Below are 284,081 nucleotides of genomic sequence, written 5' to 3'. Positions count from 1 at the left end.
TCTTTTTTACAAGGTATTGGTCAGATGTAACTCTGCCAGCACAGTGGAGTTACACTGGTGCGTATCTGCAGAGCAAGGAGGGAGCACCACAGTACATTAATGCACTTGGATGTGACTTTTGCATGATGGTGATGTACCGCATGCCCAGGCTGCTCTGTTATGCCAAAAAGCAGAGCCTGGATGCCAGATGTTGGCCCAAGTTCAGGTGCACTCAGGCCCTCAGAGCCCTTGGTCACTGCCAGCACTGCAACCACAGCCCTGGGAGCTGCAGAAGTGTTGGAGGTCTGTGCTACAGGGGGGAAATATGGAGCGCAAAGGGAACGGAGCTCACCAGAAACCTGAAAGGAAGAACAAGTGTAAGGACTGTCTGAATCCTGCGATTATTATTCTTTTGCTAATGTGCTCCGCACTGTTCTCTTTATAAATTACTGAATTATCCTTAGGAACAAAAGGTATTAGGGTCCTGCAAGCTTCTCTCAGTTTGTGGTAGGACTAATTCATTAATGTGGCTCCAACAGGAATGTGTGCAATGTTCTTTCTAATTGGACATGACTGGTCAAGAATGACTCGGCCTCCATCCAGATCACACTGTCACTTATGCTGTATAATAAGCTACTACTACTGGCCCATGAATCAATTTTTAAACAATCTCCAGTAATGAACTTGGACGGCCCATTGTTGTTGACAAAGAAATGCACAGTCCTGCTATTGTCAAGGGGCTCAATTATGGGTTCTTGCTGATAAAATAGAGGAGGGGGGATGGGGGGGGGGGCGGTCTGCGGACAGTAGTGACAGACTGAAAGAAGTGTTTCATCTCTGGGGTCCTTACAGAGACTGACAAGCCAAAAGGTCAGTTTCATAGAGGTTTAACTCAAAATGTTTGAGGACAAAAAAGGCATCTGGAATCATTAGGAAATGTGAAGTTTGACTTGCACCATTGGAAATCCTTAATATATTATTTTAACTGTAGATCTGACAAACTCTTTGCCCACTGGGTGGGAAAGAGAGGTTAAGGGAAGTAAAAGCTTTATATTTCTCCAGTGGGGGGGAATAAAAAGGTTAATTTTAGTAACTCTGGGAAGAGTCTCGGGGAAACTGTCAATGTTTCAATCCATTTGCCATTGTCCTGAGCCAGCAGAGTCAACATGGGTAGCGGGAGAGGCTGCTGCCAGCACTGGCTGCTGGATGCTGGGGTCCCAATGCTTTCCCCTCAAATAACCTCACCAGTCACCGAAATGTCAGGGCTCTGCCCAGCTCCTCTTGCCTGGACCAGCCCTGTCAGCGTGGCGATGCTGCCTCTGCACTTCACACTTTGTTCAGGATTACTCGCACGTTACTGGGATTCCCTGAGCCTGCCAGCATAAAGAAAATAAATATATCTGAAGTGGTTCTAGCAGGCTGGGTCTGGTGTGGAAGAGCACGTGTTTGCAATACTCTTCCGAGTTGACCAAGGCCTTACAAAGCAAGCTCTTTGTCATGCCCCTGTGGGGCCACAGTTGCCAACTCTTATTTTAAAGCTCTAAAAATACCATGCAAATTCAGGGACTTGATTCCAGATTTCTTCCAGTGGTAGAGTATACTCCCATGAACCCATGGAAGAATGCACGCCCAAATTAAAAAAAAAAAAAAAAAAGCATGGTGCAAATTTGCAAATGAACGTGTCTACTGGGCCTGTGGGTAAAAACCTTCTCCCTTTCCTGGCAATTTCACCACAGAGCTGGAGAAGGCCAGATGGCAGCCTGCACTGGGCAACTCCACCATGTATTTCCCAGGATGGTGAGTCACTTCTCTGTCTGGATAAGACACCTAGTCTGTGCTCCCCAGCCCCAAAGCAGGACAGCCTCGGTGCATTCAGAAGGCCAGCCCTGAGCAAGAGCAGTGGGTGGGAGGGAATGAGGAGGGATCCAGCAAGGAAGTGGGGAATCAAGTGCATGCCAAGACTTTGATGGAGCAGGAGCTAATGTGGACATGCACAGCTAAATCCTGTTTGTGTCACAGAATCATAGAATGGTTTGGGTTGGAAGGGACTCTAAAGATCATCTAGTTCCAAGCCTCCAGCCATGGGTAGGGACACCTTCCACTAGACCAGGTTGCTCAAAGCCCCATCCAGCCTGGATTGTTCTGTCCCACCACCCTCATAGTGAAGAATTTCTTCCCAAGATCTAATCTAAATCTCCCCTCTTTCAATTTAAAGCCATTACCCCCTGTCTTGTCACTACATGCCCTTGTAAAAAATCCCTCCCAGCTTTCTTGTAGGTCCCTCTAGGTACTAGAAGGCTACTACAAGGTGCTCCTGGAGCCTTTTCGTATCCAGGCTGAACAACCCCAACTCTCTCAGACCATCTTCATAGGAGAGGTGCTCCAGCCCTCTGATCATCTTCACAACCCTGCTCTGGATTGGCTCCAACAGGTCCATGTCCTTCTTATGTGAGGGTCCCAGAGCTGGATGCAGTACTGCAGGTGGGGTCTCACCAGAGCAGAGTAAGAATGGGAGAATCACCTCCCTTGACCTGCTGGCCATGCTTCTTGTGATGCAGCCCAGGGTACGGTTGGCTTTCTGGGCTGCAAGCACACATTGCTGAGTCATGTTGAGCTTCTCATCCACCACCACCCCCAAATCCCTCTCCTCAGGGCTGCTCTCAAACCCTTCTCTGCCCAGCCTGCGTTTGTGCTTGGGATTGCCCTGACCCATGTGCAGGACCTTGCACTTGGCCTTGTTGAACCTTATGACGTTTGCACGGGCCCACCTCTCAAGCCTGCCCAGGTCCCTCTGGATAGCATCCCTTCCCTCTAGCATGTCGACTGCACCACACAACTTGGTGTCATTGGCAAACTTGCTGGGGGTGCACTTAATCCCTCTGACCTTGTCACTGACAAAGACATCAAACAGCACCAGTCCCAATACCAACCCCTGAGGAACACCGCTTGTCACCGGTCTCTACTTGAACATCGAGCCACTGATGGAAACTCTTTGAAGTGTGACCAGCCAGTTGCTTATCCATGGAGTGGTCCATCTGCCAAATTCATGTCTCTCCAGTTTAGAGACAAGGATATCATGAGGGACAGTATCAAATGCTTTGCACAAGTCCAGGTAGATGACATCAGTTGCTCTTCCCTTATCCAGCAACACTGTAACGCCATCATAGAAGGTCACCAAATTTGTCAGCTGTGGTTTGCCCTTAGTGAAGCCATACCGGCTGTCACAAATCACCTCTCTCTTTCCCATGTGCCTTACCACAGTTTCCAGGAGGATCTGGTCCATGATCTTGCTGGCCACAGAGTTGAGACTGACCAGCCTATAGTTCCCTGGGTCTTCCTTTTCTGCCTTTTTAAAAATGGGGGCTATGTTTCCCCTTTTCCAGTCAGTGGGAACTTCACCAGACTGCCACAACTTTTTAAATAGGGTGCACAGTGGCTTAGGAACTTCACCTGCCAGTTCCCTCAGGATCCACGGATACATCTCATCAGGTCCCATGGACTTGTGCACCTTCAGGTTCCTTAGATGTTCTTGAACCTGATCTTCTCCTACAGCAGGCAGTTCTTCATTCTCCCAGTTCCTGCCTTTGCCTTGTGACTTGGGCAATGTGGCTGGAGCCCTTGCCATTGAAGAACGAGGCAAAAAATGTGTTGAGTACTTCTGACTTCCCCATGTCCTGGGTAACCAGGTTTCCCATTTCCTTCTGGAGAGGGCCCATATTAGTTAGATAGTCCTTTTATCACTAACATATCTATAGAAGCTTTTCTTGTTGCCCTTGATATACCTGGCCAGATTTAATTTTATCAGAGCTTTAGCTTTCCTAATTTGATCCCTTGCTGCTCGGATAATTTCTCTTTATTCTCTCCAGGCTACCTGTCCTTACTTCCACTCTCTGTAGGCTTCCTTTCTGTGCTGAGCTTTTCCAGGAGCTCATTGTTTATTTATGCAGGCCTCATGGCATTTTTGCCTGACATCCTCTTTGCTGGGACACATCATTCCTGAGCTTAGGAGAAGGTGATCCTTGAATATTAAACAGCTTTCTTCTTTCCTCCAGGGCTTTATCCCATGGTACTCCACCAAGCAGATCCCTGAAGATGCCAAAGTCTACTCTCCTGAAGTCCAGGGTAGCGAGGTTGCTGGGCACCCTCCTCGCTGCCCTAAGGATCGTGAACTCTACCATTTCGTGGTTACTGCAGCCAAGGCTGCCCTTGAGCTTCACATTCCCCACCAGCCCCTCCTTGGTGGTGAGAACAAGGTCCAGCATGGCACCTCCTCCTCATTGGCTCCTCTATCACTTGGGGAAGGACATTATTGTCAATGCATTCCAGGTACCTCCTGGAATGCTTATGCCCTGCTGTGTTGCCTCTCCAGCAGATAATGGGGGGGTTGAAGTCCTCCATGAGGACCAGGGCTTGTGAACATGAGGCTGCTCCTATCTGTCTATGGAGGGTCCCATCTGCTCAGTCTTTCTGGTTGGGCAGCCTGTAGCAGACCCCCTCTGTAATGCCACCTGTCCCTGCCCTCCTTTTGATCCTGTTCCATAAGCTCTCAGATAGCTCCTCATCAAAGTTGGAGTCCAAACCACACCTGCCACTGCGAAGGCTGCTGGGGCTTGTCTAGCCCATCAGCTCACCTCACAGGATAGTCCTTACAAAATGCCCTTCAGACGAACGGAGAGGAAGGTACTGAGGACACCATGCTCAGCACACTCCGACACCTGCTGGAGTCAGTGGTAGATGCTCCAGGACCACACATAGCAGCACACAGGGGCCTGGCGGAGCATGTTGTGCAGGTGTTCCATGACATAGCAGAGAAATATCCCACATGGAAGCATGCAACTTGGCATTCTTGGCTTTCTGTTATTGCCCAGACCCACAGCGTACAGGAAAAAGTCTCCTGGGGAGCAATGGCACAAGCCTAGGGAGACCCTCAGCAGAGGAAGGTGCTGAGTGGTGGGCTGTAAGGTCTTTGCAAACACAAGCTGTCACTGTCAGATTATGTCCTTAGGACAAGGTCCAGTCGGTGGCACTCTCTCACTGAGCTCCCAAAATAGCCAGGTGGTTCCCAAGTTCCTCAAGGAAAGGAAGGAAAGCTTTCCCTCTCCATTCTCCCAGCTGGCAAGAAACCCTTTTTTTCCTTCCTAGAATGTGCCCTCCTGTGAATGTACCTGGACCTGTGGTACTAATAGTTCGTGATTCACCGGGCAGGAATGCATCTCTGCATCCAAGCACTGGGCTCTGGTTTTCCCACTGCTCCCCAAGATGGAGAAACAAGCAAAAGGAAGGGACTTGAGCCTAACCAGAGGAGAGGGGCTGCGGGGTGAAGGGCAGCAAACATGGGGAGTGAGGGCTGGTTTTCCACCCAGCACATCAACCCACTGCTCATTTTGGTCATCAGAGAGCTGAAGACAGCCCTTGTGCATACTGGCGGCACGCTGAGACACCTCCAGCCCTGGGCAAGCCATACAGCAGCAATCCTGGATCATGGGACAGAGCCAGACATCCCAGCACAGGTGATTCCCACATCAGCCAAGGTCTCCATAGGGGTGGGTGGAGGAGAAGGGTCTTGGGAGCTGCAGCTATTTGGGCACTGGCTGAAAACCCTTTACTTACACAGCCAGAGGCTGCAGGGGCTGTATTTGGTGCCTCTCTCAAGTCTGGGCGACCCCGTCTGTTCCCATTAGGAGGCCCAGGCGGTAAATTGGGCCCTGAATATATAATTAAGCAAAGGGCACCATCCTGAAGCCAAGGTTCACACTGATTTGTTGTGGCTGGGGTGGGAACAGCCCTCTGCAAATCAGTTGCAGGATGTTGCTCCTAGTCAGCTGGAAACTTGGTAGCTCAGCTCCATAAAAGCTGGATCTAACGCTTCAGCTCCCCAGCTGGTTTCGGCATCCTGACCAGCACGCAATCCTGTGGCTTGCTTTTCTGCACGACAGTCTGGAAACCTTCCTTGAGAGCCTCTTGTTTGCTGGCTGCCAGGATTTGCCATGCAGATTCTTGCCAAAGGGATAATATAAACAAAGCATAATGTCAAGTTTCCCACACAAGTAAGATGATCTATTAGCACTGCACTTTGTACTAATTATTGCACAGTGGGTGGGGGCTTGTGAAAGGAGATTTATGCATTCAGCTAGCCTCACTTTTATTATTTGTAAGTACTTTTTGGCAAGGAATGAGCGAGATATGTATTTTATTGTTACGCTGTTGCAAACATCCTAATCTTCTGCACTCATTAAAACCTCATAACAAATAGTAAGAATGATATATTGCAGCCACAGTGAGCATCTCATTCATTCCGGGGGGGTGGGGGGGTGGGGTGGGGGTTGAGACACAGAGGAGAGGGAGGACAGGGGATATAGGAATGTGGGGTTTTTTGGGCCATGGTCATATCTGCAGCACATGGAGGGCCTAGGTACCCAAAGGGTGGAAATAAGGCAACAAAGAAAGGCTGCTGGGATGCCAGGGTGGATGGGAAGATCTGCAGTAATGTCCATGGAAGAAGGATGCTGCTGCTCCGAAGTGTGAGTCAGCGTTCTCAGAAAGCAAGACCTTCATCTATGCCCTTCCTGGCATGAAGCAGTTAAACTGCACATCTGCTCTGGGAGGGGGTAAGTTCACATCACTACCCACAGAGCAGCCTGGCTTGCAAGGCTTGTGCCCGTATGTCAGGATCTGGCATGAGGAAGAGCCCAGGGTGCCCTGGGAAGGTATCTCAGAGTATTCCTGCACTACCTGGACAAGAAGTAAAGACCCCAGAAGTTTCCCAGTGGGTCAGTTTGTCCTTGGGTAATACACTGCTGGGTGACAAAGGCTGGATGTCAGCACTGGCAGAGCTGGGTCAGAGCAGACTGATTGTCGATTGTCGTGATCATCGCTTTGATAACCTCTGGTCATGACTTAACTCCCCCAGTGCAGCGCTTGTCTGGTGACCCAGGAAGGAATGGAACAAGCCCAGAACCTGATGCAGGAGAGATGCAAGTGACAACCAAAGTGGGGATGGTTCTGCTACCACAGCTCTCTGTGCAATGCTGTGCCTTGGCCTACACTGATAGCCTCCAAACTGCCTTAGTAATGCACAGGATCACGGTGGACATGCCCCAAATATCTGCCTTGTGTGAGCAGCTCAGGACAAGAGTAGGAGCAGGAGTACCACTGGTCTTACCAGGGTAATACTCGCTGGAAGTCTTGTTTTCCAAACCAAAGTTCAGGACACCCTGCTCCCAGCTTTCCTCCTGATGACAGCAAGGCAAGTTCAAAGTGCAGCCTTTGGGTGTTGTACCCATTGAGCCAGTGCTGAGTAAAAGCCAAAACCTGCCAACTTTGGCTGTCATTTTGGAGGAACAAAGTTCAGTGGGAAAACTTATCACAGGTTGAAGGGCTCTGATGGTGCTTCCAGGGGGTCACAACAGTTGTAGGGCATTTTTTACTGGGAATTCTAAGGTAAAGTTCAGAAAAGACAATCTGGACTCATACACACACACTCTTGATGCATTGGAAAAGATTGCAGGAGGAGGTGAATGGATGGGTGGCAGGAACACCAGTCAGACACAGTCCCACATGCTCCCACCCAGGTCTGCGCACCACAGCTCTCAGAGCTATATCCAACCCTGGCTCATGCTCACCTGTGAAGGGCTAGGGTGTTTTTCCTTATAGCTGGTGGGCTCAGATCCCTTCTTGTCCACCATTGAGCCATCTGTAGGGGCTGGTTTAAGAGAAGGACTTTCATCCTCTTCATCCGTCATTCCTCCCCCACCTGAACATTGTGTTTCAAACATTATAGGCAGGGCTTGTCCCCAGCCCCAGGCTGCTGCCAGCCAGGGACCTTTCCCCTGGTCTGACCCCATTCAGATGTCCTTTTCTCTCTTCACCTGCTTCTTCCAAAATACCACTTTTATCCTCTCTCTCTCTAGCCTCCAATAAGTTACATTGCTGCACTGACCTCTGGTCACAGAGGAGGAGATTGTGACCCAGAGGCTAATTCTGACTGTCAGCTAGTGCCTGGGGCAGGGGCAGCGTGGAGCAGAGCTGGGCAAAAAGTCTCAGACACCCTGTTCCCAGCCCAGCTTTGGAGTGGCCACATGTGTCAGGCAGCCAACATGATCCTTCACTAGGTAACTCCAGGAGGAGGCTGAAAAATGGTACTGACTTTTCACCCCTCCAAGCTCAAAAGTCATGGCATCATCTTTCTTCTTCAGTTTCAGGTAAACAATGTTTTGGGACTGGGTAAAAAATTACAACCCAAAAGTTTTAAAATATCTGGGGAATACCTCCTGCATTTGTCATCTTCACCAAGTTTTTATGATTTTTCCAGCTGGTTTTATATTAGCCCTGGGATGTTTCTAGGAAAAAAAGAAAGAAAAAAAGACATATAAGATGGAAAGGGGGAGAAAGGGTTGAATTTAAGAAATAATAGATATTGGTTGGACCTTCAGCCCATGGCAAATGTAGAGGGAAAGAATATTTCACAGGGATCTTTTTTGGTGTTTTGTTTTTGAGCTGCCACTTTGATGTCTAAATGTTTCATACCCACTTCCTCTGGCTGAGCCCTGTTACTGCAATGGCACTGTGTTCCCGGGAGACCAAGGAGGGCATGTCTCCATGGGGGAACAGGATAATCACACATCCTTGGCCTGTGCCCTCACCCAGATATAGGAGGTGGAAGGGTGTCCTACTCTGCTCCACCATCTGGAAGCATGGACAGCTTGTTCATTACGCTGAAATCATGACATGGCTAGTATATATGCAGAGGTTTGGGTCACATCCTCGATCTGTGTTGGATGTTCAGCTCGAACAGCAGCACCAGGTGGAGAAGTTGGTTCCTAATCCTGCTATCAGCACGTCCAGTGTGGGACATTGTGGAGATAGTTTCTGGAGAAAGCCTGGCTCCTCTCCCGGGCAGGAAACACAGGTGTAAGGGGGAGAAACCTGGCATCCAAGAGGGAAAAATGAGGATTAGGAAAGTTGCTGGCATGAGGTAACTCGTCTCTCAGGCTTAAGAAAGTGTTAGGTTGCCAAAACAGAGATCACAGAAATACATCCAGCAAGGAAAGGTTTGATACTGTCTTCGGAACTCCTGGCATGAACTCAAAATCGCTGCATTAAGGTCTCAAATTGCAGGCCCACGCTACTGAAGGAAGGATTGTCAAGGCTGTTACTGCTGGTGGTGGCAGCGGGCCGTCAGTGAGTCTGCTTCACCACCCCACCATGGCGTGAAACCCCAGATGAACAACCTCACTTCCCTCCTTCCCATCACCGACAGCCCCTCTCACAGCTAAACCCTGCCTCATGCCTGTCTGGCCATTTGCCCATCCTCATTTGATATTTTGATCCTTTCAGACCTTACCCTGGTCATAAACTTCAGCGAGAACTGGGAAACCCCCTTCTTCAGCCAGTGTCTGTTGTAGCCCGGTAGTATTTTCATTCCTACCTTCCCCTCCAGTCATCTCCATCGCAATGCAGGCTACCGTCCCATCCCTTCTCCCGTTTCCCCCCATGTGCCGCACTCACGCTCCCTCTGCACAGGCTCACCCTGAACAAACCTCTTTTGTCGGGCCACCCCACACAACAAGAAAATTAGCATCATTCGGGCATGTTGAGGCCACCACAGCAGCTACAAGCCATGATTATGGTGCATGTGGTTAGCACAGCCTGCAACATCAAACAGCATGTTTACAACAGATGTAATCCATAATGATATAACAGGTGTATAACAGTCAATACCAGTGCTGTAGTGATCAAATAACTTTGTGGCACGTTCACATTGATCCGGTATTAATCCAGCTCCCTCGGGGTTTTGGTCTGTGATTTATATGACTCACTGGGAGGTTTCGGCACCTATTTGGCACAGTACCAAACTCAAGGCAGGGATCAGTATATAATTTACCTTTGCAGTGAAAGCATTTTAAATCCACGCTCTTAACAAGCCAGGTTTGTCAATGGCACTTTGAAAAGAAGGGCTTGTCGGAGCATGCAGAAACACGTTTCTTTCAAAGGGTGATTCATGTGCTGCAGCTTCGGCGACTGTCCTGGTTTTACATGCTCGAATGCTGATGAATTAAAGCAGCAACAGGAGCGTAGCCCTGGTCAGCTCTCACAGGCTCCTGCCCGCACTATGAATTTTCTCTGCACCCCTACATTAGCCCAAACCTATTACCTTAGCAAGGAGACATACAGGAGAGGACGGGATAAAAGCATACCCAGGGAAGGAGAATAGGGAGTTTCTGAATGGGAATTGAAGCAAAATCCCAAGGTGGCAAGCCCAAAACCAATGGGGGAAAGACTTTTCCACTCAGGCTCTGCTCTGGTCAAATTGTTAAATGGTTTAACTGTTAAATTTGAGACCGAAAAATGGGTGAGATTCAAGGAGAAGACAACCATTTGGAAGGGTAACAAGAATGTCTGCAGCCATCTAAGTCATGGGATGCTCGCCCGGGGCAGGCGCTGGAGCCTGGGTCGTGGCTCTGCTCTCACCTAACAGGAGTCAGCCCACCTCTGGCTAGTCAAAGGTCCTCATTTAGAAACTCATCACACACCTAATTTTAGTTCACACCTCTACAGGTAATTTGCAGGCAAAGCACCAGCAATCAAACATGCAGAGCAAATTAGGAGCTGCCTTTTAATAACGAGGGCAAAGCCCATTGCTGAAGGAGCATGGAAAGGAAGCTGGTGTTGCGCATGCTGCAATCCAACAAACGAGCTTCGCTTGCAGTGGTGGCAAGCTGGTAACTTTCATGAGTATTAAATGCAATTAAAGAAACAAACACTCTCCATCATTCCCCAGAGTGAGAGATATTATCAGCTGTGGCTTTGTATTTTTACATAATCACAGTTTAAAGGAATATTTTTCCATATGTGGAAATTCCCTTTTTTCTACTCCAAACGCTAACAAAATCCTTGCCGCTGGCTGGCTCTGCTCTCTTCACGACTCCCTGTTATGGCACTCCTGCTTGCCCCAAGGCCCCAGGGAGAAGAGATGGGCCCAAAACAAAAGCCAGAGGTGAACGTGCTGGAGATCCAGTCCTACACCCAAACAGCACACATACCCTCTGCTCAGGGTGTTTTTTGAAAATTCCCCTCTCCCAATGTTGAAAAGGCTTTTGTGATCTCAGAGACCTCCTCTTTCAGGCTTCCCACCCTCGCAACGTGATCAAGAGGCACGTCCCACCCATTGCTGCATGCCCCTCACCCTGAAACCTCCATGTCTAAGTAGTATGAAGGGTATGACAAGCCCAGGTTGCTCCCCAGGGTTTAGCCCAGCTGAGTCAAACCCACCTGTACCACTGGGTGGACACCTTGGGATCTAGCTAATGATAATGGAGGGCTTCCTTCTCTGATGCAATTAAGGCTGTTGCATGCAGTCTTACTCCAAAATGAAATGGGTAGCAGGTGGGACTTTGACTCGGAGCTCAGCTGCTCTGCGGCAGCATCATGCTTTTTTCACTCTTCAACCCAATGGCCAGATTAATTGCCCCCTTGCCAGGGAGTGTGGCCAGGTACAGTAGGCTAGGAGGGAGGCTTGTGCCAAGGGTGCGCTCCTCAGTATGCCCGTATCTGCACGAACACGTTTGTATGCCCAAGCTGCCTCGCACACCCATCTAGAAGTGTCCACACGCGGTTGTCCGTGTGTCCGTCTACACCCCGTTTCAGTCCAGCCGCAATTGCTTTACCCCGTAGACAGATGCGCTTTGCTCACGTCTTCAAACCATCGGGCCAAGCACCCTTTGCACTGAGCGGTGATTTCTGGCTTGCTTACATGGCCTTTGCTCGACTTGTTTGTTTGTTTGCTGCGCACACTGTTTGTGTGCAGCTTGCCTGCTGAGCTTTTCTGTGCCTGCATTCAGTATGTGGGCTGACCTGCTCCACTCTTGGATATCATCTCGCTTGGTTGCAAGTCTGCAGAAGCTCCCTGGCTCTCCTGGCCTCCACCACTCAGCCTATGAGCAAGCCCCCAGCGTGACCAGGACCACTCCTAGGCATTGAGGTGAGGGTCTTGGGGCATCCTAAGCTCTCCCACCACCTCACTGCAGCTCCTGGAGACCTTCTCTACAATCTGCAAACCTGATCACCAACCCTTGAAACAACAAAGATCTGCTTTTCTGGTGTCGAAAGGAATAAGTCTAATGGCACCAGCACACAGTGAGTGGAGGCACTTTGTTACAGTGACCTACTTATGGATGTTGCCTAAGGAGACCTAAATCCACATGGAAATCATCCAGGAAAGTCTGTTGGTACTGAGTCCATCCCAGGAGACACTTAACTCAGAGCTGGACTTTGAAACCTGTATCCGTTGGATGGTCCAGACAGATCAGCTCAAGACATGGGACACCAGCCGTGTGTCCAGCATCACTTAATAAAACAGGGAAAGAGTGAGGAACAGTCCCACCATCTTTCTGCCAAGCCATGCTGTGCTAGACACAAAATTCCTTGGGAAAGGTCTAAGCTATGTGGTATACTGACCCTTACTGTGTTTTCACACTCTCCTGCAGGCACATTCCCAATTTCATGGGAGACAGACAAGACGACACCCAGGCTTTGAAGTTTTTCTTAGACGAAGGCAGTTATTGCTGTTATTTTCCATCTGGCAAGACTTTGAGGACCTATAGCTGTTTTCAAATATGTTTTCTGGGAATATTACCATATTAGAAAGCATTTAGATATAAAACATCGCTGCTTATGGGAAAATCTTGTTAACATGGAGCCACCGGCAGGAGCTCTCATTAAAAATTCCTTTCTGCTTGATAAGGGCTTTCCTTATCTAAACAGTGGTTTGGTGTCCTCCCCCCGTGGGCTGGTGGTGTGTCATGGAGTGCGGGAAGACTCTTCCTTACAGGCACAAGAGGAAAGCCTAGATGAGTCCCCTTGAGTGCCGTTGTTTCAGTGGCTGCAGCCCGTAGCGTTAGTGTCCATTATCGCTGCCAGGGGAACCACCCGGACCTCACCACTTGATAGGATGCTGCAGGCAGTGAGAACTGCAAAAATATTTTTGCAAAAAAAGTCCAAAATTAAGGATGGACACTCATCGCAGGCAGATCACAGGTTCCATGCATAATTGATGCTGTCTGTTGCATTGCAGAGTTGAGGTGGGACAGGTCTACCAGGGAGATGAGCCCTTGGGATACCGTGACACCCTCCAGGGACGTGTGCAGGTACAAGGCTCTGTTCTGATTCTGGACCCACTGGCCACGCACCTACCCATGTCCTGGAAGCAGAATCAGCCCCTCCATGAGCAACCTGATAACCACACTCAGGAACGCCTCTTCCCCTGTCTCTTTTCTGTTTCCCTGCTCTTCTTCCTCTGCCAAAATCAAACCATCCTGGATACCAATCATCTCTGATGCTCATGCTCCTTCAGCCACACAGAGCTACACGTAGCTGCTGTTTTTCAAATTTATTTCTAATCCGTTGTCATTTTTTTGACCAGATCCCTTTAAGCTCCTTTTAAATAGCTCAGGGACCATCAAGAGCTGTTTCCTAGCTTTGTTTCTCCTTGTGCTCAGTCTCTTTCAAGCACCTTTAAATCCTTTTCCATTTTTACCCTTTCTGTTCCTGTCAAGTAACCAGTGTATTGCCTACAGCAAAGGCTCAGGTCCTCTCCACTCTGATGGGCACCTCTGCAGACCAAGGATCTCCCTGGTGACTACTACATGAACTTGATGCCCAAACCCCCTTAGCTGCAGGAGCTCTAGCAAGGATGACTATTTTCTTGAGCAGCTCCCAGCTTTCCATGTGGATTGGAGGTTTCAGGGCTTGCAGGCTGTGAGGTGAAATGCTGCAAGCCCAGGGAGAGCTGCCGGACCCAGGTGTCCTCAAACCCCTGTCAGGTTATGCAGGATCCTAAGAGCCCATCCTGGGATGTCTGGATCTCAAGCTTAAGCCTGGAGCTGAAGGCTTGGTAGCTTCCAAGGGAAGTAACTTAGCGGAGTGGAAGAGGGGGGTCCCAGGACTTTTTAGATCTTGGCTTGCAACAGGGAGGCTGAAAGCCTAGAGGCAGGTTTACCACTCCACCCTTAGCCTACATGCCTAGGCCTCTGCTTCTGGTCCATGAAAGCTTTCTGAAGCCCAGACCTTCCTCTCAGAGGGAATACTTGAGGATGAGCAATTTGGCGTGTTTCTACAGTCCTCCACTTGCAATGTCCTGTGGCTGTGGGCATTGTGATCCTGAGCTGGAGGCTGGAGGCACCAAATTAACCTGGAACATCTATGTTCACCTATGTAGTGTCCACCCTGGCAGGGACCTCCAGGAGCTGAGTCCAAGACCCCCAAGCCACCTCATATGAACCATTGCTGTTTGGGAACCTCAGTGCATGGGCACAGCAGCTGCCACTGAATCCAGCTTGCCCATGGCCTGGGGATATCTGCAACCTGTGCCTCAGTCTTTGGTCTGTATTTTCTAAGCCTTTCTCACTCCTCCTCTTCCTCAGTCTCTCTGAGCTGCGAGGTGAGTCCCCAGTGATAGCTGAAGGATTCACTGCAGAGCATTGCTTGCATTTTTTGATTATGCAGTTCACAGCCCTCGAAAGAGCCCTGCAGCCACTTAGCTCATGATGACAACTGATACCAAACACCATTTCCTCTTATTGCAAGCAAGTAAAAATAAACAACATCCTACTGTACCTGCCTCTATCCAGGAAAGCACAATAACCGGTATTTATAGATAAACAGTGATACATTGCCTGCTGGGGTCTGCTGCAATGAATTTAGACCTGAAGATTGAAAATCCAATTGTGTTTATAAATCAGCTGTGACATGCCAGTGTCATGTCATCAGCGGAAGGCAAAGGGCATGTTTACTACAAGCAAAGGCACACGCTACAGTCATATGCATAAGCAAGTCTGCGCAGACAGGTTATTTTTTGCATTGTGGTTTTTTGATTTTTACATGACTTGAGGATAATGCTCTAGGAGTCTTCTTTTTTTCTTTGTGCATTTTTTTTTTTTAGTAACATTGTTTTTTCCCCTTTTGTGATTGACTGGGGGTTTTGTTCGGGTTTGTTTTTTTTAATGTTCTGAAGAATGTTTGTGCTTTTTTTGGCATCTTACTACATGCCTCAAAAAACCTGACTAAAACCCTGGCTGCTTCTAAAGCTCCTGCCAAAAGGAATTCATGCTCCTCTAAATCTGATGTTCGCATTTCTCCTTCCAACTGATATTTTTAATAATATGGTTACTAAGAATAGCTGTTTACCACCTCTGTCAGCTTCGGTCTTATATTTGGACTCAGATCTCATCCTTGGGTTAATTGTTTGTCTTGAACAAAAATCAGCAACATATAAAGACTCTGTGGGGACCCTCCCAGCAAGTTGTCTGGTGTCCTTAGGCTGTGCGGCAAGGGGCCAGCCTGGGTGCTGGCATGCTGCAGCCTCCTACCAGCCTGGAATCTTGGATGTGCCACGATTTACACAGCTAAGCCCAGGATTTCCCAGTCCCCGATCCCTTTCCATGAAACACTTTGTTTTCCCCGATGCTCCTTGTCGCCAGCTCCGCAGCCAGGTTTCTACATCCATCTCCTTCCATCATGCTAGCCAAGGTTTTTTAGCTGCTTTTTTCCCCCCTTTTTCTTTTTTTTTCCCCTCTAGACCAGGTCCTCTTATTAGATATGCCCTTTTCACTGACCCTGAATTATTGCTACCCATGGTCTTAGAAGAACAGTGCTGTTTGTTAGTCTAAGAGCACATGTGACAACCCTCTTCCTGGCCAACACCAGAGGTTGCACCAGAGATTTCCAGCCCAAAAAACAGGCATTTCAGCAAAAGCCACGAGCTCTGAATGTCATCTGTGGGGTCAGAAGAGGACAAGGGAATCATCATCTATTTGGGGACCTGCCGGAAGACACTAATCAGAAAGACATGCACAAATTTAGTCTAGAGCATGCAAGAGTTTCCCGGGGCTGAATGTAACCTCCATCGGTGGCAAATATCCCATTCCCACTGCAACGGGGCTGCCAGCATGAGACGGTATTTTAATGCCCAGGAGTTTTACTACAGCCTGTCTGGAGCAAGCAGTGCCTGACCGAGCCTGCCCGGCGGCAGCAGGGAGTGGGACGTTAATGGGGAAGGGCATCCCAGTCCATAGGGGTCTGGGCTGAAGGAAGGTTCCCAGCTCCACGGCTCTTTAGGATTTGCAACAATTTGCAGATTAGTGTTGGCACTTCCAAGGCTGGGCTGGCAGCGAGACCTTTAACCAAGACAGACAGATTCCCTGCTGTGGCACTGTTCAGCGGGTTTAAATGGAATAACGACGTCTCTCCAGCTTGGGTGATATTGGGTCAATCTTTTTCTGTCTCACTGTGTTTCCACCCCCACCCACCCCCTGTCCCCATCCTCCCCTCTCTGCAGGTCACCGTCACCGGCAGCCTGGGCTGTTGGGAGGGCTGCGCTCTGCCACTCTTCTGCCTTTGTGCCCTTGGAGGGGTGGGGGGTGGGGGATGACAGGATCATTTTTATAACTCTTTGTACCAACGCAAGCAGAGCTAATGGTAAAAGGCAATCAAATCTTCTGCTCCAAGGCATAAGCTGGTTGCCTGCGGGGTCAGGGAGAATTTTGCCCTCCCTCCCCTCCTGGACTTGGAGGCTGCCCAGCATCAGCACAGTTTGAGCCTCACCCCAAAAAACTCTCTTGTTCTTGTAACTCTTCCCCTTTTTTCCTGTGTTGCACAGCTGTGAAAAATTACAAAGGGAATGATGGGTGCTTATGGGGTCCCCAAGGATGGTCCCCTTTAGCACCAGCAGTGAGCGGGGCTGGGGGAGCTGCTTATTGGCTCTGCCAGACCTCGGGCAAAACCCTGCTCTGGCATCAGGCTGCCTTTTCTCTCAGGGTTTTTGACTGCCTCCCATTCCCCCTCCTTGACACGGTCCTGTTCCCCCTTCTGCCTTTAGGTCCTTCCTTTTCAACTCCAAATCCCTATGGCTGCTGCATTCACGCAGAACTAAACCTTTACATGTGCCTGAAGGGTGGAAACCTTGGCGTGGGAGATGCTCCCACCACCACTCTGGCATCCCGACCTGAGCCCCTTCCCAGGGTAACAGCTTGCCTTAGCTCGGTCAAGGCGCACCAGCAAGACACACGGCAAAAATGCAAGCAGGCACAGGCAGAGAAACAACCGTTGGGAAGGCAGGAGTTCAGAGGTAAGCTGGCTGTCCTCGGGTAACAAACTCCAGGCCACCCACATAAGAGCACCAACCTCAGCTCCCTCCCAGCAGAAATGACCAGGGGCAAATCTCAAAGGCAGAGCCAACGAGCAAGACACACACCCCTATCGTCATGGTCTCACAGGGGAAGAGCAGGTATCAAAGGCATCACGGCCTTTTCTCCCGAATCTGGCTGTGCCACAGCCCCAGGAAGCCATGCCAGGGAGGATGGAGGTGCAGGGTGGCTTTGTCCAGGCTCTCTCCTGGCTCTCAGCACTCCTATTCTGCAGCTGGATCCACAGAGGGGTAAACCCACTGAGGCTGCCTCCCACGAGAAAGAAAACACACACACGTGAAAAAAAAAAAAGCTGGAAATCTTTTTTTCTGTTGCGTTCTGAAACCAATAATTACGTTTTAAAAATAACCCAACAACAATTAAAGCAAATTAAGTGTGAGGTCTAAGCTACAAGCAGAAGTTTGATTTGAAAACAGCAAAGCAAGCACTTCTTTCGGGAGCCCTGATATAGTTCGTCTCGTACAGATGGTCAGAGAGCCAGAGAGAGAGAGGGAGGGAGGGAAAGTGGGTGAGAAACCATGGCTAACACGGGATATGACCCAGAGATGGCATGGGACTCTCTGGAGCTGGAAGGTGGGCTACAGAAGCAGTTTCCCCCTCTGGATTTACACCAAAGGACCGTTTGGGTGGCTGTGGCTGAGCAGCACTGGCTCCACTCAACCATCTCCAGCAGGTACAAGGTCTCTCAAAACCTTACCCAAAATAAAGCAACCTTGCCCCAAAATCAGAGAGCTCTCAAACCTAGAGGCACAGGGAGAAATGTATGGGAGATACTGTGTTCATAGGTGCGATTGCACCATCCATCCCCACTAAGCATTTTGGGGGGCATCCTTTTTTCCAGGGAGAAAATCCCACCGTTCCTTCCCATTCCTGCCCTCCTCACCTCTTGGGGAAATTTTGGTGCCTTTTTGGTCCCAGCCACTAAATTAGCCCAAACCAAGGGTGCCACCAGTAAACAGCTGTGTCCTTCTGTGCTCCGGCCACCAGCTCATCCCTTTGGCATGGCTGAACTCCCATCTCACACAAGGCATATCTGTGTCCCCCTGAAGGGGTAGACAGAGGGGCTTACTCTGCCATCCCCCAAAACACATCACTGGGCTGTGCTACTCAACCTTTTAAAAAATTTCCAAATTGTTCATTCATTTATTTATTTATTTATTTATTTATTTATTTATTTATTTATTTATTTATTTGACTGGGTCTCAGTCCATCCTAAATCCTGGTCTGTCTAGGGAGATGGAGGAGTGGAAAGTGCCCTTTTCCTGCTGGCTGACCCACTTGGGCATCTCTCACTGGACACTCATAGGACCACAGTGTTCCAGCAACCTAATCTCTTGGGGTTTGAGGTCTTGGGGGTGACCCTAAAGAGAGTATTTTGGGCAACCTTAGGGGACAGAGGCAGCAAACCCATGGGCTCAGGGGAACCACTGCTGGCTGCTTCCCCCACCGCCCCCCTGCCCTCTGCAGCCCCCTCCCCACATCCCCCACCCACGGCCCTTCGCTGGGGGAGCCGCTGCGCGGCGCAGCCAGCCCAGGGCTGGCAGGTCTGCGCCTTGCGAGAGACATCAAAGTCTCGCCTGGAATGTGTGTGGCTCTGCGGGGCTGTGAGAGATACAGAGCCAGGGATCATGAAAGAGATACTGCGATGGTTATCGCCCCATTAAATCAAGGGGAAGCAGAGCGTCAGGCTTGCCAACAATACCTGTTATTGTTCCTCCCCTGTGCAGCACTTTATTAAGCGCTATAATCGTTTTAATATTCATGCATCTCCACAGCCATTCCACCCCCCTTCCCTTCTCCTCCTCTTTGCTTTTCAACATATTCCACATTGGAAAGTGCCTTTCTTGCATTTCCTGGGAACTCGGTTTCCCTCCGGGCAGCAGGTGTTTCGGTCCACAGCACCTAGGCAACGTCCCTCTCTGCCCTGAGAAAAGGGGATTTTCTCTTGGTCTTTTGCTTTGCTTCCCCACTACCACCTCCTTCCATCCACCACCACCCCCTTTTCCTTCAAGCAAAAGCTAATTGAACCCCACAGGCTCAAGTGATGGCATTGTTTCACTACCAATGCAAGGGAGAAGCTGGAAGCCCGTCACCAGTGCTCCTACTCTGGTGGCCTGTGTGCTGCTGCGACATCCCCTCCATCTCTGGATGGCTCAAGAGTGGTCCAAGTGTGTCTCTGCACCGATGCTGCAAGGCAGATGCTTCTCAGTGGCTGTGCATGGGGTTGGGGTTTGTACCAACCAGCCTTGGGACAAGCAATCAAGGCACAACAGTTTGCACCACTCGGTGGTGCAAGGATGGGGAAGTTTCTTTGCCCATCCTTCACAGACTCTCCAGACTTCATTCCTCAACTCACAGAATACAATTTTGATGGGTGGGTTTAAGTGTGGGTACCCCAGAAATCATGGCACCACTTCCCCAGCCTCCCTGACCTGGTGGCGCTGCTCCTCGGCACCAGGACCCAACAATCCCCGGTCAACGCATTAGCCCCAAAACAGACAAAACTCCATGCTCACCACCTCCACCCTCCTGCCCCATCCCTGGACTGGTGGCAGCTTTTCATGGTATCTTAGCTGGGCTTGGTGATTATCATGCAGCGCACAACAGGTTCAAGTGGCAGGATGTTTGTTCAGGGATTACAGCCCCAAGAAATACCTATGACATGGAGATTTATTTTGCAGTGTCTCATCCATTCTAGGCTGGGCAGTGTTTTCCCAGGGGTGGAGGTGTGCCTGTCACCAGATCCCTGGGAGCAGTGATGTGATCCGGAGGCTGTAAGTCATTGAGAACACAGCAAATCTGGGAGTTGTTTCATGGGCAAATACTGCAAAAACCTCCTTCAAATGGCTGTTTATGGGATTAACTGGAGATAAGGGAGAAGTGTTGCAGCTGGCAGGCCCTTGCAGCAAAGGCTGCTGCTGAGGATATCGAGAGTCATTTGGAGAGGAGGCTCCAAGCTTGATGCTGTGCTGCTTAGCACCTCTCCTGGGTGCTCACAGTGTTGCTTTCCTACCGCTTGGCCTAGCTGGGATCCACCCCAAAAAATGAGGCCATAGATTCATGTGCTTTCCCCAGAGATCCAGGCAGGCCTGACACCAGGGTGAGGGACACTTCAGCCAAAAGCAAAGCCCAGCAGCAGCACCTCCAGCTGGCTTCCAGCTCCACCCAGAGCCCATTGCTCATCTCAAAGTGTACTTTCATTTTGAGGTACCTACATCCATTTCTGAACTCCTTCCTCAGTTCAGTAACTGAGCATTTTCACTTGGAAATGAGATGGGGAAAAGGTACCTCTGAAATCATTTGAGTGAAATTAAAATTTTTAAAAAGGCACGGTGGGATAATTGCCCAATTTCCCCCAAGAAACTTGGGATCCCTTCCAAACCCCGGCTTTCTGGTTACCATGTTTGAGTAAAACCTTCCCCTGGTTGTTGTATTCAGAGCACCTGTGGCAAAGGGAACGGGTGCACTCAGAGTCCAATGGGAAAGATGGAGGCATGGAGGGGGGACCTGTGAGCTGCTGGGGGACAGGCAGGGGGACAGCAGAGCCCACTCCAGGCCAGGGGAAGGTGTTGGCCACGCACCATGCTCCAGGGCCAGGCTTCCCATTGGCATCATCTCAGGGTAACCCACCCCAAAACAAGACAAGACTTCAAGCTGGGTCAGTTTTTGACTTAGGGAATGTGTCCTTCTTTTGCCTGTCCAGCAAAAACCCCTTTCCAGCAGCAGCTCTGAAACCTGGTGCTGGGCTCATCCCGGGACAGTGCAGGGGTGCAGGATGTGGCCCCTGGCGACTTCAGCTGCAGCTGAGGTATGCACAGCTGGGGCTCGCTGGCAGGGCTCTGCGCCGCTGTGGAGTTCCCCTGAGTTCAAAGCTCTGCTGCTGACTTTGTACCCCGCTGGAAGACACTTCCCCTCGCCGCCTTCCGGGTGAGATTTCATAGCTGCAGGAGAGAGGGCTTTTCATCATCTGGCCTCAGCCTTTTTTTTCTTTCTTCCCACCCACCCCCCCACACACCCACCCCCTTTTCTTTTTTTGGTAACAATATCCTATACAGAAAGGAAACAAACAAATTAACCACTCGGTCTCCAAGCTGAGGCAGCCTCACCCACACACAGCAGCCGTTGACCTTGATCCCGAAAGCCTTACATCCTACATCCCCTGCGCCATCCCAGGGGCACGGCTGCAGTGGAGCCAACGGGGGCAGCGGGGGTGTTGCAGCTGCACGGAGCCCCACTCACCCTATGGCAGAGCTCAAGGTCAGGAGGGGTCTGCTTTGGTAAGGCAGTCAGGGTTCAACCCAGGGCTTGGCATCAAGTGTTGGGGATCTGCAAGGCTGCTGTGCAAACATGCCTCTGCTTTGGTCTCCTTCTCCTGCAGGGTTTCCCCTGTGAACACAGAAGCTAGCAGGTCTTTTTCCCTGGAAGGGAGTATAAGCCATGTCAGGGTACCTCAGTGTGACTATTTCTGTAGTATTCACACCTCATGTGCAGTTGCAAAGCAGCACTAAGACTTAAGGGAAACCCATGGGTGCTTGGTGCCCTGTGTTCTCCTGCCCTGCCCCCACCCCCCCATGCATCAGCTTAATGGCAACCTGTGAGGTACAAGCCTCTACTAGTGCTGCCTGGATCATTGTGTCCCTCCAGGCAGGTCTCTTGGAACTGTCACCATACCCAGGCACAGTCACCAGGGAGCGGAGAGACACCTTGAGCTGAGGTCACGCATGGGACTGCACAAGAGGTCCTTAGAGGTCCGTCAGCAGGGATGTTCCATAAGACAACATAAAAGGTCTGAACCAGGGTGCAACTGAGAGGCTGGCAGGCAGTGATGAGACCTCAAGGCAGGCAAGGCTACAGGAGAGAGATGGCTTGCCCCAGACATGTGCCCCTCTGATGCTCTGATGACTCTCACTGGTGCTCCCATCCCTCCATGGCTCACACCCTGGGGGTGGGGTTGGGGTGGTTTTGGTTCGGATGGGGTCCTGGGCTAGTGCGGCTCAGCTGTTCTGGGAGGCTGCAGCTGTCCCAGACACAGTAAAAGCCTTGCAAGTGACAGTGGAGTCATGAGGGAGAGAAGGAAATTCATGCAAGCGCACCAAGGGACCAAGGATTTGGGAATGTACCCATTTTTCTTCTTCATCAGATGGTAAACAGCCACTATCTATACTAAACCCTTTAGCACAGCAGAAAAAGCAATTCAGCTCTTGAGAAGGTGGGTAGGAAGGAGATGTTTGAGTTTGTATGAAGCAGTGTAGGACCCTGGACAATGACCCCTGGACCATTTTAAGGGGAAAAATTAAGCAGTGCCACTGACGTGGTGAGCACCTAGCAAGGCAAAAAACATTTGAGCACCAAGTTTCCTTGGAGCACTGTTGTGTTGATGCTAAATATTTCAAGACACAAGACCAAATTTTAGTAATTGCTGGGTGACCTAAGTCCCATTCCTAATTTTGAAGCGATGTAAATCTAATATGTAACCAACAGAATGAAGTAGCCTAAGTTTATTATGGGGCACGCAGTCATACTTATAGCTTATAGTAAATAGGTAAGTCAAGCGGCTCAGTGGATAACAATCACATTCAGGGGTTAGGGTATTGTTAAGAGCTGTTTTGCTAAGATAAGATTTCTGACATTCATCATTGCTTCTGTCAAACCCAAGAGGTTGTGAGCATAGTAAGAAGTTGTGGTGGTTTTGCTTTGTTGAAAGGCTTTCTTGAGTTTAGCAAAGAGATTTTAACAAAGATTGATTTTGCAGTGGGGATAATTCCCTGCAGATGGGTAGCATGCCCTATAGTATCTTAACTACTGCGCAACTATTTTGGGAGACAATTCTGGGAGCTATTTAACTATTCTTGTCTATTATCTGCCAATTTATCTTCTTATCTATTTATCTATTTTTGTCTATTTTATCCAAAACCAGCACTTGATCCAGGCAGGTAGCTATTCCTGCTGCTGTAGTTCAGCTGAGTTTGATGGGAGCCACGGCTTCCTGAGAGTCACTTTAGGTCTCGTGGTCAACAGCTTAATGGGGATTTACCATATTACCACTTGTTAGCAAAGTTGCATCAGGTTACCCTAAACAGGGTAATTCAGCCCAAATCTCCCTTGCTGAAGGCTTTAGCCCTCATTGGAGCTCTGCACTGCTCCGGGCTGCCCCATCCTCTCGGGGATGGAGGCAAAAGAGCAAACCTCCCTCTCCAAAGAGTTCAGATCACATGGGAAAACCACACAGCAGAGCGTGGAGGGATCTCGGTGTACAAATGCGCAGTGCCTCTTCAAAGCTCCAGCACAGAAGCTGTTTACACTGTAAATAAACAGACACAAGTAGCGGGTGCAATCCTTTTCCTCATGCTTCACTCCTCTGGGGAAGAAAGGCAGCTCCAAAGGTGCCGTGTCTGAGCTCAACAGCAGCAAAATCCTCTTTCTTTTTGTTTTTGGGGTGATGGTGGAAGGGGTCCTCTGAAATAAACTGAGCAAAAACATGCCAAGGAGGTTGGAAACAGTGAAATTGCAGGACCTCATTTTAAGGAGCAGGTTTTCAGAGAAGGCATGCGAAGGTGATGGTGGATTTGCTCCGGCCATCCTGTGCCCAGGCATGTCCAGATCCTCCACCGGCACGGTCAGCACTGCAGAGTGCTGGGAAACAGGGGCAATTCAGGACCGGCTGGCACTGCCTGTCCCTCCCAAAGCACCGGTTTCCAGGAGGGGAAAAGCAAACTTCAGATGAGCAATAACTGAATCATTTACTGCTGTCTGATTATTAAAAGAAAATCTGGACTGGGATGACAGGTTTAGTGAGTACGAGAGTTACTGCTGCAGGTACCAGGCTGCAGCTCCCTCACACAGGTACTTACCCAGGTTGCTGGGGGTCCTGCATGTAGGACCCCAAAAAGCAGCCCTGAGCAAGCTGTGGTAGGGAAAAAGAAAAAATTTTCCCTAGATTAGGTGGGGAGAGAAGAAAGGGAGGGAAGAAAAAGGCCATGTCTTAGTGATGGGGAATGTGAAGCAGGGCAGAGCAGCACTGATCCCTGGAGAGGGCAAATGGGTGCCCACCTGGTGTCCTGAGCACTCAGCAGGTGAGAAAGCAAGGACAGGAGCACCACAGGCTGTGTCTGAGCAGCTGCTCATAAAAGGTGCATAGAGGATCTCCCATATGTGACACTTTCAGCCAGGGGACAGCTCTGTGATGCTTCTCAGGGCTTTCAGACCTACCGGTCCCTTTGGCTCGACCACCCAGCACCCTGGCATCAGGTACCAGAGGAAGGAAGCAGAGCATGCCTGACCGTGAAAGCAGCATAAGACTTTCATATGATCAGGGACACACAGCAGCCCTTGGAGCTGCCTGCCCAGAGCAAGGTGTGGAGCAGCTCTGTGGGGTCTGGCAGCAGCTGGTGGGGTGGGTGGCACCAGTTGGACCAGCGGATTTGCAGCACCACTTGGCTTTTGGCCACCAAATGCACTTTACCTTCCTGTCCAGCCCTGTGGGATTGGATTTTCCTCCACCAGGTGCCCTGTGGTTGGGGCAGGGCCTGGTGAAGCTGGGTGGTGGTGGGCGAGAGAGCTTTAAAATAACCCAGGGTGTGGACAATGCTCTCGCAGTCATGTTATAAATGGGCCTGGTTTGCCCTAACAGGTATGTGCTGTGTGTCCTTGGCCCCCAGTGATGGGTACTTCTGCAGTGGTGGAGTCAGCAGCAGGTGCCCTCATGGTGGCCAAGCCTGTGAGGCTGGTGAAGGACCAACACTCTCCCACGGTGCATGGCAAAACCACCCTTTGCATGTCTCCAGGTAGAAAGGCTTTGGGTCAGGCTGCCCCAGGGCTTGCTGCCAAGCTTTGGAGAGCTGAGGTTGGACTAGGCGACCTCCAGAGGTCTCTTTCCACCTGAATTATCCCGTGATCTGAGGAATTTCCTTGTAACCGCAGGAGCACCTAGATGCACATCACGTACTGCTCTGTAATGAAGCCATATCCAAAACTCCTCCAGACAGGGCTTGGGCCATACTGTCTCTTGGTATAATGACACTACCATCTCAACCAGTGCAACAGGATCCTATTGTAAAACAAATGTTACATGATAGAAGTATGGGAGAGATAATGCCCAGGTCCATGGATGGGTTTTCACCAGGAGTCAGGAGCTGTTCTGTCTCCAGGCGTAAGAACCTGGTCCCACCACAGCCTGAGGCTATACGGCCAAGCCAAGAGGATACCACTCAGATCTCATTGCAGCCTGCCCATGCCAGTACCTGTCCTTCAAACCAGGCTCCAGCCGTGGCCATCCCCACCTTTGGGTGTTTATTTCTGCCTTGTCTAGTGTTGCCCCAAAACATTTCTGTCATGGTTCACAGCACCTCAGCTGGGCAACCAAAACTGGCCAGAAGATGAGGTGGGTTGAGGCCATGTGTTCCTGTTATGGGAAGAGGGGACACAGGGCATGACGATGACAGTACAGCTGGGAGAGTGGAGGTGGCTGCTCCTGCTGCTTCTGGATGGATGAGAGGCATAGGGATGGGCAGAGAGAGCTATCAATGGAGGGGGTCCTCAGCCCGTGGCTCCCACCTGCCATCAGCACAGCACCAGGGACCCCACCGCTGGGGGCTGGGGGCTTTTCACCAACCGAGCACCCAACTGCTCACATTGCCAAGGTCTCTGCTCCCCTCCCCCCAAGCCATCCTCAGCGCTGCCTTCCCCACTAACAAGGGACCACTAGCGATGAGATTCCCTGTGTTTTTGTTTGTGCTAGCTTTGCTGAGATAATTGCCAGCAAACACTGTAGCTTGATAAGCAAAACATTGGCAAGCTGCAATTTCTAAAGCATCTTTAGCTAAATTTGTAGTGGTTGTCTCCAATTTGCAGTCCTGTTTGTGTCTGTGAAGAAGACACACACTTTCTCAGCTCCCTTCTCATGTTCCCACTTGCCTTGTACAGCCATGGAGGTAGAAGGAGGATTCCCCTCGCTTTATGCAGCTTGGCTTTGACTGAATAGCTTCCAGTTACCTTGAAACCTAATCTTCTTTTGAACTCTTTTTAAGTCAGTTGCATTCTTGGAAGGAGATGAGCCTGCGAACTTGTATCATCTGATGAGAGAGATAACAGCTCTGCAGAACCTACGCCCGGTGGCAGGCACAAGCCAGAAAACATCTGCACCTGCTCACATGGAAAAAGCACCCAGGTATTAGAAGAGGTGATTTGCCTTTCATGAGTTTTGAGGTGTTTATTCAATTGGGGAGGTTCCCAGAGATGTCCTGGATGCCTACTTTGGTCCTATATGGGCCACGCTGGGATATGCTGCAAGACAAACGGGTACCTGAATATCTCCATGTGAAGATGATCTTAGAATCTTAGAATCATAGAATCATAGAATTATTTAGGTTAGAAAAGACCTTTGAGACCATGAAGTCCAACTGTTAACCCAGGACTGCTAAGTCATTCACTAAACCATGGCGGTAAGCACCACATCTATGCATTTTTTTAACACCTCCAGAGATAGTGATTCTACCACCTCCCTGGGCAGCCTGTTTCAATGCTTGACCGTCCGTTCAGTGAAGAAATTCTTCCTGATGTCTAATTTAAACCTCCCTTGGTGTAACTCGAGGCAATTTCCTCTGGTCCTGTTGCTTGTTATCTGGGAGAAGAGATTGACCCCCACCTTGCTACAGCCTCCTGTCAGGTAGTTGTAGAGAGCCATAAGATCCCCCAAGTCTCCTCTTCTCCAGGCTAAATAACCCCAGCTCCCTCAGCCACTCCTCTTTGGACTTGTTCTCTAGACCCTTTACTAGCTTCATTGCCCTAAGTATCTTGATAATTGCCTTTTTAGGGTGGTCTGGTGCTGGTTCACAGCTGGTAAAATGGGCTTACAGAAAGAAGCTGAGAACCCTGCCCCTCCTTAGATCCAGGATTCCCAAGCTTTGCTATTCCTCTTGCTCTAAAATAGGGACTGAGCCACAAGATGTGCTCAAAATTAAGCTCTGTCTTCCTTGCCAGTCTAGTTCCCAGTGGCAGTAGCTACTCATGGCGACTAGTGACCGTGGAGGGAGCCCAAAGATCACGTAATTTCTAAAGATCACATGCTGGCAACCCCTCTTCTAGGGGCTTCTATAGAGCTTTTCCCATTGCTGGCCCCATACCCTAGTGATTCAGTTAAGATGTGACTTTTGGGTAGTCTGTCTGGTTTCCTGCACTGATGGGTATCCCTATAGGGTCCAAGCGTCTCTGACGAGTGTCTGATCTTCCACCTGCAGGACCCAAGGGTTTGGTGTTCAGTTCTTCTCCTCCACATGGAGCCAGCCCAGGGTGGCCTTGCTCTGCTGTTGGCTTTGCATCAGTAAAGTTATTAGCTAAGAAATGAACCCAAGGAAGCCAGCAAGGAGAGGCAGGGACTATAGGAGAGAAGCAACCAGATATGTTTGCTCTCACCCATTCCTCCACCTAACCTGGCCACGAGACAAAATGGTGGCCACCACCTTTGGTCTCCGCCATGGAGCAGAGGAGCATCAAGAGAGGAAAGCTGGAGAGAGGGACGAAACCACCGCATGTAACTTTGGGAGGCAGGGCTGGATGCTGAGCATGGAGCAACCAACCTACCCAAGGGCAAAGATATGAGCCCTCAGGACTCCTGCGGGGAGCTGGGATGATGCCACCTTTTTCATATGCCTTCTGCACTCCTCTATGGCTCCTTGGATCCTCAGCTTCAAACACAGCTGCTTATCTTCCTGCATTACTCAAGTGTTTCCCTACGTGTGCTCTAATGCATCTTCAAAGCACAGCGCTCACCACAGTGAACAGACCGGTTGATTAAATTAAAGCAAGTTTTAATCGTCAATGGTAGCAACTGTGAGAGCTGGGGAGATGTTTTGGGGTAGCTGGGAATAAAATTGCCCTAAAATTGCTCATTGTGAGAGCCATCTGAGGCAATACTTGTAACGGCTCAGGAGCCTTCCGTAAGGTCTCACCCTTACAGGAGCAGAGGAGCCTCTGCAAGAGCAGACGTGTACTAATGGGTTTTCCTTTTTTAGTAGTGTTATTCCCACTGGGATATTAAAGAGCTACCCCAGAGCATCTGGGCAAACAGCTAATTCCCCCGAAACCCAGGGCGGTTCATCAGCCCAATCCATTGGCTCTGAGTTGTTCTCAACACTTTGAATGCCAGATGCGGGTTTCAAATTGTAACAGTGAGGGCGAGCAAGAGGAAACAGTCAGCCCTTTTGCCCCTCAGAATTCTTTTGTTCATTAAAAATATGGCAAAAAAAAAAAGTGGTGAAAACCTAAATTCTGGTTCCAGAGGGTATGTGCAAGCTTTCAGCTGGAGCAAAGCTGGGCTCCTAACAAAAACAGGCTCTTGGTCCTGGGCATCTCCTGGCCACTGGTGGTGGTCAGGAGGGATTTTTTTTCATTATATACGCTTTTCCAGCCATGGCATAGCTCTTTGGTTTTGCCCTTGTTCAAGGCAGCGGTGCCTGCCCTGTCGGCCATGGCGGGATGGCATTGGAGCCTCCCAATGACTGAAGAGGAGCTTTTGTCAAGTAACCCAGCTGGAGTCCTCCCAGTCTGTGATGGTCACATGATGGTTGTGGGGCTATGGGAAAAGAGGCGAGTGGGAGTGGGACCGCCGGCTGCCAGAACAGTTCATACAGCCCACAGCATGCTCCTGCCCACATCTGAGGATCTGTCGGGAAAGCGAATGAGAAGGAGGGAGCTGCGGACCAGATGTATTGCTCTGGTGGGCCGTCTCCAGCCTGCAGGCCATTGGGAAGGCACGCCTGCACCAACGCTCCTGGCAGTTGCTCTTTGATAGGTGCCGTGTAGCGAGATCGTGCATCGGAGAGAGAGCGGTGGGGTGATCCAGTCCGGGAAGTCATGTCTATCTTTGTTCTCCTCCTACCTGATTGCGGGATGACTCATCCCCTTCAAACCAGCAAGGCTATTTCTGACACGAGGTGCTACTTGGCGTGAGTAAAGATGGAAAAGCCTGCCCCATAACTTGGATGATAAAAAGGATAATAATTATGCTTTATATAGCAGACTTACAAATAATGGCTTGCTTCTTTGGCTGTTCAAGACCACACACGCTTTTTTTTTTTTTCAGGGGGAGAGGTGTGGGGGGTTAATTTGGGACTTTTTTAGCTGGAACAGGAGATCTGTGTGGTCCCGTAGGCTCCTGTATAATAATTCTTTTAGCTTAATATCTTTTGATCTCCTCTAAGTTATTCATCAGCCCTGAATAACACACTGCTTGACAGTCAGAACGTTTTATTGGTGAAACGGTGCTTCATTTCGCCTTCAAACAAAAGCAAGCTCGATGTTGTGCTTCACCAGTTACTGCAGGAACCCACGGGCAAGTGTTGGGTACTTTAGGAGAAATGGGATACTAAATGGAGACAGGAAGTAAGAGGAGGAAGAAAAAGGAGAGAGGTCAACAAAGAAACGTACAACTTAAAGGAATAAAAAGTAAAAAACAGCCAGAAAAAAAAAAAGGAGAGGTGCTGGAAAGGTAACAACCAGTAACAGTTTTGGGGTTTTTTTACCCATTTAAATAAAAATACAAGGGGAAAGAAGGGCTGAAGTGAGGGACAGGTAAAGGGAAGTTGGTTCAAGTCATCCCAATGCATTCAGTGACTCTCTGTTCCAAGTTCCCACAGGGAACAGACCTTGGCCACTGGGGAAAAAGGGAGTCTGGAGGAGAAAGTGGCCACAGTTGAGGAAGTGGGTTGAGGTGTTCAAGTCCAGGAAACCAGGCTGACCTGCAGAAGCTATCAAGTTGGGAAAGGCACAAGTGAAGACCACCTCCAACTGAAGAACAGCCCAGGCTCCCTATAATGGAGAAAGGAGGAAAGTGGTCTGTCCAGCTAAGCCCTCTGGCCTGGAATCAACAGCATGCTGCACGCAGAACATCTCCCAGACACCAGGAATGACAGTACATTTTTACAGTGTAAATGCTTTGGAGTCTTGAAAAATGGTGTAAGACTGCAGTGGCACACAGGGCATGGCAAGCTCCTCTGGAGGATATGGGTGATGCCATGAGCTGAAAGGGAGCGCAGACCCAGCTGAGAGCAAGCAAGCAGGGACCTGTGCAGGAAAAAATCAGCTGAAAGTAAACGGGATCATTACTGGGGCTCCCTAAGGATGAGTTTTTGAAATCATCTCACATCCTCCTTGGTGTTTTCAGCACGAAACCCAATAGCATGTTGATAAATCAGCTGACCTCAAAAAATAGGGGAAGAAGGTGAGGCATAACCAGTGTGAAAAAAGGCATAAACAGCAGTCCAGAAAAACTAACTGCAACAACAGGGACACCAGAAGTGGGGTGGCACTGAAGAGCACAGAAGGTAGCTGACACATTTAGGGTGGCATTCATCTGACCTTGTGTTGGCCAAGTAAGTAGGAAAGTAGTCCAAATACACTCTATAGCCAGTGCAGAGAGAAAGGCATGTCCAGAGGGTAGTTTCCTCTACATAAGGTGTGAGTCTGACTTTTCTACAGCTGAAAATCATGGCAGAAATTAAGCTCCCCAATAGGAAGCAGCAATGATAACTGCTGCAGCACATACACCATGTATGAGAGTATCACGCAAGCCAGTGTAGAAGGAAAAAACTGATGATTGCTCTAATACGTGGTTTTCCCTATGGAGAGGCACAGGCAATGCAGGACAGGGCACGTGCAATCACAAAGACACAGAGCCCCAGGGACATTGCCAGTGTCTCTGCAACACCTGCTTTAGGAAGCAATGGTCACACAACAGTGCTTGCCAGCACTGCGACATAGAAGTGCGGGAGACCACAGCAATACAGCAAGGAGCTGGCTACCCCAGGTGGTGGCAGGAGATGGCTAACCAGCTTTGGGTTGGCTGCTGGCATGTTCCCAGCTCATGGCAGAAGGGATTTTGAGTTTCCTTATCAAGTCTAGTTGGGACAGAATGGTGTTAATGCATCCTTGGGCCTCCTACCAGTGCTGCTGCCATGTCTGAGAAGCATTTATTCCCTGGCAAATCTGGAGGAGGGAATGGCTCTTCCAAGGCCTCTGCAGCTCATGTAATACTGCAGCCACTACTTCATCCACCCCAGCTAGGGAGGATTTCAACTCCATTAACAGCTGAAGGATGGCATTTCCCTTCCTTCTCCCTGGATGCCTATGTGGCTCACAAAGAGATCAAACCACAGTGAAATGAAGGCCATCTTAACGCATCTGGAACAAGATCACCTTAGTTCTGACATGGGGGACCTGCTGCTGCTAGGCTGAAGATGTCCCCTTGTGAGAGCAGGGATGCTGGGAGAGACCTGTGCAGTTTGGTGTCCACCACATGCATCTGTCCATGCTGAGACCTATCTCCAACACGAGTCTTGGGCTAGAAGCAGCAAACAGCAAGCAATTTCTGATGTCTGGGAAGCGAGGGAATAGATGCAGAGGTCAGAAATACAGTCCCAGTGAACTGTGGGCACCGTTGGCGAGCTACCCAAATCAGAGTTTCTCTCTCCAGGTTTTAACTCCATCCTCGCAGCACAGTAGACAGGTCAAAGCCTGCTTTGAAGCGAAACCCAGACTGTAACCTATATGCCCAGGCAGGCACAGGGCCAGGTTCACATTGTGCATTAACCCTGGCTCTTAGGGCTTGTGTGCGGACAGTCTGGGTGAACGCTTTGGTGGAAGAGTCAAAGCTGCGTGGGAAGTGTGCTCCTCAGGAAAGGGGCCAGCGGTGCAAAGGCTGCGGTGTAGCCAGGTGGCAAATGCTGGCGAGTGAACTGACGAGAGCAAAAGCAGTCCAGCAGTGGTAAGTGAAGCCAGTGGGTGGGAACCAGGACTAAGATCCTACATGGGGACAGCTGTGAGGAGACCAGCTCCAGCCAAGCCCCTGTGTTGCATTCCCCAGATGTGGTGTGGTCAAGACAGTTGCAGCATCCAGACGCTAGCAGAAGCAGGGCCATGCTCTGTCTTCTGCCCCTGTTGGGGCTTTGCAAACCAGCTTCACCCCGCACATGCTGCCCCATCCCAGGGCTACCCAGGAGCAAAGTCTTTAAGAAAGCGCTGGGAGAGGGAAGGCAGAAAGGCAGAGCTGCTAATGCACAGTCTGGATCTGGGAAATCTGCAAGGTTATCGGTATTAATATTTTGGTTTGGCCTGGAAAATTAAAGATGAAGAGCAAAGCATGGTATTTAGGTGTGGGTTAGAAAGGAACAGTAAATAATGGGCAAGAATGTAGCCAGGGCAGGAGAGAGCCATGGGTCTGGGTCTGAGAGGCGGAAGAAGGCTTGCAAATTAAAGCCGGGGCTGAGCCAGCATGCTGACAAATGTGTTCACAGCCTTCAAATACAACAAGCTACAGCTAGGATCCTGGTCCTGGTTTTCTATGGGGAAGTTGAGGGTGGTGTTGGGGTGTGGGGACCTGAACTGGGGGTTTCTGTCCCTGTAAGGACTGAAGATAAACCTGGCTCAGCATCCCTGAGACTCTGCTCTGAAAGTGGTAAAAAAACACATGGTGAAAACTGAAGCTATGGCTAAAATCTGCCCTTACTCTCATCGTGAGGGACTACAGGAAAGTCACTTTAACCTCAGCTAAGAAGCAGACTTTTTGACTAAAATTCTGTTGCCTTAAGAGAGATGTCGAGATGCACTCAAGTATCCCCCCAGCCCCCAGCTGCTGCTCCAGAAGAGCACCAGTCTCCTGTGGACACATAAGACAACCCTTGAGAACGTCTCAGACACACCAGCACCTCCCAAACAGCCTTGGGTACCCTGCGTGTTTGACAAAATTTGGCCTCCTCAGAGTCAGCAGACATGCTGGAGAGAGCTCATATGGCCTGGACAAGTCTATAATAGAAAGATCCCCAAATTTAGGGATTTATGCCTCAATTCTGCTCCATGCTCAAACTGGGGAATCTTTTTCCTGCTCATTACTGAGCCGCAGGCTTCCTTGGCCATAACGGTGGCTGCTAAAAACTGTCTCTTGCACAAGCAAGACACCGTGCTTTTAAGCAAAGCAAAATTCATATATGCAACACTGACAAACCCTCACGAGACAACAACAGTCGATGGGTCAGACGGGTCACATTTCCATATGGTGTAAATCAGCTTCTCTACATTCAAATGAAGGCAGTCACAGAAATTTACACCTACTGGAAAAGTGGACCCTAGAAACTTGATAGGAAAGCCATTTCGTCTGTCATGATTCGCTTTGCAAAGCAGGTCACAAGGCAGTTTATTGAGTGCAATGTTCAGGTGCAATATGATAAGGCACATCCATGCCTGGAAGAAACAAACACCTGTCTAGAGAGATTTTAATAATGACTGCCTTGCAAAAGGGTCGTACTGTTGGGCAGCAAATGTCCTCGTTCAGTCTGTGAAGAAGACCTGCATTTAGTGCTGGTACACCAGTTTTCCTGTTAAACCAGACTCCTAGGAAAGACTAATGCGGAAGAAGATGCAATCAAGGCAAGCTGGTGGAAAGATAACCCATCAATTACCCAGCGGCTTGGGATATTCCTTCAAAGGCCCATTCAATTAGACATCTCATTTGCATGTCTTTCCCATTTGCTGTAGGTACTCATTAGGAGCATTTAAATACAACCCTGACTGCAGCCCCACAAAGCCTTGGGTGGATGCTTTTGAGAACCTCATTTTAGTTTATCAGAGTTGTCAGAAGTTGCAATTACTGTAGAGCAAGAAACAAAGTGCTTTATCGCCCCTTTGAATCTGCTGGGATTAACATCCCAGGCCCCCCCCTGCAAAAATAAGTGTCTTTGCAGTCTTTAAAGATGCCAAAGATCAATATCTCCTAAGTCGCATCAGAAAGACAAACATGGTGACCCCCAAAAACCAGACTGAACAGCACCCTTTCCCCCCTCTTTTTAGTAGATGTGTGCCCAGCTGGTTGTCATCCTGGTCCATGTTGACTCATACCATAGTTCAGACTAAGCTGGGGACAGCTGTTCTCTCTTCAGCAAAAGACCGTGGCTGTGTCCTGCCTGTCCTTGACTGCAGTATCTTGTTTTTTTGGCAGTGGAGAGGGGACCGCCCTTCAGTCCCCACACAACAGGTCTGTCCTGTCCTCCTGTCCTCCCTCCCTGAACTTTGCTGCTCTGTCCAAGCCTTGCACTATCCCTGTCAGCTTTATAGGCTGAGCAGCTTTTTCAACATCATCTGAGCTGAAAAGGACCAGAGTGACATGTGGACTCCCATCCAGCTGTGGTCAGATGCTCGGCAGAGAGTTTGGATTCTTGGATAGGCAGCACAACCCCACCAAACCTGGCCCATGGTTGGGACGTGTACACTGTGTCTCTCCCATGTGGGTGCTGATCCCTACCAAGGTCAAATAGATCTGGAAGCTGTCCAGGAGTCTATTTTCATGGAAGATGTAGAAATTGAATATCCTCAAGTCCACCTTTCCCCCTGAAAATTTACCCAAGCTTCAAAGATTGCTGTGGAAGGAGAGAGTTGAGACCTGATAGATCATTGAGGAAAATAGCTTTCAAAAAAAAAAATCACCCCTCCCTTTCTCCTTCCCCCCTTTGGCAGAGCAACACAAGCAGACATGATGTAGACACAGCTGTACCTGCACACAAGGGCTTTGGTCAGCGTAGCGTGTGTTATCGTGGGAGGCAGTGCAGCTAAACACGCTCCAGCAGGAGAAATCCTTGCAGCATTGGCCCAACTTCGGTCAATATTTGTCCTGAGTTTGCATGGAGCCGGCCCCAAGGCTGGTGAGGACAACTTCACCTCTGCATGCATGCCAGGCCAGGAGACCCAGGGCAGGCACAAGGGCTGGGCATCTCCTCTAAGCACAGCGGTACCCCAGCCCGGGCAGGGCAGGATGGGTGCTGGAGGAGGCATGAGAGGGAAACCGGCGTGGCCCCACAACTCCATCCAGCCTGGCCCCACCAAACCCTTTGTGCGTGCCTTGTGCACCAGCACCCCAAACACAAGCAAGAAAGCAGATGGTGTTTTAAAAGAAGAAAGCCATGCTAGCCTTATCCCAGCCTTTGATTTCTGCTTGGATGTTCTTGTACAAGGTATAAAAGCAGTGTCTGTAATGAGATTACATATTATAGTCAGTCAGGAGCTGTTAAAGGGTTGTTTCTAATGGGATTAAAATGTATAGCACACAGTTATAGCTGTAATTGCATTACACCCCTAAGGAGAGCCTGTAGTGTAAACCGAAGGCAGGTCAGGGATTCGGCGCACACTGCTTCGCTTCAGTATCTCCTGAGCTACTTCCCTGTTTTTCCTTTTTTCCCCTGTCTTGGATGAAGAACAAAGAGGGAGAAGATTTAGCAGAGTGTCAGGAAGTGACTGGAGGCTAATCCCTCCACTGACACTCCCCAGCACCAGGGGGAAGTAACTGAGATCAGCCAAATTGGCATATCAAAAGCCTTCTAATTATGTCACTGGTGGCTTAAGCCAATTCCTAACATTCTTATTCATGGAGTTTCCAGCACAAGAAAACCCTTCTTAATCCAGGCTGCTGTTGTGCAGAATGTAATGTCATGGATGGGTTTCTCTTTGTTGGTGCTGGGGACACCAGGACAGCTCCCCGCTCCTGGGTTGCAACCCCGTGTGATGGCAGGATGTGGCTGGGCATCTCCCATTCACTTTTGTGCAGGAAAGTTCTATCAGCATAGATGTATCATCTAAAAAATAATCAAATCCCTCCTCCCCATACACTTACACTTTGGTCATGGACAGATGCAGTAAACTCGGCCCAGCTTTTTCCAAACAATGATGGTGTGACAGGAGAGATCCTGCCTCCCTGCATGTCCACCCAAGTTTGCCATGTTCAGCACCAACCACCATGCCGCCAAACCCCACTTGCACACCATGCAGTGACTTTCTGGTGTTAAACCCACCAGGAGCAACGTTGAAGTAGCTTGTTCAGCCCCAGCTCATAATCTAGCTCTTAAAAAGATGCTCTTCAGCAGCTCCTCACCCCAGGTTTACATTCCTTGCTGCCATCCCGGTGCTAGCAGTGGTGAGGGTCCATGCCAGACGGCACGCGGGATGTGCTCCACGGCCATTGAGCAGTCAGTGGTGAGGGCAAGCCAAGGACCCAGGGCATCCTGGCAGCCGGAGTCTGTCCTACCTGTTTGGCCACACGCCTCCCTTTAAACAGGGACACCCAGCTGGCTCAAAGGGTGTGAGTGTAAAGCAGTAATAACACTCAGTCCGTAGGTAGCACTTTTCATCTGCAGCCTCAAATCTCTTTACAAATACTGCTCGCAGTAGCAGAGATCTGAAAAGAACAAAGGAATTGGGTCTGTGCCCATCTTGCTCCTTTATAATATGCAAAGAGGGCCAGAAATCACTTTGTTCATGTTAGATTTCATTATTTTTTTTCTAAGGTATTAGAAATGCAGATTTTCATTGCTCAAGAGCAAACAGCACATCCATATCATGGAACAGATACTGAGCAGGTGACACTCGAGCAAACAGGGAAGTGATTTGTTCTCAGGCTACTTAAATCACCACCTTTTGTACCTTTCTGTTGTTACTGTTGTTACAACTCAAGAGCCTGCAAAACACTTGGGAGCAAAGAGACTTCTGGTAAGACCTTGGCATGTCACCATCACTGCTCAGCAGAGCTGAGATGCTCCAGGCCCAGCTGAGGTGTTGGAGCCGCTGTGTCCAGCAGTGCCCAAGCCACACACAGGCTGTTCAGGGCATCCTGCCAGGGCACGGGGACACCAGGGCTTTAAAAAGATTTCAGTGCCCTTTACCCTTGGCACCTCTGCATAGCTGGGGTTTGAGTCCGTGTTTGAAAGCAGCACACAGAGGCTTCAAGTTTAGTGTTCTAGAAACCACCTTTTTTAACTCTTTTTTAATGATATAGCAAAGCATCAGCCCATGCAGGACCAGCACCCAGCCCTCCCAGCTCCTCGAATGGTATCTGTCCTCATCACCAGGCACTCCTGCCTCCAAAGCCACCTTCCTTTAACCCTCCTGAGATATACGCCTGGGAAACACCTCTCCCTAGCTCTGGCCTTCCCGGTGCTGCACAGGACCGCTGGTGAAGCTAGGGAAGGGGTGATGATTCTCATGCCAAGAGCCTGTTGGACCCACAGCTGGCCAGCCAGAGTGCCCAGTAGACCTGGAGATGCAGGCAGCATCTCCAGGCTCCCTCTGTCCTCCCCAGGCCCTGAATGGGAAGGAGAGGCTCTCCCAACCTACGCAAGGCAGGGCAAAAATCTGGCACCTGCTTACAGCCTCACAGTGCTCAATCAAAGGGGCTTGGTCCAGGGAAACGTGCAGAGTGGAGCGTAGTCCTGAGGTAGCTCTTGGGGAGTGTGGGAGTGAAACGGGGGTTGCCAGCCATCAGCAGGGCATTAGGGCTGAGAGCGTCCCTGCCAGTGCTGGGCAGGGACAAGCTCCATCTTCCTTGGTGGTGGGAGCAGGGATGGAGAGGGGATTGATTGCAGTGGTCCTGGGGAGACAGCGGTGGGGACAGAGGTCTCCTGAAAGCACAAGGTGGGCAGACCAGGGACCTGGCGCAGGTTTTTAGCAGAAGACAGCATGGACCATGGCTCAGCCATTTCCTAGTTTTTTTGCAATATGGCTCTTTTTCTAGCTCAGGTGCTTGGGATTAATACAGGGTAAATGAATAACATATCCCCCTCTTGCATTGCACAGCTGGCGAGAGGAGAGGGTGTAAGCTCCTGCCTGCCCCAAATTCCATCAGTGCTTCATTGAAGGGATGTTACAGCCAGCAGTGGGGTTGATGACACTGGGGACAATGTGGAGCCCTTTCCCAAACACCTTCTGGGTAACAGGGCAAGACAGGGATGGGAGAGGAAAACAGGCTTCAGAAGCAGGAGGAAAAGACACATGGACGCTAAGCACTGAGCCGCACTGTCATCCCCATCCATCCGCCTGTCTGCCTGAGCTCCCAACAGTGGTTGCCGTCCTGGGGTGAGCTGGCAGCGGGGGACATCCCCTGCCCAGCCCAGAGGCCCAGCACAAGCCCTACCTCCTCAGCCAGAGCCCTGCATCAGAGCTCAAGCTGGAGATGCTCAGGGCAGGGGGACTCATTTCCACCCCTTCCCCTGGGGTAAGCTGGAGCAGAAAGGAGCCACCCTGGCTCCCCAGAGCTGGCTCCCTTGAGATGCTGGCGGGCAGAGCCGGGAGCCCAGCCAGGGGCTTCGTGCGCCAGATGCACGCTCCATCCCCTACCCCAGGCTCCATGTCTGACTCGCCTCCCCCAGCTACAGCATCACCTGCCTGTTTATACGGGAGATCTGAAAGCTGTTACCTCCAACTCTTTTTATACCTTGGTCTAATCTAGATACTGTTAATGATATTTACTTTCAAGACACTCACCTTAGATTGGCTTTTCAACATCTAAATTAAGCGTTCCATCCCAGTCTTTGATATCATGACGGCACTTCAGCTACCTTTGATCATATCTACTAAGTATTCTCATTAGTAATCAACATTACTTACTTAAAATAAACACATGTTTTCTTGAAGCTTTGTGGTTACGCTTAATCAGCCGCAAAAATTCCCCTTAAGACGGTTTGTATCATTCAAGGGCATATGCGTCCATAACCTTGTAAATAGTCGTTGCTTTCCGTGTGCTCTCCAAAATGCCATCTGCCGAGATCTGACTTTCCATTAAAAGGATTTGATATCCATAACATCCCCCACCCCCCCCACCCCCACCCCAAACCGCTGTTCGATACTGCTGTGTAAACTGAATCGCAGGGAGAATTGCTGTCAGCAAACTCCATCTTTCTCATCCCAGACCATCGACTTTGGCAGAGGGCAGAAAACGGCTCCCGTGGTGCTGAGCCTGACCCCTGACTTCCCAGCAGCGGCAAAACCACCCAAGTCATGGTAGCACTTGTGAGAGAGATAACTGGTGGTGCTCTGAATGGGAGGCAGGTACTGCTGGGTTTGCACAGCACCTGTGTCCTCAGACCATGCCATGTAATTTAGGCAGTATAGATCCTTACAGTAAAGGTCTCTCTGACATGCTGAAATTGGTGGGAAACTGTTACGTTTTGGGTAAGCTGTGTGAATCAGCTGCTATTGCTGCACCCTGGGTAAGTAAACTCTACGTGGCTCAGGGTCCTGCGTCCAACACACTTCACATTGCTAATGAGCAGCTTCATGCATGAGCAGCCCTGACTCATCCCTGCCTGCATCTGAGGAAGCCTCCAGGGGAGGCAAATAGCTGCCTCACTTCTTTCCCTAGCTCAGAGTGTGTCCCTGGGTCCCCTTCCACCTCCTCCCTCTGCTACTGCTCTTGCTCCCCCTATTCCTCCTCTTCTCCCTTGGGAGCCCCGTCCTAGTGTCCCACATCTTGGGGTGGCCCCAGATCCCCCAGATCCATCAGCAGCCACTCATAATGTGGGATGGCAGAGAAGGTGGGCCCCAGGAGACAGCAATGGTGATGCTGGGCTCCCACCAGGACTTCTCCAGCCCTCCTGTTTCCAGTGGGAGAGGACCACGCCACCTCCCTGCCTGCCAGGCACAGAGGGATTAGGGACACAAAGTCCCTTCCAAGGGGTGAATTTTGCAGGGTCTAAATCTTTCTTGCTGCTGATAACACTTCCTCCAGGCTTCACTCGATGATCCCCTCTGGCCTTTGATGTCAACTGGAGGCACCGGGTCTAGAACAGCCACTGCTGTTTTTTTTAAGACAATTGATTAGACCTAATTAGTCCCTAATGCCCTCTTAAATCCCATTTTAAAAGGGAGCCATTCAGTACATCCAGGGCTGAGGCAGCCCTGGCTGAAGGCAATATTAAGGGGTCCGTGATCAAAAGGCGAGACAGTGCTCACCAGGGAATTCAAGACAGCCGGGGTGCTGGGTGGCTACCGGCTCTCATGGCATCAGCACACACAGGATGGGCAGGAGGGAAGGAAGCATCCCCCTGCAACTGGGAGCACCACCACAAACCCATGGCTTCTTCTCCACAGAGGAACCTCTAGTGTTGGGGACAGCTCGTTTCTCCACTGAGAGGAGACGCTGATTTCTGAGGGGGGGCAGGATCTATCAGTGAGGCAAGGAGGAGGAAAGGGAATGAAGGATCCAGCAGTCCAGGAACAGTGCATCTGGTTTGACTCCCAATAGCGATGTTTTTCTAACCAGATGTATTTTTAGATAACTGTTGAATCAATACCCCTTGAGGGCCATCCCTTGGTTGGGGAGAGTCCCTATAGTCCAAGTTACCATCTATGCGTGCAGCTTCCAACAGCTTCACAAAGTCTTCTGTTTTGCCTTGTCCCTTCTACCCAACTCATCTCCTACCAGTGCAAGAGTCATGAACACAGACAGGTCTGAGCGATTAGGGCTTTGGTTTAGGAGGACACAATGGGGATGAAGTCCCGTTTATCACATGCTCCAGTGCCACTAACGCTCGCGGCTCCTTGCTGCTCCATCCCCATTCCATCTCCTATGTGAGGCTCAAGAGCTGGGAATGAGATATTCCCAGCCTGGGCCTTTGCCTCAGCCACACGACCAACCTCCCGCCTTTAGGTCCAACTTTCTCTAGAAACCAGGCCCGTGTCCAAATTAATTTTCTGTATGTGTTGTTGGAGCGATTAGATCTGCAAATCAACATAGCCACAAACTGAATAATGCACCAGCGCCTAGTGCTGTCGGGGCAAAGCCCCAAGTTCCTTGTCAAGTTCAGTCCTGCAGAGCCTGTAACTAATGATTTTTCTCACTTGGCCGAAAGTCAGCACTCTGTCTCTCACATGCACACACAAACATTGTACGTGTGCCTCGTTAGCATAGCGCGATCTGCAGATAAAGGGAGGGAGAGCGGTGCACCAGGGCTGGGACACTTGTGTGACACCTCACCCTCAGCACCCGGCAGGAGATGCTGAGACCAGGAGAGATGGTGGGATGTTGGGAGAAGCATCCCACCACCCAGCTCTAGTCATGTTGTGCCGCTTGCCCTTTTCCCTTGCTGGGACGGTCTGCAGGTCTCTTTTTTTGTCCTGTTATTGAGGGCTGGCCCAAAGCCCACGGATATCAGTGAAAGTCAAGGATGAGTTCAGTGTTCTGGCAGGTTCCAGGCCTGGACAACAGCACGTGGCCACATGGGCATGGAAGTAGAGGGTGATGGCAGATCTTGGGAAGTCCTCATGTGTCACCTGGCTGGATCCAGGGAGAAGAAACATGAAGGAGAACCAGGTATGAGATGCCTTCTACAAGCATATGCTAGTCCCCAAGGTTTCTTTGATGGAGATGTTGGACCCTGGTAAGGGTCAACAAGTTAGGGCTTCCATCCATATTTGTACTCTTCTCCAAGCCACAACCTTCATCTCTGCAGGTGGGCTCTCCCATGGCCCACAGCCTTTCAGGCCAGAGATGTAGCCCTGTTTGGGACACACCAGGTGTGCTGGTGAGACACAGGAATGCCCTTCAGCAGGGAGTCCAGCTCTGGGCTGCTCTGCCCTGCAGTCATCCTCTCGCAGCCATAGTGGTGGGCCCACACTCATGAGCTCTCCAGCAGTCTGGCGGGAGGCAGCAAGCTTAAACTAATGGAAAGGGGGATGCTCATCCCCTAACTTACCTCCTAGAAGCTACATGTGGCATATCTACAGCCCACAGCGAGAGACAGGATGCCCCAGAGAACCATCTTGCTCCATCTTCTGAGACATGTCTAGTTGCCTGAGTTGCCCTATGGACATGGGTATTTTTCTCTACTGAAGAAGCCCAGGCAGCCAAGTGGGAACAGGGTGGCATTCACATCACTCACCAGTCTCCGCAGCATTGACTTCTGGGGCTGAGCGTGTACCTCAGCTCCCTTTGCAGTCACCAAAGGCTCTCTGGAGGTGCAATTCACCCAGCCTGCTTGTGACTGCTTTAGGACAAGATGAACTGCACCCTAAAGTCCCCTGGCTATACAGATTAGATCTCCATCAACAATCAAGGGAGCATAGCAAGAACTCCAGGCCTTTTACCTGTCTGCATTTAGTCATATAGTTTCCACTGCTGGTGACTGAAGCTGGGTGAGGTAACGATTTGCATTAAGGGAGGAGAAACCAGCTTAGGTGGGGCCCCCACGGCTGGTGCAAGGAGAAGGATCAGCAAAATGGGCTTGGGGGTGAAAAAATTGATATGCCCCACAGGGATGTCCCTGCTTGGATGGGACCTGTTCTGATGACTGCTCAGGACAGAGACGACCTCAGCAGTGGATGCCAGCTCCCAGGAGAGAGTGGGTATTTAGTCCCAGCTCCTCACTCTACCTAAAGCCAGCCTGTGGGGTGAGTGGCATGTCCTATGGCTCTCAGCACTGCCATGAAGTGACACAGATCAGCTCGTGGCTTTAGCTTGACCTAGCTAACCTGCCATTGCACCAAACCACCATGCTGGTGCCAAACCAAGGGAGATGTCATTTTTCAGGACTGCATGACATTTGCTGGGGCAGCACCTTTGTGAGTGGCTTAGTCTCCCAGCCTGACGTCTCTGTGTTGCAGATACATGATGCTTAATGCAAAGCAGAGAGCAGAGCAGCAAACCCTCCCTTCCAGTGCTGAACAGGATGCTCTTGTGCTCAGCTATAGCTTTAGTTGTGATCACCACTTGTATTACCCCCTTCATTACCCCGTTCAATTTCCTTATGATAAAATTACCTTTTATCCATTCTACCATTTATGCTTGGTTGTCAGTCTGATGTGATAACTGTAAAGAGGTTATTCTTTATATTACAGCTCCTAAACAGACTGGGGCCTCCTAATCAGACACCAGCAGAAGCAGATCTATCTCCAGCAGTCCTTTTTTCCCTGTCCCATGAGCGGGCTGCCACTGAAAAGGAACCCCTCAATGCTATTGTTTCTACTGTAGCACTTCTAAACACGCTTCTTGAAGGTCCTTTCAAAGGACCTTAGCGTGAGCCTTGAGAAGGAGGTTGTGTGCTCAGCCCAAGCCCATCTGTCCCATGCCCTATCCGTATATGCCTTGTCCTCTTCTTTGTGACCATGCAGTTGCTCACCCAGCTCGACAGTAACCTGAGAGGGCTTCATCCCAGTGGAGTTGAAAAAGTTTGTTTCTACAAGATTGGGATCTTGCGGGGCTGCAAACATGACCCCTGAGCCCATACAACATGCCATCTGTGCCAGATGATGGGAGAGGAGCAGCAGCAACCTGGTGTCCCCCCATCAGCCGCCTTGTGCCAGCACTGATCTCCTGAGGTAGATCTAGCTCACACCAGCAGGAAGGGAAAGGAGTCCTGCAGGTGTAGCTTGTACCAGCTTGCCAGGCAAAAGATCAGTGCAAAAGAATGTACCTGCAAGTATAACTTCACAGATTTACCTTGGGGCCTCTGTCGTTGCAGAACTATCACCCTAGCTCACGCCAACCAGATGTTGCCACACAGCAAAGATTTCAGGTGAAGTCACCCTTGGGAGAGGAGAAGCCAAGAGGACTTCTGCTCTGGCCTGGTTGTGCACCATGCACATGGCCACAGGAGGGACAGCCCAGGCTCCCCAGCCAACCACCCAACAGAGACCATCCACCCCTCCCCAGGGCATCCATCAGCCACCCGTTTTGCTGCAGGAACCTGCCAGGGGCTTTTTCCTCTTTCCATGGTTTTCCTCTGGGATACAAAGCTATAGAGCTGGCCAGACAGAAGCAGGGTATCTAGGAGCCTGGGAAGGGCACAGCTTGCACCCACTGCTTGGTTTGGGTGCCTTCAGGGAAGATACATTGAAATAGGTGTCCTGCCAGCAGCAAGCCTTGCACAGATGTCTCCTTTCTGCAGGAGATGGGGAGGGATGGTCATCACAAGCAGTCCTCATCTCCTCTTGTGTGGCATCTAAGCAGTGTCAGGGATATGCCCACGAGGCCCCAGTGTGCACCAGGGCATGGCATGAGGGTGATGGTCCCTGGCCAGATCCTGACACAAGGTGCTCCATGGGGAGACACGGCCCCAGGCTGGTCTCAGCCACCCACTCACACAGCAATCTCTCGGTACCCCACCACGCAGTTTCTCCTTGCAATGCCTTTGCTCTGCAGCGAGATCAAAAGGCATCCAACCCACTGATCGCTCGGTTTTGTGTCGAAAGGCTCCCTGATTACCTCACCATTAGCTGCACCCATTAAACAAAATCCTAAAGGTTTTAGACAAAGCTGAGGTTTCAGATGAGAGGGCGAAGGAATGACTCAGTACCTTTAAACGCCAAAGTCTTCTCCTCCGTCCTGTTTGTACAGCACCTAGCACGAGGGGTCCAGGTGCATGCCTAGGGCTCTGAAACACCGCCACAATTAAATAATAAGTGTAATAGCAGCTGTACTCCCACCAGCAGGGTTTTGTTTTATTATTTAAATATTCAGTTACGCTCAGTAGCACCTCTCAGAGATGCAGTTTACATCAGTGAGGTGGAGAATGACCCCATGGCTGGCCACTGGCGCCCACCGTTGCAGCACGGGTACGGCCAGGAGCCCATCGCTGCCTGCTGGCACCCATGGGAGCAGCCCTGGTGCTGGTGAAAGCAAGGATGGGACAGGAGGCAGCAGCTCAAGGGTCCTGTGATTCCCCAAGGGCTGGGAGAGGGTCTTTTCTGCTGATACTCGAAGCTTATAGACCTATAAAGGTGGTGAGCCCCACCTTCGGACTTGTCTGAACGAGACCCCCAGCTGTAGGCATCTCTCCAGCTGAGACCATCCAGGGACAACAATCACAGTGGTGTCATCTGGAGTTGGGTGCAGGCTCAGGGGAGCAGGGAGGGGTGCAGAAGTTGTCTTCTCCTCCCTTTCCACCTGGAGAATCAGCAACAACACATTTCAACCCTAAAAAAAAAAAAAAAAAAAAAAAAAGAGAAGAAGAAGAAGAAGAGCTGATACAAAACAAGCAGCACCGTGGTTTGGCACCGCTGCCTGAGGTTTGGGCTGATGATCATTTACTTGCTGTTGGGTACCAAACCCAATGGGAAGGCAACCTCCAGGACGACAGGTCTCCCCAGGGATCCTGGAGGCTCTCTGCCCAGCTCCCAGCATCGTCTGGCCACAGCCCTCCATGGAGCCCACCGTTGGTTCCCTGGGCTGATGAGGCTCCTGGGAAGCAGCTTGCCCTCAGCCTGGTACTTCTCCTGACAGGTCCAGCTCATGGTTTAGAGCAGTGGTGGGAACCACCTGCATTTATCACAGAAGAAATAGTGCCATCTACTGACATTAATAACTGTTCCTAGAAAGCGAGAGGTGGATGCTTCTCTCCCTTGCACTGATGCACATTTGGGGTCATGTCAGCTGGAAAAACACCCATAGGGGTCCATGCTGGTGGGGCAACCCTATGAGTGACCCACACACAGGGCTGGGGCATGCACACAGCTTGAAGCCCTCACAGACATCCAGGGTGAGCCCCGTGGCTGGGACAGTCTCAGTACTGGGACATGGACCATGAGCACCCCCAGGAGAAGAGCTGGAGGGGAAGGTGCTGGTCACTGCTATCCAACAGGGTTTAATCATCCTTTAATCCTCTTCACTGTTATTAATGAACAAAGCTAAACCCCTCCAACAGGCTGCACTTCAAGAATCATCCCTCATCCCTTACAATTCCTTAGTATAGCTTTTTCCTCCCTGACCTGTGATCCTATGTCCTCTGATCCTGTGGCGTGCTGGATTTACCAGGGCTCCTGGAGGAGCTACCCTTGGCTGCTATGGTAAAAGCTGAGATATTTTAATGGTCCTTTTCAGCCTCGTCAAAGTCTCAGCTCCCATACAAGTCCCTGGGAGGTAAATACATTCAGCACAATGGTCCCTACACGAGTTTCAGACTAGATATAAGGAAGAAATCTTTTATGGTGAGAGTGGTGAAATGCTGAAACAGCTTGTCCAGACAGGTTATAGATGTCCCATTCCTGGAAACATTCAAGGTCAGGTTGGACAGGGCTCTGAGCAACCTGATCCAGTTAAAGATGCTAAAGGGGGCTACAAGAAAGCTGGAGAGGGGCTTTTTACGAGGGCCTGTAGTGACAGGACAAGGGGGAATGGCTTTAAATTGAAAGGGTAGATTTATATTAGATATTCGTAAGAAATTATTCACTATGAGAGTGTTGAGACACTGGAACAGGTTGCCTGGAGACGTTGTGGATGCCCCATCCCTGGCAGTGTTCAAAGCCAGGCTGGATGGGGCTTGGAGCAACCTGATCTAGTGGAAGGTGCCCCCTGCCCATGGCAGGGAGTTGGAATTAGATGATCTTTAGGGTCTTTCCAGTCCAAACCATTCTGTGATTCCATGATTCTATGCAGGGGGGGTGTACTAGATGACTTTTAAAGGTCCCTTCCAAGCCACACTGTTCTATGACTCATATATATATACACATACACTATATATAGATTGTATATATGTTGTGCAGGGACCATGGCAGGAGATACCACCCTTCTCAGATGCGGGAAAGGTAAATCTTACTGCTTGTGTCCAAAACTGCTGGGAGAAACTCTTCCCTGGGAGGATCCTTGCCCACACAGGGAGGCACAGGACCCCAGGTGGGGAAAAGTCCTCTGACAGGGAGATGATCCCACATCGCCAGCTCCCCAGGGACAGGTGAGTCGCAGGAGACTGAGTCAAAACAAGATGACATGAGCTGCAGTGAGTCGCTGAAGCCAGGTGAAGCTCAGCCTGGGAACAGCCTGTGCAAAGTGAAGCTGCTGATTTTCTGATTTTCCGAGCTGACCTACCAATAGCAAAACCATCAAAGCAGGAGGCACATTCCTGAGGTCTGACCCAGTGCGGCAAAGTCAAGGAAAGGTTCCCACTGAACTCAACAGACACTGGACTGTGGCCACAACACTTACATATAGCGAGGGTTTATTTATTATTTTTCCCCATGGTTTTGTCCAAGTCTTCATCCTGCCAGGGATCTGTCTCACCCTGCAACAAAGAAGTCAAATTTATCCTGCAGAGTCATTTTAACACAACAGATAACCAAATATATATAGTTAGAAACATAAATGTGTATGTATATATATATAAAACACATATATATACATACAAATAACCTCTTAAATGAGAGGCCAGCATAGAAAACAATCAGAATAAACACTGTAATAATTCTAATTATGCAACATATTCTGCCTAATATATTTATTTTTAATGGTAGTCATTTTAATAGCTCTAAGGCCCTGAATTAGTCCAATATGTTCCTAACTATGTTCACTTTAAATACAAATGTTAATGACTTTTCCAGAGGGTCCAGCACCCTGGATGAGCTTGCTGCACACAAGTATATTCTCCTTAACATGTTTACTTTTAATAACAGGTTTAATGATGCACTCGGGGCCTAATAACTGTGTTTAGTCACAAAGGCAAAAACCAGCTACAAAATACCTTCTCCAAAAACCAGGCTACAGGGGATCGCTGCGCTGTTTCAAAGCCACACCGGCCATCCTTTAATGTGCCTCTGTGTATTTTTGCTCTGCCTGGACCCAGGCTGGGGACCCGGGGCACAGATGAGTAGCCCCGATGGACTTTTGGAGCTGGTTTCGGGGTAAGCAGGGGACCACGTGCAGAGGCTGAGCTGTTTGGGGTGAAGGACTGCTGCCAAATGTGGCCTTGCCTCCTCCCACCTGTGATGCTCAGCGGCTGGATCTGGTGAGACACATGGGGTGAGTTTCAAAGGAAGGTGTTCCTGGGCTCCGGCGGAGGCATCCTGGGGCTCTCACTGACGTCGCCGGCAGAGACGTGCCAAAGGGGAGCGCATTTGAAAAATCACACCCACCACCTATTAAAAAAAAAACCAACAACCAACAAACCACCAAAAAACCCAACAACAACAAACCCCAACTCCTACCTTCAGCTTTGCAAGAGCTAGAAGTACAACCAAATTAAGAGGCAGGAGGCAGCTGCTCTCTGCTTTCATGCCCAGATCAACCTATTCCCCCAAGCCTGCAACCCAACCAGCCCCACTCGTGTCTCAGCACTCCCAGCTGAGGCTGGGGGCAGACAGGACCCCCTGGCAACATCTACCCCAGCAGAGAGCTGCTTTGGGCTTCACAAAAGAGAGCTTCACACAGCGGTGTGTCTGACAGTGCTTTGCTCTCCCTGACTGCGTCCAGACCTGTCCAAGCACAGACCTATGTCCAGACCTGTGAAATCCCACATACCGGGGAGATGCTCGGAGCCGCCTCCACGACCTGCAGGCATAGGACCAGCCCGACCCATCCCTTTCCATCCACAGTTTGAAGGGTCACCTCATGGGGTGTCACAGATGTCTCCAATGCACAGTGGGTCCACGGAGCATGTGCTGGCAGAGCTGGAGCTACCCCAGGGGCAGCACCACACTTATCCCCCCAACATGGGAGCATCCTGGGGCACGCATCACGCACCAAAAAACTTTATGGATGGTCCTAAATATAATCGTGGCAGACCTCAGCAGACTTCAGCTCCACTTGCATGAAGAACACTTGCAAGGCTGGAACCAGCTCTAATTTGTATACCTTCTGCCCCAGGGCCCGAGCAAAACAGGGAGGGTGGAATCCAGTAGCATGTTGTGCATAAAAAGATTATGCCAAAGATAACCTTATTGCTAATAATAACCCTGGAATCCGATCCTGTGAATAGGCCCTACTGAATGTTTGAACACAGGCATTCCTCGGTTAGGTTTTTCTGCCTACAAATATTTCACTTGAGTCTTTAAATACTAATCACATAATTCAGACGAAGGCTTTTTATCTTCAAAGTGCTGCAGGAAAAAAAAATTAATTCATTAATCAAAGATAATTAAAGGGCACAAAACATGCCTTTTTCAAGCGCGGGGAGCCAACCAACGCAGCGTGAAGCCATCGTGGGGACTCCGAGCATCTCTCTCCCGCTGCGAACGTGATTTTCCCGGAGCGGCGCCCAGGCAGTAGCCTCGCTTGTTCCCAGCAGCTCCGCTCAAGCTGTCTGCCTGACATGTGTTAGGCTGTATGTCTGCCACGCAGGAAATAGGGTTTGAAGCTCACAGCCAGGAGCAAAAGCTGAGATTGAGGCTTTAATGAAGCTGGGATTGAGTGGCTAGGGTGGTTCAGTGAAGCAGTAAATGCAAACACATTATCACCTGAGAACTTGCTCCAATTTCACACCAATTAACTAGGAATGAGAGAGGAGGGCTGGGGCTGGCTGCAGAGATGGCTGATAATCCTGTGAATGGGCAGAAATGGCTCGTATGCAGACGCGCTTGTGCCAGAAAGAGTTTGTTAGATAACGCCAGTCCCGGCAATTTTGTCTTGGGGAGCGAGCATGTCATTACTGGAGCTGCTTTTATTAGCAAATATTAAAAGCATTTGCAGAAATACAGATGCCCGTGAGGGAAGTACGGGTGGAAAGTAATAAAGCAATATCTGATTATTTTATTTCTCTGCCAATGCATCATATCACAGGGGGAGGAAAGCGGCAGGGGAGAGGGAGAAGAGATCAGGGATGCGAAGGACAGCTGGTGCAGCTCATGGAGGGGAATATCCCATCCTTGCCGAACCCCTCAGATGCTCAGCTCTGGATTTGGGGTGCGGTTGACATCTAACCCACCACCTGCAGATGTAGGTCTTGAACCCCACTAGGAGGGCAGAGAGTGTCCCCAGACTTGCCTCGGCAGCAGCAATGGGACCCATCCCCATCCCCTCCACCTGCACAGGGACCCAGCCCACGTTCACCACATTTTAATATTTGAGCTATTTCCCTTTTTTCCTGCTGGGATTATTTCCAGGTTAGGAGTTAGGGTGGAAAAGGGGCAGCAATTTAGGGGACACACTATTAAATGGATTTCTATGGATTCAATACTACAACAAATTGTATCCTCAGTGTGTTTGGCCCCACATTATCCCTTCATTAACCACTAGTTTCGATGTCTGCAAGTGACCCACCGATCCTCCAAACCACACCAGCCATGATATGTCCTGCAATCAGCAGGTTGAACTAGAGCAGTTTCTTGAATTTAGATGAAATCTTACCTTCATTTTAAAATGCATCAGTGATAAAGAGGCCACTACAAATGCAAGGGCAAGAACCCCTTGCTGGGTTTCATGATGGCACACTGGGCTGGAGATCTCCAGAAAAAAATCGGGTCTGGGTTGTTTTTTCTCATTTGGGCAGGAAATCTTTGAGAGGTGGGGAGTTTCCCATCTCCTGCTGGGGAAGGTTCCAGGACAAGGCAGGGAGTGCTCCTCATCCTCTTCAGCCCAAGGTCAGATGGGTGAGAGCAAAGCCCTCCAGGTTTAGCGTCTTGCACCACCGTTGTTGCTACTCAGCCGCCAGGCTGGTCCCATCCATCTGAGGGATGTGAACGAACCGCTGGTCAGCAGCAGCACCTTAAACCATGGCAACGCCACAGCCTGGATAGCAAAACACACGGGTGCCCCTGGGCATGCAAATCTATATGGATTAGCTTGGGCACTCTAATGTGGGGTACCCAAGATGCACTTCATTAGGGGACTGAAAAAGTCTGCAGCATTTTTAGAAGACACACCCTGTGTGCACCGTTCACCCTGGGGCAGGTCTGTGCCCTGAGAGGGGTCCTTAGTGCTGCCCCAGCTCTTCTGTGGCAAGGCAGCACCTGGGAAGTTCTGTTATCTGTGAGAGCTGCCAGCCTGCCCTGCTCCTCAGCGGGGAGCTCCAACAAAATAATTGCAAGAAAAGTGCGAACAGGGGAAAAGCAGTCACCACGCTCCTCTCACTCAATATTGAATTACTCCAGGATACAGGAGGGACCGAGATATCTCCCTTTAAAATCATGAAAATGTTTTCTTTCGTGATGGAGGATGGATAGCCAGCAAGGGACCAGGAATAACCATAATATGCTAAAAAACCTCAGGTGTGGTCCACCTCACTAAGAGCCAAGGAGAGTACTGGAGCTGAGTGAAGTTGATACCTCACGTCTGAGCAAGGGAGGCCCTGGGTGCTCCCTGCCCTGCTGTGAGTCTGATGTTTGGCGTCCTGCTCACTTCAGGTGTGCATTCCCTTCTGAACGGGCTTGGGAAGGAGGCGAAACCTGTGGCTTAAATGATCAAGAGCCAGCACCTTCTGAGCCCGGTGCTGGGGGATGCTTTCCCCCAGGGCAGGGTGACCCCTTGCTCCAGTTGTTCCAGCCATGGGAGTGGGGACCTGCAGTCCTTCCCTGTTGTGGTGCTGTGGCGTGTAAATCACTCTCCCAAGCAGGAAAAACACTGCTAAGTGGCAAATCTCCCGTACCGTACACAGCGGTACGCCCAAGCCCCGGTGCAAATCCACAGGGCTCTTCCTGTCCGCTCTCTCCAGCCTGTAATTATCTTAAAGGCAACAATTAAAACTATTGAAACGCATGTGATGGGTTTAGGGAGCATAGCTTGGCTAATCCTCACAAGCATCCCAGAGGAGCGGAAGCAAGGAGCTCCCAGGGGCTGGATGCTGGTGCTTTGCTGGGCAGGTAGGGACTAAGTGGAGCTGCAAAGGACCAAGCTCAGGGTGAGGAGGTGGCAGCAGCCTGGTCCCCAGCTAGTGTGGGACCCCAGGAGTCTCCCACATGGCAGCATCCAGGCTGGTGCCAAGGGATGGGTGGGCTGTGGGAGGGTGTTCCCAGTCCTCAACCCCACCTTGGTGCTCCCCAGGGTCTTGCAGAAAGTCAGCAACAGAAAAGACCCCATCCCCAGAAGCTACTCTTTCACTTAAAGCTGTGATTGTAAACTTCAACAGCAAAAATGTTATCTTGCTTTTTCCATCTAGGTCCAGGATCTAGCACAGTGAGTCCTGTTCCATTCCATATGTCAGATACCAAAATAATGCTACACTCATCATACACAGCCCCTTCTGCCTTCCCCATCCCTTATTGCAGCATCCCACTGCTATTTCATATTCATCTGCAAAAGGCTGTGCAAACATCCACGATGATCTCTGCTCAAGGAATCCCAAAGCAAAAGCAAGGAGATGAATAACAAAGAAGTGCATGAAATACCACTGACCTCCTGTGCTCATCACGTCTTAATTATTTATTTTTCCAAGGAATCCTTATTTTTGCTATTTTTCTGAAAGCATCACCCTCTTGGAGCCATGTTATATGTGATTTTCCACTCTGCTTTCTTTAAGAAGTGGTTTCTAACCTGCCCTAAAAAAGCTGAACAGCTTTGGGAGCCCCAAAAGACAGGGAACTAAAGTGCAAAAAAGAGAACACAAACTCTTTGTTCTCAGTATCTCGTGATCTTAAAGTGCTCAGGGTGATCTCAGGGGCATCAGGGCAAGGACAGAGCCACTCAGGGCGGCCACTGGCTTCTCCCTTTTCCGGCCCTCTTGCTCCAGCAAAGCAACACTTTCCTCTTCCCCAGATCACCTTTTATTGTGATATGGTGTTTTAAAGTTTTCTGAAACTTCTAAAATTCCTGAATTTGCTTCCTTTCCCAAACCTCGAACAGAATTTTAACCATTTGGACTAAAAGTGAGTTATTTTACCTTCAAAATATCCTTTTTTTAGCTCAAATCTTTTTTAAAAAGTTTCTGCTCAGAATCAGCTCAGTTTTGGTGGAGCAAAGTCTTTTGTTACAGTCCAAACAAACTCAAATTCCTTTTCCATTAAATATTTCATTTCTAAATGCAAGCTAGCTTTATTTTCTTCTTTGGTTTTTCTTTTCCCTTCTCATTTCCCTCCCTTCCACATTTCTAAAAGGCAATTAAGTGAAAAAAATCCTCTTCTGAATCACTTCTGCTACTGCTGACATCAATAACTCCAAGGAAGCTCCCAGCCCTGTGCTCCCCTCACCTGGGAAGGAGCCTACAGAGGGTCCTGCACCCCCTCCCATGTTCACCACTCCCCATGGATGCCCATCCAGCTGCATGAAAACCACAGGACAGACCCAGCCATGGGGCTGGGGGGACATAAAAGCCTACAGCAAATCCATCCTTGGGTTGATAGGACACCAAAAGGGCTGTGGCTTTTTTCTGAAAAGTGTAGGGAGCCATCAAGGCAGAGGAGCATCACTCGGGGTGCCCACAGGACTGTGCTGTCCCAAACCAAGGACCCCCTTGCAGGCAGGCAGTAAGTCTGTCTTATGTTCTCTGTATATTTATCGTACATACTCTACAGACCTCAGGTTATAAATCACACAACTGCATCCTTAAATGTTTCCATTCAAAAAAAAATACATATGTGCGGCTGTTGAACACAGTCCCCACTGTCTTCACCGTGGTGAAGCTCTTCATTGTCATTGTCTGGTGAGAACTGGGTCCACCTACGGGTGGATGTGTGGATTTGGGGTGACTGGCAGGAGCTGGCTCCATTCCCACTCTATGCCTCCTCTCCTCCCTCCCATGCTGCCTGACATGGCTGTGGGACAGAAACATGTTTGTCATGACCCAGCTCTGACCAGGGCATCCTCCAAGCAAGCTGCATCTTCCCCCACCACTCTTATAAGCGGTACAGCAGACGGCCGGTGTCTCTTCATATATTTATTGATTAAGGGTAGCATTTTAGATAAGCGAAACCTTTGAGGGCAGGAGTAATGTTGGGTGTAGGTGTCGTTCAGCATTGTGGGCATAAGGCAAATATTATTTAGGGGTTGCTTTCCATCATGTGAGCATCTGACTTTTTTATTTGCATTTCTAGAGGGCTTTAGAACTAAGTTTCTATTTGAAGCCAGAGGGGCAAGAGGGCAGCAGGGCTGGTGGGAGCTCAGGTTTCCCTGGGAAGCACACCCTGCGCTGGGAGATTAATATTGACCACGGGAGCAGCACGGGGATGGGAATTTACAGCACTGCCTGTTTTTTTCACAGCGAGGGTGAAAAAACTGGGGAAATCAAGAAGCAAGTGAAAAAGGTGGACTCCTATCTCCAGATCTTCAGATCAAGATGTTCATAAGCCAACAAGTTGCCGAGCTCAATGAACGCAGCAGAGTGATGTTCAACAGCCTGTGTTGTGCCGGAGATCAGACAAAGTGATCTCCTCTGTCTTTAAAATGTACGAAGCTGCAAGATCTTAAGGGCATATAAACTTACTTTGATTGCAGGGCTGGGATCTTGGAAGTCACATTCCTTTAATTTCCTTGAGCTGGTTGCTTTTCCCCGCGAAGGACATGCACAGGGTGGTGAGTTTTCAATGGAAACTGGTTTTGCCCCATTTTCCACTTCTCTCCTGCTCCAAGAAGTGCAGAGCTCCGGAGGCCTGCCTGCCTCTTTCTATGCAGACAGAAAGGGCTGGGTGTCTGTGTTTAATTACAGCCTGAAAGAACTGCATTTAAAAGACAACAGCAAGCTATTTAATTAATACTTATCATTAGCACACATAGGAATGCCTAGCAGCGAATTGCAACAACAAAGCAACTCCTTTTTTTTTTTTTTCTCGTTCTTGCACTTGGGATAAATTAATTTTAAAAAAGAGTAAACAAATGATTTACACCAGATTTGAGAGGATTTTTTATGGGGTGAGAGTACTGGGATAGTAGGTATTACCCTAGGACAGCAGAGATCTCTAAGAGCAGGCTTTCCAATCTCCAGCTTTCCTGGCCAGGAGGCTTATCTTCACCTATCCATCTATCTATCTTTCTATCTCGGCATTTACGCTGGGCTCATCCCCATGTCTGAGCGCCTACTTGTCTTCATACCTGTCCATAAATTACATGGCACCCTCAGGGTATTATAAATAATAATTCAACTTCCAAACCTTCAGAACACTGTTTTAAAGCATTGGCTTATAATTCACCACGTTGTGGACTTCTCCTCCCAGCCCATAAAGGTAACCTTGGAGCAGAAAGGCATGATGCTCCGGTCAGCAGAGTCAATGCCCCCAAATCAGTTCCTTGGGTGGGAGGGGTGGGGTGGGTGGCTGTGAGTTGGAAGATGAGGATGAACATGGTGGCAAAGCACAGAGGAAGTCTGGATTGCTCAGCTCATGGGAAATAGAATCCTCTACCGCAGCCCACCAGGGATGTTTATATCCCCCTGAATTTTAACTCAGCCAGCACAGGGGACAGCCAGTCATCCCATGTCCTCCTTTAATTAACAGCACTCTTAATGACACTATTAATGGTGGGAGCGATGAACCACAGCCTGGTTCTGCTGCTGAGGTCTCCATGGGGTGCAATGCCAGGCGATGACTGCTAGCTCGGAGTTAAAGGGTAGACCCCATGTGTAGCCAGATCCCAGCCCACCCTGGGGCAGGCACCCCAATCCCTTACTGGACATGCCAACACATGGCTACAGCACAGCAGGATGCTTTGGTATGTGTGAGCTATTGGGTAGAAACCTCCAGCTGAGCCATGGGGGACCCTGTTCCTATATCCCAATACATTGCTTTTCCAACCCAACATATTGCATCTCCATCCCAACACATTACTTTCTCCCTGGGGTACGTAGACATTAGGAACATGTCCCAGCCATGTCACTCAGTGTGAAGGGTGTCCTGACCTCTGGGAGAGCATGGGATCCCCACGGAGGATAGCCACTGGCTTGTGGGCATTACTGTGTCCTGGATCATGTGGGTCAGATCTGCTCAGAGGGACCTGAAACTGGAAATTTTGCTGGAGAAAGGTGTGAGCAGTTGATGTATGAGACAAATTATTTGACAAGTCTGTCCTGGATTTGTGATCAACTCTGGAAGGTGCAGAACTAATATATCATTAACCCCAGGAGCACGTCAAGCTGCCAGAGCTCAGAGCCACCCATCAAAGTGTCAGATGAGGAGGTACCAACTTTCTGCATGACTTTCTTCCCTCTGTTTTCCATCAAACAAAGCTGACCTTCCCTCTCAGGTGGAGACCTGAGGAGGAGCGAGCAGAGCCCTGAGCACACATTTTGGGGATGAAGTGGGAGCTCCTGGTGTGGGAGCAGCCAGGGATGCCATGGTCCACAAGCAGGCAGTGGGACACGGCATGCCCACAAGGCCAGGTTCATCCTCACATCCCTGGCACCCAGGCCGCCACGTGCAGCCACGCATTGCTCTCTGAGGGAGCGTGGCCGCCCTGCAAGCCAAGCCTGTCTGTGCTCCTTCTGCCTCAGCTCTGGGCATGAAACAGGCTTTTCCTGCTGTGCTTCTGCCAGAAATGGCAGAGAGAATTTTCTTAGTGTCTTGCCCAAAAAACATCTGGTTTAGACTGGGAGAGAAGCAGCACCCTCACCCTATAGGGGTATCCAAGAGATGGTTAAGAAATAAATCCCTTTCCACCTCACATGGGCATCGTCTGCAGTGAGGCTGGACCCTTCACCCATCGTACTGCTTGGAGTGCTGGGATGGGAGTGTGGGATGTGTTTGCCACACTTTCTCCTTGCAAAATGAACCAATGCTTTGGCTGACTGCAAGCCCAGCATCCTTCACCCCATCCTTCCCGGTGGTCCCCAGCCAGGGGTCTGGGTTTGGCTCCTCACCCTCCCACTCCTCCTTCCTGCTCCAGTCCCGGACAGTAAGCTGGATTTGCAACCTCTTGCTTGGATGCAGAGCTGGTGTAATTTCAGGCCTCTTACCCCTCACAGGGTGTTTTAAGCTATGATTAAGTGCTAAATTACAACTGGGCAGCCATCCCTGGCCAAGAACCACAAGATGTGGGGAGGCAGCTATTAAAGGTGGTGGAGTCCGACGAGTATAACGTGCATCAATAATAGGGGCAGTCGGACGCAGGGGTCAGATGGGATCGGGGGGGTGGGGTGGTTTCATCAGCACCACCAGTGACTTGCTGCACCACCTCCCAGTGCAAAGCCATCCTTTGGGGTGAGGTTATTCCTGAGGACTAGGCTGCATTGCTGCTTAAATAAGAGGTATTTTGCTGGCCAGTTTGGCTCTTAAAGAGGGGTGGGTGATGGCCTTGTGAAGAATCAGACCTTTCCTGGACCCCACCACCATTTTCCTCCCAGCTGCTCTACCCATGCAACTAGTAGAGCCATTAGCATTAAAAACATCCAGCACCCATGTGCTGTGATTTTTTGCATCATTTTCAACTAAGCTGTTCCCTCATCCCCATTAGTTGGAATGGGGAAGGTGCGGGTCCCTCCTCTCCTGCAGGGTTTTGGTGGGATGGAAAGAAGCAGTGTGGGGCTGGCTGTGCTGGGGGGGCTGAGGAAAAGGCTGCCCAGGTGCCAGCAAGGTGGCTTGCAGCCCTGGCAAAGCTTCCCGCTCTTCCCGCACATTCTGCAACATCCCAGACTGATTTACTTCATAGAATTTACTTTTACCCGGCTAAATGCCACTAAACCTTCAAATTAATCCTCCCTTTACAGGACTTCCTTTGATGTCAAAGGGGGAATTTTTTTTTTATGGCAATGGGGGATTTTTCCCCCCTGGTGTAATTATTCCCAATTCCCACCCCCCACCCCCCACCCCTTTTTAGGCACAAGAGATTCCTGCCAGATGCATGACTTGTGGAGGCAGCTCCCACACAAGGTATTTATATATTTATATGTATATGATGGGAACGTGGTATTGAAAGACTCAAAGTTTCAGGCAGAAGATAAGGGGAATTTCCCATTTCCTATTGTTTTCATGGAAGTTGCCCAGGAAGAGTCTGCAGCAGGACTAGGACCAAAAGTTGCAAGACACGGCATCGGAAAGTAGCTCCTTAAGACAAACATGTCCAGGGAAAACATTTAACACTATCGCTGAGCACGTTTGGATACCTGGGAATGATCCCTGGCATTGCTTAAATTACAGGGATGGGTAAAGTGGATCCACCCAGCCCTGCATGTATTTCCCATCGAGCATCTCGGATGGTACTGGCATTGCTGGGCTGAACATCCCAGCACTGGGCCAGGATCACTGGATAACGCTCAGGAAGCTGGCGACTGTGAGAAGTGCTAAGGGAGCTTTCTGTAATAGCTAGTAATGATGAAACAGGTGGGTTTACTCAGCATTTCATCAGTTTTTATGAATTACTAGGAAAAAGGGGATACAATTGCAGAGCTCTTTACTGAAAATGTTATGAAATAGTCTAATTCAATAGCAAAGTGTGTTCTCACTGATAATTCATTGCATGGAGAGTATAGGCTCCTCTCCCAGCACAACACAGGGCTCTCCTGGGAATGGAAAATGAGCCCTGGGAGGCATGGGCCAGCCGTGCCCTGGAAGCTCAGGTCTGCGTGACTCCCTGCCCAGTGATCCCCTGCTGTCCCGAGGCAGCCAAGCAATGCCGCTGTGCCTCCCGCCACTGTGCCATGGCTTCGATCCATCCCCGGAGTGCCTGTGCCCAGTCCTGTCCCCGGTCCAGGGGGGTGGACCTGGTCTTCATCGCTGTTAAGGCAGTGATTTCAGGGGGAAGCTGGGGAACCAGGCCGGCTCGGAGCAGGGCATCCTGAAATTTGGCTGCAGAGGCTGGAGCTAAGCAACACCGGGGCGCGCTGAAAAGGAAAGAAAAGCAAGAAAACTTTTGATGTGAGCCCTGAGCTGGAGATGCTGCAGGAGCAATGGGGAAGGGATGCTTTGGTCCCTGATGCTCCCGACCACCGACCGACCACCGCTGTCCTTACCCATCTGGCTGTGAGTAGTGGTAGTGAGCAGCTACAGCGGAGTGGGGGCACAGCAGGTAGTGGTTTTCCTCCCAGCAGCGCTGCATGGCTCGCACGATGTCCTCATCAGAGGCCGAGCAGGAGTGCAGGGTCTCAGAGAGCTGTGGCCCCAGGGGAAACAGGGAGGTTTGCACAGGGCATCACCACCCTTCCCGTTCCCAGAGGGGCTTGTGCCACCGGCACTCAGCAAAGCAGGTCAAAATAGGGAAGCTGGAGGATAGGGTTCCCCAGGGACTGAAGGAAAAGGGGTTGCTGCTGCAGCCAGGGGATGAAGCACTGCTGGAAACGGTCACAGGGCCAGCATGCAAGTGAGGTTTTTCCATCCCCAGGTGCTGGGAGTGTGAGTGGAGAGGAGCCAAGACTCAGCTCCAGCTCTGCGCTGCTATTTGCATTCTCCAAGGGAGTTTCTGAGAGCCTGTAAAACCTTCCTCAGTGCAGTATTCTTTCTTTCTTTTAATAATGCAAATTGTTTGTATTTATTTTGCTGCTGCTGAAGCAGGAGTAGGTACCAGGCAAAGGATGCACAGTGAGGGACAGCAGGTGTTGGATGGGAAGAGGCAGGACTTTGCATCTGGCCCAAAGAGCCTCGCAATTCAAATGTTTGGGTTTGTCTTGTATCTCTCTCTGTGTTCATGCTTTCATCTGGTGTAACACTGAGGCTGAATTGCAGCACCCAACCCAGCAGACTCCCAAATGCCATACTCAGTTTGTGCCAACACCCACTGCACGCTGCCTTGGTGGCCAATGCCAGATCTGGAGCGGCCAAGGACGAGTGGTTTCATATCCTACGTAAATAATTGTAGGCATTTTTTAAATAGTTTTGCAAAGAAGAAAGTGGCTTCTTTTAAAAAACATAATCCAAAGGGGTTTTTTAGCATCTCCGTGCCCATGCATCGGTATAAAACCCCTGCTTTGGATTCACGCTTAGATTTTTGATCGGAAACTCCCCCCTATGATCTTTTTTATTCTGAAAAGGAGTTGAAAACAACTGGTAGCGCGCGCGCGCGCACACACACACACACAGACCTTTCTGTGCAAATCCTCTGGCAGCGTAAGGCTTTTTGATGCACTGAATCTCTCCATTAGTGTTTTTATCAGGTGGCTATCAGAGCCCGAGAGCAGCCAGAGGATCCTCTCCACGTTGTAAGGCTCCTGCAGTAACAAGGCAATAGATGAGCAGCAGAAATGCCGGCATCCATCTGAGGGGGAGAGCACCTGTGTGGATTCTCTCACGTCTAATTAGAGTTAAGGTCCTACCACCACGTCTTTCTTGGTGGAAGCTGGGGTGGGCTTTGTGTCTTGTCCCTACACACCTACATCCCAAGAGAAGTCTTTGGGAACATGATGTCTTTCTGACTTCTGACCTGTCAGAGCAGTCTGGCAGTGACCATCAGATTAAGAAAAAAACAAACTAATGAAGGGATGACTGATAAGTCAACAGTGTGACCACATCTGTACAATCACCTTGAGGAACCCAGGCTAATAACACACTATGTATTTGAGAACCAGAAATATCCAGCTGTTTACTTAGTGTTGCAGATGCTGCTCTGAGTCACCCAGCTCCCGCGTGACTTAATGAGACACCCAGCGCCCTGCAGGGCTGACTGCTAACCTTTATGAACGTATAAGGCACATATAGGGCCTGACTGGCCTGTATGGCTGTGTAGCAATCAGTGTTGCAACACTGCAGCAAAACTCGGTGCAAGACCTTACAGGAGGGTCCCAAATCAATTTCACTGCTCACTGTCTCATTCCTGCATGCTCACAATCACTAAGAAACATTCATCCAGGTATTTTGGCCAAGATACCTTGTAGGGACAGGTGGCACAAAAGGCACCAACTATCAAGTCCTCATCACATCACATGGCTTCAAGTGCTGGTTTTGAGTAAGCTCTTTATGCTTTTTAGTAGATGACAGTGCCTGTGACCTTTTTTCTCTCCATCCTATCCTACCTTGGCGAGTCATCAGGACTTACTCAGCCTTTCGTGTCCTTATCTGTGTAGCTTGTGGCCCCAGTCCTGTTCTTCCTCTTCCCACCATCATCTCCCAGAGCCTCCAGCCTGTAATCTTCAGTCTAGTCTGGGCGTAGCCTGCCCTTGGCTTTAGGCTGTCCTTTGCTTCCCAGCCTGACTGTCCTGAGAAGTGGCATGTCAGTGTGCCTGGACTTTGATGACCTGCTACTGGAGGTGCCTCCAGCACCATCCTCCTGACACCCCTTCTCCCATCCTTCTTTCCGCAGCTCTCACATCCAGACCTTCCCCTTCACCCTCCGTTCATACCAGCCTTATAGTTTCCAATAGAGATCACTACATTGACACCAGTAAGTTGAACTGGACCAGGACACTGGTGTGAGCACCGGCCTTCCCATTTAAGTTACTAGCCAGGTCTCTGGTCTGGTGTTGCCCCATGCCACTAGAGTTGTCCAGGAGAATGTTGGGGCCCAGTTTGGAGGCCAGGTCATGCTGGGGGCTGTTCCCAAGGAAAGTTTTGGCATGTGGACATGAGCTGCGTGGGGCTTCCTGACCTCAGGGCCAGAGAACAGCCCTTGGCTGGCTTTAGGTATTGCAAAAACACAAAGTCTACTGTGATTCTCCTGGAATTGCTCCTTACAAGGCTGACCCACACTAGACTTTCTGCTTCACCTTCAACTCTTCAGTTAGCATCTAAATGGAAAGTTTTCTCTGCTTTAGATTAGTCTGCAGAAGAGGCAACTGAAAGAGGTTGTGCACTCTCCATCCTTGAAGGTTTCCAACACCCAACTGGACAAAGCCCTGAGCAACCTGGTCTGACCTCAGGGCTGACCCAGCTTTGAGCAGGTCCCAACTAGACACCTTCTGAATTCCCCTCCACCATGAATGATTTGTTGAGCTATTGAAATATTTGCATGGATGCTTCAGATTTGAGCTGAACAATGATGTCCCACGCAGCCGTGGACAGGGATGTGCAGAGGGATACACCCATCCATCTCCTCGGGAATCTCTGGACATCATCTCACCTGGCTGCCTTCCCTCATGGTCCCAAAGTCTGGCATATGCTTAGGTGCCTCAGCAGATCAGTGCTACTGAAGGGACACAAGAGGAGCCCAACTACCCTTTGAGTGCTGAGGAGCCCCACAAATTCATGCCTTGGGACGAAAGACAAGCTGCAGACCACAGCAGCCTAGTGGTAGGAGCATAACAACTTACTGCAAAGCATGGCAGTCCCTCCAGGCCCCCAGGTCCTCACAATGTGTTTAAACAGCTTTTGGAAAACACAGGTAGCTTAAGGCCACAGTGATACAACATCAAGTATTTCACATTTTGGTCACTTGTTTGGAAGCAGATCCAATCCCTGTGGATCACAGGGCAGGTATGAAATGGGAGGCATTTAGTTCCAGGCATATGGTTTCTGTACCTCCATGCTTTTCCATGGCTGAGGCCTTTCCCTGCCTGCTGAGACTTGTTCTGCTCTGGGCAAGCTGCAGATGGCCATAGATGAGGCATTTCTTCTAGGCTTCCCTACCTTCTTCCCGGTTTCTTCTCTTACTCTTGGTGGAGCCTTTCAGAAGCATCAACAAAGCCGTTGAGACACGATAGGATTTATAATTTTCTAAGTGTCATGTTTTAAGAAACCATCCCTCTCTTGTTAACCTTGCACATAATGAAACCCCAGAAACCCAGCATTCAGCAATGCAGATTACAAAGTCAGGCCCTGAAAAGTAAGGAAGAAGCTGTTTGATCTATCTCAGCTCAGCAGTCTGCAACATAAATGCTCAGTATGAGTCACACCTCTTAATGCATCGCTGAGAGGCATTGCCAGTGGCAGAATTATGGTCTCATAAACCAGGTAGAACAGAGTACAAAAAACCCCAACTTATACAAATATATAATATTAGGTATTTTCCCATTTGAGCCGATTCAGTACATACCTGAATATCCATGGCTGATGCTAATGTAGCCTTCACGCTTTCTGACAGTGAGAAATCTCCATGCTGAACAGTCCTGTGAATGATGTCGTTGCTGTTGACTGCAGCAACAAGTCTAATCGGGAGACCCATTTTCTGGGCAATACAGCCAGCTAGAAAAAAGTGAAAAAATACATGCACGCTTGATGAAGAAACAGCCAAAGGCAATTTAGCAAGTAAGTAGTCATAAAAATTGAGTAAGCATATAGTTCAGAAGTGGACACAAATGACATTCTCTAATGGACTCTGAGATACCTGACTTTAACATTTGGTAGAACACCAGATTATAAAATCCAGTGATGCAGTGTTCCACCTGCCATGGAACACTGAGCCTTGGGCATCTCCACATTTGAAGATGGATGGACAGGGGACCGAGAGGTCAGGCAGCTGCTGTTCAAGCAAGAAAGATGAAACTTTTGGGCTCTTGCAGCTTATTAATGCTGCTCAGATGAGCAGCCTGGAAGTGCAGTGAATGCAGTTGAGTGCATCAAATCCTTTATTGCTTTCAACAGACAGTTGCATGCCTCTTTGGGGATTAAGGCAATCAAGGACTCACATTTAGAAGACCAGATAATTCAATTAAAAATGGTTGTCTTGACTGCACATCTCCAGGCAAACCAAAGTAGGACCAGGCAGGACTCCACATCTCTGTTAATGTCTCACTTAGGAAATGAAAGCCCCAGTATTTTCCCTCTTTTCTGGATCAAATACATTCTGTCCTCTTCTAATGTACCCATTCTCGAGATAGCTACAGTTGAAAGGGTGGTTTGGGATTTTCTGCACCTTGCAAATCATCAGTGACACCTGAATGACTAATAACTATCCATGAGTAATGAAATGTCAGTGGTTCTGAAGAAATCCTACCAGAGAGTGGGTGTTTTAATAAATAGCAATACCCAGTATCTGCAAAGTGCTTTTAGTCCACAGGTCACAGCACTCTCTCTCTTCCTTATCTAACATCTTTTTTCCCTTCACCTGTGATGTTTCCTCCTCCTCCTGTTGGCACAACAATTTCCACCACTGGCAGCGGGGTGGTATCCAGGGATGGGGCACACTGAAAGTAAGCATAGAAGTGGTGAGCAATCTGCACCATAATCCTCGACCAATTGACGGAATTCAGGCTCATCAGATTGTATTTTCTGGCAAAATCGACATCAGCAAACAGTTCCTTGATAGGCTCATCGATTTCATCACTGTTCCCATGAGCTGTCAAAAGGAGAAAGGAAAGATTAGATCCGCCAACATGGGTGCATCAGGCGTGAGGTATTTCTGCTCAGTAGGGTCAGTGTCCAGCCCTGGGGTTCGCTGCCACCAGGGGTGTCCCGAGCTGCCGGTCTGCCTCGGGGGCTGCACGAGCCGGGGGCTGAGTAACACCACATGGATGCCGGGTGGTTTCTGCAGACGCGGAACTCTGGACTTTTGCTAATACAAAGTATGTATTTGCCTGGAAGGCAAATGCCTGCACCCCTTGTGAGATGCCAAGGTGAGACCAGACCCAGCTGAGCAAAGGAGTCCATGGGACAGCTCAAGAACCCAGCAGTGATTCCTAACCATGGGGACAGCACACGGTAGGGGGTGGACCACTCATGAAGGTGAAGGGACAGAGGAAAGGGGTGACTCTTGATCCTTCTAGTGCCAAGAAATGGTGCTGAATTCAGTGCAGCTAAACACCAACCGCCTGCATGGAGGCAACTCTCATCTGTGGCCAGGAGAAAAGGAAGCCTTGAACCACTTGGTCACCAAACTGGGGGTGTCAGCCTCCGTTAGCCAGGTGTCTGGGCATGGTGACCATGATGGCAATGACCCAGCGGCCTCATGAGATTTTTAGGGTGATGGTTTTGACACAACAGGGTTGTAAAGTGGACAGTCCAACAGCAATGCCAACCAGCAAATACATGGACGTTGTCTTCAATGACAGTGGTCATCTGAAGTTCCTGTATCTGGGTGCAGAACCCCTTGGGGAGCAGAACAAAGATGTCCATGTTCTTCTGTCCTCTCACGCTTTCAATGGCCGAGCTCCCCGTGTCCCCTGAAGTCCCTGTTTCAAAGTGAGGGAGAACCAAGGAAAACAAAAATTGATGCATCAATCAAACTTGCACCACTGCACTTTAAGAAAAAGATAGAGAGGTGTTCCATGAGATGTTTTTGGCTAGAGCAGCCACGCTGGCATTGCCTGGAGGTCACTCGCCAGCCACCCACAAAGCAATACCACCCTAGGACAGCTATGAGGAGAGCCATGGGATGGTGGCTCTCAAGGTAAAGACCTGCCCAGAAATGTTATCCCCAACGAAGAGACATACTCACCCACCAGAATAGTGACATGCTTCTGCTTTTTCTCCAAGAAGTACTGTAAAAACTGCCCTGTGCAGGACAAGGACAGATCCTTAAATGCGTAAGTAACCCCATGCCAGAGCTCCAACACATTCAGCCCATCTTTCAGCCTGGACAGATGGACAACATCCTTGTGTCTGAACCTGCTGAAGGCCCTGTCGATCAAGTCTAGAGGGAAAATGGTTAAAGGGGCTGTTAGGTTGGGTAGGGGAATGTTTTTCTGACCTGTGGCTTCCTGCATCTGTGCTCTTCATGCTCCTGGGAAGCTTTCTGCACATCCAAAGACTCTCAGCTGCTAGAGAGGCGGTAGTTATCCTACAAATTATTTTTAGTTATTAGGAGTAAACCAGTCCAGCTTCATTGTGTTTGATAGCTCTATGGCAAGTAACCCCAGGAGACACCCAGATCAAGCTGTGTTTAAATATAAAATACAGGAAGCCTGAATTTTATTGTAACGTGCTGTTGAGACAGAGGTTGTAGCTGCCCTCTGGTGGAAGTAATAGCTGTTAAATGTTAAAATATTAAAAACTGGATCTCGATGAGAGCATGGAGCAGCATAAAGCCCTGCTGGAAGGGCAGGTCTGGAGCCCAGCAGGGTAGCAGGGCACCCCAGCAGTGAATAGCATCAGACATCACTATTGCAGCCACCAGAATCCCACAAGGAACACCTTTTTGAGAAGGTAACAAGTGGCAGCAAGGTGACAGAGGAGAACAGGGTACAGAAAGGAGCAGGCAAAGGTGCAGTAGGCTCCATCCTCTGGGGGCTGCGAAGAGGATGGAGTGAAGGCAGGCAGATGCATCTGAACACCCCAAAATCCTCATGCACACCCCTGCAAGCAGCTCCCCGCACGGCTGGGGCTCACCATTGAGCATGCTCCGCGGGATCAGCTCAGCTGTGATGAAGAGGGAGCACAGCTCCTTCACCAGCTCCCGGTAGGAGAGGCTGCTCCACCTGCGCAGGGTGTCCCCATCCAGCAAGGGGATGTGCTGGGGCATGAAGAGGCCCTGGTCAGGTGCGTACCCAGAGAACAGGGCTCCCTCGAAGTCAACAGTCCCCGTGCCTCCCCGTGTGCTGACGTACTCCATGGATGCTGGGGAGGTACCGCAGTCATTGCCAGGGTCCCAGAGCACCCCCCCACCTGGGAACAGCCCCACATCCCAAGCTGACTGCTTCAAAAACTTTCCAGGTGGACAGACAGTACCTTCTCCCCCCAAAAGTCACAGGGAGCTGGAGCAGCTGTGTCTGGCAGAAAGCATGCAGCGTTTTGCAGGCAGTAGAAACGCTGCCTGGGATTTGCACTGAGGTGGCTGGAGCCTCCTCGTCCTGCTTTCCCTGCGTCCTTCCCACCCTGCTGCGAGACACTTCCTGGCCTTAGCCAAAGCACTGACTGCGCAGAAGTCACGGCGCAAGCACGTCATGTCCCCTACGAGCTATTTGCAAAAGCTGGAGTTTAATTTTTTTTAAAAAAATCAATAAATGAAAGGAAATAACTATGCTTTTAGAGCAAGTTGATTTTGTTCAAAGGGGTTAAACCAAGGACAGGATTTAACTTAGTGTAGGAAGGGCTGAGCTAAATCCTCCAGATTCATGCAAATCCCACCCAGCAGCTGCCGGCATTGCTGGAAAAGGCCCCCTCTCACCCCGCTTCCATGGACCACCACGGCTTTTCCCACCTCGGGCAATTGGGTCAACGGTGCAGCCCCCCGGCACAGCACAGCACAGCATGGCTGCGGGCTGCTGGACCCCACGCAGCAGCAGGAAAGCAGCCAAGCGACTCACCGCCACCGCCGCCGCCACTTGCAGCCCAGCCACCCTTTGCACTTGTGCTCATGGAAAACTTCTCCCCGTTGCAACCGGCTGACGTTCCCCTCGCCACGGAGCAGGCGGCAGAGGCGGCCGCCCTGAATCGAGCCTGGGGATAGGAATACGTGAGAAAGATGGAGCCAGCTGCTCCTGGTGGTGCCAGGCATCAGGGCAAGGGGCAGCAGGCACGAGCTGCAGCTGGGAAGAAATCGAGTTAAATATTAGGAGATAGCTTTTAACTGCGAGGGTAATCAAGCACAGGGTATGGAGAGCTTGTTGTCTGTCTCTGGTATAACCCCAGGGAAGCTCAAAATCCAACTGTAAAAGCACTGAGCCACCCGACTTAGCTGTCAGGTTGGATTTAAATTTGAGATTGAACCTGCTTGAAGTCAGGTTTGGGTCAGAAACCTTCAGACGTCCCTTTCAAGCAAAATCAGTCTGTAATTCAGCTGTGCAAAGCCAAGTGTTCAGCCTACGAGGCTGAGACATCATAACAGCCCTGTCCCACCGATGGGGAAACTGAGGCACAGGAGGGAGAGGGGACGTTTGCAGAGCTGTGCAAAAAAACTCAGTTCTCCTTTGCAGGGAAAGGTCACATGCATCCCTTTTCTTACTTTTTACTATAATAAATAAGAAGTGTTTTTTGAAGGGCAAGGTCAGCACAGGACTGGTGGCTGTGCAGACCCATGGTGCAGCACAGCATGTGCTGCTGGAGTGCATGCAGGGACTTCAGCCCAGGGAGGCAAGGTGCAGAGGTACAAAGGATGGCTGATAACAGCCAGCCATGAGTCAGGAAGCCCACGTCTGCACTAAGGGACACATCAACTGCCAAAGCATCAGAGTCTGACTGAACATGCATTGCCTCTAACTCTGGTGAGTAACTGGAGCCATGAGAAAAGGCTCTGGTAGAGAGTGGTTCAGTCTTGCCCTGAGCACCAATGTGGCAACAGGCTTTTCTGCACCCAGCATCCAAAAATGACTGTTTCTGCAAGCCCCTCAGTTGGAGGCAGGAGCTAAATTTCAGGCTTTGGGCAAAGTTGCCCGTGATGGTGTTGCTCAAGGCCAAACAGGACAGCTGTAGCAGAGCAGGAAGAAAACAGCAGCTTTTAAATATTTCTGAGCTTACTCAGTGGGCCAGAGCACTGTTAATAGTCTCCGTTTTCTGATGACCTCTAGGAAATTAGCTAGAAAGGGAGCTACTTATCTGTAATTATATAAATTATATCACCTAACCAGCCTGCATCTCCCCACTGTAGGGAGATCACTGGGTTCAACATGTCTGATTACATTGCAAAGATGAAGCCTGAGCCACCCAAACCTGCTGTGACCCCAGGGCTGTCCCTGTACGTGCAGCCACCAGCTCTTCACAGCACATTGGCATGTAGTGGGGCGCTGACCCTGTAATCGGGGTCCGTCCCGCTCCCAGATTTGCATCCAGGTCCTTTCACAAGGCACTAGAAAAAACAGGCAGCAGTGCTGGATATTGCTCTTCAGGGAAGGCTCAGGTTTAAACTGGTGGTGAAACCTCCCCAGGACCATTCCTGAAGTCACCAAAAGCCTCCAGGGTCACCTGGCCAGCTGAGGCAAGTGGCTATTGTCCCCGAAATGGAGCCTTAGCTCCCCATCACGCTCCAGTGGTAGCTGGCACAAAAACCTTCAAGTAGCTTCTCTAGACAAAACAGTGAAAAACTAGAAATAAAGAACATGCTAAAAGCTGCAGGATACGTGATCTGGCTTTTCTACTCTAACCTCTCCCATGACAGTGTGCTGAGGTGAATCCAGGATTTTCCTTCCTTGCAGCAGTCTCTGCCCACGCAGAGGCAGAGCACACTTTGAGCCTAGTTCAAATTTAGGCTAGAAGGAGGAAAGGATCAAACCCACAGGAAAAGTTGGACAAGCTGATAGTTTTTATTACCAGCGTAATAATTTAGTATCACCAACGTGCATCTGTTTGTCCTTACAAGGGTCACCCAGCACATCCCGAAGGGACCTCACCTACTCCCACCACCATGGGACTTTATGTCTCTGGGCATTTGCTTACCATACGCATAATTCTTTTAATGCATGCATTAGCTGTGTGAGATAACTTCACTGATTCATCTATTTATTTTTCTTTTTCCCAAGTGAAGAGCTTACAATGAGATCGATGATCCCTTTAGCATTACACCCCTCCGGGGAGCATGCAGGACCTCCGCAAAAAAAAATAGGTTATACTAGGATACCTCCTGCTCTACATTCACAGAGAGAAATAGCAGTAGGGCTATCGCCACAGCTTTACCTGTGCCCTGGGCCTATCAGCACTGATAGTCCTGCCTAACGAAGTCATCCGTTAATGCTATGGCAGGGACTGCTTATGTGGTAGCCACAGGTGAGCACAGAACGCTGGGGAAGCACCTGGGACATGCACCGGGATGACTGTGCCATTTTCTGAGGGGGCTTTTCCCATGCTTGGCCCTGCAATTTCCATGCATTCAAGCTCAGCACCATTTCTTTAATATTGTTTTGAATTTTAAGAGAAAGGAGGGGAAGAAAGTGCCCGTGCTGCTGCACGCCAGCCTGTTGGGGCTCACCCACTGCAGCAACACATCAAGAGCTGGAAAATGTAACAGCCTTTAATTAATTTGGTCTTACTCAGTGCCTCTCTATTCCTGTTGGGATTTGCACTTCCTCTTTGGACCTTGTCTGTTCCTGAGCAGTTTGTGCTCTTTGAACTCACATGGCAGAAATCAGCTGTATTTGCAAACCCCAGCTAAGGCTGCTGTCAAACTTTTCCAACTTTTTTTTTTTTTTGTGCATCCCTCCAGATGGAAGTTCCTCAGCCTTTCCACCTACCAAACACATCCCAAAGCGTGGCGAGGACCGAGAAAGCAGAAGGGCACATACAGCAGTGACAAGCCAATTTTTTTTCCTGCGCAAGTCCCCCGAAAATTTCCAAATTTTCCGGAAAAAAAATAAAAAATAAAAGCGTCAGCATTTGAAGGATCCCTGCCACGCTCCCAGCTCCGCGTTCGCTGAGCAGTTTCCCACCTTCTGCAGCAGCGCGCTGTGTGTCCCCAGGAGAGCAAGGCCGCGGGTCCGTGTCCCGGCCGGGGGCAGCGCGGGGCCGGCCCGCCCCGCTGGCACTAGGTGGCGGCAGCGCCCCGCGTCCCGGGGGGCCCGCCCCCCCCCGCCCCCCCCCGCCCCCCCTCCCCCTCCCCCTTCCGGGCCACAGCGCCCAGCCAGCCCACCGGCACCCCAGCCCACCGGCACCCCCGGCAACGGCCAGCGAACGCCCCCGCGAAGGGCCGGGCTGGCAGCCGAGGAAGAGGAGGCGCGGGCGATGCGCTGCGGCAGGAGGCTGAGGCGCTGCCGGTTCCGTCGGGGTGGGAAGGGTGTTCTTCGTGGGCACCCCTCTTCTCCCAGAGATCCGTCCTGGGGTTCCCCCCCTCTTTCCAGCAGAATCTTTTCCCCTTCGGGGGTCCCCTCAGAAAAGGGGAAAGACCCCAGCTCGCAGCCAGGACCAGAACATGCCAAATTTAATGAAAAAGCATCACATAAGCCTGAGCAGCACAAAAATCTCCCCATATCTCCCAGTCTCTGCCCACAAGCTGCCTGGTGTCTGAAAACCATACAGAAACAAAAGCTTTCAGACCTAGAAGTGACCCAAGCAACACCAGGAAGGTCAATAAGCTGGTGATGACGATGTCGTCGGGGTTGCGGTGCCATTTACTACCCCATACACAGTCCATCCCAGTGGGAAGTGTGTTATGTGGGCTGAAAAAAACCGAGCTTGTCACTGGGAGGTGGTGAAGAAGTTATGTGTGCCGTGCCCTCTCACACACAGAGGTATGAACTTTCGCAAAGAGGGACATTCCAGGTAAAAACTGGAAGGTTTTGGCCAGAAATCAAACTATTTTGGTTCTGCCTTCTCATAGGCAGACCCACATGTTGGTGAGGTTCAGAGATCTATAGCAGGAAGGGAGTTAGGGAAGCCTGCAGAGTGACTGCAGCTGCACCAGCAAACATGCACCCAGAATGATTTGTTTGAGCCTCATGTCAAGGAGATAAAAGGCAGAAATGTACAACTGGAAATGGAAGGGCATGAAGCTGCCCCTTTGTTACAGCAAATGTGGCTCTTTTTCCGGCTTTCTAAACCTGATACAAATTGCCAGTATCTCAGTTGACATGAGATAGGATTTCCACATGGGACAGCACCTCTTGTCACCTCCACACACGCTTTTCCACCTCCACCTCTGGTGATTTTGCAGGGCAAGGAGCTGCCAGCACATCAGCCCTTTCCCCACGGCTGGGTGACACGCTCTTTCCTCACCACGAGGTGTTTCACAACAAGCTCAAGGACACTCGTGTTGTGGTTTGGGTCTTGTAGACCAAAGTGCAGGACCCACTCGTAAAGACAAAGCAGAAAGGGAGCATGAGGATGGGATTGGGCAGCTCTGGCTTCCGCTGTGGGATGTTGAAAATGCTGTTACTTGGAGAAGATTGTGCAATCTGGTCCTACTATGCCAAGGTTTACATTAAACCGCACAACCAAATTCCATCTCAAAAACTGCAGTCCCATAGGACATGGGCTCTATGAGCACCCACTAGGGACTCAGCAAGGAGGATGCTGTGGAGGCTGAGCAGTTACACCATGTTTGCTTTATCAGCTTCTCCAGGTGACTTTGGGAAGATCAGTCAGCCTCTGTGTGCTCTATTATGTGCAAAACTGGGATACTGGGTATCCTGCTCAGGGAGGTGCTTTGACTCTAGCAAACACGGGAGCAGCACCAAGCAGGACATGCACAGCGGCAATCATGGACTTTGCCCACAGCTCTGGCCTTGCTGGCACCATGGCTGTTTCCCACGGAGCATCTCCCTGGCTGTGAACCTGATGAAAACTCAGATGCTTTCATACAGCCTCTCTGCCCTCCTCGTGGCAGTGTCCTGCCTCAGCACTGAGCCTCTGGGTGGTGCATCGCTCTTGTGTCATCGCTTTCCCCAGCCAAGGAGCACCATCTGCCAGGGAAGGTCTTGGGGAGGGGTTTTTTGGACTTTCCTTTATTTTAAATATAAACTGTGGTTATATATTTGGCTCAGAAAGAGGCGGGAACAGTGTTCTTCCACACAGCACATCTGCACATGCACTCTGGAGCAGTTAAGATACCAGGGTGACAATTACCCTGGAGTGTGAGGCTCCACTAGATATCATGGGTGTGGGACACCAAGTCCATTGCTTTGATGGTGATATTACATTTATGAAAAGCCATTTCAGGGAACAGGACATTCATACAGTGCATGTGTGTGGTGGTGAGATGAGTTTCACACTGGGGCTCGTGCAAACAGTAGGGCACGCAGGTGCACAGGCTCCTCCTCGTGCCTATATGGGCCTGAGAAGCTCTCCTTGACTAATTAGCTGCAACCCACTGTGAGCAGTCATTAAGTGAGCTGCTATGCTTCATAACTCAGGATCGAGGCCAGCACAAGCCAGCTGGAGAGGTGAGCGCAGTCCCACAGCAACAGCCAGGTGTCCCTCCAGGACTGGAATTCATCTGACCACCAGCAGGCGCTTGGAGGCTGCTGTTCTTTGCATCCCAACATGCAAGTCTCCACTTGGTCAGGCAAAGGTTTATTTATCCTCACTGTGTTTCGGGGGCTTTTCATGTATCTAGATCAGATGGAGACATCTGCACTGCAGACACTGTGGGATGAAGCACATTTGCATTGGTTAAATGTTCACTGGCTGTACTCTGGGGGACTCTTCCAGACCCTCCTCACTCAAGAATGTTAACTGCTAACAGCTCCATTTCTTTCCCAACATTTTCTTTCCCTGCCCCAGCACAAACTAGCTCCATAAGCAGAGAACCATTTTCAGTCCTTGTCCCCTGACTCCATCAGCTGGGTGGTGGGATGGAGGGCAGCCTCATCCCACCAAAGGCCAAACTGCAAGGACAATACATGTCCTCCGAGGACATGAGCAGGGGTCCATGTGCCGGGAGAGAGGCAACAGCACTGCAATGTTTGAGATAAGGCAAGTGGCACAGCCAGCAGCTTTATTCCTGCTATAAAGCAAGACCCCCAACAGCAAAGGCCAGCTCTTCTGTAAGCTTTGCTCCCCAGGTGATTGTTGGCAATCAAAGCTAAGTCAGCGATAGGTCTCATACTATCAGTGCAACTGCTGCCTTGCCCTTGGAGAAGCAATACTGAGCCTTTGCTCCCTTTGGGACCTTTGTAATACAACAACAAGGACTGAGGGCTGCCCATCACTGAATTTTGGCATTAATGAAAGCCTTTATTGAGCAGCAGTGCTCTGGTAAAGCCGCCGTTTTCAACAGTTTTATCAAGGCTCTGATAATGGCACATCTAATCTAAATCAATATGAACTGGCGCTTGCATGTCTACAGCTTGGAAGTTACAGCTTGGAGGGAGCCAGCCTCCAGGAGACTGCCACGGCCATTTTAAAAAGAAAATTTTGGGAAAGGTGCTTTATTTCATCTCATTTCTATCTTGGTAATGCAGCACAATGAAAACTTGGTGGAAACCAAGAGGAACAGACAGTTCATGGCAGCAGCAGCATCTTTTCCCATCCCATCCAACCTTCTGCAGCAATGCAGCCATGTGGCCTGCTGAAAAAAACTTTGTTCCTGGAGGTTAAAAATAATCAGACCAAAGATGTGAAGCCTGGACAGCAGACCAAGTTCCCAAGTACAAACACAGCAGAAATACGGGTGACCCAAGCAACACAGGTTGAGGCAGAGGGAAGCCCACCTGGGGATCTCTGATTAGCAACGTTGTGACCAAGGTCTTAAAAAAATGGCCGGATTTGCACTAGAGAAATCCATAACTGAATCATCAAAAGCCCGGCTTGTAGCCTTCCACATTTGAGCTAAAAGAATCCTAGCGTACAGCCCAGTCCCAGCTTCCCAAAGCACTGAGGTGAAACCACAGCTTCACGGAGTCTAGGGAATCACTGGTGGGATAGATAAGAAAAGCGAGAGAGGAGATAGAGGCAAAATGCATGCAGACATTCCCAGACCTTCACAGCAAAATGCCTCTCCCCACATGGTGCTCCAGCTGTAAAGTCATTTTCCTAGTTCAGAACTTCAATAACAGTTTTAGTTTCAGGAGCCCTGAGACTCAAAATCCCATTCCCCACCATAACATCCAAATTGCCATGAGGCAGTGCACATAGGAGGGTGGTTCCCCAGTGCCCTGGCAGACACTGAGTGGAAGTGGGAGCCAGGACTGGGAATCCCAGGGAGGGGTTGAGGGAAGGTGAGAACAGCCTGCAACTGCCCCACAGGCAGCTACAGAGATGATGGGGCCAAACTATTCTTGATTATGACGGATGTTATAACATGAGGTTTGGGCTGAGCACCTCTTCTTCAAGAGGTGAGTGGTGCAGCCCCAGGATGGGTACCCAGAGAGTCAGAGGAGGTGGTTTTTGAGATTTGGCCAAAGCTATGGCTGAGCTGATCCAGTGGTGGTGATGTTTTTGCTTTGAGCAGAGACCTTCAGAGGTCGCTCCCAACCGGCTTTTCTCTGATTCATCACCTTGGGACACAGAGCATTGGGATACCTCCATGGCTAGGAGGAAGCTGAAAAGTTTTGCATGTCTGTGTCTTTGATTCAGGTGCAAAAAGCAGAAATGAGACACTTGTGTCCTTTTTTCTGACAAGCTTCTAATGTCCTACGCTTTATTTCCAAAGCTACTTAAAGTACTTGCTGGCTTCCCTCAAGAGGTAGCTTTCTCAGTAGTTTTTGAAAATGATGCATGCCTTTCCTCTCTCTGCAAAACAGGTCCAGGTTTTAGGGTATGGATTTAATTTTAATTAAATGGTCAACTGACTCTGTCTTGTGTTCATGTAAATCAGGTGCATTTTCTTGGCCCTGGAAAGTTAAAGTGATGTTGTGTTTTAAAAGATCCTCTATTCTGGTGGGGAGATGTTCAAGTATTCTGAACTTTGCTATTGAGATTAAATTTATCTCACCTGCCGTTTGCTCAGCAGACCTGGCTAGATAATAATTACCTTGGCCAAATTTCATTCAGTAAGAGTTTCTTCTTTTTTTATAAGAACTTCTGTATTTCTTTGCTGGGGGAAATAAAAGAACGCAAGTCCAACAGAGACTTGCAGACAAAACAAAGAGGTTTTCTTTTTGATCATTGATTAAAAAACCAGTTGGTTGCATTTCCAAGCTTGCAAGCAATGATTCATTGTCCACGTTTATCCAACTCACCAAAGCTGTTATATCTATCCACACTAAGTAGAAGAGGAGAGGATACCTGCAGAGAACAACTTGGGTCCCAAATGGGGTGAATTCTCTCATGAATTGTCCATTTCTGCCAGCTACTCAAGCAATTTCTGCCCAATTACCAAGGAAGTCCTGAACAATTATATTCCCTTTTTAATATTTGATGGGTGACATCCAGACCTTAGGAGCCTGGCCTGCCCAGGGGGAGTTCTCACCCAATTTCTAGTGGTTTTCTAAGTGGTTTAGCTGCCCAGGTTAGGCATGCTAACCATTTAGAAGTTTGTGGGATAAAACCTGGTGGGCTTTTCCAAATCCTGTTTTAGGCTCAGGTCTCATTAGCTTGGTGGCTGTATCCCCCTTCAAGCTGGCATGGGTCTCCCAGGGAGATGATGGGCCTGGGAAGTCTGTGGTGATGGAGATGTCAGGCTTCCTCGGAGGCCAAGGAAAACAAGGTACTCCTTCAAGCACCTAAAATTGAATTCATCTTGGATAACATGAAACATTTACAAATGCCCTGGACATGAAAGCTTGTTTTGGAGAGGCCAGGGGTGGGTAGGCAGCCCTGGGACACTACTCATGATGTGTTTCTCCGATTTTTCGATTTATCTAGACATCAGCTCAGAGGTATTCATTGCACTGGACGTGGCTGAGGTTACCTGAGACAGGTCTCTCCCTATGACTTAGGGGCTACCCCTTCTCCCTAGCCTGCACATGGAACTGGGTGACAACGGGGCATCCTCCCCGGCAGTGCGATGTGGTCAGGCATGGCTGCTCTAGGAGTGCATCTCACTGTAAAATGAATGAAAAACAATTCCAGGCTGCTCTAGTGGATGATGGTGAGCTGTGCAGAGCTGGGGCTTTCCCATGGTGATCACCCCACAGTGCATCAGAAGCTCTGGGCTCTGGAATGAGTCAGATATACATAGAGAAATATTCAGGTGTTCTTTCAAGTCTGAATCTCCCATCATGCAAAGAGAGGGGACCCGAATTGCCTGGAGGAGCCGCCAGAGGTCCAAGGGCACGAATGCATGGGAGACACACAGGTACTTCCAGGTGGCCCACGGCCAGAGGCCATGACCTGGTGGGACGCAGGGAGCTGCCAGCTCTGGCTGCTGCCAGGACCCAGCCAGAGGTCAGTCACCACCATCCCCATGAAGAAGACACTGAAAAGGGACATGTTGTAATGCAGCCCTGCGTGACCCTGGGATATTCACCCAAGGGCAGGGGAAAAACCAAAATGCAGTTCCTAAAGTGACATCCCTGCTGGGAAGCGGGGGATAAAAGGGAAAAAGGCTGAAAAGCTGTTTGGAGAAATTGCTGAACCAACCCCCGCCCTGCCCCCATGAGTGCTCTGAACCTGCCTGGCCCCTCCGTGGTGCAGAGGGGTGATGTCCCCTACAGACGCACCCCCCAGCCAACCTCACCCACTGCTCACACCACTAGCAGAGGTTTTCTCTCTCCTGCCTCACCAGGCAGATGCTGCCTATACTAATTAACCAGAAAGTGAAGCTGGATGCAGTGCAGGCAGTGTCACTGCACCACTGCATTGCAGGTGGGTGGCAGCCCCAGCTGAGCTGGCAGCAGCTGGACAGGCAGCTGCAGAGGGCTCAGACAGCAATCTCCAGACTGGAAGGAGGCAGGTTTTTTTCACGCTTATCCATGATTTCACTTTTAAAAAGGCCAAAGATGCTATAGGAAGGCAGAATGGAAGAACTGCAAAAAGGAGAAGGCATGTGAGTGAAAAGGGGAAAAATCCCTGAGCTGGTGACTGGAGGAGGAGGAGTTCACACTGGCAGAGGATGAGATGGGAGCTGAGCCTGGGAGTCCAGATCCAGAGGATGTGGGTGTTCAGACGCAGTGCAGCAACATGGGATGCACAGCCAAGGGACTGCACCGGGAGAGGAGCCCAGCCCTGAGTCCTGTTTTGGAGGGGGGAGTTGGGCTGAGCTCGGAGGCTGCCACTGGCCCTACGGCTGGGGTGGCATTTGGGAGAAACACAGCTCCGAGGGACAGAATGCTCCTTCGGTACACGAGTGACTGTGGCTCTTCTGGGGAAAGGAAAGGAAAGGGGGTTTTAATGGTGGCTCCTGGCAATAGCCTTGGGAGATCCCTAATGGCACCAGTCCATCTATCCACACGAATCCCGTTTCTTGGAGGCAAGGCCATAGTGATGGAGTCTGAATTAAACTGCAGTCTTCAGGATGGGCCAGGTCAAGTCCAGGATTTGATTTTGACTTGTGTTTTTTCCTTAGGGGGCAGTGATGATCTTGTCACTACTGCTACATCTCTGTCACACCCAAACCCACCTTCACAGAGGACTGTGAGGCATCTGAAGGAGTGAGCAGGTTAGTCCCTGCCAGCATGCAGCCACTACTCTTCATGCCAGTGCTAAAGACCCAGCATTCACACATCAGTAAGTAGAAACCCCACTGGTGTTAGCTCCAGGAGACACCAGAATCTTTTACTGCTTTCTCCTCTCCCAGATGTGTGCTTCTGGACTGCAGGCTGATCAGATGGGTCGGCTCATTCTTCTGATAATTAATCTCTTTGCACATTTCCTTTTTTAATCATTTGTTTATGGATGCCACGTTGCTACTTCTATAAAGTGGGTTCATGGGGTTTTTCCTACCCCCACGTTGTAAATCAAGGTCTGTAAAATGTACAGTTTATCACTGACCATTGCCCAGTTTTATGTTAATGTTTGAACATGGCCATAAAAGAATTACATCATCTTACCTCTGACCAACTTTTAAGGCAAAAGGACCTTATAAAACCAAGCTCTGCTTACCAGCAAGGCACCTTCTCTTGTGTTGGGAGCACAGAGAGCCTTTCCATCATGAACTTCACTGGAAAGTATGAACTCCAGTCCCATGAAAACTTTGAGCCTTTTATGAAAGCCCTTGGTAAGTGCCTGCATGTGCTCTGTCCTGCTTTGCACTGGTGTTTGGGTGTCTTAACTGTGCTGATGTACTGATGATGTAGATTGACAGTAGCTCTTGGATTTCCTATTTCTGCCTGTCATCTTGCAATTGTTGGGTTTTTTTAACAGTATGCACGTGGAGATGTGATATCAAAATAGAAGAGAAAGCTTCTCTCTGGATGGGGGCTGGAGGTCAAGAGATGCTGCGTGAAATTTTATGGTCCCAGCAGGCTCTGCAAACATGGGCCAGGGTGGCAAAGTGCTGCACACACACGACAAGCCAGTGGTACCTTGGTGGCTTAGGGCCACTGCAGATCTGCTCCGTCAGGCTGTGAAATTTGAGGGCAAATAGGACATTGCTCAGCCCACTGTGCTGCTGCTTGGCGATGCTGCAAAGACCCGAATTCCACCATTCAACAGAAAAATAGTTGGGTTATTTAAATGCTTAATGATGAGTGTGGCTAGCTAGATTTCCACCAGTGTCTGTGCCAGGGAACATGCTCCTGCAAGGATTCAGGAAGCTTTGCACTACTTCTGCACAGTTATGTGCTGGGCAGACTCTACCTGTCAGATCAGCTTTGGGCTTTGGGAGAAGACTTTAGTCTTCTGGTTCTGAGGGACCTAAATTTCATTAGAAAAACACTTGGTTCCTTCATTCTGCCTCAATTTATTGTATTTTCTCTGCTTGACTCTCAGTGAAGGAAGGAAAACAGGATTTTTCCTTTCCATCTGTTGCTTAGCTAGGGAGGTAGCTGTTCTGCTCCCAGCCAGGTCAGCAAGACAAGGGAGATGTCTAGTTCCACAGAAAACCCAGGATGACAGCATTTGTTATTCTTCATCCCCAGCAGATGCAGGTCCATGTGGCCCTTGGGGAACCATCGTCATTGCAGGGTTCTTCCACACTGGAATAGAAATCTTCCCAGCCGTGGGTCACCAAATGCCACCACGTTCATTCAGCAGCAGCAATCTGCCCACCAATGTCTCCAAGGTCCATCTAACGCCTCTTGTTCCTGGGCAGGGCTTCCCGATGAACAGATCCAGAAGGGCAAGGACATCAAGAGCATCTCAGAAATCGTGCAGGATGGAAAAAAGTTCAAGATTACTGTGACCACTGGCTCCAAAGTGCTGCACAACGAGTTCACCATTGGGGAGGAGTGCGAGGTAGAGATGCTGACGGGAGAGAAAGTCAAGGTGAGAGATCAGCTCTTCCTTTGCTGGGGCTGCAGGGGTCAGGGACTTCAAATTTCCTTTCTAGCCATCTCCTCCACACTTAAGCAAAGGGAATGACCAGACCATGGGTGCTAAAGCTGACACAGGGAAAAGATCTGGGTAATTGCCTGGTTCTACCTCTCACAGTTTGCATGCATGATTTAATATGATGGTAAGGGACTAACCGCTGAAACCAAGTCTGCAGATGTGACACCTGCTGCCCTGCTCCCTGCAGGCCCCCAGCAAGTCTCTTAGGGACACATTTCTGAAAGTGTTGGTCCATTTCTGAGCCACCTTCCTGAGCAACTCAGAGCCCAAGACTCTGAAATTCCCACCTCCCCTATTTGCTTTTACAAAACAAGCTTCCCAACCAGCACTTCTAGAGATGAAGCCTTGCATTTCTAAAGCTATTTTAATAGCCAGTTTGGAAAACACTGGAAGCTAGTGTTTTAATAGCCCATTTGGAAAAGGGAGATAGAGATGTTTTGGTAAATTTTTCTGAGAACAAAAGGTCTGAAAGATTTGAGGTGAAAAAGGGCTTGACTTTCTGTCATGTTGCAACACAAAACATACTCCCACGTTCATTTTGTTGACTTAAAAGGTAGTGCAGGAAAGTCAGCCAATTAATCATAAACCAACCAATCTGTCTTTTTAAGTCCTGGCAGCTGTTAGCTTGTCTGCTAGCCTTTTGCATTGCTTCTGTTTACACTGGGTGAGATGATTTGGCAAGGAGAGGATTTATCACCCTTGAAATTGGGTCAGCTCCTGTTCCTTGATGTTAGTTTCCAATGGTTCCTAAAACGTCAAGACAGTGCCACTGGCAAATATTGCTTCTCACCTTTACCTCAGGAGAAGATGATATTGCAGGGAGTTTTGAAAGCAGGAGGGATGATCACCAAAGAAATTACCCACTGAATCAGGCTCTGAGAGCTGTACTGGCTGTATCAGACTTCGCAGCATCACTGAAGCCCATTGTGCATAAACTAGGGGGAAATGGCTATTAGAAGAGTTTTACCCTCTGTAAATTAGCAACTCAAGGCCAAATGAACACATCTTACAGCTGAACAGGCAGATAAACAGAAATGTTTTTTGCTGGCTTATTTATCTGAGTAATTTCAATGACCAGTGATAGCTGCCCTGGGGGTGCTGGTGCTCTCTGTAGCCTTTTTAGATGTGCAGCTCCTGCGGGGCAGAGCCTCAGCAGATGTGCCTGTCCCTCTGAGATCTTTCCAGCCATGACTTTCTGAAAGATCCTTAAGCAGTTTCCCACATGGACTGAACCTCCCCCAGCCCCATGCTTTCAATCAGCTCCCCAAAGGAGCTTGCTGCAGCAATGTGCCGTGAGTGGGTGGTGGAGAGGAGACAACAGGGCATGCCCTGGCCCAGCTCCGGTGGCTCTGCAGTCCTCTCCCTGGAGACATGCAGCTCCTCTTGGTCTGAGTGCTGCACAATGAGCTGCCCCATAGAACATCAGAGCTGCACGGAGGCACCAGCACTGGCAGTGTAAAGAGCATTCCTTCTTCTGCCCCAAAAATCATGTATTTGTGTGATGCCAAGGGATGCCAAGGATCCCTGATCTGGCATCTGACAGCCATGAGCGAGTCTCAGTTTGAAGGGGAAAGAGGTAGGTATGGTGGCAAACCCACATTCCTATCAAGGCCAAAGTAAACATGCGTACCCTTCTTGTGTTATAGTCACCACCAGCACAACACTCTCTCCTCCTCCTCCCAGGAAAGCCAAAGTCACCAGGGGAGCAGCTTGCTCCAAACAGCTTGCAAGGGGGGTGGTGACAACTCAGTACGGAAGGGGAGGGACAAAATGCAGGGGGTAAGATGGTCTCCAGCAATAACATGAATGTGTCTGTCTCCTCCCTACTAGGCTACTTTTCAGATGGAGGGTAATAAACTGATCGCAAACCTGAAAGGGCTGAAATCTGTCACCGAACTCAACGGAGACACCATCACCAATGTAAGTGTAGAAGAGAAGGGCAACGGTTAGGGTGATGGTGCACACAGCTGCCTTCAGGGATCTGGCCCTGGAAAGCCCTCAGAGATGCTGGGGAGTTTAGGGAGGTGCTGGAGATGAGTACAGGCTTGCACTGCAGCCAAAGTTGATAAACTGGCCAGTCACTGAAGGCAGCTTTCCATTACAGTCCGACACAAAATGTACTCTTTAAGACCCTAGTAGGCATTTCTGATCAGTTTCCTGTAATGAGGGCATGTTCTCACCCACCCAGAGGCATAGGTATGTGTCTGGGCCTGGGACTTTTAATTTAAAAGAGAGGTGCAGCAAACTGATCAGAGTTGAGGGATGCCAGATTATCCCTACCTGCTTTGGGGTATTCATGAAGCTTTGATAATTCAGTTTATAGGAGATAGACTGGGGACCAGTCCTGTTTTGTTTTACAAAACCAGATCCTTTCCAAGGAGAGTTTGGAGCTATAAACCATGAAAAGCTAACACTCTCCATTTGTTTTTCAGACACTGAGCATGGGAGACCTCACCTACAAGAGAGTCAGCAAAAGAATCTAGAAATCCTGTGCATGTTAATCATTTTACTGTGTAAAATGTGTCCATTAAAGTAAAATTTGTACTAAAGGCCTCTTCATTATCATCAACCACTTCACTGTTACTATAAAGAGACGCCAGTCACCAAAACTCACAGAAGCCCTGGTAGAAACTGGGCAACAGGCTGATCCAAGGCTGTGCTGGAGCCAGGCTTAGGGCACAGGCTCAGAGCCGTTGAGTGACCCTCTGAGACGTGCTCCATGCTGGCGAGCACTGTTCCAGCCCCTTCCTGGGGACAGGTGCCAGCATCCTGCTGGGGATGTCCCAGTGGGTCGTGCACCCACAGCTGCTCTGGCTGGGTGAATGGAAGAGCACTGGGCAGGGAAAGGGCTCTGTTCTCTGTTCTTGCAAACATGGCCAAAGTGACAAGGTGACTGGCAGGGACAAAGGATGGGGTGGTTTAGGTGTGCTCAAGGAAATGTCAGTGATCCGGGCTAGAAACTTGCTTTGGGGAAGCAACCAGCATGGGGGCAGTTCAGGTGTCCCAACACCTTCATCCTCACACCTCCTCAACAGGATCCAGCCCTACAGGCTCTGACCACCCCATCCCCATCTCGCCATCCTCTCCCACCAGCAGGAGGGCCCCAGGCAGCCTTCAGGTGTCCAGAGTGTGTTTCACCCCAGACCACTCCCGACAAATTGAATTGAACAGTTCTTCCAGGGTGAAATACAGGGGGGGTTCTCCTGGCAGGAGAAAGGCACTGGTTGTTCACAGTGTAGACACAGAAGGAGCACCGAAATCATCTCCTACACTCTTGCTTGGCACAGCAGGCTGGATGGAGATGTGGCTTTCTGATTCACACAGGAGAGGAAACTCTTCCTTCTTAGCTGCCTTTTCCAAGCCTTTTGCTAGGACAATGACTGGGAATCATCACTGAGAAACGGGTATAGGGCTGGTGGGATACACCTAGCTGGGATAATGTTCCCACAACCTCTCAAAGCTGATCAGGGTGTTAGGACAACACCACCTCCTCCTGCAACCCTAAGACAGGCCCCTGAAGGGAAAATTTTACCTCACATGCATCTCTCCCAGGACTCCCCTCTTCTCAGGGAAGGTTTTCATATCACAGGTTGACATAGATCCCCATACTAAGAACTGAACTAATATGGATTGTCACGCTGGGCATCAGGTGGGAAACTCATGGACAAATGGAAGGGCTTAGACCAACAGCACCTAAAAAGCAGATGTTGGTCTCCAGTGAACTCAGATCTGGAGAAACACCAGCAAAATCACTGAGAAATGTCGAAGAGGAAAAGCCCTGGCTTTGTTTTCTTGCTATTCTGCTGAGGAGCAGGTGGAGGATTCTTGAACAGACCATCCCTTTTCATCTCTTGGCTGCCACTGGAGGTCTGGAGCAAACCAGTTTGACATCAAGACAGATGGGCAGACGTTTTTTTATCTAGAAATCCAACCATTGCCTTTAGACTTTTCCTTAGGTCCGTTGGCTGTCCACTGGCAGCTGATCCATGGACTACCCCTTTTTTGCTCGGTGCAAAATTGATTAAGCACCTGTCTAAGCTGAAAGGCAGGCGCTGAAAGGCATCAGAGCCCCAGCTCACCTTGAAGGTGAGCAAAGGTGGATTGCCCTCCCTGGAAACCACTTGTTCAGTTAGAGCAATCCACACAGCCAGTGCATCACATCAGCACAACTGGTTTCTGGCACAGACTCATGTCCATCTGCTGCCATCATTGCAGACATTTTCTGATTTTTAACTAAGGAGACTAATTTACCCTGATTAATTTATCCTGATGAAGTAATTCCACTTAGTCTCGCTTGCAAAGTGCCCACAGTTGGATGTTGCACCCATGTCAGCTGCAGAATAATTTTTCAGCAGTTTTTCATCAGAAAAACACCACTTTACACAGAACACCATCTGTGGGTCTTACTCTGTTTGCACTCAGTGCCCACAGGCATACATGACACTTTCTGTAACCAGCTTCCCACTTCTACCATCCCTCAGTCAACCACTCATGGGCATCACTGGAAAGAAATTACGTCATCAGAAGGACCTGATAGGAAAAAAAACACTTAGGAAAGAATCAATTAAAATTAAACAAGGACTTCAGCCTCAGGATTGTAAAGAGAGAAACAGGCTTTCAATACAAACGTAAATAATTTTATAACAGCTTTTTTTGTTTTGATTTTTAATGCCAGTGGAAAAAAAGGGTGTTATTTCTGCCAAGATCTCTTCTACTTTGAGCCCTCTGAAGATATTTTAGGAGTCTCCTCCAGCAGGTCCATGCTGTCAGACTGGTGCCACTGGAAACAATCCTTATGGATATATCGCATTCCTTTATCACATTCCCAATTTTTGGAGGTGTCACAAGTGACACGTGAATTTGTGTCAAGCTTTGGGTTTATTCCTTCTTGTGGAAGAGGCTTGGTGAGGTCTCATTGCTGGGTTCAGGCATGACTTGAATCTTTTGGTTTTTGAGGGCAGCTTCCCTCATCTTGTAATACATGAACTCATTCTGCTGGAACATACGCAGCTCCATCTCGGTCTGGACACGCATGACCTGAGGGACACAACATGTTACAAAGCCTGTGATGCAGGGGGATCTTGAAGCAAGTGAATAACGTGCTGCCTGAAAATGGGGCCTGTCCTTCAGGGATGCCCTAGGCTGTGTAATGACTGATGCACCTTGCTCTAGGTGTCCAAGCAGCAGGACCAAAGCTGACTGGACACAGACATCCAGTTACTTCCTCAAACCTGGTTGCCTGTGTACTGTGAAGGTGAAGAACACATCAGCCCTTCCTTCACCCAGTGCCGCAGCACAAGCAAACCAGTAGGCTGCAACAAGGCTTTACTGTTGGTCAGATTCTACTGTCTGTGCTGTATCTCCTTCCTCCAGAGGTCAGACCACACTGCACCTCCTCCATCCAACCACGTAACAGAACCAGGCACAGCTGCACCATGTCTACATCAGCCAACCCACTGCCCCTGAAGCCAGCCCACACCTGTATGTTATCAATGTTAATTAACCCAGCTTCATTCCTCTACAATTCCCTCCTTTTTTTTCTTTTTTTTCTTAACATTTCATACCTTATGTTTTTAACAATCATCACAACCTTTTTACAAATAAATTTTTCATACAGTCCTCTATAATTCCTCTACAACCCAGCTCTTCTGCAGGCTGCTGGGAAGCCTCGTGCTCCCAAACCTGATGCAGGACCTAGAGGTAATGCTGTGCAGAGCCACGGAGCGAGTGTGCTTCCCACCCACAGCCTGGGCCTGACCCTTGGTGTGACTCATCACCAGGATGGGGGTCACCTCATGGGGGAGGAGGCAGGGAGCAGGAGAGGGATGCTCAGCTCCTCTTCAACCACATCACAGTTGCACTCCCTGCACCCCCGGATTCACCACAAGCAGAGTCATTCCTAGTGCTGCATTATAGCAGAGGCTCAGAAGGGATTTTAGAAAATCTTTTTACACCTGTCTGTGTGTTTATTCAACCCTGGTTCAGGAGCACAGAGATAAGCATGTGCCATATATCCATTAATTTCCTCCTAAAGTAAGTGGGAAGGAAAACACAGAAATGGAAGTGTTGGGGTCTCGACCTCTGCTAGGTACTAGGTACTCATTTTTCTGATGATATAAAATTGTGCTAATAAAGGTTATAGCTCTGCTATAGTGAGGACTAAGATATCAATAAAGATTTCATTTGGTATTGTGTAAATGTCTTGGCTAACAAAGGAGAATGCTGTAAAGCCAACAGGTCACATCAAGTGAATTAATGACTAAAGAAATTATAGGCCCCCAGCCACAACTGTAAATAGTTCATTGTATCTGAGTAGATGTAATTCCCTGGGATCTGCAACTCTTGACCCTAAGTTAGCAAAAAAAGTGAGGAAAAAACACATTGCAGTTTAGAGGGACTGGGGAGTGGTAAAGAAGAATGGATACCGATAAAGAAAATAAGTTGGTAAACTGGGAACGTCCGCCTCATGTAATTTGACATAGTCAAATGGTAATACCATCCACCCAAAAGCATGAGATCAGGCTGTTCGAAGAATGGCAGGCTCTGTCTTTGGGCACAGCAGTTTCCAAGAAGATTCAGGGGCTCAAAGGCTATTTTTATTGTCTATCCTGGTGCAGGATAAAAGCTATTTTTCAGTGATGAAATTTCCCATGGGAAGGGACATGCATTTCCCAGGAGACTGTAACATAGAGAAAACCACAACACTAGTAAGAAGCAGTCAGCTTCTTACACCTGTCAGCTGTTACAGATGGGTTGTTTCTACAGCTTGAATGTAATTTTCCCCAGACAGACAGCAAAGACAACACAGGAGACGACACCTACCTCTAGGTCTTTGGTAATTGGGTGGGAAGGTCCATGGGTTATCAGGAGAATGGCATAGGCTTTACAGATCAAGCCATGCCCGGCTTCAATGAGACCAGCATGCCAGTGAGTCACGCCTGCCCGCATCACAGCCATGCCCAGCTGTGCATTGTTAGGATGGTATATTTTCCTGGAAAAACATTGAGTAATTTTAGTTCAGAAAAGATCTGGGTTCCTAAATGTTTGTCAGTGACATAATATGTTTTCCAAAGAGCAGACTGTTTACTCAAGTGAAAAGCCTATTGCATGCGGTGCCACCGAAATGTGCAGGTCTGCTTGGAGAGGGGCAGGCATGAGTTACACAAGGACATGAGTTATATGAGGACATGAGTTGTTGTGAAAGAGGATGAACAACTTGCAAACAGAAAGTTGCACACCTGGGCTGGAGAATGCCAAGCTCTGTCATTCCACATTATTTTGGCACAAACAAAACCCAGATCTCACCCTACAGCCCAGACAGCACCAACTTAACTTCAGACGCTTGATGCCATGCCTAAATTGAGAATGCAACAGCTTCTCATTCAAAGTGGGGAGAGAAACAGGTGGTTCCAGAAACTCCAGAAATGTTCATCTCATCCCCTGGAGATGCATCCCTGCCTCAGGGGACTGGCAGATCACTCCCCTATGGTCAGTACCTGAGGTGGGAAAAATGAAACCTGGCCTCTACATCCAACTTTAGAAGCTGAGGCAGCTAGAACTTGCTTGGACTTACTCAAAAACGTGCCTTCAAGAGTTTATTTGGCCTATTGAATTGGCAGACCTCAAAGCAAGGAGGGAAATCACTGCAGTCCTCACCCTGGCCTCAAAAACCGAGAAACGGGGAGGGGAAGCAATTTCCTCCGTGTCATTCGATTAGCTCGGTGACAAGGCTGGGACATGAAGTGGTTTGTCAGGCTTGCAAGCTAGGGAGGTCACAGTCACTCTGCTGAAAAAAAAAAAAAATATCGCAGGCTTTTTGGGGTAGAACTGGCCAAAAAGACAAGTAATAGGTATGAGGTGCTCTCAGCAGAAGGGTGATGCAGTGGGCTTTTCTCTCTGCTCTGTGGTTTCCTTTTTTTTTTCTTTTTTTTTTTTTTTCTACTTAATACTCATCAGTCCTGTAGTAAAACCTCAGTAGTAATAAAGCACATAATTTTTACTGTGAGGTTTGCCCTGGATCTATGTGAACTAAACCTGAATTTCTTTGTTCTCACAGAGCTTTTACCACAAGACTTGCGTACACTAATCAGCCAATACAAAAATCCATGTGTTATTCAAGAATGAAGGGATATCTTGAGCGACAGCCATTTGACACAGTTTGCCTTTTCTCTGCAACTTCTCCTTCCTGCAGGGTGCAGAGGACCAGACCACTTCCTGCAGCCACAGCCTCTCTGCCCTGCACCCAGGCTGTGCCTTGCTTCCAGGGCAGCCCTGAGATGCTTCTGAAACAAAACCAAAAGCCTAATGAATGATGTACCCTAACCATTTGCCAGTTACAGTTCAGTAAACCAAGGTGTTAGGGAGCTCTTGTGCATTTAAGAAGGGGTGCCTCTGGCTGGTGATATAATCAGGTCCCAATCTGAATGGTGATATATATCAGGTCCCAATGCTGAATGCCAGCACCGCTAAGAATATTATTCTTAAACACACTGCCTAAAGTTGCATAATAACAGAAAGCTGCCAAAAATACAGCACAGACATACAGGTAGCCATCCACCATCTTCTTGGCATAGTCAGCTGCTTCCTCAAACATCTGGAGGTAGGAAAGCACCTCAGAGGCAATGCTGAGGATCCTCAGGAGGTAGATGTTTGTGTCCCCCAGCACAGGCTCCTGTTTCTTCAGGCACTCACGGCACAGCTTCACAACCTGTGCCCGGAGGAAACAGGGAGAGGAAGGGCAAGTCAGGGCACCTTTGGCCCCAAAGCTGCCACACCAAAACCCTGTGAGCTGCATGGTCTGTACCAGTCCTAGAAGCCAAGTGAGCCTCCATGAAAGTTGGGGAAGATAGGATATGCTTTGACTTGTTGGGAAACATCAGCCTAGTAAATGGTTAGTGCTCAAAGCTTTCTCTCCCAGGGTTACTTTCATAAAACTGGTGAGGAAAAAGTGATGTCTACTGTTCAGGAGAAGGAAGACTCCAGGAGGTTGGGTTTTCTCAGATACCAAGTGACTACAGGGCTTTTATACCGCAATGCCATCCAGCCAACCTCCTACAAGCACCTGATGCAACGAATGCTCTTAACGACCCCCTGGGGCTAGAGACATGGAGCTGTACTGTCCCACGTCTGCCTCATACCTGCCTGCACAGCTGTGTCACATCTGCACCTAGCCATGACCTGACCTCCCGATTTCTTCTCGGAGGGGTTTCAGCCTTTCCCAAAGTAAGTTCAAACCCAGAGGCTGTTGCTCAACCTGGAGTGTTTCCCTGAAGCTGTTACACTCTGAAGAGAACAAATATTTCCTGGGTCAGCAAAAGAGGGAGAAAGGAAGAAGTAGCTTGAGCTCTCTCACCCTTTGTCCTTATGGTCTGCTCCAGGCGGGGTGTGGGTCTCCCACATCACACCCCCATCCTCAGCACCCGACTTGAACAACATGTAGGAGCCAGGAGGTGAAGAGGAGATCAGCACAGGCAAACATAGCCCACAGCGTGATGTGGCAACTCTCCTGACTGTGCCACCCCTCTCCCTGGGACTACCTGAGGCTACTTGGCCAAGCTGACTCATTACACTTGCCCATGTTTTTTGCCAAGGAAGCCCTTGGTTCAACACCTGTGCCAATCAGTGGAAGTCACTTGAATGTCCCTGTATCATCACTATGAAGGAAATCAGTCTGGGATGTTGTCTTAGACAGTGTCATGCTCTACAGAGGCAGAAACCAGTGTCAGACTTTGCCATTTGATCTGCCAAGAGGGCAGAACTCACATGGTGACATTCAGGTTACAGCAGTGGGGGTTTGTTTCATCCTTATACCATTGACATAGAGACTGACAAGACCTGTTTTCCCTGGCAGTGCGTATACAGCAAGACAGCAAAAGTACTGGGACTCACCTCATGGTAAAGTCCCTCCATGCGGGCCTTGCTGATCTTCTCCAGAGTGTCCTTGGAGAACTGGATTACCTCCTTCACCGTCTCTGCAGAGGGCTGGGGACAACAAGAGGAAAACCAGTGAGGAAAATGCACTGCTTGACTACATGCCAAAATACCCTGGTTGAAGGGATGCTTGGTCCACAGTCTAGGAACCCAAATCAGCTCAGCAGGATGCTTCCCACATCACCTGCTACCTTCCTACCACTGGCTGTACATACCAGCGTGCCTCTCAGACCTGTCTGAGACTGGCCTGAAATGGCCCTGCTATCAAGCGGAGTAGTGAAGCTCCTCCTGACTTCAGCAGGAGTGTTGCTCATCAGGGTAGCAGCTATGTACATCTGACATGCAAAACTGGGTTCCTCGACTCTTCCCCCCACTTCTCTGGATATGGGACAAAATCGACTCTGCAACTGGGAGGTCTCACAAGATGCCAAAGAGGCTGTGAAAGCCACCAGTTGGTGTGTGTCAGGTGCTCATAGCACAGCTGCTTGAGAGAGATGAGGCTCTTGAATGAGAGATGGGTGGAATAAGGATAGGAAAGATCACTAGATTTTACCCACTCTAAGAAATGCTGTTATTAAGTCCAGCCACCATAAGAGGGTTGACGTCAGATTTCAGCCGCATCCAGAGTGTGAAATGGGTTTTCCCACAAACCTCAAAGGAGTTTGGATTTCACTGTGTATTTGAAGCCGTGATGCACGTGTAGGCATGCCTGGCAAAACACTAACCAGCTCACAATTAGCTGCCTCCTCTTCCTTCATTTAATGCTGAAATATAACATTATGATATCCAGCACCATCATTCATCTTCAGCTTTTCTGAGCCTTTCAAATTTGCATTTTCAAACGACTCTAGCTATCATGACCTTCCTTTTTGTAAATGGGAAATCTAAAATCAGCCCACGATCACGTGGCTCCAGGATCTTGCAGGAAGAGCCTGGTCTGGAGACATACAACAGAGCCAGAGCACGGGCATGTGCCCAGCAGCCAAGAAGGACCTCTGGCTGTGGATCAAAAGCGAAGACCCAATGCCATGAAGTACACAGATACGGAGTTAGGACCACAGGACACTCCCACTGTCTTTCCCACATCTGGTCAATCAGATTTTTGAGGAATCTGTGACATTCAACTAGTTGGGAAAAGCTCTTGAAAGTTTACTATGGAAGGAAAACCAATAATTTTTCAGAGCCATATGATGCCCATCTATTTATGGATATATAAGTATGTCTAATGATTTATTATTCTATATTATTAGACTGAAACTATCATAGCTACTCAGGTTTTGGCAGCTGTTTGAGCAGCACACACGGTGTCCTAGTGTGAAGAGTACATTCAAAGGCCACGTTAACATCACTGCAAATCACATTGTTATGCTGTCTGAGTAAAGACTATCAGAACAGTTACTTTAAACAGCATTTCCACGGTGGCTTTATCTAATAAAAATACTCTCTTGCATTTACTAAATCCCTAAGTCTGTTGCCATTATAAACAATGGGAACTTTGCTACTATTTGGAAGGGGTGAAGGACTGGAGGTCGGAGCAGCTGTTGAGGATGTAAACTGTCAATCTTGCATATATTCATAATGCTTTTTCCACGCAGCTGTGAACGTTACTGCTCTCAGGCAAGTGAGCCTGAATTCAGAAAATGCGATACAGCTGGCAGCAAGCACACGTGCTCTGCTGGTGAGGTCAGTCTGGATACTTATTGTCTGTGGATGGAGTGTATTTTTAATAGCTGAAATCATGCACCTTGCACAGTTGCAGGCTTTTACTATAAAAGCCCTTTGGATTACGGAGGACATTTACCCAAAAGCACATGTCTTCCCACTGTGTGCTGCAGAGCACCTCTAATGCTCACAGAAAGGGGATGGTGTATCCACTGCTCAGTCAAGGCTTGATAGCAAGTGTTGAATGAGAGTTCAGATTTTTTTTATGCTGTCCACTGGAGGAGGTGTTTGAAAATACTTCTACAGAAAGTCAGATAAAAATGCTTCTGCATCAGGGGACTGAGCTCTGGGACAGATTTGTGTCAGAAGTGGTGAGTTTCAGTAGTCAGGATTAGCTTTAAAATGAAGCTTGATAAGTTAGCAATGGGATTATATAGCAGGGTCTTTTGCATTAGGGGAGAACCTGACACAGGTAGATCGATGCCTTGATAATACATTAAATTGCCCTGCCTTGCTTTGCCTTCCCTTATACACTTTGTAAAGCTTGCAGGAGTAAAAATCCCCTAAGCTAACGCTGTCACAGAGGACAAAAAATATGAACAATTATACCATTGGGCAGAAGAACCAAAAAGAAACTCTTAGAGCTACTAGCATGCTCATGAACTGGAGCTGTTGGCCAAGCAGCACATCCTACCGCTGACAGCAAGACACAGCCTTACACCCTCCCACTCATGACTTGTGAGACCTCCAAGGAAAACACAGACTACTTAAAAATGAACAGTCAAATATGTTAATTATTCACAGCCAGTCTGCCCACAGCAAGCATGCACAGATGCCAAGCGATGGTACAAACGCCCTGTGACAGATCTTTGCAAGGAAGGATGGGAAATTCAGGCTTCCTTCATCCCTGGAGCCAGTGGGATGGTACACGCTTTACAAACCATACAGCTTCAGCAGCGCTCCTTAGTCCTGTCACCACAAATCACCTGCAACAACTTTTCCTTTCTGCTGTTCAGAGCTTTGATTCCCTCTCAGTTCCTCCAAAAAAACCCCGCAATCTAAACGCCAGCATTTTTCTCAGCTCTAGATCTAATTTTCCAATATTTTAGCATTTTGCCTGAGGATGGACTTTTAGGTTAGAGTTAAAGGCAACTTTTGTGGGCTTTTTGTAATTAAAAACTTCACTTACATTACATAGTGGGGATTAAATTGGCCTTGCATGGTGGGCTTGAATTGGTGGTGTGCTCAATCAAGGTTCAGTTCTGTTCTTATTTTCCACATTGGTCCTAGTCAGGCTTCAGCCAAAATCTGAATCTGTTCTTACTGAGTGTTTGCAGGCTGACAAACCATGGTCACAGAGACACACAGTTGTCGTGGTGGAGGAGATGCAGCCGCCTCTGGGTTTGGACCCAGCAGGACAAACCATACCTTGCTTTCCCCTGCCTTCACTGCCAGCATCAGGTCATCCTTGATCTGTTTCTTGCAGTGTTCACAGGTGCAGTCGAAGTAATACTGCTTCTTCAGCTGCTTCCGCCGCTCCTCACTCAGGTTGAGGAAATCCACGTAGGAAACAGTCAGCTCATCCCCTGGAGAAATCTTGCTCAGTGCCCGCAGCTCAATCCTGAGTGCAAAGGAGATGAGATGTGGACTTGCAAGAAGCAGCAGAAGCAAATGTGCAGCCATAAAGCGATCATCAGGAACAAATCCTGCGACCTGCCCCTGCCTTGCAGAGGTGAGCCCTTGCCCTAAGGTGCTGCTTTAGCTCTTCAGGGAGGTCATACAGAGATGCGCAGCAGCCTGGTTAACTGAATACAGAGAAAAAGCATGGTCACATCAGTTTCTCCTGCCCCTCTGCAAGTCCCTGGTAGGGATATATAGAGTTTGAGCTATAAACAGATTACAGCTCCATTATTTTATCTGGATGGGGGCTGAATCTAGACATAAAATTTTATTATGTTGCAGGAGATGTAGCCAGAAGAAAACCCTGAGATCAGAAATACTCAACTAGCCTTGCAAAATGCTGAGTTTGAACTTTAGGGCTTTTTTTAAGTACTGCTTTGCATGCTACCCGCACATCCTTGGCTAGACTCCCAGATCCTGAGCAGTGCTGCTTTCAGTATCATTTTCACTCAGAAAAGTTAAGATAAATTCCCTCTAGGTGCTGGATAAGAGATGTCCTCACCCTGTTCATGCATCTCTACCTAAAGGCTCAGCAACAATTCTCTGGAAATAGTCTATTTTTTTAATAGTTAATTTGATCTGAGCTATTTTTTAATAGATCATTTATATTAGTAATCTGCCTAATGCTGATATAAACCACAATTCAATTCCCAGGCCTTGATGACAGGCTTTTGGAAAGCCAGACCTTTGCACCTGCCTTTCTCTCATGTCATTCCCTGCAAAAGGTCTTAGGTAATGCGGGTACTCAAAATTATTCCCTTGCTATTTCACTCTACACGCTAAATCCCACAGTTACTCTGGGCCATCTCTCATTTCCAGGGGCTGGACAAGCACAACTGGCTGAAGAATTTGGCCAGAACGGAAAAAGCTTCATCAAACACCATCTGCGAGGTGGTGCTTCTGTATCCACCTGCTCCCCCACCTACTAGTGACTCTAACCATGGTGAGAAATAATTCACTGCACTTGAGACCAGTGACCTTGGGCTCTCCACTCAGAACAGTTGGTTAAAGATATTTTTGCACCAGCCATACTTACAGGTTATCCCAACGAAGCCAGCCCCATGGTCTGAGCTCCCACCCTGCCACTGCACCGCAGTGTGGTGCATCAGTGCTGGGATTCCCTCACCATGAGCAGCGTGCCTTGATATCCTCCTGCTGAGCTCAAAGGTGTGTTTGATGTAAGTGCCTGCTATGAGATGGACCTGGGGGGGGACGGACACGACGACCTGCTGGCTCCCACCTGAACACAAGGTGCTGTAGATGGGACCCAATGAAGGTCTCACCAAAGGTATAGGTGTCATGGGACTCAAAGGTCTCACCAAGCGCATTAAAAATAAATCTTCTGGGGAGGACACAACTTTTTCTGTGTGAAGCAAAGGGAGTGTCATTCTCTTGTAATTCCCTTTTAAATTCCTTTTAATTCCTGCTACAAGCTCTGAGCGCCGAGGGCGTAGCTAAGTATTTTAGCTGTGCCAAAGCTGCTGTGAAAACTACTCTCAGGCTGATCTGGACCTTCTCTGGGTGTTAGATCGTATCAACAATATATATAATACAAAATTCATCACTAAACATGCCATCATCACAAAGGGCAGCTATTAGTTATGTTGCAACCCCAGGACACCACCAGCCAGAGAAAGGTGCAACCTGCTACTCCAGGAAAAAGTGCGTGAAAAAGAGTAATTGCCACCAGAAAGGCCTACATATCTGAACATTCCTGTTCACACTTAATGGGATCCTCATTAAAGTGAGTCATGCAACCAGAGAAGCAAAATCAAGCCTCTGACTTTCATGATGCCCCTGATAGCCTAAGCACCGTAGGTATACTTTAAGCAGCCATCCCTTGTGTGGAGGGGATTGATAGCATTTGGGATAAGCCTGGAAACACATGGCTTATTTTAAATGCTATAGTTAAAGAGACACTGTCAGCCAAGTGTACCCACCAAGCTTGTCCCATGCTCTTTCCCCAGTGTCTGCCCCAAGCAGACAGCCCCCAAGGACCGTGAAAGATGCACACACAGGCACAATGAGGGCCTGATACCTCAAAACTCAAATTGCCCCAAAATAGCAACTATTATGAGAAGTGAAACTCATTTGCCCCTTTTTATGGTCCTATCTATAATGTACCAAGGGTCAGTGTTGAAGAAAAGTACTTCAAAAGCATTTCATGTCTTATTTGAGGAGACTGCATGTTTGCTTGAAATTGAAGTTTAAAGACAACAGTGTCCCTTTAACAGGACTGACTATAATATACCAAGTGCAGTGAGCTAAGCAAAGAACTTTTTTTTGGCATATATTTTGGTGATTTCTTTAGTTTGGATCAGGTAACAGTGGCATCATTAACAGGTAAGACATTAATTAGGTATTATGAGAAAAAAGAATGAAACCTACATTTCATGGTACAGCTACTGTAGGCAACACGTTCAACGGGCACTGCTTGTTGCAAAAGAAACATGGACTATTTAGTATGTCAGTAACGCAGTCATTTCTCATCTCCTAATACGTAAGGTTTTATTTTGGGCTGCACAAGATTAGTGAGACCTTGTCCTGACTTTCATGCTCTTGCCGTAGTCAGGGGAGGAGAAATGAGAAGTGAAGGAGGGAAATACTGACAGGGAGGAAGCCAAGGTTGGGAAAGCAGAGCGGGAATTTGCTATGGGGGGAGACAGTCACAGTATTACCACTATTGTTTTAATTTACTACAAAATGCAGAGTTAAGTGAGGTGTGGGTTTAGTGGGGCTTTACACGGGAGAGGAGTGGAAGTTCAGAAAATGGGGAAAGTGAAATTTTCTGCAGAGAGAGCCCCTTGGGCTGTCTGCAGCTTTTCCATTAACACCAGGCATGAGGGGTATGGGGCAAGGGGGGAGGATAATGCTTTCAAGACTGACCCACCTCATCTGTGTGTGGAACATTGATCTTACAGCCTCATGACTGAAAGACAAAACAAACATCTGCAGTTTACACAGGTACAAGTACAACCAAAAAAAACCCACATGAGTAGACGGCGTAGGGCATATGGAAGACAAGGGGGTTCCCTGTGGCTGGCACATGTTTCACTGCATGAGAGCTTCACTTTTGCTATGCAGCTGCCATAACCAAATTGCCCATCACTGGGCCAGGGAGAACTTGGCAGAGAACTGTCCTGGCACTGTGATTTTAGGAGCATTCTTGGCTAGGGGGTGTGCAAAACGTGTTTGGCAGGCACAAGGGGGCTAGTTGTCCTGCACAGAAATGTCTCCACTGACATCAGTAGCCGTGCTCTCTAAAACACAGTTTGAAATAGAAATCAGACCAGGATATCATCAACGAGGACTGTGCTCTGTATGATGAGTTTAGTGGGTCCTCAAGTCCAGTATTTGCCTTGAGTGGCTTATAGAGAGTTCAGTTCCCACAACAGGGGATTACCATCAGGTTTCCACAGAAAGACAAGAAACCTTTATAATTTTCCTGGCCAGTAACCAGATGGTCAAGTTTAAAGTCAGTAACAGGATACATGTGGGAGCTTTGACAAGCTGCCAGGCAAACAAAATGCCATTCCTCTACTTACCACCCAGAAACTCAGACTTCAGGTTTGCTACCACTGCTAGTTACCTCCTCCACTTCCCAGGCTGGTTGGAGAGGCTATGGATCTGATCCAGGGCAACTGGATATCAGAGTACAGACTCAAATCTGACTTTGGATCAGACCCTATTTCCCACCAAGGCAATCATTCTAGTGTAGTTTTGTTTTCTGTTTGCTCGTTTACCAGCTGCTTGATAAATGCTGGTATAGTTTTATCAGGTAAAAGCAGCAGCAGTAACTGGAGTGCACAAACAATGCGTTAGTTAAAGAAGGGAGGCTGGGGGTTAACTTGCAGCTCTAAAGTTCGGTGAACACAGGAATTTGTAAAACCTTAGCAGAAAATTTGGATGAAATACGGTGGCTGTGCAGTTTGTGGCAAGCAGTTTCCCACAGTTAATGTCTTGCAGATGATGCAACTTGCTGCATCAGCAGCAGTTCCTATCTGTTCTGGCCTGGAGGCTGGGGAGAGCAGAGCAGCCCTCCTGTGGGCTGCCCCAGGCACTGAGAGCAGCAGCCTCTGCTCCCAGCTCTGTTCAAACAACCCTCCATTTCCCACTTAGTCTTTTTCAATTTCACAAGTCCCACAGAAGTTTTTTCTTACAGGATTTGGGTGGGAATGGGGAATGCCCAGCAGCTTAGGGCATCCCGCACTCACACATGACTCAGTTTGCAAATAACAGTCATAATTCTCATTAAGATCCCTTTGCTAAAGAGTTAATTGGTGATTAATAGAGATGGTACACTTCCACAAAATGAGGGTTGTATTAGGAATGGTTATAAACACATCAGCAAATAGTGATATAGGGCTGATTGCAAGCTTCTGTTATGAAAAATTTTTGGACTGTGGACTCCGTATAATCTTTAATAATTAACCGCAATTGTTCCTTAACTATTTATAAATAAAGCCTCAATATAAGGGGTGATCTGGGCAGCTGCTTAGTACTTTATCTACACACTTTGAGTCTGGTTTCAAAACTCACAGAAACCAGGGGAAAATTATTTGCTGGTTCACTGGATTTGAGGTCAAATTTGTATATTTGTTTAGTGCATCAGACAACAATTTTTAAAGTAAAAATAATGAGAGAGAAAACAGTTCATTTTTAGAAAGAAAATCCCAATTATTTTTTTTCCTGAGCTAGAGAAGGAAACAAGAATGAGTAGATTTGCTGGGGCAGAGATCTGACACCGTGGGGTTAGCACACTCTGCTGAGTTGCCCATTAAGGTGCATCCCCACTGCACCTGAGGAAAGAAATCCACTTACTTGCCGTTGTTGAAGATGACAGTACAGTTGGGCCAGCAGTCATGGTTGGCCTGGCAGAGGTTGGGGAAGATTCCCACACCAACAGCCTGCAGTCCTCTTTGGTCACTGAGGGTAAAGCCATTGCAGCTGATCTAATCCCAAAACAGGCAGGAAGAAGCATTAAAGGAGAAAAAGCTGAACTCGGCTGTATTCAGGATTTCTGAATTCCTGCTGATGCTTCAGAAGTGGTGTATCTCCAGCATCCCATCTCCCAGCTTCAAGGAGAAAGGAGTGCCTACATGACCACTGCAGAAGGCAGTTGTAGAAACAACAACTTTAGCTGGGATAAAACATCAGAAGAGAAGCAATGCAGGACTCATGCAGATGGACCAGCCCAGAGCAGAGCTGAGTAAATGTTGCAGATTATTTGCTGTTAATATTCATTTGGGATGTCTAAGATAAATTTGGGTTGACCATACATTGGTTTCCTTTATTTGCTTCCTGCCAGTAATTCAGAAAAAGGTCACAGGAAAATTAATTTGAGGCAATTCAAGCAGAGCATTGGCAGAAAGCAAAGTTCACACATATTAAAACAGGTATAAGATAGAAATTAACCTTGAGAGCTGCACTCAACCTGGTCACATTTTCTGGGTGGCCCACAGAGCTTGTAAAAACCAATTGCTATTGTTTGTTATGAGTTCCAAACAATTTTCAGAATGACTACTTTTGCATGACATACATGCCAAGAATTAATTATTACACTTTCCAACACAGTACCTTACTATCACATATGAATGGAACAGGTTTTAGTCACAAATATAAACAAAGGAACTATTTGCAAAGAGAAAATGTGATAGGATATACCAAAGGAAATTATTAACTCAGCTGCTAATTATTTTACCCTGTTAATTGTTTTATTTCCTTTCTTAACTGATTCTGTACTTTATCTGTACTTCCTTACTTCTGCATGGGCAAGCTATGCTGGTCACTAGTATACAGGTCCCCCTGCACCCAGTGGACTGGATTTCCTTTGTGGGGTGGGTACCAAGGGATGCTGTGTCCCCTTCCCATGCTAGGGCTGGCAAAGCCGGCTTCTCTGTGACACCAACCATCTGCAGAGCTAGGAGCAGAGCATGTGTCTCGTCTCAGCTCACCCTGGCCCCTTTGGCAGTGTTGCTAGCTGAGGGGTTAGTGCAGCCCAGGATACTCTGACTTGTACCAGGACTGGTGGCAGAGTAGCTCAGCCTGAACTGGCTTCTGGGAATTTCCCTCTCTGCTACACTGAGAACAAAAATTTGGAGTTAACAAGTTAGTAGATATTATTAAATACATTTAGTATAGTTTACCTATTTTTATTATAGATATACAATATATATATTTATATCATACATGTAAAAATCTAATGCTCATAATATATAATAGGCATTAATGTATATACTAAAACAGATCTGCTATATTCAAATATATTCTACGTATATCTAATAAAATATATTTAACTAGATTTTCTCAGTTCTCCCAAGTGCAGGGAGATGCCCAGTGGGATTTGTGATGACAATGCAGCACCTAAGGTTGAGCAAGCCACTTGCCTGCATGTTTAGACAAGTAAAATGTTTCAGACCTTGCCCTTGCTGTGCCTCAGTTTCCCCATGTCAGTGCAGAAGTGGTGCAGATGGAAATGGGCAATATTCAAACCACCTGCAGCAAATGCTGGTCTCAGCTATCCCAATCGCTACAGCCTCTTAAGAGCAAGAGAGGGATGAACTCAGCCATCCCCAACTCAGGCCAGCTGGAATCTCTCTCTGGGAAGCTGTCATTAAAAGCAGCCCCCCATTTATTCTCCCACCCATCTGACATACCACTCCGAATATGTGGGAGATATTCTGCATGCCAAACTGTTGGCTCTGGGGCGGCCAAAACTCCAGGAAGCTCTCCATGTCAGCACGGAGCTCCTTTTTCTCCTCCTCGCCAAAGCTGTCCACATGGTTCTGCAGGTCATCGATGGAGACCAGGCAGCCCTCTGCCAGCCCACTGCCTTCCCTCTCGATCTTCCACATGATGCGGGCAGCCAGCCTGGCCAGGAGAGAGCCCCAGATGTTAGCACCACCACCACCCACCACACGGAGAGGGACCAAAGGGCCATCAAAATTCATTTTATGGGTGGGAAACTGCACAGGCAAACAGACCAAGACAGGCTCAGCATTGGATGGCTGAGGGCTGGTTACTATTCATGGGCTTTTGAAGGAAGGGGAGATGCAGGGCTTTGCCCCAGCATCTACGTTCTCATCTGGAGAAGTTCTACAGACCACCCAGGTCCCCAGCCCTCCACAACAGCTCTCATTTCCCTGGGGATTCCTCTCATTTTCTTATGACAGAGCTGGGATGTGAAGCCAAATCAAAGACAAATTGGGGAAGAGCTCATCTCCTCTTCCACTCTTCCACCTACTCCACACTTTCCCACACCTCCTAAACTATCCCACATGGGTTTTCCTCACCACGTTCAGTTGCAGAGTTTTTGGAGCCCAGCACCAAAATAACACCAACCAGGAGCACAACTCCCTTGCACCCCAGATGCTCCTCCAGATCCCCATCCCTTCAGCTCAGGAATGCTTCTGGCCTTTCCCAAATGGTCTCCCACTTCCACCCTGCCCAAATCAGGCCGTCCAGCTCTTCCTTGCCACCCTCTGGAGGGATGCCTTGTCCTCTCCCACTGTCCCCAGGCTGCCAGCTCAGCCCCTAGGGGTCAGCTCTCACCTGATGTTTTCGGTGGGTGCTTTGCCATGCCTCTTGATGGCAGAGCACTCGTTTTTGTGGTTCAGCCAAGCCGCTCTCTGGCAGGTCCGGTCGCAGTAGTAGGCAAACTTGCACTGGCCACAGCGGTGGAGCCTCTCCTGCCGTTTGAAGCAGGTGTGACAGACAAGGTGCGTCAGGCTGGAAGGACAGAAGGACCCGTTGGCTCATACCTGAGTGAAGGGCCGGCTTCACCCAGCGAGGGTCCTGCCCTCTTCGTGTCCCTTGGCTCCCCCCAGTCACTAAGGATGGACCTCTCAAGTTTTTTTGGGAGAATGAAGATATATGCCACCCAGCTTAATCCTCGTGCACTTGTCCGGTGCTGTTACTTTTCTGTTTGGCTACGTCAAAAAGACAAATGTTTTGTTTCAAGAAGGACAGTAATAAAGCATTCCCCAGCTCTTGTCTGCAGCTCATCTGCTCCTCCTCAGCATTGCCACTGTTAATAGGATCTACAGTCTGTTTTCATTTTCTGTCTGGCCAACGCTGAAACACCAGCCACCCATTTGCTGAGCAGAAAGGAGATGCCTGATGAGTTTGTGGCTCAGGCAAGCATGAAGAAGAATGCGAAGACAAAGAGCCAGCCTGAGAGCTTCCCCTGCCTGCAAAGCCTATGAAGTTGGCTGAAGTGAACACCTCCCTGAGCACTAAGGCTCTCCTGGGCCGCACATGGACTAGGTCACAAAATGGAGCAGCAGCCACCACCATGCCCAAGAGACTTAAGAAAACATTGGGTAAGAGGGACAAAACAGGAGCACAGCTCTGAGCCATCCTAACTGCTCTCCCAAGTTTTCCTTAGGCACAGGCACACTGTAGGGATAAAAACATACAACAGAAATGAAGAACAATAGATTGAAGTGGTTGCATAGGGAAACTCTGTTTTGTGCTGCTTGAAACCAAGATATGTTTCCATGGATTAAAAAGCAGCTTTACTTGTCACTTCTTTTTGCCTCCAGGCTAAATGTGTTGCTGTAATGGAGTCATTACACTTGGCAATTGTGGCATTCTGTTGGAAATGGCATGAAGAAGCCAACAGAACATCCTCCATCGAGGTAGATCTCACCACAGAGTGTTTTACATCTCTTCCTCCTTCCTTCAGTTATGGCACATATCTCATGGCTGTCCACCATCAGCAGACAGCAGCACAGGGCCCCAGGCTGGGTGGTTTTGGGACTATCCTGGTCCCAGTGACTCCAGACAGATGCGCAACATGGATTAGTGAAGGTCTGAGTGACCAGGACAGGCTTCCAGCCACTCAGCAGATCCCCAGGCATGACTGCTGAGGGACAAGTGGATTTTCAGCTACTTGGGGATGGACACCAAACACCAAACAGCTGAACACAGAGGAAAGACAAACTCTCAAGAGCTCACAGGTGCACTGGCCAGGGAGTAATTTAAAATATTACAGGCTGGCTGTAATACCACATTTAGAGAGCAGTACTTGCGTTTATGAACACCATAAGATTTTACTAATAAATCCAGGTGATCTTTTGTCTTCACAAGGCTGTTATGTTGCTGAGCTGAGAACATCAATGATTTAGTGCTGGCCAGTGGTGCAGAATACACCACCGATGGGGGTGTCGTTAAGCATTGAAGATAATAAGCACAGTGCCTAATGTGAGAATGTGCTCTGCTCTCAGGGCATGAAGACCTCCCTGTTTAGTCCTGTGTCAGCTTTAGCAATGTGCTGTTTAGGCCACTTAAAGCTTTCCTGCAGATGGGCTAGTGACACACATTTCACCTCCAGATCCAAAAGTCTGACACGTTTTCCTCTGGTGCGGCAGCAGTAAGTGCTGCTCAGGAGTTATTCCTGCTCCTGGCTCTGCGGTTTAACTAGCTGAGAGGTTACTGTGAGTTAAGTGGTCATGGGATAACTGGGAAACATCTTCCAAAATGGGCAGGTTTCTTCTTTGTGGGGGTCAGAACAGGATTTCCAAGAAGCATCCTACAATTGTATGTATATAACCATAACAAAGGCCAGGGGAGGAATACATCAGAGGATGCTGATTGAAGAAGTCTAACTTCATGTCCTTGCCCTGAGTGCCCAGGGTCCCAGACCAAGGGGAAACCTCCCCCATGTGCCCCTTTCACATGTCCAGCTGCTTGCTCCTAGGACTTCATTCATTGGGAGAGGCTGAGACACTTTGATCTCCTGCCCAAACAACACTGGGACTTTCCCCTTCCTGCTAGAGAAGGATTTTCACTGCCTCATTTGGTGTCCCCAGCTGTCTGATTCTCCAGGCAACGGCCCACTTTACCTCTGCCTCCAGCCAGGCTCGACAGTACAGGAGAATTTAAATTTCCATTGCTTAGACACTGCTGGTCCCAGGAGGAAGGTTCTTCTCATTGCAAAAGCTCACTGACCACAGAGGCATCATTACCAAGGGAACATTATCATTTCCCACAGCTCATAGTGGGGAAATTGAGACACAAGGTAATAAAAAAATTATTGATGATGACATGAGGAAGATGTGCCACAGGCAGGAATCAGACCCACAGCCCCAGAGTCCCCAGACCCAAGACTGTCCTGCCTCTCCACTATACACATATATATATAAACATATGTATGCATATTTATATCTATCACAGTACATTTAAAATGCACTTTCATTCCTCTGGCAGTATTGTATGAGCTGCTGACACAATCCACCCTATGTCTTGGCTCTTGCAGGATGAAAAGGGCCATTGATTTAAAGCAGGACGACCTGCAGCAGCCAAAAACGAGGTTTGGAAAACAACAGTGAGCAGTGCTGGTGCAAGCCTGACACAAGCCAAGAACCTGGGATGGGGCAGGGGGGAGCCTGTGTCCGGGAAGGGGGATTGCATTCAGCTTCATTATATCAAATGAAAGAGCTAGGAGCTGGTGAGAAATGCAAGGCTGTGCTCTGTCAGCTGTCAGGGCAGGGGGGCAGAAAGATTACACTCCTTGTAAGGCAAAGGAGAGCCAGAGCGCTGATAAAACCTGCACTGTTACATCGTACCAGGAAGCACGGGGAGATATCTTCCACAGGGAATAGGGCTCCCTCCTGCTGCCTGCAGTTAAAGACACTTCATTGTAGAGAGGAATGACAGGTCAGAAGGGAATACAGTGCAGCAAAACCCAAATCCTCAAACAGGCGCTTGTCTCCCCTCAGCTTGCTCTCACAACAGAAAAATACTGAAATGGTGGCTTTGCATTTTGCTGTTTATCACATAGGGTGTCCAGAGTTTCCAAAGCAAATCCAGCTAGCAGAACTTACCGACAGCCCTAGAAAGCCCTCATTTCTGAGGAGATGCAGAAATGCACAAAAAAAAAGTTAAACAAGACTTTCCGAGAAAGCAAAGGAACAGTTCATGTGTATTAAAACTGCAGACACAATTACTCATAGGTAATCTGACTGGTAGATATAAAACATACTTCATCTCTCACAAAACCCTCACGGGATCCTTCATGCTCAGAAATGGTTTAAAAGAAGACTGGATTTATTGATTATGTGCATCACCAGGACTGCAGAAGCCTGGGCTCAACTCTTGGTGCAGTAAAGAAATTAGGAGACACAGGTATTTGAGATCTGTTGCCTAAATCTTCAACTAACACTGCCTAGGCACTGTCTCACCCTGCAAGCACCTAAATCCCCCATGTGCTCCTAGGCGGTTGTGCAAACTCCTGCTGTCTCAGAGGAGCTCAGAGCCGGACACCCCGAAAGGGCATGGCAAAGTGGGGCTCTCCCTTGGCCGCAGGGCTGGACCTTACACCAGGCTCTGATACCAACTGTCCTGGAGGTAAACAACACCAAGGACCAAAGGCTTGCAGTGGTCCACAGTGTCCCCTCTCACACGCTCTGCAATCGTTAAGGTCCCCCAAGGAGAGAGGGAGCAGCCTGAGGTTAAACCTCACAGGATAAGCCTGTGGAAATCACTGGTCTATAAAAACTTCTCTGTCTGTCTGAGACAGTGTATAACACAACCCAGAATGGCTCCGGACAGCCCAGACTCCCCCTCCCTGTAGAGACAGCAGCCCATGCCCATGTATCCGGGCACTGCACGGCCAGGCAGCACTGAAAGTTTATGGAACGAAACCTGGGTAGGTACCTTCTGGCGTGGCACCCACCCAGGAGCCCTGGGGGTTTGAACCCTCAGAGACTCAGTGCTCAGCTTTCTTCGCTTTAACATGGACAATACTGCTGCTTTCTGCTGTGCCTGCGTGCACCACAGCCTCTGGGGTGATCTCTGGCCACCCATTCACTGCTAAATTCCACAGACAATGTGAACTTCTTTTTTTCACCCTGCCCAAAAGCAGGATCTTCATTAGCACAGTGATGACCTCAGCCTCTTAAAGCCTTGCTAAGTCCGGGATTTAAGACTGACTTGAAGGCGGGTACCAGTGACTGACTTTCTGGGGAGCCTCAGGTTTCCTTGGCCTCTCCAAGTATCAGCAGAGCTGAACTCTCAGCTTCTCATGAGCAGTGATGTTACATAGATGAGATACACAGCTCCTGCTAATCCTGGACGTAGCTACAGTCACAAAAGCAATGATTCAATGTGCCAGCCAACAAATGCAAGAGGTGACAGAGCACTGTCAACTAAACCATGGCTCCCGCAAGCACAGCTCTCAGTGAAAAAAAGAAAGCTCTTGTGACTTCTTGGATTGGATTCAGATGGATTAAGATCTGTTGGACCTGCCAGGACAGAGGGCTGAGCACTGCCCCAGGAAATGTATTAACCTCATCTCTGAGACATGCACAATCCAAATATCTGCCAATCATTTCCCATCCAGCACCCACAGCATCTCATTCACTGATCTGGAAAAGGCACTTGAGATGGCTATAGTGCAAAGGAACAGAGGATTTAATCGAATAGATAATGAACATGGTGAGAAGCTCACAAACTATTTAATGTGAGTGTATTCTATTCTGTACATCATAGATGATACACCCCGGTGACCTAACTTACAGCTAAGTCCACCTGCTTCATTTTTATTGTTTGCTGGCTAGGCATCTCTCTCCTCAACATCCTACAGAGAACAGCATAAGAATAGCCTAAGATGTAGGCAAAGTCTACTTGGCTTTCAAAGCAGAGACTATAACACTTAATTAAATACAACAACCTAATGCACCTATTCTTTCAGCAGTGAAAGGAAAAGGAAGGTATTCAATAGCTGGCTTCTACTGAGGATACCTATAATGGTGAATTATTAGCACAAGAATAGTTTTGGTCCTTTAAAAGGGAGTTGGAGCTTAGTACTTTTATCTTTAAAATGTCAGGGATGACACATCCTAGTTTGCCTGATTTGAGTGGAGGATTTATTTCAGACTAATTTTAGACTATTTTATTTTTAGTCTTTCATTATAAGATTCCTCAGCCCCTTTTTAGAGTTGTGAGTGTGATTTTCTTTTAAAAAGGTAGGTTTTCTCCCAGTTTTATTTAAGCTTTTGAACAAATGAGATAATAATAAAAAAATCAAACCCCAGAAAATTTTAAACAACGAGAATATGATCACATTAGCTCCCAGGTTTTATTGGTATCAACTCAAAGAATTTGTTTCCATAATCTTTTCAGAGTCATACTGTTACAGAAAAATACGTGTTTCTAATATCCCTTGGTTGTCCCAGCTACAATAATGGAGCTCCCCCCATTTCCCTTGGAAAATGTTTAGGGCCTGCTTTATACATCAAAAAGAAGTGCAAAAATTGCATAATCTCAGGTTTGAGCAATTTGCAGATCACTGATCAAGCAGATTTTCCTGTGATCTTGTCTTTCTACCACACGACACTGCCTTGACTACTATCTCTCAAACCCCACGGGTTAAAGAGCAAACCTTCTTTTGATGAAGGTTGACAGGGATATATCAGGCATCCCCATGCCCGTAGGAAATGTAAACTCTTACAGGCTTGACAGCCAACTGACATGCCAGAGGAAAATGTCACATACTGTACATAGAGCCCAGGCAATAGGAACGCCATCACCCTGAAGGTGGCAGTGAGGAAAGGAGAACTGGGATTTTCAAGGGAAGAGGGAAGAGAGGATTAAACCCCAGCATGTAAGCAGAGCACTAGAGAAAGCTTCAGTGAGAGGTAAGGTCAACAGGGAATGCACAGGGGCTTTGCAAATCAGAAAACGACCCCAATGAAAGCAAAGAATCCCTTGAGAAGGTCTATTTCCAACCTTCTGCATCTATTTTAGGGCAAAGCAGGCCTGACACTGGTGTTTTCTGAGTGTTATTTCAGCTGATAACAGCAAGGCTGACTCAAACACAGATCAGAGTGTGTCTGTACTTTATCCCAAGAACAAAAAAACAGAGATCATACCGGGTTCTGCACCACTCTTCCATTAGTATTCACTGTCTCTCTGATCAGCTCGCTCTAGTTCAGGTAGAAGTAGCAGGCCTGATGCAGGAGTCAACTCCAGGTAACCACTGTGTTAAGCAAAAGGTCTATATTTGGGTTGGAAGAGACCTTTAAAGGTCAGCTAGTCCAAACCCCCTGCAATAAGCAGGGTTATCTTTGTGAGTCATACCCTGGGCTTAAAATCTAAGAAACCATGAGCCAGCTGATGTCTGTAGGAAGCTTCTCTAGCTTCGCTTTGAGTTCTGTGTACTTCTGGAGTAAAAGTCTCTGGCACTGGGTAAGAAACTGCCTCCCAGATGGCTATCATTGGGTTGAAGAGTACAAGCCCTCACCAGCCTTAATGACTTCAGGGACCTTCAGGGACTTCCAGTCTGCAGAATTAGACACCTAGATGTGCTCCTTTGTACTCTCAGTGTCTAAGCAGAGATTCTAACAAAACGGTGGGATCTGGAAAGTCATTCAGCTCACAAAGGTAGATGTCTGTATTCAGTGCTCGTTACTTATAAGGGGCACTTAGGACTTGATTCACTTGCCTGGACATAGGAGCCTAGTGTTATTTTAGACTCTGCAGGGACATGGATCTGTTCTGAGAGGAGCCCTGATTCTCATAAATCCTGTTTTGTACCTGTCAGCCCTAAGAGGATGCCTCAGACACCCTGGGGCATCTCAAATGACACTAAACACCTATGGCAACTGAATCCTGCCCTTAGCGCTACACAGACACTTATACCAGACCTTAGCTTTGGGTATCTTAATTTGCAAGCTGAGTCTCAAAGCATATTGCCAGACAAGCTACCACATCACCCTGTAGGCTGACCCAGTTAAATTAATGGGTCTTACTTGCTCAGAGTATGATGGCTGATTATAGATTTTTGTCAAAGAAAACATTTCTTCTTTTCCTAGCAAAATAAAATTCCCAATGCCTCATCAAACTCATCCTCCTTCTGAAAAACAGCAATTCACACACTGCTGCTGGGTGACAGTGCCTAAAGAAAGGCCTTTGCATCGTTTCAGTCCAAAACGTGGTATATCCACATTCCTGCTGTGAGCACCTAACACCAGCTGCCAAGGTGAGTTGTTCAGGCTCCCTAGGTCCCTGTACAGTTGGGGCAAAGAGGTTTGTTCTGATAGTTTCTCAGTCAGAAAAATAGGTTTCTGCTATGCAACAGCCCTCTGGTGGGGTTTCTCACTTACACGCCTGAAGTTAAACACCTAGAGCAGACAATGCAAATTTTTCATTTCATAACTATGTTCTTTACTAGGTCGAATGATGATCAGTTTTTATGGGGCTCCCTCCTTTTCTGAACAGTAGGACCTCCCATCTCTTGACAGCTTTGTGCCCAGGCACAAACACAAGCTGCTTTCCATCCTGTAGTACGACCAAACCAACAAAACCATATTGTATCTTTGGAAAGCAGCTCCTACTAATCTGAAAAAGAGACCCTCGCTTCACCTGCTGTGTTGCCATATCACATGCAGTCATGCAGAAGATCGCAGTGTGGCCACTTACAGTACGATTGCTATCCATATACATAACATACAGAACTTGATTTCAACAGCAAAATCAGGGGCAGGATTTCAGGGGCTCAGCATCCACACTGGGCCCAGACTTCCCAAAGGACTGAGCTCTTCGAAGGGCTGCAAAGTACAGACCAACTCTGCAATCTAGCGCTTCTATGGTTGCCTTTATAAACAAAGCTGAGCTTTGTGGAAAATCTGGTCACATATTTAATAGGACCTGAGCTAAAAAATTAAACCCACCAATCAGTCATACTTGAATCCACTCTCCATAGCACACATATACGCTGCTTTCAGCAAGTGATGAAGATGCTGAGTTGAATTTGGATGAGGGACTCTGGACTTCAGGTTTCCCAATGCAGGGTGAGACCCTTTCTAAGAATGTAGACTCAACACCAATTTTAGGACATACACATATGTGTTTGTGGGCAAGGAAACACAAAAACTTCTTCACTGGACTACATCCACGCAGAGGCAATAGCAGTGTGGATTTGTTCTTGCAGGTTCTACAAGGATCCACGCTACCCTTCTTCGATAACTATCAGTTCAGTGGGGCTTTATACAATTGAATGCTCTGGGATAGTGGTAGAAGGTACCTTCAAAAACAAAGCACTGTGTGTGTAGGAAAAACATCAGGGCAGTTTTCGAAAGAAAAATGTATGTTTCCATTACATCTCAGGCCCAGCCAAGCACTAACCAACAAGCATTTAGTTGCCACCACCTGCTTCAGAGATTTTCGGAATGTATTTTTCCAAATGTGTGATGTGTATGAAGTGCTTTGGGGTGAAATCTGTCACGGGAGCATCAGAGTTCATTATCATTGCAAAGCAGCGTGAAGAAGAATCAGAGAAACAAGAATGACTGAAGCCATCCCCGTCCTCTCTGGTCGCAGAGAAGGGATGCATTTATCTTCCGTACTTGCTGCTTAATGTCTGGACCTGCCCTCTGGGACCTAAACAAATCCAGCCTGGGGAGGGAGGGAAGTACATCTCTCCCCATCCGAGTTTTTCCATTGGAAGCCTAAGCCTAAGACACAGTCTGCAGTCTAAGAGCCAAGTGGTGGTGATAGTTTCTCCCCTTATCTCACATTACACAAATGACATTTGAAAATGCAGTGAAGTTGTAGCTCTTCAACACAGGCAGCTCTACTCTATGCATGATGCTCACAACATTTTACATAGAAGAAAAAATAAATTCTCAACCAGCAAACAAAAGTCAAAATGTTTGCAATGGCTTAAAAGATAATTAGTATTTTTAATAAGGCATATGGGAGAAATAATTGTCCATAGCTAGTTCTGCAGCAAACAGTATTACAGCAAGATTCCAGCTAGTGACACAAGTGAAAGTTAAGTAAGAGCTAAAAGGACATATCAAGGAGAGATGGTTTTGTCACTAGCTACAGTAACTGAGCTCAGGATCAAGAATTCAAGAAATTAAAATTTTAGAATTAAATTACATTTTTAATGTGAGCTTTTGTGATGACATATTAAAATAAAAACTAAAAAGTGTCATTGCTGCTATTGTGAAGACTCATAAACACATTTACCCACTGACAGTATAAGGGCACCGAAAAAGTGAAAGAAAGACACAAAAACCCCTTATTTCCTGCTCTGTCCATTTAATCCCCAATTCTCTGCTATTGCCACATCACACACTAGCACAACAGCTTCAGCTACAAAATGACCAAGATTAAAACAGCAGCATGAGCTCTGCTTGTGTCCCAGGCTTTGTAAAGGGAGCTGATTTGATCAGAGAAAGCTCAGCTAAGCAGAATCACTCACCACCTTATTTAGTGTGCAGAATATTCCCTAAAGTCACTGGCAGTTTGGGGCAAAAAATTCAGTCTCGGGACTCACCATGATGCCGTTGAAGAGTGCTCACAAATTTCCTAAGCCCAGAATGAAACCTTCAGCTGGCATCTAACTCCTCGGTCTAAAGTTATGGGCCAAATTCTGTTCTCAGCACATTGTAAGACTAAAAAAATAATAATCCATTAATATCTGAAGGCTTTCTTCTAGATTTATCCCATAGCAGATTAACATAGAAATTGGTTCTTTATGTCCTTTAGCTATTGGGGTATTTAAGTGAAACTTCCACTGATTTGAAGGGCAGAAGTGGGCACCTACCAGCCTCACTGGCAGCACAAGTTGATCGGATGTTGCTCATCGTTGAAACAAGCAGCAGAAAAGAAAAATACATTTGCACCAGAATTCAGTTTCTGGCTACATCAGTGTGAACAAAAATTTAAACCCAGTCTCATGCAACCGTGAAAGCTGAAATTCTCCTTCAGTTAACTGTGCTAGCTATAAATACATGATCACTTTAACAGAGACAGTAGCGCTCACAGATCCCCACCAGCTTCTAGTTTGAAGGCAGCGGGCAATGAAGCTGTGTGTACAGCTGGGAGGTGGTACACATCAGCAGAGCACAAAGTAACTCACTTTTATCACACATTATACATTGGAGGCTTCGGCAAAGTCAGTTTGAGATTGCTGTACCTTAATTACACTAATTCTTGGCAGTTCATCAGAGTGTAACATGGGTCCAGTATTGTGAGGCATGGAATACACACAACTTTCACCGCATTTGGTGAAAGCTGGCAGCACCGAGCACCTTGCAAGAGCACATCCTGGAAGCAGATTGCACCATATTAAAAGTAAAAAAATGATTTGAGCCCTGGGAAGCACATTCATTGTAAGTTGTGAATGTGTCTTTACAGAAGTGCTTCTGACTTCCCTTCGCACCCTTCTCTGACGTTGTCCAGATGTTTTCAAACTTCTACCCACCCAGCCAGATGAAATTTTGCATCAAGACTACTTCTGGTCCGTGTTTTAAAAGTGCTTTTCTCTTACCTATCAAAAACCACGGCTGCATAGGCTGGCTCTGCAAAGATGACATCCCCAGGCAAGAATTCCTTCCGGGCTTTCAAGCCCCTGCCTTTGCCTTCAGACGTGAACACTTCGACTGACTCCATTTCCCCTTTGGTCATCCCAGGGACCCCAAGGCTTGGGAGGTGGGTATCTCAGAGCGAGCCAAATCTCCCGTCACTCCTGTCAACTTCGACTTGCTGCAAGACCACGCTTATAAAAGGGTTGGCCTCCCTCCACCCCCCGGAGCACTGTTTCCCATAGGAGGGCCAGGGGGTGGGAGCAGGAGAGGCAGGAGGTGCCGACCCATGCAGGGAAGGCACAGGGCTGGGACTTCTGCTTCAGACTCGATGATCTTAAAGGTCTTTTCCAACCTAAATGGTTCTATGATCCTATGGTTAAGAAACTCCACTCCAAAAGGCACTTTTGGAATTGTTTCTCCCAGCCACAAGCAGTTGTATATGTTATGACTTGGATTAATTTATACTCTCCCGCTGGAGAGAGAATGTATTCTTTTTGCAGGGTATTTTTAGCAACCACATGCTTCTGTCTCTCAGGAAGCAACAGCTGAGACAGTGGGACAGGGAAGGCTGGTATGCATATTTCTGACCCCTTCCACTGTCATCTGTTTTTTTCCAGAAATTAAACAATGCTGCTTTATTTTTACCCTCTAGGAGATGGACAGCATATTTAGAGGCAGAGATAACAGTGAAACACATGCCTTGAAATTCTCAGCATCCCCTGTCACCACTGGAGCCTGAAAAACTGGGGTCAGTTCCCAAATGCCAGCAGCAGCGTGTGCACGGAGCAGCATAGGAGGAGTTGGAAGGACAGCACTGGTTCAGCACAGGCTACAGAAGCAAGCAGGACATCTTGGATACTCATACTATTTTGGATGCACTAAACATCTTTGAAACAGCACTGCATTTGAGGAGAAGATGACAACACAGGACTGCTCAGCATCTTCTGCTAAAAGCTTCTGGCAATATTCCTTGCGTGCTAATGAAGTATGGTATCATGCTTCAGCACAAATATCCTGTGTTATAGTTTGCTCGCGTGTGCCAAGCACAAACAGTATCAATCCACAACTCCATAAATTCAGTGTGATCCAGGTGCTCATGTGATTATGAACAATCTTCCCCAAACAACCAGACACTTCCACTTGTCCTGAAGCAGGCCAGAGCCATCACAGAGCCATCAGCACAAACCTCCCAGTGTTTACACTGCGCAGCATAGAAAAGTCACTACAGGAAATTAGCCTCTGTAGTGGGACCTTATTACAATTTTATTACAATATTACTACTACAATCAATCACAATTTTAATTGCAATGCTCTGCTGCTGTGATCCATGATGTCAGGATGCTCTGATCTCACCTGTTACGCATTAAGTGCCTTTTAGATACATATATTTGCCAGCAGTACTTCAGCACCTCAAAATTAAGTGCTAATTTTTTTAGGAAAAAAAAGACACAATTTGGACTGTCATTAATCACACTAAACACTGTTTCTGATCCCCAGATAACAAAGACTATAGAACAGAATAGGATAAGATAACAAATAATGTAATTATAACAAGTATCTCTTTTCCTAGTAGCCAACTAAAACCAACAGATCAAAGTCCTTCTAGGACAGAGTTACAAGAGACCAGGTCTCTGCATGGGCAGGCAGCTGTGGTATACCCACTACAATCCACTCCTCACCCTTTCAGGTCACAAACACACACACCCCACCCCACCCCCGGCATTTTGGCTGGTAAGAGTGTAACAACAGTCTCACTTCTCCCCTTCCAGCCTGGTGGATGCCACAGTGGTGTGTGCTCAGCCGAGCAGCACAGGAGGAGCTGAGCCATCCGACTGCGTATCACATCCCTGGTACCACCGGACCACGGTCTCAGACCCAGCTGTGTGTCAAAATACAGTGGTAAGCCCGTCGATTTGGGAAAAAAAGATAAAACCCCCTGGGAAAGTTGGAAAGGACCAAGAGAGGCTGGGCGAGAGAGATTCCTGCTTTTTAAGTATGTATTTGGAGCAGTAAACCTACTTTCAAACCTCGGGAACACTGAATTTCAAAGCCAGCTGGAGAGGTACCAGTTGTGGAGCGGGGAGCAAGGCTGACCCCGACACAGCAGGCGATTCTGTGCTCGGGGCCTGCCTGGACACTGGGCTGGAAGGGCCGGTGGCCCCATCCTCCGCACAGGAGAACAAACAGCACCCTCTACTGCCCTCTAAATAATTATCCAAAGCAGAATTTAATCAAATTTAATCGCCGCAGCGTTGGACTGTGGGGAGCAGTACTCAGATGAGACGTGAATTAGAGAGAAAAAAGGAAAAGAAGAGTAGTAAGAGCCCTGTCCTAGGCAGGTGCTCCTCAGACTGTCATTATAAATGTTAATTATAATCACCTGCAGGGTGAGGGTGGGCCCTGCCTCCGGATGAAACCCCTTTCTGGGGTGACAGTGGGGAAAATCTGGGGCAAATGGGAGTGTTGGCTCTCCTGGGGGTGGGTGTGAGGGGGGCTGAGGGGAGCTGGGCCCTGGGGAGGGGGGATGTGTGGGGCTGGTTTGTGCTCCAGCAGCAGCTGGGGGGGGGGGGGGGGGGCAGTGCTGGGGCCAGCCAGGGTGAGGGGAGAGGTCTGCAGCTACCGGTAGTTAGCTACTAGGTAGACACAAAGCTGTTACTAGTAGTTACCAGGCAGTTACAACAGTGCTACTAGGCTCTTCCTAGTAGTTACTGGGCAGTTATTAGGCACCAGCAGTTGCGCGGCAGACCTGTGATGTGGAGCCCTGGAATTGAATCTTAAGGTTGTGGCTGAGAAATGGGAACTTTCCAGGGCCTCTCCTTCCCAGGTAACCTCTCCTGAGAGACATCACGCTCCTGATGTCTGGCAAGTAGCACCCAGAAAACCCACTGAGCTAGGGACACCAAGCCATCCAAAATGGGTGTAAAATACTCGCATGTTGAAAAGCTTTGGTCAGTGGTTTGTAAGCATTGACTATTCAGTTGTAGAATTAAAATCATGTTAAAAAAAAAAAAAGCCCCACACTTGCAATGCATAAACATGGGCTTTTTTCTTAAATATGTGAAACATCCATTAAGGGCAGATTTGCCCATTGTCAATTGCATTTACTAGTATTCTTGAAGAGAAATAACTGGTGGAATTAATGACTTAAAAAAGCTGACAGCTATTTTAAGCAGTCAGCTTAAGATAGCTGTCAACTTTCTGGAGAAAAAAAAACCTCAAGTATGTATGTTCTTCAAAGGAATATAGTTGGGGAAAGTTAGGAATGCAGTCTCAATATCTTTAGGTTTAAAATCTGGTTTTCACATGTATTTCTTGAACTGAATTGGCATGTTCCTGAACTCCAAAATGTGTTTTGGTGCATTAGCAACAAAGCCTTTAACTTTAGAAGTACTTTGACCCCCTGAGAATTTCAAGGGATTTTAAGGGTCTGAAGTTTGTGTTTCATAAATTCTCAGTGTTCAGATGTAGCTCACATGATTATTTTTAGTACAGAGCTGATACAGGTTTTGTCGTGAGCCAGATGCAGCAAGGATTGCTGGTTATGGTTGTTGATTCATAGCTGTGCCAAGCAGAGCTGTGGAACTGAATATTATGGGTAGTTTCTGGTTCAACAGGCTGTTGAAGGAGGGTATCCTTTATTTAAATACAAAATTAGCAGTACTTTTGCTTTGGAAACTTTCTGTGGCAGTAGTTCTTGGCAGTTGATTCACTCACACACACACCCCCCCTTGGGGTTTGTTGTTTATTTTAGCCTAAGGGAGTTATTTTGACTCAGTGGTAACAAGATAGAAAGCCTTGGTACCTGTAAAGAGTGTAGTTAATCTGTAGTTACAACCATGCATCCTTTTTTCAAGATTATATAGTGCTGTCGTGTTATAAATGACTAATTTCCCCTCCCCCTCCTTTTCTATCCTACATATTTTCTTCACTTACTGGAGGGGGGTAAAAAAAGAGTTGGGTACCAATTCACTGACTATGTTTCTCACCAGCGTTCCACAAGCCTGTCTTAAGTAGCACTGAGAGTAGCCAGAGAAATAACATTGCACAAATTGCTATCATACCATCATGTTTATGTGAAAGCATTTATATGTCAGGAGAGAGCCAGGCAGAAGGGTAAGTAACCTGTCTTAACCTACCTCAGAGGGTTTACAAAGTGGGGACTGGGAGGTGTATTTCTTACATGTTTTTAAGACACAAGGAGGGCTAAACCATGACAGAGTGAAAGGGGAAAAGGGTCTTTTATCCTAAGGAAATAACTCAATGCCTGGCAAGGAAACTTAACAGCTTATCCTGCAGCGTTTGAGAAGTCTAATGCATTAGATTCTTCTTCAGAAGGAATCAACCACCCAGCACAGATTAAATCAGCCTTCTGTTGCACCCTGTTCACATTTTGCCTGTATGTTTCAAAAAGTAAAGTACAGCTGGATCCAGATATGCTCAGAGAAATTTAAAAATATCAGACTTGTTTTCTGAAATCCTGAGAAATTTGTTGCAGTAAAAATGATGACACTTCAAAAAAATTTGCAACTTTTTTGCTGGTAAATGCAGAATAGCTGATTCCAGTCTGCTTCAGCTGTGACGGGCTGGCCCAGCTCATCCAGCTAGGATGCAGGGAGCAGAGGTCAGTGTGATGTTAAGCAGAGGCAGGGAAGTGGAAACAAGAGGCCATCAGGGAGAGAAATTAAGAGAATGCAGGAACTGTATTGCAAGAAGTGGACACATTAATTTTATTAGTAGTGATTGATGTATTGTACTTCAGTCTTAGCGCTTTAAAATATTTTCTGTGTCCTGGCTGAGTTCAGCACTAAGAGAGCAGGTGAAGTGTCTTGTTACCTGCTCACCCTGAGCAATAGGGAGGGCATTGTTTCACATCAATTGCAAGCTTCTGCTGTTGTGTGTCAGGGCAGATCACAGATACATCTCACCATCAGGGCTTTTAGCACTGTTTTGGCTTAGTTTGTGCATTTGAGAAGGTTTGGGCAAGGCTAGGTTTAACCTCTGTTTTGGTAGGGTAGTTGCACACTTCAAAGGCCTCCTGTGTGTGTACAGGCTTAGCCATGTGTCTTAGTCAAATCTGTGATAACATGTGATATTCAAAGATGCATATAAATGCTTGTAAATTAACTTGTTACAGTATTCTGTGGGGAAAAATCTTACAGTTTGAGTGATGAAACTAGTTTATAGAAACATGAAGTGCTGGCACTAACAGCATTTGTTTCCAAAGAACAGGGTCTAGTTTGGCATTTAATTTTTTATGATCACCTGAGCTTTGGAAATGAAACAAAACAAAAAAAAATCATTTAAAAAGATACCAGTGACTAAACTCACTGAGAAAGTTAAAATTTAGGGCTACTACAGTATTGTTTCCTTGGAGAAACATCCTTCATCTAACTGCAGATATCAAAATCTGCCTGGTTCAGCCTCCATTCCTCATATGGGAATACAGTGCTGTAATAATACTGCAGTTCAGTATATTTGATAAGGGTTTTAAAGTTTGTTATCTTTGCCTGCCTGTTCTAGATTCAATGTGTATTGATATGTGAGCTTATGTCAAAGGTTGCTTTCTGACTCCTACTGTACAGTGACCGTGCTTTCCTGCTGTACTACAACTAAAAGTTCCTGGATTTCAGTGATGCTGTTTGCCTGCAGGTTTGGACAGCTGATAATCTAAGCATTCAAGCTTTTGTTCATCTTTTATCCTTTTACGGAGTAGGGATATAGTTGCCTGATCACCAGCAATAGAGTTTGCACATCTTGTAAAGCTACAGCCAGTCAGCTGAAATAACTGACTGTGCGCAGGCTCCTGCCATTCTTTCTTGCAGAGTATAGCAAATTAATGTAGTGCACGTGATGTAAATTAACCTGTTTTACTTTGCAGCTGGGACAAGCTTCAGCATGCACACTCAGTTACTGTGAGGCTGGCAGGTGGTAACCTGGTAAGATGTGCTAACTCCATGGTTTGTGCAGATGTGCCTTGGAGACAGCCATGTGAAAGGACTTGTAAAATGAGAAAACATGTGGGTCAGTATTTGCTCTTGAGAACTTGCAGTTGTTGAACTTGGTTCGTGTATATCCATCTATTTCTCATTAAAATGCTGTTTGCTGTTGGCATTTGAGGGCAGAATTTAGCTATGTCATTTTGTGGGTTTAGTATATTGAACTTGAAAGTTTATGCCTTTGCCTTAAGGGATTTTCTAGCCTAGACTTTTTCTTTACCACATTATTCTGCTTTCTGTCTTCTTTGCCCTCAAGAATTGGGAAAGAAAAATTAATAATAGACTAAAGCTGGGAGCATTTTCTTTTTAATCAAGTGGTAGAAAATCCTAGGCTGAGCAGGCTTTTTAAAATTACCTGGTTTCTGATGCTTTAATTAATGTTAGTATTTTTCCTAGCACATTTATACTGCCCTGAGGGAATACTTTTTTCCTTGGCCTTTCCCACATGGATGCCACTAAGATTCCTCTACAATTAACCTAGCAAAAGTGAGGAAACAGCAAAGGTTTAAAGTTGAAAAGACATCCTCTAACTTTTCTCAAGTAGTAAAATATGCAAGGACAAGAATATTAAAATGTTCCTAAGCTTTCTCACATCAGTGTTTTAATGGCTTTATTGAATTGCTTTCAATTTCAAAATTTATAAAAAAAAAAAAAAATGCTGGGTGCACTTCTAAGGTCATCACTGAGAATCGAGAAGCAGTAAGCAAATCATTGTATCTTTCAGTTCAGACAGTAAGAGTCTGACTTATTAGGTAACCTCTTTGGTTCCAGATTTCAAAATCCACCTCTTGTGTTTTTGTTGTTTTTTTAAAAATGTGTTTAAATTGCTTCAGCTTTCTTGTTAAGAGAGCCTGCAGTTCCCATTGCCTTCTCAATGTCCCCGTATTTCAGTGTTTGAACATTAAAACAATCAAGTTGATCTTGTTTTAAGAATGTATTCCACATTGCCTCTTGATTGCTTCTCATTGTCTATTGATTTAGGCTGGCTTTATTCTCTATATTGAAAGAATAATTGTATAAAACACATCCCTAGAGAAGTATTTTTGTAAACACTAAATGAATAAGCAAGACTGTAAGTATATTTGATATCACCTGGATATTCAGGTGGTACTTGATGTTGTCTGTCTTCACCAGTGTTAGTCACTGTCATGTCAGACAGCTTTTAACTTCACTTCATATGAAGTTTGTAGCTTCTGTGTCTTCTGAAGGCTCTCAGAAGATGCAAGTCAGAAAATTATACCAATAAAAAGTATGTTGTGTTTTAAGCATATATTTATTGTTATGGTCTAAATCTGCTCTAATAACAGATTTTTCTATTGACTCGGACATTTTTGTAAGTCACCTTGGAGATAAGAATGCGAAGTCATTTTTACAAGAGTTAAAGTGGGTATGTTTAAGAAACTTCTTGCACTGGTCCTTGTAAAGTTTGAGTGGGTTTTGGTAATTAATAACTCTCCAGTGATTCATGGCTTGTCTTAATGGTGGAGGGAGGACTTCTAAGGGTGAGACCAACTCACTAAAACACTAGATTTGAATGAAATTATTAGCTTAAATCTTAATCTTAAACTTAGAAGGTGGCATCATAAAAAAATAGAATTATGAAGCAGAACTCCAAGTGCAACTTAAACAGAACATTGACTTAGAAGGAACAGTAATGCAGCAAATACGCTGACTATTTCTTTGAAGAGGAGTAGAAGACACAAGTGTTTTGGCTTGTGGCTTGCCTCTCCAGCCTTTGCAAACATCTAAAGCTGTACTTTTTTTTTTTTCTTTCCTGTGGAACTGTATCGCTTTCTTTAATTAGTGGCTATGAATTAAAACTGCATGCTTTTTTGCCCCTTTTGTGTTTGCCATCTGGAATGTGAAGATCATGACTCTTCGCTGGCTGGATTGACCTGTCTTGACTATGTGTACTCAGGGGTGGCTTGTAAATAGCTCCCTACATGCTGCAGCTCACCAGGCTTGAGGTTCCCATGTACTCTGATCCCTGCAAAGTTGAGCTACTGTTATTAACTTTGACCAGGACCAGTCTGCTGAGGCCACAGCACCATGAGAAAAAGGAAAACTTCCCTCTCTTACACAATTCCCTCTCTTACATGAGTGTGGAGCAGCCATCACAGTGAGAAACTATGGTGGAGTGTTTTATCGGCAATAACTCACTGAGTGCTTTTCAAAAGGTAACTTGTAAAAGGTAACTTGTAAAATGCAACTGAAGTGGGAAGGAGGCATTGTGTCCTTCTCTGATAGTTACTACTTATTTCATACTTAAATAGCAAGCTGTTGGCATCTGGAGTCACTTACAAAACCATTTGGCTTGAAAAGCTTGGTTTTTAAACCAAGATTGTTCATGCCCTAACAGAAAACAGTAATTTAGAGTGATGCTGTTTATGCCAGTTATGTTGTTTAGGATAATATAGAAAGTGAGGAACATTAAAGTGAGGAACAGTTGAATTAATTTTGGCTCTTCCCTTTGCAGTAGGTAACTAATTTCTCCCATGATACTGTTGCAGAAATCAGATGGACAGAAAGGGAAACCAGAGTTTTCAAGCTTCAGTGCCTAAATACAAACGTACCTGCGTTTGAGAATGTAGGTTTAACGGTGTTGACCAAGTTTAACAAGCAGGCAGCAGAGCTGAGAGTAGACCCAGGATCCCCCAGTCAGGGATAAACCTATGTGTACGCAGGCACATGCATTTCCCTGGCATACAGTGCTTGAAGACAGACAGTGATGCTGCTGTCTGGTTTCAGGTAGGTTTCTCAAACGTTTTCAGTGTGGAAATAACAACCAATCATTAGCATCTCAAATGAACTTACCTTGTTCCATTTCTCTGGGCAGAGGCATAAGCTATATTTCCAGCCTCGTCCTCTCTTACCTCCTCCCACCTCAGCCTTCCTTCTCTGTTAGGGCTCCATAGTGTCTGCTTGCATTGAATCTGATTGTAAAGCAGACCTTTGTTAAAATGCCCAAGTATCTCAGATGACTACTATAAATTAATAGTGATACAAAACTGAGAAGTGATACAGATTGACTTCTGTGTATGTGTGCGTGGTTTGCTTTTTGATTGATAAAAAAAATCTTTTTGGCACCTATTATGTGTCCTAGACTTTAAGGTCTTGAATCATAATAAGAGTCAAAGTAATCACAAGAAATACTATAACGACTGCTGAGAATTAGTAGTCAAAAGAATGAAAAATATTTTATTCCTTTCTTTGAAAAAAAAAAATGGAAAACTTCACCTGTTTTTCTAGTTTTCCCTTTGGGAACTATGTTAATTCTAACATGGATCATCACTAAGGATAGTAGTTGTCTCCAAGGTCTGCTTTTTTTGGCCTTGACAGCCCAACAACAATAATTTTTTCTCTCTTTTTGTGTGCGTATGTTTTGGTTTTTTTTTTAAGGACAGCCTATAGGTACTACATTCATGGAAGTCTAGACTGTCTTTCATGTTTTCTTCCTGGGCATGCGAGTGAAGTATGATGAAACAGGAAGATGTTGCCTGTTCCATTGCTGGAATTTTGCCCTTTCTGCCTGTGTGGTACTTGAATGCTCATTTCCCATTCTGTCTAATCAACTTTGACAGGTACATTTCTCAACCCAGTTCCCTCTGAAAAGAAATATTTCTTAAAGAGTTTAGGAAGGGTAATGGGACAAAGCAAATGATACAGGTGGGGTAGATGGTGTGTTGGTGAGCAGATAATTATGTTTGCTTGAACTAAGAAATCTATAAATACACATGGTTAATATCTGCAGCCTCATGTTTCTGTAATTGTTCATTGTCACCCAGGCTGCTTTCCCTTTCAGTGCATCCTTTTGCTGTGGTCAATGCCACCTTAGATCAGTGCAGTAGGTCAGGGGGGTGAGGTTTGTGCTTGCACTATGCCCACTAGAAATGGGCTCTAATCCTTCTTGGTGCTTCTAGACACTTGCAAATCAAGAACTGCACTCTTGTTTTCAGCCCTGTGTGGTCACGTACCTTCATGTAAACAACGCACCCTCAAGACTACCAAAGCCCCAGAGCTAATTATTTTAATCTACCATATGAGACCCTGTGTCTTTTAGTGACAGCCTTACCTGATGTTAACATCTGTAAGCACCAACACATCGTGGATCACCTATGCATTCAGAAGGTATGCTGCTCAGGACTAGTCCTTGCAATCTCATTGTTGTGAGGTGACACTGAAAGAGGGGCCATTACTGAAGAGGTACCAGTCTGGTCTGAAGGATTTCTGAGCCCAGAAGCCAGAGGAAACTGTTAGAGTCTTCCATGCTTCCCATGAACATGGAGTTAAGTCTTTGAGGGATCTTTGCACTTCCTTTATTGGGACCTTATGAGTATCTGAGGTTAATTGGCTGTGCTAAAGTCACTTGCAATGCTCTTAGCATTTCAGTAGGATCAGATTCATCCTTTGATTGCCAGCAGCTCCATACATGTGCTGCTTCACTTTGTGCATCCTTTTACATACGTGAACTGCTGTTAGGATTTGCAGTTGCTATATTATGTCTTTTCTTAGGATGTCAGTGGCCTTCACAAAACATGAAATCTCACAGCATGTCTGTGGCAGTACCAGGCACCGTAGGTTTCATAATACAGCTGAGCAAACTGTGGCAAGGACAAACCATAAGACCTGCTAAGAATCACATGAGAAAATTGCTATTGGGTCATTAGCAAATAGGTGTGGGCTGGATTAATGTCTACAGTCCAGATAGTCAAGAGACCTGGTTTTTCTCCAAAGTATGGGCTGTTGACAAACATTAACAGTTTTTTGGGGACTAGCCTAAAAATAAAGGAAAAGCTGCAGGGAAAATTACTAGTTGACTTCATCATGTGGCATGAATGTTTGTCTTTTATTAAAAAATAAATAATTAATTTCATGTCTTACATTTCTAAAACATTTTTGTCCATATCCTTTTATTAAGGAGCAGTCCCTTTGTGACAAACAGCAGTTGGGTGGTTCTGCAGTGAACCACTTCTTAATGACAGAAAGTAGATTTGTACAATTGCTCCGAATTTGTGATAATGGTACCTTTATTTAAACATAAAAGTTTAAAACATAAAGGCATAAAAATTACAAGGCCAGTATGGCAGTTCTGCAAGGCTACTGCTTTTGATTGATTCTCTGAAAAGTTTCTGATGGCATGGTTGCAAACTGTAAGACTATTTTTAATCTTTTTTCTTAGTTGCCAGGAAAGATACCTTGTGATTATGAGAGCTGAAGACCTCAAATTCAGCTTAATATTTATAAAATTGGTTGCACACAGGCAGCAGTAGCATAGATCTCCCATTTTTGTGCGTCGCAAATGGTCTTGAGGCATAGTTAAAAAGACAAGGGGCAGATTTTTTTGTGAGCACATAACATGTCGCTTGGCAAAGAGGGCTGTTGATGTGTGTGGTTGCTATTGAGAAGAAGCTTGCAGTTGCCCAGACCAAACTGAAGACTATTTACAACTCACTGCCTTGTTAGGATTTAAGTGAGAGATACATCAGTTTATTCCTGAACTTGTCTCCATGCAGTTCGTCGGAAGACCATGTAGAAATACATTATCCAAGGCATATATATTTGCCTAAAAATCCACTAGGTATACAGAAAATAAAGGAAAAGGCTGTGTTTATATGTACAGGTTTTAACATTGTTTGAGGCTGAAGTTAGCAGATCAGGGTTTTTAAAGTGGCTACCCAGGGTTTTCAGAATTGTTAGGTAGCTGTGCTCCTGACCAACTTCAGCAGCAGCTGCTGTATCCTTTTTGTGGGTCGGGATGTTCTGGCCTTGTTTGGCTTAAGGAAAGCAGGTGAAGTTGTGCTGTGCTTGGCTGTATCATACTGACAAAGCTGGAGCTGAACTCCCATGCTGTTTGCTAGTGTAGCAGCAGGTGAATGCCAAGAGCTGCGCTAAAGCAGGTTTAGTTACCATGCTCATGGTGCTGGGCTGCGTTCCCCAGCCAGGTTATTGTTTGGGAGCCCTGCCTGTTTCATGTGGTATATGTTAATAGTCATCTTGTGACCATGGCGTAAAACTGACAAGAGCAAATCTTTAAGGTTCTAAAATCAAGGCAAATGTCGTGAACTCTTTACGTGTAGATGCTTCTCTCGTGTGGGAAATCAATTCTTGGGCTTGACAACACTACAAGTTTTAGAGTGAGGTAGGAGATTTCACTGAGATTATTGTAGCTCTGCATTCGTCGTTGCAGAGGGACAACAGTGTTAAAGAGGTGAAAAATGGAAAGACAATGAGAAATAGAAAAGACAATGCTATGAAGAGAAAACTAAGATGTGATAAATTTACAAAAAGAATCTTAAGTTCTGTCAACCTCGTTACAATATTGAAGAATGAAAACAGCTGTTGTAACAATGAAAAGCAATATTTAAAACTGTCCCTAGGATATATTTTAGTGCAATTCATCAGTTACTGCAAAATGCTACTGAGGACAAGGACACAACAGGGTTCAGGATGGCTCCAGGAGGCACAATAGAAGTTACTTTGACAACCAGACTTGTGCTCCTGATAATCCAATTTTTCCATTGTAGTGGTCAGCCAAGAAAAAGGTGAACAAAGCTCCATTTTTAATTTTACGTTGTAATGTTTTTAATTTTTCACGTTATAATGGTTTTAGGGTGGGTTTTTGGTTTTTTTTGTAGTATGCACTTGATTGGGTTTTGTCTGCCTAGAAGACTGCAATTCACTGTTAAGTCAAGGAAGATGCACTTAGAATACTGTCCTTAACTAATAAAAAGAAGTCTACCTTTGAAACAAAGATATGTTTTCCAGTGAGCAGTTATGCAAATTGAAATAGAGTGGATACTGCCCATGATAGCAGCATTTGATAGACTTGTGCCTAGTTGCATTGCAGTTTGCCTTTTGTTGTGTTTTTAAAATAGAGAATACTGTTCTATTTATCTTTCTCTAGGGAGCTGTTTTTATAGTTCAGTACGCTTGGACAAATTGATGTAATTTTCCTCTGTAAGTGGCTTTTCTGTTACAAACATTGGCAATTTGTGCATTTTGGGTACAAGGTGAGCTTTCATCTAATGGCCAGAACTAAATCATTGGATTTTCTTGTGTGGATCAACTCAAGTTACTGTGTCTGTCTTTCACGCCTCTGCTTGAAGGGGTTAAGCTAAGTGAATCAATAACTGTAGAATATTGAACATTTCTGGATGACTCATACTACACAATAAAAAAGTTCTAAAGGACTCATTACCTGCCCATTGCACCTCATGAAAATAAAGTTTTTATTAGAAAATTGTTATATTGGGGGCTGATGGCAAACCATGCCACAGTGGCATTTTGATACCCAGTCGTTGCAGTCTCAGCCGAAAGTCTCGTCAGAACCAGCTTTATTAACATCTGTATGTTAAACAGGTCAGGACTGCTGCTTTGGGATACTGAAGTGGGGTTAGCCATGCACACAGCCTGAGAAAGATCTGTGCACCTGCCATTCCTCAGGTTTTGTCAGTGTCTGTAGAGCTGCCGACAGATTTTCAGCTGATTGCACATGCTAACGTTGGCTTCTCAAAGCAGTTTGGTGTTCCTTGTTTTCGGGCTTCCACTGGAATTTGTGTGGCTCCTAGGGCTCTCAGATGAGACCTTCAGTAAGCCATGGACACTGGAAACGCATCTGTCTCTACAGGGCTTGAGGCAGGTGCATCACCCAAGAGAAAGAAGGGAATTGCGTTGTCTGCCCACATTGTGCAGAGCTGGGGTTGCACAGAGAATCTGGAGCCTGTGTGATGTCTTACTGAAGGCTGCTGGACTGAGTAAATACAGGTAAGTTCTGAAAAGCGATCATTTAAAAGCAGTTCCATAAGACGCCATTTAGTATCTCTCTTATTGCCTACAGGCTGCAAGAAAGATTTTTCTGAGCCTTGATGTAGGATCTGAAAGGCATCAAGCTGTTGGTTTGCACCACTCAAACAGAGCTTTTCACTGGGTTCATCTGTTTGTGGAGGCACCTGTGCTGAGCTGCTGCTCTCAGTAAATCTGCCCAACTGAAACTTCCTGTTGTGGGTTGTTTTGGTGTGGAATGAAGTAGAGACCAGGGTCCTGAAGCCTTGAATTCTGTCTGATTTGTCTTAGGTTTAGTTTTGTGTGTTGAAAAGCCGTGAAAATTACTTAGTCTGCTTTATTTTTTAAGGACTTGTGTTTTGTGGTTGATTGCAATCTTGGATTTAGGTTTCTTCCTGCTGCTGCTAAGTTATAAATCTGAGTAGTTAGCATCTGAGCTGTCCAGTAACTTAGTCTATCCTCTGACAGACAAGCTTAACTAGATAAGTTTACTACTAAACAAAGCTGAGCAGGAACATGTTAGGTGCCAATAACATTTCATTAGTCAGGAGTCTCAGGAATCTGAACTCAGAGGTCCATGGGGGTTCAGCTTTAAGTTCAAAGTATACATAGGGTTCTTGTTCTGGTGCCCATCCTTTAATCTCTCCTGGTTTTTGTTTGAGGTCAGTAATGCCTCTGCTTTCTTCAGTGGCTCCTTTTCTTCCCTCAGAAGTTGTATGTCTTTCTATATCTTTCCAAAGACTCCTTCCATGGCTTTCCTTAGCCCTTGCTTGTCACAATTTATAATTAATTAAAATTAATAACTGCTTTTCTCCTTATTTGCTTGGGCAGAGAGTAGGTTCAATCAATTTACTTATGCCAACTGTTGCTGACAGTTATGAGCTGTTGTGAGCTGCCAGCTGCAGGCTGCTTGTATTGTCCTACAGTGTAACTGGGGCAGTTTTCAAGCACTGTCTCCTATATATCCTCTTTGCTTTGAGAATAACATGGGCAGCACTGCAGCTTGTCTCCCATGTAAGACAAAGAATGACTTTCTCTTCTCTCAGGACACCCTAATTTAGCAAACTAGGCATTGTAAGATCTCTGATATTTCTGCCACCCTGTCAAATAGGACCGTGCAAATATGACCAAATATGTACAAATAGGTCTTCCACAGTTATTAGCAGCGAACTCTTGCTCCGTGTGGTCACGTATGCCTCCTTCCCTTAGGAAGTTGTTCTAAGAAAGCAATCCAGCTTCCAGCAGATGAAAAGGCCGTGACGTAGTACTTGTACGCAAGAAACAGGCTAATTCAAGGGACTTAAAGAGCCAATTTACTTGCTTTTGAAATAAGAATTACATTTTTGGAAGTCAGGAGAAGGAGATGAACAGCTCTGAAAATATGGTAAAAGCATGAGTAGGCAGAACAAGGAGATGGTTTTGGTTTTTTCAGTTACCATTCCCAAATCTCTGCTTGAACTTCATACCCTCCTCACCCACCCACTGGAAACTGGTTGCACAAACTATGTAGAATAGCTCTAAACAAAGTTTCTTGGTATCAAACGTGAAAGATAAGATCCCAAAAGAAGTGTTCTTGCCACATTTTGATTAAAAAATGATAAATCTATTGTGCAGATGCTGCAAAAGTGACATAGCAGATTCTCATCTAGCAGAAGTGACTTAGAGCTCTAATTTAGATAAGTGAGATCCAATTTTCTAAGGTCATAAATAATGATTGTTGTTTGTGTGTTTCCCAATTGCATTGTTCCTAGTCTTTCACATTTGTGCCAATAGTTATCTACACGTTCGCATTTTAAAATACCAGGCACAGAGACTGATGACTTTATTTACCCTTTACTGTAAATATCTTTTTTCACTTCTTAGAAGCAAAGGCATCCACACTGTCTGTAATAACAGCTAATTCTCTTCATTCTGTTCCTTCCATTAAAACTACCAAAACATTACAATTCTGATGTGAGAAACAAAGTCACAGATCTTTCTGTCGCATCTGAGCAGAAGGACTTGCAGATCTGTCTGGAGACCCCTTGGAGTCGATGGTGTTCTATGCAGGTATGAGGGCTCCTCTGTGAAGGCCTAACGGCACTGAATTTGATCTGTCTCCTCTTTCAGTAAACTCATGTGCTGCTTGCCTTTATGAATGAACTGCTGTTATCAAAAAGGCAAGTCAAAACTGTGTCCATGTAGCAGAGCACAAAAACAAGGTTAAAACTGCTGTTAAAAACTAAGCTTCTAATGAAGACTCCTGCATTTCAGTTTTAGCTCTGTCCCTAGTTCATCAGGTTACCCAGATCAAGTATTTAATTCTTCCAAAGTCTCTTTTTTCATGTACAGATGGTGCAGAAAGGGACTCTGGCAGATTTGTCCTGCTCATATTGTGCCCCTGAAGCCAAGTGCCACTGCCAGTTTCCCCTCTTTTCTCCTGAAGGTTACGATCCTTGGGACATCCTTGTGTCCCTGCACCCACTATTCCCATTCACCAGCAAACAGCTCAGCTCAAACTCTCCGTAAGGACAGCTGACATTAGAGGGAGGCAAGATCACCCTTCTGCTGGAGCAGGAATAAAAAGAAATGCCTGAAAGCACTAGAGTTGCTTAACACACTTCATGGAGCCTAGGTACTCACCTCTGAAAGCAGCTGTCGTGTTCAGGTCCTATGAAGAGGGACATAAGTGTGCTGTTCTGCAAAATAGTGTCACTTTTTTTTTATAGTTTGTTTTCCTTTTTATGACTTTATACTTTGGTTTCATGACTAGCTGCAGGATGTGAAAAAATTGTAGTGAGATTCTAGTGTGAGGTCTGCCTGAAAAAGGCCACAACTGAAATGGGCTGTCTCTTTCTGCGTCTTGTGAAGCGAGCAAAAAGTTGTTTTCATGGTGGAAGGTTCTCTGTTGAAATGTTGTCAAAGAGGTGAGAACCACCGAAGCTGCCTTGCATGCCCTGAACTCAGGCTGTGGTTTCAGCGAGGCACACTGGGAACACTAACAGCTGGCAAGTTAACCCTACCGTTGGCCTATGAGACATATACCCTGGTCATATCTAACCTGCTAACTTGTCCAATGTATTTTTATAAAGATTAAGAAGCATTCAGCTGAAGTCAATGTAAATCGCCTAAATGCAACACCCTGAGTGGCATCTCTATTTTAGCATGTATCTGTGGAATCAGGTAACTGTAAAATGGTTGAGCTGGTTAGAGGACTATTACAGTTTAAGTTATTTTTTTTCAGGGTGGAGCTGTTGGCCAGCACTGCCATCCAACAGCATGGAAGCTAACAGTGTGCTTAATGGCTGCATTTATCACCCAGAACACCAGGATGAAATCACCAGAGTGAGGACTGGGAGATGTGGATTCTCTTTCCAGCCTTTTCACAAACTTCTCCTGCGATTTACAGCTTGCCAGGAACATGGTGCCAGATGAGCTCTTCCAGCTGCAGCTTTTTTAACCTTAACATGTTATAGCTGCTGGTTCTTCACATCCACTGGTGGAAATGACCTGAGGGGGAGGAGGTTAGAGGCCTGTCAGATCTGCTGGTGTCTTTCCACCTGTACCTGTTTCCTATCCTGCTTATATTGTCAGGGTGAGTTGGTGAGCAGCTAGGCACAGTATCCTTTTAACTCTGACCAGCTGTAGCATTCCCTGACTGTACCCATAAACTGGTGATGTACCACAAAAAATGAGTCACAAAAAATGAATAAATAGGAAACCATAAATAAGTACAGTGCCATAAATCTTGCTGTGAGAAAGCTTTGGAAAAAGAGCAGCAGCGTTCCTCATCTCCAAATAAGCTACTGTCCTTTATTTCGAAGAGCTCAATTTACAGTGGAAGGCAACAAAGTGCTCTTTCAACCAGTTATTTCTGGCAGAGCAAAGGTTTAGGCGTTGATTCCTATTAACTTTAAGAAAATTCTGTTTTGATTTCAGAGAGCTACAGCAAACTGCCTGTCCAGCTTTGCTGCTAGGTGTGTGCTGACAATCACTCCTACTCCAAGGTGGAAGGCTGGGTGCCTTCAATTTCCACAAGTGACTGACATGTGACATTTCTACAGGTCTTGGACACATACAGGAGACGACCTTGCACAATATGCTGGGTACCACTTGTCTCACAGTTGGGCCGCATTGTAGGATTGATACTTGCCACTGGGCCAAAAGATACCCTCAGGTCACAGACCTGTTGCTCTTGCATTGACAGGCTCAGATCCTTGGTTTTTCTTCACTTGATGCATGAAAGTTTGAAATAAAACCAGAATCTCAGTGAGGGGAGTGTGAAAGAACTGGTACATTGTTGGGGTTTTTTTTTCTGAGAGCTGTGGGGAAAACTGAAAATATCTGTGTGTGGGAGGGAGGAGAGATTTAAAAGAAACATTTAAAATTAAGTAGGATTTCTTAGAATCAACAGTGAAACTGTTCACAGCAATGTTCTGAGCACTAATGTAACAAACAGTTGAAATGCGGTTGTTTTCCCCAAAGCTAAGTTCTAGGTGTTCCCAAACCACCTGCATTATAAATTCAAGCTCCACAGGCTGAACCACATTTATCGATAATGTCATGCCGTAGGAAAAATACTTTGACTATGATACCTCTTGCTCGTAGCTAAGCTTTTTCCCCTAAAAATGTTCCTTTTGGAACTGCACTATATCAGTCACTGTTGATGCTATTTCTGAGCCACAGTGGCAAAACCTTCCCATTTGTAGTCAGCAGAAATGATGATCTCTATTTCTCTTCGCTCCCCTGTGTCAGTGATATGTCAGAGGTGAATAACACACTGGCGTACCATGGTGGGATATGCAGGTTCTCGGAGCGTTAATCAAAACTCTGAAGTCTGTATACTTACATTCATTTGATTTTGTGCAAATGAAGTCTGCCTCAAGAGCATGACAGGAGAAGCTCTGGGGTCTTTTTTAATTAAATCACTCTGCCTTGCTCAGCTTCACACCAGTAATGCTCCCTCTCTTGCTTTGTACTCCTCATGTTGCTGCAGCACCAGGAAACCATTTGTGTCTCCAGTCACATGAGTCACCTGGTGTGTGACCACTGAAATGTGAGATTTCTCAGCAGCTTGCAAGGTTTGGACTTTTGCCCACTGCTTAGAGGTCAGTAGAAATTTTGGTGCTGTAGCTTCATGTAAGTCCGGATCAAGGGACCATGCAGGACGCACTCAGCTCACAGGGGTTTTCTCAGACGGCACCTGGGTTTACCTTCAGCAGGAACATCTGTGCATGCACTGAGGTTCCTCGGCCAGGAGGCTTAGGGCCCCTTGGGAAGGCACCAGATTTGAACGTGCATCAGCAACTCCTTCACACGTGAGCTCCTTCCCTGCTCCATGCTGTCATGCTCAGGGTGGAAGAGGATGCCCAAGAAGCCAATGTGAAATCAAGACTGTGATAGCAAAGTTGCATCCTACAAAGCAACATGGGACATAAACCCTACCCCATCAGGTTTGTATAAAGCCCAGAGTCTGGGAGGTGAGTGGTCAGCAGTTAGTGCTGCTGGTGTTTGTGTCTGTTCAAGCACTTACAGATCTGTGATGTGTTTTGAAAGCTCTCGGGATGAGTCTCTCTTCCCTGCTAAGTCATTTCATGTCACTCTGTGAGGGTATCTTTACTCACAGCCTAAGCAAGCAGATTTACTCATTTCCTTAGAATTGCCCTCAAAATGAGAGGATTGTGTGGAAGAACCTGTGTTTTAAGAAAAAACCCTTTCAAATCAGGCTGAGAAGGTGATGCCAGCTGCTCCACTGCCTGCCTTCTGGTTTGTTTACATCTCTCTTTATTCTTTTTTTTTTTTTTTTTTTTTTTTTCTAGCTCAGCAAATGAAGACATCAGATGGCCCACACCAGCCATGCTCACTTAGGAGTGCTGCTCGCTGTGCCTGCGGTGAAGGTGCTGGGTCATCCAGGCTGAGCAGAGCTGGCGTGCTGCTGCTGTGCAGCTGCAGACAGGGGCTCGCTGGGCACGGGGTACGTACGCTGGTGCATAGCTTGCCTTTCGTCTTTCCTCTCCACACTCAAACCACCAAGAAGCACCAGCTGGTGAAGGAAAGGAGGTGGAGACAACACTCACAAGCTGGTGTCCATCTCAACCTCCACTGTGTAGCCTTACCAGCTCTCCACCACTCGTCTCATAGCTATGTCATCTTTCGTTATGATTTTACTGCTCTGTATTAGCTCTGGCAACTAACTGGGTTAAGATTATCAGCCACGTTTATGAACAAGCATGAAGGAAGTGAGGTCAGACATAGCACAGCTCTTGTGGCAGCACTTTCTTGTTTATTGGTGGATGTGCTGTCGAGGCAAATAAGTGTTCGGGGTTTTTTCTTTTTTTTAGCAATGTTTTACAGCGTATTCTGATGCTGTTTGCTTAGGCAAACATAGGCAAGCAGGCATCTTTGTAGTGTTACTGCTACATTGGCTAATAGAAAGCAAGGATACTGTGATGGGAGCCTCCCAGTGAGGTGGATTTGTAGTGGTTTTGCTTCAAAATGTGCTCATGTGGCATTTGACAAATAAAGAGACTTCAGAGACCAGCAAAAGGAAGCCTAGGCTGGTGTTGTCTAAGCAGTCTTGAAACTTAATAAATAAGCATCTCTGTCCCCTTGTAGGCATCTGAAAAGGAGGTTTAGTTTTGAGAAAAGCTGACTACCTGCTGCTCAGTAGCACTAAAAATGAAAGATGGTCCAATGAACTGTCTAAAAAGAGATTTGGGTGCCTTGTGTTAGACCTCCAGGTTTGAAACTTACGATCTTTAATCAGTTTAAGGGTGGCTGCGGAAATGCTGCAGTCATTAAACTATCTAATGGCAGTTGCTGTTTGTTTTCTTCCTCAGGAAATCTGTAAAGATTCCCTTGGGAGCAGTTGCTGCATAAGCCATGGGGGCTCGTCACTTTCCCCACTGAAAGACACTTGGCTCTGACAGTGAGGTGAGTCTGCTGCTTTCCTCTGTCCTCAGTAATGCCTGATCATATATGGGTTTCTGAAAATATTTGTGTCAGTCCTTGTATACACAGTGTATTTTCTGTAAGACAGTCATGTTTTGGCTCAGTGCAGAATATATATCCGTGCAAGCCCGTCTGTGTCCTTTGAATGCGTTCGGAAGGATGATACTAGAATAATTTCCTGGAATTGCATGACAAGGCTAAACAAAGGGTTATATTAAAGTACTGACTGCATATTGCCAATAACAGGGAATTTTTACTCCAGATTTCCTTTCTTACTGTGCTGGTATCAGCTAGGACTTCAGTTATCATACTGGATAAACCTTCATCTGTTTGAGGGGTGGAAAGGGGGATATACATACAATGCAGGTGGCTCCAGCCATGACTTTTCTCTCTGCACTGTTGGGGACCATGCGTGGGCCAGTGCAGCATCCATGGGCATACAGGGGACAGCACCCATCTGGGCAGATGGGATGGGAGGGCCAGGCCTGTAAATTTGTGTCCAGCTGCACAAACAAGTAATCAAGAGGCAAAATAGGGCATGATTTTGCTGGCCAGATGTGTACTCTTGTCCCAGGACTGGCGTGAGTAACGTACCTCAGTTTGATGGAGGGAGAAGTGGCTCTGGGCAGACCCTGCAGTACCAGCCTGGGGAGTGCTATTTCCACATGCCGTAAATTCACACCATGGCTCACCTTGTAGGGATGTGCCCTACAGCTGCTTCCTGCTCGCAGATTGGGTCAAATGCCATTGCCACCATCACTCATGCAGATGCCGCCAGCTTCCTGTGCCTCGATGCAGTAAAACCTCACATTACTTCTAGAGATGCTAGGAAGAAAGGGAAATGTAGTTGAAAGTTCAAGAGGGGTGGTTTTCCCTCGTATCTTCTAGCCTGCACTATTCCAAGTAACTTCCTGTCTTTCTGTTCTCTTTCCAGGTACCTGTGATTCTTATCCACTGCTGAAACTGCTGAAAGCAGCTGAAGGAGCAAGGGTGTTTTGATTGCCCCATGCTGTAGAAGGCCTAATTCTTAATTACAGTCTTGTGTTGGCTTTGCCAAACTCAACAGTAGTGCTAATGATAGATCTCTCTCAAAATTGGAAATTGTTTCTATTGTGTTTTATTTTTGAAGAAAAGGAGTGAGCCCATAAGAATGTCCTGCGTTTCCCTCTGTGGGATATAACTTCAGTCATTTCACCACTCCTAAGAATAAACTGACTCCCTACTGAGTTATTCATAACGCCTTTTCAGCCAGGCTGATGTATATCAGATCACTTCCTGAGGCTGCTGTGAGGAACACATCAAGCATCTCCCCTCGTGCTGAGTGCTGGCACATCACAGAATTTCTGTGGGACTCTACAAAGAAATAAAAAATAAAAATCAACACAAGCCAGACTCTGTCCCACATCTCAGATGAGCTGCGCAGCTTTTTAGCTCTCAAACCAACTCTAGTCATTGCACCCTCTGATGGTTCTTCCTTATTCTGCCTCCTAAAACTCATTTCTTCCATCCTGCCCATATGTAATAAATCATGATCAACCAGGATACAGCAGCTGCAGTACATCACTGGTTGTATCACCCTGTCCCTGGGGCTTTCTCGCTCTTCCCTTTTTACTGCTCTGCTCTACTGGGTCATGTCTACAATAATTTTATAGACTGTAAATAGTTGGGGCTAGTATGCAGCTGCTCTGTGAATCACCTGGTGTGCTCTGGGGTGGAGTAAAATGCTTGGGAGTAAGAGGAACGGGGGAACAGGTTGCCTAGTCCCTAAGCAGGGCTGATAGGAGTAAAACTTTTGTTCTCAACCATAAAGGTAACTTACGGAGGAGTTGCAGCCAGAGCACTGCAGCAGGCGGTCCACTGCTGCTTTGAGATTGAACCCTCCAGGGTTATCAATTTGCTTGCTGCTGCTTTTGCTATTACAGGATTCCTCTGATGCACAGTGGCTTACAAAATGCATGAGGTTTGGAGGACATCAGCCTGGAGGGGTTCTAAGGCAGAGGAATCCCCTCTCAGTGAATGTGCACGTACCTTGTAGGTGCTTGGTGAAGGCAGAGAGCCTTGTGATGTCCTGCTCAAAGCAGGGAGTCCTGAATGATGATCTTGAGTGACAGTCATGTTCAAGAAGCAAGAAAACTGGTGTTGAGGAGGGTAGAAAGCACCTGATGGAGGAAGGGGGTAAGTATTAGAGGTGGGAAGGAGAGAAGAGAGAGAGGGGAAACGTAGAAAAAGGAGAGCCGCAGCCAAGCCTTGAGTCTGGAAGGCTAAGTTCACACCCAAGAGTGACACTGGCCAAAATGCTGATGATGGGTTTAGGGAGGCAGCTCCCAGAGACAGGAATCTGCCAGCCTGGCCATGCCTGAAGAGGTGCAGAATGAACCCTGACAGTTTTCAGAGCCTCAGAGACAGAAGTCCCCCAAGAATTCCAAACTCTTTTGAATGTTTTTATGAAAATATAATCATGTTAACCTGTTTGGGACTGGGAAATCAAAGCCTGAGCTTTTTCTGCACAACACTCTCAAGCACAAGCCTAGCCAGGGGAAAACCGAGGCTGAAATTCCCTCTGCATTTCATTTAAGCCAATGTGGGATGTATAGGTTCAGGGAAGCCGTTAGGTCTTTACCCCAGGACTGGCTCTGGAGCTGGCCCCAAGCAGTCACAATCCAGATATCCCCATGTAGCCCCTCACTGTGGCTTTGGAGGAGATGGACGCTCTCCGTGCCTGCTCACATGGAGTAAGGACCTGCTGTGGCACCTGCATGTGGTTGCACAGCATGTCCCAAAACTGGCAGGAGCCTCTGCAGCAGCAGGAAAGGTCTGTCACATGAGGTACCGAAGAGAAATGATAGAATATCCCCACAGTCCTGGGAGATAAGCAGGTGGTCTGCATGGAAAACAGGCTCCTTGAGTTAAATTGTATGTTTGGTACCTTCCTGTCCCTTGTGGGCTCTTTTTAGACTCACCAGAGGACTCCAGCATGTCCAGGGTTCTACCGGGGCTTGTTTTACATCACTTGTTCCACTTAAGTCAAAACTGCTTCGCAGCAGCATTTTAGCCCCTGGTTTCTCAAAAGTTAATCTGAATTACTGCCACAGGACTAGACCAGTGGGGCTAGTGACCTGCCCACATCGATCTTTGCAGCCTAAAATAGAGGCAGCCAGACTGGGCGAGTGCTGAAAATGCCTCTTCCGTGTACTTAGAACCAAGGAAAAGCTGGAGGTTGGGTTAATTTGATCTGAAAGCAGATGGGTTGAGGATTTCCACAGGCTGCAGCCTGCACGCTGTGCACAGGCAGGCTCCCCTCCACTCCGGAGCACAGGGACAAAACCACCAGGGAATAAATCCAATTGAGCTTGCCGTGTGGCTCAGAAAAGCGGGTGAGCTTGGGTAAAATCTTTTATGGGATCTACTGAAATAACTGGAAAAGCAATAAAATCTCTTGAGGTCATGCTGCCGGGCTGCACCCAAAGCCTATCACAGCCACAGCGGTACTGCTGCTACTGCAAAAACAGCCCTCCTTGGTTTGCAGTGATAAACAAATGATGCTAAAAGGGGGAAGGGATATTATAGTTTTGCAATTTTCCCAAACATACGTGCGTGCGTGTGCCATCTCTGCAGAGGGCAGCAGCTCATTGCAGCTGCGGAGGAGGATGCTGCGGCAGCCAGCTGCCATGCAGGGGCTGCATTCAGCTAAAACGCATGTGTAGCTGTCAGAACCCCTTTCCCTATGGCTATGCCATCATCCCGGGGCTAATTCACACCTGTCCTGGTGCAAGTTTGGGACTGAAAAGTGTATAATATGAATTTCCTGTGCTTCCTTTTTCCCTTACAGGCTCCCAAAGAAGGTTAGAGGGATAAAGGCTTTGTATAAAAGGGTCACTATTTATAGGGAAATTAATTCTCATGACAGGTTTAAGGTGTTAGCAAGTAAGGTGCTTTAACCAGAATAACCATGTGTGTTCTGTGAGGCTTTGTTATGGGCAAAATGAAGGGAGCAGGCACCAGCCCTTTCCCAGACAGGTGGAAGGGCTGGGGGGAGAGTTTAGCCTCCCATCCCAAGGGTGAAAGGGGCATTTTCCTGGTGCTTGGAAGGGGAAAAAGGTTTTCTGTGGTTTTAGACTGATCTACTTTTCACATTTTCATGAGCTCACTTATAATGTGTGCTTCTTAAGGAGAAGTGTCTTTTCCAAACCCATATATTGAAGTTTTGCTTTTCTTTACAAAAAGTTATGCTGTGGCAATATGCTATGCTGATTCTTTGCCCTTCCCAGCCCAGGGACTGTGGGAAGGGGGGGGTTTCACTCATTCCTCGAGCTAGCCCAGCAGTTCGTGCTGGGTTAAAAGCCAGTTCTTCAATCTTTTTATTTCAGCCTGGATTGCAAAAGGCTTTTTGCTTCTGCAAACCCCCCCCGCCCCAACCCCATTCCCGGAGAGAGCAGTGCCTCTGAGAGCAGACACATAAACTACAGATGAGGTAGATAATGTAGGTTTTCTAATTGCCCATGTTTTTAAATTTTTTGAGATCCACTATGTAAATTTTAAGGTTGCTTCTGGATTTAGAGGCAGGGGGGTGATGCAAGTCGGGAGAGGCATAAGGAAAGAGGGGAGCAGGTTTGTGCACCAGCTCAGAGCCCCACTCCTCAGCCTAAGGCAGAAATCTTTGTGTTTCAGCAAATATTCTACAGACAAAAGCAACTGAGGGATTTTGTCCTACAAAAGGGGGAAAAAAAAAAACCCACACCTTTGCTTTTTACCAGAATTTCTCTCTACCAGGGCAGCGAAAGTTACAAGCAGCTGAGCAGCTGAGCAGGTGGCGATTGAATAGACAGTTGATTCTCTAACAGACAGATTTTATTCAATACATGCACAACTAAGCAAAGCAAAGCGGAGATGTCCAGGCTCCAAAAACAAGATTTCACCAATCAGTTGGCCAGATGTCCTGGGAGTCTTGGGAACCTGGAGATAGCTGCTGCAAAGGTCCATGTGGATTCAGCTCCTTTAAGTCAAAGGTGAACACAGGGTCGTTCATTCTGCTCATCTTTTATCCTCTTTCCAAATGTGCTTTCCAAGTCTTTGAGGCTGGTAACACCTCTACTATCTTCAGTGGGTGCTTTTCCAAGCTCAGGCACTATGTCCCCTTCCCTTTCCTTCCAAAGACACTGTCCTTGGCTTTCCTTATACCTTTCTCCTCTGCTTAAGGAAGTCTTAAATCACACAGGAGCAGCTTCTTCACATTAGCATTTGGGGATGGGAGATTGAAATACAAGCAATTTATGCTAACTCTTGCTTTTTTACTGTGAGGGTGGTCAAACACTGCAACAAGTTTGCCCAGAAAGGTTGTGGAGTCTCCATCTGTGGAGATAGTCAAAACCCAGCTGGACGCCTGGGCAGTCTGCTCTAGATGACCTGCTTGAGCAGAGAATGGGCTAGACTAGATCACCTCAGGAAGTCCCTTCCAACCTCAACCATCCTGTGGTTCATGCCAACCACAGGCTTCTTGGCCTGCCCTTCCTCCTGGATGGCCCTCTTATCAGAGAGGAGGCCATCCCTCCCATCAAGGTCTGGTATGGCATGTGTCTCCACTGCTCAACGCCTACTGGGTTGCAGCCAACAGCGGAGCTCAAAGTTCTTCTTGGTGGCAAACACAGAGGCCAACCCAGTCTTGCCCTTGACTATGGTAGGAGGCGCTTGGCCAACCCCAGGTCTTTCACCTGGTTGTCAATGCAGAGCTTCACCTGCCTCAACCAGTAACAAGTCACTACCATGGCAAAGCACACACAGATTTGTATTAGCAGTAGAACTACAACGGGGTGCAGCAGCGTGTTGAAGATGCCGGTGGCCGTGGGCGACCAGCCAAAGAAAACTTCCCACCAGTGGTGTTCTCCCACCCTCTTAATTCGTTCCATTACCTGTTTTATAACATTACCATCATGATGTACAGTTATTAGGATCTTTTTAGCTTCTGCCTTAGCATTTTCTAACAGCTGCTGTAAAGTCACATGCTCTAACATTTCTTTTACAAGTGACAAATCCATACCTATGGGGGTCGGGGTTATACTACGATACAAGGTATAGTTTCTAATGAGCAATTGGCTAGTAAACACAGGCGGCTTATACACAAAATCACAACCTCTAATAACAGCTACATTGCAAGCGCACATATTTGAGTCATTAAACACGGTCTGATTATAAGCTTCATTAATTTGCACGTATTTACACATCGTTCTAAAGCACACGCACCCTTTCCCTACGTACACCAACACGGTTTGATTACTGCTCTGGGGATTGATCTCAAAGTGACAGACCCCTTCTTTGGTGTCAAAGCAAACATCACTCGCCTTAAGGGCATCATCTTCACAAATGAATCCTAGCCCTCTTTCCAAAATGCAGGCTTCCAAATCTACCGATTGCCACTTCCCATCAGACACCCTCGCCCACATGCGGTGGTCCAGAGGGTAGACCACGGACCCATTTGTGTTAACCCCCAGGGCCACGATGGGGTAGACCTTTTCGATGTGAGCCTCTGCCACAGTCAGGACATGGGCGATGACTGCATTGAGGACCTGATCGTGGGTGAAGTTGACGAGCCTCCACCAGGCTTGAAGCTGCCGCTCCTTCTCAGTGGCCGCGTCCCACACAATCTTTCGGATCTCAGTGGGGAGGACGCCGTTGTCACCATTTCTCAGGATACCTGCAACGACACTCTGCACCCACATCTGGGCCTGGATGCAACTAAGAGCAAGGGAGATGTTATTTTGTTCGATGCCCAGTGCTCGCAACAGCATCTGGTGGTCTTTCTCACTTATTTGTTCCCAGGTGGGCAACACCTCTGACACAAGCCACTGCCCCATCCCAAGGTTGGCCAGGGATGAATTCAGGGGACTGAGGAGGCCCTGCACGCCTGAGGTGACAGCCTCCAACTTGTTGGCCAAGACCTCAACATTCATACTGTTGAGGACTCCCAGTCCGGCACCTCCTCCTCCCAGTGCCGTGGCCAGCAGGTCCCTCCTGGCCCGGGTCACCTGGATGGAGCGGCTGTGGAGCCATGCCAGCCAGCCAGCATGGAGGGTGGATAGGAAGGGGGTACAGTGCGGTCTGACAGATGAAATATTAACGGTGGACAGAGACAGCACCACTTTTTTCAGTGACCGGACAGGCCCGGTCAACAGCTCTTGGATGTGATTTTGCTTGACTACATAAGGGCCTATTTTGGAAACAAAAGGGCGCAAGACAGCAACGATGGTCAACTCTTTTTTAAATCCTTCAGGGCCTCCTATCCACCATTTTCCTCCAAGCTCAGGGGACATTTCTACGCTCAGGTTTCCTTGGCACCACACCTGGAGGTTTATGACCCGGTGTGGACAGTGCCCATAATCCTGATTATACCATGAAGCCTCCGCACCCAATTCAGATGCATTAAGCGTTTTGCTCTTGCGGAGGCAGTTTACTGGCACAACCCACTTGTGGCTGTTAGGGGCAGCAACAGTCATGGTGGTGCCATCGATTTGCTTTGGATCGGTTATACTTTCCTGGGAGTATTTAATTTCCAATTTCACCTGGTTGCCAACTTCAGCATATTGGGCTGCATGCCAGGCCAAAAAATGGCACTTTGAGATTTTAACGGCAGCAAAGGAATGTGTCATCATGCTAATCTTGAATTTAAAGGACAGGCCCACGCTGTTGTGTGCCCAGAGGCAGACCACAAAGACTGGCTGGACCAAAGTAAAATTGCACCAACAATCCAATTTTTCCGCAATACAGTTTTTTTTCTGACTCTTCTTAGTTTTTAATTCGGTTACAGAGATTTGAGTTACTCGCTGGTGAGTGGATCCATTAATCACCCTGCACCCTACCTTTATTTCTTGTCCCACCTTCCCCAGCAGCTGTGGAAGTTTGTTTGTGCTATCCCAGCTCCACTCATTTTCCAAGTACACCTCCGTCCCATGCATAACCACCGTCGATAAATTTAAACCCTTGTTAGAATTTAATCCCATGCTGCCTGTATATTTTATGTGAGCTTGAGACCAGGGCCAATCAGTCCCAATTTTTGTGTACCTCCTAACCCTGGGCTTTGCTGTGGCCCAAGTGTCAAGGTGCCCTTCTAAGTGGGGATGACTGACTCTTTGTCTGAGGTGCTGGTGTGTGGGTTGGGCACTTTGGGTGCTCAGCGCTATGCACATACCAGAAAGCAAAACAAATCCTGCAACCACAAATTTGAAAGCATTTTCCCCGCAGTGCAAACAGGGCTGGTGATGCCACGAAGTGCGCCATTCCCGCTGGTCACAATCGCCTTCCATTTTTCTTTATCTGCAAAACATAAGCAAGACGGGCTCTCCAGCCCCGTTAATTTCCCTTCCATGCTTTCAGTTGTGAAGAATGGAGCCATTTTCCCTGCCTTTTCATCCCCTTTCTGATTTCTACCTGGTACATGGAGGGGCTGGCCTTGTTCACAACCCTAACGGGCCCCATCCATTGAGGTTCCAGAACCTGGTTCTTCTCTCTAACCACCCGATACATTACCAGATCCCCCGTGTTCCACTCCATGGGGCGCAGCAGCGCTCCCAGCTGCTTATCCATCTTGGTGATGTTGGTCTGCTGCACCGAGGCGAGCTGGTGGTACGTAGCCAACAGCGTCCTCAGTATGTCCTGGACCCACCTGTCCATCAGCACGCGGGGCTGAAGTTCATCCGGCAGGTCCCCTTTTTGCCACCAATATCCAGGCAGCCTCAGGTCTCTTGCAGGAGGCGTTTTTTGGGGGGATGCCATGGCCCCCCGTAATGCCAGCAGGACCAGTGGGAGCTTCTGATCCCAGTTTTTCTGTTGTTGTTTCATGAGCTTCCTCAGTGCCACCTTCAGCAATTGGTTGGGCCCCTCCGCCGAGCCAGGCTTCTGGAAATGCCCCATGATGTGAAGCTTTTGCTTGACACCCAGGGCCTGGCACACCCCTTTCATGACTTCTCCAATGAAGAGCTGGCCACGGTCTGAATCGATCTCCTTTGGGATGCCCCACCGTGAGAAGACATGCTCTACCAGAATCTTTGCGGTTAAGCTGGCTGTGTTGTTTCGAGCTGGAAATGCTTCCACCCACTTGGTGAAGTTATCACTGATCACTAGGCAATACCTGTTGCCTTGGGCCGTTTGGGGCAAAGGGCCAATAAACTCCATCTGCAATCTGCTCCATGGCCCAGAAACCCTCTGGTGACCCAGGAGGCCTTTGGCTGCTTTGGCATCAGAGCTGTTGGCTGCGCACATCAGGCAGTTGCCGACGTACCTCTCCACATCCTCCCTCATTTCGGGCCACCACCCGGTGCCCTGCAGCCTCACCATGGTCTTGTCTGACCCCAAATGCCCTTGCTCATGAGCCAGGGCCACCAGCTCCGTCCGGACAAGTTCAGGCACCACCCAGACTGGGCTGTCCGCCCCCTCCCTCTGCGCCAGGACCAGCCCCGATATGTCCTTCCACACCTTGCACCCTTTATACTCCCTAGCCTGTACCAACTCCCGGATGCTGGGGTCTTGTGCCTGCAAGCCCAGCAGGTCCACGGTCTCCCAGTGTCTGCTGGGAGCCACCAACACAGGGCAACTCTCTGAGGTCTTGCTGGCCTTCCACATCAGCCCTTCCTTTGCACCTTGCTTGGCTTTGGCATCTGCCTCCTTGTTCCACTTGGCCTCCTCTGTTCCCTTCTTGTGGGCCTTGACCTTAATGATCTGGGCTGGACACAGCCTCCTCTCCGCCAGCCTCATCAGGTACAGCAGCTTTTTGGAGAAGCTGACGGGCTTGCCGTCAGCGGACTGCATGTCGCTCTCCCTCCAGAGCGGCAGCCACTCCAGCGCCATTCGCACCACCCAGCCTGAATCTGAAAATATGGCCAGCGGCTGGTCGGCTGGCGTGTTTTCAAGGGCAGCCATCACGGCCACCAGCTCGGCAGCCTGGATGGAGTGCGGCAGGCACTTCCCCTTCACCACCTCCCCAGTGCCCCAGTTGATGGCAGCGTAGCCTGTGTAGGGCACCCCTTCCTCGTAGTAGTTGGACCCGTCTACAAACCACACAACATAACCTCGCTCCTTGGCCGCCTCCAGGCTGAGGCCGCTCTCAAAGAGGGGTGCCCGCTGTGGCTTTGGCTCTGCCAGGGAACCCGCCGGCTCTTCCCCAACCCTCTCTCCACTGATCACCACCCTGTAGGAACCAGGTGAGGGGTCCCCAGAGACCTCTTTGTTGGTCAGCGCCAGCACCCAGTTGGCCATCCTGGGGCAGCACAGGGGACCATTGTCCCCCTTCCCCGACAAGAGGTACTTCACTGGGGTGTGGGAGGTCCTCAGCAGCACTGGGGCTGACCCCATCAGGTAGTCCCAGTGCTGCAGGGCCCAGGTCAAGGCTAAAACCTCCCTCTCGTAGCTGGTAAACTGTTGCTCAGCCGGCGTCAGGAGACGCGAGGCATGGGCAACCGGGAGGAGATGGGCATCGTGCTGCTGGCCCAGGGTGGCCTGCAGCCCCCTCCTTGTGCTGGCCAGCTGCAGGACATAGGGTCTGTCCCCCCGGGGATGCACCAGCACGGGGGCTCGTGCCACACTCTCCTTTAAGGTCTTCACAGCCTCGTCCTGCTCTGGCCCCCATTCCCAGGAGACATCCTTCTTCAGGAGGTGACAGAGGGGGGCAGCTTTCTCCGCATAGCCCTCAACGAACTCCCGGGAGACCCTCAGGAGAGCTAAGAAGGACCTCAGGGTGGTGGCATCAGCTGGCGCTGACACCTTCTGTATTAGCTTGACCCTCTGCTTCTCCAGCGAGCGCCCTTCCTCACCCAGGGTCACCCCCAGGTAGGAGACCTCTGTCCAGCACAGCTGGGCCTTTGTGGGGCTGATTCTGAAGCCCATTTTCTGGACAGCCTCCAGCACCTCTGCCAGCACCTCCAGGTTCTCCTCCTTGGTTCGGGTGTGGATGAGGATATCACCAGCGCGGGACAGCACACTCTCCCGGTGGCTGAGCTTCTCCCACATCCTCACCACATGCGCATGGCAGATGGCAGGGGTGTTGTGGAAGCCCGGGGGAACTCTGGTGAAGGCAAATTGCCGTCCTCGAAGGGTGAAGGCAAACTTGTGCCAGGACTCGGGGTGCAAGGGGATGGCAAAGGATGGGCTGGTCAGGCTGAGCACTGAGAACCACTTGGATCCCCGGGAGATGGCTGCCATGATGTCAGGGTACTTGGCCACTGTAGAGGTCCGCAGTGGAGTGACATTGTTCAGGGTACCAAAGTCAACCGTCAGCCTCCACATTTTCCCATCAGCTTTCCACATGGGCCACACCGGGGCGTTGCTGGTGCTCTGCTGCTCCACCAGCACCCCTTGCAGCAGTAAGGCTTTGACTGTGTCCCACAAACCATCCTCAGCCTCAGCCGGGTACAAGGGCTGAGGCTGAGGAGGGGGATCTGGCCCCTTGACTGCCACGACAGCATCAATCTGCCCACAGTCCAGCTTGCTCCTGGCCCAGACCTGGGGGAACTGCTCCGTGATCCGTTTCACTCGGGGTTCCCACTCAGGGTGGACCAGGAGCTCAGGGGCTTTCACTGACATCACCCTGTGGCTTGCCGGGATGACAGCCACATCACTTTGAGGGCAGTGTAACAGCACTTGGTTTGCCAGGTCCACCACCACTCCCATCTTAGTCAGCGTGGAAATGGCTAAAATTCCTGGTTTTCCCTTCATTTCCATTTTCCCAAATTTTTCAGACCCTTTGGCAGTGCCAATTTCAAAGGGTACGGGCCCAGTGAATGGCACTGAGGATTTTTGGCCATTCAGCCCTGGCAGTTCAATAATTTCACAAGTTTGGAAGAGCCCGGTTTCACCAGGGGCCATATTAAGAATTGAGTAAGTGGCACCAGTATCAATTAACATCACTTGTCCAAGCACCCCTCCTCCAATAGTTGTATCAACTATCAGGCGCCCCCATGAATCGGTCTTAATCGGTGCCACAAAAAGGGGCGATGCAGGTGCCTGGCAGCCCTATTGCTGGGCCTTAGACCCTGGGTCAATGGGGTTTGAGCTGCTGTGCTTTTTGGCCTCGTGCAGGGCCAGTTTGCGGAAGAGCTCCGCATCCGGCAAGCCATCAATATCCTCCTGCTTCTCATATTTTATCAAACGCTTCCTCAGCTCAGCCCGCCAAGGGTTGGATTTCTGAAACCGCAGCCCCTGCTGGTTCTCCTTCCCAGAACAGCCCTTGCCATCAGGATCTTTTCGGTTGTCCCCTTGCATTTTTCTCACCCCTGCATTTTGGAAGGATGTGGCCGAGGTTTTCCCTTTCTTCCCCCCCAGCATGTACCCCGGGAATGCCTGCTTTTGCAGCTCAAAATTCTGGGTCAGGATCTGCTCCAGCTCCATCAGCGGCTTTCTGGCCGCATCCCCACCAGCAATCACCCGCAATGGGGGGGTCAACCCCACCACCAGTGGCTCCTTGAATTCAGGCCTGTCAAAATCAAGGGGGGACTCCTTTGAGCCAGGCAGCCCAGCCATCTGGTAGAGCATCTTCTTACGGTTAATGTAGGCATCTGGCCGCTCCTCGGGGTTTTGCTTCTCCTGGTGGAAGAGCACTAAGGGGTTAACCTCCGGGAAGAACACCTTCAGCACAGCCAACTGAACATCCCTGATGTCCTGGACATTGCCCATCTGCACGTCCCCCGGCAGTGCTGCAAAATCATCTGGTTTCATGCACTTTCTTACTATGTCTATCAGGTCGCTCACCAAGTTGCCATTCTGGCACCTGGGCAGCCGCTGGGCCCTGGAGAGCCAGTTGACAGCTGTCTCTTTCGTTAATGGCCCCAGCATCTTCCCCACCGTCTTGAGCTGCTCAGGGGTAAACCAGAGCACGGTCCTGTTGGTGTCTATGGCCTGGAGCGGGCCGTGGCTAGCTGGCTCATCATGGGGGACCTTTTTAGTTTTGGAAGCCTCCACCTCCCCTCCTTGCAGCTGGCACATTTCCTCCCGCAGAGGAGCATAGGGGGATGGCCTGGTGGGGCCACTCGTACCCCACACATCGTCCTCATAGTCATAGTGGGGCGGGTGCGGGTCCAGGGAATCCTCCCCCTCACTGTTCCCGAACCGGCTCCTCTTGCCTTGGATGGCAGCCACGATACCCCTGGACACCCCCAGCTCTGCCTGCAGCTCCTGAATCTTGGCGTGGCAGACCTTGTGATCAGGGCCAGTGCCCCGGTCCCGCTGGACGTCCTGCAGGACTGCCCGCACCGCGCTCTGCGCATCGTGGGTCTCCCCAATCCACTTGCCAACCTCTTTCTCCAACTCCTCTGTTTTCAGCTTCTCATAGCCCAGCTTGCTCTCCAGCCGGGTAATCTCCACTGCGCTCCGCAAAGAGTCCCCACACAACCCCTGCACCTCTGCCCGCAGGTTGTCCACCTGCATTTTCAGCTCACCCTTAGCCAGCTCCAACGTCTGCACATTCTCAAGAGCCTCCTTCAGTAATTTAGACAACTCCCTGCCCACCATCAACAAACCCTGCAAAGCCGCCCGCTTCTTGCACTTGTTTGTGGGTTTGGGCTTTTTGTTCTCCTCCGACCAGCTCTCCCACTGCTGGCACAGCTGCTGGTACGCATCTGGGCCCTGGAAGGCCCCTGGGGACCAAATTGGAGGGAGACATTTCTGGAGCACAAACTGCTCCAGCTTCCAATTGCTAACAATATCGGTCATCATAGTGAGGGGGACACGATCTGAAACAGCTCTGTCTCAGGGCAAATCTACCATAACACCAGCGCTGCCAACACACCCGCAGAGGAAGGCTGAGACCCCACGACCTGGCCCTCTGAAAATCCCCCTGGAGAGATGCCGAAACTGGCAGTGAGGGAAGGGGAAGGTGCAGACAAAAGGTCACAGCCAAGCGGGCAATCACCACAACCCACCAGCTCCTGGGGAGAGGATGGGGAAAGGATGCAGGAAAGGGTGAAATGAAGGGTGGGGAAGGGATGCGGGAGCAGGCGAAGCAAAGGATGGGGAAGGGATGCGGGAAGGGGTGAAGCGAAGGATGGGAAAGGGAGCGGGAAGAGGTGAAGCGAAGCAGAGGTGTAATAAGATCCCAGAAATAAAGATCTCACCAATCCTTGGTTTGATGTCCTGATAGTCCCGGGGAAGTGGAGACGGTCCGGCCGCTGCAGAGCTCTGGCAGATCTGACGCCTTTAATGTTAAGGTGGTTGCGAGGTCTCAGAGCACTGGGCTTTTATAGCCATCGCAGGTCTTTGTTTGGGGTTGATAGTGCCTCTGTTTACTTCCCTGGTACCATTTCCTCCTGCACGTGCTGCATCCCTCCCCATCTCCCCAAGGACACTTTCCTTGTCTTTCCTTATCCTTTTTGGCACCTATTACAGAATCTGAAAGTACACAGGCGCAGCTGCTCTGCCCCTTATCTGTTTGGGGGGGGGTGGTGGGGTTGGGGGGTGGAGGGCAGGATTAGTCACTGTTCCCTAACTTCTGCTTGCACCAAGTGTCCTGCAGAGGGAGAGCCGGAGCTTGTCCCGCCAGCATCCAGCCAGCCTAATGTCCCCCATGGCCTCCTCACTTGCTGCACACCCCATTAGCACCTGGGTTTTGGGGGGAGATCACACATGGGGGCTCACACCTGACACACACAGTCTCCCCACAAACCGCCCACCAAGCACAGAGCTGCTTGCTGAGGGCAAAGGAGATGGCAGGAAAATTTGCACAGTTCATCGTTTAGAACCATTGTGGCATCTGGGCTTCAAAACCAGCATTTTTCCATGCCACAAACTGGCTTGCCACCCACTGGCATGTACCTGGGGGGTACCCCATCATGTGTCAGAAGCCTTAACTGTGATATTGCAGCAGCTGAATTACAGCTGTAAATCTGCACCTGCAAAGGCAGGCAATCACCCCCCCCAACCCCACCCTACAAACCACATCTTAGCTTGGAGCAGTTTAGAAAAGTGATCTTGACCCACTTGATTTGGTTTCCTGATATTACACTAAGAAAAAGGTAGTGCTCATCTTCCTCAGTGAAAAATGCTGTCATGTTCATCGCTGCTTTTCACCCTAATGAACTAATCCAGAAACTACACCCTTCCCTGGAATAAAAACATTTAAAAAAATATAAAAAGTAAAAAATGTGAGTCATGGGGAGTTTCCGTTCAGCAGACCCTTATCCCCAGTGAGCCGTTATTTCCAGGTGCTGCAATACTGGCCACGTTGGGCCAGGCTTGAGGCTGAGCAGCCTTCCTAAACCCAAAAGTCAGCCCTTGTTTCCCCAAAAGCACAGAGGAAATGGATTTTTTTAATTTTTATGGCAACTGTTCCTCCAGCCTGACATTTACAGCCCAGCTGCAACTCTCTCTGCTACAACACAGGAGTTTAACAGAGATGAAACCCCAGCCAGGTCCTGCTTCTTGTCCTTAGACCCCTTTCCTGCTCCAAGCCCCCTAAAGCAAGTTGTAATAAACCCATCAGAGGGAGAAAAGAAAGAGTCAAAAATGTAACAAATGGGGAATTAGTGTTGGAGTGGTGAGGGGGCAGGATGCAGGCTGAGAAAAAAAAGAGGGGATGTTCCTTCAGGGAGAGCACTGAGATGGGGCAAGTAGCTGGCTGGGCTGGGGACTGGCATGGTTGTCTTTCAGTTCAGAAAAAGAATAAATTTCCCCCAGAAATTGTGCAGTAGGCTAGCGCAAATACACCAAAATCCAGCCATTCCCTCCATCTTGGCCAAACACTTGTTATCGGGAGCTGCTGTATCCCAGCAAGGTCACCAACAAATCTTGCTCGCATTAACAAATCAGTTCCACTTGCACCTGATTTCCTCCCCTATTTTCTTCCCAGGACAGCAGCCCCAAACAATGTGGAGATGTTACAAACAGCAGCTGCTCTCCTGCACACTCCCACAGTACTTTTATTTCTGTTGGCAATGGGCTGCCAGACAAAGATATCTCGCCTCCAAAATGTTTTCTTGTAGGAGAAACACCCAGCCCCGGGAACAGCTTGGCCACCAGAAATTAGCTCAACTGCACATAAACAGCAGCTTCAAAAAAAAAGAAAAGAAAAACTAATCCCTGTCCAGCACACACACTATGCTTTTACATTGCAAATATTCCTTTTTTGTTCCATAGAAGACACTCTACAGGTAAAAGCGCTGCAGGGAAGCATCTTTAAATCTGCTATAATGTCCTGGGGAATCCTCCCCAGCCAAAACACCTGTCATCAGCCTTGCAGCAACCCAGCGTAACTTGCCCCACGTCCAAGGTTGTAAAGGTGACAAAAGCCACCTCCGAGAGCACTTTGGTCCTGGCCAGGAGGCCAGAAGATGCTCCAGGTGACAGCAGCAGTGAGACAAGGGGGATGCAGCTATTGCAGCAGCCAGGGATGGCAGGCTCAGCTCACCGACTTCACCATGGGGATAAAAGGAGAATACACTTGCAGTGGCACTTCTCATGTTAAGCACACACACCCCCAAAAAAGGGGGTGCCTACACCCCATTCTGGGGGGGTCCTTGTTTGGGAGTGACATGAAAGGGAAGGGGAAAGGCAAGCAGAAGCTAAGGAGGGAGAGAAGCAAGGGGTGCTGCACCACCAGTGGGGGGCTCAGCTAGGAAACAAGAGCAAAAAAATGCTGAAATGTGTTTGAAAACACTAAAATTGCTTTCTCTTTGCCAGGAAAGAGTTAAGGAGCGATTCAGCCGACCCTAAATTGTAGCAGCTGATGGGTTGGTGGCAAGGTTTTCGGCAGTTAGCAACCCACTTCAAGCAGGAAATGATTTTAAACAGAAATGGGGAGGGGATGTGTTATGTTACAGCAGCGTGGAAAAACTTGGTACAAAATGGACCAAAAAAATGACACTGTATGCCAGCTCAAACCCTGGGGGCGGTTTCTCAGTGCCCTGATGTGAGAATCCCTGGAAATCCCCCCCTTCCTGGGCAGCCAGCTCCTGGGAGATGCAGAGGCTTTGTAAGGACCACGAGTATCTGCGCAAGGAGGGCATAAAAGAAAACTGAACCCCGCTTGGCAGCCAAGGTGGCAGTGAATAAATAAAACCAATAACTAATTTATCTTTTTTTTCTCAAACGTGGAAATATTGAAGGCTGCTGACATCAGTTCACTCTTTTAATTTTTACACCACATATTTCACTCTTTAAGTCCTAAACCCCAAGTGCATTTCAAAACCACTCTGATATTTGATCTATCAATCATTTAAATATTTCTGCATATAAGCCATGCACTGTTGCAGCTACCAAAATAGCGCTTGCTGCAAGGTGGTGAGCCCCAGCAGAATTTCCTTATTTTTGCGGTTTTTCAGCCACTGAATTTGTTTGAGGTTTCTTGCTCTTGGCTTTAAAGTTCTCTGTGATGCCTTGTGCCTCTGCCTTATGGCAAGCTTGTTTGGCATTCAGCACTTCCCAGGCCCAGAGCAAAACACCTCCTGCTAAAGATTCTGCTGAAGAAAACAACCCCACAGCTAAAATTGCATCTTTTCCTTATTTTGAATTATTTTTTATTTCAACAGAGGAGAAACCAGCCCAAATTCATCCTTCTCTGCTTTTATTTTTAACGCCAAGCTCCTATTAATTGCATGGAGCTAGAATAAAAGAAGAAGGAAAAACTAAGTGATGAAATATGAAGAAATCATAATTAAAAATCAGTGACTTTTCATGATTTCTCTTCCTAAAGGGGGGACCCTGTGCCGTGCTGGAGAAGAGCATGGAGCTGCCATCCTGATGCATACCTGGATTTGAGACTCATCACAGGGGAAGGTGCCAGGCTGAGGCGCTAAGTGCTGCTGTGGCAGATGCTCTTCGGCAGCTGCCAGTGAGACATCTGCGCTGAGATGGGGAAGAACCTCCTGGGGTGAAGCCAGCCCTACCACCAAGAGGTGGCCGTGCATGGAAAGGGGGACCTGACACAAAACCCTTCCATCATTGAGTCCACCACCATGGCCCGGCTGTGGCTCCATCTCTGCATCTGCCTCCAGATCCCAGGTAAGAGGGACATGTCTCTTAAGGGTTGAGGGCACCTAAAAACATGCTGGAGCCTGTTCTCCACCCCGCTCCAGCACATGGCACGTGTTGTACACCATCTGGATGATGGAAGTTTAACAATACAGGCATAGTAGAAATCTTACAGGATATTATTACCTATCACTGCATAATTTTGGACAACACAATTAATAACATGCTTTAGCTTTTGGTCACCCCTGAAGCAGTCAGGCAGTTGGATGAGATGAGCATTATAGGTCCCTTCCAACTGTAATAGTCTATTTATTCTACTCTATTCTGTCCTGTTCTGTTCTATTCTATTCTATTCTATTTATAGAGCAATATATAATGGTATAGACACCACAGAGTTTGTTTTTACTGCACCTTCTTAGTGCAGACGGACTGCGGGAAGCTGCTGATGGAGAAGCTAAAGTAGCACCTATCTGTGCTGCCTGTGTAACACAAAGACAGTAAACATCCCATCAAATTTTCTTCCAAATCTATCCAAGGACTGAGTATTTCCCCAAGGGCCACAGCTGGACTCAGAGTGTTATAAAACCATGTTACCTTCTCCTTATTGCAGACAGGTTGCAGGAGCTCTGGACTGAATATATACAGTCAACGTTGTGGCAAAGTGGTAGAATTATGCTTCAGAGGACAAATTGTGCCATCAGTTCTTAGGTGGAAAGTGTTGAAAGCTTGAAACCCCCATTAAATCTATATATTAGAGTGGCAGCTCAGGTTGGTGCCCTGAGACATCGCCCAGCCCGGGTCCACAGCTGCCCAGCATCCTCGCCAGAGGCTGTCAGGACTGCAGGGTGTTGTGTTCACATCGTGTGATGGTCATCCAGCCACAGTGCAACACAGCCGATACGGCACCAAACTGCCTAAGGTGCTTTATCGACACTTATATACAAGTAATATCCTACAGATCTATATGGTGGGATCTTTGCTGAGAACCCCCCAATAAATTAGAGTTTGCTCCACAAGAGTGAAGGGGAAAGGGGCTGGTTTTGAGCTGCTGCAGACGGGTCTGACCAAGCACATGGAAACAAACCAATTCCTCATGGTCCCCTGCAAGCATTTACACTGGGAAAGGGAATAGGGAGATTTTGGGGGATGAAGGTGTGGCAGAGGATGAGCTTTTCTGCTCTAGCTCCATCCCAGCTCACCCCACTGCAGCTTGACCACTGGCTCAGAGCTGAGCATTTTCCAGGATCTCTTCTCATTCCTTCTGTTTCATATAATAATCTCCAGCAGCTTGAGGCAAAGGTCTCCATGGGAGGTTAAGTTTCCTGCGCCCAGCAGAGCCAGACCTGAGGGCAGCCGAGGAGATCCTGAAGCCACTGTGCCCCATGGCCACACACATTTCATCCTCTAAAAAAACACACAGGTGTTTGCCAAAGCAACGTTTAGCAGGATTGGAATCCAAACTCTGAAAATTATGTATTTTAATAATGAGATATTTATATTGTCACAGTGCCAGAGGATGTGGTGAAGTGCTGAGCTGCTATGCAATGCCTGAATTTCAGCATTGCAATATTAGGGTTGAAGCCTGTTCATCTCTGCAGCGCACCTGCAGCGATGGGGCCGTTGGTGTGGGGATACAGGAAAGCTGTGGACCTGTGTGAGTCACCAGAGCCCTCTCCTTTGCCTGTCCCCATCAGGTACATGGAGAACATCAGGGACATGGGACACAGAGATGGCTTCAAGCGTTCTTGTGGTCATGCAAACCCATTCCTGCACCACTGGCTTTGCAGGGCTGCATGAAGCTGTTTGCAAGCACTGCTATAAGCAGCTTTGGGATTTTGAAGGAATAGGGACATTTTTAAGGTTAAAAAAGCCAAAAAAACAGGTTTTATTGGGCTTTTTGCGCGGCTTTAAAACACGCCTGGGAAACGGACAGGGAAAGCAAGAGCATCCTTATCTTCAGAGGGCTGTTTTTCACTCGGTCTTAGACTATCTGCAGCCTTGTAGGACTGTTTGCTGAGCAGAAAGGATCACATGTCACCTGTTATTCCTTTCACAAGGACACATCCTCGCTTGCAGACAGATATCACTCACATCTGCCTGGGCCAAACACAATTCAGATAATTTCTACAAAAGCTGCAAAGCCCCAACAGAGTGATGCGATGCCAAACTGAAGCTTTCAACTCCACCGCTATCCCTCACTGCCTCTCCTTCCCCGGGTCTCAAAATTTATATGAAAATAATGTCTTCTGAAAACTAATATCAAATTAGCCCATTTTTAACTGTTTTGCACAATTTTTTGTCTTTTTTTCTACACCTGAGATTATGTTTATCAGTTGCATCTGTTAGAACAAAAATCCGACAAATAAGAGGCTCAAAAAAAAAATCTGTGGAGCGGTGAAGCCTCTCTGAAAAATGAGAAAGGAAAAGAGGGCAGGAGAGGGGCACCCACAGGAGCAGGTGGGGATGCCCTTCCCTGCACATAAAGCCCTGAGGACACCCTCAAAATCATCCCTCCATCCCCCTCTGTGCCACCAAGCCTCCTTCCTAGATGAGTGTTTACAGGGAAAACTCTACCTGTATTAACAAGGTTGTCAAAAAATTAGCTGGGAATCCAAAAAGGCCTGAGGGAACATGGGAGCATCCTGATAAAGATGCTCCAGTTTCTTGCTTGTGTAATCCACTGGTCTGTAACTTAACTACCAGTTAAGTGGTCTGTGACTGCTCTTATTAAGCCCAGAAAGAAAATCTGTACTTAGCATGGGAAGGAAAATAATGAAAAGAAAATACTAATTATGTATTCCTATTACTTTTTTCTTAGGTTTCTGTACAAATCTACTTTTACTCCAGACTCCAGAGCGTATTTTAGCCCAAACTAACAATAAAACAGAAATGCTTTGTGAGGTGAAGAAGGACCATACTGGGGTGTACTGGTACCGCTGGAGCCAGGAGAGGCAAAATTTCGAGTTCTTGCTATTTTCCAACCTGTTGGGCAAAGCCACGTATGGCACAAACATCAGAGAAGACAAGTTTAGTGTCCAGGGAGTGAGGTCCCACAGCTCCTACAGCCTGCACATCAGCCACCTCCATGCCTCAGACAACGGCACCTATTACTGCTCCATCTCCCAGTCCTCCCAGCTCCTCCTGGGCAGCGGGACATGGCTTGGTGTGGGTAAGCATCACCCCTGGGGTTCCAAAATGTGCTACTGGCAGGATGGGATGAGGTCCACTGGGTAAGGGATGTTGGAAGAGCCTTCCCAGTTTTGAAATTCAAGGTGGGGGCTCTGGGTTTTTTCTGGTGACCTATGAGACTGGGTAAGGCAGAAAATATAGAAAATAGCTAAATTTTAGGTGAGCTGCATGTGATGGTCCTTTTGCCACCAGCAGTTATTCTGCTGTGATCATGCCTTGAGCTCCACATTGGTCCTGGTGTTTAAGCATTCCCATGGGAAGACCCTCAGCCCCTGTTATTGCTGTGCCCTGTGCTTTACTCATCCCCTGCAGTACTTCAGGTGAGAGGCTGGATGTGTGCCCTGCTCAGCTCCCAGGTTCTTCTGTGCCCTGGTTCTTCCTCACCCTTCCTCCAAGTGACAAGAGCAGCATCAAGGCCAGAGGACATCACCCCTCACGTCTCTGGGGTGGCTCTGACAGCAGCTTCACGGATTGAAATGGGATTTATTCCTCAAAGCCCACAGCCTGCTGTCAGTGGGGAGCCCCGACCAGGAATCAGAGCTGTCTGCAGCTGGCACTGGGGGAGTGATGCTTTACAGTCCATTTTTCAGCTCTTTTCAGCCCATTTTCCCCTTGACCACAGAGCAGGAGGTGATGTAGAAAAACTAGCATGTTTGAAGCAGGATTCAGCCCTTTGCAAGCTTTTAGGGAGACAATAACTTATTTAACCAAGATGCAGCTATGGCTGCTGCCTCTAAAGCAGCCCCAGTCCCAACCTTTCTGGCTGTTTTTTTGCAGCCATGCCCTGCACCTTGAGCTGGCTGAGAAATCCCTTTTGGATTCTTGCTGGCTTAAAGAAAAGCTGGTTTAAGATAAAGGGGAGCTGTTTTTTATCAACTGGGCAGATATCTATGTGCAAAGCAAAGCATGAAAAACAGGGTTGAAATTCAGCATGTCCAAGGACATTCCAATTTAAAACTAAACACCAGCAGGTGCTCTGAGAGGACTCAGGCTCTGCTGGATATTTTCTGTTTAGTACTCATGATAAACCAAATCATCTTTAAGTTCTTTTTCTGTTATAATGTAAGGGAGAAGTTGTCCAAAAAAATCCCAGGCACCCAATGTCTCACCTTTCTGTGTAAAAGAATGGTGGTTTCTGTAGGAATTTCAGTCCTGGGTAGAAGCTGAAAAAAATATAGTTTTGAATCACCCGGATTTTTGAATAAGTACAGTTGGAGTGGTCAGATGAACAGCTATTTAATAAAATTACTGGGATATTTTCCTGGCCAAATTTACAGGGAGACGAACATACTCAGTTGTAATTCAAATACATCATAATAAATCCTGCCCCTATTTTTTTTAATCAGAAAAAAACAATATGCAACTTTGAGCAAAGATTAGAGCAATCTGAATACTGAAAAGATCCAGGGATCCCTGACAATCTCCCAGAGCTACTGAAATCTCTTACCCATGATCTTGTGCAACACTGATGAGATGGTGCCTGGCAGTAAATTTTAGTAAACTAAAAAAAGGAAGGTCTCTTTTTCTCTGCCTTAGCCTTCTGCCCTTGTTTGCCTGGTACATTCTTTTATTAACGCTTTTACAAGCTTTCAGAAACATCTGTGGCCACCGAGACATTCAGGCCAAGCTCCCAGCCTCTCTGGGCCTTTGCAGGGGTTGCTGAATGGGGTTAGTTTTAAAGGCCAACATTTCCAGCCCTTCTTGCCTGGCTGTTTGAGATCTCCGTTGTGCTCAGTGCCATACTGACCATCCTCTTCTCACCCACCAGTGGATGTTTTGCCTCTGCCTCTGAAGACCACTCAGGCACCACCCTTGAAAAAACCCGTGCGGTGCATAACCGAAAGCAAAACTACCAGCATGAAAGGTACAGCACCTGCTCAGCTCAAGCTGCCTTGCAAAGGGGTTCGCTGAGCTCCTGGGGCTCCCCAGGGTTCAGCTGGAGTTTGTCCTGGGGTGGGGCCAACCCCAATGTGACCCTGTAGGTGTGGGCATGAGGGTCTACCTGGACCCACCGCTCTGGATGGAGCTGATTTAGGTTTGGTTCCCTGGGATGTACAAGAGTTTAGGGGGCAGAATGTGTGCAATTTAGGTTATCATGACTCACAGCTAAGTTCCCTGCAATGCCTTCGGGTGTACTGCACCCTCCAAGGGATACTCCAGGGTGATGGTCACGTCCTCCACCTCTCCTCTGAGGACCTGCTTTGCTTTTCTCCCTTTCCCACCCCACGCTTCACCCCCCAGAAATGCTGGGGCAGGATGGTGCCAGGTGGTGAGTCCTCTCCTGCTTTCCAGGTGTCTGCAGCCCCCTGGTCTGGGTCCCACTGGCCACCAGCATCCTGCTTCTCCTGCTGACTCTCGTCCCCATCACCCACCACCTCCACCGTAAGCATCCTGCCAGACCCAGGGGACGACGAGGGGTATCAGGCCCTGGCACAGCCCAGGAGTGGGATGGGGAGCTGGGAGAGGGTCCTGGGGCTGATGGACACTGTCTCTCCCCAGGTCTGCGGCGGAGGCTGTGGCTTCGTGCCCACAGGCAGTAAATCCCACTGGCTGCCCCTGCCTTGGGCAGGCAAGGACCCTGCCCTGCACGGTGCTGAGCCCTGCCTGAATGTGACCCAGGAAGGATGTTACAGGGGACAGATGTGGGCTTGTACTACAGGACAGACATTTCTTTCCTGTGACAGACCATGACTTTAACATTTTTCCTCAACACAACAGCTGGCAAAAGAACCAGGCTGGATTCTGCAGTCTGCTGAGCATTTCTCAAGGGGCACTGAACAGGATGAATGCCACGGCTGGGGCCACACTGGGGGCACTGCATACCAAAGGGATTCAGATGGGCTGTGAAAATGCTGTGAACTCACTGAATCTCCTCTGTGTCCGGCTGTAGGACAGCATGAAGGTGCTTTCGGTTTGCTCCTGCTGAGGCTGGCTAATAAGATGAACACTTTGAGAGCAACCAGCAGACACAGGGGCAGATCACTGCACAACTTGTAAAGGCCCTGTACAGGCACATGTGGCAGCAATAGTGACTGTATTGCTTTGCCATTTTGCTCTGCAGGCTGGTGTCATGTGGCCCTGCTCAGTAAAGGGCCATGGTTGTGTGTCAAGCAAGGAACCATAGCCTCCGCCCAAGAAAGAGTTAAAGCAGAGAAAAGTTCTGGGGGGAGCAGGTCTGGGATCGTATCTTCTCTCATGGGAGACAGCAGACAGCCAAGAGTGGGAGAGGAAAGCCAGACAAAGTGATGTACACAAGGTCAAACACCTGGTGCAGCTTGAAGGCCAACATCGCCTCTGAGAACAAACAGGCAGCCGAAGGCTGGCCTGGAGCCCAGCAGCACGGCACAGACCGCAAGAATTGCCCTGAGTAATGCCCGTGTGTGTGCTGAGCCCCATAGAGCTGAGCCCTGAGCAATGCTTGCACATCCTGAGCTGCAAGTGATGCCCACGTGTGCTGAGCTCTGAGCAATGCCTCTGTGTGCTGAGCCCCAAGCAATGCCTGTGTGTGCTAAACCCTGAGCAATGGCTACGTGTGCTGAGCCCGGAGCAATGCTTGCAAGTCCTGAGCTGCAAGTGATGCCCACGTGTGCTGAACCCTGAGCGATGTCTGTATGTGCTGAGCCCCAAGCAATATCCACGTATGCTGAACCCTGAGCAATGCCCATGTGTGTTGAGCCCTGAGTGATATCCACGCATGCTGAACCCTGAGCAATGCCAGAAGCAGGGTAGGTGTCCCCAGGGACAGTACCAAGGCCGAGGCGCTGCCTGGGGCTGCAGGGCTGACGTGGGGTGGGAAATCCAATGTCCCACTGAGTGCAGGCAGTGGGCACTCGCTCTCAGATGCATCCCCAGCCCCACATCTCCACTCAAACAGGGTCACTGGCACAGGGCTGTACCAGCTACCGTGAGTGCAAGGGGAAGGCGGCCCAGACACCTTCAGTCCCCAGCGTGGGTGGGAAAGCCAGCAGCGATCTTTGCTGCTGGGGAAGCAACGGGGATCTCCTGTCCGGCACATTGCGTGCGCCCTTACAGCTGCCACAAGCCAAGGGCTGATGTGGCTCCAGAGTCCCCAGGGCCGGGGCAAATGCAGGCACGGGAAGAGCTTGTGCAGGTATAAAGAGCTTGGGGGAGAGTGGCTGGAGAGCTGCCCGGTGGGGTGTTGGTTGTCAGCCAGTTGGGCATGAGCCCCCAGCGTGCCCAGGTGGCCCAGGAGGCCAGCAGTGTCCCGGCCGGTGTCCGAAACGGTGTGGCCGGCAGGGCCGGGGCAGCGCCCGTCCCCCTGCCCTGGGCACTGGTGGGGCCGCCCCGCGGGGCCTGGGCTCAGCGTTGGGCCCCTCACGGCCAGACAGACACTGAGGGGCTGGAGCGTGTCCAGAGCCGGGCAGGGGCTGGGGCAGGGGCTGGGGCACCAGCCTGGGGGGGCGGGGGGGTCAGCCTGGAGAGAAGGGGGCTGGGGGGGACCCGGTGGCTCTGCAACGGCCTGGCAGGAGGCTGTAGCCAGGGGGGGTCGGTCTCTGCTCCCCAGGAACCAGCGACAGGAGGGTTACATTGAGCGTGAGGGAACATGTCTGCACCGAAAGGGCTGTCAGGCATTGGAACAGGCTGCCCAGGGACGTGCTTGAGCCACCATCCCTGGAGGTATTTAAAACCTGTGTAGATGTGGTGCTTAGGCACATGGTTTAGTGGTGGGCTTGGCAGTGCTGGGTTAACTAAAGGTCTTTTCCAACCTAAATGAGCTCATGACTCTACAGCATGATAGCGGCACCACAGCATCCTTCTGGCCTTACCCTCCCTCCCCTCCCAGCTGCAGGGAGCTGTGCTCTCCACTTTAATGCAGATTTTTCTGGAGGGTCTGGTCTCAAACCTGGCTGTGGGTGCTCCTCATGATGGATGACGCAGTAACACAGCCATCGGTGGACCATGCTGAGCCAGCTTTCCCAGGCTGCAAACCTCACCCTGGCTCTCAGCCCACGCAGCTCATAGGCACAGGGGACACCGACCCTGGACCTCATCCCACCACAGATGCTGGGGTGAGGGGTCCCCAACCACCTCTGCTTCCAACCTATCATACCAGCACATATTTTAGCTTCTGTGAAAGCTCAAATGAATTAACCCACCAGCTTTCTACCCTGCAAGCACTCGAGATGCAGAGCTTCACCTCAGGAGCAGGTGATTTTTATAACATGTATTTTTTACAGGTCAGCTCTAACACAACCCTTTTGAAACTGCCCATGGGCAAAGGTTTATTCTTTCAAAAACAGAGCTTTTTCCCTCTGCCCGCAGCTGCTTTTGAAATCCCAGTTCCATTTTCCCTGGTTGAGGCATCCTGACCTTAACATCCATATCTGCTTCACCTCTCGGCCAGCACAGGAGATGGCCTCCCGTGGGCAAGCAGCCAGGGACGGGTTTTGGCAGAAAGAGGCAGGCTGCAACAGCCCCATCCTCCTCTCCCCTGGGAAGGGGAGCAGCCTAGGGGATAACCCTGCCCAGTCTGCTCCTCCTCCCTCCATCCCCATGCTCAGGCCATCCCCACAGTGTCCAACCCTCACTGAACCCCCCCCGCCCCCTACCCCGGCCCCGACACCACTGTCTTGCATTGATCAACTTCAGCCACCGCATTATCCAAAGTCCAATAACACCCATTCAAAGTATGGGCTTTTATCCCTCCGCCTGCCCGTGAATAACTGTAACAGGCAGCAAAGGATTTCTCAATATCCAAATTCCCCGATTTGGTTTCATTTTTCCTTTGTAATTTGAAAAAAACCCCTAAACCACATCATCTGTGTGCAGTAAAACCAGAAGAGAACAGCAGCAGTTAAGGATGCTGCTGCCCTGTTGAAACACAGGCTTGGGCAGTTTACCAATAGAAATTATTATAGGCATTACTACAGTTTTTCATCATCAACAAGGTGTTTTAAGAGAGTAAACTTCAGAGAGATCTTAGCAGCAGGTTTCACAACTCCGAGAGCCAGTGGAAAAAAATCACCTCCATTTCATGGATTTATTTTTTTTTCCCAGAGCATATATAAACAGAAATAGAAACACTAATAAAAAAAATGCTTTTATGTCTGAGAAAATTAGCCCATCCCCTGATACTGCAACTTCTTTGGTTTTCTTCCCTACCTCATCACTGTGCTGAAGCACAATGACGATACCGGCCAAGACTCAGTGACATAGTGTTTTGGCATGTAGGACAGAAGGGATGCTTCCATCATGAAAACTAATGGGAAAATATTTCTGTGCATCTCTGCTAATGGCATGGTGCCTGCATCCACAGAGGGAGAGATACGGGCAACACCAGTGCATGTCACAATGTCACCCCAGCCACAGTGTCCTGGCAAATGAGTCCCTAATTTATTCCTCATTTCCTTCTGAGGATGGACCAGCCTTCTCCCAGCTGCCATGTCAGCTTCCTCCCCGCAGCAAGGAGCATCCATACCTAGAAGGGAAAATAATGGGATTTTATATATAATCCCAAACGCTGACATCAGCAGTAAATAAACGATATCATTTAAATGACAAAAGGAGACGCTGCAAAAAACTGGACAAAGACAAAAGGCTTTAGGACAAGGTGGGTTTTACAGGTCTATGGGTTTAAGTACAAAGCATCACCTATGTGGTGCCCACCCCTGCAAACCATCGGGCAAGGAATTGTAAAAGAGGTCAAAATTTACATGTCACAATAATCCTGTTGTTGTTGTTACTATATTATTATTATCTTACATCTATATTTATATTCTGTATGAACATGTTATAAAAAATACTATAGTTATTCTTACAATAAATTGCGTGCATCTCTTGAAAGCATTAAAATTTTCAAAGGACAGAGAGCAGAGCAGGAATACAGGTATTTCAGGCACTGCAGTGAATAGTCTTCATGTTTATGTAAAACTTAGGTAAATGGATAAAAAGAAAATTGTCAGTCTTTCCAGAATATCTGTTACTGATCTAATATTGGCAGTGCTCAATTTTTCTTTACTCTTTTAAGCCACCCAGTCATTTTTAGGTGGATAGTTTGTGGTTTTATATAACAAACAAGTAAATTAGATCAGGTGCAGTTGAAAACATTAAATTGAAAACAAGCTAGTGACATGAAAGCAGAAGTTGTATCTGGTTTTAAAGCTCCAAATATATAAAAAAACCCCTATTTTGCAGAGTCATAAACACAGCTGAGTTGGGCATGCTAACAAAGAAAGGATGAATAACATCTATTAAATTATTAAACTTGAAATCCATGCAAAGGGAAAGGAGATACATATATCCATGGGTGCCGTTTAAATTCTTTCCTATTTATCCTTGGCCAGAACAGCTCCGTGAATGGTAGCTGCTGATTAAATATATCCTCCTGGCAGGAAAAATGGATTCACAGCAGGACTTCTAAGTATGCAGATCAGACCTGTTCAATGGAAATTTCAAAATATCTTTCTGCCACTATATAAAACCAGATAGATCCCAAAAGCTATTAAAAAAAAAAAATATCCTGATTTTAACTTGCTTCTCCTGAACCCCATTACTGCACAGGCGTAGCCCTACACACACACATCCAAGCAGGCGCATGGAAAATTCTCCTCCCTGTCTTTCAGAAGCATCCAATGCACAAAAGCCCTCCTCCACCCAGCACACCCCAGCTATTCTGCTATTCCATATATCAAATAATGTACAGGAGCCTTAAATATAGAAATATTGTAATTATTTATATTGACAATTTTCTAGCTATATATTATTATATACAGTTATACTATAACTTATGTATTACAGTTAACTGCATTATATATAATTCATTCAATATAGTTATATTTAAATATATTATATATAAACATATTGCAGATATTAATTTTCTATATTGTGTGTTGTATATTATATATAGCTATATATGTGTTATTATATATATTGACAGTTACATAGATTGACAGAAACCCATAGAAGAAATACACCGGGGAACAAAAAACTGTCTTCAGGCAGCCTAAATCCTTCTTGCCCATATTTCCCTGGACTTCGACATTCAATGAACTAAAAATAGTAATGTATTAAGTTTCTGGTTCAATAAACCAGAAAGAATTTCTTTAATATTATTATAATTTGTATTTCATAGTATTTCTGGTTGTTAAATAAAATATTTGCTGAAATAACATATTTGTGTATATCAATTTATCTATATTGCATGCACTCAGAGTGAGATCTGCAGCTGCCGTGGAATTATATACAAATATTTGTTATTCCAGCATTCATTTAACTGAAACATGTATCAGACCAAATTAAAAATCAATTTGTATAAGGTTTGCATTTTGCTTCTCTATCACCTTGCTATGGGAAAGCTTACTCTGAGCTCATACACCAGTGGTTCTTTCACATGAAACAAAATTCTCCCCTTGCTGTAACACTTGCAACACGTGGGAGGTTTAATATTCCCCCCCCATGCCATTAATTTCTTCTGCTAAAGTTCAACTTCTCACTTAGCCTTTAAGATATACACATGTATGAAGGGGAACTGCACCACACTCGTAAGCAGGGGAACACCATTATGACTATTTGCACTTTCTGATCTAGCAAATAAATTAAAACCACATGTGAAACACTCCAAAAAATCCCAATGATGGCATCAGTGCAGAATTTTTTCTCTGCCGGTAGAACATATCTATGTGCTGTTACAATGGGAATCTCACACAACCAACTTATTTAGTTCATTTAACATAAAACCAAAAAAAAAAACCCTGAGACGAGTCACGCATGGAAAGCAGCTGGTAGCCAATATGAAAAGGAAACCTGCTCAGATGGTAAAGCCCTCTCCACCCTCCCTGAAAAGCTCCTTGAAGGGGTTGGGAGCCCTCAGGCAGCCAGGCTGATGCAGGCAGCACCCATGAGCTTGTTTCCTTGTCTTTTTTTGAGTCAGTCTAAATTTCATCTCTCCCAAACTGCACTGAACCTCTGCATCACACAGCACAAAATCCAGTCCTGCAGAAATCTTGGGCATCTGCAGGCAAAGTTTTGCAACGTGGAGTATTTCAAAGGCTTGAGCTTTGCCAGGGAACACCTAAATACGCCTGCTTTCCCCAAGGAAAGCATGGGAAGCGATGGATGCCTCCAAAGCAAAGCGATGAGCCCACAAGCTGATGCCAACCACCAGTACCCTGTCTTCTGCAATCAGCCCCACGTCCTGTCCTACCCCATGCCTTCCGCCACCCTGCAGGCACAACAGAGCAAACCTTACCCTGCCCAAGGTGAAATCCACATTGATTTTTCTGCTCTTTTTCTCTGCTTGTGGTTAAAACCTTCAGCAGGGAGGCTGAGCACCAAGATACGGGGTGCAGCCAACCTCCCTCCCCACACGGCTGGGCAGGGAGGAGGAGAGCTGTGGCTTAGGAGGCGTCTCTGTCCCCAGAGCTACACGTGTGAACTCACCCACCATGTATCCTGTCACTCCCAGCGCAGGTGGCTGGGGCTGCAGGCTGCGCAGGCAGCATGAAATGCAGCACAAAACCTCCATGTTGGGCAGCTGCCTCCGGGGACAGGCAGGGCATCCTTGGGGGAGCAGGGTGCGCGCTGCTCTTGCACGGTACAGCATGACCTGTGGCACAAAGCACAGTTAGGTCCCACCATGTTTGACGTCTCTTCAGGCACTACCACGGGAGGAGATGCTGGGCTGCTGGGGGCCCTGCAGCCAGCTTGCAGGCAGGATCACAGGCAGAACCACTGCTGCTCTTCAGCAAAACTCAAGGTGCAATCATTGTCCAACATAAACACAAGGTAAACTCACCAGCTGATGGGAGAGGTGCTGGGCTGTGCCAACACCCAGCTACAGGGCTTCAAAACATAATGCCTTAACATCAGCACCAAATGCAAAATTCCAGTTGGGATATTTCCTATCGCTCTCTCCAAAAAAATTGAGACAAAATATTCCTGGGGGCTGGGATTGTATATGCCTGCCCTAAGCAACAGCTGCAAATGACACTGCTGTTATTAAACTAGATCTCTCAAGACATCTCTATGCAGGAGGAAACGAACCAGGCGGTAGAACAGCCATTACTAAAATACATGACTTTCCTCAGGTCGTTTTTAGTCTGACTCACCCGCCACTACCATAGCCAGGACAATTTTTATATGACTTAGAAATGTGGGTCATATCCCACTGCACAGAGGCCAAGCTGCCAGCCCCAAGGAGATGCTGGGGGAAGGCAGTTGTCACCATGCAAATTCCCCTGGTCCCCAAACCTGGGTCTCTTCTCACCTCCCCAAAACTGGGACACAAACTGAGCTAGTTGGCTGGGGTCAAACACCTTTCCTGGCCATCATCCCTCTTCCAAGACGCATCCAGGGTAACCTGGACTGTAAACAGTCATCTGGGTGGGCCTTTGCTCTGAATCAAATCAGCCATTTTTATATTCTTAACTTTATTCCTTATTTTACAACAAGCCAGGACAAGGTTTCCTTGCGTGCATCACTGCACCAGCTCCAAATTTCACCTGCCCCTGTACTGCCCATTCTCTGAAAGACCCTTCTGCAGTTCTATATTTACAATACATAAATGCAAATACATTAATGTGCATTAAAACAAAAGTTTGCAGGATATGTTTTAAACATGAATTGCTATATGGCTACTGAGAGCAACACTCACAGATGGGGTGGGAGTGGTACTTCTAGAACAGCTATGGAAAGAGTAATCACACACGTCTCTTCACAGTAATGGTGGGGATCATGTTGTTAAACTGGATTTACCGTGCTTTGTTGATGATGGGAGAGCATTAAATCAGCTGCTGCTTTTTGATGCAGCCACTTCTGCCCTTTGCCTCTTTTAAACAAGGTATCATGGCTTAGGGTTGCATCTTACCAGTCTGATTCTACAGTGAGCATCGTGTTTTTTTTCAAGTAAACAATAAATCAGGAAAAAATAAGTACAACCCAGGCAACGCTATTAAAGGGATCACAAAATAGACCAAGCAAGTAATCTCAAGCAAGCCACAGGTTTCCATACTGCCAGCACTGTCAGCAGGAGGGGTTGATAAACCAAAATAGGAACACTTCCTCCATCCCACCAGCTGTAACCAATGTCAGAAGTTCCCTCTCAAATATGTTAACAATAAAAATGTACAGTCTTGAAAAGTCCTCCTGTACCACACAGATGGGTCCAGAAATCCCTGCAGTATGTTGACCAGACTTTCCTGCCCAAGGTCTTCAGGGGAGAAGGTCAGCATGCAGCGAGGAAGGGCACCACACATGACAAGACTGGATAGATGGAGGCAGGAGAAAGTCAGCTCCCTGGGCTGTGGGGATAACACCGAGACTATGAGACCCTGGAAGGAAGCTGAACTAGGAGGACAAATACCAAGTAGTGCCTCAAATGCAACAGAAATTTGATCATGGGCATGGGAAATGAGGTAATGAGCCCAGTTCAATAATTAAAAGACTTCCCAAACTGCTATTCAGACAAAAAAATGACGCAGTAAAGCTATACAGATAATTTCCCTTTTCTGAATGAAAGTCTCTGTTCAGCGTCAGAAAAGAGGAAGCCTTTCTGCAGGTCTGGGCTGAATCTCTGTGGTATTTAGGAGACTGGACCTGCAGAAAACCAACCTGTCCACTGCTAACTCCAGCTGGGGCACTTAGAGTGTAAGCTGTCACCTGTTCACAAAAGATGCCACCACGGAATGCCGATCCACCAAATGTCTGCACAAACAAGCTACGCAGCACCAAGAGACAAGGCATGGAACAACTGTACAAGGAAAACTTGTAACACATTCAGGTCTCTGTTTATCAGACTCTCAGTACCAACAAGCATGGAGAATACAGCGATTTCCAACCCAGTGACCTGGTTAGAGGTCTACACCACCGAGGGGTGAGAGCACCGGAGTGTTTGTGGTTTGCATACTGTTATTTTAAGGTACGTGATGTTCACAACTGAGACTACTCAGAAGAGAGGGAAGTATTGACCACTGAATTGGAAACATTGCTGCAGTGGAAAAATAGTGTGTGAGGGTATCTGGTGCATGACAGTTGTGCTTGACATTCTACAAACTCCTTCAGGTCTGCAACTTTGCAAGGCAAAGGGAGGCAGCATGCTGCTCATAAACCACAACTTCATTTCACACCGGAAGCTTTGTACACTACAGTCACAACATTTTTTTCCTCTATTTGAAACAAAAGTTCATAATTTGTAACAAATTTTTTAAATCTCCTTGAAAACTTTCCATTCCTCCTTACAAAAAGAGATCCTTCAAAGGTTAACAACAGAACGAATCAGCAATGCTGAAGCAAACACAACCCAGTGTCACCCCCCCCGAGTTACCATCACTGATCACTTGCAGGGATGAAGCGGCATCTGCTCATCAGCAGCATGATGCTACACATCAAGTCCTAGAAGGAGATACCATGGGCAACAGAACAACAGACTGAGAGAACAGTCATTTTGATGCTCCTCTTGTGTCTGCCAACCATCACAGCGTAACTCCCATGTCCTGAGATGCGCTCCCACTGCCAGTCACGCATACTGTGAGACATCCATGCGATGTCTGATATTACCATACCAAGAAGCCAAAGAGTTTCTTACCAACATGAAAAAGTCACTGAGGTCCTTCCACAAAGTGACTAAGAAATCAATCATACCTGAAACACAGCATCTCCTCCTGCTCTGATGCCCCAGGCTCCCGCTCGTTTCCCACATCTTCCCTGGTAAATGGATGTAAGCAAGCACAGAGAAAAGTAATCCTAAACTCACGTCCTGCCAAGCCCCAGCCAAAACAGGTAGACCCTTCTTTGTCTCTTCCCTGCATGATGATTTTGTCTCTTCTCTCCTTGCACCTGTCTCCTGCTTAATTATTTGACACTGATTAAATACAGATCTAGGCTGGTCTTAGTATATAAAGATAAAACTCAGTCACAAGCACCTTAGGCAGGAGTTCACCAGCAGAGCCCTGCAACCTTAGCTACAAGTAAAATGAAACTTATTGGTAGGTTTGGGGAAAAAAAGAAATTACCTTCTACCATCTAACCAACCTCCTGTCTGGTCTCCTGACATCTTTTACATGATGCTCTGCAGAACTAACTGCTTGTCTGAGGGTTTTCTTCTTCCTTACTCATACCATAACTGTGGTACTACTACAGAAATTACTAACAAACCATGTCATTAATGCTAGTGTTTCACTGATTTGACTTCGGTTCTCAGTCTAACAACAAGTCTATTGCAAAATATCATCCGGAGGACAAATTGCCAAACCAGAGTATACTAAAAATCAAAGAGATTCCTTAATTAATCTGATTAACACCTACTCCTCCCAGTTCTGGAGTAGGTCATCAGGGTAAAACTTACATATACTGATCTAAATTATTTATACAAGTGTTGACTTTAAATGAGAGCTTTTCCTGGAGGTCTCACTTGTGCCTGCAGTTTTTCATAATCAAATAATTGCCATTGCAACTGGCTTAGTTTTTCTCATTTGATACTATGCAAAATAGAAACAGCTCTGTGCTAAGCGGTACCTAAACACAGAAGCCGGGGCGGGGGGAAGATCCCTGCCCCAGCTGATTTCTTATTTAGCAGACACGAGATGGGGGCACAAGAATTTCACCTGATCGCACCCTGACATCTCCACCGGAGCTACTCCCCTGGTTTCCCCTCTGACCAGCAGAGTGTGCCCATACTGAAGAGATGCGGGACAGCCCGCTTGGCAGCTACATCTCTGCTGACAACAAGCTTTTGTCTCACCTGGAAAGTATATATTCATTAGCAGTTTACTGCAGGCAGCAGAAAGGAACAGCTTCCCCTGAAGCCACGACCTGTGGCTCCCCAAATGTCCAACCCCAGCACAACAGGCAAGCGTCAGAAAAGACGTGTTAATGGAATCTCTCGTGTAGTGGTGAGTCACAAAGCGCTTCAGCAAATAAAAGTATGAAGAGAAAAAAAGAAACCTCTGAATGGTGACGCAGGGTCTGAACATGACAAAGCAAATGTTAGCCTTGCATAAAACCCAGACTAATCCATGAGCCATGAGGACCAAGATCCAGGACACCTCTACACCCAGCAGAGGAATCTCTGGGTTCCAGTTTGGTACCCAGGACTGAGTCCTAATAAAATTTACCATTAAACAGAGGCAAGGGAGAAGTAAGATGTCCCTACTATGAAAGACAATAGCCCTTTCCTGGATGATCCTTTAATTGTATAGGTTCTCCCAGCGCATCCACCACCACATCTCTAAGGACATGTACTACATGCTGTAACTAAGCATCCATGCTCTACAGCAGAGTGAGAGCTTAGTCCTGGCAAACATTTAATTCATCCTCATTTGCCAGCATGTCCACTTCCATTTCAACCACGCTGAAAAATGGGAATAGGGAATTTTCCTACTTTGGTCTCAGGAGGGTTGTGCTTTTGAAAATGCTTTTGAAATGTCACTTGCTGGTGCTGAGTTGTGATACTTGTGATAGTTGTGGTACTAGCGATAGAAGTGTGGGGGCACACACAACAACCCCAAGGGATGGCAGGAACCAGCTCACTTCAGCATCTCAGAAAACACGAGACTCAACTGCAGTCATCTACAAGGCAGGCACATAGTTCCAGTTCCTTGTCCACGTTCCTCCATGAGCCCGTGAAGACAGGCGCTTCCCAGGAGCAGCTTGTCCCATCATAAAGGGAGGATGAATTCTACTTAGGATAAGGAGAATAAACTGCCCACTGAAACCAGCAGGAGCCTACAGAAGTAGCAATCACTTGATGTCTCATCTGGACATAGCTGCAGTGTGAAGAGGTGACATGTAGCTCAAGACAGATGTTCACATTTCCTTGACAGGATTCTGAGACCCTGCCTCTTGTAACGTTATTTAACTGACGAAACCTATTTGCTCTTTATTTTGACAAAATCTGCTCTATTTCAGGGAGATATCACAAGTCTTCCAGCCTCATGAAAGTACGAATTTCACACATCTCAGTGGGCCTAACAGCAGCTTTCCTCACTCACCAACATGCTCTGATGCCCAGTGAAATAAACCAGATCCTGAGCCATTTTCCATCACTCATCTCTAAGCAGCAGCCACAACAGTAACAGCATCAAAGTCAGCAGCACCTGGTTTCTGACATGCACAGGACAAGGGGGCTTTCTTTGCAAAGGAGTAAGAGAGAAATACCTAGCACAGGAAAACAATCAACAGGAAAGCCAGGGACTGCCAAACAAAGAAATAAATAACACACCATCCCAGCCCTTCACAGTCTGGTGAAACTGGTGCTATTGTATGTGCAAAGGTCCAGGAAACATCGCCCATACCCATGTGTCAGTGGTCACCTGGAGGCAGCGGCGAGGGCCCTCTCCATTAAAGCATACAAGGGCTTTTTTTGGCAGGGCGGAAGACGCTGTGGTTAGAGAAGAAAACCACAAGATGTAAAAAACCCCAAAAGAATGCATACCTCTGGGGCATGGGGCTTTCTCAGTGGGTTTCAGATCACAGACCACCTGCCTTGCACAAAGAGGCTTTTGCAGAGCAATTACAAAGAACAGCAAAGAACAATTGAGCACCTGAAGAATTCGGCTGCATGTCAGCAACGTTTGTGCTTGGAGATAAATAACATGTATGGATATGTGTTATGAAACGCCCATGTCCTGCTGGCTGGCTAACAAAATACAGCGTGCTCTGCCATTTGCACAAGAGCCTTTGAACGCACGCAAGCAAAGGCAGCAGAATCCCTGCCAAGCAGCACAACCTGGGGCCTGCAGCCAAAGCACAGGGCTTGTCCATGACTTCTGCAGAGCTGGAGCCGCTGTGATCCCCCCACATGCTGGGAGACGGCAGATTGCGGTGGCTGATCCTACCTCAGGCACGAGCATCGCCAGTCAATCCCCAGCAAAGTCATCAAGGCAAAAATCCTTGACAGACCGTTAAGAACAGGTAACAATCAATGAGCCCAAATTCTGGGCTAGAACTGAATTTTTTCAGAAATCTTTTTTTTTTCCTCCTCGTTTTGTCACAGATGCTGTGACATGTGTGTCAAAATCACCTCTTTACCCAAGAGGGTCCCGGATGACATCACATCCTCTCCGAAGAGCAACGCAGCCTCCCAAGTCAAGTGAGGAAGATCAGCTCTGCTCCGCTACACCATCCCCAAGGACAGCCACCCCTAGGAGGAGATGACTGGGTCTCCTGCGCTGCTCCTTCTGCTCACTCTGGGGCTCTGTGAGTATGGATACGGGATTGTGCATCACCTTCACTGGGAGGGGCACGGAGACTCCTTCACCAAACCCAAGAAAACGGGACTAAATAGTTCAAGGGAAAATGAAAAGCAAACCAAAAAGGCTCGCTTTGAGGTTTACTCTGTAACTGTGGGGATAAAGGCAGCATGGCCCCAGCCAGCATAGGGAAGCCAGAGGGGTGGCTGCAGCATCACATGCCCCGGGAAGGGAGCCTGGTCAGAGAAGTGGTTCTGGAGGGGAGGAGGAAGGGGGAAAACAGGGGGTTTAGCAGTCTGTGTTTTCAGGGAGTCACTTCAAGTAATCTGAGAAGGGGTATCAGCCCTGAGAAGGCAGCTGAAAGGGCAGTGCCCACCTTTAAAGCCCAGGTGGCTGATTGCCAAGCACCCCACACACACCGTCCCAGCAAGGACTCCAACAGCACAGTCCTCCCTCTGTATTTGACCTCACACCTTGTGGACAGGGAATGAGGTGTGCCTGGAGGGGATGCGGCTCGTCCCAAGCGGTTTCTGCAAGGATTTCTCTCCCACAGGCTGCCCCAGGATCCATGGCCACAGGTACCAGATGACAGCCACATTTCGCAACAGCAGAACCACACACCCCCAGGTGGGACAGCGGCTGGAGCTGGAGTGTCAGACCACCAGGGATGACGGTAGCATATTCTGGATCCACCAGGACAAGGGTGGGACCCTTCACTTCATCGTCTTCACCTCTTCCCTGAGTCAGAACAACTTCAAGGGGAACACACCGATATCCACACGCTTCGAGGCAAAGAAATACGGCAAGTCCCACCATTTGGTAGTGAAGTCTTTCTCGCCACAGGATGAGGGAAACTATTTCTGCCTCATGAACATCAACAGAGTGCTGTACTTCAGCCCTCCCCTGCCTGTCCTCTTGCCAGGTCAGCAACACCTCCACCCAACTTTGCTTAGCTCTGCCAAAATGCCCAGGACCTCTTACCCCTGCCTTTTTTAATCACTGCCCTCTCCCACAAACCCCATTTTCCCTGCTTGCTTGCACGAGGCATCTTGTGACCAATGTACCAGTCCTCCTGCCAGAGGCTCCTGCCTTGCCCTCCCTTCTCATGGTATTGCTCCTGCCCAAAGACAACGATGATCAGGCAGACCCAGCATTACCTCCCCAGCCCCACTTCCCCAACCCATTCACAGCTTTGAAGGGATAAGACTAAAGCGGAGTACACCACCACCTCCTCCTTCCTCACCTCACATAGGTCCCAAAAGTCCTACCAACCTCAGGGAACTTGGGCTTTCTGAGGATGGTGGCAGCTCCTTACTGGGTCATGGGAGACCCTCTTTGGGGGAGTCACCGTCCAAAACGGGTTCTGTGAAGTCCCCTCCGACCTGAGCCCTATGCTGGCCACAGCAGCAGCTGTGCCCTGGCAGGGATAGGAGGGCAGAAAAGCACTATTTTATTGTATTACCCTATATGCTGTATTCATCTTATTTTCACTTATAGTTGTCACCACCATCACCACTGTGGCACCCACCACCCAGCACAATATCACCGAGAAGGACCCCTGCCTGAAGACCCGGGATCCAGGTAGCCGAGCTGCAGGGAGGGAGAAGGAAATTGCTGGGCTCTGGTCCACTGATACCGAGGGGGATCCTGCAGGCATTTTCAGATGGGGAAGGGGGAGCGAGAATCCTTTCTCAGAAGGAATAAATTCCAGTGCTTCATCCCACGTAGGGAAGGCTAAGGATGATGTAAAAAGGACGAGCACGCCTCACATGTGGCCGCACTGGGGAGAGGTGGAGGAAAGACAGACAGAGCCTGGGGGGCTGGGGCTGGTTTTATCCTCGGCGGGGGACACGAGAAAACTTTTGGCTACTTGTGCTCCCTCAAGTCCCCAGGAAACTGCCGAGAGCAGCAGCACTAACAGGGATGGATGCTGCGCTTCCAGGCATCGCTGGTGGGGTAAGAGGAAGCCCTCTGCTACACCACCATTCTCACTGAGCACCAGCGGGCAGGTCCCTTGGCTCCAGCAGAGCTGGCTGTAACATCAGCTGCGAGCACCTGGTGGACCTTTCCTCTTTTCTGTTCCTGCAGAGACCAGCAAGGAGAAAGATCTGAATTTCCTCTGTGACATCTTCATCTGGGTTCCCTTAGCAGGCACTTGCCTCCTGCTCCTCATTGCCCTGGCAATCACCATCGCTCTGTGTCAACGTAAGAACATTAAGACTCACCCATAAAACCTGTAGATATTCCTCCAGCCTGAAACCGCAGCCCTGTCCTTCAGGGGAATGGATCTTCTAGCTAACCCCTTTACGTAAGCATCAGATGAGCAGGACACGGTCAGTGCAAGAGGACCACTGTTAATATCAGCCTCTGTAGTTTCCTCAGCAGCAGGCTTAGGCCGAGAAATAATTATCCACTCAGAATCATACAATCACTTAGGTTGGAAAAGACCTTTAAGGAAGAAAAAGAGATTATAAATAGAGAAAACTTGGCTCTACCAGCCTTGACTTGGTGCATCAGAGGCCAAAAGTACCAGAACCTAAAAGACTGTGACAAAATAGGGCAAACATGCTCCAGCATGGGGCTTGCAGATCCAAACGCTGAGACTCCCATTACCAGCTCGGGCTGTAACCATACTAGCAGCTTAATTACACAGGTTCAGGGACTGCTATGGTTAAAGCAGTAATGCAGTTAATCTCTGGGTAGGCAAAAGTCCCTTGGTGAAATTTCATGTTTGAAATGTCTTTAAGTCAGCTTGAGCAAGCAGTGAGTACAAATGCATTTAAATCAATTTAATGCTCACTGGAATCAGTTTAACTTTCTGATACCTCCAAAAGTTACACTGATTTCATTAACCCGGCTCAGCTCATTTGCCCAGAACACCAAAGAGTTTTACTGTTGAATTAACCTAACTAAAGGCTTGCCTACCCCACATCCTGGAGCTGATGTGAATTTACCAGCTAATCCAGTTAAAAAAAAAAAATAATAATAGTAGTATGATTTTTCAGCAGTCCTCAGCCCTGAAAAATCACCATGGTCTACAGCGATAGGAAGGAATATGTGACAAAACATTGATGAGCCACAGCCAGAAATCAGCCTACTTGAGGGAAATAGCTGATGATGCCGCAGAACGCCCAGCCTTGGTCCAAATTCCTTCTGAAGTCACCAGAAGCCAAGAGACCTTCACATGCACTGGGATTCTCTGGTGACCTGCAACATCATTATCCTGCAAACACCGCTCAGTGACTTATTTCTGTCTTTTAATGTTGATGTCAATGACCACTGAAAAGCCGTTAGCTGCAATTAATCTCTGCTGCAGCAGACAGCCTGAGCCCTTAAGGACAGATTTTTATCTTGTGCTAAAATTAACAGGTGGACATTGTATTTTGCCAAATACATCCTAAAGTAACAACATAGATATAAAATGGGGAAGAGTATCGTTCAACTTGGTTGCATGCTGCACAGCTTCATCACCACTCGCCTGTTGTAGCAATTAATTGCTGCCAGTGGATTTTCAGCAACATACTGAAGTCAGTTGAGACAGCAAAAAAAAATATAACACAGTCAGTGGTCCCAGGCTGACCCTGCTGCTGTTACCCACAGGAACATTTAATTCATGAAAACGCTTCAGTAGACTGCTGGGGAAACGTGAGCTGCAGCATCGCCCTCTTGCGTGGCTTTCCTCAAAAATAAACTTGATTTACCTATTATTACTCTTAAAGATAGCAAGTTGCTAGGGAATGCCAGCCCTACCTCACTGCAGTGTTTCTTCACTGACCTCTGACTTGGTATCTTAGAACTAAAACATTTTCTATTTTATTTTAGAAACCAGAAGACGGAGATGCAGATGTAAAAGGTTAGTGACAAATGTTGACAGTTCTCTTTTAAACATGACAGCATCTCACCTTCAAGCAATAAAGCAGGCAGGTGCCAAAAGTGACCTAAAAATTCTTCATCTGTACTCAGTGGATGGGAGGGGACTGTGTAATAAATTAAGGGCAAAAAAAGAGTGAGGAGATTCTCTTCTCCTGTGTTTGTTTTTTTAATGTTAATTCAAATCAGTGAGCACTGACACCACAGTAGATACTAAAAAGAGAGGTGTTTGTCACAGACTAAAAAAACTTTGTGCATCACCCAACACTATGACTAACCACGTTTGTGTGCTTCTCCAACTTGAGCCTGGGGGTGGTTGTATTTCATCCCTTCCCCTTCCTAAACGGTTCATTCGATTTCATCACTGGGCCTTCACGTTGTGCCCACTGATTAGATGCAAGTTAAGGCATCCCAAATCCCCCTCTGCATAATTTTGGACCAACATCACCGTGGCTTTATAACTCTATTACCCCAACAGGCACTAAGTAACAGGAGCAGAGGCTGACGCAGCCTTGGACAATTTTCCTGAGAAACAGCAGTGCAGATATGTATAGCTTTAGAGTTAACTACTTTCTAGAGCAGACAGGAACCCTTTTTTTTAATGCTTTCCCTTCTGCCTCCCCAACCCACCAATCACCCTGAGTCACCAGGAAAACACTTGCAGAACAAGAACTGCACTTTGCCAGTTTGCAAGAAGAAATCCTTTTGCCTGCTGCTAACATGCATTTTGCTTCAGTAAATCGACCCTCCCTGCAGCAGGTTCCTTCACCTCACCTGCTCTGCAGAAAACCGCTTCTGCAGTTTTGCAAGCCCTGTGCTGACAGTGCACCCTAGGGCTAGTGGCAAGAGTGCTCCAGCACCAAAAACCCCAGTACTGCTCAGGCCAGGCCAGCACTTGGAGTCATAGAGTAGTTTAGGTTGGAAACCTTCTCCAGTGCTTGATAGCCCTTTTGGCAAAGACGTTTTTCCTAATATCCAATCTACACCTCCCCTTGGAAAAGCTGGGTTGCAAGAAAGTTTGGAACAGTGTGTTCACACCTCTGGAGGAGGAAGCCGCCTTTTTGCAAATCAAGCATCTTTTAAATGAAATACATTCATGTTCCTTGTTATAATGGGTCTCATGGCAGTAGTTTTTAGTTGTCCAAAATTACAATCACTCAGAAAGAGCCTCCCTCCCCCTACATTAACAGAAAAAGGATCCCCTAGGATTTTATATCCTTTTTAAAGGCAGAACGCAATAGGAATCACTGGCTGAACGGTAACAGTGTTTAACGGCAGAGGCATTGAGTGGCAACGCCTTCTGCCCTTTGGGTTCAGCCTCCCTACGTATGTATCAGAATACAGCTGCACCCCCAGACACGCGCTTTCTTCTGCCTGTCTGAAAAAGGGAGCAGCCTGTCATTTTTAGGATGGGTATTTATTACGTTCAGTGCTCTTCCGATACCCGCCTGGCTTTCCAAGGGCAAAATGATAACAAAGAGCTCTTCTTGCAGCCTTCTTTAGGACTACACTCGCGTTCTTCACTTACCTCAATCCCTGTTGCCAGCCCTGTGCAAAGATGTTTTGTCCCTAAGGGGGGAAATAAAAAAAAATAAAACAACAAAAAACCACACGGCACAGCTCTTCAATTTTGTGCCGATGGAGTGGCTGGGTTACAAGTGCCTCAAGAAATCATCTCGTCAAGGACAGCTTTCCTTCGGCTGCACTAACATGACAGGGCTCTGGTTTAAGCAATTGTTGCATATTTAAGCTTTCCTTTAGAGAGGAAGTCCCTGCTGCTCTGAGCAGTTCCTGCCTATTGAAATGAAGCTCTTTGGAAGTTAATAGTGCAATTCACTCAATTAAAGAGCGCCTGAGGATCTGGCCTGGGATTCTTGCTGGCAGCTGAAGGATTCATTTTCCACCATAAATTAATCTTGAGTGAAAACGGGTGCCAAGTCTCCAATTCATTAAATCAGCACAAAGCTATCAGTTGCTGGAGACCAGTAACTTCTACTTCTTCAGGAGCACGCTGTCTAGAAAGCCTCCTTTTAAACTCCTGCAGGAAACTGCTTTCCAACAAGAAAAAAAGTCTTTACGAATTGATAACAGCTTCCCCAACTCCAAAAAAAGCCCTGAGCTCTTCTTTCCTCATTCATTTCTGAATGTGGAGAAAGGCTTGATGAGAGGACACGACTGTGCAGAAGCCAGAGGTAAATTCAAAAAAGCCTTTTTTGGGGGGTTGAATTTTTTTGTTTGTTTGTTTTTTAAATAAGTAATATAACAATTGATCACCAGCATATTTTAAGAAAGTCCTACTGGCTGTCACTAGTTGAAATATTAGCAGATCCTTCACTAGCACAGAGGATTTAGGAACACTTTGCAGCCTGGTCTTGGAGGTCCTGGGCTGCAGACCCAGGCTAAATGAGCTGACCAGCAGCCATATGTTAGTTGCCTTCTTGTTCCTTTCACATAAATAAAAAAAAAAAAACTTTTCTCTCTTTAGACCTGCAAATGGGAAGCCCAATGTGAAACCTAGCATGCCAAGCCACCATATATAAGCATCTGCACCTTCTGGATCGTCTCCTGGGAGCTGTCACCACATAAGCCCATCACCTATGTTACCTAGAATGCTACTACTTCTCATGCACTCTGCCCTGACAAATTCGAAAAGAAAAAAATGGAGCAGAGACACACAGACAGCAAGCAGGCACTTTTTCTGTGAACTGCACCTGAAGCACAGCTCCTTCCAAAACCTGAGGTTTCCAAATTAATTCCCAAGGCCCTCCTATTCCCACTGACAGGGCTCTGCAGATCAGGCAAAAGAAACCAGTCAATCCTGATGTTGTTGACAGCTGGCAGTGATAAGCTGATGAGAAATAAGGATATTAGCTGTACCCTTGCCCAAGGGTATGTGACATTCTGTCTAAAACACAGACAAAATTTGCATTTCCTACAAAATGACTTACACAAAAATGCCCTCACGTAATACACCCTCTTTTTGTGGTGACACGTATCACTTCGGAGTCCTACAGTTTCATATAATGTTATACAAGGCTGCACTGAGAAGATAAATTGGGATTTAATGAACCTTACCTTTTTGGTTTTTACAGTCCTGGGGACTAACATTTACCTTTTTTCTCTTGCTATCCTTGGTTCTGCTGCTAGCTCCACTTCCACCAATTTCAGCAGGAGTTTTGCCTGCGCAAGAAGGGTGGGATTTTCTGTCTTTCTGGAAGAAATAGCTGAGTGGTAAAAAACAAGTCTTTGTCACTTGCTTTGGTTAAGCAGGATTCGGCATGCTGACCTGGGACATGTGGATTGACTACAATGACTTCTGGGTTTTCAGCTCTGTATTTGATGTAAATATTTCCTTACTACATTTGCAAATTGGGTACAGAGTGAAAAATAAAACAATGTTTCTAGTCAGACTCAATGACATTTCTTTCTTTCTTCAGTTCCTAGTCTCAGAAAAGCTACGCTCCTTTGTGAGGGTAATAAATGAGGGTCTGAGGAAGTCTTCAGTAGGGCAAAAGGCAGTGATTTATATAAGAGCCTGAGCTTTAGCATGCCAGAGTTCAGCTTCCAGCTTGCCACAGCCTAAAGTGATCTAAAAGTATCTTCCCAGGGGCTTGCAAGATGGGCCCCATAGCACTCCTCCATCCCAGGGAAGTGCTGTGAAGGTGGCAGAGATAAACACTCCGGAGGTTCTGAGGTATTCTTGCCAAGGGGCTGATAAAAACCTGGGGGGAAAAAGAATGAAAGCAAGCCCTTGCTAGTCTCCTCCTCTGCAAACAAGCTGGGAAGGAGAGAAATTCACAGAGAAACAAAGTTCCTCCAAACTTAGCTTTTTGTAAAACTATGGGTAAAAAAAAAGGGGGGGGGACGGACCAGAGAAGTATATCTAAACAACAGCAGGCAAATACTGAACTACACATACCTACACACACAATAAAAAAAAATTAACAGAAAAGCCTTAACACTGAAATGTCTGTGAATTCGCAGCCATTAAGAAACACTGAGACACATTCAATCTATTAAGGGTGACCTCGTTCAAACCCCAGGTGCTAAAGCTGGGGAGATGTTAAAGCTGGGGAGAAGTGAGGGTCTTGCCACACCTGCAGTGCCAGACTGCCCCAACACAGTCAGCCTCATCACCAAGGTGCGGCTGCATCTTGACAACACCACAGAATCACATTTTGTTAATAGTGTGTGAAGGAGGTTCTCGACTACGTGGTGAGATGACTGCACTGGCTGCAGGGCCAAAGGCTGGAAGCTGTTACGGGTTTGTAAGAGGCACATGGGAGTCTGAGATACAGAATGACTTTCAAAAAGAAGTGGAAGGAATACATTCGCTCAAAGGTTGGCAGTTACCTAACTGCAGAGTTGCTCACAGCTAATAGTGGAACACCTTAAAACTCTCAGAAGCTGGTGGGCTAAAGGCAAACAACCTGGGAGTTAACACTTACTGGTGGAAAAAGTAAGAGCTGACATACAGTGTAAGCATAATCTCAACCAATAAAGAAAAAAGGCTTCAAGGTGGTCACTGAAAGCCCCATGGAGCTGAGCAAGGCATCAGACACCCCTACAACACAGAGCATCCAGAATCTGTTGCATTTGTTAGACACCTGCTTCTAGTCCCATTCAGTGCTTCACTTACTCAGAAATATTTTCTGAGCAATAAAGAGTTTTGAGGAGTTAAATAAGCTCCAGGTAAATAATACAGCCAAAACAACTCCAGAAGAGCCAACAGCTATACTGGTCAGTTAAATCACCTTGTCTGTCCACGCCTCTATTTGACAGATGACCTGTCACAGCAAAGACACGTAACCCTCAACCCAGACTCCTCAGACTAATGCTGTGGCACGTTCCACAACTGCTTGGAAGCCACCCCACAGACGCCATACCCTTGCTGCTGTTTCTGCAGCACTCGAGACAGAAAACCAGAGTAAGGCAAGGAAAAAACTACAGAAGTCTCTGAAAGAACAGTAAATAGACACTGAAATATGACCTTCCTATAACAAGGTCTCTTCTGATTCATCGGAAATTAAATTTCTTCGACATGTAGGGGCAGCGTGACCTATCCATCATTGCATTCCCATCCTGAGCCATGCTGAATAAAGTCGTGCATTTTTGCCATGGGAGGCCCACCACATCTGTTTGTGCTCCACGCTCCTGGAAACCTCCTGCATAGTTTAGAAACCTTAGAAAATACTGGAATTTACTCTCAGTTCAGGGCGAGGGGGAAAAAACTATCAAACAAAAGACCTGTGTTTGGGTATTTAGTTCCTTCCCCCCACAGGCAAATGTCTCACTGATGATGCTTAAGACTTGGACTGAGACACTGCATCTTTCCCCATCCCTTTGTTCCTTTAGCCAAAGTAAAGGAAAACCCACAGCGGTAACTTGGCATGTAGTGAGAAAGAAGAAACCAAGAGCAGTGTCACTAAGCCCGAAGAAAAACACGAGGCAGATGAAATGCAGGAGAAAAGGGGATATCCATTTCAAAGGCTGAATTCAGGTAAGCTTTGCTCAGCCCAGTCCGGGTCACAGCACCTGCCAGCCTCAGCACCGAGGCTTCTTTCTACTGAGCACTGGAACTGTGCTGTTTGGCTACATTCAAAATAACCCTCCGGGATGTGGAAAAATTCTTAGTTCTAATGCGCAATAGGAACTAGATAAACACTACCAGGGCTTTTACATTTGAATACACAGATACATCTGTCCTGCAAAAACTACAGGTCAGTGTGGTCTGAAAACACCAGTTCCTGCACACCAGCTCAGCAGGACTTGGTAAAAGCTTACAGTACAGCCTGTGAACAACTCCTACTTTCCGTATTTCCCTATAGGACTGCTCCTCTAACGCAAACATGGAGTCATAAAGGAATATTAAGTCACTCTTCTCTCATATATTATATATATCTAAAAGAATAGTGGTTTTCTAAAAATGTCTTTTTTTTTTTTAGTTTTAATTAAATTCAGAACAGTAATGTAACACTACATTACAGCTTTACTCACTACAGATTGTTGCTGCCACTCATTCTTTTTTCTTCTTGTTCTCAAAGTGCCTTTCCCTACACTGTAGTCTCCTAGTCACACAAGGAAATCACAAGGATTGGGATGGATCAAGGAGCATGAATTCTTTTCCTACTAGAGACAAATCAACCTCTGCAGCGATAAGCACAGAAAGGAAAACAGTACCTTGCCGCAGGCAAACAAACCTTGCAAGGAAAATCTAACCCAAACTTACTGTGTTAAACTCGGCAAGGTGGCTCTTGAGTAGTCACAAACAACTTCAACCTTAAATTTTAGCAGCAGCCGTCCTGTAAAATGTTACGAAGAAAGAACGAAAGCCACAAGAGAGAGAAAGGTCTAAGTTAGCAGCGATCAGAAGCACCAACTCATTATTGTAACACAGCTTTTGCTGCGGCTTCTACACACCTTAATTAACCAGACTTATATGACCATACAGTATTTCACTACGGAAACACTGATTTTTAGGAGTGTAGACTGGTTGTTCAGCCATGCCTACTTGCAACAGGTAGTGCTGAAGTCACTGCAGGAAGAAACTTAATTCAAAAATATTTCACAGAGCAGCTGATCATCAAGAGTACTAATGGGAGGTGAGGACACGAGCTTTGTGTTAGTGACCATCACAATACTACGAAAATGATCAATACCTTTTAAGACGAGAAAGGCTATGGACTAGTTTCACTTCCTACCATCTGTCTTTAAAGGTGTGATTATGTTTTAGAATGCAAATCAGACTTGAAACCCCACAAGAACATATCACAACAGTCTTCCCATTTAAGATCTTTACAAACATTAAAACTCAGTCTATTAATAGATGTAGAACTAACACTATTAACAAGCTGCTGCTATGGAAGTCATATTTCTAAACATCCATTAGCACCCATAAGCTAAACCAAACCTTTTATATAAATGTGGGCAAAAAGTACTTGGTAATGTACATTGGTCTTAAGCTAACTGGTGCACTTGCAGCTGTAGAGCTGCTGTTCTGACACATTTTGTGAAGAATCAGGGAAGCACCAGTTGCAAGCCCAATGCAGTTTGCAGAAATGACACAGTAATCTGGATGCACACATAAATGTGCTGTCTCTTTACCCTCATTATGCAGCAGTCTCATTAAAAGACACTTGCTGCACAAAAGGACTTAGTTAAAGGCTTCACAATCTGGTCTAAAAGTGTAAGAGACAGAAATCAGACGCCACTGTAGTTTTAAAATCAAATACCTTTTTTTTTTTTTACACTATGGATATTCCAAACCCTGTTAAAGGTACATGTATCAGTTGCTAACTATATCTCAAGTATGAAAACCTCAGAATATTATTCCCTTTTCCTCCTCGAAACACTTTCTCTAGTTACCAGAAGATTATCAGGCAGTAGTAGGAGACAACTTGCATCACCTCAAAGGGCAAACCAGACAGCTGTAAGAACCAACACAGACATGTTTTACAAATGCCCAGCACAATACCCCATTTCTGTACGCACATAACCCCACTCCACATTAAACCACTAGCATCATCTGTTGGTGGAGCTTCAAAACTGCAAGCAATAATTTTTAAGTAAACATACAGCTAGGAAAAGAACTGCAATTCCCTAGTGAAAACAGAGGAGTTTTTGAATTAGCTACGGATCTACAATGCGTGCTACTTAAAAGCAAAACCAAGACCACTCTATAATATAAACATTCTAATACACAAGTTGAATTTGTACCTTATTGCCATTTAATCACTGTGCCATTCTTGTACTCTAAGCAATTGTATTAGAGGCACTATCAACACTGACCAGTGTTTACACCAATGCCAATATACTGGCAGTGTAAAAGAGAAAGAGAGACAGCACTTACACTTCAGGGTGGTTTTCTAGGGCTTTGTTATTACTGTTTTTTGGTTGTTTTTTTTTAAATACTTCATATGCCATTTCATATAAATCTGAAGCATTAAGCAATTCTGCTCCAAAGAAAAGATTAAAAGCAATTTCAGCAAGACTAGGAAACCTACATGGAAAATAATATCCTCACCCGTTTATTGTTGATTTTACCACCTGGTAACGCGGCTGTTTTGAACTCAGTGTGAATACAATTTTTTTGCAGGAAATCACACACCTGTATTTTTCACATGTATCAAACACATTTAAAGTTTAAAATTTGTGTGTCTTGACTTGCTCCTTTTAATGTCTCTTTAGGGTTGTCCGTTGTCACTGATCCGGTAAGAGTCCAACTCAGTCTCTCAAGTCAGGTGACATACAAATTCAAAAGGTGTAGATTTCTCAAAGACGGTCTTCTCTGTAGTGCATTGTGCTAGTGCATTCAACCAGTGTGTCAGTATTCAACCATATAAGCTTGGGGGTTGTTTTTTTTTAACTACACAATACAGAAATATAATTTTACATGTAGCTTTGCATGCCTTATGGCTGCTTGCCCTACTATAGGACAGTGCAATAAATACAAATATATGCACACTAGAAAAGATTGAACTGCCATGATCTACATCTCATTTATGAGTACAAATTTACCTAGTCAACAATATGACAAATTTAGCAGAAAAAGTGGCAATGGCAGCAATATTCTACTACAAAAACAAGGCTAGAAGCAAAGTGTTCTCAAGCTACAGGAAACTTGCTACCTCCTAATATCTGATGTAGGGCCCAGTTCTGCCAAGTGCAGAGTCATGATCAGTAGATTGCATCAGAACATGCTTTTCCCCCATTTAACAATGAATACTTCTACAATTTATTTGGTTTTGATAACTGTTTATAAATAGCACACTATAATGACTATTAAACTATACAGCAACATGACATTTATAGCCTAATCCTGAATACAAAGTTCAAAGAACATGACTACAAAGGCCAGAGAACAAATGTCATCGGCTAAAAGCGTTTCCACTTCAGAATTTATTGAATGTTCTCTTACACAACCACTTCTTGATGGTGAAACCAAAAGGAACAGGATTTCCTATTCCCTCTCTGCTCCAGTAGTAATTTAGCCACACATCACCCTTATAAATTAGCGATGGATTTTAACAGGTAGCCCCTTGGGGCTATATATTTTATATACTTTATATATATGCACATTTATTTTGAATTCTATGTAAAAGTTGAAAAAAATGTTTGAAAGAAACTCAGAATATATCACAGCTTTTTCAGCGAAAAAAATACAAATTAGTTTTATAACCACTATCTGATTTATCAAACTTTTTTTTCTGAAGTATTTACCTTTAATTATGTACACATTACAGGAAATAAAACTTTTTCCACAAACATTCTCTAAGGTGACAGTTATCAATAGAATGATAGAATAACAGCAGGAAAAATATTAAACAAATGGGGGTGATCAATTTCTGCTTTTAAAAAGTAAAAAGTCAAAAGTCACCATATAGTTAAGTACAAAAACCTGCATTGAATGACAACTGCTGGTGTAGTAACTTGATCAGGTATGGAGACCAAGAGTATAGTAAAGCCCTATGGTAATAATATTTCTGTAGCATTTCCACTTGGTATGTATATACTAAATGTTGGCAAAGTTTCTGTAGCATTAGCTTATACAAACATAGGAGTCCTCAGTCTGCTGCATAAAACGGAACAAGTGTGTTTTAATTCTCCTGAAATGCACCTGAAATCCAGAGTGTCACTTACAAACTGCATAATGAAACTTTTCTTCAGAAAAATATCTGTTTCGCATCTCCAGGGCTCTGTTCCATCGGACAATAGGGGCATTTTAATCTGGGGACAAAGACAACGCATTACAATAGTGGTAACATGCGACAACTGAGCATTAAATGTATCGAGTTTGCACTGACAGTCCTTCCACTCTTCCCCCTCCCCATAGCATCAAATTACTCTTAAACTGTAATGCTTTACTTGGCTCCATTAAAAGTCACTTTTAGCAGCTGTAAGAGACCTTACCATGCTTTTTCTTCTATTTATATTCTTCCTCACCTTTCACCCACACACCCCTCGAATTATTAAAGAAATTACTCTTCAGGATTAATTTATTATTTCTACTTCTGAATTAGTTTATTGCATTTAGTCATTTTAAAATAAGCTAGTAGCTTGCATTTTGACTTCCTCGGTATCCAGTGCCGTTTACTGTCTGATTCCCAAAATGCCCTGATTTTACAACCCACCTAAATCAGCTCCTGCAGCCTATGACTGAAGAGGTCAGCCTGGCTTCCTTGCTGAGGTCTCTGCTGATATGATTCTACCTGCTTACAATATTTCTTCTAGCACTGATCCATTTTTCCCCATCTCTATGTTTGGACCTTTGTCCTCGCCCCCTGCCCTACCCCCCCTGGTTAATATTGTCAGAGCTGTGCTGTCACTAAAGCCGATCAATGAATGCACCAGGAGTAAGTGATCAGGTACAGAAATAATGCAACAGCAAGTTTACTGACTTAAATGTCTACAGTCACCCACGAAGGCATACCTGTAGGCTTTTCTAACAGGGCAAAAATTGTAAACACCACTTGACATTTTCATTCATGGCATCCCTTATTTTCACACTGGATTTTACAGAACAACTTACGGCTCTAAATTAAGCTGACAACCCTCCACTGAAGCTGCATATGTTCAGTCCAAATTACCACTGGTTCTTCCTCCAGTAAATCTGTATAGCTCATTCTATCCCATTTCCTCCTTCCCAACAGCCTGTAGGCACCCCACTGATATCTAAGGAGTATTTCCACAGTGATAATTCAACTAACTCCTCAGTTACTAAGCCTTATTTCCCCCAGAGGTTATTTTTAAGGGATGTTTCATGCATTACTAACCTTTCTCCCAACAAAAAAACCTGTGTGCGTAAAAGCCTCTGTTTTGAATTTAAGACAACACAACGGTACTTAAAACTTGGAAAATTATTTTGCTCATTGCATTCCTTCACTTAATCTCACTATCTACAACATCAGAGGGTTTACTACGCTTTTCTCCAGTGCATCAACCCAGCTTTATCTGGCTTTCAAGTCATTCTCCAGGATTAACAACCTTCCACCAATTATGGACTCAGTTTCCCCAAAACACAGTATTCTAGTCTTAAGATTTGTCCTTGTCTGTATGTTGCTTGAAATAAAAGAATGGTACTTACTTGCTGCCATTAAACATTTTATTCAGAGCATCTCTTGATATAATATGACCACAGACTAACTTCATAGGTGGATTATTATCTGTTGTTTGCTGACGAAGAATGGGACAGGCAAATATCGAATGATACCAGCACTTTTTACCAAGGTCCACTTCAATCTGTGAAAGAAATTTACATAGCAATTTATCTTGGGAAACTACATTTCCAGACAATTATCCCTTTTGGTCATGGCCTTTACTTAATGGATTTCACAATTCAGCCATGAAGGCAGCAAAACCTATTGTGTGCATGCCTGACAATTCCCCAGCCAAAAATACTTAATTGTGATCCTAAAATGGTGATTTATGTTGCTTCCCCCCATCCCCAAAGCAGCAGAGTATTCTGCCAAGGAACAAGTGGATATTTTAGTGCAGATCTATGCCCTGCCAGGCAAACTGAGCTGATGACCCAACAAGACTTTCTGTATTTCCTAGCCAGTGATTTCCAGAGTGGTTCACAAAACAGATCTTATTGGGAGGGGAGGGTAGGAGGGGTGTTGTGAAGAAAAACTCTTGGATTATGTTAATGTTCTATAGCTTATTGAAAGACTCTCCCAACACCTACATGTCGTGTCAATAACAAAGTGTATCAGAATAATTAATTTTCAGTACCAACACAGAAGACACTGGTACAGCACAGCTTTTGCCATCAGGATAAAATGATTTCAGGAAGGGACATCTTACAGATAAGAACAGATCTGTAACTTCAGGAATCGACTGAGAACTGCAAAAAATCACAGCTTCTGTACTGGAAGCAACTCGTTCTGACCAGTACTGAATTTTGACATGTTTAACCTTCAATAAAATCTGACAACATAATCTTATCACGCTACTTAATCTCTGTCTTTGCATGATCAAAATAAGGCTGCCCATCCCCATACTGCCTTAGCAGTACACACTAGAAACCCTTCAGTTTAGAGGGGTCTAAACAAGGTCTATGCAAGGATGAATGTACATATTATTAACTGATCTGCATCTGACAGCAATCATTCCCAAATGCTCCCGAGCTAATCATTCTTGTCTGGACACAGGGCATGAATCTGTCACACTTGGAGGTTACACTCTCAGTGTTACAGAAATCATAGCCAGGAGAAACTCAACACACATGCTTACACTATAAATAAATCTCTTCCAGCTACAATCAAAGAGGCTAACTCAGTTCATGACCAGTTCGCACTAAATAGGTTTTCTTTCCAAATCAGGAGCAGGCCACTGGAGAGCTGCCCACACATAACAACAGCTATAAAGAGAAACTGGGGTTTCGTAACAACTGAACTTTATTTCAACTGATACAAATAAGTTGGGCTGGAAACATAACGCACTGGATTCAGACCAATTCAGTTCCCGTGTCCCCAGATGTAGCACTAATTTTTTCATCTCCTATCTGCCTGACAAAGCATCAATGCAAAGCAGCCCATGGACAGAACTCAAGCTTAGTTAGCTAGAGGAAGTTAATGTTACTCAGTGGGATGCATTGCCCTTCCAGTTATATAGAAACATCTCATACATTGACTGTAAGTTTAAGCAGAAGGTGAGAGCATCTGTTTTGTTAAGGTCATTTGATCAAAAACCTTTTCAATGCAAAAAGGGGTAACAAGTGAAGGGGGGGAGCAAGAAACAAAACCAAGATACACAAACCTGACAAGCATAACAGAGACAATAAAAACCAACCTTGCCAGTCAGACTAACTGATAGGTCATGAAGAAACTGCAACAAAACCTGGACTTTGCAACAGGTCAGAATGCAAAACTGAGGGTCTCCGAGGAGAAGGGGTCAGTAGAACTATATGAACTGCAGGAGGAAAGTGCAAGGAAAGGGGATTGAGGAAGAATGGCCAGAAAGGGATATAAAAGGGGCCAGAAGGGCCATGCCAGTATTTGAGGGTTCATGAGCATGCATTTTGCTTGTGAATCTAGAGTGGGGGGGGTGTGTGCTTTCACCAGTGAATTTTAATCTTCACCAGCCAAAGAGGACGACAGGATCTTGGCTGTCTACACTTATGTTCTATGCCAGTCCTGTATATGGGTGCTGCTGAAGGCAACGCCTCATCTGTGGTAGCCTGTGCAGCCAGTCGTATCAGCGTCCTTTGTGTGTGTGCGTGGGCGAGTGTTTGCAATTCATGTACAGCTTTGCTACTGGTTGAACCTACAAACAGGAAAGCAGCAGGTACACCCGTTGGACTGGGATGGAGACCCCCAGGGTCTCTGTATAGTAGGAAGCCCCGAGCCCCAGAGCTGGTGGCCACATCTAACATCCTTAACATTCAGTGCAAAAGAAACCTGAAAACAGCATCTGCCATTAGAAATCTGCCCTGGGATAGCTCAGCATCGACTCACCGGTAGCTCATCCTTCTGGTTCCAAACACCCGTGCATTGCCTTTGTTCAATAACTGCCTTGATATTAATTAGAGCTGGTAATGCTACACAACCTGCTGAAAAACTGCAGAAAAAGGAAATGTTAACCATAAGGTGCCTGTCTGGAAACCAGCTTTTTTTGTATTTCTACTTTAAATGTTAACTGGGACACAAGAATGTTGTGCTACTTCATTCAGTTCTTGTCTGTACCTCTAAGCTCCCTTCAAGTATAACAAGGAGGAGTTTTAGGGCACGTTTTCAGTTACTCTGTGTCTTAGGCTAGGGCCCTTACGTACTGTATTCTAGACTAAAAACTACTGTTAATCCCTGCTCCGAGTCTTATAATGAATTGATTTTCTGTACCACCTACTTTAATTTTGAGCTGTACAGGAGGAAGACGTCATGTTAGCTTATACAGGTAGTTGCTCTCAATCATGGAAGAGTACATGCAGCTTAAGAGTTTCCATGTAACACACACACAACCCATAAACCTTTAATTATATGCAATTACCATGTAAAGAAACATGTCTTTCTACCTTTGCCTTAATTCAAGAAAAGAAATGTAGAAAAAAGCATTGGAAGGCAAGCAAAGGAAGGAAAACCACAGCCTGTAACAAGAATGTCAGTATAGAACTGACCAAAGTCAGTGTCCCAACAGTTCAGCCTGCTCTGGGAGTCACCCATTACCAGAACTTACCACATTATTTTGAAATATTTTACTACATTACAAAAGAAAGTATGACACTGAGTTTCCACAAATCAACAGATGTTTTGATGGATTTAAATCTCATGGCAATAATATAGGCCTGGAAATCAGCAGCAACAGAAACAGGATTTGACCAGCTCTGGTTTTTTGGCAGATTATTTTACTATTTGTGCAAATTTTATTATCTACAGAAGTCATGACTTTCCTCTCCACTGTGCCCCTCCAGATACTTTGTTTTCATGTTTCTGCAGGAACATTCTGGCTAGTTTACTTAGGAGGGAGAGACGTGCCTGAAACCTATGGATCTCTTGCCTAAGCTATAAAAAAAAAATATCATATTCCTCACCTTTAACTGGCTATTTTAATCCTTACGCTTTGCTTTTTGATTATTTTGGCCCTGAGTGTAACTTGCGTAAACCATGTGGAAAGTTTAGACAAATAGTATTTGCAGAAATAAAAGCATTAAGGCTTTAATGGTTCTGTCTGAAAACATCTCCGGAAGAGCCCTTTAAGAGTATAACAACTGAAGTAAATAGTAAATTCAAATGGTGTCCTGTAGTCCTCCAAGGCCCTGAACCGCAACCTCCTTAATACACCAAGAGTCTTCCCACTGACTCTACTCAGTAACTCAGACCACAAGGTCTGTACAGGATTAGATAAATACTGGAGAAGCCAATCAGCCTTAAAAAAAAGGGATCGCTACTCACATTCTAGGAAGTAATATATTTTACAGCAGGGATTTAACTTCAAGCTGGTTTAATTTCTAAAGGATTTGCAGCACTCAAAGGTCACACCAGTTTAGAACAGTCTCATTTATGACAAGAATATCGATACCACCTATACAGTAAATATATTTCAGTGCAACTGATTTCACACCAGGCACAAAACAAGCACCCAAGCAATCCAAACATCACTAACAGGGATTATCCAACTTCACTGAAAATCTCTCAGCTCTTTGCACTGAAAATCCCATTGCAGCGTCAGTGTGTGAGCAATTAAAATGTAAAGGGCTGCTATTAGTTTGACTGAAACAGGAAAAAGACGAAAAACAAAAAGAGAGACAGAACTTTTAGATATCTTTAAAACCTACAAACTGAAATTTGTAATGTTTGTTGTAGAAAGACAATCTGAAAGTGCTCCCTTTGTTGCTTCTGTTGTATTTTGTGACAGAGGTGCAAACAGGAGAAGCAGAAGGTCTGACAATTTAAGAACTCAAAACTAAGCACAGAAGTCTAGTAATAATAAAATGTAAACAATAAAAAAGCCAAACAAAACAAACAACAAAAAAACCACCAAAAAAAGAAGAGGTAATGAAGCTTATGCTAAGTACCAAATCTAGCCTAGAAAGATACATATGATTTTTTTACTTAATCTCTGAAATGAAAATGAGAACATCACGTTAGTGTATTGGGGGGAATTGACATCCAAAGGCTAAACATCAGCTAATCTGTTTTAGCTTCAGAGTAGCCAGAAGGAGATTAGGTTGGGTTTTTTTCTTCACACTTCCAACAGCCTCCTACAGATTTGCATTTTGTCAGATTAGCTACTGAGCTTTAAAGTGCCTCTCTTCTTTGCAAATGAGGTCCAGCAAACAATTTTAGCAGCTGAAATCACTACATAACTCATAAGCATTCTTCTAAGGAGAAGACAGGTAAAGTAATGTGTGGATTAAAACCCAAGATGATCAAATGCCAACAGAATCACAGCCACAGTTTTGGGTATTTTTCAGTTAAACAGCAGGGACAGTTTTCATACACTTGCTGTGGGGAAAAGTCTGGCTGATTGCCATCCTCATCTTTCACAGCAATGCCTAAACTATGGAAGCCAAATTCCATCCACAAATGCTTCCTCTTGAACTGCCAAGGTGCAGAATAAAGCAGAGCACACAAGAACCTCCGATTTCTAATCTTTCCAAATCTTGTTAGGGCCAATTGCAACTGTACCCTTTATTTAATAGAAGCTAGATGAGACTACTTCTCAAAAGCCATTTATTTTGTCCTGAACAAGAAACAGAAACCAAAACACTGTGTAAGTGAAAACCAGCATACCTAACACTGAGAGGTGATTCAACCGACAGACCCAGAAGAGCACAGGCATCTCTTGTAAAGATATCACAGATGTCTGCCCACTGGTTTGCATCTAACAGATGAACGTACGGAGAGTTCTCTATACCTTGCCGCAGATACACCAGGCTGCCCATCAGAACCTGAATATCTGCAAGGGATCAGGAACAATTAGTTATTTTACACTACAAATGAAAGCTAGCATCTACAGGTTTAGCTTTTACATAGAAAACGGGCAGACATACCAAATCAATAATACACATCCGCACCTTCACAAAATACAGTTATAGCCATCACAGGACAGATGTCCACAGGCTATGGACAGATGGGGGGGTGGGGGTGTCATCTGCCCCTTACAAGCACACCATGCTGCCTGTTAAATTTCCTTTGAACAGTTTTACTTTTCTTTAAGCTTTCTGACAAACACAGTACCCTAATCATTAGGCTTTACTGCATTCAGTTTGGGATGGTTCACTTAACTCATGTATTACACATTTTTCAGAAGTTTCATTTCTCTTTGTATTAGCCCACGCAGCTGAAAATAGCAGATGACTATACCAAGAACACTTCCGTGCATTTTTAACACTTTACCCTGGCAGCGGACCTATTCTAGATGTAATCTATGTATTATTTAAAGAGCCAAACCCCTACATTTAAGCAAATGCACAGACATATTAAAATATAATTTTGTGCCCTCTTTAACAAAAAAAACCCAAAAGCAAACAAAGGAGTTAATTCAAATTCTAAGTGTTCAGGCTATACACGTTAAAGAAAAAAATAAGAAGCCTCTAACAAAACAAAAATAATGGAGTAAACCACATTTGGAACATGACTTGTATTTTACTACAAGGTGCCACATCAAGGTGCTTTAAATCCCCTTAGTAAGACAAAACACTTACCTTTCTGATGATTTAGGGCAAAAGGCTGGAAGTTTTTCGCATACTGAAGCGCTTCTCTTTGATTTGCTGTTCCACCCATCAATAAACTAATGAAATATAATCTGTGTAGTTTAAATTCCAACGAACTATTCTGTGCCATAAGCATTTCTCTGTTGGATACCGCCCACCTAGAAGAAACAAGGAGGTACAATAGGACGGATGTGACACACACAAGGGTAATAAATGTCAGCCTACACCATATGAAATTATTACAATTATCAACCATCTATTTCAAGGAGAATATGCCTGTTCCCTGAACTTCTCAGAGGCTATACAGAGCATGGAAAATGGCAAGACCCTTTACAAGTAACGTTGCTACACAGGGTGCACATGTGAATGATGGTATTTCTGATGCTGCTGTACAGGTTAACCTCTGCAAAATTCCAGCACCCACTGGCTGGAAGGGAAGACTGAATTAGGCACAATATAAGACAGAAATAGCTAGAATCTACTGTATTTGGATTAATACCACTCAATCTTAACAATTACAGATAGTCTTCAGCTGCATGTTGAAGAAGTTTGACCAAGCCTTTCAAGAACATATTTTCCAGCTTCTCCATTCAAACATTTTCTCTAAGCCACTATGTTTATTTGCATATGTGCGTTGCCCTGGAGAGGGTAAGTGCATCTATGGGGGCCTCAAAAATAAGACATTATCAAGACCTTAAAATAGGGGATAGGGGGAAGGGAAATCAGTTTAATTATCACACTTTACCCTGTTTAAACTTTGCCTTTGGTGTCATTTTCAACTTGGACAATAAAAATATTCCTCACTTTCTGGGTCTCATTCACCACGACAACACTAATATGTGGCTCCTAAATAACATATAAGAATTCTTAAACACACAACAAGTAAAGTGAACTGGAATTTTCAACGCATTTCATAAAACGTTCCTTTCTTGCGTTTTTGTGGGTTGGGTTTGGATTTGGGTTTTTGGTTTTTTTTCCTTAATTCAGTCATGCCTAAGCCAATCCAATCTTTCTCTTACGAACTTCAAGTTACAATGTTCTTCAGTACATCTGTTTCTCATTAGCGTTAATTAGTTATACCATTTTCACTGGGGGGGCCCCATTATGCAAAGAGCTTTTCACTTTTCAGCAACAAACTGAGGTAGCCTCCATTCCTTAAAAAGAAAGGGTATGCGAGGCTTCTGTTCTTTTCAACCAATACTAAAATAAGAAAATTAAGCACTCTTACAGCACTGGTAAAGCTTTCCAATGCAAGTTAGCCTTCTACATTAAGATGCAGTGTTAATGAGCAAGTATCTACTTTCAATTTGTTGTGGTGAAAGTGTCAGGAGTCTGACTTTACTGGCAAGCCTTTGTAATGACAGCAGTAACTTTTCAGTAGGAAACAGTGAAAAATGCAGCCTTTGAACTAAGAACGAGCCCTACTGTTCCTAATTTCAAGCAGTTTCAGATGAGCAGCCTCAGAAAACTGTCAACACTGTAAGCTCCACTGGGAGGGAAGGGTAACGATGGGTGGGTGGTTGGGTTGGTTTGGGGGGTGTGTGTGTGTCTTTTGTTGAGTTTGTTTTATGACCACAGTCCATGGTTTAAGTCAGGTATAGTGGCAATAAAGCTCACTCGCAACTAAGAAAACAAGAGCCTGAAGTTAACAGTGATAGCCTAATAAGCAGCTGAAAGACAAAAAACTGTTCTCAATAAACAATAAGACTAGTCCACAGTCCCATTAATAAGGTATTAATCCATATTGCATCAAAAAAGCCTTCATCCTCTCCCTGCCAATATTTGCTTCTTGCGGTACTCCATCTTGCTGAGATCAAGTCTATTTTTTCCAAATTAGCTTTTAGGCAGGCTTTCCATTTTTATCTCTTTGAGTGGCAGCACAGATTTGTATCAGAAGAAAGCAGCCACAGAAGCAAGGCCTGAGGTGTTTGGTCTAGCACATGCTGTTCCTACTTCCAATGGAAAGACAAAAACCCAGCAAGTGAGGTTTAAAACATTCAACCCACATATTCTCCACCACTGTCCAATATCCTTAGTAATTGCAGCGCCTATCTTCCTGCCTCCTCTCAAAATAATACTTTCAGAGTGTTTCCACTTTCAAGACTCAAATCCATCTGAATTTTTTGAAGTTTACATTATACCATTCAAACCACAGGTACACAGAGCTCTCTTCTAGCTCCCACATGGAATTTAGTTAAAATTAATTTCACAAAGCCTAGCAAAGTTTAAATTAAATTTAAACCATACCCCAAAGGTCCCAGCAAATACCAGGACGTGCGCACCTTGCTGCTTTACAGATAGAAGACAGTATCTCTTCCCTAGGAGATTACAGTCAAAAGCTTTGAACCTGCAAGTCATTCCCACCAGACCTTCACATGGAGACCCACCTGAGCTCACAAGGGCCAGAATCTGCCCAGAAAGAACCTACAGATTTCCCTCCCCCATCACCAAACCACAATGAGAAGAGTCACTGGAAATTAACAGGATCCTGTGGAGGTAAAGATTACACAGTTTAGGGTGCAGGGCCAGGCTGGCCATCTACAAAGTCACATTACACACCGCATAAAAAAAGAAAAATGGTATGGCCAGTCATACTATGTTTAATTCTGAAGTATAGTATTTTTACATGTTAGAATATGTATTAGTAAGAAAATCTGAAAAAACTAATGTTAGGGTCTTTTTTTTTTTTTTTTTTAAATCAGATATAAATACTAACTTTTCCTCTACCACCACAGCAGGGCTTTGAAAATATTTTCAAGAAGTCCACCCAACAGCTCCTTTTCCATAGCAGCGACCAGGAGCCACCTGTGTTTGCTTCATTTCCAACACTGACTTAGGCCGAGCACTGACAGAGCCAGAGAGACTGGTTATTGCTTTCATCCCAACCTTCCGCAATTTTGCATGAGTAAACCCTGCTATCCTCCCCTTCCTGGTTTGTGAGGCTGTAATTAATTATCCTTGTGAAATACCTCTTTCTGCTTCAACACCACTGTCAGTAGCCTAACCCTAGAATGGGCCAGTTTGGAACTGCTTTTATGCACCCCTAAAGCTGTTTTTACTAATGCAAGTTTTAGCCATTCATCAGCTTTTCATCCAAAGAGCACAGCGCCACCCCTCCAAGCCCCTCTCACACCACGGCAGTCCCTCCAGGAGCGGTTTCTATCCCTTCTCCTGAACACCCAAGTCTCCTGGGAAATAATATGGGAAATATCTTCACTAGTGTCAGCAGTTCTGTGTGATACCTGGGCATTTAAGACACTGGTTACCCCCTAAACTGTGTAAATTTGCCACATTTTGATCATCCTCACTAGCCACCATGTTTTTTACATAGGCTTCACTATAAATAAGGACCCAGCATACAAAGAGAAGCAGACAGCTTTTGCACTGAAGAGTTTAAACAGAATAAACATTATTTAAAAATGAGACAGGGTGGGGGAGGGAGACCAGCATATAAACTGCTAACAATACACCCTATTCTGTGTCCATTCAGCTGTCCTCCTAATAAGAGCTCCTTTGAAGGACCATGCCTTCTCCTTTGTTTGGAAAATATTTAACACATTGCAGGAACTACAAGATACAACTGAGGAGCAATAAGTAAGGCATAAGGCCTAGCAAACTGCAACTAAAACGAATGTAGTGACTTCAAGTGAATTGACATTAAAAGCAAGTTACTGTTCCTCTGAGAGTATTTTTCACAACAGCTATGTTACTACTAGAACTACAAGAAATACGTGGTGTAGCTGACAATAAATCCTGTTTCACTGGTGACACCAGGCATTTCAGTATTGCTTCCCTGCAATTAGCCAGTTCAATAGCAATAAACCATCTGAGCAACTATATTCAAAGACCAACTATTTAGGTCAAACTCCACATGACCCTGAGGCATAATCCAGGATTTAGTTTATGAACACCACAATTCGAATATCAGAGTATCTCTGCACTTGGTTTAGATGCCAATAAGCTCTGAATTGACATACCTGCTTTGGTTCATGTTAAAGGGAAAAGAAAACCTTTGTTAATATAAAACTGTACTTAGGTATCTTAAGTATATGAATTATGCTCTGGAATGAAACACAGAAATTTTGAATTTGCTTTGGTTTCATTGTTTCTATTTTTAAAATATCACTTCAAAGCTGGTTTAGGGTCTTTCCGTTTGTTTTTCGGGTTTTGTGTTGGGTTTTTTTGTTTTCTTTACTTCTGAGACCAACCTAAGCCTACGAAAGTTCTTGCAACTTGCAAAAAAGGAAGAAAAAAAAAGAAAACCCAGGCTGAGGATTTGTTTGGGGTTGTCTTATTTTTAAAATAAAAGCTATTCAGAAATGGTACTGTGCAGTTACATACCCACTACTGTAAATCATAAAGCAGTAGCTCACGAGACATTTCATCACCTTTCCTCCTCACTGTCACTCTTAGCACCAGCTTACACATCTAATGTTGTAAGGTCAAGGAACTATGCTGGTCTGAGGTTGATTGATAGATCTCAGATACTCCCAGACTTGGTTTTCACCTGAGCATTCAGCATTATCCACTGACTTGCATGAACTGAATTGGTTTGTTCAGAAGAAATCTCACTAACAGATCTCACTGTCAGTCCAGGCTCCCAGCAGCAACTCACCTCTCACCCAGCATTAATCAACAGCTACCTGGCAGCAGCAAAGCACACACCTATCCTTTCACTCCCTCTTCCCACTCTGTGGTTCCTTATCTGGAAAGGGAGAGTGACTTGAGGAAAAGCAAGAACTTCGATCCTGAGTCAATTTCTACTCACTCCAAAGGCTTCATGAACCTAAAAAGACTTGGTGGTACACAACACCTTTTGTAAGTCCTGGTACCCTTCATAATTGGGCCTTTTAAAATAAGGTTCACTACCGATTCACTGTAAGACTAGGTATTGTCATGGCACACAACTGTTTCTCTAAGCGATGTTTCTTCCCAAAACTTTAAGTCAGCATCACAAATTATTCAAGTTAATTCTTAAATCAAAGAAAGAGACCCTTAGTTAAGGACTGCCCATAGGAAGGGACACAGAGGGGACAAAACCAGGAAGGGATTCATTCAGTAACTAGAGCTCGCAAAGGACAAACGGGGACATGTCAAAATATACTAAAGACAATACTTGATGTGAAAAACTAAGGATTTGTTAAAAGTGTTCAAAAAAAGGCAGGAAAAACTGAGTAGACTCACTCTAGTGCAGGTCTCAAAACTCTCACTTTTAATGCTTCCAATATTCGATTTAACTCCACAAATGGTTCTTTTTGACTTTGATCTATTGATAGCCCAGATTCCTGAGGGGGGGGAAAAAAAAGGGCAGTTTTTAGTTAAAGCATAAGAAACAATAGGATTAAACCACTGTTTTTCTGACAGTTTAAATATTCACCTGGAACATTCAAATAAGGACACAAACACAAAGCACAACTCTCCAGGGTGGATAACATTAAACATCCACACTTATCATTACCTGACAAAGTTCCTCAGCTACATCCAGCATCCCCTGACGGAAGAAGTGCTCCACCATCACCTCATTGAGGATTCGCTGGCTGTCAGCCTGCCAGCACCCATCGATCCCCACACTGCTGATGTCAGAGTCAAAATTCTGAAATGTACAAATTAACAGTCAATAGGCTAGAACAAATCATCCCACGTAATTTTTCTTTAGTTACACAGGGCACCTATATCTCCACCCTGATGTCTTCTGCCTATTACTCAGTTGGCCCTCAGTTACCTCCTGTTTAAAGTGAAAAGTATGTCAGTTGTTTTCATTATGTCCTGTGTACAGGAGAGAAAAAATTCTTTGGCTTCTTCAAGTTCAAGGACTCATTTCAAGTCTGAGTACTATTCATTATACAGAATTACACTGACATTACAAGTCTAGCTAGCAAATTGGAAATCTAGTTAACTAATAAAGGATTTCCAGACCATGATGTGTTTTTGAAGGAAGGATCTGCAGAAAATGCTTTTGCCATATGTGAAAACTGAAAATGCATAGAGAACAGAAAACTAAATCACCTACACTAGAATCAAAATAGCATACCAATGCATCACTGTCACTACAGTGCACCAAATTAGAAGTAAAAGCTTTAACTCATTTTTTTCTTTGTACGTAGCTGGCAGGGCAGACGATTCTGAAAAACGAAAATGTCACTTCCCCCGCGCCCCCCCCCACCCCCCCCAAAGAACAATGAAATTCAAATCTCTGAAGACCTCAACATCCCAGCAACAGGATGAGCTCTGAAGATGAGAGATCTTTTACAGATCTAACCCCGATGGTCCTACTGCCGTGTATTTTTAGGCCAGTGGCCTAGAGACATATTCCAGGAATAAGTAAAAATATTGTCACAGTGACTCTTCAGTAACACTTGGCACTGCTTGGCATCGTGCCTCCTGGCAGTGGGAGAGCAATGCTTCTCTAATCCAAGATATTAAACAGGATTTTAACTGCTAACATGTTTTATGATTGGGGCAGACGGGTTAATTTTCATAAAATCCTCACCCATTGCTTAAATCAAATCTCTTGCAAAAGAGTCTAGAAGTCAGTGCATTGCTTGCTGCCTGATCTGATGACTTCAGAAATCAGAACTTTAGTGAAAATAGGAGTGCTTCAGCTGCAGCCCTGTGAGAATCGATACCCCGGCGCAATACGGGAACAGCAACCTAGCACAAATCCATGCTTCTGCCAAGGCAGGCAGAGCAAGTAACACAAAGCCGGTACGAGCGATCTTCGAGTACCCTGCACAGCTCAGCTTCATAGTGTGTCTTCCTTTTGTTCGCAACTTATTAATGTCCTTCATCAGCCACCTCCACATCTCCTTTGATGCTGCTCTGTGTCATCAAGAGAAAGGGGCTGCCTTCTCATCCCTGCATGTGTGCCGCCTTCAAAACCACTTCATTCAGGTCTCTTCGCAAACTTTCAGTAAAACCTTAGGCTAGCCAATTGTCTCTTTCATCTTTCAGAGGTGGGTGATGGAGCAAGATGAGCATTTAAGTTATTGTCACCGCTTCCAAGTCTCACATTTAACAACATTTTCACTTGGGTCTCTTAACCTATGAACCTCCTTGTCATGCTGCTCATCTTTAAGCTGTACCTTGAAAAAACTTAAGCATCTTGAAAACTAAATACTGTTCTTAATTGTGCCAACACTTTGAAGCCTTTAAGGTTCACCACCGTGGTGGATTCTGGTATCACTGTCCAAACACCACTAGCAGGTAACAATTCCATTGACAATGCATTAAGGAAGTATCAGAAGCAGTATTAAGAACCCACAAGCTTGCTTTTGTTACTTAGGATTCCGGAGCAGGATCACCAGTAATATAAAAACAATCAACTTTAAGTTACTCTTCATGCAATTTTAGGTGCTAGCAAACATAACCCTGTAAGAAGAAACTCTATTCTTCTGGGCAGTTCCCAGCCATTACAGCTGAACTTATGCCTTAAATGTTGTCACATCCTTCTCATTGCTTGGGGGCACAGGTGGTAAAGCCACTTACCTTATTAGTTCCTTCACAAAATCCACATTTTGTTCTGAAACAACAAACTATGAGCCTTGAGAAACTTTTCAAAACTCCACTGTAAATTAGATGTTTTTTTAAGTTCCACAAAAGGTGACAATGATAAGTCTTATCAACCTAGATGAGCTGTAAACTGAGGACCTCAAGTTTTTTTTCTCCCCCCTCAGCCATTCTCCACTCAACTCAGACTTCACCAGGTTCTCACTTCAGTAACTTCTTAAAAAAAAAAAAAAAAAAAAAAAAACACAACATTTTTTGAGGTCTTTATTATACGTGGGATTCTACAGCTCTGCCTTTTCTGGGTCCTGAGGAACTTCAAGAACTGACTGCACATATTACAGTGAGTGACTGTCACATGTCAGAAGAAATTAGTGCTTGCCTTTGGCTCACATATTTCATAACTGTCATGCATGCGTGACATGCTGGTGACTACACATCACCCAGTTTTGCTTTCTAAATGCTAACAGTATGCTAACTGATAGCATGTGGGTTTTAATAAGATTTCAAAAGTTGAAATAAATTCTGTAAGTTACAAACTCCAGGAAGATTATTTTGTACTTTTCAGGCTTTAGCTTCGAAGTGTCAGTTAATATTCTGAAGAAACAAATCTTTTAAAAGCCTAACTAGTAAGCCTAGCACTAAAATGTAGGCTATTATGTGCTAAATATACCGATGATAACAATGTAAAGTACATTACGGGGAACTGCTAGAATCTGAGGACTTCAAGATTCACACACACACACACAAGATGGACCACTTTAATAAACACACAACCTCCCATGTTATTAATAACAACATGATATGAAAAAAATGATGATTAAGGCCAGTTTTATTCCTCAGTTTCCCAGTTGAGATTATTTTGTGCACTTCTCCCTTCTTCTGAATTCAGACCCAGAATACAAAGACATTTGTTTACCTTCTCTGTCGAATTCATTTGTTCATAAGATAGAGCTCAACTTGCAAAGACTGTATTTATGCAGCCCCATTCTTCACAGTAACATAATTAAATTATACACAAACAAACTAAAAACAAACTAAAAACCTTTACTGAATGTAAGTTTTTAAATGAACAAACACTAACTTAGGGTAAAAGTTTGCTTTCCCAAAACAAAGATTGGATTAAAATGCCGGCCCTTTAAAAAGAGGCTTAAAATTCAGGGGGAAAATGGAAAGAGCTACCATTTACTCCACTTACTCTCCTGAATGAAAGCATTTAACCAGTACTCACAACAGATTGCTGCTAGAACGAAAACATTTACTACCCCCATCAAACATGCTTTGAGATGATTTCAAATCATTCCAGAAGAGTTGATTGATTTACAGGGAGACTGATGAGTGAGCTACCAGAAAACAACTTGCTGAGCAACACTGACCTGAGTTCTGGAAGCAGAGCAAACGCTAGAAATGCTAGAAAAAAACTGGACACAAACATTTCCTTTCAAAGGGCAAAATACTCTTTGGAAGAAAGGGTAACCCTTAATGGATCAGAAGTATGCAATCCATGTAGAACTACTACGAAAAAAGGTTTAGCTTATTAGAAAAACTCTCCAGGAACTAACTAAAAGCAACACACAAAATACTGGCATTTCAGACTTTAACGTGATTCCTAACTTGGACTTGTTTTTCAAATGCTTAGGAGCTTCTGTTCTCAGAGTGAACTCTGCAGGTAGACCAATCTAGGTCCCATGCACGCCCATAAGCAATGAATACACTAGCTTAAAAACCAACCAGACTAAACTTTACATATAGATATAACCCCGCCTCAACACTGGGGAAAAAAAAAAAAAAAGAAAAAAAGAAATTTAACCTGAAATTTGCCACAAGCAGATAATACAGCAAGTTTTTTCAAAATCCAAGTTTGTCAAGTAGGAAGCTTATTGAGTGTACAATCAACAGCTGTAACAACAGCTGTCATTTGGATGCGTCACAAAATTGGTACCAATATTAGCATGTTTCCTAATCTCAAGTCAGGCAATAAAATAATGAGTAACATTTATCTGTGCCTGAGCATATACAGCTAGGAGGACCATAAGCATTGTTCTAGAGATGTTAATCCATCTATAAAATAAATGATGATTTACATGCAACAGAAAGAAAATTCAAATCTCATGAATCAGGGCAAGGGCTGTGCTCCTTTAAATTCTAATGAGCATTTGTTTAGGAAGCAGCAGTATTTTGCACAGAATGTGTGGAGAATCAATTCACTACACCAATTACACTTAATTACTTCTTCTGGTTTAAGCTTAAGTATATTATAGTGAAGGGATGGAGGGAGGGCAATTTCAACAGGTTATGGGACTCCATGCCAACAAAGACTTTGTTGGCAGGTTTCAAGCATACACTCCAGCAGCACAGGGAAATCGCATTATATATGTATCGAAGAATTTCCTTCAAATGTCACTGTCCAGGGAAGAATTCAATTCCACCTGGATTTAAACATTACACATATTCATCTGACAAGCAGGCCAAGACTACATGGTACATTTTTAAAGTAGTCCCTTTAAAATACTACAGTCAGTGAAAACTAATAAAATTCAAACTACCTGCATTTAAAAAGTCCAACAAAGTTCTTATTTAAGGAGACAATCCTAACCGATGCTCTGGACTTCATAGAAACACATCCCTCATTATGAGCAGAACTGGGTACACTCCTGCAGTTCCCACTGCTTCTAGGTTTTTGCTGTAAACACCACAGACACTAAACTTGATTGGTAAACTAAACTAAACTAAACTAATCTTGGTAAACACCAAGATTGAAAGTGCAGCAGAATAAGCACACTGAATACAGCACGTTGAGCTAATTTTTGAACACCTCACTGAAACAGCCTTTCTGACACTCAGCAGGCACAGAGCAAACTGGTATCCTTTCTACTGTTTCACAAAACCACACACTTGAAAGTAAAAAAAAAACTTTTTTATTTACAGCTATCCTTTTTCAAATAAGAATAGCAGATGAAACAGCAGGACAGAAACAACATTGGGAAAACTATGCACATGACAACTGAAACAGCTATTTGGGGATTAGACTCAAGCCTAAACTTCATTAAGATTTCAAGTGTTGCTTTCTTTGGCTTCTAAGAAATAGTACCACCAATTTCCATTGAATATTCACACCCTCTATACATGACCTAGAGCTGCTCTATTTCATAGCATATAAATGAAAAAGGTATAGCCAAACCTGAAAGCTTATCTATACAAAGTCCACTTGCTAAAGTAGAATAGAAAAGTTTGAAACTTAGGACAAGATTACACAAATTTATTTCAGGCTTCAAGCCAGTAATAAGGATGGAATTTTACTCTAGTTAATTGGTTTAGATGCAGCAGCAAGGATTAGAGACAGATGCATCCTTAAGCTTTGGATAACGGTGACGCTTGGATTAAAGCTATTAGTACAAAGTTTGAGCCCTCCATGATTATCAGTCATAGATATAAGTAAAAAAATATAAATTGCACAGATGTACTGCCCAATAATACAGTACTGTGTACTTCGCTGCTTCAAAGCACTACTGTTAATTTATCCTTTAACAGATTATCATTACTAAACAAATTTTAAATGAGACTCCCAAGGGATGAATGAGTATTTCGTAATGCTGCAAATGTCTTTGTCCACATGAAAACTTACTTACTAGTGTCCTTCTGAGTAAGATTATAAGGTGTATGTCAAACCAAATGTTTAGACCCATCAACATAAGCATATTCTAATATGAAACTATCACTTAGGAATATCCAAAAAAGCAGCTGAAAGACTCCTTGCATACAGGACTACCTTATGTGAAAGAACATACAGATGGAGAAAAGCACAGCCGGAAAGTATACATACGGCACCACTTACTGCAAAAAAGGAGTTTTAGCATCAATTCAAAGAATTGTTAGTATCTACCTTCAAAAATATACTTGGATCCCAGTTACTCTTGAACCTGGATTTCATATGAAAATGTCTCATATGCAAAGCTTCAAAGATATGCCACCCTATCTTATTATTTGTTATGGCATAGGCACAGATACTATGAGAAGCTAAATTTACTCACATTAAGAACACTGTTAGAAAGAACACCGCATGTTATAAAATTAAGCCCTAAGAACTAACAATACACCTGAAATACATACAAAATGTCTTAAAAAATTCTGGTTTATAGTCTTCTAGAACAAAATACCATTTTGAGTTATTTGCTACTAACAATTAAATAGAAATACAATATACATATATATAAACCCCAGTATTTTTTTTATTGAGACAGATATTGAAACAAACGTTTAGCTAATCTGATATAACACACACTATTACTCAATCTAATAATATCTATAGGGCACGTTCTCTCTGAAACTAAGAGATCTGAACTGCCCCAGAAGGAATACTCTGTATGCAACGAGTTCTGAAACCAAGTACTGTACACCCACCCTTCTGTGTTGCCTCTGCCCCAAGCCTAGGCTTCTGTAGTTGACAGGAAGAATTAATTAATTGTAGTATAAATCCAAATTTTGTAAAGCAGAGTACACATCACAGAATATATGCAATAACACAATCAAACCACAATATAAATACCTTATCAATGGCTTTTCCAACTCGGGATACGCTGCTGTGAATGTCTTTATGATCAGAGGCCAGTTTTTGAACTGTGTCTTTTATTCTTTTACAACACTGTGTCATAACAAGTGAAATTGTCCCCGACAAGTCTCCATCTTGATCTAGACAAGACAGAGGAAAATTACTAGTTTTGTTACAAACAAATCATAATATTAAATCTCTTCATATGCAACAACATATAAAGACAAGAAATGGTATTAAAAGAAAGAAAAGCAAGCTAGAGAGCATTTGCAAAGCTAGATCAGTTTAAATGAAGGAAGATGTACAGGACATGGCTCACCCATGGAATCAGGAATCAAGTTGGGTGAACAATAACACTGAACAAGTGCAGCAGTTTAAAAAAATTAATGGACAGTTCTCATGTGTCTGATTACTAAATACATCTCAAAGAAACACCCCAATCCACAAATCTCACAGGCTATAATATTAAGCTACAGAACCTGCTACAGGATCAGTTTTCTTTTAGACAGTTACCAGAAGATAGGTCAGAACATCATGTTTAACTTCAAAAAGGTGCAAGCAAAATTTGGGTTAATAAGAGCCCAATTCATTCTTGTCCCGCAAGCTACCCACTTGTATCAGACCCTGCTTGCATTTGAGATCTATGCAACTTGCTTCCCAGCTTGTGGAAACAGCTCTAAACAGTTCAGCCAACCAGTCTCCAATTCTCAACAGATGAGAAGCAACCTGTAAAAGACCCAACTGCAGATATCAGATCCACTTATTCTTGTTATAAGACTTATTATCTAGAAACTGTCATTTTTAAACTGATGTCCAACCAACAGCTGCAATGCTGTATGACCTGTTCTGCAGGCAAAACAATAAATACAGAAGGTTTACAAGCCCCTGACCACATCACCACACTTCACAGTTTACACCCTTCATGCCTGGACTCAAGTATCACTCAGTAGCTTCAGCTGGAAAAAAATTACTTTTTTGTGCTTTATTCCAGCCCCTTCTTCCAGCTTTTGATTTCAAAATACAAGGAGGAACTCTTTTCCAGTCTTACCTCTGAAGGCCTCTACTTCCTCAAATTTCATTCTACATGAAGAATTTTTCCTTTAAGGACACAAACTTAACCTTCAACTCCATGGGAAGTCTAATTTAAGCAGGACAGCAGCCCAGAAACACTTCCCTAACATTCCGGATCCAAACCCTTCATGTGAAAAAATAACCCCTGCAAAATATCTCTTTAGAAGAAAGATTTAAAAAGCAACCACATTTTCCATAAAGTTTGTTCCTTTCTCATTTCATATTTCAACACCCCTTTGGTTTCAACGTCACATTAAGAGTCCAGTTTCTGGTATTTCATGGAAAGCAAAATGCAGGTGCATCAAACTGCTGCTGCAGGACCAGCAACCTGAGACCCAAAGCAAACTGTCAGTGTACCCTTAACAATATCCCTCAGAGAGCAAAGGAAATCCAGAAAAAAGCTGTAATCCTAAGGGGTAAGTCATAATTTACCAGCCACTTATTCTAGATACCTTCCTTCATGCATCCTAACTCCTGACTTGCTGATGTCAACAGCGACAACAACCTTCTGTTGTTACATACTAAAACCAGCTTGTCTTTAGAAAAGCAAATAGCTCCTATTCAACCCCACAAGCCCCGGCTGAGGAAGCTTTAATAACAATTTTGCAACAGCCATAGCTTTTAAGAAAAAAATTTTTTTTTTTTCTCCCTCCAGTCCCAAGAAGCTAATGATCACATCCCAGGCAAACAGCTAATAGGGCGTACTACATAAAGTTCACTTCCTAAAGTTATTTCAAGAATAATCATTATTTCTGGGTTGCTATTTAATTTTTATGACAGACACTTAAAATCACATGAAGGATCTTAAGTAACTCTCATGACTTTCGCCAAGACAAAATGATCAGTCAGAAATTATGCAACAAGCTAAATGGAAATACTCATTCCCCAATAAACAGAGAGATTAAAATATGCTCTCTTAATAGCCTTTTTTTCCCCTAAGAAAAACCATTAAGCTAAAACCCAAACAGCTTACACGCATAACTGTTTTTACCCCAAGCAAAAAAGTGAATTACTGGCCCCTAACACTTACTGTAGCAGAAATCAACTACAGTAAAGCAATGAAAACATCTACACAGGAAAAGCCAACAAAGTCATCATAGAAAAGTTTCCCCCTCTGCACCCATCTCTTTCAACTTTAATTAAACTATGAGCTTCTTCTAATAAGGCAGCAGAAGAAAGCCTGCAGACAGCTATCCCAAAAGCTGACAGTTTATCCCTGTATTGTGTACAGTCACAATTTTAAAAAAATAAATATATTAGCGAGCAGACACTACACACAGAGTCCAAAGCCAAGTTTACTCAGCCAGACACATTTATACTGTCCAGGAATATGCAATCATGCCTCAGCTGCTCCAGGAGGCAAGATACATTAGGGGAAGAAAGAAAAACTTTTTCTTCCTATTCACAACCTTCACATAGGGCTGTTCTGTACTTCTGCTTTAATAAGAAAGCAGCTCAAGGAATTTTGAGACTGTATGTGTGGAGAAAAAGAACCAGTTTAGAGGCTGAAACAGCTTCTAGCAGTTTCTTTTTCTCCACCCGCTTCCTTTTTATATCCACTGCCTGTTTAAGGCCTTTTCATACATCTTGTCCTACAGCATTAACTTCTTCTTCAGCAGTCAAATTTTTCTTTTCTTTTCTTCCTTCAAGATGATATATACAAGCACATTTCTGCAGTTCATACCCCTGAATTACAGAGCTCCACATTAAGATGTTTTGCTACTTCCACTTCCATCAATTTTCAAAAACACTCTGGGTACAGTATATAAAAGCTGCAAATACTTGTCCTTATTAGAAGGTTATAAATAACATGTTAAGGAAGAAAAAAAAAAATTTTTGCTACCTATGAAGACACCTTACTTTCAGATGCCAAAACTGAACAGACTCCCCAGATGTTTGAGAGTGCGCTAGCAACATACTGGCTTCATTCTAGAGTGCTTACTAAAAGAAAGCTCAATTTAGGGTGTACTCTGCTGGGACAGCATCACTACTTATTTGGTAAGTCCCAAAAACTGTTAAGCCAAGGCTGGCAGGGAAACCCAATGAGGGCCCTGAAGGAACTGCACACTGGAACCTTTTAATTTTATTACAAAAAGTAAATAAAAGCTCCAGACCTGCAACAGGATTCTCAGTGACAAATCTTTACAGCCCAACAGAGTCCTACAAAGATCAGTACAACCACGAAGGTCACACTGCAGCTTTCCAGGCAAGGTTAGCATCTCAGTTTGTGAAGACATGCATTTTATTGATTGTCCTTAACGTGCAAGCCCAAACTGTTTTAAACAGCATAAAATAGATTTATTGAAACACATTTCAAAACAATGACAAAAAGACCAAATGTTATTTCGTTCCAAATAAATGCCTCAAGAAGTGCAGTTCCGTGTTTCTCTCTATGGAAATTGCTGTGTACACACACGGCAACTCTACTACACTCATGTTTATCTTCCTGGAATTATGCGCACTTGTGAGTGAGCTTTGCCCCCATATTTGTACAAGACTACCGCAAACACATTTTTCTCTGAACCAAACAAAAGCAGATTCTGCAAAGCAGTGAAATAGCACAGCTTGCTCTCAAGTTTGGGCTCAGGAGACTGCAAATTCCTATTTTTAATCCCTGAGCCATCACTCACTTCCTGCATGGCCTTGGGTCAATCACTTCAGCTGTCTCACCACTCCCTCCCACTCCATCGATAAACACTGCATTACCTCCATCTCAGGGATTTCGCAAGGTTTAAATATCTCATGTTTATAGTGCGCTTTGGCCATCTAGCCCGCCTGCGCAAGTGCTCAACATCAGCTGTAAAACACAGTCAAGTCAGGAGGCCGTGTTTACTTCCTGCTGAAGAGTGGCTTTACCATAAAACACTTCCAAACCTAGCCACATCAAAAGAAAACAACAGTGACTTAGGAGGAAAAACTAAAGAATTAAAGGGGGGGGGGGGGGGAAGCAAACAGGGCAGCCCTGCTGTTTATTTCCCCTGGGGCTGACTAACCCCATTGTAACTCAACATAAAGGCGCAGGAGGTACCAACACGCTGACCAGGGTCATGCCGTACCTGCTGATAGGGAACAAACGCTCCTCTTCAGCAGCCCACACAAGGCCCGAGGGCCGATACCTGTTCCTACCTTTTAACTTTTCTCTGTCAGAAACGCACGCAAAACTCCGACTCCCGGGGGGTGAGGGGGGAGGCCTCCAGCTCTGCTCCCCCCGCGCAGAGACCGGCCCTGCGCCCGGGGCCGGCCTGTAAGCTGAGCACGACGACGACCACCACCACCAGCCCCCCCGGGGCCGGGAAAGGGCTGTTCAGCCCTGGGGGTGGGGGCTCTCCCTGGAGGGGGGGGGTCTCCCCGGAGGGATCCCCCAGTCCACAAAGGCCCAAAGTTGTGGGTCTTTTAAACCCAGAGGAAGGAGCCGGGCCCGTTTCCTGAGGGAAAGGGGGGTGGGGAACGGGGGGGTCTCCACGTACTCTCGGTCTGGAGGATCTCCCGACGCAGCCCGCCCGCGTACTGGATGAGTTCTTCCAGGCTGCGCTCGCAGAGCTGCCCGTAGCCCGAGAACTTCTGCAGCACCTTCTCCAGCTCCCGCTCCACCGTCACGCACTGGTCCATAGCGGCCGGCACCGGGCCGCGCTGCTGCTGCTCCTGCTGCTGGTCCTCCTCGTCCTCCTCCGCCGCCGCCACCGCCGCCGCCGCCGGGCCCCCCTCTCTGCCCGGGCCCCCCCGCCTGCCCGCCCCACCCTCACCGTCTTCCGCCAGCACCGTCTCAACGGCGCGGCCCCGCTCGGCCCGACCCGGAGCGCCGCTCGCTCCCAACTTCCCCGTCTCCTCCGGCTGCGGCAGTTGTGCGCAGGCAGTGCCGCGGGCAGGCGGGGACCTCAACGCCGTTTCGGCTCAGGCGGCGCCCCGGACACCTCAGCTGGGGACCTACCCGCAGCCCGCGAAGGGCGGGGCAGGGATTATTAACAGGCAGCGCGGCGGGCAGCCCTCGCCTGCCGCCGGAACCAGGCCGGGGGCGGCCAGGTGGGGGTCAGGTTACTTCTACCGGGTGCCCTTGGGGGCCCCGGGCGGCGCAGGGCTGTAGACTTTTCGATTAGGCGGCCCTTGGGGCAGGCGGTGGGGAGATCAGCCTGGGGCAAGGGGATGCTTGAGGAGTTATGACTCAGGCAGGCAGGTAGGTAGGCAGCTAAGAACGGGGGCCTGAGGGAGGCCGCTGTTGCCGCGGCGACGCAGAGGCGGGTGGGGGTGCCCGGGGAGGGGGCGGCGGCGGCGGCCGGGTGGTCCTGGGGCCGGCAGCTCCCCGGCCCCGCAGGAGGCCTCGCGGGGCTGGGGCGGCTCCTCTCGCTCTCGGGGCGGGCAGCGCCACGCCTTGTGCTGGCGCCCAGCGGCGCGCAGCGTCTGGGACGCGGCAGGCTGAGGCCTGCGCTAGGGCCGCTGGGGGGGGGTGTAGTGGCAGCGCTGAGGTAAAGCCCCGGGCGGCGGGCAGGCGCGGTGGGGGGTCAGCGCAGTGCTGTGGCACCGGGGGCGGAAGGGGCTTCGCTTCCGTGCAGGCTGTGGGGGACGCATCTGGCAGCAGCCCCAAACACTTCACAAGTACATACCGAAGAGCAGCTTTAAACAGAGTGAGGGCTGTGCTAAGAAGCCTGCCGTACAGGACACAGAGCGTTCAGCCTGTTATTACACTGTTAACTTGGTCAGTAAACTTCCTCTGGAGTTTTGGGTTGATTTACAGACTGAAATTACACAAGTCATTTACAAGATTGGCAAGCATCTTGTAAAAATACACTCAAAAGAAATGTCTTGGTTCGCATACCATCCAGTTAATGTAATACAACTTTGGATTTGGAAGCTGTATCAGAAGCCAGATACAACTATGGGATTTCTGTGCCACTGCATAATCAAAGCTCCTAATAAACTGGGACAAAGTTTACTGCAAAAAGCAGCATTTGGTCTGAGTCTGGGGTAGTGTCTATACTGCTAGAACAGGACAAGAAAACCAAGCAATCTGTATTCTCACAGAATACATTACTTCGGTAGGTGCTTACAAGTCATTCCGTCAGATTTAAGCCCAGTCTGCTCCTTGTTTGTGTTCGTCCTCTTTATGTATTCATAGATGATGCTTAGACATGCACAGATCTTGTTTCTTAGGTCACGAGCACAGTGGTTTAAGTTGTTTACCACTATGGGCTACTTGGTCATCTCAGCATATTCAAGAAAAAGTCTGCTAATTTTTATTTTATTATTTTATTTTGTCATTAAACAGAGCCTGTCTTCTCCAGGGGCAACAGATAGTTTTTCACTGTTACAAAAAAAAAAAGAAGAAAATACCAACTGCCCAGGAAAAAAGTGTCTTTATCCTCAAGCTTTCATTAAATGTATTGTGCTCCTGTAAGTTGGTTTGGCCTTGATTGATGTACATTTCTGTGCTGTTGACTACTGCATGTTTGTAGGCAAGGAAGATGGCCACAAGGGGGGAAGGGGTGACTGTTATAAAACTGTAGACTGCATAAAGCCCTGAGCAACCTGCTCTGATGTCACAGCAAACCCTGTGCTGAGCAGGAAGTCAGACTTCATAACCTGCTGAGGTCCTGTCTGACCTGAATTGCTGTGAATCACTACCTGATCACATCAGGATTGCCTCACCCAAATAGCTGGTGCTTTTAGCTGAGATATTGGCCACTGTTTTAAACAATAACACCTATGTATTAAATCTGTTTCCATTGGGCCACTTGTAGATAGTAGGAAACAACTTCTCATTTAAAATTCCTCTACACACAACAAAATAGTGTCTGGGCTGCTGTTGTCACTCTTCGAGTCTCTTGTACAGGCTTGTTGGTTTAGTTAATATCAGAAAAAAACAAGTAGTCATGGTTTCATATTACACAAAAAGGTGCTGAGATGCACCTATGTTGTTTAAGAAGTACATCAAGAGACTAGTTAGTGAACTACTAACAGCTGTGTTTATAGAGTTGGCTGGCTCATGGGAAAACTGGGTTTCAGGTAGTTTAAGTATTTGTTTGCTGAAATTTATCTTGATACATGTCAGCATTAAAACGGTCCAAAAAAAAGGGTATGATAATATGTTAACATGGTAAGGGATTGAATTAATATTTTCAGTCCTCAGTTTTGCTGACTTCAAAATGACAATACTTTCCTCAATGTTCCCCACAGAAGTCTGGAAAGTGGATTATTATTGGTATTCCCAAACTGTGCAGTCAGCAACTGCTCGTAGGAGAGGATGGGGGAGGAGGGGGAATCCTTGCCATTTATCAACGGGCAACAGAGACTTCAGATTTGGCTGTCTGACAGGAAAAGATGGCTGTCCCAGTTCTCTGGATTTGTTCTCATTCTCTTATAAATCACAGTAAAATATTTTTGCTGCCAAAATTTTTTAAAAGCAGTCCCCTGCTTCAGGTTTTTGTTTAAAGGTGGAATTTATATTCTTCATTCTTTTCACAGTTGTAATACTTGCTCTGTGAGCACAGGTCTGACGGATGACTGTTTAATGTTGTTAATTAGGTAGAGTTAACCCTGGGGTCTTTAAAAATGTCAGCGTGTGTCATCTCTGTCTTTAGCCCAAATTAATTTTAATTCACTGTTGAGATATTTAGAGTTTCCAGATAATTAAAGCTCCCTGAAAAATTGTTTGCAGGTGACATGTCAAAGATGTTGTGAGTTGCAACTGGAAACCAAAAAATAATGGCTGTTATCTAGAAAATACACATTTTCTGCTAGGGTCAGCTTAGTAAATAAAGGATATAAAGGTAGGGAGGAAAGAGAGAGCCAGAGAGCCTGGGAAAGGAACTGAACCTGTTTAGGTTTACTCTGCCAGGCCTTTGGTCAACTCATCACCTGCAGTTCTTGGTCATACCCGTCCCTGCTCTTCATTTGCAGCTCTGCCCCTGCCTCGTCTTGTTGCCTGGCTGCTTCTGTGTTGGTAGCTGCGTTGCTTTTGGTTGTTCTGGGGGGGGTTGAGTAGTGGTTTCAAATACTATTTTTACTTTCTTGAAATGACTCCAGGGTTTTTGAGTTTTGGCAGATGATTAGCTTTATCTCTGCAGGGGACTCGTCATCATTTACCACTGGGCAATGTTAAGAATTGATTTAACTCAGCCCATGAGCATTAGGAAGTGACACATTGGTGACAGCCTTCCCAGCAGTTGGTATTGCAAATAGTTCAGCTGTGAGCATGGACTCGTAATTGTTGCTAGGTGCTTTCCTGCTGGAGGAAGTGAGGGCATCCCCGAATGAGTTACAGGGGAGAAGCCCAGGGATGGGGTCGAGAGGGTTCTATGGTGCAGAAAACTCTGCAGAAAAAGAAACCAAGAAACTCCCCCAAAAATATGTTTTCTAACTGAAACTAAATATACATTGTTCCTCTTCAAACACCTAACTCCCATCTCTTCCTCCCACCCATCGCTTCGCATACACTCGAGCGGCTCACTTGAAACAAAAGGTAGAGAAATCGGGCAACTTCTTGCACGTGACAAAAGAAATGGGGCTTCGTAAAGCTTTTTCAAAAGAACTGTGCTCCTGGGGTGTGTTTTCAGGGCTCGGGGAGAGCCTGCCTCTGGCCTCATGACAGGTGAAGTTGAGTGTGGGTGTTACTGAAAGTCCCTTGGCTCTGCCAGCTGCAATAACAAAGCCACTCTCTTGGTTTTTGCCAAGGGGAAAGGATTCATCTTACTGATGCTTTGCTGCTTTCTTATTATAGGGTGATGGGCGCCAGCTTGTTTGAAGGGGGAGTTTACCAAACTGCAGCGGCTTTGAAGGAGAGAGCAGCACTTCATCCCGGCCTCCCGTGAGCTGTGCCTCTGGTACGTTCTGGCCCAGCTGGACCTACTGACCAAGGCTCACTGCAAACCCGACGGAACTGTGGAAATCCCTTTGTATTTAATCAAGCAGCATCAGCAGAGATAGGGTTTGCCATCAACCTCTAATCCTTTCCACATAAAAAGTCTGAAGAATAAAGTTTTATGTGACTCCCAGTGTAAGGCACAACATTTTCCAGCCCGTAAGGGCTTAGTCTGTGAGCAGCTACTTATGCAGTCCCTCTGCTCTTCCCCTTTCAAGAAACAAAATGAGCCCATGGCTGAAGAAAACAGTGCCGTGATTTTTGTTCTTAAAGAGGCCATGGTGGCTGCCTGACAAAACAGGCTGAACCTGTGCTGTTTTGTTTTGGGGTTTTTTCCCCCCTTTTAAAATCATATCAGCATGCTGAGATCCCTGTAAATGTGTTTTGAAGGCTTTGAGGAGCATGGCCATTTGAATCTAGAAACAGGTCAATATTAATGTCTCTTTTTGAAATCCAATAGTACAAAATTATTTCAGCGTGTACACTCTGGGGGGTTGTCAGTGTTTTTAAAATTAAGCTGTGCTATTTTTGTGCTCATCTGTATGGGCTGGCAATTTTCATGCAAATTATGGATTCTTAAAATAACTGAAGATACAAAAGAAATGTTGAGTTTCCTTTGGAGGAGAGCCTTCGTCTCAAAGAAGCATCTTGATTTTAGTGGTTTTTTTGCAGCAGACTAAATTATATCTTTGCAGCCTAACACTTCTTGTATAGCCTGGGATGATTATTTGCGTGATCCACTTAAATGAGGATTCACACCGCTCTCCACATGCTTCCGATGCCAAGAACAGCCGCGATTTAAACCATTGTCAGAAGTCGTGGTAGTGGTTGACCATGACCATGACCATCAATGAGCTGCCTGCCAGCGCTCGGGTATCAACTCCAAGCCGCAGAATGCGAGTTTCAATCCATGCCGATGGATTTCACTTTATTATTTGCTTTAGCAGCAGCGAAGGGCTGGGAGCAGGGCTGGTGTGTGGGAATAAGTTGAGAGGGGCTCATACCTACACCCACCAGCTTGCAGCAGCCTGAATCCCAATAAACCATGTCCGTTAGGCTGGCTTAAAACTGGGCAAACACATCGACGTGATTCCGGCTGGGTAAATATTTTTCTTCTCGGGAAAAACGCCGGCGGGGCTCGCATCACCCCGGTAACTCGTACCCGAGGTACCGGTACGTTATTTTTTTTGCAGCGAGAGCGCAGCCGCTGGGTCCCAAGTGGATGCCGGGGGCAGGGACGTAACCACAGCCAAGCCCGCCGGCCCGAGCTCGGCCCGAGGTGCTGAATCACGGCGGGGGGCGGTGCCGGTCGGCGGGGCAGCACCGGGCGCCCCCCTCCCGCCCCCCGCCCCGCCCGCTGCCGCCGTCCCCGGCTGCACACGTCACTTGTTATGTCTCCACCGGCGGCCGCGGCTCCGCCGGGGCGGGGACAGCGGCGGGAGGGAGGTGGCGGGGCCGGGGCCCCGCGGCACTGACAGCGCCCCCCCGCCCGCCTTCCCTTCCCCTCCCCTCCCCGCCCCGCGGCGGCCCGGCCCGGCCCGGCCCTCCGGTGCGGCTCTGTGGCCCCGCGGCGGGCAGCCCCCGGCGGGAAGATGTGGGTGAAGCTGTGCTGCTTGCTGCTCTACTTCCTGGCGCTCTTCGTCCTGGCCCGGGTGTTCGAGGCCGTGGCGTGGTACGAGAGCGGCTTCTTCGCCACGCAGCTGGTGGACCCGGTGGCGCTGAGCTTCAGGAAGCTGCGGACCATCCTGGAGTGCCGGGGGCTGGGGCACTCGGGGCTGCCCGAGAAGAAGGATGTGCGGGAGCTGGTGGAGAAGTCAGGTACGCGGAGCGCCCCCCTCTCCCCCGTGACCTCACGCGTGGGGAAGGCGGCCGCCGGTCACCCCTCCGGGGCTCCCGCTGCCCTTGGGCTGGAGAGCGGGGCGCCGCTTCCCGCCTTGGCGGGGCCGGGCTGAGCAGCCACCGGCGTCCCCCGCCAAGGACCGGGACGCCGGGGCGGTTAAATGGAGGAAGGCGGCGGCGGAGCTCGGGGATGGCGACGTTAAAAAACCGCGGCGGCGGCGTGTTAAGCCCGAATGGGCTGCGCGGAGGGAAGGCCTTGCACCGGGAAGCGGCCCGGCCCGCGGAGTTCAGCCGGGTCGCGGCGAGCAAACGGGGTCAGGGGTGGCGGGTGGCGGCCGCGCAGCGCCGGTGCCGCCTGCCGTGGGAAGCGGGGCGGGGAGAGCCCCCTGCACGCAGTGGGCTACGGCTCACAGCCGTGGCGGCCGTGCCCCGTGTATGCCTCTCCCTGCCCGTTTCCTGGTGTTATTACGGGTATTGCCGCTAAGATAGACACCGAGGGGGGCAGTGGGTCGATAGCTGAGGAGCAGAAGGGATCGGGTACCGAGGAATGCGGTGGTTTTGTAGAAGAGGACCAGAAGTAGATCCTACGTACAAAAAAATGGCTTGGAAAAAGGCAGGGAGGCGTTTCAGAAGTAGGGAAGAGCAGGTGAAAGAGGTGGACTTTGCGGGGAGCGATGGGTAGCGAAGGATGGAGAGCGGTGCAGATGGAGGGGGTGGCAGAAGTGTCTTGGAAGTAAGGGTGCTGGCCTGGAGCAGCTGGAGGGAGCTGGCCCCAAGGACTGGGAGATGGGGCTGATGTAATAGCTGTAGTGCCAGCCAAACAGGAAAATGTGAGTAGCTGCTTTTAAATCAATGCTCGAAGGGCTGCTGATCCAGGAGAGAGAAATCCCAGTGATCGGGATAGGCAACAAGGGGCTCATTTGTCCAAGCAGAAAGAGGAAAGGATTTGGACGAATACAGTGAGCACCATAACCTTAAAAACGCTTTTTTAAATAATTGATATTAATGCCGCACATTTAAATCTCATTTGCTATTATTGTTCATTGTTTATTTATGTTGTTTATTTGCTTTGCTGCTCCAATGGTAAAAAGCATCAGGCGATTTCACTCCTTGGCTGTCAGGTACTTTCATGATGTCATGATGTTTGGGTTGCAAATGCTGCAGGGAAGTGTTTAACTCCAAACAGACTCTATTAACCGACTTCTTCAAATGCCATGGAAACACTTCTCATACCAACAGGCTTTGCAGCATTTTTCCAGTTTAGTTTTTTTTGTTGTTGGTCGGGTTTTTTTAAATTCTATGAATACTTTTGAAAACCCCTCAAGGGTTTCAGCTGTGACAGTTGTGGGGGTTTTTATTTTATACTTTAAAGGAAAGAGCCTTTTTGTACAAGATTTCATTTCTTCAAGCTTAATGCTTACTAGAATGCTAGTTGTCATTAACAGCGTTTGTAATGATTGTGAAACAGTACTTGGGAACAAAATGAAATTACAAACGAAACATTATCAGATGATTTTACTGTGAGCTCTTTACATTGCTAGGATTGGAGTTCAAGGGAACTTCTTCCTACTGTACAAACAGAAGCCAACAGCTAAATTATTCTACCTGAGATTTTTACAGGCAATGGGACAATCAACACGGGGGAGGTTTGGTGCAAAATTATTGACTGAAATTTTGGAATTCTGTTTGAATTATCAGTGTTAAGAAGTTGGCTGCTGCAAAATTACTATTCTGTGAAATGCAAGCAAAGATACGTTGATTAAAATTGCTCTTGGCCACTAAATATTGTTATTTTCAGACAGTGAGGCTTAGAAGATGTTCATTTATTCTATTGTGTGCTTGCTTGCATGTGTCGTACATCTGTGTAGTCAGAAACATAGCGTTCATGTCTTCTGTGGTCTGACAGCTGAAGTCAAATTGTTCATAGTCATGTAACTATAGACAGAATTATAATAACTTTAAAGTTTAGCTGCCTTTGTACCAAAAAGGTTCATTGAGCAACCATGCAAAGTATATAGCTAGTTAAATAGTTATTAGAATTTATGAAGTGATCCTTTTCAAGTGCTATTTTAATTAAATTTCTCCAATTGTCTCTCTTTCAGGAGACCTCATGGAAGGAGAGCTTTATTCTGCTCTTAAGGAGGAAGAGGCCTCTGAATCGGTTTCCAGTACAAACTTTAGTGGTGAAATGCACTTCTATGAGCTTGTAGAAGACACAAAAGATGGGATCTGGCTGGTACAGGTATAGAAATTTGATAATTTATTTTTCTGTATTTATCACATCCAAAATGTGTTTCAGAGGAGGAGTTTATGAGGTTAGCTAACTAGTAGTAAAAGTGTGTAACAGAGAGATGGTGACAAAGGTAAACTACATCAGGGAGATCACAAGGCATGAATTTGTTCGAAAAAAACAAGGAAGGCTGGAGGTGACAGAGTTCCTACACGGACAGGAAGAAAAAAGCCCTGTTATTCTGTGGATTGCTTTTGAAAAACCAGGTGCTTCAGAACCAGAAAACAAACAAAGCAGCACACACTTAAGTACACAGACTATGCAAGTACTTGGCCCTGGTATTGTAAGAGCTTGTGTAATGTCTGAAGTAGGTATAGATGCTCCCAGCTGGCACAGGAGAGGTGCTTCTGGTGTTGCTCTTCCTTTTGTTTGCGTGACATGCTCAGTTCCAACCAGTTTAAATTTCTGTTTATCTAAGGGGCTTAGAGCACTTTTAAGATCTCTGTTGCCTCTTGACAAAGGCAAGATCTCAGTGCGCTGCTTCCCAGGCTAGCAGGCTGCTTCTACAGCATACTCCAGTAGCTTAAAGTTAGCCTTCCCCCAAACCGTGTGGGCCTGCCAATTTTAGGGCATGCTTCCCCAGGGCTGCATGAGAATAAGAAAACGCTTAGGGAAAGAAAGACTTCTGCAGATAGGATTCAGAAACAATTTATCATCACTCTTGAGAGCACAAGTAATCTAGACCAAAATGTAAAAATGCTTTTTTGCATTGACTTCTGTATTGGTAAGAGGGTTTTTTTAAGGCATAAGTTCCCTACTAACAGCTACATCAGGCAATCAGAATTCTTCTCCAGTTAATTGTTCAGTTGACAGCTCTCCTGCCTGGTTTGTCTGGTCTCCTCACTTCATGTTTTCTACTTAAATAGATGATCGAGATATCAGACCTACGCTGTCACCACATCAGGCCTCACTCTAAAATAGACAATGAGAGGAAAGATTACCTTCACAGTCGAAATGGCATTTGTGTTTTGGGAAAGATGTATTTGGAGTTTATTGAATCTTAAGTTTCAGGTTTAAATCATACAGAAGGGCATTCTTCAAGCAGAGAGAGTGTTGAAAGGAAGTTTACACATCTCCAAGCTAGTTGACAAATACCAGCATGAATATGCCATGAAAAACCCTCCTTCCTCCCCCTGCAGCTCAAAAGAGTAAAATATGGTAGTTCTCTGTTGTCTGTTGCTTGCAGAATTTTATTCATAATGTATTTTCACCTAGCTTTGTAAGAGCAGATCAGATAGGATGTGTTTGATATCTCTAGTGTGATGAATGTTGTCATCATTCTGGGAGTATTTGCACAGCTATTCAGTTGGTCACAATAACTGTGGAGAAAAAATTCAGTGGAATTTACTGAATAATTTACTTGCTGAACATTATTTGTCTGTTTTTCCACAATAAAACCCACTAGACATGTCAAATTTATTTTTTTCATGCTTGCTTTTTGACTTTTCATCACTTTTGAGTTTTCATTTGCTCCTTTCCCCACCGTAAGTCCTGCCTGGGTAACTTCTGTGCTGGATTCTTTTGAGTCCTTTCAGAGGTCTTCCCATGTTTTTTTCTAGACCTCATTCCTGCAGAGCTGGGTTTTTTTTTTATCATAATTTCTCTGTTCTGATTCTTGATTACCCTCCCTTGCCCATTCTCCTTCACCTGTTAGGCAACTGTGGAACCTGTACAGCTAATTAATCAGCTCGATGGTTAGGCAGGGGACGGTATGAGAGTAAGGATGCCTCATGGATGGGTTTGGTGACCACAGGCAGGGCTGGAGCATTCCCCTGCTCTGTTGTTGCTGGCTGTGTAGCAGGAAGGACCCTTTTCAGGTTCCTGACCCTGAATGTCTGTGTGTCTGTTCCATGGGGGCTGCAGGGAAGCAGCAGGGGGAGGGATACAGTTCTGGCTCAGCTAGCACAAGAAGCTGTTGGTTGAGTTGGTTTTGAACACTTTATGATGATGTATGGGAGCACAGGGACTCTGAAGATTATTTTTATTTTCCAGTGCCTGTAAATGAAATTTATGGAGTGGCATAAGCTGGTAATGTGATAGCCACCACTGTCAAAGGAAAAAGAGGATACAGTTATTATTTCTTTATATGTTTGACATAAATTCAGATGTGAATTTGTCATTTAGAGCCGGCAAGATCAATTCCTTGAAGAAAGCTAAAGTCCATACACAAGGAAACAATGTTTTGTGGCTTTGTTTCTTTATCTTCTGGAAATCCACATGCAAAGCATCTAGGTTCAGTGGTAATTTGTTTACCAGTGTAGGTGCCCGCTACTCCTGTGTGGAGCTTCTGTAGAGCCATAGACAGCAGCATGCTCTTTCTCCTATTAGCTGATGATCTCATCACCTTTCTTTTTCTGCCTTTCTTCTTGCTTGCCAGCTGCTGTTGTGCACTTCTTTGGCTGGCAAGGAGGATGAGTGGTAGTTTCTAGAGCTGCTTCGCATGTTGGTAAAGGAGTAACACGTAACGTTCTTGCTTTTCCAGACTCAGCTATGGCTCATGCTGTCTGGTCAGTCTCTAGACAGCTGTAGTAATTATGACTTTTAAAAAACACACCGTAAATGATCTACAAATGAAAATCCTCTTTGAATGAAGTTAAAATGTAAATTAATGCATATTTTTATTTTTAAAGTCACTATTGTAACATAGTGGTAGAGGTAAACGGAACTTTCTTCCTGGCATTGAAGCAGGATGACAAGACTTTTGATCATGTCTGGTAGAGATGCAAAGGACATTATTATGGACATAAAATGTTGCAGTATATTCAGCATCTCAGCTTCTTGTTCAAGTGGTATAATCACAGAGCAAGGGGCATGCCTACAGGATTTTGGTGGTGGTTCGTTTGTTCTTTTTTGCTTTTGCTTGCATGTAGGATGAGTAATTTTCATATTTGCCTTTTTAATTTTGCCAGGTGATCAGCTGTTCTGACTACAAGGAAATTAAATAGAAACACCCAGTTCTTTTAAAATGCATTATTCAGTATTTGTGCCTTTTCCAGTAGCCCATCAGGAGTCCCCAGAGGGGACTCTCTTTCCTGAAAGTCTTCATATCCAGTCAAGGGTGCAGAATACCATCAGCTAGAATGTAATAATTCTCATATTGCCTACATATCTGTGTTTAATTCATTACAGAAGCCCATTTATACTCAGGCTCTGGCTTAACTGACAGCTCTGCTGAGCTGTTCAGACTGGTGCATAGATCACCCCACCTCCCTTGAGAAACTATTCGTAATTTTGAGGTGGTTAATTTTTGCATGCTATGATTGATGTAGTCTTCTGTCTTTGACTATTTTGACCTAATTTCTCATGGTCTCTTTCTCAGAAAAGAAAAGCAAAAAATTTCCAGAATTCTTTAATCCTTATGGATGGATTTTGAACCTGTTGTGAGTTCTTAGGAAAGAGCAACTATGCAGAAATTCAGTTTCATCAGCACAATGCTGAATAATAAACAGAGGGAGATGTCTCAGAATTAATAAAAGTACAGACAGTCATGTAGAAACTTACTGGTGTTATCTAGAGTAAGTCAGCTTTTTTCCATACTTCTAATAAATAACTCACCAGTCCATTTATAATTAATTGTATTTCTAAATGCGAATTGTCCAAATGTTTTTACTTCTGTTTATCTTTACTTCTGTTTATCTATGAGAGGATAGTTTGCAAACACAGCTGTTGATTATAAAGGGTTCTATGAAAGCACGTAGGTAGCTTAATTAATAGACCAGTTTTTGAACCTTTGTATCATTGTGGATCCTTAAAAATCTTCCAGCGAGTGCATGGATTCTTTACAGTAATATTGGGCTTCCTTTGCTCATTTACCCTCTACAGGCACTGTGGAGGAGTTTGTAGATCTGCAGGAGCCTGGGTGTCTCAAACTGGAAACTGCTGAACCAGACTAATGATTCTCATATGCACACTGCCTTCCCAGTTCATTAAAGAAGTTAAAAATCAGTGTTGCCTTTGGCAAAACCACAGTTTGTTTCCCCAAGTTGAATGTCTGCACTCCATGCAGAGACTGACTTTCTGAGGCTGGGCAAGGATTGACCACTCCCGAGAGATCTACCTGTATGTGTGTGTGTGCAGCAGGAAATGGTGTCCCTTACTTTAATAGGTTTTGTTCTTCCTGGTGGTTTGAAGCCTGTAACAGTGCCCTAGTGCACAGATTTTATGAGTACTTGGAGTTATTATCTTAGTGGCTAAGCTGTAAAACCAAGTTTTGACGATTCATGTGTACGCAAAATAGTGTGCTCTTGGTATGAGCAGGTGTGCCTGACACCTGGTCTCCTAGCTAGAACTGGTTAAAATAATGAGAGTTGAAATACCATGAAATGTTTGTTCTGCATTTGTCCATCTCTGAATAATTCTCATGCCTTGTGATATTTGAACATTTCTAGTTGTGAGTGAGCTTCAAAATTCACTGAAATGAAATCTTGTTACCATGGCCTGTTTTGAAATCTCTACATACCTGTCTAAAAGAGATTGAACAAGGTCTAATTTAAATGCACAGAAAATGGGAGAATGTTTAAATGAGGCTACTGTCGTGTCGTGCTCAGGTACTACAGGGGTACCAAAAAAGGAGTCTGTCTCTGCATATTGCATTGCTGCAGCAAACTCTTTAATGTCAGTTAAATTCCTTGAGCCTCTTCAGTTTCTGTCACATCTTTTACTTGCATTTTAAGAGTGTATGCTTTGTAACAATTCAAAAAAGAAATCCTTAATGATAACTGAAAATTAAGGAGCAACTGCATCAATGACAGTTATGAAGCAGTTATTGCAATATTGATGTGTCTGCCCAAGACACTTTTGTTTTAGATTAGGCAAGAGAGGCAAAGTGACTTGCTGACATTGTCCTGTTTTTCCAAGTGTTTATATCTTTCTGTCTCCAGGCTGTTTGCTTTTAAAGTTGGTTTGCTTTTTTTAATGTTGTAACTATGACTATCTTAACATAGAGATAAAAATCATTCTATTAATTACGTTCTTGATTGGCCTGTTTTGGGACAGTTCTGTCTAATTCAAAGTCAGGACAGCTCTTCCAATGCAAAAGCTACCTATTCAAATGCCCGTTGAAATCATCAGGATTTCAGTAGTTTCAGTATTACATGTCCCCAGAATTCTATTTTCATTTTGTTTTCTGTGGTATCTGAAAGCTACCTTCTTAGGTGTTCATGGAAACTAAACAAGAAAACTCAAAATGTGTAGAAATGAAGGATATTTCCAAGCCCCCATCTTTCCATTTTTACTTTGCACACCTTGGTGGCATAACCTACCTGCAGTATTTCGCAGCTGTCAGCTGAGGATCTCCTGTCCTTTTGGAATATGGTGTGGTCTTCCCAAATTCACAGATGGAGTACGAAGAAACTTGCGTCTGAGACTTCAGAGGAAGTTTGTGGATGGATGCTCAGTGAGGGCCTGGCCTTCTCTCCAGCATCTTCCACTAAACATGCTAGTAATTCATATGCAGAGATGGTAATTTTGACCCTGCAGTTAGAGCTAGTCCTGTGGCATAAGTTAGGTGTAGATTACGGAGCAGATGATGTGGGGTTGTTAAATGGCAGGGTTACTTTGATCCTATTGAATTCTTTTAGCTGATTTAAGGTGATTAATGTATTAATTGAGTTATCTTCATTGTCTTATTTGTTACTCTGGATACTCTGTTACTCTAGGATATTTTACAGATTGTGAACACAGATAATAACAAGAAAAGCGTCAAGGGTTTGTGTTCCTCTGAATGTGGTGTTTGTTTCCCGGCTGTGCTGGCTGATCTCATAAAAGATACCTTCTATGAGCTTTCTCTTTATTTCTTTAAAATGAAATAGAGCATATGACTGAAAGGGACCTTCTTGATGAGCAAGCTCAGCTCTCAGCTAGGCTGTGGAATGTGTGTTTATAAAATACCTTGCTGTCTCTCTTAAATCGTAAATTGTGTGAGTGTAATACTCCTATTGACTGTTCTCAGTTGGAACCGTGTATCTGACTCCTGGCTTAAGCGTATTCATGGCTAATGTGTTCCCATTGCACTTAAATTGATGTCGCCCTTTAGTTTCACTGACTTCTGATGTTTACTCCACGACTCCCAATACATAAGGTCAATCAATCTGTTTGTTTTGTCGGGTATAATATATCCTGGGCTTTGCTTATTTCACAGCCAGTTAATATTGATGGCTCATAGTTCCTTTTGGATCAACTAATAGACCCAAGCTTTTTCTCCCATTGCTGTTTCTAACTGATGAACTCCCTGACTGTCCTGTTCATTACTGAATTCAATTTCATTTCTGACACACTGCATTACAAGATTTGTGCAAGCTCTTTCTTACGGCATTATAATCCTCTTTTGTACACAGACGTGCTTCCCAATTTTATGTCATCTACAAATGCCTTTGGGAGACTTCAAGTTTCTGCAGGAAGGGCTTTAATAGGAATATATGCTGAACTGAGCTCTAAGGTAAATCTATTAAGAAGTGTGCTAGACCTTTTTGGCATTTTCATGTTTTCTTGCCTTAGCCAATTTCTTACTCGCTTTAAAACTTTTTTTTTAACTTGCTATCAAAGCTTATTTCCAGTTCTCATGAAAATTTTCCATGTGGCACGATACTCTGCCAAACTACAGACAGGGCACTACACTCCCTTTGTGTTGAAACTCCGTTCTTTTCCTCCAGGAAAAAATGGATTTTTAACTCTCAGTTTAATCAGGAATTATACATGTTTAGTAGTTGTGTGCTGGAAAGGGGTGGAAAATGCAGCCATCTCTGCACCTTTAAAATTTGTTTGACAGTTTTGCATACTGTTGAGATAAAACAGGTGGGATAATTTTTTCATTTGCTCTTAAATATAGTTACTAACTTGTGATTCTCCTGTCAAAATGTAAATAGTCTGACAGGGGTTTTATAAGAAATTTTCACAGGTTCATCTGTGATTTTATGTGCTCATTGTATTACAGTTTTGGGATGGAGATTAGCTGCTTACTCTGATTTAAGTGCATTAAGTTATTTGAGTTTTGTTTCCATCTTCAGGTGGTGCAGTCTCTTCTCATAAATAAACTCACTAACCTGTCCATGGCCAGCCATCTCCTTCTCATTGAAAACTGAGTCAGAGCATTAATTTCATTTTAAAAAGAAAATTACCTTACGCTTATATCCTGTCTTCATTGTATGGTGATCCTGCTGCTTTTCCCCCTGTTCTGTTCTTACTCATATGATTGAAAAACCTTTTGGTGCAGCTTGTAGTATTCTTTGTGTGCTCTAACTCAAAGTGCTGACTCTTCCTGAAGGTTTTTTTTTTGGTTTCTTGCATATCTTTCTTTGTTAGCTCTTCCTTTTGACCTTTTTTTCATTCCGTGTAGATTCTCAAACTGTTTCTGACATCTTTTTGGAAGTGGTTGCTAGGAAGAAGTGCAGGACTTGACAACTTTTTTCCCCCTTGCTTGAAATACATAATCCTGATAGCTTTTAACACTTTGGACTTGAAGAACTTCCAGGCCTCTTCCACATTCACATTCCTGGTCTCAGTCACAGATTTTAAAGTTAAATTTCTTAGCTTATCAAAGGTGACACTTAAGTAAAATCTGTTACAAGTGTTTGCAGGTTATCTTTATTTTAAGCTTAATTACATTGTGATTACTTAACCTGCAGTATTTTCTCAGACTCCCTCATCCACAGACATGATGACTACTTTCCAAAATACAAACCCTTGCCTCTGTGTGGTGAACTCCCAATGTTCTAAGTGGGTGTTGCCTGCAAGGAGCAGCTACAATGGGGATGTTTATTTGGTTTGGGGTTTTTGCCATAATGACATAAAAAAGCACGAGCCCAAGAAATTTTACAAATCTTCAGTGTGCAAAACCATAGTAAGGTTCTCTCTATCTACTTACAAAATACAGACTGCTAGTTCTGTCATTGTCCTTCAGCATAAATAACTTTTTCAGTTATTTATTTTTAAGAGGAAAGACTTTTTCGTAGGAAGGGAATTAAACTGTTATTTAAAAATTCACCAGTACAAACAACCAGATGACAGTAAAAGACACCACTGACTTTATTTACAACAAATCTTCTCTTGACACTTAAAATCAGTACTGTAATATCAGGCAGAAGAAACAGTTGAGCAGGATCGGGCCTCCTGCACATCGCATTAGCCTAGTTAAGAGCTGTGAGAGGCTTTTGCAGAACATGCACACAGAATTTTGGAAGAAACTGATCTCTGAGTAGTTGTACTGAAGAGTAATCCAATTATCAATGTTTTACTTCTATGCTTACTAATAAAGCATAGTGATTCCTTACTATGTTGGATGGATTTATCATGCTGAAGTAGCTCTGAAGATATACTGGCATTAAGGCGCCTTTAGCAATGTGGTGTCTTTTAGTTGAAGTACATGAAAGAAGTTTAAAATATTGAAAGTAATTGCTTCAGTTACATTGGGTGATGTAAAGAAGCCTCAATAATAGAGCAGATTTCCCGAGCTGGTTGTCTCAGTGCTTGAAGGTTGCATTTAGCTAATCAAAAAGGCTTTTCTATGTGATGTGTGTGTTTTGAGAATAGCTGGAAGGATGTTTATCTAGTCGTTCACCTCTGGTTTTATGTAAACATTTTAGGCTCAGTGGAATGGGGGTGTAATCTGTAACTTCAGTTTAACTCTGTTTCCCTGCGTAGAATGTTCTGCTTAGGGAATTCTCTTAAGTGTCTGAGAGGATGCTGCTTACCACAAAGCAGGCAGATTTTTTTGAGTCTCAAAGGCCCGACACGCTTTCCAGGTCTGCCTCTCAGCCTGTATATAAACTCTTAATCATGGTGGCAACCAAACTTCCAGAGGAAAGCTGACATTTGAGGCCATTAAGTTGGGAAATGATTGGGAGAAGTTTAATGGTAGGTAAACAAATACCTAACAAATGGAAGGTTCAAAATCTTAATTTAAAATTATATAAGTGGTTGCCAGTAAGCCTGCAGAAGCATGTGATGCATTTCTAAAATAGAAAATGTGACGGCTCATGGAATAACGCATGATCAGTCATGTTATTCAGAATTACCTGTCAGCTGGAGGCAGGCAGGGTTTTCTTTTTCTTTTTTCTTTTTTTTTTTTCCCATCCCTGTACAGTTCCAAGTCAGAAGATGAATGCTTACTCTATCATTTGCATCTGCAGAAGCTTACGTCTAGGTAACCTGAAGTACTACTTTAATATACTAGGTTAGAACAAATTAGACTAAATCACAGTGAATTGCCATCCTGAAATGGCAGATGGGACAGTGGAGTTGGTGGAACAGTCACGTAAAGTTAAAGTGAGTCACTGGCAAAGCTGGAGGGAGTCAAGATTTTTAGGCATTACCTGGGGGTTTAATCACTAGTTTCCACTGCTTAGAAATTATGGTTGGCAGTCTGATGTAGTACCAGGTTCCAACTCATTTTACTTTCTCTGAGACAACATTTCTTTGTTACATTGTAACTTTTCATCGAGAACTGCAATAAAATAATGGTCTTTTTTTTGCTGCGAAGAAGGGGGACCTGCTGCATCCTCTTCCTTTCTCTTCTACTATGAGCTGGTTAATGATAGTTTTGTTATTTTCCCAGTGTTTTTCTTAACTACCACTGATTTTAGTATCTTAACAGGTATTTAAAATGATGATGCACTTTTGTCTTCCTGCAGAAACTATATTTCTGCTTTGGAGCTTCACTCTCCAAAGACCTTTAGTGTGATTCCTGGTTGTATATACCTACTCTATATTCTAAGAGAAGAGGAAAACAGTATCAAGGGTGACTAGATCTCTGTTTTCATGAAACTTGCTCAGGAAACTCAGGAAGCAAACTTGGTGTGATACTAAATTATTATTTCCTTTTGGTAATAGGTCATAGCAAACGACAGGAGCCCACTGGTGGGTAAAGTCCACTGGGAGAAGATGGTGAAGAAAGTATCAAGATTTGGCATACGTACTGGCACTTTTAACTGTTCCAGTGACCCCAGGTATATTCTCAAAGGATTATCTAAATCCCAAGAGTATCTTAAGGCTCAGCTGTGTTCTGGCAGCAGGGCTTGCTGTGTTGTAAATTAGCTGTGACAAAACATGGCTTTATTCATGGTTTTATCTCTACTAAAGCCTGTTCAGAATTCTCCATTACATTATTCACCAGCAGCATAAACACAGATCTGCAGCTTCCTAAAGCACCATGTGGGAAATACATGATTAGACTGTGTAGAGCATAATACAGCAGTGGAAGGGAATGGATAGAAGAGTTTGGCCTTATAGTCCAGGCATTCAGGGACAAGAACACTGCTTGCTTAGGACAAAGCCAAATATATATAGCCCATGTAAGAGAGCTGGATCAGTTGCAGAGTTGTTAAATTGCCATCTGGAAAGGAGGAACACAGGTTAGCATGAACCTTGCAAACAGTGCCTGCTTCTCAGGATTACTGACAAATCCTGTTCCCTGACAAATGTGTGTATGTTTATAGATAAACTTGCACACACCCTTTGACAACATATAGTGTGCTGTGCAAGGTTCACTGTTGTTTGCGTATGATTTTGACCAAGGAAGAAGAGCAGAGCCAAAGAAGCTATTAATAATTTTGTGCTGCTGGAAAAATAATTTTTTTGAACATTTGTTGGAAGCATTTGCTTCACGTGACAGGAAACTTTGTCAAGAAGTCCAGTGGCATGTATGGATGTGCATGTCTTGCACAATTTAAGTCCTAAATGTTTACATAAGTTTCAAAGTTAATAATAAGATCAGATTCTTAGACTTTGCAGTGCTTATGCAAAATAATCTTGTATAATCAAAATACTGGCATTTGAACATCTTAAATTTGGCAGTGTTTCTCTTTGCATAGCTCCTGACTATTATTAATGTTATGATCAAATACTATGTTTAAAATTAATTCATTTTTTCCTAATACAGGAAATGTTTTGTTGAGTAAACCCTCATGAATAGTTTTCTTCATGTTGTAGCTGAAATTCAGAAGAGCACTACACGCTACAGTAGTCAGGATACTTTTGTTAGAAAGGAAACATCTTATGGCTCCTTCTAAAAATGTTACGTTCAGATTCCTGAGTGGCAGTTGTAATTGCCTAAATACATGTTGATAGATCAAAACCAGGGAGGATGTATAGGTGAGGTGGCTAGTGAATGAGGCTGATGGCCCCTGTTTCAGTGTGCAGGGTTCTCAGACACAGCTTGCCTGCCTGTTGGCTATGTAATGCTTCGATTGTTGAAACCTGCCAGAGGCTTCCTGAAAGGAGGACTAGCTAAATTGGGTGGCATAACAATGCTGGTAGGAGAGAGATGCATGAGATAATGGATCTTCTGAGTCATCAGACTCTTCTCATAGTTACTGGGGTCTTTAGCCTTGAAGAGCCTCTTTTAGGTATGGATTTGGAGTTCATCCCCTCTCCGCTCCCTGCCTGCCAGACAGCGGGGGTATGCTTTTGGCGCAAAATCATCCAGCAGCGTGTCTGCTTCCTCCTCCACTGGTCTGTGATGACCTCTCTCACCAGACCTCTTAGCCTGTCTGCATCCTTCCTAAATGGCCCCAGCAGGAGGTGGATGCTTGTCAGCTTTGTTAAAGCAACTGTGAACAGGCCAGTGTCTTGTTAACTTCACCCCACTGCTTCTTGGCAAAACTAGGATGGAAGGAAGCACTGGGAAGGTTACCTGCAGGCTCAGGAACTGTGTGGGACATTGAGTTACGCTGTAGTGGTTATCATCTTAGCTGGAAGGCCAAGAAAAAATAGCTTCTAATACTAAAGCTTTATAATGAAGAGTCAGCTTGTGTATTTTTAAAATCCAGTTACAAAGCATGAATATACAGCCTTGTTTACTATAATGACCTATGAAAATTAATGCTATTCCTCTTCCTGTTTTATGAATACATATCTCTCTACAAGATTTCTGTAAGATAGATTACAGATGTATTGTAAGAATAAATACACTTTGCCAGAGACTATTGGCTGCCTGTATTTCCTACTACTATATATAAATGTTCCCAGGTGCTCAGCATGTCTCATTTTTGGGCTCGTAACAGAAATTCAAGGGCTGCAGCACCAGGGTTACGAAACTTGTCATCTAACCTGCCATTTTCTTTGTAGATACTGCAGGAGGAGGGGTTGGCTGAAGTCCACCCTCATTATGTCGGTTCCACAAACCAGTACCTCCAAGGGAAAAGTAATGCTTAAGGAATATAGCGGGCACAAAATCGAAGTGGAGCATATTTTCAAATGGATCACAGCCCATGCTGCTTCTCGGATCAAAACCATCTACAACTCTGAACATTTAAAAGAAGAATGGAACAAAAGTGACCAGTACCGTGTGAAAATATACCTGTTTGCCAACCTTGACCAGCCTCCGGCGTTCTTCTCTGCACTAAGTGTAAAATTTACTGGAAGAGTAGAGTTTATTTTTGTGAACGTTGAAAACTGGGACAATAAAAGTTACATGGCAGAAATTGGTATCTACAAGACACCATCGTACATACTTAGGACTCCTGAGGGGATTTACAGGTATGGAAATAACACTGGTGAATTTATTTCACTACGTGCCATGGATTCTTTTTTGCGCTCATTACAACCAGAAGTGAATGATTTATTTGTCTTAAGCTTAGTTTTGGTTAACCTGATGGCTTGGATGGACCTGTTTATTACACAAGGTGCTACTATAAAGCGTTTTGTGGTTCTTATAAGCACTTTAGGGACGTATAATTCATTATTAATTATTTCCTGGCTCCCTGTGTTAGGTTTTTTGCAACTACCATACTTAGACAGCTTTTATGAGTACAGTTTAAAACTCTTCAGGTACTCTAACACAACTGCGTTGGCTTCTTGGGTAAGAGCTGATTGGATGTTCTACTCTTCACATCCAGCCCTCTTCCTCAGCACATACCTTGGTCATGGTTTACTAATTGATTACTTTGAGAAGAAAAGAAGACGCAATAACAACACCGATGAAGTAAATGCTAATAATCTGGAGTGGCTGTCAAGCCTGTGGGACTGGTACACCAGCTACTTGTTTCACCCTATTGCTTCTTTTCAACACTTTCCTTTTGACTCGGATTGGGATGAAGACCCGGATCTGTTCCTGGAGCGGTTGGCTTTCCCGGATCTCTGGCTTCATCCTCTGATACCAACTGACTATATAAAAAACTTACCAATGTGGAGGTTTAAATGCCTTGGTGATCATTCTGATGAGGAAATATTGGAAACCTTTCAAGACGGTGAAAGTGACTCTGACAGTGAAAACAAAGAGGTCTTCAGTAGTGAAAAAGAAGTCTCGGAGGACGATGAGCTAAACACATTTCATAGGCGCAGTGAAAGAGAGCCTCGGTGCAGTGTTGAGACCTGTTTGTGTGCCAATAAGTATTGTCATCATGAGCCCTATGAACGGAGAGTGAGGTCTTACGGCTCATACAGCACCGCAGGTGACATGGAGCCGGACTGGTCAGCCTGGCCCTCCGACATGTTGCACTGTACAGAATGTGTTGTGTGTCTAGAAAATTTTACAAACAGTTGTCTGCTGATGGGCTTGCCATGCGGCCACGTGTTCCACCAGAATTGCATCGTGATGTGGCTGGCTGGTGGGCGACACTGCTGCCCCGTCTGCAGGTGGGCTTCATACAAAAAAAAGCAGCCATACACACATCCGCAGCCTTTGTCGAATGACTCCCCATCTTAGCTGTGTGCTGATGTCCTTTGTAAGCTTTCAGGATATTACTGCTTGCCTTTTAAATGTTAGTCACTTAAACGTTTATGTGGTTTGAAGTTTTAGTTTAAATGTTAGTGCAGTGAACTAAAATATACATGATGCTAACGTTAACAGAATCATTTGGTTGCCTTGTATGTTGAACTGAATGCATACTTATCATAAGTACAATAACTTTTTCTTCTCAACATCTGGAAACTTGATGCTGTTTTTGTAAGCACAAAAATCAAGCCTGCAACAGAAGTGTATTCCAGCAAACATTTACAAGTAAGGATGTGGGTGAAATTGAAATTCTAATTGGAGACAATTGCTTAATTTAAGTGTTTCTTATTTTAGAGTCTGTTCAGCACATCTTTGTTGAATAATGTATGTTGTAAGACAGTACCATTTAAAAATAATTCAGTGAAATAAATTATTTTAAAAGGAGATTTGTAATGTTAATTGTTTTGATAAATATTTTGTGTGTATGGTTACAGATGTCTTGCTGGCCTGATTTATCTGTGAAGACAATAAAAATATAACACAACTTTTGTGACTAATAAATCATCTCCTAGTGATGCAGCATTGCTCCAGTGTTAGCTACTGGCCAAGCAGAAGGTGGTGGTGGTTCACTGGGAACGACTTCCTTCATTAAGTCCTCTGCATTGTGAGGTGCTTCTCTGCTTGAGCGGTGTTTTTCCAGTTGATTACAAACTGCTGTATCAGACAGACTTTCTTTTACCAGCTGTCTCTCCAGCAACCTCATCTGCAGACATCTAGGAAGACTTAAGAAATGTTTCATGCCTCCAGGCACCATCTGTCCTCCCAAGTGGATATTCTTGTAATTATTGGAAGAGCTGTTTTTAATTGTATTTTTTTCCTCTCTTGTTTCCTTTTTCCTATTGCAGTACTGAAGCAGGCAGGTAGAAGCGGCACAGTATCACCAGCTCTCTTGTGGTCCAGAAAGTAATTGTTATTCCAGTTGATGCCTGCCAGTACATGCCCTTTATCTGTCATTACAGCCACAGCAGAGCAGCGGAGAGGCATAATGAGGGCAAAGATCACTTCTGCTTCCAGTTTGTGTGGCAGTGTGATGCTTAGCCTATGTGCTTATCATGAGTAGCTGGGGTTGAAATCCACGTTGTTTCAGGCCTGTCTTGAAACCTGCACTGCACTGATGCCTCACCATCCCAAAAGGGGAAGTGGCAGTGAACTTCTGTGGATATAAATAAGGCTGTAGTTGATACGCTGAAGTGCACAAGCCAGCTGCTGTATCACAGTCCGCTGTTGCCTTTTGCTGGTACCTCGGCATTTTGCCAGTGAGCAGTAAGTTCAAGCAATGCTGTGTCCTCGGGGCACCATGTGCTTCTGGAGCGAAGCTCTGCTGCTGACAGCTGACCTCCAAGTACAAAGCCTAAGCAGCTCCACTTCTGTGCACAGGTTCAGCCTTATTTGCAAACCATTATGCACATCAGTTTCAGCTGAAGACTCGTTTTAATGACCTCAGTTGCTCTACTACTAGTCCAATTCTTTTGATGAATGACACAAACTGCTGTTTAATTAGCAGGAGAGCCACAGAGGGCACATCCATATAGGCAGATAATTATGATCAGTAGATGGCTGTGACTGAAGGTTCGGTCCCCTTGTGTCCCTTAGCCTGGGTTATATGAATTGTTGTGATCTGGTTCCTGGTGATGCATCTGTTTCAAAATCTACAGCAGCTGGTGTAGTGTATCGGTAGTCCCAGCAGGAAAGAAACTGAAAAAAAAGCAGTTGGATATATTTATTTCATTAAATGCTCATGTCAGTAGCAGCAGAAGCATCCAAGTAGGTTTGTTTTCTGTGTAGTGCAGAATCTCAGAAAGCCCTTACTCAATGCGTTGACAGTTTAAAATCCGGAGAACAGAGCAAAGACTGCGCCTGTAACAAGGTCAGCAGTTTCGTTGCTTGCTTGTTTTGCCTTGCTGGGCTGGGTTGTGCTAGTACTTGTAAAGTGTCTTGAGTTAACTGAGATGCTAAATGTTCTTGGAAGTAGTGTTCTATTCTCTGGCATCTTGTGCCTGAATGCTGGAGACCAGCTGTCAAGAGAAAATGTCAAACGATTGATGTGAGATTACTTATTTCAGTAGGTTTAATGAGGGCAATCAGTGTTTTGTGCTATTTAGAGAGGGCAGGTTTAGATCATTTCTGAAAGTCTTTGCCAGTCTTAATTTCAGCAGTAACTGTTTTGTTACACCGCTGGTACCCAGTCAGAAAAAAGAGCTCTCCTTTCCAAAGCGTATTTAGACCTGTCTTTGTTCTGCATTGTTTTTTTGGTAGGAGAGAAGACAAAAGATGAACTGTACGTTTTTGTACCTGTAATTTAAAATGTCTTCCTCTGGGAACTGGATGATGAGTGTAAGTATAATTGTATGGTATTAAGAGTTAGATTAATCTAATGCCCCCTCTTTCTTCCTAAGCTTGTGCACTCCTGTGCATGGGTGATTATTTCTGGCCCTCTGTGTCTCCACTTGTGCAGCGGGGCATAAGGAGATGGTGTGACTTGCTGGAGCTTACCCCGCAGCACCCAGCGGGGTAGCTCCAAGCTGTCCCATTGTTTTGGCCAGGTGACCCGCCGTGTGGCGGCGGGTGGAGGTGATGGCCAGGAGACTCGCCGTTTGCGGGCGAAAGTGGCGGCGGGTTGGAGGTGAGCCCGGCCCTGCGGCAGGGCCCCTCCGAGGCAGGCCTGGCAGCTGCAGGGAAGCAGGCACCACCTCCGGTGCTAGCGGCCTGGCTCTCCCGCGGGTCCTCCTCGGCTGCGAGGGGGAGGCAGGACGTGTCGTCTGAGCGTCCCCTCGCACGAGCAGGTTTTACAAACGCTCTCACGGCGCCTTCCCGCAACCTGTGTGACCGGCCCCGGGCGGGTGGGGCATACCCCGCCCTGGCGTCTGCTCTGGTAACTGCAACGGCCCAGCACAAACCCCTGCCGGTCCGCTATGCAGTGCCACCGGCCTGCCGCCGGAGGGGGTGCCCGGGCTCTACGGGCCCCGGGGCCCAGGACCGTGCGGCCCCCCGGGGCCGGTCCCCGCCGGCCGCGCTGAGGGGCCGCGGGCGGGGCCGCGTGACGCCCAGCTGCGCCCCCGCCCGACGAGCGCTGGGAGCCGGCGAGGGGCGGGGCTGCTCGGGCTCCACCCACCCCTCCCCGCCCGGCGCGCACGGGCAGCGGCGGCGAGAGGAGCCGCGCGCGTGCGCAGTGCGGGTGCCCAGCCCCTGACGGCGGGCGGGGACGGGAACCCGGAAGGGCCGGGCGGCGCGAGGCGGCGGCCGCCATGGGCCTCTTCGGGAAGACCCCCGAGAAGCCGCCCAAGGAGCTGGTGAGGCGCTGGCGGCGGCTCCGCCCGAGGCGGCGGGGGGTCGCGGCTCGGGGGCCGCGGCCTAGCGATGCGGCGTTGCCAGGCGCCGGGCGGGAGCGGCGGAGAGGCCGGCCGCGGCCCGAGCGAGGTGTGGCGGCACCGGAGGCCTCGCCTGGCGCCCTCGGGCTGAGGCGGGGCGGGGCGGCCGCAGCCCCGCGGCCGGAGGATGCGGGGCGGCGGGGTGCCCCGGTGAGCCGCGTCCCGCGGGGCTGGGCCGCGGCGGCGGCTGAGGAGCCCCGGTGCTCCATCCGCGAACGGGCCGCGGCACCGCGCCCCCTCACTGCCGAAACGCAGCGGCTTCTTCCCGCCCTGGAGTGCCGGCGGGACGCTCCCGCGCCGCGGGGTGTGCAGGGCCGTGAGGGCTGCGCCGGCTGCGCTCTGGGCGCCGCGGGGTGGGGTGGCTGAGCCAGCAGCCTCTGGATTTTTAGCTGGGTGTTAGCCGCCTTCCCTAACCTGTAGGTCTCCAGCGTCGTTAGGGACTTCTAGCTCCTGTTGCAAAGTCAGGCTTAAAAATATGAGTTGCTGAAGTATTGGAACCCGGGGTTGCTTTATTTTTGAGTCCACAGACAAACTGTGTAAGCCTTGCTTCTACCCACAGTTTTCTAATGTCACAGTAAAATGAAATATTCAAGATACTGACGTTTTCGCTGTTGTCTTTTGTACATCACTACTACTGTGTTAATACAGAAACCTGCTATTTGGTGAGGGGAAGCATCAAATACGTTGTTGTCTGTAATCTTTCTCCCTGTTGCATTTTTTAGTACCTCCAAAGTTGAAGGCTTAGAAGAGCTGCAATGTCACAGATATTCCCTGCTGCTTTATAGCAACCAAGTCCCAGGGGAGCAGGTTATAGTCATCACCTGTTGGTCAGCGTTAGATAAGGAATGTACCTTTGATAGCGTACTTTCCCTTCCTTCTCTACTTGTGTCGGGGCACCATGCAGGTTGGCTATAGCTTCCTCCGTCATCAGTGGTGTTGGAAGATAATGCAGAAAGAACTGAGATTTGGAGACTGCTGCTCTCAATGGTGGGATAAAGCATCAGGCAACTGTTAACCCGCATGATGTGGTTATACTGCACTCATAACTTCTTGTTATTTCATATCTGATGGCCACTCTTTCACCTTCTGTAACTGACAGACTTGTCATGTTTTCCAGTAACACAGCGTGGCTGTGGGTTGTCTTGGAGCTGTTTTCAGAAAAGCCTACAAAGGCACTAGAAAACAGGCTTGTCTGACCCATAGGGAGAAGTGAGGTGGGTTGTCTTGCTGTCATGAGCATGCTTTTGGGTTGCAGGCTGGCGTGATGACTTCAAACGCTGCAACGGTGATATTGAGAAACCAGTAACAGTGAGAAATTTCTTTTCTCCTGTATCTAACTGCAGCTTTAGAAAGAAGTTACTTCTGCTTACTAGATGATGGGGAAACAGCACCACTTACCTCATGTCTGCCAGCAGCTGTAGACAAGATCCTGCCCCTGAGTAGGGCTAGGGAAAGCAATCTGAGCACCACAGGAGGTGGCTGGTGATGGGAGGAGGTTGAGATTTTTGTGGTGGCAGTGGTTCGCCCTGGGTTCATTTGTATACTTACTGTTGATGGGAGAGAATTTGTTTAGGAATGATACAGGGCAAACATCTTCGGTCCTTGTGAGGAGCTGCTGATACATTTCAGCCTATCTAAAGCTGGAAATCTACTATACATTTTAATGCCATGTTCAGCTTAAAAAGCGAATTTTCCTCCAGCGTGGTCCAAGGTTTATTTCAGCTTGGTGTTTTGCTGGCTGACTTTCCGGTGTGATGCAGTGCTGTGAGAAGGATGTTTTTGTTTATGTCAGAAGTGGGAGCAGAGTAGCTTTGTCAGCATGGAGTTGTGCTTTGAGTAATTAGCTTTACTTAGTCGGACAAAGTACTCCTATTCCCAGCATTGCTACCTCTGTGGTTCATAGCCCTGTCCCTGGTGTCCTGGGTGAGATTGGCAATACAGCTTCTTTACTGCTCAGTAGGTTGCTGTGTCTCATGTAACTGGAAGCGTGCTGCACTCTAGATGAGAGTCAGCAGAATTCCCTCCTCCTTTTATACACAAAACAGGTGATGAGCGTTGGGTAGACCAGGGAGTGCAGAGGCACGCAGCTCTGCCTTTATGAGGACAGTTGTGTGAAGCAGCTTATTCCTGTGCAGTTCGAGGGATGAGCTACCAAAGAGTTTTCTGCTGTCAGAATTAGCAGGGATTGATGACAACATACAGCTAGTTGTGGTTTAATGGTGTCTTTGTGCTGTTGTGCATCACAGAGACAGCATCTGTAGTTCATTTGACAATTGCTGACTGTGCTTGTACATGAAGGCTTAGTATGTGTTGGTTGGTTTTAGAATGCAAGTTGTAGAGCAGATCTCTGGAAGGTGTTAGGTTTGAGACATGACAGTGAGCCAGCCAGAGTTAAATCGTGTTTTACCTTGGTCTCTTCCCCTCACTTTTCTCCCTCTAGCATAGGCATACTCGAATGAGGGACCTTCTTAGCTTCTTATTGGGGTGAGGAAGCAGTCTGCAGAACGTATTCTGCTCTTTTGTGAAGAGTAAGAGGGGAGACTTCAGTCCGTCCTATAAGAGTTGTTTCAATTTGGGGGTTTTTCCTCCTGTAATAAAACAGGCTTCACCTAAAGGTGCAGGAGCTTTCTGAAACCCCTTCAAAACTTCTGGACACCCATAATATGTATGCATAGAGCTTTGCAGAGCTCTCAGGCTTGGGGTTTTGTGCAGCACATTTTGTGCTTGGGCATCCTGGGTGGCAGTTGATGCCGGTAGTCAAAACATGGTCTTGTTCACTGTGACTGAGAGCATTGCTTTTGAGACCATTAAAAGTCTAAGATGGTCTTGCTCTGCTGAACTCGTGCACTGAAGAGCGCTCTTTTTACAGCTTTGTTATAAAACATATTCAGGTAGATGGAGCGTTTTATTTGAATTAAAAAATCACATAAAAATCAGGGTGATTTTCATATGAAACTATTCATGCAGCCAACAACTTCTTGAATGGCCTGTGCACTGGCATGTACGGTGTGCAGGTGGATCCATGAACCATAACTCATCTTAATGCTTATAGGGTTTGTTTAGGTACTGTGCAAATCTGTGCTGCTAATAATAACAGTAGCATCAGAGCTTTCACTCTGTATTATCTTCTGATTCTTGTGTTCTGCAGCCCCTTTCTGCTTCTCAAGTTGCCAGAAATGCTTCCAGTTCTTGGTTGAATGTCTGTCAACTGGAGTCTGTCTGATGTCTCTGCTTTCCCCAGAAGGATGGGTGGGGCAAGTGGTGCTCCCCACATCCTTCAGCGCCCTGTGCTGGAGGAGCCAGGAGTGCTGGAACAGAGATCTTGGCAAGTCCCAGCAGGGGGGCTGTAGAGGGGGTGGCAGTGTTTGAACCCTGCCAAAGGTGGGGTAAGGGAAGCTGGAGGGCAGAGCTGCTGTGTAGAGGGACACTGAGCAAGCAGGGGGAATGGGCCAGCAGGAACCTCATGATATTGAGCAACACAAGGTTGTGCATGTGAGGCAACCATCCCTGCACGTAGGGGTGTGCAGCCTGGGGCTGGCTGGGCAGCAGCTCTGTGGGAAAGGACCTGGACTTCCCATGGATAATAAATGTGAGTTAGCAGTGCATGTGTGCAGTGATGAGGGCAAGCTGGGCTGTGTTAACAAGCTGTAATAATCACATTAAGGCAAGTGGTGGTTCAATTAACTCTGCTACTTTTGGCATTAATGAGGCCATATCTGCAAAACAGTGTCCTGGTTTGAGCACCCAGTTCAAGGGGGATATCAACAAACTGGGGAGAGTGTGGCAGAGGGCTCAGCAAAGTGGTGGAGTGGAGCCCATGACACAGGAGGAGAGGCTGAGGGAACTGGGCTCATTTTAGCCTGGAGAAGAAGGGGCAAGGGCCTAAAGCCTTTCACTGCCTCTAATGGGGCTGTAGTGAAGACAGAGCCTGTTGCTTTTCAGGTGTGCCCAGTGACAAGAAAGGGCTACAGCCACAGGTGGCCAGAGGAGAATTTTGAATTGAACATGAGGAAGGGTCTTCACCACAGGAGTGATTGCATGCTGGAACAGATGTCTGGAGTGGCTGTAAAGTCTCTGCCCTTGGACAGTATTAAAACTCAATGGATGAGGCCCTTGAACAACCTGAACTTGGTCCTGCTTTGAGTAGGAGGTTGGCTTGGGGTACCTTCCAACTGAAACGGGTAGTAGCACTTTTGGTGCTGTTGTCCTGTCCCAAAGTTCTTATCTTATGCTGAAATCCCCTGTGGCAAGTCCCCTCTGCACAGTGATGTCGATGTGATATGGGAAGTTAGCCAGGCAGTGAGTGCCTCTTTAACTCCTTGTTTTAATGTTAAGAGGAGTGCAATAATTGGTTGTATCTCTGCAATGTTTCTGTTATTATTATTAGAATAATGAAACATTTAAATGTCACTCATAACTTAAATCTTGTGCATTTTGAAGTGCTTCTTTTGATATGGAATGTTTAAGTTACATGAAAGTATTAAAAGCGTAGTTTTAAAATTGGAATTTCAAGTAACTCTCACTTTCTCTTTTTAAGGTCAATGAATGGTCCTTGAAGATAAGAAAAGAAATGAGAGTGATTGATAGACAGATCAGAGGTTTGTACTTACATTTCATTTTTCGTTTTTCCTTTCCCTGTCTGCCTTCAAGGGTTTTTTTGCTTTAATTGGGGGAGGCTGTGAAATCTAATAACCTGGGATACTCTTATCACATCTGGAATAAAGGAAGATGAATGTGATCCTGGGGCCAGAGTCAGTCAGTGTTACAAAATGATGTCACTGTGAAGTTCTCCAAATAAAATTTTCTAAAGAATCTGGATATTGTATGCTTCCAGTAGGACAATGCTCTTAAATCCCCTTTGATAAGATTAATTAGACTTATTCTCCAGAATTTCACCCATATTGATTTAATGAATAGTACTGGTGTGGTATGAAATTTCACATGTAGAAAGTTCTGTGGGTATGCACTGGCGTGAAGTGCACATGCTAAACAAAAGTAGCTTGCTGTCAGCTTAGGGAAATTACAAACAGAAGGAGGGGGGGACCAAAACACTTTTCTCAGTGGGTGTTTTGCTATTAAATTACAAACATCACACTTCTGAAGATGTCTTGAAAAGCAGAGTAGTTGCTTACTATTATACTGCTGCTAGTTCAGATTTTGTTCTCTCTTATGCTCTTCCCAGAATCAAAAGTAGGTTTGGGGCTAGACTTTTATTTTCCCTTTTTCATCTTCTGCCCTGCCTGCAGGATTGGTCCATTGGATGTGCTGGTAAAGGATATTTTGTGCCAGCGTCTGCTTTTTAGGCACATGCGTATTTTGAGTGATTCCTCAAGGTATACGTTCTCCCTTCCCCTGTCCATCCGCAACAACTTCTGGAGTAAACTGGCAGGGTTGATGTACAAATCAATGAGTGGGAGAATATGAGTTCGTTGGAGAGAGATGTTTGTGCAGTACAAAGTCTGTCTTTGTCTTCATCTGTAAAATGAGGAACAGGGTTTATGCCCCTTCCAGGAAAACTGATGTACAGTGATGCTCGTTTTTGTTTTTTTGATGATTTGATGAATTGCTTTGCATTCTCCAAGGCACTTTCTGTGGCTGTATCAGGCACAGGGCAACTGAAACATGGCTGGTCTTGTTAGCAAAGCTTGTTTTAGAGGTCACATCTCCATGGGAGGAAACTACCCATGTGTTTGCTGTCAATGGTTTCTTGAAAGTTTGGTTTTCTTTCAACTTTATTTGTGCCCTAATACTTCTAATGGCCTATATAGACTTTGGGTTCTGTGGTAGTCTAATATTTTGATGTGGATGTAAATCTAATTATTATAACAGCTCTAAACATGTCTGTATATGTATTTCAGAGTGTTACATTCAAAGATACAGTTCAGCTTGTGCGAGCTTAGACTAACCACCAGCCATCTGCTATTCTGACAATTCCTGTTAAAATAAAGTACAGGGTATCTTTGTAATGCCCATATTGTGCTAAGATTTCACATCTTGCCAAGTGTCAGCTGTGGAAGTATGTGGTTGTGCTGGACGCTTACCGGGCTGGCAGGCTGCTGCTGAAAGATGATAGCCATGTGCCACTAAGGTTTTTCTCAAAAATCACCCCCTGTAGTTGGATTCTGCCGTGGTTTATTATTTCAGTTGAGAATTACACAGGAAATTGCTGCAATCTTTGAGTAAGGATGCTGAGCTGAGACCTGTCTTAGTTTCCCTGGGGGAGGCTGTGGTAGATTTGTTTTGATACGGCAATGCTCGGATCCACCTGGGATGAACTGAGTGGGCTTGGATCACACAAACACTTGGCTCGTCCAGTCAGCGCAGTTACTGATATAGCAACATGCTGTTTCAAACCATCTGTCGTTGGACTCTTGCTGCTGTAGTGGTTTCTGTTTGGTGTAGGTTGCTTTTGAGGGCTTGGAAGATTTGAAGAAATGAAAGGTATCCTTGTGACTTCAGAAATGAAATTTTCAAGTTAATGTAGTTGGAGTTATACAGTGACTTTGTGCTTTACTGAGTTCACAAGTTACATTCGCAGGTGCTTCGCAGGACTGGTTTGTGCCTCTGTTGTGCATGGTAATGCTGCAGAAGGATTGGTGTAGTGACTTTGGCTCATGAGAGCATATAGCTGGCATTGACCTTCAGAGACGGAGTTGGCTGCTCTTGCATAGTTATGCCACTAATCTCATATTCAGCACTTCATCTGTGAAAGCATTCACTTGAGTACGGGGCCACCCTACGCTAGTTTGGATGTAGTAACACAATACTTGTGGTTGTTTTTAGCTTGACAAAGTGGATGTTGTAGTTCCTGAGTCCTGCTGGAGTACTCCTGGCGCTTTCTATTTTCTGCTGTACTACTTCAGCTGTTTCTTACCTGTTCTGATATGCTGGGGCTCAGCTCACTCCTGTGCCTGACATAGAAATGTCTTTGAGCTTGTGACATTTCTGCAGATGATAGTGGGAAAGCAGCAAGGAGTGTGTTTTTCTGATTATGAGCCTACATATTTCTGCCAGTACTTTAGGATAAAAATGCCATTGAATGATATTGAGAGAATGACTCATCTTGAGTACAGGGCTCATTAACTCCCACATGAGAAGCTGTGTCAAAGTCTCCAAGTCAGCCTGTGCCAAAAAGTGTGCATTGATGCCTTTGTTTTTATAAAAGGGCACTGATTCTTGCCTATGTGTCTGGTATAAATCAAGAAGATTCGAACAAAACCAAATTTGAATAAAGCCTTTGCTAGAAATAATTGTTCTTGTGGTTATTTCCTTCAGCCCTTTCCAGGAAGGTGAGCCTAACACTTACTACATGAATTCTCTATTTACTTTAGGATAATTTTTTGTGGATTCTTAGGCCCACATTTCATCAATGGCTAATTTATTGCTGAGTATGGAAGAGGGAGGAGGTTGATAATGGAATCATAGAATATCTCAAGTTGGAAGGGACCTATAAGGATCATTGAGTCCAACTCCCTGCTCCTTGCAGGACTGCCTAAAATCGTATGAATTACGAATGTCATCACTTGTTCCTGCATTTCTTACTCTGTGAGCTTTTTGAGGTACCTGGCTTCTGCTGTACAGCCAGCATCATCTGACAAGGCAGACATATGAACAGTCACATCAGATTTGCTAGAGAAACCTGTGTTATTTAAGAACTCCCATTTGGAGTACAATGTTTCAGATCCAGCTATTTGGTGCTGATTGAGTATAGTCTCAGTTCAGTATTCCTGCTCCAGTATGCACATATAAAAAGCTGTTGAACGAAGCTGGGTGCCAGGAGAGTTTGAACAGGCTGTTTTAAGTTATATCTAATGATTTACCAGCATACTAGGTTTTCCTGATAAATTAATCCATAGCTTTGGTGCCAGCCAGCCAACTTGTAATGTGAATGTGCTGTTTAAATGAACACCCGGTGCATGTGTGTTTGAAGTATGAGCAGTAGGAACTCAGGATCTTAACTCCTGAAGTACAAGTATAGATTTGGTTGGATATCCAGTTGAGGCTCAATGAGTTGTGCCTGATGGAGGAAATAAGTCTGTCTGCAAGGATGAAGGCCTTTTTTGGCAGTAATTTAACAAATGTGTGGTTCTAAGTAACTCTTAAAGTCGTGGATGTGCCCTTAAAAATTCACTATATAAGTGGTTATGCTTTTTTTTTTAAAGACAATGTATATCTAAAACTTTCTAGTCTCTGTGAGAGCAGCCTTCTGCAATCTTTCTGAATTTATTTTTTTCAGAAAAACACAATTCAGAGATTTAGAAACAGTGACAATTTTGCATACAGCAGCCCTCAAATTCACCTGAAGGTGGGTTAAGCTTTGGGTGGGTTAAGTTTAACCACATACGGGTTAAGCTTTGAATGTAGTCTGACAGGTAAATATTTTACTAGTAAAATGCTTGTCTGTCTTCTGAGACTACTAGTTTTTAACTCCTTGTGACAGCTTTGTTCCCTCCTGGTGAGGTGGGGTTACCTGGTGATGAACACGAATGAGGTAATCTTGTAAGCAGAAAGTCAGTAGTCTTAAACTGTGTGTGTATGTATTTATATATATATATATATTTATGTCAGGCTGGTTTAATAGTTGGGAAGTTACTCTGAAGCTGTAAGTCAAGTAGTGATCTCAGAGTACTTTGTTCTTACTGGACCTTTTTTACTTCTTAAGAATTCATCTTAGTCAGCTCACCTTCATGTAGAAATATTCCTGGACAGACCTTTACAGTACTCTTAACTGCAAAGGAAATTAGAGCTGGATGTTCAGTAATGAGAATTTTCCTATTCATATTTATTTGCATTAATCAGCTAACATGTAAATCAGCCTAGAACAAGGCCTTTGAGTAACAGAGGGAATCTGAAATCAAGCAGAAACAATTCTTTGTGTTGAAAATACACCCCAACAAATGACTGGTTTATCTTCCAAATTCTTAGCAGCTTGTCACTGTTTGTTGTGTTTTCCTGTGCCCCAGATATCCAGAGAGAAGAGGAGAAGGTGAAGCGGTCAATAAAGGATGCTGCCAAAAAGGGTCAGAAAGACGTGTGTGTGATCTTGGCGAAGGAGCTGATCCGCTCTCGAAAGGCCGTAAGCAAACTCTATGCATCCAAAGCTCACATGAACTCTGTTCTCATGGGGATGAAGAACCAGCTTGGTAAGAACAACTTCTGAGCCCAAGTACGATGACTCCTCTAGCATTAGAAGTGAGGTCTGGGTTTCCATTTTCAGAGTCAAGGTCAAATGCAGGCAGAGCTTGAATTTGGAAGCAATCTGACTCTTGTGAAAGGCAGCGCGTTCCAGTGAGCTTCAGGACCCAGGGAAATTCCTCCTGTAGCTGGCCCAGAGGTGTGAGGCTGCTGCAGTTCCATGCCCCTACATCCAGCTAGGCTGAGCACCTATTCCCAGCAGGCACATACACCCACACATGCTCACAGCAGTGCCTTTACCAGCACCCGTGTAAACGCACGGCTTTCACACAAAGATGAACAGCACTGACAGCTCAGTCCTGGTCTTCCTCTTCAGCTGATCAGGACTAAGGTCCACTAGTAGAACGCATGTGTATACATGCACACAATATATGGGTTGTTCCAGGCGCTGCTCTCGGATGCTTGGCTATCCAGCAACTGGCCACAGATCTCCGCCTCTGCCTGAGCTGCAGTAGGCCTCTGAGGTTTGTGTGTTCCATGGTCCACTTCAGTCCCTCCCATTTTCTACCTTTGGCTGTTCTCCTAAACATCCCATAATTAAGTTTCTCATGTTCGGTCATGTTGCTGCAATTCCCTTAAAAGAGACGTAATAATTTTTTTGTGAGTCCAAACATGCTCTTTTCCCTTGTCATACCGAAAAAAACCAACAAAAAGAAAACCGTCTAGACTTCACTTTGTAAGTTTAGAAGGCAGGCATTCTTTGTTGCAGCGCTGGGCACATGGAGATCAGCATTTCAGATCATGTGCGCCTATCTGACCAGCATTCCTGAATTTATTGCAACAAAACATATGTATTCATCCTATTTCCCTGCAATCTAATACATATTACAGCTACTTCCCCAAAATGATATATATATATGCATAAGGCACTTGCGTATGCACATTTTGCTCCTGGGGGTCTGTCTTAGCATATTTTGAGACCCCTGGTGGTCAACAAGTTGGTGAACTTCAGCTAAACTTCCTTGGGGAACATGCACACTGCCTGTTCTTTTATGACTTGGTTTGTTCTCTGTGCTGTATGGTTTTGACTGCAATGTTCCATTACCCCACTTCTCTATTGTTATATCCCAGCTGTCTCGGAAAGCTTGTTACGTCCTAGTGAGCTTTTTCAATAGGTAGAGTTAATCATTGCTTTAGTTTCAGCCTCTGTTAGTGATTTCTGTTATCTTAATTATATTGCTCGCATCCCATGATGAGTCCTGTGTCCCTGTAGGCAAGAACCCCTTTCAATCCGGAGGCCATTTCCCTGCTGCCCTGTCTGGGTGGGTTTCCCACCCTGAGCTGTGAAGTAGTTGGGGCACTCCCAGTTAGCTTCCTGGCGTTCCCACCCTCATTGTTCCCTGCAGCCTCGCTGGCTCTCTGTGTTTTGTCTGATTAGCTGCTCAGCAGATAATCTGACACCTCTTCTCAGCACCTGAAGGTTGCAGTGACATGAGAATCACGTGCTCTGAAACGGTGATTTGGGGCACGCTTTCAGTGTGTGTTCCTAAACAGTTTGGATGAATGCCTAATGTCCCTGTGTCCTTGTGGAGCCTGTTGTTACAGATCCTCTCAAAATCTGTAATAGCGAAGTTTGTTTCCTTCAGTAGAATCCCCTTCATCTTGTAAACTGTTGTTCATCTAGCAAGTGTCTTAGGACACTTTAAGTCCTAAATGGAAGTGAGGGAACTGCACTTTTCTGTGGTGGGTTTGAATCTATTTGCCCTGTGGCTTGATACCTAGCTCTCTGTAAACCCTGCTTTGTCCTTCGGGCTCCTCCAGTACCCAGGGTATTTGCCTCATTCCTTATCCACGTCAGCAATCTGTTGTCATAGATTTCCTGCAGTATTTTCCATACCTTAGAGTGTTCCAGCATAACAAGAGCAGAGCAGAAAGCATTAAAGACAGGAGGGAAAGACTTGGTGGAGGTTAACACAGTACTGAAATGTCAAAGTACTTCCCCCCCAGGCTAGTATCCAAGCCAGGTGCTAGTAGATTTTAACACTAGATGAGTGATGAGCCTGGAGTCGTGATGTGAACCTTAAGCCCAAAGTTATGACAGGTCCAGTATGCGTCCAGTATATCTCCCCACATGCCTCATTCAGGAAGGGCCATCCTTGCAGCTTGAGATGTCCCTTAAAATGAACACTCAGAGCAGCCTTCACCTTATTACTGCTACCAGAGTCTTCATCTTACTGAGAATGTTCCCTTACGCTTACCCAAGCAACAGGAAGGGATCTAGAATTCAGTCTGGGGTTTGTATTAACTTGCTTCATCAGGGGGAAATGACCGCTAGAGGCAAGATTTCCATTTATTAACATTGCAAGTGTAAGGCTCTTAAATAAATTATTGAAATGAAAAATAATATATGCTGTGCCTTCATTTTGCTTCATTAAGGAGTGACCATTTTATACACAAACAGGTAAGTTCTCCGTGATTAGGAAGCTGCAAAGTTAGATGGCAGAATTTAAGAACCTCAGAGTACCCTTAATTACTGCGTTTTGGTATTGATGTAACAACATGTATGAGGAGAGTTTATAAGCTATGTTATGAGAATAGCCTCTGGAAAGAGTATTGTTAAATTCCATTTAAACTACACTTATTTCCAGGTTATTTGCTTCAGTATTAATTTTCTAGCTTACTTTTTGCTATAGAGCTATTGGATTAGAGTTTCTGCCAGAGTTAGTTTCCACTACCCAGTGTTGGGCAGAAGGTCCCTAGTTTGGGCAGCAGGCAGGCGTGGAGCTGGACTGTAGCTCTGCCGGTGAAACCCTCAGCCAGACCTCTGGCTGCTGAGGGGCAGAGGCAGCAGCTCCTCAGAGATCTTTTTTATGAACTGGGTGCAAGGGGGTTGAAATCTCTCTGCAGGCCAGCTGGATTGCTCCAACTAATCATACAGGACTCTTACCTTTGCTGTAAACATAGTTATTTCAACGTGGGTGGAAGCTGAGCTTTTCCAGGAAGGTACACAAGAATGAAGGAGCGGGATACCCATTTCCTTTTTAAATTGCCTAAACATACACAAGTTTTTGTCCATGTAGGGAGCATGTAATTTCTCCACTTATGGTGGTGCAGGGATTGTTCAAGGTTTTCTATACCTCTCCTTCACAGCTGTCCTAAGAGTAGCGGGTTCATTGCAGAAGAGCACAGAAGTCATGAAAGCTATGCAAAATCTAGTAAAAATCCCTGAAATCCAAGCAACGATGAGGGAGTTGTCCAAAGAGATGATGAAGGTAAGATCTATAACGTAAATAAGACTTGGGTGAACAAGAGGTGGTCATTAGTGTGCTGTGCAATCGCTTAGGTGGCCCCTTTGTCGGAGAGCTTGTGTAAGCTCTAACCAACAAATTATAGCAGCATATTAATAACTGGGGGCTTTCTAGGAAGTTATTGTATGTGGGGGGAAAACTCTTGACTCAGTGATGCTTACAACATGTTCGGTGTAAGGCTTGAAGCCGAAAAAAGCTGCTCACGTTGATGATGGAAGGAGGAAGATCAGTCCCCAGGTAGAGCAGTGGCAGCTTGGTCATCCTAGTCCAGGGGCTGGGGGAGACCAAGGCTCACAGCAGGATTCACGCCTGTGCCCAGGGACCGTTGGTGTCCTGAGGGAGATTGAGTTCCCTGCTTTCAGGGATGAAAACATTCATGAAGACCTACCACAGCCTGTTGTGGAGTGTCAATCTGGAAGTCCTGTCTTAGGTGAGATGGCCAGCCCGATACTGGGTTTAAAACACCTAGCTTCGCGTCTTCATGTGATGAAAGTGATTTTAAAGTATTTAAAGTATTAAAAATTCTCTGTCATGGTCATTATCTTTCCAACTACCAAAATTGCTTTGCTTTTTCCCTTGCCACTTTAGACTGTTTAGTTCAAATCAGTTTATATCTTAATAATTTTACAGTTGTGCACCAGAACAATTTGGCCAGATCTAGGTTGCAGGCCCTGCAAAAAGAACTGTTTTCAAATGCAGGTAGAAAAAAGGAAAGCCATGCCAAACACTCAGCTTACAGCATGTGACACGATTGGTACCTCATGACTGAAGTTCACAGTTGCATTTCACGTGCTTGGAGCAGGCTGGCTTGTCAGTGTTTGGACACGCAGCAGCAATGAATATTAGCTTGAGGGTTTCAAAGCGAGAACACCTGTATTTAATCCTCAGTTTTCTTACTGCTTTTCCTGTGCACCAGTTGTACAGATGCCTGCTTAAATTGTGGGTGGGTGTGTTGGCCACCCTTATGTGACAGGGCAGCCCCAAACTGGAAAGCCCAAGTAGCCAGCAAGCAGTTTTTAAATGCCTCACTAGGCATAGCTTGATCTCGAAGGTAAGGGGTGCGTCCTCTTACCCTGCTGCTGCCTTTTTGTTTTCTGCCAGGCTGGTATTATAGAGGAGATGCTGGAGGACACCTTTGAAAGCCTGGAGGATCAGGAGGAAATGGAAGAGGAAGCAGAGATGGAAATTGACAAAATCCTTTTTGAAATTACAGCTGGTGAGTTTGTTTGTGCGGAGAGCGAAGCCTTGCCCACTCTATTCAGTAAGAGGCGGCAATCTAAATCTTCATCTATTCTGCCTTAGCCGCGTGCTCCCAGTGGTGTCTTTGCCTTCGCTAATAGGCAGAGGGCTCTGACAAACTGGTTTCTCAGGGCATACTGGCGGAGGAGGCCAGTGCGGGTCAATACAGTATGAGTAATGCGTGTCAGCTGATGCCTGTGCAGTTCTGTAATTGAGGCTTTAACAGAGCAGTGTTTGCACAGTGAATCCTCTTAACAAGGTGAAATTCATATGATTGACTAGATATACTGTTATTCATGAAGCCAGGAGCTAAACTTGGCTGCATTGCCTTGGGTGTTGGGCTGTGTTGTGATTCCTGGCTGCAAAATGCTGTTAGTGTCTTGTTGGGGGGAAAACAACATCAAGCAAACAAACCCTAAACCAAAACCCCACCCAAACCCCCAGCTTCTGCCTTACAGCTCATGAAGTAATGATCTGCTGGTTGAGCTGTTTGACTTAGTAATGCTTGTTCTTGTGACACGGCGTGACGAATGTGAGTACCGAAGCTGTGCTGAGCTGTAACAGGCTGGAAGCGCAGCTCCCCGGCTCCTGCCCTGCTGGTACCTCATGCCCAGCCGCTGGCTTGTTGCCCTCTGGTTTCTCATGTCCTGTTTTCCTTCCTGTTTCCTGGCTGGGCGGGCGGTGGGAGCCCCCAGGTGAGCAGTAGCCTCCACCCCAGCTCCCCGGCAGCACAGAGGCTTGGGGAGGGGTGGACAAGTGTCTGTCACCGCATCAGCCAGCAGCTGATTGAGTCAAACATTTTTTGTGTGTGATCTCTATCAAAAGTGACTGAATTATTTCTGATGTGCCCGAAAGCTGCTAATTATTAAATGAAGACCTGATGCGCACTAATGAGCCTGTTTGTTGTTTGCAGGGGCCTTGGGTAAAGCACCCAGTAAAGTCACAGATGCTCTTCCAGAGCCCGAACCCATGGGAGCGGCCGCTGCTGTTGACGAGGAGGAAGACATCGAAGCGATGCAGTCACGGTTAGCTACCCTCCGTAGCTAAGGACGAAACGAATGTGTATAGTTTGCCTTTTCGCAATGGGATATTCTGTCCTACCTTCAAAATGCAAAACTTAATATGTGAGAATACTTTATGTAATATGTATATATATTATTTTTTTTTTCTTCCTGGGGATTGTTATTCCCTAAGAAACTGCTGTAATATAATTCTCGGGGAGTGCAGTCTATAGAGATTATCTTACTGCTTTCTGTTCAGGCTGTCTCCCCTGTGAGAGGCTGCGGTGAAACGATAATAGTGGTGTAACGTTATGTATTTTAAGATATGAAGTCCTGAAATACATTCTTAGCTCCAAGTAGCATCTTTCCCTAAAAGGCACTTCGGCTTAATCTGCTCCCCAAAACCTCCAGTGGTGTAGTATCTTTGTTTTTCGAAATCACTACGAATTTTATTAAAGCTGCTCTTAACATTCACTCCTGTGCATCGGTTTAATCTGCATCACTTTAAGCTCTTTTCACAAACAATATCCACCAATAGCAGTTCCCTCGGGTTTTCTAACACCACTTTCCCCCCCCCCCCCCTCCTTTAGCACATAGTTAAAGAAAAGCTCTCAGTCAGAGCAGCTGTTAAATAGCTGCTCTGTCCAGGTATGGTGTGTTCCAGGGAGAGATGTGAAAGTGGTGGCTGCTCAGCAGGTGGAGGCGGGGGGTGGCGAGCAGTTTTGCCAGCCCTGGAGGCAGCGGCCGGCTTCCCCTGCCCTGGATCAGAACAGGCCCTAAGACTGATCCTGTGTAATAACCTCCTTCAGTCTTTCAAGATTTGTAAAAATTAAGCGAGGTTCCCCCCGGCCTTCTGAGAGCAGCTGCAGCAGAGCAGCATTTGTTACCCACTTTGCTCCTCTGCGAGCCCAGTTAATGGAGTTCAGTGGTTTTACAGACAGTTGCTACACGGAGGTTTCCAGCCGGTATTTTGTCAGTCACTGGAGCACGGGCCCCAGGGGAGGTTGCTGCAGCTATCCCCGCCTTTCCTTAATCATTCTGGGTACTATCACCCCACTGTTGCCCAGCCGCAACTGGTGAAAAGCCATCTGCTGCCTAAATGGCACCTTTTTAGGGTCAAAGGAGAGGGGTGTCTCTTCTCAAGGAAAAAACTTAATGTGAAATGATAAATTATTTTGTGTTGTGAGTCACAAAAGGCAGTTTGCAAAGCAAGTATCTGCTGTGTCAATGCCACAAGAACCTCATCGGCAAAATGAAAGAGTTTATAATTTTAAGGAAGATTTACCAAAAGAAAATGAAGCCTGTACCTAATTGTATTCCCTCAGCAAGGGCAGAGGAACAGGCAAGGCACACACCACCCCCAACTCCGGCACAGGAACCCTGGTGCTGCAGGGCTGGGCACTCACTGGGAGAGCCCTTCCATCCTCACCCCAAACGCAACAGGCAAATGGGACAGTTTGTTTCTTGTGGTCTTAAAAATCCAGGGAGGACAGATCAGAAAAAAATTAAAATCAGTTAAGAGTCAGTAAGATTGGGTAGAAAACAGTGCAAGAAACCCAGGCTGAACCGCAGCACATGGGTGAGAAAGGCCAAAAATCCAACTTCAACAACAGGTCTTGTCATACACATGTGTGCACATCCAAGATGGGTGTGACTCCTTTCCTTCAGAGGTGACATCCAGCTAACGCTCTGCCTTCAGGGACCCTTCACTACTTCAGGCACAAAACGCCAAATGAAGGCTGTGTTGCTCTTCCCTAGAAAAGCCAGCTGAAGCAACTAGAAACAAGCCCCACTACTGTGCGTTGAGTTGGAGGGAGGTTTTGGCTAACACAGGCACAACTGAAGCTAGCAGCGCCTCCCTTCCTCACCTAGCATTATGGATCTTGGCACAGGCAAAGCCAGCTGTACATGTCACCTAAAAGACCTGCGGCTCTGTCCTGCAAAGGGACTGCCCTGGGGGCAGGGCCAGGCTGCTGCACATGGCACCCCCAGAGCCAGAGGCAGCCACCTCGCAGCTGCTTCACTGAGGGTTTGTTCTGCGGCTGGAGTTGCGCTGGGTGCCTGCTTCTTGAGGGGAAGGAGGCAGAGGCGCCTATTTGCAGTAGACAAACCTCCTGTCACACTTTATGCTAACTGAAGAGACTCCTACAAGTCACTGCATCTGTTCCACTTCAGATCCTGAGGGATAGGTAAGAGCAAGTTTCTTTTTTGGGGAGGGGAGCTCAATGTAGCAGGTGAAGTAGGATGGGGAGGGGAATTTGCACAGAGGTTGTCAATTTGTTACATAGAGTTCAGAAAAAGTAATTTCTGGTTAAGGAGGAGGTTCCCCCTCCTACAGCTACCCCTGCGCATCGCAGTGCTGGAAAGGACGCTGAAGGACAGAAAGGTTCATTTACCTCCGCTGATCTCATGAGCCCAGAGATACACTTTTCCACTCTTGACCCCTGTGACTCTTTATGAAGATGTTTTCAGTCTTTCTCCAAGCAATTTTGGAGCAACATGTGTGCCACTGAACTGCAAAACTGACTTGATGCAGACCATAGTACTGGCAGAGAAGCAGCAGTCAAGCTAAGTCACACTTTGGTTACCTAAAAAAAAAGCTATTAACAGGTCTGGCGCTGCATTCATACCCTAAGTCTTCAGATGCTTTTAACAAACAGTATATGATACATAATTTTCTTTTGCATTTCAAAGCACTGCATCAAATTAACTACATTTTTAAGAGGCAATTGAAGAAGCCAGGCAAGGAACAATATTTGAAATAGAAGAATTTTATGTAGACCATTCAGTGTTAAAAACCAGAGAATCAAACATCAGTTCAAATTAAAGAGCAGTTTCAAACAGAGGACATTTGATTAAAAGCTTTTTTTAACATTTAGAAATTTAAATACATTTACCTAAAGATGGTTAACCCCCATCTCTATGTTACTATACAATAGCTTAAAGCTACTTTTAAATGCTAGTTCTATGTTAATGTGAAATTCCAGAACTGCATTCTTATTTTTATGTAAATTGGTTATGAAACTGGGTGACTCCCTACTTCCTCCCACCCCAAAATAAATTTTAAAAATTGGAGCTTTACAATGTCTTGAGTAATATTTTTCAAATGAGTAATTTGGAATAGTTTCTGACAGTTTTATAGGAGGTATTTTGTACAGTTCGGAGAGCAACTCCATATAAAGTTCTATTGCAACCGAGCATTCACAGTATGCCACAGTCCATACATATTACTACATATACATATCAGGTTTGTAAACATTGGAAGAATACACAGAACATAGTACCACGATCCTCTGGTACTGCTGAAAGGAAGATGAGGTAACATTCATATAATCTCAAAGTCCACAGAGGTCCTGACTGAGTAGTTAAAACAGCTGCCAACGCTTCTGTTTCATAGTGTGTGGTTAAGGCTTTCTACCTTACGGTCTGCTAAGGCTGGATTCGTTAGCTCTCAGTATCCCAACTGCATCTTTAACAGCGTGGTATATCACATTCTTCACCTAGGAGGAAAAGGCAGCTGCTTAGTTTTACGAGTAACAGCATGGTTAGGGTCACATCGGAAGACTGACGTAGAGAACACACCTGCACAGCTTTCCCACCTCCCCACAGCCTACACAGCTCCCTTCCAGCTTAAACACCCTCACCTGCACGACCTTCACGCACATCACTAACTTGTGAAAATAAGGCTCATCCTAACAGGGTATAAACTGACACCCTGTAGGCCTGAGTATTGCGAGTTCAGCTCAAGGGAAAACAAAAGAAACTGAAGAAGAAAACAATTCGAGAGAAGCTTCAGAAGGCTTCCTCAAAACTACTAAAAAGCTGTAACAACTCAAAAAACTTACTGAAATTCCTCTTCGAGACCCAATGCATCAAAGCTGATCTGAACATGAAAGCAACTTGGGTTGTGTGAACACGTCCCCTTACAGGTTTGGTGAGGGTTGGTTGTTGGTGGGGATTTTTTTTGAAAGGGTTAAGAGGAGCAGGGGTCATCTGGAGCACTGGTGAGTTACCTGCAATTTATCTTCATGGTTCGTATGCGTATGCGACAGATATCTGAATTCCTGAGTAAGCCAGAAGCAGTGTTTGACATGCTCTGGGGATACAAAGTCTTCTGCAACTTTAATACAACTGTACAAATTATGCACCTAGAGAGAACAAACAAGCATTAGCCGTGTGCTCAGAAGGCTGCCCAAGTGGCCAGGCTGTAACAGTCTCCCTGGTCCTTGCCTGATGCGGAGCTCCTGCTGGAATGAAAACTACGTCTCCTAGAAACTGTACAATAGCCCAGCCTTGAACTCCATACTCTTGATGAAGGCGTTTTCTTAGTGATCGGTCCAAGTACCAACTCTGATCATGAATGGGATCATGGTCGACGGGGTTTTCTTGACCTTGTTCTTCTGCAACCTGGAAAGTCAGAAGTTGACAGGTATCACCATATACCAGTCTTACTGGACAATCAAGACCTATCCGTGGTGTTCCACATAGACACGTGCCAGAGTGTGATTTGCACCATGGGTTCAGGTATAAAAGAGTTACACAACGAAAGCTCTGGATTCCTGTTCTGTCCTTACTTTGTCAAGGCTTCATCGTTTCTCAGCCCCTCTCGCTTTACAGATGCGTTGCAAATGCAAACGCAGGAAACGCAAGTAAACCCAATTTACAGCGAGAAGAAACAGAAGGGCAGAGTGACTCACGTGTTCAGTGGGAACTACCATCATATATGGATCAATACTCTTACACTACTATAGCCTGTAGCTGGAGGAAACTACCGAGTGTGGAATTCAGCCCCGAGGCCAGCACTAGCCAGTGTGCTTGCTGACCAAAACAGAGGATGCAAACTAGATTTTCAGGAGATACAAGGCTAGGAGGCACAACAAGCACTTTAGAAGGGAAAACTGAGGGCTGTGGGGAGAGATTTCTGCAAAAAGTTCCAGTATAAATCCAATTTACTGTGGCAATCATTTACACCCAGGACTATAGCCCCAAAACTTATTGGGCAGGAGATAAACAGCTTGCTTCTACTCCCAGACAAGCTGCTGAAAGCCTCACACCTGCAGGTAAGTATGCTACAAGGGACCAAGAAGAGGTGTGAGGCACATCAAAACTCAAAATGCCAACACTTGCCAAATTTGGTATCATGTTTTATCAAGTATAAAATTTGTTCTTTGTTAATACTAGATCTGCTGTAGCCTCTCTAAGCTTCTGCCCAAAACAGCTGTCAGGCCAACAAGGCTGACTGTTGTTCAGATCATCCCATTTATTCTTTTAAACATCAACGTACTAGCTCTTTCCACTTCTAGAGCACCAAAGATGTCCCAGAATTAAGACCAACAAGAACTCTGGACCATTTTTTTTCCTGAATTTAAACACTGAAACAAGCCCTTTTGGATACAGTATCCCATCTTTACTAAACCTTTAACTCCCATGAAAACATCACTTGAAAATTCCCTTAATCCAAGCCTGATAAAGGTATGGGGAAAAAGAAATGTAGGAAAAGGGAGAGAACAAGGAAGAACTTTATGTACCACATATTGTTCTGACACATCCCAAGAACATCTCCCATGCATGCTTTTAAGAAGGATCTAGTTTAAAATTAAAACTGTGGTTTTGTTTAAATCTACGCCAGCTATTTGTTACATAACATTACTCGTGCTATAAGAAGTGTAGGCAAAAGTGATGCATCTACACAGAGGATAACTTCAAGCTTCAACTCCCTACCCTCCTCAGATCCTACAAGATTCATGGCACAGTAGTTTTGCATTGAATACAACTCAAGTACATTTGTTTCCAGAACAACTGGGATAGAAAGGAGAAGAGTTGTCCACGGATACGTATTTGCAAGCCCATACAGAACGGCTTACCTTTTTAAGGAATTCACGGATCTTCTCTGTATCTTTAGCAGCATAAATGTGCCACAGAGCGCCAGGTTTTTCTCGACTTTCAGTAAAACGCTTAATTGTCAATTCATCAGAATCGCCATCTTGTATGGTTTTAAGTACTTCTGTGGAGAGTAAACATGAGCAGTTACACTAAAGGAGATTCCCTCCAACCAGAAATACCCTCCCAGAACATAAAGACTTTACCCTCTTCTTGGTCAGCCTGGCCTTTGGGGATACCCACATAAACCATAACATTAGCAGCATCAGACACATCCAGATGGAGATTTGTTGTGCCGTATTTCCTATCCTCTGGTGTTATTAAGCCTGGGAGAAGGAAAAAGAGAAGAAAAAAAAAAAGCAGGTACATTAGTAAGACAGAAAGAAACCTTATGCCACTCTCAGCAGCACTATTTGAAAGGACCAGAGAGCTTTTACTTTGATCAGCAAATAATTCCAGTACAGCAATAAACTTTACATCCAGAACCTTGCCCCATCTTGTTTGTGTCTTCCCAAGTGATCTGTATCTTATATATACGGGCTAGGTATAAAGTTATGTTTAAGTCCTGCTAGAAAAGGGTTTTACAGCAGTTTAGAATAAAGCATTCTCAGAAAGCATTTCTGTTTCACTCTAAAAGGCAGCTGCTACAGCGTTTACTAGCCAGGATCTCTTTACTGGCCATGATCAGGCTTAGTTTTAAATGCCTTCTGAGTAACAGCAGATGAACTAGCCATGGAAAGAACTGCTGAAGAAGAGATTAAAAACTAGGCGATACAGCCCAAAAAGGAGAATTAACGAAAGCAATACAGCCAGAAACAGCAAACAACAGATATATGTGGCCAGGAAAGAGAGGCGGTGTATGTACATGTGGAGCAAGTTGCTTGGAAGACTGGAAATAAGTATTATTGACTTGAAACCACCTGGACAAAAAACATTTAATAAAATCATACAATGCTCTGGATATCACTAATACCTGTAAGTAAGCCAAAGTTTGGTTTTCATATCAATGGTATATTATCTACAACAACAAGGATTCATTTAATTCACAGTAAATTGTAATTTGAATGTGTGGTCAACATGACCTTTGGAGTGAAAGAGATTCCTTACCATATGCATTGTACATCTTAGGGCCCAAATCTGGTCGTACAAAATAGTTGGGAAGTCGAGAGGCAAGGTTGAGCTTGCCACCTCTCCTAGTGTATTCCGGCAATGGAATATTTTTCATCAAATCATCAAACCTAAATTAAAACAGCACATTTCATGTTAAGAACTGATTAAAAGCAGCAGACTAAAACAGACTGCAACAAAAGCTTTCTCCAGTCAAAAACCTGTACTCCTTCTACCAGGGGTTTTACTGGACACCATGAAAAGGAACAGAACAACCAAGATATAGGAATATAGCAGATAAATAAATGTAACTGCTCTGGAGTAATGCTATTTCCTTGTGTAATTATCTCAACTAATATCAAACAGAGTAAGTCAGAATACTTAAAAACGTTTAGCAAAAAAATAAGCTTCAACAGAACCTTAGATTTCAAAATGACCCAGGCTTTTGGGAAGCTTCCAAAGTTTAACCAATCATTAGCAATTTTAGGTACTCACTTTACCTGGCAATAAATACAACGAACTATGTAAAAATTTATGATAAAACTTGTTTAGCATTTCAAGCTATGTCAGGCATCTCACAAAATTGTTCACACGCGACCAACTGCTTCTCAAAGCTGAAGCAGGTGTCAAAATGTAACAGCATTCCATTATTCTGAGGGTGTACCACACAGATGAACAATTTCTTTGTGAATTCATACCGGGAAGGCATCATATCTCTGAAGTCTTCTCCTGGAGGCCAGTCTTTAAGCTTCAACACCATTGGCTCTCCTTCTTCTGTTCTCAGGCGACCTATTGTCAAATATTAACAAGTCTTAGGTTTTAACAGTTGTACAACTCAAAAATCTAAAAGATCAAAACAAAGAAATCTTTATCTTAGTTTAAAATCATGTTCATTTCACAACTATGGATTTAGAACTAAAGACAAACAAGTTCATCTGACACCACAGTTGGGTATTATTGCCGTGACAAATGTGTGATGACAGGAGGTTTCAGACTAGACAAGTAGCCTTTGCCAGCTCCCCTGCCCAAACACTTCCTACAATTTAGCTCAGGCAACGGTCTTGTATTTGATGTTAGAGTAGCTGATGACAGAACCAAATCTTTTCAAAGATCAAGTAAAAGAAAGGTGCAAGTGAGCCTTCCAGCTCCCACTCTTCTTGCCCCAAGTACCAAGTTCCATAAAGTTTGCATCACACAAACAGATGAAGTAGAACTCCAGAAGCCATGGCAAGTATTAGTGCTCCTGAAAAAAGTTTGTTTCCACCTACGAGTGAAAACAGCACCAAACCTCATGCTCATCTCCTTTCCCCTGCCTTTGTGGTTGTGGTTTTGGGTTTTCCTTGGGGGTGGGGTGTGTGTGTGTTGCAGGGTTTTTTGTTGATTTTTTTTTTTTTAAACCAAGTAACTTTAGTTCCTTAGGAACAAAGGACACATGTAAATTAAAAAAGCAAAACCCAATTATCCTGTGAGCAGCAACCCTACACACGCTCTTTTATGTTTCAGTGAGGTGGGCAGAAAAGCTGACAGGTGAACCTACTTACTAGGAAGATCCCAGACTTTCCCAGAATGCTTCCCCAAAAGACTAAAAGGCAGCCAAACATACTTTTGAAGGACAGTCCTCTGTAGGGCTGGCAGTTTCGATCCAGTCCACCATCCCACATACATGGTGAGAATACATTGCAGACACACTGTCCAGGATGAAAAAAAAGCCTGGAACATCTTTTACACTGCTTAAAGATGACAAATTCATGCTAGGGCAAAATTACTGCTGCTGAAAGTTTTACATGGTGGAACAAGAACTCACAGTACTTACTTGAAATATCTTCAAATCCATCCCAGAAATCCCCTACAGTAGCTCCAGTGATGATTTCATTGGTCCTGCAATTCACCAGATCTACTTCCTGTTGGCCAAATTCCTTCCTAAAGGACTCAGGTCTCCAGAGGTCTGCATTTAATTTGTGATGCACTCCTGACACCATTACAGGCTGTGAAGAAGAGTAATACATTCTGAAGAATTATTAAACACCAACAATTCTAATTCCAACCAGAACAGGGTAATGCATAAAATGTACTGAGCATGTGAACACAGGCACTTTGCAAACATTGTATTTTCCAAAATAAATCCTCTTACCAGAATTATGCCATGCATTTGATCATTCTTTATTTCAAACTGTGAGACAGCTTTTTATACAAGCTTTAAGTTCAGCAGAATGCTTAGAAACTGATTTCAAATAGTAAAATATACATCCTTTTATCCAAGGATTTAACTGTTAGTGTAGTACGTTTTATGAAGGCTGAGCATTGCTTATCATTGCAGTAAATTTGTACCCACACTTCAATTAAAGGGCAAAGCACATGAACTGAAAACCCAGAAAAATTTACCTGTCCCTGCTTCCAGCACTCCCTGAAGACATTCCAATTACTTTCATTGTTGGGATCTTGAAGACATAGCAAGCGGTTATCACATAACCAGTAGTGAGGCGTATCAAAGCCCATTATTGTAGGCTTTATAGTCAGTCCTTGAGGCTTCTTAGGCAAGTCTGTAATGGTTCTATTTTGCACCAGAGAAGCAAAAATGTCATCAAGGATTTTGGGTGTAGTCTTGAGTCCATTGTCTGTCTGGTTTAAAAAAAAAATAAAAAGAAAGAAAAAATAACAAAAAAGACAGTGGTGTACTTTTCTGTTGCCTGGTCCTGCAGACTTAAGATAGTTGCCACTTTCAAAATTTTTCACTTGAGCTCACAATCATGCATAGAAACAAAAATCTGCAGAACTTTGCTGCCTAGAAACTCACCATCATTAAATGCCAATGCCATTGCTGACATTCTGGCATAAGAAGTTCTGCTCCGATTTACATTTCACCAACACTGCAGAAAACCATGAAATACAGCATGGAACAGGACTTTCTTTATATCAAAGAACTGAAATGCAGTTACACCAAGGAACTCTCAAAGCCATGTTTTACCCCACCATTTTGAAGTCATATCTATAAGAGCAAACAAAGCCCAGGAACATCTGAAGTGAACCAGTCTGCAAATGAACTATGAGAAAGTCACTCACCCACCACAAAGATGGAGGGAAAAACATTCTAAGTTCCTTGATGCTTATTTTTTGAGTCAAATGGACATGCCAATTAATACACCTGCCACACACTAGCCTAAGTAAATTAAGCTGCTTTATCAGTCAGTCCCCTGTCCCTCAACAAGCAAGACTTGCTGATAGTGCCACTAAGCTGCTACTCTAGAAAGCACAAACTGGAGCAACACAGAAACTAAATTAAGTCCTTTTTCCCAAATGAAAACAGAATTTTACTTACTGCAATAAACATTTGTGGTAATTGTTCACAGGTTTAGAACAATAGTCTAAGGCTGGTATCAACTCAAACCTGTAAAACGAAATTTTTCACATACCTTTCCTCCAGAAGAGTTTAACAGATTCCGGAGGAAACCTGTGTTATTGTTGCTCACAGGTGTTAATATTGCACTGTTGAATGTCTGCAGGGCTGCAGAAGGCTTGGCTAAAGTAGGGAGTGGCTGAAGAGGTTTATTTTCATTCTTTGAAATAGGTATGAGGAGTTTCTCTGAAATGAAGAAAAGAACACATCTGAGAATGAAACAAGAATTAATCCTCTGAATGAGAAGTATATGATTTGGATTAATTTTATTTAAGGTAACGAGATACTTCTATATGCATACACATAAATATGCACATATATATATTTATAAAAATAAACCCCTCCCCTCAATACGTGTGGATGAAATACTCCTTTTACTTTCTTCAATACTGCAAAGTTTTTAAAAACACGTCTGAAAACACATTCTCAAATTGAATTTTCAAGAATACTTGCACGAATGAGGTATTAATTCAGCTTTCAAAAAAAAAAAAAAGCGCTAACCCTGTCAGGTTTTACTCTAAATCATTGCCATGGACCAGTTTTGCAGCTGACAGGCACTGAACACCCATCCCAGCAGGCAGATTATAACATTCTCAACATAAGATATTGCTGGGTCTGATCTATAATCTTCTGACAAATAGCCACAAAGTGTTTATTCTTCACAGGTTCTGCACATACCTTTGTTCTCTTTATTCACGTTTCCACTTGTTAGATTTGATAACCAACTTAATGAAGGAGAAGTATTCACTGAAGCAGTTTGTTTACTTCCAACTGGTGACTTCAGAGGAGGATCATGTGTAGTGACTTGTGGGCTTGGGGCGAAACTGTTATGTGGAAGGCTGGTCCTCTCTCCAGGTACCAAGTTCTGAAAAAACAAAGCAAAACAAAACCACAAATCAAAACTCTGTTAGATACAAACACACTCAGAAAGGGGAAGCAAGCAATAACATCCAGACTCATTTTTTTATTCCCCACCCCCCCCCCCCCCCCCCAAAAAAAAAGTTTGTCCCTTCTAACAACATGTGATCTCCACAAGAGGTCAGCATTGCATCCCAGTTTCAGCCAGAGATGACAGCGCAGCAGGATTCGGGATCTCCTGACAAAATTAACAGCAGGCAACAGAGACATCACCCCTCCAGACAAGCTCAGAAAGCTGAGTTTCCCAGATGCATTTTCTGGGACTGCTTTGGGAACCAAATGTGGTTTTAATAGCATGCACTTGCAACCCTAGGGATAGCCAACGTTCAGATCAGGGCTAAGCTGGAGGTCTAGCTCAGTAGACGGAAATACATAGTGCTCCTAAATTTTTACCCTGAAAGGCAGCAGAAGTCCACTCACCTGCCAGGTCTAAAATACGCACACATATGAGTGCAGCACCAGCTAGCCAGCACAATCCAAGCACAGGACTGCTGTACATCTCCTGTGCAGCTGATCCACCTACTTATTTGGAGATTCTAGGTAACAGACTAAGCAGAACTACTGCTTTGGCCTGGGATCCTTGCGTGACTGGCTAGATTTCTTCTGTCTGCTCAAATATTACCCAGTCAAGAAATTATTCTGTACCTATGTCTGCTTATTGCTACATTCTTTATTTCATCTCTTAATAAATTCTAATGCTTGGTAAGGATTCCAACTATAATATAACATAAAATGCTTCAAACTAACAAGCTTATCCTCACACAACCAGTGCAGTACCTAATTTTACAGAGAGGTATAGATAAATTTCAATGCAGCTCTTTGTCCAGGGTCACAGAGGAAATCTTGAGAAACAGAATACTGAAGCTAGTCAGTTGTAGGCTAACTTTTGAATCATGTAAGCATCTTCCTCACTTTTAACACTTAACAGTATCTTTTATCTCTTCTGTTGATTACCAACACCAAAATCAGGTTCAGCCTGCCTCTCACATTTAACATATTTTCCTCAAAGTAAGTTTACAAATAAGCACACAGCAAAATTAAAATTACTTAATTAAAACTGGTTTCTTGCAAGATGCTGCAAAACTAGGCCATTAATTTGTGCTCTGTTTTCAAAAATGAAAAAATACTAGCCATTAACAAATAAACATATGGTGTTGGTTTTGTTTGTTTGTTTTTTAAATATAATGATCAGCAAACTTTCTACGAGGATTCTCAAAGAAATCAGTGCTTCTCCTCACTGCTCTACCCCTCACAATTTTATTCATGGTTTGTTCTTTTATGAATTTCAGTGGTCTTCCACCCTGCATATTCTTTTAGATGCTGTATGTATTGCATCTCCAGGACCCAAGGGATAGCCTACAACTTCACAACCATTCCCACTAGTCTATTCTTAAGACTCCTCTCTTAAGGGTTCTGTCAATCTAATCCTATTTTTGCTCTAAAAAAATCCTTACTGAGTGTTTTTCAAGAATAGGTCACTTACTGAGGCATCAGCATGTCAAAGGGACACAATGACATTTTCCCCAAAACTCAAAAAAACAAACCAGAAAGACAAATACTGAATATAAATTTTGAAGTAAAACCTACATGGTGGGGTTATCAGTAGCGGTCAGGATTAGCATGCCTACAAAATCAATTACCGTGGGCTCCACATATGTCAAGTAGGAGACTGAGGCAAACCTATACTACACAGACATAGCACGAGGCAGTAGCAATACCTGTTTTGAATCCTCCTTTAGAGTTGGCTTTGATAGCGCCTTGAACTGCTTATTTGCACAAGGACAATTTGCTTTTATTCCCCATTTTGTTCTTACGGAGTGAACAATATCACCAACATCATAGAGAGCTGAAGGAAAAGAGTCATTAGTGAGCTCACATGTAGTCAGGGCATCCAGCATTCAGTAAGACTTTTTAAGAAACTGTGTAGCCTATGGAGGTAAACAATAGTACACGAACACAGTTCATCATTAAACAAAAAGTTTAGCTAAGTCTTTGTAAAGGTCAAAGATAAAATATTACTAAGTACACAGGCTGTTTCCAGTCCTTGGGCAATAAACACTAAGCTTTTACTAACTTTATTACTAAGAAAACCCACCCCCTCACTCAGTACAGTATCAACAAGTTAGAAAAGACAGCAAAAGCCTACAGAATTTTTCATATCCATCAAGTATATGAAATACCTTTTCCAGGAATTATTTGCGTAGGCATTAGATTCTCTGGTTCATGTACCTGCCCCTTCACACATTTAAACCAGGAGAAAGTATCCGAGTCATCATCTGTAAAACAAAACAATTTAATTGTTTTATTAGTGCATCTTTCATCCTCCTCTGGAAAGTTACATATTTTGCTGTTATTGATATATGAAACTATGGGCCTACAACATGTTCTTTTTGTTGGGAAGGCTTATCGTCTTGTTGTTTCAGGTTGTTATTGACTTCCAAGTTCAAAACACAGGTTTTCTTTTCTTTCTCTACTCCTTCGTTTAAAGCAGCAATGTGCATTCTCACCTTCATGTAAGCTTTTTTTCTTCATCCTGTAACAATCCACACACACGCCAAAGCCACACTTAGAGCAGACCCAATGAAGGTTGAAGATTGTGGTGTCACAGACATCACACATTTCTCGCACTCCACGAACTGCCCGCTTCCAGGCTACCTGTCCTGCAGTAATTGACAGATCAGTCAAAGTTAGTTTAAAGAAAACAAAGTATTTGAATGTTAAATATATCTACATTAAAGTAATTCACTAATACAAGACTCGGACATGTTTTTGTATAGGAACTCCAAAACAAAGCCTTTGCTCTTACGGATTCAGAAAAGTAGGTCCAGAACAGAGTCTAAGCAATCAAGACCATTTTGCCGTTTCCTGTGCAGCGCCAACTACATCTCTTCTAACATGTATTTGCCCAAGTTAACATGCACACTGCCAACATTCTCCTATATGGAAATTCCACAGCTACTGTAGAAAAAAGAAAAATAGGGTGCTACTAGCAAGCTACACTTAATGCCTAGCTTGCCACAACTAGCTTGTCCTTGTTCTTTATTTAATAGCGTAGTGGGCAAGTAGTTTTCTTCCTTTTAGTAGGTTCTCTATACATTTATAGGTGCATATCAGACCTCAGAATGGTGAGCTGTTCTTGTCTGAAGAACTGATTACTGCTGTTCAGGTTCCTTATGCACCTGTTATATTCCACCTTTCCTCACCCCAAGTCACCTCTTGCTTTTGAGCAGAATATCCCAAGTGTTGACAGTAATTTCCAAAAAAATTACAAGCCCTTCCAGAGCTGTATTATGTGCAGATTATTTCTATCTGATCTTCATTTCACTATGTCACAGCTAGAAAACTAGATTAGACAAAAAGCACACATCTGCCTCCTCCTACCTGCTTCCACGCTTATAACTTCTCCAAAACTTCTCTGCCCACAACACTTCTTACTTTTAAAAGAGAGTTATGAGAGACCATGTCCTAACGTATGCTAAAAAACCCACACCAGGATCCAAGACATCTGTTGCTTTTTATTCTGTATAATGGCCATGAACTATGTATGGAGAAAAACTAGAATAACTTGGCACAATTTGTTCTTAAGTAGGAGGCAAAAATTGTCTATTTGCTTCAAAATTCTTCTAGAAGACAGAGGTCTAAATATCACCAGCTCCATTCTTCTCTGCCTTTTAAAAACATGCACTATATTTACCATTTTCTAGGCCAATCCTCCGATTTCCCCCAAACAGGATAAAGGGGTTTTTGGTTATCTTTTGCATGTCACTTCATATTTTGGTTTTCTGAATTATGTTCTATTCTACTTTTCCTATTCTTTTGTTTCCTTTCTGTAGTTTGTAGTAGAACCTGCCTCCTCCTTCTCTAGGTCTCCTTTTGGTACTTGGTGGCCAAGAAGTAATGTGATCTAAGAAACTGTTCTTTCTATACTAGTCAATCTTTTACTACACAGGGATGATTTCACTCATGCTCTTCTACTAATCCCTTAATGAACTCTCTTTAAGGAAGTTCTCCCAAATTATTTTCTCCACACTTGCCATGTGGTTCTACCTACCAGTCCAATAACTCACTGGTAAAAAGAAAGGAGGGCTAATCCTTAAGACATACTGTGGAGTACAAAAATAGGGAAACATAAATGATCCCCTGGCAAGTAGCATCAGCCCAAAATACTTTGACATGTTGGAAAAGTTCAGTTTACCAGAGGCAGAATTTTTATGAAAAGGTATAATTTGATGTGAACTCTGCCGCAGAAAGTTTACCATAACTTCAAATTGTGGTGGCAGAAGAATCTACCTTTTTCCCATGCCAACTGAGTGAGCACTCTTACACAGAACCATTCAAAGAACAAATATCTAGACTGTAAATTACTTCTTTCCTACTGAGGACAATAAAAATATCTTCCATTTTAATGAAATTAAGTTCCCTTACTCTCACCAGCTGGGGCAGTAAACAATCAAAGAAGAATCAATGACATTTTGTTCCTTTCAAACCAACTTCAGAATTCACATGTGTCTTGGTTTTTTTTTAAGCAGAGGATGTTTCTGGTAGGTATGTTAACAGATGGACCCTCTGCTATTAATAAACACCACACTTCCCTTTTGTTTCATGAATTTCACCCAAAACTTCATCCTCCTGAAAGCATTTCAGTATTCCAGTCTGTACCTCTCACTGGCTCCACAAGCCTAAGCATGCTCCAGTTCAAGTGAAGAGCAGAGCTTGCAGAGCTTGCAGAGCCCAAGCAGCCCAGGCTAAGACCCCACAGCAAGCATTTCTGAAGTATCTCAAGTCTTCCTTCCCCTTCTGAGGGACGTTCAAGCCTACTTATTTTTTTTCCTTCTATTCAAAACCTTGGAATGACTAGTAAACCAAAATGATCTTTACATAACATCAATACTACCCAAATGCAGAAGGCCTTGGGTAGATTGTCTTGTAACTGTCCGGCATCTCAGTCACATACTTAGAATCCAAAAAACAAACATGGTTTTAAGAGTCATTCTACTCTGAGAAGCAATTATGCAAGATCACAATCTTCCCCATTTGTCTGCTCCCGTTTGCTACAGAAAGGTTCCGATATAGCCAAAAACCTGTGTTCAAGGATGCAAAGTTTTCCTTGTAACTGACAGTACAGCTTCATCAGTGCAGACTCCACCACCACCACCTCTCTGGTCTGTTCCCAGTAGGGCTGTATGTATTGCTGGAAACAGTCCTACTGGAAACTTCCAAGTTGAAGGAAAAAGATTTCTTCACTGACCTAACAGGCAGCATTAGGTCCATTACACAAGAACAACAAAACAGGACCAAAGCAACCTAACAGAACCTGTGTGGTCAAAATGACAGCTTTTTCATTTAAATGCTAAGAACAGGGGGTTTTGGTTGGTTTCTTGGTGTGGGTTGGTTTTTTTTGTTTGGTGGGTTTTTTCCACACATTTTTTTTCATAACAGAATTACACTCTCTGCAACAGGAAAAATAACTTGATAAATTTAGAATTCTTTTGACAAAGAAGGGTAGCATTACTCTTCCCTTGCCCCCTGCCTGTGAGCAAAGAATTGTTGACACTAGTTTACACTGGATCTTAACCATTACCTCTCTGAGAAGACAGGGAAACAATGGAGTCTTATATGACATTTCTAAATGAACGCAATATATTCATACACAGGTTAGGAGCTTAAAGTTTCACATAAAGCTATTAACATACAGATTATTTTAATACAAAATGATCTTACTGTGTGGTTCAATCGTAGACATAACTTCCTTTTCAGATATCACTAGCTGACAGAAGTGGTCTCCAATGTTGGCTAGGATATACTTTGCTGTGTCAAGATCTAAACCCACAACATTTTTTGATAAAGGTAGCCACAAGCTAATAGCCTCAGGGTCATACTTATTTGGAGTTAAGAAACCTTCCTCACGCAGTATTCCATGCTTATTAAACTGCAACCTGTGGAAAGAGGGGGGGAAAAGAAGAAAACCCCATTATCTCAAATGTTTTATCAGTTCACGTTCATTCCAATGAATCAATGCCCAAATTGTAAACATGTGTACTGTATGTCAATGAGTGTAACCCTTAATGATTACAACAGACATGGGTAAACATATTGGTCATTAGTGTTAAGCTTAATGTATTGTTAGTTAAAAAAGCAAACAAAAAACTCAAAACATCAGGTTTTTTTGTAGTAAGTTCCTAAAGATTTTTTTTTGTTCACACAAAATCAAATCAGGTTAACAATTTAAAAAAATGCACTGGCATTAAGGATCACATCTAGAGGAGGTAACAGTAAGAACTTAGTAAGTACAACTCATAAGAGAAGTTATAACACCTTAAATACAGAAGGTATTTCAGTAACAATTAATTTGGAAGTAGTTGCCGAAAAAACCAAACCTGAACAAAACTTGTGTAAGTTACATTCTTGAGTGATTCTGAGCAGGCAGAAAACCCGATATCAGTATTGTTAATAGTTTATTAAATAAAAACCATCAAGAGTTCCGCTCATGTTATCAGGAACCTTTTTACTAAATGCTGTAGAGGAAGTTGACTTCCGATGACAACATGCGCTCACTATAGTGTTAGAGTGTGGCAAGAAAACACATGCTGGCAAGCAGTATCACCAGACAAATGCCATCTTCAGACTTTGCAGATTTCATATTCAGTAAAAAGGGATGGTTTCGTTAGCTTCAAGTTCTAAACAGAAGGATTCAACTGCTTTGAACTGCAAGTCAAAGTACAAGTCTGGATTTTTACCCTGAGAAGATGAATTAGCATAGCCTGTTGTTACTCTGGTCTTACGTGTTTTTGAACATTTCAATTAACATCAGATTATCCCCAGATTTATTATAGTAAAATCTCTAATCTGACGTTAAATAACACATTAGGAACACTTTTTTAAAAAAAAACCTTTCAGCTAGAAAGAGTGCAAGGGGGACAGTGTTGCAGTGAAAGAATAAACTTCAAGAAACAAATGAAAGAGTGGAAGAGTATTTTTTTCGTGATCTTTGCAACCTTTCCACTCTCAGTTTTCTCTCTTCAAAAGGTCTTCGGGCCTATAGCTTCCTTTTTATTCTATCTAGAAACTCAAAAGAAAGTAATTCCTCTGAAAATCAAAAGGAAACCGAAAATAAACAAGCTTTCCACTTCCCTTGTGATAACTAGTATTTTTGCTTTTCCCTTCTAACATCACAAACATTACCTTCTTCCCATAAAACACAGTCCATACCTCAAAGCTTAAATGGGTGTGGGGAGAAATAAAGAGAAGCATGCAACAACATCTGGACATGAGATCAAACAGTTCATGGAAAAAATTTACACAGCTTGAAAACAAAGGAAAGGGCACGTTAAAAAACAACCAGACACTGCAGTTTGACAACATCCACCCTGGCCTTACAGACAGGCTTCAAGTAACAGTTTAACACCCTTTTTGAAAGGGTCCCTCATAGTGTCTTAAGAGCTACGAAGATAAAACATCAAAAGACTTTGACTGTTCAGCTCAAGAATCAGGCTCTGGGGGTGTGTAAAGGATCTGAAGCTGCAGATTAGGTCTGGAAAATCAACCACCACTTGGCAGTCACTGGGTTTTCCTTAAAGTTGTCTTGCTGACCCTCCCCATCTGCCCTCCTGAAACCTAATAAGCATACTCATTAAACAGTTCTATGGCAAGCTTAAAGTAGCAGCACAAACTCTCAAGTGTAAAATGGAACAAAGAACTGAGCAACATAGTTTATTATTTTGCCCATCACTGTTCCATGACTCCAGCTGAAAGCTCCAGCCACTTGCTGCAACTCTTCTGCAGCTGTGGATGTATGTCTAACATTCCATGTGTCCAGCTGCTAAACTTTGGGAGACATGCACAGAATCTACCCTCTCACTAGTATCTCCAATACTACTGAGCTGTAGCACTCAAACTAAACTCACATTATCCCGTTGGCACTCAGCCCAGAATAGCAAAATAAAGAGCTCAAAGTCCTGCCAAAATATTTTCTATTCAAATTACACAGTTATAAAAATTTTAAGGGCTAAAAAACACACAGGCAACCTCTCATTAGTTAGGTATATTAGCCTTAAAGTTTAAAAGCTACACACTAACATCTAGCAGTTCCGAACCAGAAACCTAAATAAGTTATTTTGATCAAATAACTGGTTTTTTTCATCTATCCTGGAAGGTGAAGTCCATGTTACAACTAACTGCAAGTACTCAACAGCCCCCCTTTTAGAGAAGGAAAAATGGTCAGATGTCCAACTCTGACGCAGGGCATGTTTAAACAACATCAAGGTCTATACAGAGTCAGAATTTTTCCTACCTTCTAAAGTGAAAGAATCGACAAAAGACAGTGGAGTCTCTTTGCTCTTTGTTCTTCCGATAACTGTCCAAACGGCATTCCCTGCATTTATGCAAGTGAGGCGCGATATTATTGCAGGAACCATCCTGTACAAATGCTTCTCCACTTTGCTGAAGCTTCTTCACTTTAGAAGCATCTGCTAAAATTGACTTGCGAACAATTACTGCAGGGAAGAGTAGCATAGATTAGACAAACCTAAGTTTCTCACATAAAGGTGCAAGCAAATATATTTTACTGAAAGATTCATGTCAACTTATAGGAAAAGTTTCACATTACATTGAAACAAAGTTACACTAAAACATATGCAGGTGGCAGAAACCTGTTTTCAGGTCAGTAGCAACTTTCTCAAGCTATAGTTCCATTGGAGTCATAATCTGTGGGCTCAAGTTTAACAGCTCCTTTTGCTCCTCCACATGGGCATATTCTGAAAGAGCACCTGCTTTTAATGAAAGTTCTTCAGCTATTAGGGCTGGAGTATCTGAGCACTGAATAGACCATGGTATGAAGTGCCCAGATGTCCCAAGTAATAAAGACAAAAGTACAAACTGGCCATTTCTCAGTCATGTTTTCACCCTAGTGATGCAACGGTTTTCAGCATCTTAGCATAACAGATTCCAAACACCTCTCTTCCTCCCACATTGCGGGTGAGGCCTAGCAGGGCCCAACAGTGACTGCTTGGCTGACTCTCTATCTATGTTAATTATGGAATAGCAGATAGTAATCCAAGACGAAGCAACATGAGATTGAAAAGAAAGAGGTGGGTGTGTAGGCAGATTCCCAGAACCCTGAATGATTAGCACCTGATGCACAGCACAATATGTAGTATCAGGAGTCCAGCCCTTCCCCTTCTGTCCCATGTGGAAGGCTCAAAGAGCATGTCAAGTGGAACTGGGCCACAAAAAGCATAGAAAAAAAGGTGGATTTTTTGGGGGTTGGGTGGTTTGGTTTCGGTTCAGGGTTTTTTTGGGTGGGTGGTGGCTGTGGTTTTTTGTAGTTGTTTTGGGGGGTTGTGTTGTTTGTTTGGGTTGGTTTCAGTATAGTTACTAAATGAAAGACCCTCTTAGACAAAGCTTTATTGAGAACTACCACCATCTCTCACCCCACTTACAAAAGTTCAGACCAAAAAAAGCAGTCTCATCATACCATCAGAATTTGTATTCCAAACAGAGCCCTGGGTTTGTAACCTATTTTGCCATTCTGTTCTGGCATACATTTCCTAACAATTAATTTCTAGAAATTATTATTGGTACTTTTCCTTTATCAGGAAGGGACGTTCTTCCTCAAGTTTATTGCAAAAGAACCTACAAATTACTCAAGTTCCAGAATCTCTCACACAAAGTAAATTACTAATTTTGCGTATGTTACAAAGGACCTATTTCTATGTAATTCCACAGAAACTACAAGGACTTCCAAATGACAGGAAGCTTCAAAAATACTTACTATTGTCCTGGACCTTGGCACTTCCAGTCCAAAAGCTTTCATTTTCATTTCTGTCATAAAGGATCTCATTTGAATTTCTTCTAATAAAAAATTCCATGTCCATAAGTTCATCAATCTTGTTTCCTTTGTGGCTGTTTTGGCTATTGTAATTGCTCTGTGATTTAACTCCAGACTCAGTAAAAGAGAGAAGATGAGCATCTGAGGTTGAGGGTCTACAATCTAAAGTCCGCTGCAGTTCAACAGTGCTACTGACTCTGGGTATTGCTATGGAAGAGTTAAGATGCTGCAACTGTTTTACAGAAATGCATTCTTTTGAAAAGTTTGTTGTGGGCTTCAGAAGAGGTTCATTGGAATTTTTCAGGTTGGTTCTTTTTTCATTAGTTGAATCAGTCAAAGATGAAGATCTTGAGGTTGCCAAAGAGGTGTATTTACCATTTTGATCATCAAGATTTTGCGTTTGTTCTTTAGATATAAACCCCACTTTAGGAAAGGCCATCAGATCTTCCTTCAATGGTTTAATTCCAGTATTAAGACAAGAAGGATGACTTTCTGGTAAGCTTCGTCTACACGTGCTGAAACACACGACATACAATAATTAGACAAAGAAAAAGGTGTCAAATGAATCAGGATGTCAGCGGCTCAATTAGTCACATTTAAACCTTGAAAGAAGAAACTAAGTTGTGTACTTTGAATTGTGACGTTGCAAGATTTTTAATTTTGTGGGAGGTTAAATAGGTTCGTGGTTTTGAGCTTGGTTCTTTTATTTAGGTTTTTTGGGGTTTTGAAAATATCAAAACCAAAGGAACTGAACAAAATGATAAAGCTGTACACACATGTAGGCACACACAAATTTAGGTACTGCAGCCACTCCACTACCTTCTCTCAAACAGGTACTTACATTGTCTCCATGCAACAGCTGTATAAACAAAAGCATTTCACTTGCATGTCTCTGTGAGAAGATTCTAATGCTCAAGGAAATTCTGGCTGGCACTAGAAGTCTAGATTGGAGACAATAGAAGTGTTCCACGCAAAAAGCTCAAATAAAATAATCATCTTTTCCACATTTATCTTGTGAGATATATACACAAAACTAAGTGGAAAAAAGTATAACGCTTTTTAAAGCTAATACACAAAATTTGAGTTTTCCTGTCATACTGTTTCTGCCATTACATTCATTTTTGTGACAGAGTTGGGGGTAACAAAGGAGTTTGAAGGCACTGGTGTTCAACAAATATAATTGAGAACCTGTACTTGATCTTCAAAAGAAGCTAGTGTACAGGACACCTGCCTGAACGTGTTCCATTTTTCTTGGGGCCGGGGAGGAATGTGTCTGACAAAAAGTAGGCACCACATCAGTTTACAGATGGGTACGATGAAGCAGTAACATTTGCTTGTAACACTGAAGGGCAACTACCTAAAGGTAGAAAAGAATATGGCATAAGTAAATTATGTATTCAGGGCAACCGAGCCTAACACTTTTCTAAGCCAATATTACAGAAGACTAATTACTTGAGTTCTTTAAAAAGACCTCCAAGTTTGTTTTGCTAAGAATTGGAGTTATTTTGGGAGCAAAAAAAGTCTGCACGAGTATAAACAGATTCCTTACCCCTGAGGAGTTTCTGCACCAAGATTGGGTGGCGAGTTAGCTGGCAGGGGTAGGCCTTGGTGCCTTTGGTCTTTATTAGCAGGAGTACATCCTAGCAATGCTTCACCCAACACAGTTGGTACTGACTGCACATGTCCCTGACTGGGAGAAACCTGTAAGGGAGGTTTTAATGGTTAGGAAAATTCAGGATAACAGAAATACTGCTTCGCAGAGTTCAGCTTAAAAAGAAAAATACACTAATGCCCTTCCCACCACATTTAATAAAGCTTGAAACCCAGTCCCCACTCAGTCCATAAGATGGAAAGGCTTTACTGTTCTTTTAAACTTTATAGGTTTCATGAAACACCATTCACATTAATTCATTTTCACCCCAGTTAACAACAAACTTTTTTGAGGGAAGGAAGGTGTATTACGAAAGTAGAAAGGAAGACAGAAAGCTCTGCCCTTCATAACCTGCCAAAGCAATAATCTTTCTAAAATAATTGCAGTAATCAGAATTCAGAAATAGTTTTCAGACCTCATCTGAAAACTGTAGAAAAAATTAAAACCGTGAAGTTAGTCTGACAACATTACCAAAAATCTAGATGTGAACTTCCTTGTGGTGAGAAAATTTCTATACTAGGATTCTAGAAAGTGTTAAGTAAAGAAATTCTGTGCTGATCATAAATCTACAATTCTTTTCGGAATACAACTGGCCTACCAAATTAGCAAGTATCTTTAGAAACAGTAGTTTTCCATGGAGCTCCTTCCTCTGCTCTAACATCCATATTCCACTCCCACATGCTCAACTTACTGCTGGAAGTTACACTACAGACCTATTACCATCAAGTCCAAAATATTTCCTTTCTGCTTTGGTGTAACACAGCTGTCAGGCATCAAGACAAGCTCTCAAAACCACACTGGAATTAATTAACTCCATATTAGAAATCAAAGTACTATCAGATACTAAGTTAAAAAAAAAAATGGCTTCAGCTTATCATTCCCCTATATTCACATCCATCAAAACCAGAAACAGAGCTTCTGTTTTCCTCATTAGAAAGTACACTCACTTGTAACCATTTTGAAAAAATAGTTGCAACACATTTCCCAAAGAGTACAAAAGCGGTAAAGGATCCAGTCCTTTGAAGGAAAGCAGACTAGAAAATTAGAAGTAAATAACTTCACTACTTTAAGGAAAAACTATGGTGAAAAAACAGATTATAACTCTTCTGCAGGACATTTGGAATGTGAAATACATGCAAAGCTGGTCGGTATCAAGCAGACTGCTCAGTGACTGAGTATGCAGAAAGCTAAAGAATGTCAAAATGAGCACCCAAAAGATGCTAAAGGTGCTCAAGCACAAGATATAGAAACATCAGTAGAGTATGACTGCAATGCACTAGCTACTTCATTACTGATTTGCTGCATGCTCTTCCTCAGCAGTAAATACAAGGCAGATGACTCTTCATTAAGGAATCATACCCCGTACTTGCTACCTCATGTTGTGTCTTTGTGAAGCCCTTAAAGATTTCTAATAGCAGTATCTAGTCACTAGCTAGATCTACACAGTTGACTTGGCACAGGACTGCCTGCACAGAAGCCAAGAAATGAAGCCAAAAACCTGAAACAAAACTGAACCCTCCCCCCACCACCAGTCTAAAGCTTCCAGAAGGCTACTCCTTTCTAAAATGCAGTTTTTGTTCTGAAACACTGGGGCAAAATTATAAGGCAAGTTTGAAGTACTGGTCTTCAGCCAAACCATTATTTTTTCATTTGCATTTCTATACTTAAGTTACCCAGATCATCTTCTGACCTTTGAGACAGTTTTCTTAGGTCTCAGTGACACTTGGCAGGTCACTCACAAAAGAAATAAATGTAAACATGCAAGTAATAGAAAAGTAGTCCTATTCCTTTTTTCTACTGGAACAACATTCTTCCAGACTGCTGCTTGTGCAGCGTGAATCCCCAAAGTGTGCAACTGTAGCTGAGGTGGGGTTTTTTTTTCAGGTTTAAGTACAAAACAGTTAAAGAAAGAAAATGGAAAGCAAAGGTTATAGACTTGAGAACTGCTTTGCGTTTCCTCCCGCTACAGAATACAGGACCAGACAGGCTAAATCCTAAGCAAAAGGAGTGGGCAAAAAAGCACAGTAAAAAAAAAACCAAACCCCAAACACACCACCACACCAAAAAAAACCCAACCAACATTAGCTCAGTAACTTCTTCTCTGATTATCACAAGGCAAGACGTTTTACCCAAGCCTAGACAAGTTTCAAAGAACTCACCACACCCTCCCAGGGATTATATTTATTATTCCCTATTCCTATCTAATTCTTATTTAAGACTGTTTGGAGAAATGACATAACCATTATGTAACAATCATATATAACATAGTAAGACATTACCTCAGGAGAAGATTTTGTGTGTTTATTATCAACTTTTCCACTATTCTCAGGTAACTTCCTTTTCGTCCCCGCAATTCTTTTAGATTTATCTGGAAGAGAAGGTGATCAAGATTAGTCTATCACAAATATGCTACTTCGTGTTTAAAGGAGAAACAACAATAGGTCTTACCACATTTTCCATTGTTGTCATATATGATTTCAACGTGAATTAACTCTGGATCAAGAGTTTTTAAAGCTGGAATCTTGGAAAGGAACAACACAGAAGCAGCCATTTAGAGAAGTGAAAGCTAATGTTTGACTGTATTTCTCTTAGGTGCGTTGGTACAGACTGAGCTTAGATGCTTAAATTCTAAGTTTTTTGAATACCAAGCTGAATTTAACAATATATTGTTGTGACAGTGTCTCTGCATGAAAACACACATATAAACTGGTGCTTCAGAGCACTGTCTACACAGTACAGAAAGCAAAGAAACCAGGATCATACAGTTGCCTTGCTCTTCAAACAAAAATTCCAGGTTTCCCTCATTTTGCAAAGGCAGCCATTGGTTACTCTATAATTCTACCAGCACCATACAGAAACACTGTGAGGTAACAAGATTATTCTGCACTATGCTGATCCCCATTTTTTTTAAACTTATTACAGTAAGGACCGAATTAAAAATGGTGTTGGTGGGTATATAAAGACAAGTTCTCACCCATTCCCCATCTCAGTCTGTAAACCCACAGCAACTGGTTCTTACCTCCTGACAGTTGACTTCTAGAGTTCTTGTAGCTGGATTACCATTGACAACAACTGCCGTGAACCACTGAGTAGATGGATCCAGGCTATAAATTCTAATTTTTGAACCAATGATATTTTTTCCACCTAAAAAAAGAAAGAGAGCATGAAGATCATCACAGTTACCAAGACAAATTTCCTGACAGGACTGTATGCAAGATGCAAGTAAGCACAACAAACAGATTCTGAGATTTGAGAGTGGAAACTGAGACAATTTCCACACAGCTGAGGGGCAAGGGGTGGGAAAGAATGATAAAACCATATTACAGCCACCTCCTTCCTGCAATAGTTCAATGAATTTTTCTGCACATTAAGACACACAGCAGAGGCTAGAGTGACCTCCAGATTTCAGACAGTAAGACAGGTAAGTAGACACAGAAATGAAGATTCAATGATTAAATGTGAATTTTTCCTCTCTTTACAGTACTGGAAATGACAACCAAGTTGCAATATTTACCTTTCCATAAAGGTAAGATCTTCATGCATAAGCAAGCACATGACTAGAAATATGCTCATACAAACAACATAATTAAGAATTTGAAGCTGGCAAATCTAAAAATAACAATTTTAACATGAATAAAAAAGCAGTACCTATATAAAACTTTGAAGTTTTATTAAACAGCAGACTGGAGAAAAAAAAAAGAGGTACTTGAAGCAATAAAAAACTCCAAGTAGTTTCTGTGACAGTTGCTACAAATTTGATCTCTTTCACAAGCACCTGGTCATCTATATGCACCTAAATTATGTACTCACTCCTACAAAGGAAATATTCAAAACTCTATAATCCTTCACATTTTACGTTCACTGCTGCAAAGGAAAGTGGAAACAGTATTTTAAAAAGCTTTTAGGGATAAAAGAGATTACTGTAATTTACACCATCACTGCAAGGATTTCCCTTTTGACTGAAGTATTTATGGTCAGAGTTTTCCACTACAGAGTATGCTTGTACCTTGTACTAAGCGTGTTTCATCTAGATGTTTCTTAACCAAAGCCTGAATTTCTTCATTAACATTTTGATCATCCTTAAGAGGAAGCCTGGAACTGTCCACATCCTATTTAGGGGGAAAAAAAAAAGTCAGTATTAAGGGTAATGCTTTTGATTAACAGAACCACATAATATTTAGAAATGAGATAGCAGCAACTCATAGAAGTCCAACAAGTTTCTCATTACTCAGTGTTCCTTCAGCTCCTAGGATATTGTATTTGAGGCAGACATCGTTTCCTTACCACTAATCTAGATTGACCATCTGCAAGCCAGACTCAAGTGAGCTTTTCTTAATTTACAATGTTAATTTAGGATTTTAAGTTCTCAGAAGCAGTAATTTAGTAGTCCTGAGCAGATGTAAATGCCAGTATTTTAAGTTTTATGTTTCTACTTATGATAATGATGGGATCTGGTCCATCTCAAGATGCCATTATAAAATGTTCATATGAATGAAAAGTCAGCTACATCTAAATTATTCATAATTATTCAGTATAATGTATTTATATTTTAGTAATAGAGAAAAAAAACCCTATCTAAAACAAGCTGCTTGACAACATTTAGAATTATTCTGAAATGAAAGTTTAAAGCAAGCTTTTACCAATGGTTCCAAGTGCTAATAAAAAGGGGGTTGGGTTGGTTTTTTGTTTTGGAGGGTGGGGTGGGGTGTCTGTTTGCCCCAAGCACTGCTCTGGTATTTGTAAGCAGAAGGCTGAAGAGCTAGTAGTCAAGAAACTGTTATTCACAATACCAGAGAAGCAATCTTCTCCATTGCAGTATTGAGATAAGGTTTCTACATAAAGAAATCTCTACTCTGTTGCTGAGCCAACACAGGCAAGACTACAATCTACAACTCTAATTTTAAGTGATTCTTCTATTAGTTTCTCAAGAGGAGCTATTTGCTGACTGTTAACATGTCAAAGTGGAATACTAATGACAGCACTACCAACAGTCTCAACATGGGGCATCTATTACTAGTTTCATTTAGACTGTTTATAGGTCTTGAGAGTAGTTTCCTGGAAAGGTAAAATATTTTATCATTGGCAGACACTATTCTTCAAAATACCTGACCAGTCAGTCAGGTGGGGCAGTTGTTTCAACCCATCTCTACCTAATTTTCACTAACAAACTTTCCTCCTGGTGCTCAATAGAGACTGCACTTCAACCATCTCATTTACATCCTGTCCAATTCCTTACTTGTTTAGGATTAGAAGTGATGTGTTTATATTAAATAGTAAGATCTATTCCAGACTTCCCTGCAACTCCTTTCATAGTAACGAGTCGTGTTCATGAGAACAAAGGAAACTATTCCAGATTATCCCCGCCATCAGCATGATGCAATTTCTGTCACCCCAGCTGAATAACTACTGTCCTAGCACACTCCCTCACCCCCTCTCTTAAGTGACCATATCCTGCATCAGCCTCAGAAGTTTTTTTTTTAATCAACAGACATATTACATTCAGAACTGATATTTATGAGTTATGGTCATAAACACCTACTCCCAAGTTTTTACCCATCTGAAGTTGCATTTAAAAGATATTAACTTGACATAGCTTAAATATTAAGAAAAAAATAATTATCTTCCATCTTTATAGTGCCACACAAAGTTACCTGAATGGGTGTCAAAAGGTCTTTAGAAAGAAAAACACATTTCTCTTCACCAAGATAGCGCACTGAAACCATTGATCCCAAACCAGCTTTGTCCACTAAGGATTTGTAAGTCTAGAAAAGTGATAAACATTTTCTTAGAAAGAGAGTAAGAAGATCTCATGAGTCTTCATTTGCATTTAAAGTTACTTTAAATTTAATTATTTTTTTAAATTACCTCTTAAGATACCACTTCTAAATGTGGCAACTCTTGAAACAAAGTGACTTTCTAATAACACTTCTAATACATGCTTAATAAAGGAGTTACTGGACTGTACTTAAAACTAATTTCATTTATCAGAAAGATTTAGGAATTCAGTTCAGGTGGCTGTCATTAACAATCATTAATCATTCATCTCACCATCAAGAATTTACTAATACTAAGAGTTCTAATTGTGGATACGGTAATGAAAAACCATCCTTATGGTAGACTGGGGGAATAACGAGCAGACCAATGAAGGTGTGCTGCATGGCTTACAATGAAGTTTCAAAGCTCATGCAACATGGACAATATACTGAAGCCTTAGCTTAGGCAGATGTGACAATTTGGATAGCCTCATAGTTGTTACACTGCTGTAATACAGTGACGAAATTGTGTTCAAGCATGCCAAAGGATTCAACAACAGACAAGAAACAAAAATTTCCTTTAAAAGCTTCTGAACTCTTCCCAACATGGTCAAGGTTAAATACTGTCTAGTCTTGCAATAACAGTTCTGAGTGGTAGGCATAATGACTGGCAAGAATAACTCCTCCCTATGTGAAAGGTACATTTGTGCTCCATTTAAAAGAAAAGAAGTCATTCAGATAGGGTGTGTATTTGCATTTCCAAAGGACTGATCAAACGAACAAAGACCTTCTTCCCCTTTGTTGTTTTCACTTCAGTTAGGACAGCATTGGCAAAGGGGCAGTATCACCCTTAAGAGAAACAAGAGTGTCTCCAGGAGCAACTGGGCATTACAAGAGTTCTGCAAAGCTATTCCATTTATCACAAACACTCTCCTGTATACTTGAATCAGGAAGTTGTGATGAAGATTTAAATAATTAACCCACACACCTCTTTTCTGACCCCTTCTTTCCTGCCTTGTGTGGTGGTAAAGGGAAAAAAAGTCTTTTTTGCCAAGGCAAGCTCCAGTATCGTGCTTTACTTTATCCTACACCATTCCTCTGCTAAATGAGCTTTGAAACATGTATACTGCATGAACTGACAAGTCAAACATATCATGAGGAAAACCTTATGCAAAAATTGGAAGACAAATATCCAGTAAGAACTGTTCAGATACTTGGAAAGGGACAACAGCTAGGTTTTCAGAACATTGTATCCACAAAATCTACTAGTAGAACTACTGATGTCAATGCACAGGTCAAGAAATAAAACTAAGGATTCATCTTTCTTCTTCCTCTTCCATCCTATTTGGCCTACTTCAATAAACATCTACTTAGGTTAGCTTTGCTTAAGAAAGCTCAGCTAAACTGCAGCAATAAGAATTACACTGCATACTTTACACCTAGCAAAGAGTATTAAAACAGACTACACCTTTAGCATAATTAATATTCAGCAAGTTTACACCTTCATTTATTTCACAACTACTTTTGAGCAGCAACATTAAAAGCAGTCAAGTAAAACTATACTGGCTGAATACATTAAGAAATGTTCCCTGTTAACCTCTACTGGCTAATTTGCCTAGCCAGCCATGCATGACAGTTACAGAAAACTTAGTTCTCTCCAGCTTCTACGATGCAGATCAGGTTTTCATATGCACAAAATCCAAATTTGACCAGTCATCTGTGCCAGGCAGCCATCACATAAAAGTCATTCAAATTATTTTTGTCTCAGATCCAGAATAACTGAAGAATTAACAGTACTCGAGGCAAAGAGTAAAACAAGAGTTTAAGACAAAAATACAGGCTATCCTTAGAAACCTATTATTTACCCTTTTTCTCTCTATTCTTAACTGCAATTTCGTGAAAGAAGGCAGAAACACGAGACTAGAGGGAGACTGAATTAACATTGTACAGAACAGTGGTCTGGGAAGGAAATAAAGTCATAAAAACACATTTGTATCTCCGGGCACAACATATCAACTTCAAATGCTTACAAGCTCTGCCTAGCTCTAGCTGTACAAAGAGATTTAGTCTCCCTTCAGATTGCACACAAGTGAAGCTATACTTGAGAAATTCACATTCGTAAAAGCACTGTCCCTAGAAGGTGGAACTGCAGAACCCAAGTTAGTTAGGTCAAGCATATACTTGCCATTGCAGGCCACTGGACAGAAGACATAGAACTGGCTTGAGATTTTCTTTCAGCCAGTACCAGCTTTTGCTCCACCAGGAATACTTTCATTTTATGGCTGTAGACTTCTATCCACCTTCTTTTTTCCCATGACTCATCATCAAATTCTATGCAAATCTAAAGAAGGGAAACAAAGCGAAGGAGTGACTAACCATAAAATTAAGATATGTGCAAAATGGAAAAGGATAAACACACACCACTTTCCTAAAAGGAAAAAAAATAATCATTAAAAGTACTTATAACACAAACATGATTATTGCCTTTCTGTCACACAATCAAGCAATCACTAAATTATGACATAAATTTTATAAGTCATAGTCAACGTTAACTGGTTTGTCATCATTACTCTCATATAAAACATTAATATTGCTATTTAACTCTACAACCCTCCCATCTCAAAGAGTCCTCTGCTGCTCAAGGATCGTTACATGTGTTAACTTTACCACCAGTGGTTACAATCTGGGAGAAAACATGCACCCCTTAAAACTCTGAAGAACTGCAAACACAGTGGCACATGCATTTTCCACAAACTCCTAACTAAAATACTTGAATAAAATATTTCTGGAAAAACAGCTTGTTTAAAAGTAACAGTCCCAAATAATAATTTTAGTTAATTCATCAAAAGCACAAATGACATTAAGCCAAGTGATCAAATTATATAATGTGAAGAAGGTCATTTGCTGCCTGCTTTTAATTGGTATTTATCTTCACAAATCTCTGAAGTATCTATACAAAAGAGCAGTTATGTCACAGCAAAAATATGGTGGCTTGACCAATTTCTTTGGGATGGCATTACCCTGCTTTCACTGGCAACATGTGGAGATCAGCAAAGGATTGAGAGAGATCACAAATATAACTTTGCTTGAATATAAGAATTGGAATGTCTTGGTAGAGAACATTACTTTCAGAAAAATCACTCCCTCATTCCATAAAACATAACCATCTGGTCTAAATACGTTTAACTGGCAGCAGAGAAATCTAAGCTGAGTGACTCTTAGAAATATTCCCTTATGTTTAGCTTCCCTCTGAGGGGAAAGGCAAGTAAAAGCACGCACAGAAAACAGCATTACCACAGACAAGACTCTTAGAACTAATGGGTGCAGAAATTAATTTAGTCTTTTGGAAGTTCAAGGAAACAATGAAAGAGATAAGCAAATAACACAAGTACCAGAACGGCTTGTTTTGTCTATAGCATCAACACCTCACAAACAGGAAAACAGAGTTGAGAAAATACTATCAAAAGCAGTTGACAGCACTTCTATTCTGTAGCTTGTTCCTGAGGGTACACAAAAAAGCAAAATCTGAAAGACTAAACGTTTCTACTCCTTTAGAGATTTCTGTCCCCACCCCGCAATCCATTACTATTTTGGGCCTAACCAGACATTACTTTAACATAGAGCTGCGAGAGAGGAAAGGTGACGTGTGTTTGGTACAAAAGTTCACTACGCCTTGACTGTCTACTTCACAACTTTAGCAACACTTTTACTGTAGAATGCATTAAGTCTATCATTTCTGGAAAAACCGTAACCAGTTACAATGTTCACAGTAAAGCCACTAACAGCACCTGCTCTTTTTCCTTTTAAGTCCCAGAGAAGGTCCTTAAGAACTTTCTGCAGCAGCAACTCCTCCTCCTCACTGCAAGTAAGGCACGGCCCCGCCGGCCAAAGATGGAGAAAGCTCCACCCCTGCCATAGATACACAACAAGAAGCTCGGCCTCCAACAACTCGGGACTCTTCATAACAAAGTTTACACTTTCAAAAAGAAGAGTTAGAAACACCTACGATTTCTTTTTGTTTGACAAAGGAACAAGTGCTTCTTCAGTTAAACAGAGAACACAAAGTTCTTCCCATTAAAGAAAAAAGGCAAGGGAACAGTTTTAATTGAAAGATGATACTGTTCTTGCTCTCATACAACAGCTTACCCTCAAACTCCCTTACAGAAACAAATAAGACCACCATGTAACAACACGCCATTACTACAACAGATTTGTCCTTAGCAAGTACTTTGTATACTATAGTAATAGCCCAGACCTGGTCAACTGTGAAAGTCGCTGGACCCAAAATACATGGTTAACAAATTACACTAAGGTTGCAATGATTGATTGTGTGTTTAAAAATCCCCGTTATTATAATAATCCTTATTACCAAGTGGTCACAGTCTAAGCAGAGTCTGAGAAACCTCCAACGCCATACATTAATTTGGTACATCTTTCAAGATGGTAGAAGTGCTTGTTTATAGCCAGCTACTCCAAAGAGCAAGAAAGAAAAGTCACCAGTCCCAACAACCTAAGAATGTTTCCCTTTCAGCTCTTGGCTGGAGGTGGCGGAATTGTTCACAAGTGGCAAGATCTCGTATTATATTTAGGAAATACACAGAAATAAAACCTTGGCACAGCAGGTGCAAGAGAAGCCACCTCAAGTTTTCAAAACGCTGGTGGAAGAAAACATATTTATAATTAGTTTGAGGTAATTTCCGGCACTGGTACAAGCACACTGGGTGCTTTTGCCAGAGACGCACATGTTTTCAAGCATGTTAAGGAGGCAAGTTGACCAAGATTATGTCTCTCCCGCAACAACAGCGTGTATATACATTATGTGTATACACATGGCCACACGCACGCACACACATGAAGTTTCCAGGTCACAGGGTAACCACTCTCATTTTAGAAGGTCTCTTTCAAAGGTCCCAGTTACCTTCAGGTCTTGTTTGGATATGTCCGTGTGTGAAACCGCTCGGATCCTGCCTGACTTCCAGGGCCATTCTGAGATGCGGCTGGTGTCCCACGACCTGTCGTCTTCCTCCGACAGGCTGAGGAACCTCTTCCCCACGAGCAGCGACCAGCTCCCCTCGAGCCTCAGCACCATTTTAACTCATCGGGAGGCCTCCAAGGAGGAAACGGAGGGGAGGAGAGAGATAGGAAGAAGGGAAAAAAAAAAAAGGAAAGAAAGAAAGAAAAAAAAACCCAACAGAACAAGGCGACGGTCAGGTGGCAGGCCGCGCTGCGAGGCGGGCCGGCGGGCTCGCCCCTCGCCCGCTGTTCCTCACGGGGAGCGGCAGGGGCCAGGGCGGGCGGGCGCGGTGTCGCTTCCTTCTTCCTCTCCCCGTCCCCCCCGCTCCCTCCCCCGCTTCTTTTCAAGCGGCTCAAGCCGAGCCCTCAGTCACCCACAGGACGCCTCCTTGCCCACGGTCCTGTTAATCATTGCCTCAGCGGGGGCGGGTGGAAGGAAATACCAGAAGCTGCTGCAGTGCAGCTCCCAGCCATTTCCACCCCGGCCGGCCGCCACCCTGCCTCCTCAGCCTGCCCCCCTCCGCCTCTTTGTTCCCTCCCTGCGAGGAGCCGAAGCGAGGAGCGGCAGCTGAGGGGAAAGCAGGGAAGAATGCGGCCGGGCCAAGCTCCTTCCGGACGCCTGTCCGCCTCACAAATACCCCCTTCTGCCCACCCAGGCAAGCCCTCGAGTCTTGGCCCCTACCCTCACCTGCTTCCCCCCGGCCCCAGCCGCCGGCCGCCACCCGGCACACCCCGCGGTCACACGGCGACCGGGCAAGGGGCTCCGCGAACGCAGCGCTTCCCCTCCACCCCCAGCAACAGCCGCTGCGGCGAGCGGCGCTACTCGGCCCCGCGCTCACGCACACACCCCCTCACCCGCGCGCCCGGCTCCGCTCCGCCCCGCCCCGTCGCTCCGTACCTCACGCCTATTGGCTCTCCGGCGCCAAAGGGGCGGGGCTTGCGACAACCCTCTCGCTGCGATTGGCCTAGAGGGCGGTGCCCGCGCGCCTGGCCACGCCTCGAAACCGTTGCTCAGCAGATGGCGGATTAAAAAAAAAAAAAAAAGGGTATCCTTCCGCAAAGCTTCGAGTGAAGGAGTCCGCCAGCACGCCCACGTCCGCGAAGAGCCCAAAGGTGGGGCCAAAGAGAAAACCAGATGTTTCGGGCTGTAGCGCGCCTTCACGCTTATCTTTGTGCCTCAAGCGAGCTAAGCCTTAACGCCATAAAGGCCGCCTTCGGAGACGGCGGAAGGATCTGTGGGAGACAAGAGGCGTGAATCGGCCTCTTATACGTGCGGTTCGCGGCGTACTCAGATATAGCACAGGGGGAGGGGGCACCTGTGGGGTGCTTCTGCGCAGGCGCACAGCGGCAAGGTGCACCTGCGGGGGCGCTGCGGCCAGCCCTGTGCGCATGTGCAGCTGGGGAAGGGCCTGACACCTGCGGGGGGCGGGGTCTGCGCCTGCGCGCCGGCGGCTCGCGGCGCCCAGGGACGGGCGGGGTCAGGCGGAAGTGCAGCGTCGGCCACCATCTTGTTGGGCTGCCTTGGGGGCTGGGATCCTGTGTGACAGAAATTGCAGGGGGCAAAAATAATAAATAACATGCAGAAGAGGTTCCTTGGGAGGATGGCAGGCTTTAGAGCAGCTGTAGTTGCCGTTGACCTAGGTTATGTAGCTCTGTCTACAAGCAAATGTCTTCCACCACCCCAGATCCCTCATTCCTTTCGTGCAAGATTTGCGTCCTCTAATGGAAGACTGTAGCTAAGATCAAAAGGGAATCAAGTAGTTAAACCGAGACTATGGTAATGAGGTAGCTGATGGTGTTCTGCAGTTGCCTGGCAAGAATGCATACTCATCTTTTACTCCCAAGACTTTTGCAGCAGAGGATGTGGGAGGAAGAAGACCAAAAGTGAAGAAAGCACCCAAGGCCAAGAAGCTGCCCAGTCATCCAGTTTACTGGAAACGGGTGGTATTCGGCTTATGCTTTCTCTGGTTCCTCCCATCACCAGAGATGTCTCAGCACCAAAAGTCCCCATCAGACGGTGGCGTAGGCTCTGCCACATTCTGGTCTCATCCTTCATTTTTTTCAAAGAAGCCAGTCCCACACACATTAAATGCATTTTTAAAGCTTCTCCCACCAATTTGCTTCAGAAATTTCACCAACCACTCCCCTACTGCTACATTCAAACAAACATATCCACGTAGGAGCTCCTAAGGCACAAAAAATTCCTTTGTGTGCCACGATGAGGACATCGCTGTCCTTTGCACTGTGGAAATCAGGTAGCCCAATTTCCTTGATAACTTTAAGGCCTCTTCTGTGAACCCTGGCAACAAGATGAACCTAGTAATTTGTAGAATTTTCAGCCAGCAAAACAAACAAACATTAATAATAGAAAATGAGTCTAATACATCAGCAACTGCATGTAGTCTGAAGAAGTGCTCGTTAGCAGTCACTGAAAGGAAAAACAGGTATGTTTGCTTCTCATATTTAGATATTTAATATATAGACCAGACCTACAAACTGAAATTTGTGATAAGAAGTTGTATAAAACAGGCAATATTTGAATCTACCGATTTACTTGTTTCATTGTAGGTATTAGGCTCTTGTAACAGCCACCATACAATGTATGTCATACAATATAGGTGTTGTATACCCTCATTATTTAAAGCCCTTCATTCCGATGCATACTCAACACTTCACCTCAAAGAGTAGCTGATTAATACATACAGGAAGAGCGATGTTAGGCAATAAGGAAGCAATATTATTCAATACAATAGATCAAACTGTTGGTAGCACTTCAGTTGCCTAGTGGTAAGTTTTTTCACCATTAGCACCAGAATAAAGGAAAGCTTTAAAGAGAAATTTGAAATACGAAAAAGTGGGTTTTGTGAATGAGCAGCTCCCACCTGCAAAGAGTAGCATGAAGATTGATCAAAGGTGTTTTAAAATTTAATGGTTTGGGTAGTTACTGGCCTAGAGCGCCAAGAGTAAGAGAGCTAGCACAGGGTGATAGCTACAGTGACATAATCCATGAATGACCTTGAAAATGAATTTACACATTACATGAAATGAGGCTAAAAGAGTCATATGGTCAAAATGCAACATTCTCAATGCATGTGAAATAAAACAGCAGAGACCTGAAGAGAAGATTGTAAAGCAGACAGTACAAGTTGGCAGGGGCTTGGACAAGACTCAAGCATTCAGGGTACAAACAAGTTTTCAGTCCGGAAAGAGTAGAAGTATTCAAAACCCAGGGGCTAGAAGTTGAAGCCAGGTAATTAAAGATTTTTTTTAGTTTTTTGTAAGCAGGAGAGATAAGTAGCTACTTGCTTCACTTCCCTAAGATTCTTCATTTCTTGAGGAAGTTAGATCAGAACCAAGTATCTTCAAATATCGTCTACCTTCTTCAAAAGCTATAAATTTGGGGTAACTAATAAAGTCCGGGGTCAAAAAGTCACAGACATAAAATTTTTAAATTGTGACTATAAACACCTCTGAATTTGTTGTATAGTTTTAGAATATATTTTCCAGGATTTTAACCATAAAATACAGAAAAATAAATACTATTGTTTTTCTTACCTGGTTATTTTATCACCACTCACAACAGTCTCCACAAAAAATAATATCTGCTGGAAAGATTTTGTGTATATATGCCCCCTCACTCACTCACACAGTGTGTCAGTAGAAATATCAAAACAACTAGCACTATGATAATTGCACAGGTGCAACTGTCTCACTTTCATACATCTCTCAAGAACAAAATGGCATTTGAAGCACCTGCAAAAACAAACTAGTGCTGTAAATATGCAGAACTGATTAAACTACAAAGCAGCAGATTTCAACCTGTTCTTCTGTCTTCTAGAAGTCTTGAATGTAATTTTTTACAGCTGGCTTTACCTACTGGGTTGAACTGCTAATAGGTAAGCCTTTAGGTCCTATTTAAGGAAGGAGTAATCTCTGCAAACAGGTGCTCTTTAAACAGTAATTTCAGAGCACACTTGAATATGTTCTTCCTTTCAGGCACTATAAAGTAATAGTACTTTTCTCTTGTACACAGTATCACTAGTAAGATGCTTTGGGTGAAGAGAATT

General features: G+C 45.6%; 10 protein-coding genes and 2 long non-coding RNA genes across 37 annotated transcripts; 5 read left to right on the top strand and 7 right to left on the bottom strand.

Annotated features, from left to right (window-relative positions):
• Positions 1–44,397: 44,397 nt before the first annotated feature.
• THNSL2 (threonine synthase like 2) lies at positions 44,398–66,784 on the bottom strand. 10 transcript variants are annotated; one of them, XR_008823781.1, is made up of 10 exons: positions 66,587–66,784; positions 65,670–65,897; positions 64,780–64,974; positions 64,361–64,513; positions 63,451–63,681; positions 62,440–62,588; positions 61,926–62,069; positions 59,558–59,683; positions 47,435–54,272; positions 44,398–46,978 (listed from the first exon to the last, which is right to left on the bottom strand). XR_008823781.1 is itself a non-coding variant. In XM_056350612.1 (10 exons), exons 1-10 carry the CDS (start codon positions 66,636–66,638, stop codon positions 58,096–58,098), a joined length of 1,686 nt encoding a protein of 561 aa, XP_056206587.1. In that variant the 5' UTR covers positions 66,639–66,779; the 3' UTR covers positions 57,869–58,095. The 10 variants fall into 10 exon arrangements, 8 of the variants coding, with proteins under 8 accessions (XP_056206645.1, XP_056206587.1, XP_056206632.1 ...); XR_008823776.1 differs by having other exon boundaries at positions 44,398–50,353; positions 54,041–54,272; XM_056350612.1 differs by lacking the exons at positions 44,398–46,978; positions 47,435–54,272 and adding exons at positions 57,869–58,363; positions 58,493–58,632 and having other exon boundaries at positions 66,587–66,779.
• A 10,806-nt stretch (positions 66,785–77,590) lies between these two features.
• FABP1 (fatty acid binding protein 1) lies at positions 77,591–81,565 on the top strand. Its single transcript, XM_056326708.1, has 4 exons — positions 77,591–77,742; positions 78,778–78,950; positions 80,847–80,936; positions 81,449–81,565. Exons 1-4 carry the CDS (start codon positions 77,676–77,678, stop codon positions 81,497–81,499), a joined length of 381 nt encoding a protein of 126 aa, XP_056182683.1. The 5' UTR covers positions 77,591–77,675; the 3' UTR covers positions 81,500–81,565.
• Positions 81,566–83,611: 2,046 nt separating this feature from the next.
• On the bottom strand, positions 83,612–127,132 carry SMYD1 (SET and MYND domain containing 1). 3 transcript variants are annotated; one of them, XM_056354143.1, is made up of 10 exons: positions 127,009–127,132; positions 99,840–100,016; positions 98,945–99,158; positions 97,110–97,240; positions 95,179–95,217; positions 92,037–92,229; positions 88,905–88,997; positions 87,560–87,723; positions 85,839–86,007; positions 83,612–84,053 (listed from the first exon to the last, which is right to left on the bottom strand). In XM_056354143.1, exons 1-10 carry the CDS (start codon positions 127,050–127,052, stop codon positions 83,895–83,897), a joined length of 1,383 nt encoding a protein of 460 aa, XP_056210118.1. In that variant the 5' UTR covers positions 127,053–127,132; the 3' UTR covers positions 83,612–83,894. The 3 variants fall into 3 exon arrangements, with proteins under 3 accessions (XP_056210118.1, XP_056210103.1, XP_056210110.1); XM_056354128.1 differs by lacking the exon at positions 127,009–127,132 and adding an exon at positions 110,572–110,793; XM_056354135.1 differs by lacking the exons at positions 95,179–95,217; positions 127,009–127,132 and adding an exon at positions 110,572–110,793.
• On the top strand, positions 112,347–132,708 carry LOC130156036 (uncharacterized). Of its 6 annotated transcripts, none has more exons than XR_008824304.1 (6): positions 112,347–112,507; positions 124,232–124,368; positions 127,610–129,818; positions 130,185–130,339; positions 131,205–131,298; positions 132,251–132,708. It is a non-coding gene; the product is annotated as an uncharacterized LOC130156036 (long non-coding RNA). The 6 variants fall into 6 exon arrangements; XR_008824302.1 differs by having other exon boundaries at positions 124,232–126,435; XR_008824301.1 differs by lacking the exon at positions 127,610–129,818.
• Positions 132,709–136,146: 3,438 nt separating this feature from the next.
• On the bottom strand, positions 136,147–146,179 carry LOC130159508 (uncharacterized). Its single transcript, XM_056361214.1, has 2 exons — positions 145,407–146,179; positions 136,147–139,620 (listed from the first exon to the last, which is right to left on the bottom strand). Exon 2 carries the CDS (start codon positions 139,608–139,610, stop codon positions 136,986–136,988), a length of 2,625 nt encoding a protein of 874 aa, XP_056217189.1. The 5' UTR covers positions 139,611–139,620; positions 145,407–146,179; the 3' UTR covers positions 136,147–136,985.
• On the bottom strand, positions 143,303–145,407 carry LOC130159511 (uncharacterized). Its single transcript, XM_056361228.1, has one exon. The coding sequence runs from the start codon at positions 145,006–145,008 to the stop codon at positions 143,311–143,313; it is 1,698 nt and encodes a 565-aa protein (XP_056217203.1). The 5' UTR covers positions 145,009–145,407; the 3' UTR covers positions 143,303–143,310.
• Positions 146,180–148,595: 2,416 nt separating the features above from the next.
• On the top strand, positions 148,596–156,099 carry CD8B (CD8 subunit beta). The gene is made up of 5 exons (XM_056347509.1): positions 148,596–149,286; positions 152,075–152,425; positions 154,214–154,309; positions 154,738–154,827; positions 154,945–156,099. Exons 1-5 carry the CDS (start codon positions 149,241–149,243, stop codon positions 154,983–154,985), a joined length of 624 nt encoding a protein of 207 aa, XP_056203484.1. The 5' UTR covers positions 148,596–149,240; the 3' UTR covers positions 154,986–156,099.
• Positions 156,100–158,432: 2,333 nt separating this feature from the next.
• Positions 158,433–166,122, bottom strand: LOC130153080 (uncharacterized). 3 transcript variants are annotated; one of them, XR_008823209.1, is made up of 3 exons: positions 165,155–166,122; positions 161,845–162,010; positions 158,433–158,884 (listed from the first exon to the last, which is right to left on the bottom strand). It is a non-coding gene; the product is annotated as an uncharacterized LOC130153080 (long non-coding RNA). The 3 variants fall into 3 exon arrangements; XR_008823211.1 differs by having other exon boundaries at positions 161,849–162,010; XR_008823207.1 differs by lacking the exons at positions 161,845–162,010; positions 165,155–166,122 and adding an exon at positions 161,654–161,838.
• Positions 166,123–167,861: 1,739 nt separating this feature from the next.
• CD8A (CD8 subunit alpha) lies at positions 167,862–175,870 on the top strand. 3 transcript variants are annotated; one of them, XM_056347498.1, is made up of 7 exons: positions 167,871–168,312; positions 168,395–168,597; positions 169,144–169,512; positions 170,088–170,171; positions 170,679–170,795; positions 172,413–172,443; positions 174,946–175,870. In XM_056347498.1, exons 2-7 carry the CDS (start codon positions 168,552–168,554, stop codon positions 174,998–175,000), a joined length of 702 nt encoding a protein of 233 aa, XP_056203473.1. In that variant the 5' UTR covers positions 167,871–168,312; positions 168,395–168,551; the 3' UTR covers positions 175,001–175,870. The 3 variants fall into 3 exon arrangements, with proteins under 3 accessions (XP_056203465.1, XP_056203457.1, XP_056203473.1); XM_056347490.1 differs by lacking the exon at positions 174,946–175,870 and having other exon boundaries at positions 167,862–168,312; positions 168,435–168,597; positions 172,413–174,938; XM_056347482.1 differs by lacking the exon at positions 174,946–175,870 and having other exon boundaries at positions 167,862–168,312; positions 172,413–174,938.
• Positions 175,871–180,464: 4,594 nt separating this feature from the next.
• On the bottom strand, positions 180,465–206,355 carry RMND5A (required for meiotic nuclear division 5 homolog A). Of its 2 annotated transcripts, none has more exons than XM_056341290.1 (9): positions 206,200–206,355; positions 201,659–201,801; positions 195,068–195,202; positions 194,794–194,894; positions 189,601–189,767; positions 188,687–188,852; positions 185,915–186,017; positions 183,544–183,698; positions 180,465–182,186 (listed from the first exon to the last, which is right to left on the bottom strand). In XM_056341290.1, the coding sequence occupies exons 1-9, from the start codon at positions 206,339–206,341 to the stop codon at positions 182,123–182,125; spliced, it is 1,176 nt and encodes a 391-aa protein (XP_056197265.1). In that variant the 5' UTR covers positions 206,342–206,355; the 3' UTR covers positions 180,465–182,122. The 2 variants fall into 2 exon arrangements, with proteins under 2 accessions (XP_056197265.1, XP_056197275.1); XM_056341300.1 differs by lacking the exon at positions 206,200–206,355 and adding an exon at positions 202,274–202,310.
• A 5,428-nt stretch (positions 206,356–211,783) lies between these two features.
• LOC130150356 (charged multivesicular body protein 3) lies at positions 211,784–246,946 on the top strand. 4 transcript variants are annotated; one of them, XM_056341277.1, is made up of 7 exons: positions 211,932–212,402; positions 214,526–214,665; positions 236,327–236,387; positions 240,753–240,932; positions 244,075–244,196; positions 245,334–245,448; positions 246,385–246,946. In XM_056341277.1, exons 1-7 carry the CDS (start codon positions 212,177–212,179, stop codon positions 246,516–246,518), a joined length of 978 nt encoding a protein of 325 aa, XP_056197252.1. In that variant the 5' UTR covers positions 211,932–212,176; the 3' UTR covers positions 246,519–246,946. The 4 variants fall into 4 exon arrangements, with proteins under 4 accessions (XP_056197242.1, XP_056197224.1, XP_056197252.1 ...); XM_056341259.1 differs by lacking the exons at positions 211,932–212,402; positions 214,526–214,665 and adding an exon at positions 231,582–231,711; XM_056341267.1 differs by lacking the exons at positions 236,327–236,387; positions 240,753–240,932; positions 244,075–244,196; positions 245,334–245,448; positions 246,385–246,946 and adding exons at positions 221,049–221,149; positions 224,539–224,654 and having other exon boundaries at positions 211,784–212,402.
• A 2,281-nt stretch (positions 246,947–249,227) lies between these two features.
• On the bottom strand, positions 249,228–280,931 carry KDM3A (lysine demethylase 3A). Of its 2 annotated transcripts, none has more exons than XM_056341238.1 (26): positions 280,913–280,931; positions 279,920–280,108; positions 277,187–277,342; positions 274,900–275,010; positions 273,255–273,357; positions 272,268–272,392; positions 271,697–271,769; positions 271,528–271,616; positions 269,147–269,298; positions 267,541–268,112; positions 266,062–266,263; positions 263,493–263,707; positions 260,279–260,431; positions 259,952–260,047; positions 259,490–259,617; positions 257,532–257,718; positions 256,870–257,039; positions 255,842–256,078; positions 255,273–255,444; positions 254,158–254,248; positions 253,460–253,590; positions 252,559–252,678; positions 252,337–252,476; positions 250,703–250,879; positions 250,486–250,620; positions 249,228–249,972 (listed from the first exon to the last, which is right to left on the bottom strand). In XM_056341238.1, the coding sequence occupies exons 2-26, from the start codon at positions 280,088–280,090 to the stop codon at positions 249,892–249,894; spliced, it is 3,987 nt and encodes a 1,328-aa protein (XP_056197213.1). In that variant the 5' UTR covers positions 280,091–280,108; positions 280,913–280,931; the 3' UTR covers positions 249,228–249,891. The 2 variants fall into 2 exon arrangements, with proteins under 2 accessions (XP_056197213.1, XP_056197204.1); XM_056341229.1 differs by lacking the exon at positions 280,913–280,931 and adding an exon at positions 280,703–280,858.
• Positions 280,932–284,081: the final 3,150 nt, after the last annotated feature.

Source organism: Falco biarmicus, chromosome 1 (genome assembly GCF_023638135.1).
Source record: "Falco biarmicus isolate bFalBia1 chromosome 1, bFalBia1.pri, whole genome shotgun sequence".
In the NCBI taxonomy this organism is placed as follows: Eukaryota; Metazoa; Chordata; class Aves; order Falconiformes; family Falconidae; genus Falco; species Falco biarmicus.
This window is presented reverse-complemented; position numbering and strand designations above follow the sequence as displayed.

Bases quoted from the DNA above. Each gene is read 5' to 3' on its own strand.
- LOC130159511 (XM_056361228.1), bottom strand. From the start codon at position 145,008: ATGATGACCGATATTGTTAGCAATTGGAAGCTGGAGCAGTTTGTGCTC.
- LOC130150356 (XM_056341249.1), top strand. From the start codon at position 212,177: ATGTGGGTGAAGCTGTGCTGCTTGCTGCTCTACTTCCTGGCGCTCTTC. The intron at 214,666-224,538 runs GTATAGAAATTT...TTTTGGTAATAG, and splicing joins ATGGGATCTGGCTGGTACAG to GTCATAGCAAACGACAGGAG. The intron at 224,655-226,773 runs GTATATTCTCAA...TTTTCTTTGTAG, and splicing joins AACTGTTCCAGTGACCCCAG to ATACTGCAGGAGGAGGGGTT.
- CD8B (XM_056347509.1), top strand. From the start codon at position 149,241: ATGGCCCGGCTGTGGCTCCATCTCTGCATCTGCCTCCAGATCCCAG. The intron at 152,426-154,213 runs GTAAGCATCACC...CTCACCCACCAG, and splicing joins CGGGACATGGCTTGGTGTGG to TGGATGTTTTGCCTCTGCCT. The intron at 154,310-154,737 runs GTACAGCACCTG...CCTGCTTTCCAG, and splicing joins CAAAACTACCAGCATGAAAG to GTGTCTGCAGCCCCCTGGTC.
- RMND5A (XM_056341290.1), bottom strand. From the start codon at position 206,341: ATGGACCAGTGCGTGACGGTGGAGCGGGAGCTGGAGAAGGTGCTGCAG. The intron at 201,802-206,199 runs GTACGTGGAGAC...TGTCTTGTCTAG, and splicing joins GGAGATCCTCCAGACCGAGA to ATCAAGATGGAGACTTGTCG. The intron at 195,203-201,658 runs GTATTTATATTG...TGTACATTTCAG, and splicing joins TTGGAAAAGCCATTGATAAG to AATTTTGACTCTGACATCAG.
- CD8A (XM_056347490.1), top strand. From the start codon at position 168,552: ATGACTGGGTCTCCTGCGCTGCTCCTTCTGCTCACTCTGGGGCTCT. The intron at 168,598-169,143 runs GTGAGTATGGAT...TCTCTCCCACAG, and splicing joins TCTGCTCACTCTGGGGCTCT to GCTGCCCCAGGATCCATGGC. The intron at 170,172-170,678 runs GTAGCCGAGCTG...CTGTTCCTGCAG, and splicing joins CCTGAAGACCCGGGATCCAG to AGACCAGCAAGGAGAAAGAT.
- THNSL2 (XM_056350612.1), bottom strand. From the start codon at position 66,638: ATGAGCACAAGTGCAAAGGGTGGCTGGGCTGCAAGTGGCGGCGGCGGT. The intron at 62,589-63,450 runs GTGAAGGGAAAA...ACTTTTTTCTAG, and splicing joins AGGAGGAGGAAACATCACAG to CTGGCTGTATTGCCCAGAAA. The intron at 59,684-61,925 runs GTACAGAAACCA...TTGTTACTGCAG, and splicing joins AGCCATGGAAAAGCATGGAG to GAGCCTTACAACGTGGAGAG.
- KDM3A (XM_056341238.1), bottom strand. From the start codon at position 280,090: ATGGTGCTGAGGCTCGAGGGGAGCTGGTCGCTGCTCGTGGGGAAGAGG. The intron at 259,618-259,951 runs GTATTTCATATA...CTTTTCCTTCAG, and splicing joins GCAAATAATTCCTGGAAAAG to CTCTCTATGATGTTGGTGAT. The intron at 254,249-255,272 runs GTAAGTACTGTG...ATTTGACAATAG, and splicing joins TGGATTTGAAGATATTTCAA to GTCGCCTGAGAACAGAAGAA.
- FABP1 (XM_056326708.1), top strand. From the start codon at position 77,676: ATGAACTTCACTGGAAAGTATGAACTCCAGTCCCATGAAAACTTTGAG. The intron at 78,951-80,846 runs GTGAGAGATCAG...CCTCCCTACTAG, and splicing joins TGACGGGAGAGAAAGTCAAG to GCTACTTTTCAGATGGAGGG. The intron at 80,937-81,448 runs GTAAGTGTAGAA...TTTGTTTTTCAG, and splicing joins ACGGAGACACCATCACCAAT to ACACTGAGCATGGGAGACCT.
- SMYD1 (XM_056354128.1), bottom strand. From the start codon at position 110,708: ATGACCAAAGGGGAAATGGAGTCAGTCGAAGTGTTCACGTCTGAAGGC. The intron at 92,230-95,178 runs GTGGGTCAGTCT...CTTTGCACTCAG, and splicing joins ATGTTCCACACACAGATGAG to GATTGAGCTGCGGGCACTGA. The intron at 88,998-92,036 runs GTATGGTTTGTC...TGTTGTCCCCAG, and splicing joins TGAAGGCAGGGGAAAGCAAG to CCCTCTGCAGAGACGGTGAA.
- LOC130159508 (XM_056361214.1), bottom strand. From the start codon at position 139,610: ATGGAAGGCGATTGTGACCAGCGGGAATGGCGCACTTCGTGGCATCAC.